We start from the raw sequence: 277,739 nt of genomic DNA, 5'->3' as shown, positions 1-277,739 counted from the left end.
GGGTGCCCAGTGCCGTGCCACGGTTCTGCTGCAAACCACGGGAGGGAGGGCAGCAGCTTCGTGCTCTGGGCTGGAGCAGCTTGACAGCTTCATTAGCATCCCCCTGCCATGGCATTTACAGCACGCACCCGTGTCCCCAGGGGAGGAGGAGCCGGTGCAGGGGACAGGTAGGTCCGGGAGGCTGTGCCCGGGAGGCTCCGTGCTCCTGCATCCGCAGCAAGGGTGAAGGGTTTTTGGAAGGCTCTGCATGCCCTGCGTGCTCTTTTTTCAGCTCAGGATGAGTTCAGGAGACACCGTCAGCCCCCGTTTCGAGGGAGCCGGTGCAGCAGGAGCTGCTGCTCACCCAAGGCTCATCCTCTGCCTTATTAGCAGCAGGAATCAGCCCCCGGGCAGATGTCTGTGCAGGCTGTCCCTGCTCCAGCAGGAACTTTAACTCGGGGAGGGTAGCCAGGCTGGGATAGGGCCCTTCTTCCCCTCCTGGCTGCATCTGTGCAGCAGACAACAGGAGGCTGGGAGCTGTGGCCAGCACTTGTGGCTTGCTTTCGTGACTGCCTGGCCCCCCCGGGCTTCTTCCCACGTGAGTTCCCCTCCCTAGCGGAGGGCGATGGAGGAGAGCTCGTGGCGCTGAGCTGAGTCACCCTGTCTTCAGCTGTGTCTCCTACTGTCTGTCGCCAGGGCTCTGCTCATTTTTCTTCTTCCCAAAGCTTCTTCTGGCCCGGAGCTTCACCTGGGAGTATTCCGGGGGGGCTCTGTAGCTGGTGTGTCCCTCACCGGCTCGTGGCCAAGGACGCCGAGCCTGCAGGTTCACGGCCACGCCAGCAGACTCGGAGCCCGTAGACAACTTGATTCAGGGCCAAATTCCCCACAAAAGCTATCCAGAGCAATATTCCCCCTCCGTTTCTTTGGCTCGTTTCGCTCAGATACATTTTTTTTCCCCCCACTTTCCTCCCACTTGGGCTCAAGACGCTTCTTCCTCTGACCCTTCGCCCTTGGCGAGCTGTGCTCAAACAAACCCAGGAGCTGAGAGGAGGTCAGGGCCACCGCGGCACCCTCTGCAAACACCCCTGGGACATGCAGGAGTGGAGCAGGGATCCCGGGAGCTCCTCCAGCCCTGCCAGAGCCTTTTTCCCCGGCGGGCACGGCCGCGGGGACCCGTCCCTGATTTATCCCTTCCCAGCGATGAGGTGGCACGAAGGGTTTGGAGAAGCCCATCTAATGGAGTGCTGGAAATTATAAATCAGCGGGGCTTTGTCGGGGTGATTACTTTAAACAAAGAAGGGGCTGAATGGAGCCAATTAAACGGCACCTGAATTGATAAACAAACTGGTTATTGTCGGGGGCTATTCTGCAGCTCCGGCGGTCCCCCCCTCGCTCCAAGATGAATGCGGAGCAAGGCCTGGGGAGAAATTTACATCTGATTGGAGTTTAATGGGCCGCAACAGGCCTCCCATCCCATCGCCATGGAAACCGGCCCTTTCTCAAGATTTTAAACAGTCTGAAATGTCCTTTTATTGTCTGCTTCAAATGTGTCATGGGAGCCCCGACGGGGTGGGCGCTTGTATGTATCAATTTGTTTCTGTCGGGCCCCGCATGGCACTGGCGAGGCCATGAATATATCTGGGGGGACGCGGGGACAAAAGGGGCGGCCGATGGGGCTCCATGGAGACCCCGGCGTCCCACGGGCAGGAATGGTGACATATGGTCCCTCCTGACCCCGGGCAGCCCTACAATGGGCAACCACGCCGCCCCGCTCCGCCGCGCCGTCCCCCCTTTCTTGCCGCCTATTCATCCCTTGGCCAAGTCAACTCGCCGGTCCCTCGGCCCCGTTTGTTGTTTTTTTTTTTTTTTTTTCCTCGCTTTCCTCTTTTTTCGGGGGGAAAAAACAAAAAAATCTCGGCCGTTGATCACTAGAGTCTGGCAAAAGAAAGAGGGAGAGGGAGAAAAGGAATAAAGAGGGGAAGAAAAGGCTCTCCATGTCCCCGAGATGTTTGCTTTCCACTTGATTGGGAATTGAATGGAGGTGAATATCGGAGCGGCATGGCCGCGGGGCGGGAGCGGTGCCTGTGCTGAGCTGCGTGTGACCGATGGGATCGGGATCCTGCCCGGACCGTTCCTCTTGTGGACGTATCAAAGCATCCACCAAAGAGAAGGAACCTTAAGGAATATTCACCCGCGCACCCAGATGGGAATATCTCCAGGTGCCCTGTGCGTCGAACCGGGATGTTTTGTGCAGCTTCAACACCTTGAAAAAAAAAACAAAACATCAACAAATAGAATCATAGAATGGCTTGGAAGGGACCTCAAAGATCACCTAGCTCCAAAAACAAGCCCTGCACCTCTGAAGCCTGTTTTCGCCCAAACATCCCCTGCAAGCACTGCAGTTCCATGCGCATTGTGCGTGTCCCCACGCAAGCACCACTCGCAGGCAGGCACGAACCCAGCTCCCCCGTGCGATCCAACCCCGGGAGAAGAGCATCGGGCCAGGCAAGTCCACGGGCAGGGATAATTTCTAAATGTCTCCCTGAGCCAGGCACACAGAGCTCGGCAGGGACAGGCGGCCACATCCCCACCGTGCGTGTGCCAGCCGGGGAGCTGGCCGGGGCCCAGGCGAGCGGCGGTGCCAAGCGCAGCCCGCCCATCAGCTCCGGCAGAAACACATGGGAACAAACAGGAGCTGGCAAAACGGGGCAGAAATACTTGCAAAATAATGAATCTACTGAAGAAAATCTTCCACCAGCAGGGAAAAGGGAAAAAAAAAAAAATCTGTTCAGCCATTGACGGCAACGGGGTTGCCAAACCCGACGTAATGCTCGCAGCATAACGTGGTTACTGTTTGTTTCTCGAGAAGAGAATTTTTTCCAAATGTGACGACGAGACAGGATGCTGTCTGTGATATTAAAAGATCAGTCGGCTCTTCGTCGCTTTCCACCCCTCGCCTTTTTCTGCTTTCATAGCCATCCAGCATTCTGCTGCGGCCGTGAGGCTGGTGCTGGAGGCGGGCAGGGCAGAGCTGCATTCCTCCTTTCATCGCCGGGTGCGAGCCCGTCCACCACCGCCCAGCGAGAGGAAGTGATTTCCAGCCTGCTTGCATCAAGCCCATCCGATCAGAGAGCAAAAATCCCCCTGTACCTCTTGCCTGGGAAACATTACAGCAGCTCGAGCATCAGCCCCGAGATGTCAGCCCAAGGGGCACGGGGGCGCATCCACCCCACAGAACAGCGGGGTTTTCCTGGGGTCTGCCCCAAGCAGTGCTGTAGGGGAAAGAGATTAATATCCTATAAGGAAAATTCCCATAGCACGATCCTTAATGCCACCTGGTAGTCACTATAGGGCTTAGCATCTCCTGTGCGAGACGCTGCACAAAGCGTGCCGGGGAGGGGATGCTCCGGTCCCAGTTTGCCCACTGGGCACAGAACGGGGGCTTTTTCCCCAAAATCACAGATATTGTATTACTCGATCGAGGAGGAGAGAAAGTGGTTGGTCTTCCATAGCAGATGCTCTCCCCCAAATGGGCCTGTCAGTCTAATAAATTATTAGCAGGAGGTAATGTTGTAGCAAAAGGAAACGCAGTTATTTCTATCGATTATTAGAGGTCAATAGCTCCTCGTTTCTGGTTTCTTTTGGTGGTGTGTAACACGTAATGCTCCTAATTGTAACAGAAATGCTTTTAAAATATAATATGTGCTGGATGTGAAAGGAGCCACACACAGGCTGCAGCGGCATTCGGCTGTGTGTGACACGGGATTTAACTCCTTGGTGCTGGGAGGAAAGGGGCTCTCAGCTCTCACTGCCGGTATTTCACCTCCCGTGTCCTGGTATTTGACACTTGTTTCCTTCTCTCCGCCCGTAGCATCACCTATTGTCACCGTTCTGCCCCCAGAAATAGGACTTGAGTCAGGGGGGAGCAGCCCCCGGAGCAGTTCTCCAGGTTTGCTGCTATTTTCAGCTGCGGCTGCCCTGCAAAACGGGTGTCGGGAGGCCAAAATGAAACGTTTAAAGGCTTTGACAGCAAACGCTGGCAGCCAGACAGGTCGCTGTCCCCGCATCCGCTCTGAGCCTGCCCCTCTTGGAGCCGTCCTTGCCCCTCCAGCCACGAGGCTTTGAGCTGAATTGCTCATTTTTTGTGTGCTGGGAACGGCTGTGATGAAGACACATCCCCAGTTCGGGGGGAGATGTGGTGAATTTAATGAGCCTGGGACAGGCTCGTGCGATACCCAGAGGGATAACAGCGAGGATTAAAATCCCCTGGGACGTGGGGAGGAGATGGGGAAGCCCCCATAAGTGGTGGCACCAGGCTGTTATCCACATCTCCCCTTGCAACCTGCTCTTTTTTCTCACTCCAGCTGCTGCACCATAGGGTCAGCAGCACTAGGATGCTCCCAGCCTGAAACCCAAGGGCATGGGCTGACAACAAACCCGCTGATCCCAGCTGGACCGAGCCATCCCGACACCCCATAAGCATGCACGCAGCTAAATCCCAGCTCAGCTCCCAGACCTGGTGGCTCAGCAGCTTGCTCTGCCCTATTCCTTGCAGCCCCGCGTGCCTGAGATGCCGGTGCGTGGCTTTGCCTCGATGCAACCAGCTGGTTTGAAACCTGATGGAAATTGAGCCGTCGCAATCCCTTTAGCTCGGAAAATAAAGTAATAATAAAAAGGATTCTTCGGTCTCGCTTTTCATTAACGTGTTCCAGAGCTGAGCTTAGCGTGAGATTTAATGCCTTAGTCTGAAGGCTATCAGCTCCTCCTGGGGAAATCAGTTCTTATCCTTAGAAGACCTTCCTGAAAAGTCTTTATTCATGAAAACTATTAGCCCATTTTGATGTGACTTGATTTTTTTTTTTTTTTAAATCCCTTTTTAAAGGATTCAGATCCTGCTCTTAATCCTGGATCCGCGGAGGTGAGGCTGCCAGATCCATCTGCCCACGACAGCCAGGCGCCCGCTCTTTTGCATGCACCGGGCTCACCATTTGCCTAGGAGTGATTTTCCTGCCAAGTTTATTGCCATTCCTCGCATTTGAAAGAAAATTGCTGTTATTTAGCTGGTGGCATCCACGGGAGAGGGACATAAAGCAAAAGGGAAGGTTCAAATCTCGCAAGAGGCTTTCACCTGCCAGCCCAAACCGCGGCACGAAGGATTTATTTTCCCATCCCTCTGAGGAGCTGCATTTTGAAGCTGGGTCTGGGCGATGCACCGTGCCACCAGCCCTCCGCAGGATGATTTTCATTCAAAGGAAGGTTGCAAGGTGAGACTGGAAGAGGGGAAGTGACGCCAATACAACATCACGTCCTGACCTTTAGCACGCCGCGCCGCTTCAAAGTCCAGGAATGAATCCTTCCCTCTCGCCAGCTAATTACCCGGGCTATTTCCAACATCCCCTCCTGCTAATCAGGAGTAGCGCATGCTATAAATGTAGAAGGAGGAAACAGCTCGCATGCAACGTGCGGGAATGGCATGGCCCGGGCTTTCTTTGGTCTCTGGGATTGCTGCCTGAATGTGCAGAGGCAGCAGCAGCTTCTTAAGGGATGGATGAGAGGAGATGTGATGGAAAAGGGGTGGAAATTTGCACGGTGAGGACGCCGTCGTGAGAAACTCCTTCCTTGTGAAGCCTGATTTGCAAAGCCCGTGCAGAAGGCTAAGGCTCAGCTCTTCCTTTGCAGGCTGGGTTACTGCTCGGTACCCTGCAGTTATAATCAAAGGAACAGGAATAAAGCAAAGAGAAGAAAAAAAAATCCTGCTTTACGGCACCCATTTGGCCCTTAATGGATTAATGTTCGCTGTGTTTCTCGCCGGCTTTAACATTTGTGCCCGTCGTAAACCGCATTTTTCCCTCTCCTGCTCTTGTTCGCCCTCCAAATGGCTGCTCCCAGCCTCCCCCCGTGGGTCACAGCCTCTTGGAAACCTCTCAGCAGAGCTGCTGCCCTGCGGACACCCAGCCCTGGCAGCGGCAGCGGCGTTCAAAGGCTGCCAACAGGACGGAGAGGGGCTGCAGGACGCCCTCGCCACGGCCGGGCAGACAGAGGCTGACACTGATGCTGCCGAGGATCACGGCTCAGGGATCAGGACGTGTTTATTTTACAGTCCCTGGGCAGCACCATGGCCCCGGGGGGCCGCTGGCTGCTGCTCACATCTCCCCTTGTGGTGGGGAAAAGCGTCCTGCGCCGGGGTGACAACGCGGCCACACAGATGCTGCTCCCTCTGGGAGGTCCGCAGCAGCCGGGCTCGGCTGAAAGCTGAAATCCGTGAGGGTTTGCTGGCTTTTAAACACAGCCCCTGGCCAGCTTTGCCTTTGTTTTGACTTTGCAGCCCTTACGTGGGGCAGAAATGAAGCTTGGGTACCCCCGTGGGGACCTCCTGCTGGGGCAGGGGTTGCACCGGGTGGACCCGGAGGTGCCTCCAAACCCAGCCCTTCTGGGATTCGGGGATTCTAGGATCCTGAAGTGCCCTTGAATGCCAGACCAGTCCCAATCCTCCCACAAAATTGGGCTGAAAGCTTTGCCATGAGCGAACTCGCTGTTAAACCCTGGTGGCTGAGGAGCGCTGCTCACAGCAGTGACCCCAGGGGGAGGACAGGCTGCTCCTGGTGCTTTTTCGGAGGGGTTTGATGGCCAGGAGCACTGCAGCCCCTCTCCCAACACACAGCCCCAAGCATCACAGCCTGGTGGAGCACAAATGGGGCCGGCTTGCTGTAAGTAGTGCCCGGGATCCTGCTCTGGGCACGGAGCCCTGCGCCGCACCGCGAGGGTGCGAGGCGGAGGCAGATGCCCAGACACGCGTCGGATGGTGGCGAGCCTTTCCAGACCCCAGCTGGGGTGACAGGGTTCATTGCCATAAGGAGTGGGCCAATAAAAGTCAGATTCAAGCTTTTACAGTCAGCAGCGATGGTGGCTGTGCTGGCAAAGAGCTTAAAGCGCACGCCAGGAAGCGGCCTCGGCCCCAAAGGATGGACACGCAGGAGGAGAAGAAAGGGCTATTGAGAGAGGGAGCGGGATTCCTCTAAAGCAAACAGCCTGCACCTCCCCTCGCCAGCCCCGTTTTATGGCTTGGTGCTTCTGGTGGAAAGCCTTGCGAGTGAGAAACCAGCTGGGCTGCAGGCAGGTTCTGCAGGGAGAAGGCGCAGGAGGGTCGGGGCACCACATTTGGGTTCGTGCCCTGCTCCCAGCTCCCTGCAGGGCTCGGGGCATAAAATGCAGGAAAAAAAATAAATTGAGGTTCCCCAGGCTCAGCTCGCCACACTGCTGAAGCCTGAGGGTGGTTGGTGAGCGCTCAGCAGACTTTATTTTCCAGATCTCTGTCGTGCTGCTGATCCCCACCACGGTGTCACGTCGAGCCATTGCTTCCCGCAGCTGCCTGCCTAAACGCCCTTGGAGAGCCGCAGCGAGCTGGCTCGTGCACCAAGGACAAGCAGCAGGAAAATGTTGCTTCGCTGAGCCTAAATCCTGCGTTTTATCCCCAGGAGCATCCTCCTCCTCGGAGCCTCAGCACAAAAAGCTGGCTGGCTGCAGCAAACCTGAGGCACGTCCCATCGCTCGTGCACACCTCTAGTTTGAAAACACCGGGGAATCAAAAATGTAGGGCTGCAGAGTGAATTTTTACATGAAGTTTGAAGGAACCAGCAAGGCACAAACCCTCTTTTGTTCCCCCAGAGGATGGCATGGTGTGGGGTTATTTCTCCCCCGGCGGCATGCGTAGGGGAGGTCCCAGCCCTTCTGCCTTGTCACGAGAAGGGGAGATGAAAGAGGAAACCGGGGAAGGAAGCACACCCCGCGCCCTGGCACGGTTCCTTTCGGAGGAGGATGCCATTAATGGATGTATTTCGATGCCATTAAGAATAATGTCTTAATAATGTATTTTGCCACTGAATCTCTGAGCCTTTAACTTTTTTTTTAGGGATCTCCACTCTGCCTGCACGGAAAACCATCCTGCCTCGCGCTTAGACACACGCTGCTCTCTCCGTACCCGTGCCGGAGCTTTACAGCCCAAGTATTTTTTATGTATACAGTGGGGCAATCCCTATAGCGAGACGCTCTCTCCAACTGAAACATTTCCAGGGTTAGGCTGTGAGATCGCTGTGTGTGCGTCTGCTACAGGAAAAAGCAAATCCACATTTGTAAACAGACGGGCTTCCCAGCCTCTTCTGAGCAAGCGGTAGTCGGGACCCAAATTTATTCGCGTTCCTAGAAAAATCCTTGTTAGTTTAACATATTTTAAACACAGGGGAAATACCAGCTTGCTTTTTGGGGGGGCTTGAGTGCTCTGAGAGGCTTCTCCATGGTGTCCTGCCCTCGCCTTGGAGAGGCAAACTCCTCCAGGGGAGGTTCAGCTTGGCTATCGGGAAGGATTTCTTCCCGGAAAGGGCACCGGGACGGGGCAGTGGTGGAGCCCCCAGCCCTGGAGGCATCTCAGAGGGGTGGGGAGGTGGCACTGAGGGACGTGGCTGCTGGGCAGCGATGGCACTGTCCCTGCTGCTCACCCCGTCGGATGCACAGCATCAAGGACGAGTGCAGGAGGAGCCCCACGCTGCCAAACACAGATGTTCTCCGATGGCTCTGTTTTGTTTTGAGGCTTAGCCTGTGTTTATGTGGAATATGAGGTTTAGAAAAGCCTTTTTTTTATTTTTTTTATTTTTTTTTTTTTTATCTCGGTGCTCCCTCCTGTCCCCATTTCTAACGGGACGGAGCCAGTTTTGAGTTAATTCCTCTGATGTTCTGCAAGTCCCATCCTTCCTTCCTCAGTTTTCTCCTTCCCAGCCCCAACCTCTCAGCTGCGCAACCACGGAGGGAAGCAGAAGGCACAAACCCGGAGCCTGCAGGCACCAGGGCTGTGCTCCCAGCAGGATCCCAGCTTGCTCCATCCTCGGGCAGCAGCGAGCAGCTCCCCTTGGGGCTGTCCCTGACCCGGGAGGAACTGGTGTGGAAGAAGAAGACCCAAAAAAAACCACCAGCAAATGTCCTGCCAGGAGTGCGGAGCCGCACGCGCGGTGCTCCTGACGGTGATGGCTTTGTTTCAGCGCTCGTTGAGCAAATAAATGCGGCCACACCTGAGCTGGATGGGCCAGAGGAACAGGGCTGGGTATGAGTGAGTCAGGGTGGAGGGGTCGGGGCTTGGGCACCTGCATCTCACCTCCGTGGTGGCAGCAGGGCTGCAGGGAGCAACCCCAAAAGGCGACAGACCCAACCCCACCTGGTTAATGGGACGCAGCCTTTCCGCGGGAGGACGGCTGCTCCACAGCAGCATCTCTCCCCACCCAGCAGGCTAAAACCATCCTTTCCCTTCTGCTGCCCTTCAAACGAGCCCTGGAGCTGCTTGGGGCGTTCTGTCTGAGCGGCTCACACCAAGCGGGGAGGAAAACAAACCAGCGACAAGGGGGGGACAAAGCCCTGAGCAGGAGACCGGGGCGGCGTGCCGAGGAGACAGCGCAAGGGCAGCCGGCGACGGGCAGGAGAACTCCTGCCACTTCCACTCATGTCGAGGCAGAGGAAAGCCGTGCAGGCACGGCGCTGCTCGTCCTTAAAGTGCTCAGGTTGGGGATTACAGCCGGGCTGCAATCACGGGAGCTTTGGTAGGGAGCTGAAGGGCTGCAGCTCCTCCTGGCACGGTGCGCGCACCTCCTGCGCCAAGGGCGCAAAGCCCCCTCCTTCACCACGCGAGGCTGAAGCCCCCTGCACTGCAACGGGAAAAACCACTTACTCTCTGCCAATGAAGGGCCGGCCCCTGGTTTTTATTCTATTTTATTTTTGAAGGGCCGGTTCCTGCTTATTTATTTATTTATTTATTTATTTGGGAAGGGATGGTTCCTGATTTTGATTTATTTATTTATTTGGGAAGGGCCGGTTCACGATTTCTTTTTTTTTCTTTTTGAAGGGCTGGTTCCTGATTTTTATTTATTTATTTAGTGGAGAGAAAAAAAAAAAAAAAAAAGAATAAAACGCCTTCTGAGTCACTCCTGGGAGAGGCACGAGCAAGGACTTGGTCCCACGCCGCCAGGCAGCAGGGAGCCGAGGTGTCCCCACCAGCGCTGGAGGAGACGTGGCTGGGGCAGGGCTGGAGCAGGGGGGGCTCCAAAACCCCAGGGACTGCTGCGAGAGGCCAGGGTCCGACTTGGGGGAGAGCCTCAGCCATCACATGCAAGCAATTTAGCTGGGGAAACGTGGTTTTATTGCCTGCCGAGTGCTTTTCCAAACGGGACCTGGAGCTTTCACACACTTCTCTGCCTCTTCTGCATTCTGTTATCCCTCAGAGGCAGAAGGATTTTTATCTTCATCCAGCATTAAAAAAAAAAAAATCCATAAAACCAGCTGCCTTAAAAAATAAAACCTCTTTCCGAGCCTATGCTAATAATTTACTATTATTCCAGGTTTTATTACAGGCTCTTTCAAGGGCTGCCCAGAGCCCCATCCGTAAATAGCACATAACTCAGGCCATGAGGATTTCCTCCCCGGTGGGACTTTTAATGTCTAAACCAGAGGTGTCAAACAAGCAGCTCAAAGACCAGTTGTGGCCCTGGAGAGCTCCACATCTGGACTATATCTCAGCGCTTAGCACATTAGCTTTTGCCCCGAGCAGCTCCGGATTTCCCTCGTCGGTTTGCGCCGAACCCGAGCTAGGTTTGATTTAGGGGGGGAAGCGTTCAAAGGAAAAGCGAAGGAACCTGCTCAAGCGCTCAAAGTGCTGCCCCGAAGGCTCGTGGGGTTTTGGGGCAGGGTGCAGGCACGTCCCTCCCCCTGGAGCCACGCGCATCGTCACGCTCGGGGTGCAGCAGGGAGGCACCCACGCGCCCGCCGCTCTCCGCTTTGGCTTCCAGGCTCATGGGGAAGCAGGGGACAGGCCCGGCCCCAACATGCTCCTCTTGGAAAAAGCTGGAAAATTGGGGCTGCCCCAATCCCAGCCCCATTACCCTGGCAGATTTTGGTCAGTGGAGACAGAAAGCAAAGAGAGCTGGGGAGAGAAGCGCCGCCGCCTGTGTCCCGGCACGGGTAGGGGCGCACGGCTGGCTCGGAGCCCTGCTTTCCTACGTGCCCCAGAGGGGGAATTTGGGAGGCTCTCTTCCTGCCTCCCCCGTCACCTCTGTGGGTGGCACGGAGCCATTTCCTCTTCTGCTTACTCTCTCTCGCTTCATCTCTGCCTTTTCCAAGTGGAGCATTTTGGGGCTGGGACTGTCCCCTGCCTCTCCTCTCTGGCTGCAGCAGGGCTCTGAGCCCGGCTGGGATTTTGGGGTGAAGCAGCGTGAGCCAGCACCACATCCATGCACCACGTTGCTCCCCCTGCAGCAACCCCTGTCCCCAATAAAAAGCCCATTTCAGCATTTTGGGGACAAATTCCCTCCTGCAGCACACTGCAGCTCCAGTCCCAAATTGCTCCAGATGATGACCAAAAGGGTGCTGGGGGTGGGAGAGGTGGGTCCTGGCCACACAGCTCAGGACATGGCCAGTTTGGGACGGGGCTCAGCCTCGGGTTTTATCCCGTGATGTGCAAGGGCCGTGCACAGGACCAGGCTCAGTGCCTGCAGCACCTGCAGCAATCCCCGCGGGGCTGATCCTGCTCCCCCCAGCCCTCAGGAGGCAGGGAGCTGAGGCTCTCCAAGCTCCCAGCGTCTCGCCGCCGCCTTTCCCTCCCCGCTCCTCTTTTTCCTGCAGCAGGTTGATAGGTGAAACCTGCTGCTGGAAGTGTCGTAATGCCATTAACAACCCGCCACCGGCAAGTTTCCAGCGCAGGGGCGCGCAGCCTCCGCTCCGAGCGTGCAATCTTGGCAGGCTGACACTTTCCCATGCCTTCTGCCCTCTGTCAGCGGGGAGGTGGGCCACTCCCAGCCTGACAGCTCCGGCAGGATACCTCCACAATGACTGCAATAATAGAGCCAGCGCTGGGAAAATGAGGCCAAGAAAACCCAAGGGTGAATTGCGAGATGAATAACTTCCCTGAAGCCACGTCCCAGAGCATGCCTTGGCCTGCCGTTGATTCACCAGCTGACTTCCCCTCCTCTGCCTGCTCCGCCGCCCTGGGAGACAGACCTGTCTGGATTCCTGCGCTCGCCTAAAATAGCTGAGAGGGTTCAGGGAGGAGAGGAAAAGGGAGCGGGGAGGACAGGCAGGGAAATGCGGAGGGCAAGCCCTGCCAAGCGGCACCTGCGTGCTGCAAGGGATGCGCTCCCCAGTGGCACTGGGGGTCCCCGGCAAAACTTGCTTTCCCTCGCACACCACCTCCACCTTTCTCCGGATTTAGGCTCCCCAAAAACTGGGCTGGAGATCCTGAGCTTTGCTCCCTCGTGCAGCGCTGCCAGCTTTGGCACCGAGGTGCTCTCCAGTCCGGGAACCCCTGCGCAGCGACCTGCGACCCGTTGCCTAAACGCAGCCACGTGCAAAATGCGTGGCCACGGGCAGGAGGGAGCCTGGTGGCAGACCCCAGGGGGGTGCCCAGCTCCCTGCAGCGCACACATCCAGCTGCTGCTGTTTTCTTGGGAGCTGCTGTGTCCTGGAGCTCAGCACCGGGAGCAGGAGGCGGCTCGTTATCGGGTGATCGGCACACCCGCAGCACCCTCTCCATCAGGGTGCTGATATCCACGCCAGGGAAATGGCCCTAAAAAAGCAAGGAGCTGAGCGTTCCCCAGCAGGCAATCAAAGCGGCCGCCAGCCCAGCACCGTGGCGAGGCGATGCCTTCAATCCTGCTGGCTTTTTGCCCCGGGTTTTAAAATGCGCAGGGGCTCTGTCCAGTTGGAGACGAGTCCTGCTCCCCTTCACATCCCATATTCTGCAATTCGTACCCGCGTCAATCAGAGGTGTTGTTAGCCCCGGCTGTCACGTCAAGTCCACGTCTCACAACAGGGCTGATTGACAGCAAAGTTTGTTATCTGCGAATGTGTCATCCCAGCCGGCACCCAGCGCTGGAGTGCTGCCTGACAGGTCATCAGTGGGAGCCTTCCATCATCCATTTATTATGAGGCGGTTCGAGGAAATCATTTCCCAGCCACTCGCAGGCGCAGGCACTCTCCTGCGTCCCGGCTAACCTGAGATATAGGATTTGACAGGGGAAGGGCGCGGAGAACGGGGGGCCTCGGCCAGGCAAATCCTGAAGGGTCAGCAAATAAACATGGGCTCCATCCAGCTCGGTCCCCGCTCCCCTCCAGGAATCTGAAGCAGCAAAAAGGAGCAGAGGATGGGGAGCACATCACCGCGGAGGAGCAGACCTCTGGGGGCTTTTCGTCAGAAAGCCCCAAGATATGGTGATTTAGCCAATTTTTACAGGCTCTGAGAAAAAAGCTTTCCTATTCAGCTTCTTGCTTTCTTATTTTCCACCAGAACCAGCCCAAATCCTCCTTTGCAGAAAATAAAAAAGTAATCTTCCAAGTGAATGCTTCTTGGTGACCCAGGAATGGGACGGGGCCACGGGGATACCTTGGGAAGCCAAGCGTGTGTCATAATGCTGTATCAAGGAGAGATTAAAAGCAAATCATCAGAACAGCTTCCTTCATCCCACGCAAGCCTCACGCTTTGATTTCCTGACCCAAAGGTTGGTTTGGCTGTAATTAGTGAGGTTTGCGCTCCCAGCTCCATCAGGGCAACTTCGTCTGGCTCGGGAGGGGTTTCAAGGCAGCAGAAGCAGAATTAAATCCAGCGTCGGCTTCAGAACTCCCCTTGCAAATGACATTTGCAAACGCTTTTCAAAGGTACCAGATTTGGATACGTGGATTTCCAGCGAGGTGGAAGGGAGGATAAAGCTTGTTTCTTCCAACCACTGCAGTCAAGCCCCACGGAAGGGTGAATAGGGGGAGATTTTATGAAAACCCATGTGCATTCGTATCCATATGCAGTGCCTAAATGCAGGTGGATAGGGGGCTGGCTAGCCTCGTAGATAAAGACAGCCAGGAGCTGGGAAGGAGCAGCAAAGGGGATGAATCCTGAAGCCCCAAATTGCATTTCTGGTCCCCAGGGGGGCTGTGAGGGGGCTCTCGGTGCCCCTGCGTTGCGCCCCACGCCTGATGTCTGCGCACGCCAGGCCTGCTCGGACATCCCCCTGCTCCTGCCCCCAGCTCTGGCTTAGCCTGGAGGAACCTGTGCCTTTGAAATTGCTGCAGGAGGATGAAAAGGCCGCGAATCCACAGCCGTGAGGGGCTGGCAGACGTCCCCTTGTCACCTCTCCACGGAGCCATTCGCATGCCCTTGCCGACACCTCTGGCACGGCGCGCGTCTCCAAGCGGGGGGCACCGGCTGCTGCATCCATTCCAGCCATCAATGCTGCCAGCCTGACACTTTCTCTGCAAATTAAAAACACCTTTGGGGAGAGGCAGCCCCCCAGGACACAAAAAGAGGCAGGCAGCCTTGAGGTGCAGGAGGGGAGGCGCTCAGCAGCCCAGCCTTTGGTGCTGGGGGCTCCCCGGCCCTCCGAGAGAAGGGCGAGCCTGTGGGGCACCCGCAGGGCGCATTTTGCACCCTGGTTTTGGCAAAGCAGCAGCTCTGTGGGGAAGTGCATCGACCCAAGCCCAGATCTCAGCCTCCCCAGGCTGCTGAGGCTTTGTCTCCCCAAATAAACCCTTTGGCAATTGCCCCCGTGGTAGCGAAACGCTCAGGGCTTGCTTTATCTACTCCAGCTCCGGGGGTAGAACGAAATCTCCAGACATGTAAACAGCCTTAATGAGAAAACGAGAAGTCAGGGCTCTGCCTGCTTGCAGAAGCGGAGTTAAATATAGCTCCTAAATGCTGCTAATTGATTTGAGATGTCTCGGGGAAGCTCTTGCCTTCACGCCATCCCACCCACGCCGCCCGACAATTCCTCACCTGCCCCTGTCGCTCCAGAAGGCCCCCGGGAGCCGGTGGCAGAGCCCCTGCACGAGGTTTCTGTCGGCTGCTTTAACACCCAAAAGCTGTCAAAAAACACACGCGGGCTGCTCCGAGACCCTGACTTTAAACCCTGGGTGGAACCGCCGTGGCTCCCCGTGCCTTTCTTCCATCCGCCGCGGGCTGCTTTTTTAGGGTCTGGCCTCCAAATTGCTCCCTTCCTCGAAGGGAACCGTTTGCAAATATTATAAATATGTATTTTAAAAATAAAAATAAAAAACTGTTTGCAAATATTTGCCTCCCCGAGGTAGCAAGGAGAAGCGCCCACCTCCGCGGGGACACCCCAAAGGCGTGTGTGGGGTGCCGGTGCTGTGCCAACCAGGACGAATTTTTTCAGGACAAGGACGTGTGACCCCTTATCGAGGGGTGACACTTTTCGAGTCCCCATTCTGCTTAAGATGCCTTAAAGAGGTGGATTTTTTAACGAAGCACTGCTCAGCTGCTGTTGAACCCCAGGCTTCCTTAAAGCCCGCTTGGTTTTGGGGAGCCTGGCGGCGGCTGATAAACGTCCCCATCTCCCCCGCAGCTGCTGCGTGCACAGCCCTTTGGGGCTGCTCTCTGGGATTTTATGAATTTGAGACCAATTTGTGAATGGGAAAGGCCTGGGGGGGGTGCTCAGCCCCCAAAACCTGTTTTTTTTTGCATGGCTTTGCCTGGAGATGCCACGGATGTAACTCGTGGTGCTGCTCCAAGGACACAAATCTCGGTGTGCAGCCAGAGGAGACGCTGGCCCCACATATCTGGCTGAGTAAAGAAATGGGAATAATTGCATTATTTGCACACAGACGGGGGAAATATTGTCCTGCTTGGAGGAATGGGAGCGGTGCACAGCTCGTGGGTGCTAATGGGATGTGCTAATTGCTGGGCGCATCCCTTTGGGCGCATGGGATCAGCTCGGCTACTGCCTTAGAGCCACCCCACAGCAAAGCCGGAGTGATTTATCTGTGCAATACTCCTGAAGCGCAATGAAAATAAAAAAATAACTTTATTTAACAACAGTTCGGGGTAACCTTATAATAACCTCCCCCGCCTTCCCCAGAGAAATGCTCCAGCCAGATAAAGGAATTTGTTATCCGAGGACCACCTTGGCGTGGCGGCCACCCTTCCCTCCCCACGCTTGGCACAAGGGCAGCAGCGTGGAGCTGGGGCCGAGTTTTCATCATTATTATATTTTTTTTTAGCGGGCTGAGTTCTTACCATTACCATTTTATTTTTTTCCCTCGTGTTTTCCATCGCGGGAAGCCCACCTGAGCTGGCGGCGAGGGTTTTGCTGCGGGGTGATGGATGCGCTGCCGGGGAGAGATAGCGCAGCAGAAATTCGGCGCCGAGGCCCCGCTCCGAGGGGCTGGCTGCCGAGCTCTGATTAAGCGGCTCGGTGCCGTGACCCCGACCCCGCCGAGCACGCCGCTGCTCCGGAGGGACTTCATTTCAATCCATCACCTTAACAGCCCCAGCAGCTCGCTGCCGTGGGAAGCGGGCGGCCACGCGTGGCTGGGGGGTATCCGGGGACACCAGGGGACACCAGGGGACACCAGGGGACACCAGGGGACAAAGGGGACACCAGGGGACACGGGGAGGCACCGTGCCAGGCCTGCTGCTGGGTGGCTGCCTCCCCCCCCGATGGGCTTGGGGGGATGGAGGGGGGTTGGGGGCTGGGTTTGCTTTGGTTTGCTCTGGTTTGGTTTCTTTTGGGTGGGTTGGGTTGGGTCCTATATTTTATTTTATTTTATTTTATTTTATTTTATTTTATTTTATTTTATTTTATTTTATTTTATTTTATTTTATTTTATTTTATTTTATTTTATTTTATAGTTTTACTCTATTTATAGTTCATTTTACTCTATTTATAGTTCATTTTATTCTATTTTTTTTATTTTATATTTTATTTTTAAAATAAAAAATTCTCTTCCCTTCCCTTCCCTTCCCTTCCCTTCCCTTCCCTTCCCTTCCCTTCCCTTCCCTTCCCTTCCCTTCCCTTCCCTTCCCTTCCCTTCCCTTCCCTTCCCTTCCCTTCCCTTCCCTTCCCTTCCCTTCCCTCCCGGCCGCCCCTTTGGACTTTCCCCCTCCAGCAGCAGCAGCACACTTTGCTCTTTTATTGCCGCTCTAAAGGGATAAGGCCAGGTTCAGCACCCGAAAAACAAAATAAAAATAAAACAATTACAAAGAGCTACGCGGGGAGGCTCGAAGGAGCGCGGCATCCCCCCCGTTGGGGATGGATGGAGCGGTGGAGCCCAAGGGGGTTGCGGAAATGTAGGGTCTGGGTGCACCTAAATTTTAAGGTTTCTGCCCATTTTGGTGCTCCGGGCAAACAAAACCCCCTCGCTGCAGGATTTTGAGCTCCTGGCACGCGTTTTTATTGGTGTCATTCACCTCGTGTCCACCTCCTGCACCGCACAAGCCAGGCACGGAGAGAGGTCCGTGACTTGCCCAAGGCCAAAGAGAAAAAAAAAAAAAATAGAAGGAAAAAGGTAAAAAAAATAATGGCATGTGGCAGCACCGGGCAGAAAATCAGGGCGCTGACCACGGGGTCCCTGCTCCCAGGGCATCATTTTGGGGCAGCGCCGCGTCCCCGAGGCACGTGTTGCACTTGTAGGGCTGCAGCAATGCACAGAAAATAGGAAAAAAAATAAAAATATATATTTATTTTTTTATTATCTTTTTTTTTTTCAATGCATGAGTTTGGCAGCTTGACCTAAAAGAAATTTGAAGGGTGGGATCCGGAGGGCATTGAGGGGCTGCATCCAGAGCCCCCGGGGAGGTTTTTGGTTACGGGCAGGCTTTCGTCGGCTCCTCCGAGCCTTCCTCCGGCAGAAGAGGAGGGGTGGCGAAGGGCCGCGGGGGATAACGTGATTTTGTGCCGGGGATTGCATAAGAAAACCTCCCGGGAACCTCCGGGTTCGGCCGGGTTCCTCCTCGTGACGGGGAGGTGGAGGCAGGGCAGCGGGCGCCGAGCGATGGCCCAGGCGTAGGAGCGCACGAGGCGGGGGTTGATCGGCACCAGGTTCTTTGCCCCCCGTGTTCCCGCTCCAAAACCCAGCCAAAAATCTCCTGCAAGGTGCACAGGGGTCAACAGAAGCAGGCAGGCTGCCCTACAAGACCCCGTAACCCACCCCAAATAAACCCCAGCCCCATCGCCGCCAGCCCCCGGACCTCCCGACACCCTAAAAATTGGCATCCTAAAAATAAATAATAATAATAATAAAAAATAACAGGTTTGAACCTTAGGTTTGTGCAATTTTGGGCTGTTTTACAAGCATTGAGACATTCCCTGAGAGCCAAGCAAAGCCCGAGGGGGGTCTCGAGCATCGCCCCCCACCCGTGGGGTCCCAGGGGATGGAGAGAAACCGGGCACAGGGGGCTCCACGCGCGTCACCTGCTGGTTTTTCCTCCACAAAATCACAATATCCTCATCGATGGGGAGCAAAAAACCCTAAAAGTAACGAAACGAGGTGCTTTCTCCGCACCTTATTAATTGGTGCCAATTGGAAGCGGTTAATTCCCCGCGCGCGAGGCTGCAATTGCTTCCACTTGGCCGGGATTCAAGTGCCGGGGGTGAGTCAGAATGGGTGGCAAAACTGTCTTTTCCTCGGTTCCCTTGCTTACTGGAAAAAAAAAAAAAAAAGGAGAAAAAAGCCACAACCCCGAGTTATTCTCTTTTATGAGGTGGGCATTGTGAGGCCAGGCAATTGAATTTACAACAGCATTGAGTATCAGAGTCTATCTGGCCCTGTCAATGAGAGTGGAGAGAAAAAAAAAGACACACATTAACCCTCAGCTCCGAGTTCCCAGGCGTTTCAATAGGGTTCCCAACTTCCCAAAGAGCCCGCTGCATACTCGATGAGACCCTTTATACCTTCTAATTACCCTCCTCACAATGGGGACAGACTCTCCTGCCTCTTTTGTGGGCAGGATAGTAACTTCTGCGCACCCCCCCCCCCCCAAAAGCCCTAAAAAGAGGTAACAGGAGCGAAAACCCTAAAAGCAGAAAAAAATCCTAAAAGCAGAGTTATTTCAGTGAGCGGTATTGGGGTCGTACATTGCTCAGGTTCCAGGGGCAGAATTTTAGGAATTGGGTTTTTTTTGTGCTATTTCAGCAGGGCCAGACCCCCGCCCCCATTCCCTCCCCTCTATCTGTTGCAGGAATCCCTTCCAACAGCCTTACTTAAGGCCATAAAGTTTGCTCCTACTTCTTTTCCCCCCCCCTCCTGAGGATTAGCTTTGTCCCTGCTAAATGAAAAGGAGGAAAAAAAAATTTCAAAGAGTTTATTTAAACACCTGCATTTTTTTTCTCTTTTTTTTTTGGAAGTCTCCAACACAGGCACGCAACACACACACAGACAAACGGGATACAAACAACTTTGGCATTATACTTCTCGAATATTTGTTACAAAACTATTTCTCATTTATTTCTTTTTTTTTTTCTTAAAAAACGTATCTCAAATAAAGGCATTTCAAAGGAGTAAAAATACAAGTCGAGATCCCAACCTCTGAAAATAATAAATAGCACGTTCATATTTCATATCGAGGTCCTTTTTTTTTTTTAAATCCTCCATTCTGTTTTATGTTTTTTTTTTTTTTAAAAAAAGAAAAACCCGAGCATAACAGGGCTCCATACAACGGAGCCAAGCGGAGTTCCGTGCCTTTTATAATTATTTTTTTTTTTTTTTGCTCTGGGCAAGTCACCAAGGCCTCCAGACGGATTCGCTGCGCTCTGCCACGGGGCTCCCCGCCTGGGACGCCGGCACAATGCTGCCCCCAAATGATGTCAAGCCCTGCACCGGGGATGCCGACGGGGTGGCGGATGCATTCCCCGATCCTCCTCCCGTAGACACGGGGACGTTGGTGTTGGCGTAGAGTGGGATGACGGGTCCGGAGCCAGGTGGGAAGGCTGGGTTGGGGATGAGGAAGGCGAATTGACCATCGGTGGCCGGGACGAGCTGGAAACCCCCATAAACCTTAGGGGACAAGGCTTCGGCGGGGTTCATCTTGCAGGGCACGGGCACGGCTCCGGCGGCGGGTGGCAGCTGGACGTGCAGAGGCTGTGCCAGATGCGCCGGCTGCCCGGCGGGCGGCGGAGGAGGAGGAGGTGGTGGGGGGTAATTCATGGCCACGATCTGCCCCAAGCAAGCCGAGAGGTGGCCGAGCAGGCGGGTACGGACGTCGGCATTGACCCCCTCGCAGGTGGAGAGGAACCGGGTCACCTCGTTCATGCACTCGTTGAAACCAGCCCGGTACTTGCCCAGCACCGTGGGGTCGGCGCTGAGGGCGGCTGCAAAGGAAGAAAAAGAAAAGGGGGGCGGCTCGGTGAGCGGCTGCAGGGTGCCAACAGCCACCCAGCTCCATCGGAAAACCCTGAAATGGGATTTTTTTTCCCTAAATAAAAATAAAAAGGGGGGTGGGAGGGATGCTCGGTGCTCACCCGTCATCTGCGCCCGCTGCAGGTTCCGCAGGTGCTTCACCGTCATCTCCAGGATGTCCGCCTTCTCCAGCTTGGAGTGCCGCGAGCTCTGCGGGACGACAGCAGCCGTCAGCCCCTTGTCCTCCTCACCCCCAAACCCTTCAGATTCCGCGTTTTCACCCCAAAAAGCCCCCAAACTCACGTCTTTTTTCAGCGCGTCCAGGATCAGCGTCTTCAGCTGCCCCAGGCTCTCGTTGATGCGCGCCCGGCGCCGCTTCTCCATGATGGGCTTGGAGGACTGCGGGGAGAGCCTCGGTTGGTGGCCGAACCCTTCCCCCCCACCCCTTAATTAATTAATTTTTCACGCCATTCGCCCCCCTCCCCATGCACCGACCTCAGCACGGCCGCCTGCTCGCCGCCATCCACCTCCGCTGCGCGCCGGCCGGGCCCCGCCATTTACCTTGCGGTGCTCGCTGGCGCTCCGGGGCTTGTCCGGCGTGTGGCTAGCGGTGGCCGGAGCCCCGGCGATGGGCGAGGCGGTGGGCTTCTCCGGGCCCGTGTCTGCGGGCATGGCGCTGCGGGCGGCGGCGGAGGCACCGCGGAGCTCCGGCGGCGGCGGCGGCGGCGGCGGCGGGGCCGGGAGTGGCGGCTCCCGGCTCCCCCCCCTGCCTTTTATACCCGCCGCCCGCTCCCCATTCGTGGGAAACCGCCGCCGCGGCCGTTCCCACAGCGCCGCCGACCAATCAGAGCGCGGATCGCCTCCCCCGCCCGCCCCCCCCCCCGCCGCTCGGCAGCGGGCGCTGCGATTGGTCGGCCGGGGCGTCACGCGCGCGCGCGCCCTTGGCCCGCCCCCTGGCTCGCGCGCTCCGCGCCGCGCCCCGCCCTTTGGCGGGAGGCCGCCCGGCGCGCGCGGGGGCCACGAGGGGCAGGCGGCGGCGGGCGGCGGGCGGCCAATCGGAGGCGGGCGGGCGGGGGAGGCGCCTGCTGATTGGCTGGCGGGGAGCCCGGCTGTCAATCAGGCGGGAGGCGCACGGCCCCGCCCTTGGCCGCCCGGCGCCCGGAGCACGTGCCGCCCCGCGCCCGGCAGCCCGCGGGGGGAGGCCACGCCCAGCGGGGCGCGCGCCGGGCGCCGTGCAGCGAGCAGCGGGCGGCGGGAAAGGGGAACGGGCAGCGGGCAAGGGGAAGGAGCAGCGTGCAAGGGGTGATATGCACCGTGCAATGGGTAACATGCACTGTGCAAGGGTAATGAGCGCCGTGCAATGGGTAAAATGCACCGTGCAATGGGTAACATGCACTGTGCAAGGGTAAAATGCACCATACAAGGGTAAAATGCACCGTGCAAGGGTAAAATGCACCGTGCTAGGGGTAATGAGCAGCGTGCAATGGGTAATGGGCACCGTGCAAGGGTAACAAGCACTGTGCAATGGATAACATGCACTGTGCAATGGGTAACATGCACCGTGCAAGGGGAATGAGCGCCGTGCAATGGGTAAAATGCACCATGCAAGGGTAACATGCACCGAGCAAGGGGTAATGAGCAGCGTGCAAGGCTAACATGTACCGTGCAATGGGTAGCGAGCACCATGTAAAGGTAATGAGCGCCGTGCAAGGGTAACATGCACTGAGCAAGGGGTAATGAGCAGCATGCAAGAGGTAACATGCACTGTGGAACGGGTAAAATGCACCGTGCAAGGGTAACATGTACTGTGCAAGGGGTAACGAGGAGAGTGCAAGGGGTAATGGGCACCGTGCAAGGGTAACAAGCAGCGTGCAAGAGTAACATGCACTGTGCAAGGGGTAACGGGCACCGTGCAAGGGGGTAATGAGCAGCTTGCAATGGTAACATGCACCATGCAAGGGGTAATGGGCACCGTGCAGTGGGCAACATGCAATAGGTAATGAGCACCGAGCACTGTGCAAGGGGTAACGAGCACCGTGCAACAGGTAATGAGCACCATGCACTGAGTACCATGCAATGGGTAACGGGCACAGGGCACCCACTGCTGCTTTTCCCGCCACTTGCATCCTTTTTTATGCCAGTTCCATATTTTTTTATACCATTTTCATCCATTTTTTATGCCAGTTGCATCCCTTTCCTATGCCACTTCCATCCACCTTTTTATACCATTTCCATCTCCTTTTTACGCCAGTTCTGTCTCTTTTTTTAAAAAAAAAACATTTCCACCCATTTTTAATACCATTTCCATCCCTTTTTTTTTATACCACTTCCATTCCTTTCTTATGCCATTTCCATCCCTTTTTTATGCCACTTCCATCCCTTTTTCCTACGCTTCCATCCCTTTTCCTACCACTTCCACCCCTCTTTCCTACCAGCCCCCTCCATTTTTGCACCAGCTCCATCCCTTTCCCACCCGTTCCAGGCAGGGGCAGCAGCATCGCCTGCTCTCACGTTAAACCACACAAAAACCCCTGCAATCATTGCACTCCTCGCTGCTCGTCCTCCTGTAGACAGCAAAGCTGCAGGGGGACGCGTTTATTTCGGGCTCCTCCATCCAAGGTGCACGCAACCACAGCTCCTGGCTGATGCATTAATGGCATGATTGCAATTAAAAAAATAACACGAAACGAGTGGTTTTCCAACAGAATCCACACCCAGTGGTGCAACCCCCAGGCCGGGAGCGGTGAATCCTTCTCCAGGTGACACCTTAGGAGCATTTTTGTCATGCTGTACCCCTGCCACGATGCCTTTCTCCTCAAATTCCCAAAATCTTCAGGCTTCAAACGTGCTCAGCAAGACCTGGGGGAGCCTCTCGGGTCCGAAAGCACCTTTGGAAGAAGCCAGGAGCTGGCCCTGCCCCAGGAATGGTATTTTTGGGATATTTTCTTGCCTTGCACCACCTCTTGTTCCTACCGAAGCCGGCCTGTAGATAAAGTCGTGGTTACAAATTGGAGCCAAAGGTTGATTGCAAAAGCCTCCCGGATCGGGGAGGAAGCTGTTTGGGAGCTATGTTCCTCATCCCCTGAATACTGGGGGCAATAACGTGACCCGGTGCTGGGAGCAGCTGGGGCTGCTCCTTAATTAGGGTCTGGGGGGGGGAAACGAGGCCCTGGCTCAGCCTTTTGCTGGCCTTGCAGCACGGTGCATGCTCCGGTGGCTTGCAGAGGGCAGGATTTTTGAAAGCATCTCGGGATGGAGAGCGGGGATTTTCCATCCGAAAGCTGGGGTGAAAAGTCCCCGAGATCCCTCCCCGGGGCACGGCCTGTAGGTTTAACCTTGATCCCTCCCAAATCCATCATGTTCATACACATATTAAAAAATAAATAAATAAAAAAAAGCAGTTTACAGGCTCCTTCCACCCTACACATTGTGGGGTGGGTGATTAGCCCTAATATTCGTGTCGGGTGGGGGCAGAGGAGGACACAGCGCTCGCAGCCCGGATGCTCGCGGGATCTCCGGCCCCCTTTGATCCCTAAACCCGACTTTATTACAGCCCGGCTCCTCGGATCTCCAAGCCCGGCTCAAAAAAGGAAAAGGAAAAGGAAGGAAAAAAAAAAAAAAAAGCTCATAAAAGGCCCCCGGATGGCAGGGGGCTGAATGCAGGTTTTTGTCTCCCGCGTGCGGCCCCGGCCCCGTTTGCGCAGGGCATTGTCGGGGCGGCCAGCTGGGGCTGGGGGCCACCCCTCCAGCTCCTGTTTGCCCAGGGCTCGGGCTCTAATCCCGCTGGATTTCCCCCCGATTTATCCCCCGCCATCGTCCCCCTGCCCTACAGGGCTGTGGGTAGCGGGGCAGAGGGGAGATGAAGACGTTTAGGGCTGGCGGGGCGCGAGGGGGTCCTTTGGCAAGCCCCTAATGTGTAACAAATTGCAGCCTGCTGCCCCCCAGCAGCCTTTTCAAACCCTGCCCGGCCTCTTTTGTCCCTCCGCAGCTCAGCCGAAATTAATTACCGGGGCTCGGAGGATTCGCCAAATCCCCCCAAACAGCCCCAAAAAGGGAGCGGGGGAAACCTTTAATTTGTGTCCGCCGCTCGCCATGCGCAGCTCCTGCTCTCCGAGGAGAAGCTGGGGCTCTCCCAGCTCCAAGCAAGGATATTTCTGAGAAAATTAACGATGATTTTAACCATTAAGCCCCGTGCCTGCTGCTGGTGAGGGCATCATTCTGGGGGGAAGGCAGCGGCGGGGATTTTTGCAGCCTTAGAAATGGAGATTTTTTTTTTTTCCCTGGGCCTCTTTTCACCGCCAGGCAAAAATGGGTTTTAATTTCTTTTCTCGCCTCCCTTCCTCCTTCCCCGCCCTTGGAAATTTTTGCAAAAGGAAATTGCAAGCGTGCTGGCAAAAAAAAACACAAAAAATCCTTCCTGCGGGCTTCGCCCCGGTTTCGGGAGCGCAGCGGCGGCGGCGGCACAAGAGCCCAGCTGATGGAGACAGATGTTCCCTTCTCCAGCAAGTGCCAGCGCTCCGCCCGAGCACGGAGATTTGCTGACTTACCCTCCGCTGGAAAACATCTTGAAAAGGCGGCGGAGATGAAAAGGGGGGGAGCGGAGCCGCGTCGTGTCCAGATTTAACACAGCCCCGGCGCTCCATTCTGTGCGCCCGGCGCGGGCTGGAGAGGTCCCTTTCAGCGGGGTCCTGTTCATTTGTCGGCGGATAATAGGGGCTGAGCCGCGGCAATCCGTGTGCAGAAAGCAGAAAATAGAGTCAATTACATCTGTATTAGGTGGCCTTGGGGAGAAAATCTCCTTACATGCCTTCCGCTGATACTGTTCTTAATTATACGGGCCGAGGAGCTGCCCACGGTGAGCCCCGGCACAGCGCTGGCTGCTCCAAATCTAGAGCCTAAAACGTCTCCTGGGAAGGTGATGGTGGTGGTGTAACTTTGCGATGGGATATTTAATTTGGGTTTTGGCTTTGCCCAGAGGAAATATCTTGAAGTGAGCCTCTGCCTGGCCCTGCAGAGCCGCAGGTGGAGCCGGGTCCGTGGGGCCGAGCACTGCGGTGCGCCCGGGCAGGTGCAGCAGGACCGAGGGCTCGTGGGTTGGTCACACATCCTGGTGCTTTCCCAGGTCAAAAGTCCAGGCGTGAAGTCGTGGAGAAGTCTGGAGAGAAGGGGAAGGCAAAAAAAAAACAGCAGGCAGGGGTTTCTGGGCTGCATCATGCACGTGCATCGTGCAAGAGCACCGTGCAAGTGCATTGTACAAGTGCGTTGTGCAAGTGCATCGTGCAAGTGCATCGTGCAAGTGCATTGTACAAGAGCAGTGTGCAAGTGCATGGTGCAAATGCATTGTACAAGCACATCTTGCAAGTGCATAGTGCAAGAGCATCGTGCAAATGCATTGTGCAAGTGTATCATGCAAGTGCATCATGCAAGAGCATCGTGCAAGTGCATCGTGCAAATGCATCGTGCAAGTGCATCATGCACGTGCATTGCACAAGTGCATTGACTTCCATGCATCACTGCACTGCTGCATAGGGCTGGAGGTTTTACAGCTCTGAGCAGCGTCAGAGGCTGGGTTTGTAAGGAGCTGGCTGCAAAGCCTCGGTGCCTCTGCGCTGCCCGGGGCAGCTGGGAGCGGGTGGTGATGGAGCACGGGCACGGGGCCTGCAGCGCTGCCCACCAGAGCTACCCTAAGGGACCTGGGACCGTAAATGATGTGCGTTTGGGCTTCCTATTCCTCCGGGTTTAATGCAGAGAAGGTGAACTTCCTGGGTCTGTGCCACCCCGCCAGCCAGGCCCATTACCCGTGGTATCCGTGGCCCCTTTCATTTTGGTTTCCCTAAATCTCATGGTGTCCGTTCCCATACCTGGGGAAACAAGGACAGCACCGCCACCACCAAGCCATCCATGATATTTGCTCTTCCCGTGCAGAGATTTGTCATTGTGCCATCTGTAGGCAGGCGTGCTCGGCCACAATGGGTTTTGTTTGACTTCCCTGCTAAAAAGGTGCCCGCTTTTCCTCCGGGGCTGTCCCCAGCCTGCTCTCCCCCCGCCTCGCTCCTTTCAGCGGGGCTGTTGATGAGCTTGGCCTAATCAGATTAACTCGGCCCAGACACAGCAGTGGCAGTTTATTCTCTTTTAAAAGGACTCCACGGTTTCCTACAAACTTTTTTGTCAACTCTTCGTCTCCGGCTAAAGTCTTTTGTAAGCTGCATCCAATGGACTCTTTGAGAGACCCACGCTCCCGGTCAATGGGGACCTGTTAGAATGGGTCACTAATCCCCAAGAGCGCAGAAATGCCTTTAAAGCCGTGCACTGAGGCATTGGGAGCCCTGACCAGCACCCGCACCAAGGGCTGCTTGCGTCCCCGAAGGGCTGGAAGGTTTCATTTGGTCGCTGAAATAAATATTTGGGGAGAAAAAAAAATAATAATAATAATAAAAATAATAAAAATCCGGCTTGTTAATAATTTCCCTGCTTGTTTGTTCTGCATTCCGTAGGAATCTCAATTTTCTGTTTACGCAGAAGCCCCATTTCTTGCTTTTTGGTAAGGATTTTGCCGGCGTGCCCATCTCTCCAGGTATCCTGGCAAGCGCAGGAGCGCGTGCAGCATCCTGCAAGGAGAGGAAGAGGAAGAGGAGGAGGAGGAGGGAGCCCAGGGTTGGGCTCAGCAGGGTTTGGGCTGCTGGAGAGCCCGGTGGGCAAAAAATTGTCTTATTTGGGTAGGAAGGACAGGACCCCTCCTACCCAATTAAGACAGGTCCCAGGGAGGCTTTTCCAAGGATAATTTTTTTCCAGCTTGCACGGACAACGTGGAAACATCCCCACATCTCCGAGCTGGTGGTGGGGGAGAAGAGGAGCACGGTGCTCGAGTGCTGACCCCTGGAAGCTGTTCTGAGTGCCTGTAGGAGAATATTGACCCCTGAAAACCTGTCTGAGGGTTGCCAGGTGAAGATTTTGAGCAGAAAGCACCCGCAGCCAAGCCCCTGGCGGTGCCACGTGCGTGGCTCAGGGCTGTGGTGTCCCCAGCTCCCCGTGCCTTCGTGCCACCAGCTCCTCTGTTGTCCCCTGCAGAGCACGCCGAGGTTTTCCTGCTTGCCCAAATTATCTGTCCCTGCAGGTTCCTCTGCCCTTCCCATGCCCCGGCTGGGTGAGCGGGGAGGCGGCTCCCGGATTTGCATCCCCGAGATGAAAGGGGCTGGCGGAGCGGCTGCCTGGCCTGTTCGCTCTCCTTTATCAGCCTTTATGACAACCAGGAGCAAGTGATGAAAGGGGAACTGCTTCGCCCCATGGGGGCCCTTAAATGACCTTCTTCATCCCCATCCCTGGCACCGTGGGCTCAGGGCAGGGACAAACCCCTCAATGGGGGCTGTGCCCATAGGGCAGGGGTCCCACCAGCCCCCCTTCTGCTCCATCCATCCCTCCTCTGCTCCCTCCCCGCTCACCTGAGCTGCTTCTTACCCCGAAGTTTCTTCAGGGATCATTTTATTTAACAAGGGGTGGAGGGGAATGAAATGAAAGGAGAGCGGGTGCCAGGCTGGCTCGGGAGGATCCGGTTTGGTGCCGAACTTATTATCTGCTAATTGGGATCTTAACGAAGATTGTCCTGTCACATGCAGGTGGCCGGTGACAACGTGTCTGCGACTGAAGAGCAAGTCCTGACATCAGGGGAGTCAGGGCGCTTGCTGGGAGCCAGCAAGCCCTGTCTGATCTCCCGTGCGCCCGTCTGGCGCTCGGTGAATAATTAATAAATTAATGAGACACCTCAGTGCTGCACGCGAAACGCGGCGGCAGCTTGAGCTGAAACCTGCTGCCTTGCAGAAACCTCCCCGTGCGCTCGGGTGAGGGCAAATCCCTCGTTTTTTTGGGGGGGAAAAGCTGTCTCCAGAGCTGCGGCGTGGCACCGGGGCGCACGGGACCCTGGCTGAGGATGGGCTTTGCAGGGGAAATTCCTGGTTTTGTAATCCAGTGGGAACGTGGAGCTAACAGCAAGGAAAGCTGTGCTAGAGCCTTTCTAGCAGGGGGTTAGGAGCTGTGATAGAAAATTATCGCGTGGCACAGAGAGAGCCCTTGGTTAGGGAGGGAAATGCTGCGCTCAGTGCGCGTGGGCAGCTCCGTCCCAGCAATTTTTGGGGTGCTGAAATCCAGGATATCCCCCCCTGCTCGGTGGATGTTTGCAGAGCGCCCGCTGGGCAAACTGCAGGAGCTGGATGGAAAAGACAAGCAGGGCACGTGGGGGGAAAAGAGGCAGATCTCCCCGAGGCAGCTCCGTGCCCTCCGGCTTGGCTCCAGGCATCGCCTTCCCTGCAGGAGCAGGCACCCGGCACGGGAAAACGCAGCTTGGGAGCTTCAAGTCTGGCAGAGCTGCGAGCAGAAAAACCTGAGGGCTGCTTGCAGGATGCTTCCAGCCAGCCCTACAGCGGGCAGCGTGCCCGGGACCCTGCGGGGATGCTCGTCCTTGGAAGCCCACCCTGAGCAAAGGGAGCCCCCGGGGCTCGCTCCCACCGGGCAGCCCTGCTCCAGCCCGGCACGGGGCGCGTGTGCCCAAAGGTCTTTGCCCAGGAGAAATCCTCCTTCCCTTCCCGACGTGCTGGGCATGCAAATGCCCCGTTCCCCCCCTCCGGTTCCCCGCAGCAGCCTGCTGCATCGCAGGGGGAAAAAGGTTTAATGAAAAATTTAAAGGCCGGCGTCTTAAAATAAATTCCAATCCTGGCTGAAATTTCACAGCGGCTGCTAAACGCCTCTCGCGCTAGGACTTGGGAAGCGAAACAATTGCTGAATCCGAGAGGGGAAAAAAAAATAATAAAAAAAAAAGGGGCCTTGTTCCCTTGCTGGGCTGGTGAGACACGCAGCCAGCTCCACCGGAGGGGTGGGAGGTGATGGATGTAATTAAAAGCCCAGGGGGAGGGAGGAGGGCGAGAGGGAAGAACAATAAATGGAGGCAGCTTATCTCGCGGCTGAAAGCTGATCTTCCTGGACACGTAACATATGGGATTTTCAATAATGGATAAACAGTTTAAAAGGGGGGACCTGCAAATGCTGGCTTTTAATGAGCTGGCAGCGGGGCCGGGCACCCGGTGCCCCCGGCTCACCTTTTATCTCGCTCCGGGGGTCCCCCCCCGGCGGTGGCTGCGTGGCCCCGGCACGCACCGTGTCGTGTCCCAGCTGCCACGGCCGTGGGGTCGAGGGGCCGAAAATAATTACCGGGGCTGGAGGAGGCCAGGAGACTTGCCTGGCTTTCGCTCCGACTGCTGTGGGATGTTTAATTAGCAGCACGGGGCGGGACCCTCAGGTTTAGCAGCGCTTCGTCTCCGGGACGGCCTCGTTGGCTCGGGGCTGTGCCCCTCCTGCAGGTGCCACCTTGAGCAGATGCTGCAAATCCCAGGCTCAAGGCTTTGTCTCAAGGCTCAGGACTTTGTTTTTATTTTTATTTTGTTGCTTTTGGGTACCCAGAGGAGAGGGGCTGGAGGTGGGTGCTCCGGGGCTGCCCCTGGGAGCCGCACCGTGCGCTCCGCTTGGCACCGTGGCCAAAGATGCGTGGGTGCAGGGAAGCTCTCGTCCCAAAAAACAATTTGTGGGTGGAAATTGAGTCCTGGAAGCCGATGCCTGCCTTCCCTGCTGGGCTTCGGGGGATGCTGAGCGGCTGTACCTGCATCTCCAGCACTGATGGCACTTTTGGGGAGGGTCAAAGCGAACCCGGTCCTGTGGCTAAGCCTGCAGCTGGCATTAATCCGCGCGCATCCTTCGAAGCTCTGGCGCTTTGCATCGGCTCAGGCTGCACGCAGCCCTGCTCCCCTTTCCCGCTGTAATCCCCGCACGTGCTTAGTCCTGGAATTATCTTCATCCCTCAGCAGCCACCGGTGCCCACCGCCAGCCCCCTCTCATCCACGCCAGCCGAAGCCTCGTGTTTCTGTTGGCTCCTGCTGGCCTGTGGCCGAGCTGAGAGGAGCTACAGCATGTTCAAAGTCTCCTGCCCCATTTCCCAAGCTGCAGAGCCTTTCCCAGAGCATTTCCCAGAGCCTGCAGAGCCCCCGAGCCCCAAATTTCTCCTGGCACGCTTTCCTCGCCTGGGCTCGGACCCTCCCCATCTCCACCCCTGGGAGACAGGAACAGGAGGCTTTTTTTTTTTTTTTTTTTTTTTTAAAGTTTGCTGAAAATATACATGTGTTTTGGGAGCCATCTCCTTTTGTACCAGGCTCATTAGGGGAAATAAATGGCCCCTGACCATCTGTCATCCCCGGGCAGGTACCTGGCAGAGAGGGGTGGGAAACGGCGCGGAGGATCCTTAATCCGCTCAGGCTGCGGCGAAGTGAGCGGTGCTTCCCACAGCATAATTACAGCAGCCCCGCTGCAAAGTGACAGACCTAGTGAGTGGAAATAGATGAACGTAATTAAAAGCCCGGGGAGAGAGAGCGACGGAGACGGGGGCGCGCAGAAGAGCAGCCGAGGGAGGGAGCGGGGCGGAGAGGGCGAGGAAGCGAGCCCGGGGAGGCGGCTTGTCCTCGGGATAGGGACCAGATGCTGGTTTCATTAGCCAAGAGAAAGGGTAAAAGTTTATTAGTGATTAATTCCCGGCCTTTTCTTCCTTCTAATTGCATTTTTTTTTTTTTTTTGCTCCTGTTTAATTTCATGGATTTATAGCTTGAAGGAGAAGTGCGCCCCTCCAGCCTGCCCTGAGGTGCAGCCCCAAGTGGGTTCGCACCCGGTCCTGGGGCTTTGCTTCTCCTCCTGCGCTGCCCCACATCGCTCCTCTCCGTTAACAGCCTCAGCAGCAGCCAACCCAGCTCCCGAGGGCTCTTCCAAAGCCCAAATTCACCTTTGCCATCAAAACCCTGCAGGGACACCAAAGGAGGGGAGCTGGTGGCGATTTGGCCCAGTGCTGGAGAGACAAAACCCAAGGATCCCCCGTGCTGGGGTCCTGCCCAAGCACACAAAACCCCGCAGCACCGTGATTGTATCGATCAGGAACGGCCGTTTTCCCTCTCCTTCCCTCTTCAAAATGCCCTTTTTTCTTCCTGCCCTGCCTTTGATGTCCTTTAATTACCTTCCCCCTCCTCTGCACCCCCCTTAGAAAGACCTCAGAGAGGTGGGCGAGGTTCATTTATTGGCCTGGGTAGGGACGAGGCTGAGCCTTGAGCAGGCTGGGGGGGAGCTGCCTGCAATAACCGGGGCTGGGGCAGGCTGAAAACCCCAAAATTGCCCCAAGCATCCCTTGTGCCCACTGGGGCTCCCCAAAGGAGGATGCCCAGCCCCATAAACCCGCTGCTACCGAGGGCACGGCTCCCACACCACCCCTTAATCCCCCTCCCCAGGCACATTTCACGTTGCAGGAAGGATGCTCGTGGTGAGGGATCCGATGGATCCCCTTCTCCAGGCCGTCCCCACCTCCAGGTGCTTGGGGATCAGCAGTTTCATCCCTCCCCGAGCATCTCCCCTCTCTCCGCGGAGAGCCACCCGGTCCCCATCCCCCTTCGCCCACCCTCCCCTCGCCCCGGGACGGATGGGAAATTTGAGGAATGCTCAGATTTTACTCATTAGCCCAACCTCCCGCTGGCCCCGGTTTAAAACAACCTGCGGGGGCTTCCCTTGATCGGTGATGTATGAGTGGCAGCCGCGGGGCAAGGCAGACATCGAGCCTGGCTGGAGTCGGCCTGCCTCCCCTCGCACTGTTAGCTCGTCTGCTGCGACTGGACATAATTTAGCCTAATTGTCTTCATGTGGCTCGCTTTCATCGTGGCCACAGCCCGCTCTAGCCGGCGGCTAACGAGGACGAGCCCGGCCCCGCTTCTCCCTCCCTTCCTTTCCCAGGGCAAGGGGCTGGCGGTGGCTCCGAAGGGGTAGCGGGGTGCTCGGGGCTGAGCTGGGCTGAGCAGGGTGTGGGGATGGTGTTTGGAGCCCCACAGCCGACCCCGTTTCGTTGTGGGGTGGAGAAGCTGCCGTGCGCCGCGCTGAGGGCGCTTGCGAAAGCGTAACCCCAAAACCCTCCTGCAAAGGCTGCTGTTGGTGGCCTCCTTGGCGAGAGGCGGCCAAAAAATAATAAACCAGGCACTGTGCGAGGTCCTCCCGAGGAGCCCTCTGCTCTGCTCCCCCCCGGTTGGGCTCAGCACCTCCTGTCCCTGATCCCCAGGAGCGCGCGGTGGTGCCGGCTGCTGCGCTCATCCCTGGGAGCACCCCAGGTCCCTGCGGGTGCCAGCCCTCCCCGAGCCTTACAAAGCTTCCCCAGAGGCCAGGAGGATCCCGGAGAGCTGAGAGATCCTCTGGGACCTCCAGCCTTCACCCCTCTCTGCACCCCACATCATTCCCCATCCCATCCCGAACCCCAAGGTGCCAAGCCCGAGGCACGCAGGTCCCGCACAACGCGCACCCGAAGCCCAAACGGGGCTATAATGGGACAAAAACCCAATTTTATAGCCCCAGCCTAATGGAGGAGCACCGAGAGCAGAGCTGGGTGATGGGGGGCGATGTGAGCTGCCCCCCCTGCCCATGGGGACCCTCAGGGGTGCTCCTGCAGGGTCCTGGCGGTGTCGGTGTCCCCAAGCACCCCTGGCCATATGGGATGACTCAGGGGATGAAACAGGCTGGGGAAAAGTGCCACGTGCTCGGGGTGCAGGCTCCTTTCTGAGCTCCTCACCCTTTCGTGGGGGGGATTTTGGGTTTGGGGCTTTCTGTCCTCGTCGTGAAGGGGGGGAGCCACCGCGTTGGCTTCTTCTTGGAAGCCCGTCCCCGGCTATTTTGACGGGAAGAAGCTGGCGTTTCATGAAAGCCTCCCGCTCGTTATTTAATGCGAAAGCACTTCAATTAGTTTCATTTGATTTACTTTGATGCTTTTGTTCCCCGAGGTTTCCAGCGCGCGGGGCTGCTCCACCTCTCCGGGGCTGCCCCACTTTGATCTCGGCGCCCCCCCCACCCCACCCCATGGGGACCCCCGGCCCCTCGTTCTTTCGGCCCCCCCCCCCATCTGCTCCAAAACCAATATTGACTCGGGAGCCGGGCAGCCCCCCGCCAGGCTGCTTTAATCAAAGCTTTCCCCCAGCAAATGAAGTTTTTACAAGAAGGTCTCCAGGTGCTCCGGCCTTGGGGGGGGGACACACACACACAATGGTTGTCCCCGGCGGGGGCTCGCTGCTATGGCAAAGGGGCCGGGAGCCCCAGAGCTCCCCCAGGGTTCTGCTGTAGCTACAGGAGCCAGACGGGGGTTTGGAGGGCGAGCCAAAACATTTCCCATTCGCCAAGTAATTAAGCAGGGGAGAGAGGCGGGGAGGGCAGGGGGAGGCTCAGGAATTGGTTCTCGTGGGAATGCTGCGGCGGGGCCCCCCCCGTGGGGCAGGTACCCCCGGCCATCACCATGAACCCTTCCCTCTCCAGCTGGAAACAGCTCTCCAGAGCTGCCTGGCTCCTTGTGAACCCCCCCTGGAGGATGTCCCGGATGGATTTGGGGCCGTAGGGACTCGCCAACGGGATCTGCAGAGGTGGGGGCAATGCGCACGCGACGGTGCCCACGCACCCGGAGCAGTGAGAGCACCTGGAGGGGGGGGTCACATCCCATCTGCCCCTCTGCCCTGCACCCATGGGGGATGGCACAGCCTAAAAAAAACCCACGGCAGGGTGCAACGCCACCGGGTGCACCACCAGCGGGTGCGGCACCACCTCATGCCATGACCCAGGGCGCAGCGGTGAGGTGGGGTCAGACGGCACCAAAGGGAAAGCTCAGGGCTTGCTGGAAAGGAAAAAAAAACACACACACACACAAATAAAACCCAAACCCTCCTAGCAATCTGTTCCAAACGCATCTATTCCAACCAAATAAACAGCCGAGAACAATGGGGGAGGGCAGGGAGAGGGCTTGGCTCAGGAGCCCCAGACGGAGCCGGGGAGTGAAGGATTGCGCGCTGAAAGGCAGCATTTGGGAACAAAGCGCAGCCTCCCACCACATTTCAGCTGCTTCCAGCGGGTCCCCTGCCACCGAGGTCGCTGCCCGAAGGCAGCTTTAGGTAGGGGCAGGGTGAGCAGGGGGTTTGTGGTTAAAAGCTCAGCGCCTTGGTGGCAATTGGAAAACGCTACCAGGCTCCCCAGCCAGCCAAGCGCCTTTTATTCCCCCCTGCTCCGAAGGGAATGTAATTAGTTTAAAACCAGCAGCAGGGAGGCACGACGCCTCCTTTGCCAGGAACAATGGCAAAATAAGTGTATCAACGCCCCGGCCAGCATCTTTCGGTGTCCTGAGGAGCTCAGCCATGGCCTGGAGCCTCTTTTTTTTTTTTTTTTTTCCCCCTGAGAACCGCCCCGGGGCTGCGGCGCATTGTGCGCATTTATTAACGGGCTGCACGGTGGGGAAGGCTGGCACGCTTATTTTATGCCCCTTGGTGTGTGTGGCCGTGCAAAGGTGCTGGAGCTGCTGCAGGCTTTGCAGCCTCCTGCCCTGGGCTCCTCCTGGCCGGGCTGCGCTCCAGCAGGGGCTCTCCGTAGGGTGGCGCAGGGAAAATGCAGCGCAGATAAAGCCCAGAGGCAGGGGATGGATGCTCTGCGTCGTGCTGGCAGTGGTGAAATCATGAAGCCACTGTTTTTTTTGCTGAGAAAGGAGCACATCCTGCATCCTACATACCACAGCAGGTTCCCCGTCCCCCTCTACCCTCCCTTTGTCCTCCCCAAATCTCCAGGGGGCTCCAAACCTGCAGGAAACCCAAGGCATTTGGACACCTCGCAGCCACCTCTCCGCACACCTGCGTGGCTGGATTTGGGAGCAAACCCAAAGGCTTTCCACCCCAAACCTTCATCCCTGTGCCTAAAAACCAAGCTTTGCATCCTGCCAAGGGGGCAGGGCGCAGCCGGGGCCGTGCCTCCGTGGCAGGCAGCCGGGTTTGGGATTATTTCCCCGTGGATAGGGTTCAGTGGGGCTGAAAGAGCTGCGCGCCCTCCGGTAATTTGCAGCCTGGGGGTGCTGGGCTGACATTTCACTGAACCCAGGGCAGCAGCAGGCAGCTCGGAGCGAGGCATCTCTCCCCTATTGTGGCAGCGGGGACGCTGGGGGCTTGGCTAATAGGGGACATTCTTTCCTCCCAGGGCTTCCTCCACCACTTTAATGCATTCAGGACCAGCCCGGGCTATTTAGACCCGTTCGGGTGACCCGTCCTCCCCATTTCCCCTAGCAGGAATATTATCCCTGTTTTGTTCGGCATTGTTCATAACCAGGGGGGACGATTAATCAGAGCAGAAAGGGCTTTATTCAGCCAAAATTCCTTCCGTGGCTGCACCCCTGGGGACAAATTAGCCGCTCGCACGTCGCAATTGGCCTTTTCCGTGGGCACAGGCTTTGGGCTGAAGGCCTTGCAGGTAGCAAAGATCTCCTGCAGGCTCCTGCGCTGGGTCCCCAGGGATTAAAAGAGGCTGCCTCATCCCAGAGGATGCTGAAAGCTGTGAATATCCCAGCCCTGCTCCTCCCCACGAAATAAAGTGACCTACAGCCACTGCTGCGCACCAGCTCCCCGCTGCAGGAGATGCTCCGAAGCCTCCTTGCTTTATTTTGCAGCCCACCTGCAGCCCCTGCAGCGTGGTTATCAACTCAAACCCGGCCATAAATTAAAATCCGGAAAGCCTGTGAGGTCTGGGCACGTTGCTAATGGTGATTGTGGTTGTCCCTCCCTGCTGATGGGCTTTGGGAAGCCCCTGCGAGCGCGCAGGAGATGTCTTGAACCAAAACCAGGATATTTTAGGGAGGATCAGGCAGAAAGCTGAGCGATGCCCGGGGGTGCTGGGTGTTTTCTTTTTATTATTATTATTTTTTTTTCCCAGAAGAAGGCACGGGAGCCACCACGGCCCCATCCTGCTGCTGCAGCATCCCCTCCGTCGGCGCGGCCGCTCGGCGGCTCCAGGAGGCCGATTTCTGCTGCCTGCAGCAGGATCCAGCCCCACGCTGGAGCCGTCTCGCCCCGTGCCCTGTCTCTGGCTATCGATGAGGCTGCCGAGACGTCTCAGCGGAGCAGTAAATGAGCTGCTAGTGCGCAATGTGGGGGGGGGGGGAGATGGGGAGATGAGCTCTGCCCTTCAGGCTCTGCGCTCTCCGTGCCGACGCAGTGCCCTCAGCCTGCGCATCCCGAGGTCCCCGGGGACACCGAGCTCCTGGGGACACCGTGCCCTGCCCGTGGCACTGATTTGGCCGCTGGGGGTGAGGGTGAGAGCAGAAATCCCCTCCAGCTTCATTTTCCCCGAGGACATTGAGCTCGGGATGCTCCGCCAGGCTCCGTCCCCGTGCCGCGGACGCGCTGCGGCAGGCACGAAACGAGGAAGAAGTGATTCAGGTGCTGAGCCACGAGGGTTTTCGGCGAGTTTCGGTGCTGAGCAGGACGTGTCCCTGCCTGCCAGCTGCCAGCCCCGTGCCAGGGAGCCCTGGCAAGCCCCGGCTGAGCCAGCTGGGCTGAAGAGCTGCGCCCTTTCCGCTGGAGACCCATGGGGGGACCTCATGGGGTTTGGTTTCCACAGCAGCAGCTCGCAGAGGTTGCTTCAGGAGGGATGTTTGGGGCAAGGGTGATCCCAAAACAGCAGCCCGGGGCGTGCAGAGCGTGGGGCTGGGGGGTGCAGAGCAGGGCCCTGGGGCTGGGCTCTGCGCCTGGGCTCCTGCTAGGACGCTTCTCTCCACCAGAAATGCATTAGGAAGGAATCGAGTTGGGCTGGCAGGCGTTCCTCGGATCGATGAGATGAAATTTGATAAGGAAAAAAAAGCAGGAACGTGCTCAGCACATGTGAAAAAAAAAATAATAAAATAAAATAAAATAAGATATCCTCAGCTCTTGCCCTGTGGGAAATAGGGCAGGAGGGATGATGGGGCTGTGAGCTCCAGCCTTCCTGGAAGGGTTTTTTTTTTGCTGCTGTCTGCCCAGGGAATCCCGGGGGATGCATCTCAGGAGCCAGGCAGATGGACAGGAGGGCAGCAGAGGCTGCTGCCTGCATTGCCCCTTTGCGAGCAGGTGCGGGAAAACCCCATTTCCCGGAAAATCTGGCCCTGCACCTCACCTGGCCCGCTTCCAGGCTGCTTGGCTCGGAGGTGGCACTTCCCCAGAGGGGGATCCCGGCCGGGGGGGCTCTGCCCCGAGCACACAAACCCAGCAGCTCCGGGGTGTTGGAAATGACGCAGGAGATCTGTGGGTGCCCCAGAGGGCTGTGGACGTGCCGTGGAGCTGCTCAACCCCCCCCCAGGGGACAAATGTCACGCGGGGACACGCGCAGCACGACAAAGCTGCAGCACGACTGGGAAGGGGGAGGCGGCCGTGCGATCCCCGTGGCGCCTGCACTGCGGGCTGAAGGACGGGAGCGTGGCGGCAGCCGCTGCCAAACGCCTCCGCCAAGCAGCCAGCGCTCCCCTCGGCGGCCACCGTCACCAAACGACATCTCCTCCTTTCCCCAAACGGGGGCAAGCGGGCCGTGGGGAGCGCGCCCTAATCCCGAGGAGCCCCCGTGAGTCAGCGCGGCTCCCCGGGGAAGCAAGATCTGGAAGGCACCCAAGGCTGCAATCGTGCAGATCGGGGCTCGGCGGCGATAACGCGGCGCTGCCGTCTCCATCCAGCTGCTGAGTCAGCCCCGAGCGCCCTCCCCGCCTGGCAGGCAACCAGGGATGGGGCTGCCGGTGGGGAGCCTGGCTTCGGGGCTCTTTGCGGGGCTGTGCGGCAGCCCCGAGGGCTGAGCATCCTCGGGATTTCAGCTTCCTCCGTGTCTGAGCATCCCCAGGGGCTCAGCATCCCTGGGGGCTGAGCATTTCCAGCAGCTCAGCACCCCCAGCATCTCCGCATCCCCGGCATCTCCACATCCCCATCTGTTCTGCAAAGCCACGCCGAGCGCCCACATGGAGCGCAGCAGCACCCAGCAGCGTTCCTGCTGAATTCCCAGCAGCAGCACGTTTATTTTTTCCAGCAGCATCCTGCCGAATTTCCAGCGGCGTCGGGCTTACAATTTCCGAGGAGCAGCGTGCTGAATTTCCAGAAGCGCTGGGCTGGGCTGTCACCCCGCAGAGGTGCTCACAGTTTCTCCAAGGAGCTGCGTGCTCCCAGGTTCATGCAGGAGATCCTGCCCTTCCAGCTAGCCAGCCCCTAATAAAAACCACCAGGGAAGCGTTTCCCTCTCCCTCTCTTCTCTCCAAAGGCTGCCCACGGCCCTGGCACCATCTCCAAGCTGCTGCACCCCAGTTCCTCGGCTGCTGGCAGGGATCACCCCGGGAATATCCCGGAGAGGGGAAAAGGAGAGCTCGGTGTGGTGATAACACAGCTGGGAGAGCTCTGAAAAAGCCGCAGGAGCCTCTGGGTGCTTTGCCATAGCTCGTGTCTCCACTGCCATCACCGCCCTGTTGGCGTTACAGTTGATTATCGGGGACGTGCTCCCATGTTCCCATGTCCTCGAGTTTCCAAACCTCTCCCTGCCTGTAATTTAGGGGCCGCCACCAGCTGTGGTTTGGAGCTGAGGCAGGTCTGGGAGAGGCAGGGTTTTATTTTTTTTTATTTTTTTATTTTTTTTTTCGGAGCCCAACCTTAGCTCTCCAGCTCCGCTCGCTTCCCACTCAGCTTTCCAACCTCCGCAGGTTCTTCCCCACCACGCTTCGCTCGGCGTCTCGCTGCTGGAGCTGTCCCACCTCGCTCGCTTCGCGCAGCGAAATGAGAGACGGAGCTGAGCGAGCAAACCCCGGGCCAGCATCTCCGCAGCTCCCCTGCAGCTGGATCCATTAACCCGGGACCGGAGGGTGGAAATTCCCAGCGCGTTCCGTGCGCATGAGCCACGCACTTCAGTGGAGAGGGGGAAAAAAAAAAATAAAATATATATCCCAGCCAAAGAAACCAGTGGGAAAAGCGCACGGGATGGCGAGAGGAGCCGGGGACTTAGTGCAGGGGATCCCAGCCAGCACCTGCACGTCGTTTGTCTTCTTTTATTGCCCTTTCTCAGCTTCTTGCAGGGTTTTAGTGCAAAGCCTGATACCCCCTTTGGATAAAAAGACATTCTGCAGGCCTTCCCCTGCGCTCGGGAATGCGGGGCTGCAGCCAGAGAAATCGGCAGAGGAAGAATTTGGGAGCAGGGCTGGGGTGGAAGTGATTTTTTTTTTTTGCCTTCAGAAGCAAAGCCTGGGCCACCGGGTCCTAACCCAGCTTTTCCAGCAGCTGCGTCTGCAGTGCCATTTGGGGCAGATTAGGCTAAAATCTCACGGTTTGGTCCTTCCAGGCCTCACCCTTTGGGTTTGGGGAAGGTTTGTGCTGGGGTAGCCTGGCCCAAAACCTCTTTTCCCATCACCCAGGGGACCTGCCCAAACCCCGTGGCCAGCAGGATGGCCGAGCCAGGAGCTGGGTACCCCCCCGAGACCCCCGAGCATCTCCCTCCAGCTCCTCCCGGCGATGTTTTAGGGAATCTCGCCACCAATTGCTTAACAGCATCCTTCAAAACATCTCTTATCACATCCCTTATCACATCCCTTATCGCATCCCTCGCCATCCCGGCCCCGGGGGGGCTGCAGGGGGAATGAGGGGGGGGGGGGTGTTAACCAGCAGCCAGGCTTTTCCCAGCCCGCAGAGCCCCACACGGCTGTGCCGGAGGCTGAAACGTGACTGGGAGCTGCTTTGTGGGAAGTGGGTGGGATGCGAGTTTCACGACCTGGTTCCAGCAGAGGCGTGGGCAGCATCGCTAGCGTGATTAATGCTTGGGGGGGGTGGTGGGGGGGGGAGGGAAGGAGGCAGAGAGAGCCCTAGCAATGCGCCGATAAGCGAGGGCTGGCAGAGACGAACGACACAGCCAGAAAGGGCCCAACTTGTCAGTCACCACCAGAAATCCCCCCCCCTACACACACACACACCTCCAGGAGGTGATAAATCCCTGCCTGCTGCCTCCTTCCACCTCTGCCCGGGGTGGAGGGGGGGGGGTACCTGGCTGCGTGTGATTCCCCGGCCTTATTTATGGCAGCTCGTAACTCAGATGAGAAAATGGAAAATCTCAGGCGTCTCTCAGCCCAGCTGCCTCCCAGGCTGCTTTCGGCTCCCTCCCTCCCAGCTCCTGGCAGCCCAGAGGTGAAGCGCGCGAGGATCCGGGTGATCTCCAAAGCCTCGCTCCCCGGGGGCTCCGGAGGGCTGGGTCCTCCCAAATCCTCTCCGGAGCTGCCAGGGAGAGGGTGGAGGGCAGGAAAAGGGGGCATGGGTGTGCGAGGAGAGACGAGGAACGTGCAGAAGGAGGATGGGTTTGGAGAGATGATCCACGGTTGGTCTGGGTAATAAGGATTGTGCCGGGACCTGTGCGGGTCCATCCCAAAAGCATTTGGCAGAGGAATGAAGTGATGTATGAGCAAGAAGTGCTCCTGCCCGTCCCATTACTGCTCATTAAGGTGATGACTGGATGGCATTGCCTGCTCCCAGCCGGGGGCTCTCAGCATGACCCCAGGAGCTCAGGTTCCCCCTGGGGTTTTCCAGCCCCGTGGGAGCCCTGCGGCGTGCCAGCAGCCCAGGCTCTGGGGTCACCTTCCCACTCCAGGCTGCGTGTGGGAGCAGGGAACACAACCAGCTCCTCCAGACCACCCCAGGAACCAGTAGCAGGCGGCTGGGATTAAAACCAGAGCTGCCCCAAGCCCTGGAATCACCACGCTGAGCTCCGTGCCCACCGACCCACGGTCACCAAACCTTCGGGTTCTGGGTTGAGCCTCCCCGGCTCCGGGCTCTCCTCCATCCCCCGCTGCTGCTGGGGGTTTGCAGCCTCCGGGACCCGGTTCCTGCAGCTTTTTCAGCCCCCCAGGCTCCATTCCCGGAGCTTTCCCCAGCTCCGAGGCTTTTCTGCAGGGGCTGAGGCGGTGCCGAGCCTGGGCGCGCTCTGCCCTCTGCTGGCACCGCGCTGCGCCGGGCGCGCAGGGGGGACACCGGGGGGGACACCGGGGGGACACGGAGGGGACAAGGGGGGGACACTCCGGGAACGGGGGTCACTGGGGCAGAGCCACCCCAGGGACCACTCACCGGGGACAGAAACACCCCAGGGATGGGGGAATTCGGGCAGAGCCACCCCAAGGATTGGGGTCACCGGGGACACCGGGATAGAGCCACCCCAGGGATTGGGGATCACCGGGGCAGAGCCACCCTAAGGACTGGAGAAACTGGGGACACTGGGGGCAGAGCCACCCCAGGGAGAGGGGACACCAGGATGTATGGGCTGGGTTTGAGAGGAAAAGTGCACCGAGGGCTCTGGGAACAGCACTTGGAGGGGGTGAAGGGAGCTGGAACTGGGGGGAAGATGTCCCCAGGCTGTGCACCCCAAGAGTCTGATCGAGTTTTTAACATCTGGGGGGTAATTTGGGATGGGATAGGATGGGATGGGGATGGGGATGGGGATGGGGATGGGGATGGGGATGGGGATGGGGATGGGGATGGGGATGGGGATGGGACGGGATGGAATAATTCATTTGGAAAGGACCAACAAAGACCATTAAGTCCAGCTTGGCCCTGCAGCCAAGGATTCCCAGCACATTTTGCCTCAAAATTCGGGGGCAAACGCCCTGTTTGAGAGGGCTGGTGGCTTCCATCGCGCCAGGCCGGCCGGCTGAGCCACCAAAAGGCACGGTGGTACAGCCCGGGAGGGTAATGGGTATTGGATTGCTCCCTTAGGTCTGTTCTTGAACCTAATCCTCATTAGACTGAAACCCATTTCAATTAAGACAGGCCGGGCTCCTCCTTTGTCTTTCTTTTAATTGGACCGTTCCTGCTGCTAAATGGGCAGCTTAAGCATCCCAAAGACCCTGAGAAAAGCCCGGCATGTCCCCTAATGGGGTCTGAAAGTGGAGAAATAACAGCATAATCAGTCTCTTCCTCTTTGTGTCAGCCCCCGATTCACACCGCCGCCCCCTCCCCTGCGCACCCTTTCACCGAGGGGCTGCTGACAGATGGGAACAGGGCCGCCGCTTCAATGGGGTCTGTCGGGGGCTTTCAGCGGCCCCGTTGCCATTCTCTGGCCCTCTTCTTCTCCTGCTCTTGGCCTTTGTGCCAAGACTGGGAACAAGCTGGGAAAGCTGAGCCCGTCCTGTAAATACCTGCCTGCGCGGGATCAGCTCGGGGCTTCAAGGGGATGGGGAGTGTTTGGCACAGCTCTTCCTCCCTTCCTCTGCTGGCTTTCCTCGCCCTCCTCTGCTCCCCTCTTGCTTTTTTCCTATTATTTATTCCCATTTTCCTCTAAACTAAGGCACAAGTGGCTGGAGAAGCTGATGCTTGACTTCTCATGGGGTGAACTAGCCCAAAAAGAGGCTTGGCACGGCCAGTCCGAGGGCGAGCTGCTCCTTCCTGCCCTCGCTGTGCAGCCCAGCTCTGCTGGTGTCTCCTTGTGCGTCCCCTGCTGGGTTCCCTCCCGGCCCTACAGGCACGGGAACGCGCACACAGCCAGATTCCTGCAGGAGATGGGGCATGGTGCTGGCTGCAGATCAGCCAAAAGGCAGCTCCCAGCCTCCTTGCAACCTCCCCCTGCTCAGGGGGGGAGCACCAAACGGGTGCTCGGGTGCGCCCTAACGCAGCACGCACGCACCCGGTCACGCAGCCACGAACCGGGTGCTCCTGCAAGAGCTGCTTGGGTGCTCGTGCGGGGTGGAAGAAGCATGCTGTGAGCTCGTGCAGGATTAAATTGCTGCTGCGAGCTCGTGCAGGGCTGAATTGGGCGCTCAGCTCGTGCACGCTCCGCTTGGAGCCGAGGCAGGGGCTCGCAGCTCGGATGGGAACCTGCCGGCTGCTCACGCGTGGCGCCAGCCGGCCAGCCAGCAGAAATGAATCGGGTGCTTGTGCAGGGACTAATCTGGTGCTTGTGCACGTGCTAATTGGGCCCTCGTGCATAAATTAGCCAGGCGCTCATGCATGAGCTGATTGGGCTCTCATGCGCGCACGGGCGGGCATGGGATGGGGTGGGGGGGACACGGGGCACGGAGGGTGCTGGGGTTCCCCTCCGTGGTGCACAGGCATGGGGATGCCTGGCTTTTAAGGGATGCAGAGAAAACCCGGTAAATAGCTTCTAATTTGTGGCTAATTAATGCGCTTTCTGGATTTCTCCGTTTCCAGGCAGGGCCCTGGCTCTGGCTGCGTGCTCCCCAAAGACCCGGGGCTTGAATGCCGTGGGTAGGGAGGGAAATGCCTTCACATCGCTGCTCCCCTGCGGGGGGGGGGGGTGTGTTTTAATGACTTCACATCACAACCTTGAAAAAATGAAGGAATTATCAGGAAAAAAAAAGAAAAAAAAAGGAGAAGAGCACTGCTGATTGGCAGCTCCAGCTGATTGGCAACTCCACCCGCTCCTGGCGCAGCGCAAAGCCCACCAGACATTTCGGGGAGGCCGGGGGGGGCTCTTTTCTCTCCCATATGGTGCCGAGCCCACCTTGGACCGGCTCCCCCGGGAGAGGGCCTGGGGGACAGCTGGGAACAGAGGGAAAGCAGCCGCCAGCACCGCGGCCACTTGCAAAGGGCCGCAGCGGGACGGGAGAGGGATGCGGCGGCGGAGCAGTCGTCCTGGAGACCGCCGTGCCGGGGACATAATGAGCAGCCCCTTCCCTTCCCTTCCCTTCCCTCCCACCGCTTTTTAATTCCTTCCTCGCCTTTTTTTTTTCACCGCACGGGGATGAGGGGCATCCCCCTCGGCCCAGGCTTTTGTGGGGTTTGGGGCAGCTCAGCTCGGGTAGGTTTTAGGGCTGGTGCTGCTACGGGAGCGTCTCCTTGGGGCTGGGGGTGCGCGGTGTGTTCCGGGGAGACCTCAAAAAAAGGTCAGAGGGGGGAAAAGCGGGGGTTCCCCTCTCTTTTGGGACTTTTGCATGGTGTCGGTGTGAAGTGTTGAAGGCTGGGGCATCCTTGTGGTTTCCAGGGGGAGGGCAGGGAGGTGGATTTGTACCTGTGGCCCCAAATCTTGCGTTTTTGTGCTCTCCAAAGGCAGCTTGGGAAGGGGGTGGCCGCACAGCATCACCCCGAGGAGCTCAGCCCTCCTCCTGGCAACACGGGGCTGCGGGGCACCGCTCCCCATCCCTCCCCAAGTCCCCTTCCACCTCCCCTCCTTTCTCGCTGTCTAAGAAACGAATTTATTCTTACGACATTTTTTTTAAACGGAGCGGGTTCTCCCTTTTGGGGGTGGATTAACGCCGTCGGCATTCAGGCTGGGGGAGCAGGAAACGTCGGCTTTTCTTCTCCTGGTGCTCCTCGGGGAAGACACGGCCCCCGTGTGCTGCTGAAAGGCCCCGGCGCTGAATGACCCGAGCTGAGTGCCTCTCAATTAAAAGTTTCCCATTGACGCCGCCTGAATGAGACCTTGCTGGGGAATTCACCCCGCCTGAATGGCCCGGCCCTTCATCAAATATTAAGGGGCCAATAGATTGCCCACAATATTTGTACACCTTCCTTTGTGGGGATTTCTCCCTCCGCTGAACCAGAAAACCCTCAACACATCCGCTCCCGACGCGCCCCCTTCTGCTGCTCGTTAGGGGCCTCGGTGTGGGGGTGGCCGGGGCTCCGTGACGCCCCCCCCTACAAATATAGGGCCAGCCACCTGCTTGTGGTGCTCCCCTGCCCAAAAATCCTATGGAAAAACGAAGGATGGAGGCACCCAAATCCCCCCCCAAGCCCCTGCTGCTGCTGCTCCATCACCTGTCCGGAGAGCTCCCGGTGGCATCCCCTCTCCCGGTGGTCCCGGGAATAATTTAGGGGGGCTGAGGAGGGAAAGGAGAGCCTCCCCTCCCCTTCCCCTTGCCCGACACAAAAGGAAAGTGGTCTTAAGCCCCCCGGCTCCCTTCTGCCCGGGGACAAAAGCCCTGGGCTGCTCTCCGAGGGGCTCGGGCCTCGCTGACAGCTCCGATTGTCGCAGCCCTGCGGCAGCGAGGCGGCCCCCACCCCTATTAATGATGCTAATTAGAAACCACGCAGGGCAGCCTCCCGGGAGGGGAGAGGAGAGAGGGGTGGGCTCTGCATAATTTATTCGCCCTTAATCTCATTAAGGAGGGGTAGAAAAAGAGAGAGAGCGTGGGGGGGGAGTGTGGGAATGTGGGGTTAAGGGGATGCTGCCTGGTCCTGCTCAGCATCCCCTGTGGGTCCGGGACCCCACAGCGCCCAGCGTCATCCTCCTGCAGGGGGCTGAGCCCTCCTTGCAGCTTCTCCTGCCCCTGATCGCCCTGGAGCTGGGGGTTTCTGGGGGGTCGGAGGGGTAGAAGTGCCCCAGCCCCATGGGGACAAGTGTGGGGCAGGGGAATGGGCTCAGACCTGGTGCCAGCCGCAGCAGTTTTTAAGCTCAGGCGCTTCAGAAAGCACCCGAAGAAGCTCTTGGTGCAACACCACGAGCAGATTTCTGGGGAGAGTCAGGGTAAGAGCATAAAGAAACGAGGAAAATGCGTAATTTTTACTTTCGTCTTTGCTTTTTACCTTTTTCTAAGGAAATTCCCTCTGTTCCTCAGCCCTGGCTGCTCAGGACCTCTCTGTTTTGGGACGAGGGGATGTGATGCCCTCGTGTCCCATCCCCACAGCAGCTGGTGGGCTGTCTTTTTGCATCGCACCCCCATTTCATCCACCCCCCCGGGGCTGCTGGTGCAGGGACCCGAGCCCAGGGACAGGGACGTGGGGGGCTCCAGCCCTGCAGGCGGGGGTTTTACGGTGCTGTGAATCCCCCTCCTGGCCCATGGAGGGGGCTGTGAGAGCTTTATCCCCTGGAGGAGAAAAAAAAATCCCCATTCCTCCCCTCCAATGACCTGGAAATCGTGAACATGCTCCTGGGGGCTGTGGGTCAGCAGCCTGGGGTCGCCACGGCGGGTTGTGCGGGGGGGAATTAACCACCTGCTCCCAGCCCTAACCCCAAATAGGGGGCGAGGGTGCTCCTGCTCCATGGGTAGGTAGCTGGGGACCACATGTGTGGGGTGGGCGAGGTCCTGGGGCGTGCTCCTGGTCTTGTTTGAATCCTCTTCTTGCGCTGCTCCGAGCATTTCCCTAAGGAGCAAAGGGAAAAAGCCTGGGGGGGCTTTTCCTGGGGGGGCTTTTCCTGGGAATCCCCTGAGCTGAGAAGTGGCCAAGGTGCAGCTTCTGGCTCCTGGTTTCTCAGCTGTGTGCCCTGGGGGTGTTTAGGAGAAGTGTGGATGTAGCACTAAGGGACGTGGCTTAGTGACGGGACCTGGTGGCTGGCTTGGTGATCCTGAAGGTCTTTTCCAGCTCATCCAAAACCTTTCTCTGTACGAGGGGAGGCTGTGGACAGGCTCCACATCCAGGCAAGGACATCTCTGATTTCTCTTAGCCTGCTGCGTGGCGCTCCCTGGAGCTGGAGGTGTCCGTGGGGCAGCCTGTGCCATTCCTCCAGCTTCACGTGCGTCGGGAGCACGGGGAGGAGATGGCTCCGAAGCCAAGGGACACCCCCGCAGCCCCCCAAAAGCAAACAAAAATAATGCGTGTGCTGAAAAGCTCTCATCAGCCCTTGCACATGGATGCATTGCTCGGGATGACCTCAGGAAGATGGGCTGGAACTTTGAGGGATCGGGCTTGCAGCATCACAGGAAGGTCCCGAGGTTTTTTTGTGATGGGTTCGTGTGTGCCACGCACTGTGCCGCCCTCAGCTGGAGATCTGCAGGGGAGACATCTGGATGTGAGCAGGCAGTGAGGTTTGGAGGATCTCAGAAGCGTCTCTTGCACCTCCTGAGCTAGAACAGACCAGCAAGCACGGCTGGGGTGTGGGGGTGTCCGTCCGTCGCATGGAGCATCCGTGTGTCCCCCAAAATTTGGTGTGCTCAGCCCAGCGAGGGCGCACAGGCTCCTGGCGCCAGGCACCAGCTCTGCAGCAGGGAGGCAGACGAGGCCAGGAGCCCTCAGATCTGGAAGGATTTGGGCTGAAAACCACCCAAGGGGGTTGAAATAAACGGGACTGCGATGGTGGGAGGATCGGAGGGAAGGGAGAGCCACCAGGACGCGAGGACGGCTGAGACAGGAGGAGGGGGCAACATCTGTGTGCGAGGGGCTGCCGCAGCTGCTGCCGGGCCCATGAAAGAGCCCCGTGGCTCCATCTGGTTCGGGGACAAGCCCCGGTCTTATGGCAACACATGGCCGACATCTGGGCAAACAGGAAACGGCGGCGAGCGGTGTCCCAGCAACGCCGCGTCCCGCTGCCCGGTCCCCCACCGGCACGGCCCTGGGATCGGCAGCTCGGGGAATTCAAAGAGCCAGGGCCAAGGCGGCTGATGGATGGCTTGGGTTCGGCGGGGAGGGATATGATTAATAAGTGTTATGGCCCCTTTGTTCCCGCTGCGCGGCTGTCAGCGCGGGTTAGCTCTGACGGGCGCTTTGATGACTCTATGCCCAGGAGCGAGCCACCGCCGTGATGAATCTCAGCCAGCAGAATAAGATCTGCTCCGGGTCCGGTCTTGTCTCTCCCCGGGGACAATAGCGGGGCCAGGCTGCTTTGTGAGGGGTGTGGGATTTGGGGTTGGGAGCACAGGGCTGGTTTTCTCCTGTGCGGGCAGCTCCGCGCCGTTCGCCGCCGTCTTGGGCATCGCCCCCCTCACTGAGTGTGCCAGGGAGGGGAGAAGGGTGAGGAATTGTGGCTTTTTCTTAGAAACGGGAACACGGGGGCTTTCAGGCTGGCACGTCACCACCGTCTGGAACTGACAGCAGAGTATTTTGTGCCAAATGTTGGCGTTTTGCAACCCAAAGTGCTCTCTTTGGGCACCGCGCACCCTGGCAAGGGGCAGGCACGCGCTGTGATGGTGTCTTGTGAGCTCTGCTGCTGGTTCCTTGGGGCTCTGCAGGGTAGATGTGTGCCTGCCCTGTGCCTCAGGGTGTCCAGAGGTACTGGGCACTTTTTGGGACAGGATAGTGCTGCCGGGGGTACTTTGGCTCCCCTCTGCTGCGACCTGCAGCATCCTCGCCAAAGCTGCGCGGTGACGAGCGCTTACTGCACCAGCAGGAACCTTCTTCCCAGAGCTCTGTCCCGCTGTTCGGGACAAAACGACTTCTGAAAGCGGAGCTCGGCTGCATTTTCCTTCTGCGCTGACCTGGATAAAGCGGGCTCCCTCCCTCCACAAAGCGGCGAGCAGCTCCGGCAGCGCAGAGGGAGGGGAGGCTCAGGCGGAGCTGTCCGAGCAGCACGGCTCATTGCCTCCACCAGGTTGCCTCCTGCTGCCTGCCTGTCTGTCTGTCTGTCTGTCTGTCCTTCCTGATGTTTTAATAACCCAGCTCCGTGCACCGAGCAACCGCGTTCATTTCAGCAGAACCACTTCTGATTGCATTAAGGGGAAAAAAAAAATAAATAAAAAATAAAAATCAAGGTGCGCTCTGCCCTGAGGGATGCTCCCGGTGTCCACAAGCAATTCGAGGAAGGGCAGCTCCAAACCCAGCCCGGTTTTTATCCCAGGGGAGGGCCGTGGGATGCAGCCCCCTGCCCGGAGGGGGCTGTGCAGCCCACGCGTGCCCTCTGCCGGGGCTGCTGCAGGCGCTGCAGGTCTCTGCACCGCGCCTCTCCTCCGCCAGGGGCCACTTTGCGCTACCGTTTGCGCACCCGGCAGAGGCTGCAGGAGGTGGGAGCGCTCGGGTGGATGTGTTGGGGTGCCCCGTGCCACGTCCTGCCTGGATAAACCCACCTGGGGATGCTCGGACACCTCTCCAACCCCATCACCAAGTTGGTTTGGAGCTTAGCGGGTGCCAAAGGGCGCACAGAGAACCAAAAATTGGAGATGGGGCCCCCCAGCAGCTCCAGCTCGGCTCCGGTTCTCTTCCAGCGTGATGTGAGCCCAGAAGGCTCACCCTATAACAGGGCAAAGGAGCTGGAAAAGCCCCCTGTGCCTCATCTCTTTGGGAACCACAGCCTGGGAGCAGAAGGCAGCCGGGCAGAGAGCCGTGCCCCAGCCCTCCCTGCTCCAAATTTCTCCTCCATCCTTCCCCCGTGCCACCGAACAGCCCCGCCGGTTACTCAGGACCTGATCCCCTTGGTCCTGCCGCTGCCATAGCCACTCAATAACTCAGGCCGGGTGAGTAATATCCGAGTGCTGCATCTTGGCACCGTTATTGTTCCCCACTTGGTGGAGGTTTTATGGCATTTCATTTCACAGAAGCTTTCCCCGCTGCCAGAGCCTCCAGCCAGCTTTTTACTTTAACCGTATTAATTCTCCCCGGGCCGGCCCCGCTCGCATTGTGTTTTTAATTGAACATTCTTTCCTTGTCTCACTTTTGCAAATTCAGCCCTGATTTCCTTCCAGACTTGCAAGGAAGGAGAAGAATGAACGTGGTGGTGGCTGACCCGGGGCCGGCACCGGGCGAGGGTTTGGGGGAATGAGCTGGAAGGTCCTGGTGGGCACGGGTGGGAGCGAAACGCGGGGATTTTGGTCACTGAGAGCTTTGTCTCCTCTTGTCCAGACAGAGGCAGGCTCGTGCCAAGTGCCCTGGGAGCCCAGCAGGATGGATTTGGAGCTGCTTTTGGTTATGGCAGCTCCTTCTGGCCGGCCACTGCGGGCAAAATCGGTTTGGGTTCAGACTTTGTGTACCCGAGCGCTGTGGTTTGGGGTCCTGTAACCCAGGTGGATCAGTGATGGGAGGGGATTTCTAAGACTTGGGAGCCCTTTTCTCCACGGTGGCTAGCTCCAGCAGGCCTGATTTGGACGTGCTTGCTATAATTAGCGTAAATGCTATTAATAATAGGGCCGTGCCAGGGAGAAGTGGACGGGCCGTGCCAGGCTCCATTGCTTCTCCTGCATCCATCAGCATCCACGGGGGAGACGTTTTCTGCCTGCCGCGGGGAGATCCAGGGCGCTGCTGGTTTCCAAAAGCGGATCTGACCAACTGAATCCAAAAGCCAAAACAGAAGAAATCGCTCGCAGCAAACCCTGCTCGACGAGACGAGGAGCAAGCCCGGGGTAAATCCTCGGTCCTGGGTCTGAGCTTTGAATTAAATGGCTAAACCACAAGCAACGAGGCCAGTCAGCTTCCCTTGCCTCCCCCCAGCAAGCTTCTGGTCTTAAAACATCTGGCTCTGCTCCATTTCGGCCCTATTTTGGCAAGTTTACCTCTAATTGTGCCTCATTTACCGCCCAGTAAATCAGACGGGGTTAACCCCAGGTCTACCAGCGCCTTGTTCCCGATGCTCTTCGGGCTCTGGCAGGGGGTGGTGGGAGCCAGCAGCCCTCCCCAGCCCAGCCTGGCTCCCGTTTGGCAGCTGAGGGTGCCTGCAGAGATAGAGCCAGGCCACGGGGAGCTGCTGAGCGCCGAGCTCCGCACGCAGGATCTGTTCGCCCTTGTGAACGGCCCGGCTCCTCAGCCAGGATTATGTGTCTGAACAAGCCCTCAGCTCTGGGAGCAGCTGTTTTCCAGCGATTGCCTAACAAAGAAAACTTTTATGACTGCAGGAAAAAAAAAAAAGGGAAAAAAAAAAAAAAAAAAAAAAAGCAGGACTTGGTTTCTCCGTCTGGTTCGAGGGCGGCGAGGCTCAGCACCAGCACCTCCGCAGCACCCAGCACGGGGCTGGGCTGCTCCTCCCGTGGGGAAGGTGGAAGAGAGGAAAATGTCTGCATAGAGGGGATGGGCAGCATCGTGGGGAGGAGCTGAGCTCCTGCTGGAGCCCCTCAATTCCATGGATTTCCTGAAATTCCCCCCATTTTCCTGCTCCTTGGGCACTGCACCCCTGTTCCCCAAGCTGTCAGAGTGCTAAAACCACCTGCAAGCTTTGGTTCCTCACCCTGGGGTCATTGCACAAACTTCATCCTTTCCTCTCCCTTTCTGCTTTTTTTCAATTTTTTATTTTATTTTATTTTATTTTTTTTAAGGATCTAATTTCCCAAATGAAGCGCAGCGCCGAGCAGACAGTCTGCGAGCGCCTGAGTCAGATGAGCCTAATGGATGAGGCAGCAATTCAGCCAGGCACTTTCTTTAATTGAAAGGCTCTGCCCGTGGCTGCCAAGGGGAGCAGGAATGTGGTTCCCCTGATGGGCCCTGGGTAGATGACACGGTGCGTGGTGGCTCTGTCCCCAGCCTGGCTCTGCTCGCTGCTTGGCTCGCCTCCGGAGCCCTGCAGCAAGCCGAGCGGCTGGGCAGGAAGGGAGTAGTCACCCTCAACCTTTTGCTGCAGTGGCTGTGCGTCCCCTCGTGCATTTTCCATGGGCGTTTTCCTCTGCATCCCCTTGTGCATCTCCACGCTCATCTCCGTGTGCATCCCCTTGTGCATTTTCCAGGTGCATCCCTCGTGCACCCTCCAGACGCTCTTGCTTTGCTGGTGAAGGGAGCTGAGCTCTCCAGTTTTGCAGTGCTCCATAAATAATAATTCCCCCGGTCAGGCTGGCGTGCCAAAGCACCACGACGAGGCGTGCACAGAGGCCGGTTGCTCTCCCGTTTTGCTCAGGCTAATTCTTCCACCCCTCTCTTATCACTTTTGGGTGCCTCCCACCCTCTCCTTTTCCCCCTGGGGAAGCGTTAAGCAGAAGGGCCGTGCCTCGCCATGACCCAGGGGATGGGAGGCCAGGGAATCCCATTTATTGCGGTGCGAGGTCCTGCTCTGCCCCACCACCATCCCCTCGCTTTGCCCTGGAGGAGCAGGAAGAGGTTAACCCAGCCCGAATCCCCGCTCCCCGTGCGTGTGCGCAGAATACCGAACGCAGAGGCGAGCGCCTGGGTTAGGGTTAGGCTGGCACCCACAGCCTGCAACATCTCCCCGTTATTCCAGGGCTGTGCGCTGAGGAATTGGCTTTCAGATACAAAAAGAAATCTTTTAAGAGCTGGTAATTTAATTTATTTTTTTCTTTTCGCCTTTTTTTTTTGTCTCTTTTTTTTTTCTTTCTTTCTTTCTTTCTTTTGCCCACGCTAATGGCAAGAGCAGCAGCTGCATTAACTCTTTTGGATGAAACTCAACACAAAAGCCTCTATCTCCCGGGGTGGCTGCTCCAATAAATCCCGCCTCGAGCTAGGAAATGGGGTTAGGGGAGTGGGAAACCGCAAGGCAGGAGGGCTGGGTCCCCCTCCCAGGTCCGGCACGATGCAGATCTGGGTGCTGGGTGCTCAGCTCCGAGGGGACCCGAGCAGAAAACCCATCCACCAGCAGCCCCAGAAAGGTTGCCAAGTGCCCTCCGACGGAGCTCTAAAACCTTGGATCCTCGCTCCTTGAAAAAAAAAGGGGAAAAAAGGAAAAAAAAGCCCCATATCCTGCATGCCTGGAATCTTAATCTCTTCCCTTTCAGCCCCGGCCCTGCTTCCCAGAGCCCGTAATGGCTTTTTGGTGACGGGGGGCTCCCCAAAGCTGCGGGGCTTTGTGGTGGCTCTGGGTTTTCCGGTGGCACGGGAAATGGGAAAATGGGATATTTCTCTCGGACAGCATTTTGGGAAGGTTATGGCTGGGTTACTGGCAAATATTCCTTGCACGAGGGGCCGAGCCAAAACTTGCAGGGTGCCAAGGACCCGAACACCCTCCCAGGCACCCTGATATAGGGCAACAGATCCGGCCTGCAAAGCTGCTACCTGCAGCCCTGGAGAGGGGAAACTTGTGCCTTATAGGAATGGGGGAAAAAAATGCTTGGGTTGCACTTTCTCTCCAGCTAATCCAATTTGTCTCCTTACTGCTTTCAAATGCCTTTTAAAGATTCCCAGCAATGTATTATAGGAATCCATTTGCCGAGATGCAGCGGAGAGGGGCATTTTTATTTTACAGTTATTAGCGAGTGACAAGGTAAGTAACTCGGAGGAGATTGATCACCCAACGAAGCATTTTTACTTTCCCAATTAATCCTGGCATGATCGTAATAAATCCGGGAGTGGGAGTAATTAGATGTGAGCGGCCCTCGCTTCCTTTCGCTGCTGCGTGTCGGGGGTAATGGATAGAGACATCTTTCTCTGGGAAGTGGCCTAGGGAGACGTCCAGTTAGATGGGATTTCTGGAAAGAAAGATAGATGTCAGGGGCCAGCGTTCACTTTTTTTTTTTTTTTTTTCCTCAATGGAGCACAGATTTATGCCATCAATCCACATTAAGAGGCCTTCATGGCTACCCAGAAATCCAGCGAGCGTAATTCAATTAGCCCCGTGCACTTTTTAAGATGGGATTTGATAATGGAGGATCATTTGCCCCGAAGTTCACACCGGATTTTCTTTCTGCTGCGTGTTTTTTCCCCCTCCCTTTTCAATTAAAAGAGTCACTGTGGTTCACTGGATACTTTCACCTCCCTGCTCGGAGCTTGCTGGGTGAAGCCCCCGAACTCATGGCCACCGAAAATCGGTTGCGATGCCACCTGTGTGCATGGTGCTCGCTGCTTTTCCAACCCATCCTTGTGAGCCTGGGGAAGCACAGCAGGCTGCTCCTGCATCCCCTTGACCAAAAATCAAGCAGCAGGGACCAGGAATCTCCTCGCCCTGCTCTCCATTCCCAACCCCAGCACCTTCGATGTCTTTTCCTCGATTGCAGCGGTGCCGAGCTCGCTGCAAATCCTGCAGGGCACGGCATGGGCGGGGGGGGCACGGCATTTATGGGTCAACACCTGTAAATGTCAAAGATTTAGGGCTGTGCTGCTGAGAAAAGCGTGGATCCCAGTAGCTCCCAAGCCTTGGGACAAACCCAAAGAGCAGCTGTGGAATAGCCGACGTCCTGATGTGGCGAGGAGGGGACCGGCTGCTTGGGTTCCCTCCTTGGAGAACAAATCTGGGATCGGTCCCTTCCCAGCACGAGGCAGCCCTGAGCCTCTCCGGTGATGCTGCAGCCCCCACGGCACCCAAATCTCACCGGGCCAGGGGTGCCCGGCACCGCTCCGCTCCCCCCCCCCCCAGCCCTCATTAATAGATTTACTTATTAGAAAATCATTATCCGGGCAGACAGCCTCGTGGATGTGGGATCCCAGGGGCAACTTGTTAGCAGCTGCTCCGTAGCTACATCAAGAGGGTTTCTGACAGGACACAAAAGCCATTTGACAATGTCAGGAACCACCGAGAGGGATTAACTTGAAAGAGAAAAAGGGGGGGGGGGGGGAGAAAAACACACATTAAAACATGTCTTAAAGCTTATCGGAGATGGAGAGCTTCAGAGCAGGAAAACCAGCTGGTGGAAAACCAGCACGGGGGGAAAGAGCAGGGAAATGGGGGGCCAGCCCCAGCAGGATCGGGGCCCCTCCCTCCCCTTGGTTAATGTTGGGGCTCTGCTTTTGCTCAGTCAGGGTGCTCGTGCAGCAATTTTATTTGCTTTTTGAAGGCTTGGCCTGAGATCTTGAAGGTTTCCTGCTCGGGTGAGCCACCGGTGAGAGGTAGAGCCAGGAGCTGCCGATGCGTTTCCCCCAGGATTTTGGGTCCCCGGGGCTGCTGCACCGTGCGCACCCCGGCGCACATCGAGGCACCTGCAGCAGCGCCAAGCACCTGCCCGCAGCCACCGGGGCCCCGCCAAAGAATAAAGTCTTGGCTGAGAGCTGTGATAAAGAATATCTGGGAAGGGAAATGCTCCGGGGTCAACCAGCAGAGAGATGCCGGCGTAAAAATGCTGAGTGCAGCAGGAGCGTCTGTACAGTCATCCCGGGGAGGCAATAACTTGCAATAAATGAGAGACCTTTGCGGAATTACTCAGCCCAGCCAAAAAGCAGCTCGTTTGCCTGCGCCGCGAGTTGTTCAAATTGGAAAAATCTTCAAAGGACACTGAAAAATTACAGTCCTGTCTCCGATGCGACAGCTGCTGCTGCTGGAGGGAGAAGCCCCGATCAGGCAGAGCCATACCCAGACTCTTAACTTCAAATGCCTGAGAAAATGCGTGGACATCACCGGGGCTGGAAGCTAAACAGGTGAATAAAAGGTCAGAGTTGGCTCATCCATCTGGTGCCAGCAGTGGTCTTGGCACACCGGGGGTTTTGGCAAAACCGCCGGCCTCTGTAACCACCGGACTGGGAGCATCGCGGCGCTTTGCTTTGCTTTGTTCTCCTCTCCCTCGCTGCTCGAGGCCCCTCCTGCAAGAAAACCGGGGAAATACAATGCAAATGCACGCCGAGGTGTCAGGCAGCAAACATGGCATTGAGTCCCTGCCAGTTTTCCAAGATCTCTTGCTATTTCAGAGGCTGAATGTGATACCTCAGTCGTAAGATTGGCTCAATGAAGTTTTTGCAAGCCCCAGGTTTACAATAGCTGTCTTGTAAAGAGCCCGGACAAACCCCAGTGATTTATTTACTTTTGTCAGTCGCATGGTTTATTTATCTTGTGCATTGATTTGCCAAATATTTTGTTTCAGTTTTCCCACAGTCGCTTGGCCGATTTCTCCTCTCGGCCGCGTGAGGCTTCAGCGCCCGGGGGGGGGGAGCAGAAAAAGGGGGAGCAGAGGGGCTGCAAGAGGTGCTCCCACCACGGGTGCTCTTCCCCTGGGATTCTGGAGCCGTCCTTCAAGAAGACGAGCTCTCTTCTACCTATGGACTTCATTAAAACTGTGTATTTGCAGCAGAGAGGAGCTCCTGGGGTGGCTTCCGTGGCAACTCCACCCCGAAAACCCACGAGCTCGAGGAGCTCCACTTGAAAGCGCTGACCGCAGAGGGGCAAACGCACCAGAAAGGCTTGTTAAATCCATTTTTCTCTTCACAGCTCTGAAAGCAGATGGCGGGGTGGGGCTAGGCGAGAGCTAGCAAACAGCAAATAATACAAACAAAGCGTAAATAATTCTTCCCCTCTCTCTCCGCCCGGCGAAGTGTGGGAGCGCAGTGCCGCGGCTGGTTTCTTCCACCTGGAGCCGGGGTGGTTTCTGCGATTTACTGCCGAGCGGCGCTCGAGGAAGACAATAAAAATTAATAATTGAAATAGCAAAAATAATCTGCCAGGCAGGGAAATATTTCTAGCTGGTTGAGGGTTGAGTTCAGAGCAGCGGCAGCGCAGTCGCGGAGCCGTTTGGCCTCTGTGCCGCTCTTGGCTTGCGGTGGGGTCTTGGTGCTGAGCACTGGTGCTGTGCCCCTTGGAAAATAACCACTAATTTCCCAAAAAACACATTTCCTGAAGACCTACCTACATTGTAGGCCACTTTCTTGCAAAAAATCGTGGCCCTAAAGTCCTTGTCCAAGCGATAAAGCACTGCACGCTTTTGCGCACGCGGCCTTCCTTAGGTGTCGAAGTGTTGGCTCTGTTTTATGGTAAAGAAATCGAGGGTTTGGGCAAAAGGAAGCCGGGAGGGGTTTAGGGGGACAGCCTGGGTGCTGGGACTGAAGGTGCTGAGATGTGAGGTGCGTGGTTTGAGGCAGAGGATACACAGTATGCCTCCCGTGTAAAAGCACAGCACTCGTGCTATCTCCAGACAGATTTATGGGAGCTCCGGTGTTTTGTTCTCTCCAGGGGAGAAGGTAGGCTTGGACAGCATTTTGAGCACTCAATATGATTCATTTGTTCCTATCTTAGAGTTAATTCGTGTTTATGTTCCAGAGGAGAGGAGAAAAAGGATTGGCACATAGCCGGCCGCAGGGGCAAACAGCGCAGGGAGCAGACCCCAAAGCTCAGAGGATGCTGTGCGTGGAGAAAGGGGCTCAGCCGAGAGGGACATCAGGGCACACACCGTGTCCTGCACTGGCTTCGTGGCCCTAGCATGGCTAAACTCCACCTGCTCGGCCCCGGATCACCAACACGACTTGTTTAGGGCCGCCGAGGAAAACAGCCTTGTAAAAACGCCTCCGGGAGCCGGCTAATTTATAGAGGGGCGAAACAATATCCCTCCCCTGGTGCCACTTAACTTTTCATTTCACAGCGGCGGTAATCGCCCACGACATCTGGAAAAATTGCCCTCCGTTCCCTGGGGGAGGCCGGGGGCAGAAGGTCAGGGTGTTTTGGGGGCAACCCCGAGCTGCTGTGTCCCCCCCCCCCCCCTCAGGGGACCGAGCCCCGGGGGCCGGCGCCGCCTGCGGCCGGTGGCGCACGGTGGCACCGGCACCTCCGGGGGTCCCCGGGGGATACCGGCCGAGCCTCAGTTTCCCCATGCGGAAAAGTGTCGGGGGGGGCACCCCGGGAGCGAGCCCCTTCCCGTGGCCGAGGTGCGGGAGGGTTGGAAGCGGGGTCCCCTCCTCCCTCCCCCCGGCTCTCCAGCCCTGCGCGCCCCAGCGCGGCTGCCCAGAGGAGGGGGACGCCGCCGGGGGGGCTGTGCCGGGGGGGCGGCAGGCTGCGTGCCGGGCTCCCTGCACCTTTAAAAGTCTCCTCACGTCGCCGTGCCGATTATCCATTAACCTGCCGGCAGCTCCCTTGCCTGGGGGTGGCGCGCTCCCGGCGGCTCCGCGCTCCCGGCGGCTCCCTCCCTCCCTCCCTCCCTTCCCCCCCCCCTCGTTCCCTCTCCCCCCTTATCAGCAATTCAGATTGCATGCAAATCTCCAGGCTTTCTTACAGGGGCAAGGCAGGGGACAGAGCATTTCTCCCCGGCCGCGGCTTTGGGGAAAGAGAGAGCGAGAGAGAGATATCTCCTCCTCCTTCTCCTCCTCCTCCTCCTCCTCCTCCTCTTGGGATTTTCCTCCTTCCCCCTCCCCGCCTCCCTCCCTCTCTTTCTTTCCTCCTTTTCACCTCCTGGAACAAAAGTAACCCCCTTTTTCTTGCTCCAGCCCTGCCTGCGAGCGGCCCCGCTTTGTCTGGCCGTGCCGGGGGCAGGGGGCTGGGGGGCTAATGGGGGGGCGAGGGGCGGCCGGAGCCCTGGCGCTGCTGGCGCTGGGGCTGGCGCTGGGCGGCGGCGGGGCGAGCTGCCCCGAGCGGGAGCTGGAGCGCAGGGAGGAGGAGGCCAACGTGGTGCTCACGGGCACGGTGGAGGAGATCATGAACGTGGACCCGGTGCACCACACCTATTCCTGCAAGGTGAGGGGGTCGGGGGGGGCTTCTAGGGGCTCGGGGGGCGCGCCCCAGCTTGGGCGCAAGGGAAACTTTGCGCCCCGCCGCCCGCTGGCACATGTGGTTTTTATTGTCGAAATGGGAGGCTTTGGTGGGTAATTAGGTATTTTTAGACTGCGGAGGCTCGCCCCGTCGCTGCTCCACCGGCTGCTTCGAGGGGAATCTCTGGAGGTTGCTTTTTATGGGCATTTCCCTGCTTTGCGCGGTGCGGAGCCGATTCCCAACTTTCAGCTTCGGGAGGGCTCCGGGTGCCCTGGAAGGTGCTCGGAGCCGCTGGCTGGCTGCAGCCGCAGCTCCCTGTTTACTTTAACAGCATCTTGAGTTCCTCTAGCTCGAGCTATTGTTTAACTCTGAATCTGGCCTCTGGCTACGGTTTTTCCCCCCCCTGAGCTGCGAGACGGTGAAGTACTGAGCAACCTGAAATACCATCCGCCTGGTTGTCAGAAAACGTGCTGGCTGCCTTAACCCTTCCCAGGGCAGGAATCCTGCCTGCGAGGACTTGCTGCTGCCTCGCTCACCTCTTCTCCCAATCCCTTTTTCCCCATCCTAAAGCACGCCGAGGTCCCCGACGGGTGCCGGTGCCACGGGGGGCCTGGGGCGATGCCCAGCAGCGTGCTGGTGGGCAAGGTCTGCCCGGCCTTAATTGCAACCGTGGGGTTGTCCTCACTTCTGGAGGACCTCCTGGCCCTATAAACTAGTTGAAAAACCCCTGTGTATCCAGCTGGTGCCTGCTGCTCCTCGCCTGCTTCCCCGACTCTGCCCCTCACGGTACCAGAGGGTACAATCTGTACCCTGCTCGCGTAAATTAGATCACAGCCCCTCCGGGCTGGTGCAGGGACCGTATGTTTGCGGCGTGTCTGGCACATCCTGGGTGCTACGTGGAAAACTAATAAGCTGCTGCGAGCAGCCGGTGGCGTCCTGTGGCAGCTTGGGGCACATATGGCTGGGCGCGAGCCGCCTGATGCTGGGGCAGGGCTGTGGTGCGAGGCAGGAGGTGCTCATCTCAAAAAGCATTTTTTTTTTTTTTTTTTTTCCTAGCTAGTATAAAATCCACATTTCATTCAGGCAGGCTTGGAGTTGGGGAAAAATATTTTATCCCTGCTCCTGGGGTGGTAAAGCTGCTTGCTCAGCAGCCCTGCCTTTAGGAGGGTGCCATCGGATACAAGTGGGAGCACCGTGGGGTGAGGAACCTGGTGTGTGGGGGGCTTTATTTGAAACCCAGGTGGCATTGCTCGGCTCAGGAGGGTATTTTCCTGCTCATCTTTCCCCAAACTGTCCCAAGTGATGCTGCGGAGGTTTGTGCCGCTTACTCCAGGGTTAACCATAGGGCCCTTCTTCTGCTGAATGGGGTTGTGGCAGCTCCTGAAGGCCAAAAGCTGCCTCTGGGGTTTCTTTCCAGTCCTTAAAAAGAAACTGAAAGGAGGAGAGAGCCTTATCTCCTGTCATCCGTGGCAGCGCCCATCCCATCCCAGTGGCATTTACTGCGCCTTCCGTACTGCCTTCTGCTCCTCTCCAGGGAGTTTATATGGTGTGCGTAGAGGGTTTGGAAAAAAACGGGGTCTGAGGTGTCATAAGGACCTGAAAAGGGACAAATCAAAATCTCTTCTAGCTGCGTGACACCCGTGACCGGTACAGGAGTAGTTCTGCAGCAGCAAAACCCTGTTTTTATTCTAAAACCTCCCCAAGTGTTGGGGATTGCTGTGGATTCGAGGGCTGACAGCTGGCTCCGCTTCTTCCCCAGCACCTTGACCCCAAAAGGGGCGCTTTTGGCATTAAACCTGGCCGCTGGCTTCTTCCTTGACCCCGGTTCCTTGCTGAGCCAGAACGAGTCAAGGCGCAGAAGGCGAGAAAACCCGTGTGCGCTTCCCCCTCCAGCCCCCTGCTCGCTGCTCCTTACGCCCCGAGGCGCCTCCGAATGCCACCCTTATCTCCCGACGGGCTCCTTATCTGCACGGGAAGCGCGAGGGCCAAGTGTGCGGGAGGAGTTGCCCCGAGCCCACCCCCAGAAGCGTTGCCGGTGCTGGGTGGTCCGCGGGTGGCTGCGTGCTGCAGCCCTGCATTGTTCTTCCCAGCTAAACCCGAAACCCTCCCCGCCGGGGCCTTTGATATCTGAAGAGGGAGCGCGTTGGAAACGGGAGGCTAATGGGAGAGGAACACCCTGAAATAGCTACCAGCCGCTCGGTGCTACCGGAGGGGGGTCACAATTAGGAGTTTTCTCTGTCTCCTCTTCCCCAAAGTGATGCTGATGTGCCCCTTCGCCCGGGGACGGATTTGGGTTGGGAACGAGGGCTTTGCTCCTTGCTGTGGCCCCGGACCTTTTATTTATTTTTTGCTCCGCTCAGCCTATTTGCAGCCCGCTGCTGGCATTGTCCTTCCCCGCTCCTGAGCCCTGTGCCGTGCCTCGTTCTGCTTTGACCTGATATTTCTGGAGGGAGCTCCTATTTATAGGACAGATGCAGGTTCTATACGCGCTATAGGAAGCGCTGGGGAGGATGTGGATCCTGTGCCGAACAATGGAGCCCACGTTTTGGGGGGAAAGGGCTGGGGGACACAGACTGGCTCCTGCAGAAAGGGCTGCCGAGGTCTCCTGGTGACCTCTCCTGCTCTGATCCAAGCGTCCCCTCTCTTCTTAGGGCTCTGCTCACCTCCATGAACACCCCACAAGCCCAAGGTTTGTTCCTAAAGCACCTTCCCGGCACCACGCGTGCCCGTGCAGGTGGTCCCGTTCCCCGCTGTGACAGACCCCCATGGAAAATCCTTTTACTCCCCGGGTTTGCCCCGCACTTAAAACCTCCTCCTGCGAGGTTCTGCCTAAATAAAGTCCTCGCTGTTCTCGCCGCACCTTCCCACAGCTGCCAGGAGCCTTGTAAACCAGCCTTAATCCAGCGTTTTATGCGCTCCGTGGTGAAAGAGCGAGCAGGGCTGCCACGGGGAAGGGACCTTCTGGGTCCGGGCTCCAGCCTGATTTCTTTTTCTCTCTCCCTTTTTCTTCCCCCGTCCGCGCTGTAGCCAGTGAGTCACCAGTAACAAGGTCTTAATTGTGCGTGGTGATGAATGGGATGCCCTACAGGTAATCGCTCCGTCTTTGGTGCCTTCGCGGCCATTCATTAGGGAGGATGAGGGTGGGGAGAAAGCTGGTGGACTCTGCTGTTGCTTGTGAATGCTGTGGCCTGGCTCTGCGAGCCCTGACTACAACAGCCCTGCTAATTAACTCAAATTACCATCTGCTTCGGGAGAGGGGCTAGGCTCCAGCCATTCTTCCCCCAAAGACCCAACTGTGAAAATGCCCCGACTGCTGCCTTCCAGCAGGACCCTGGGGGTGCTCTCCCCGCCTGCCTCTTTTGGTTTTTCTCCCCCCAACCCTTTTGTTCCCTTTGTGTTCTGTTTTTTATTTTATTTTTTAAATTTTTTTGCCCCGGCTGCTCCCGCACCTCACCTTGTCGAGCGCTCGCCCTGCGGGGCCGCTGCTGAAGGAAGAGGAGGTGGGGCTGGTGCTGCTGAAGGAAGGTGTCTTGACTTGACTGCGGGGAGAAGCAGCACCCCGGGGAGCTGCCAGCAGCGCTGGCGAGGCAGGAGGCTCGCAGCAGAGCCATGCAGGATGGATTTTGTGGCACTCAGCAGGGGTCGGGGGTCCCCAAAGGGGCTCCTTGGTGCCGCGGGGAGCAGATGTCTCGGTGTGAGCACTGGGATTCCCAGGAGAGGATAGGGAGAGAGGGAGGGAGGGGGGCTGCCTGTCACAGCCCCTCTCCAGCTGAAGCCCCCTCTGGTTGCTGCTCGGCTGCCAGCACCGAGTCCGGAGCTCTGGGTGCCGGGGCTGTGCACGGTGCGTGGCTGTCGGCTGGGTAGCTTCAGGAGGCGTTGATTCCCCGGCTCGTCTCACCCCAAATTTGGGCTCTATGGGGCAGGATGACAGCCTGATGATGGGTTATTCCTCGTCCTTTGGTTGTTGGAGCACTGCTGAGCCCTTGGGTCTGAGTGGAGCTGGTTCCCTCCTTGTCTGGGGCCAGATGTGTGCGAGCGCACGGGCACGGTGCCTCCTGCCAGCCTCACCGTGTACCTCCAGGTCCCACGGGGGCAGCTTTTGATGGCCATGACCCCTGAACCCTCTTGTTTGGCACTGAGGTAGTGCTGAGCCTGTAGCCCTGAAATCCTGGAGTTACATCTCCAGAAAGTCGCAGGATTGACTAAAGCTCGCGAGACTCCCATTTCCCCCAAAACCCCAACGCTTTTTTTGTAACCCTCGTGTCTGACCCCTGCAGTGTCAGATGTTTGTGTGCGTGTCCTGTAGTCACTGAGTAATGGGACGGAGGCACTTGGCAGAGAGTGAGAGTCTTTTTTTTTCCCCTCTGAACAGCCCCAAAGAAGTCAGTGGGGGAGCACAATGCGCACCAAGGGCCGCGCGGGGCAGGGGCCAGCGAGCTGCGGGCGCGGAGAGCTGCAAGAATGGCTCATTCTGGAGGGGGATAATGTCTGCTCTGTGCTCTCCTCCTCATCTGCAACGAGCTACGGAGCTAAAATATGGCAAGAAGAGGGTCTGCAGGGTGAACAACTGCCTACTGCCACCAGATTGTCCCATGGGGTGGGAGAGACCTGCCCGCAACATCCCCTCTGCTCCCTGCGTTCCCTTTGCGGTTGCGCTCCTCGGGCACACACCTGCGTGCTCCTTCCAGAGGGAGGCTCGAGAGCCTCCTTATCGCCCACCCTCCTCTTCCCCGGCCTCCTCGGTGCTTGGCACGGGGCGCTCAAGTGCTCTCTGGGCTGGAGAATGCAGGGGATGGGGCCCTGGGGTGCTGGAGGTGGGGATAAAGCACACCCCGAGCACGTCGAGGCTTTCTGCCCCATCAGGGCAGGATGTGGGCACATCTCCTATCACGTGTGCAATAAATCGTTTGTTTTAGGGCTGCTGCTTTCGTCCTCTGTGGGTGTTTTTGGGGGCTGCTCATTGCAAAGAGCGTGGTGCTGGAGCGGGGCTGGCCAGCAGGTTTTTGCGCATCTCCCTTTTGGGGCAATGGGGAGGTCTGTGCCTGGTGGACGTCCAGGGAGGCTGCTCCGGGGGCTGAGGAGAGGGAGGGAGGGACCAAGTCTTGTGGCCAGGGCTGATTTTTCTTCCAGAAATTTGGCTGATTTAGGGGAAACCGGCTGCTACTGCCAATTCCTCTGTGTATTTTAGCAAATCCGGTCTGCTAACGCGCAGGTTGTCTTCAGTCACTTTATAACAAAATAAATCTCCTCTGCCATTTCTAGGGGCGTTATCCCCTCTGCCTCTTCTCTTCCCAACCCCCTGGTGCCTTCCCAGAGCCAGAAGATCCCCTGGGAGTTGGGGGGGATCCCTCTGGCTGAGACCCGCGCGCTGCCTGGGGACCTGGTTCAGGGTCCTTGGGGACAGGGCTGGAGTCAGAGGCGATGCACAGGAGTGGGATCTGCCAGCACCCAGCCCAGGAGGGAGCCTCCTTTTTGGGATTTGGGTTCCTTACCAGCACCAGGCGGCAGCTCTGATTGATTATTATGATTTTATTTTCCCTTCCATGGCCACGTGCAGTGCCTGCTGCTGGAGAGCAGCACCCCTGCCCGAGCTGGTTGCGCGGCAGCTGAGATGGTTTTTGTGGGTGTAAAGGCTGAAATAATAGAGGAGGGGAAGAAGTTGCTTAGAACACCTTTATTTTACTAGTTTTACGCAGCGGATTTCTGCTCTGGCACAGGAAACCCTTGCGTAGCCATCCTGCCTGTCCCTGGGCACGAGGGCTTTCCCTGTCGGAAAGTTTCACCAGGGGAGGAGAGGCAGGAACAAAACGTGAATTTGGGGGCTTGAAAGGCAGTGATGCGCCCAGATGTGAACAGGGGAACGAGTCCCTTGCCAGGAAAAACCCGCGTGGCTGATGGAGACCTTGGGAGATGGAAGAGGTGAGGAGCACCACGTGCCCGTATTGGGGCACTGGGTGTGATTTTGGCAAGAAGCAGTGCTCGCTGTAGCCTTGTCCCTACATTTTGTGCTGGTAGAGGGCTGCCTCATGAAATCAGCTCTGCAGGAAGGCTCTGCCAGCCCGAGCTGCTCCTGAACACCGTGCGACAGCACGGTTGGAAGCAAACGGGGCTGGATGGTGCCGGACACCTCGGGTCGTGGCTGTGCAGAGCTCTCCCCTGATCCGTGTCCCTCTTGTCCCAGGTGCGAGTGTGGCGCTACCTGAAGGGCAAAGACATCGTCACCCACGAGATCCTCTTGGACGGCGGCAACAAGGTGGTCATCGGCGGCTTCGGGGACCCCCTGATCTGCGACAACCAGGTCTCCACGGGGGACACGCGGATTTTCTTCGTCAACCCAGCCCCGCAGTACATGTGGCCGGCGCACCGCAACGAGCTGATGCTCAACTCCAGCCTGATGCGGATAACCCTGCGCAACCTGGAGGACGTGGAGCACTGCGTGGAAGGTGAGCGGGGCGTGCTTGGGGCTTGGAAACCAATTTTGGGCATGCGGTGCTGCTGGCCGCGGGGCGGGCGCGCTCGTGGGGCAGGGTCTGGCTGCTCTGTGGATTTGGTCAGCGAAGGGATGGTGCCTGGAGCTGAGCTTGTTAGAGGTGAGGATTGCAGCCAGGTGGTGTTGGTTCGTGTTATTTTTTTTGGTCTGGGTTTATGCAGGTTCTCAGCCCCCTCTGCAAAGCATCTGATGGGGTTGGAGAGGTCGCGCTGCAAAGCCCCGTCCTGGCACCCCTGGGGAGTTCAGCCTCACACCTGAGCTCCCTCTTTTTTTTACGGTTTATTGCTGAAAAGTGAACTCATTAACCCAGTGCTGAAGGCCTGTCCTTCATCAGCTCCCCATGCTTGCCAAGCCAGCCTTGTGGACTCATGCAGGGACACGAGAATCCGGCTGAGTTCCCCTTGGGGGCAAAGCTTGCTTCTCCGGGGTGTAACCAGGTCACGACAAAGCCGAGCAATTTAGGAATTGAGGGGGGATGAGCAGAGCTTTGGTGTTGTTGTGGCGAGCCTCGGTGTCCCTTGTGTGCATCACCTCCCTGCTGCCTTTGCGCTCGTACCCAAAATTTTGCACGAGGAGGTCACAGCGTGCTGAGCTCATGGATTAAATGCGCACGGGGTTGGCTCTCGGTGCTTTTGTCGCTCCGTGGGACAGCTCCCGTGCCGAGGAGGTGGCTGAGATCCTGGCACCGTGGGTGTGCAGCAACACAGCTGCTGGGAAATGGCGAGTGGGGGGCAGCCCGCGTGCCCTCTGTAATAGGGTCCTGCACCTCCAGGCACGGAATAATGCCTCCACGGAGAGCAGATCCGCAGAGGGTTGAGCTGGTTGCCCAACCACCACGCCAACATACTTCTGCAATCCCTCACTTCTGGCTTCTCCCTTCCTCCCTCTGCTCGTCCTGTTCCAGCAAGAGCTCCGGGCTCGGGGAGGAGGGAATGCGGTGCCCCAAAAGCCCTCTGTGGGGTCTGAGCACGTCCCGGGAGCAGATGAGTAAACAAGGGCAGGAATGCAGGAATCCTGCACAGGCAACAAACAAACACGCGGCGCGGCTCCCTCCTCCCCGCTGGATGTGCAGAGCAGAGGCCGTAACCCCGTTCTCCAGCTGGGGAGGCTGCCGGAGGAGGGAAACGACCCAGCTCGAAGCCTCCGGGGCTGGGAAAGTGCCAGCTCAGCACAGCAGCACCCGGCTCCAGCGGCTTTTGCAAGAGGGAGAGATGTTGGAGGTTTCCGAGCAGATGCGCGCACGTTTTGTATGGCGATCCCAAAGCATCGGCCCTATAGGAGGGGGTGGGAGGAGGAGGAGGAGTGCGGTGTGTTTTGTTTTGTTTGGTTTTATTTTATTTTATTTTTGTTAAACCTGAGCAAACACTCGGAGGGATTCTGCCTTCGCCCAGCTTTGTGTTCCTTGGCGCGTGCTGAGCCGGGTGGTTCCTGCTCGTGGCCGTCCCCGGAGACCTGCAGTGAGGGCTCTGATTGTCCCCCTGTGCTATGGATTTCACCCAGAATTTATCCGGGACCCGTGCCTGCTCCCCTATTTCACGGGGGAAATTCAAAGCTGGTTTCTTCCGTGATTAAAAGCCTGGTGTGCAGCATCTGGCCGTGTCGGCCAGCAGGGCTGGGACAAGGAGCACCGAGCCCTGTCCCCACGGTGGGGACACATCCCCCAGCTCTCCCTGCAGAGGGTGACAGGGACATGGGGCTGTGCCCAGTGGCCCTACAGGCGTGCTGGTGCCAGGAGAGATGCACGGGGCGTGTGTGCTCCGGGCTGGAAGCGGCGTGTCCTGCTGCAAAGGTTTGCGCTGTGACCTCTTGTGCAAGGAAGCTGGAGGTGCTGGGCCTGTTTGAGCTTTCTCTTCCCCCCCTGTGCTTAAATGACAGCTCCGTGGGTTTGTTTTTCCTCCCTGACGCCCTCTCTTGATGTCAGGTAGCAGGCGATTCTTTCCGTGTCTCTCCTTTTTTCCAATCCCTTTGCTCCCTTTAATTAAAGCCCTCATCCCGAGGACGCTGCGGGCACGCGGAGAGGGTGCCCGGGGTTTGGGGACATGCAAGGGCTGGAAAACAGCCTGGGGGGAGCTGGCCGTGCGTGGTGGACCTGCCTTCCCCAGGCTGTGAGACCTGCCTGGACCTCTGAGGAGGAAAAAAAAAAACACCAGGCAGCCCCAAGCTGCCAGCATCTCATCTCCAAGCGCTGCGCAGGGGAGGCGCAGCAGTTTTGTGCTGTTTCAGGCTGGTTTGGCAGCTCTTCCCGTGCCTTGATAAAGCCGCCTTTCTTGTCGCATCCCCTGGATTTGTTTTTCCTTTTTATCCACTTCTTGGAAGCCTGGGTGTCGTGTGTGCGTCCTGCGTGCTGGCTGCACCCTAGGATCCTCCAAAAATTAGCCGTACCCAAACCTCACACCTCTCCCGTGGTGTGCGCGAGCTCCTCTCGACTTGCCCGGCGTGGCTGAGGAGCTGGGCCCTGGGAGGCCGTGAAAAACCGGCCATGAGAACCTGCTCCTGCAGCCCTGGGAATCCTTTCTGAGCTCTGAGTCTGAGAATTTAGCTCCAGGACTTGTTTCCCATCAGCTCCCCACAGGAGGGTTCAAAGCGGAGCTGCCCAGGACGCCGCGCTCCGAGGTTAAAAACAAACCTCGGAGCGCTTCTGCAGCAGGAATTGGAAGAATGGTGGCAGCTGAATGGAAAAAAAACAACAAAACACGGATGTTTGGAGAATCTTCATCTCCTGTCGCTGCGGCTTGGAAAAATCCCGGACACCCAAAACCTTTCCTGCCCCAAAAAGGGGGAGCTCAAACCAGGGCGAGGCTGCGAAAGCGCTCAGGTTGGGGTTGGAGCAGCGATCGGTTTGGTGATGTTTAATTGTGTTTAAGGAGCTCTGGCTGGCTGTGGCCAAAATATAGGGCTTGGGCGAAGCCTGCAAACTGGCTGCAGCAGCGAGGGGGCTGTGGGAGCCCCCCCAGGGACTGCAGGAGCCCCCCCAGGGCTGGGACGATGCTCGCAGGGGGATGCTCGCTCCTGCCTCTGCGGGAAGGCGCATGAGGGTTCCCCTCGTACAGGTTTCCCCTTGGTCTTTGGGACATCTGGATGGGGTTTCCTGGGAGAAGATTTCCCCGAGGAAGCACAGCCTTGCTGCTTGGGTGCCTTTTAAGCCTCAGGGTTGCAAAAAGGGGGTTGGAGTCGCTGTGCTTCGGGTGCTTGAGGCTCCAAAGTGCGGCTCCGTGCCGGCGATGTTGCTCCGTCCCCGGACAGTGCCATCGAGCACCCACTTCTGCACCCCGGGAGATGCTCCCCGGGTGTGCCTGGCTCGTGTTTCCCTTTGACCGCGGCTTCGCTTGGAGGAAAAATTGCGATTTTTGTGTGCGGTGTGGGAGGGGCAGGCGCTGACTCCAGCGTGAGCTGGCTGGGTGGAAGGAAGTTCAGCCGAAAGCCGCGGCGGAGCCCTGGTTAATGAGAAGCCAGGGCTCCTTCCAGGCGGGATTTGCATGAACCCGGCTGCAGCAGCCCCGGCCGAGATTGTTGTGCTGGCTTTGGGGCTGGGGCTGGACTTTGAACCTCCTGGGAAAAGCCGGGAGTGAGCACAGGGGAACCCGACAGCCTCGGGCACGGGGTGCTGTGCCGCTGTGGGTGGCTCGGAGCCCCCATCCCAGGGCAGCACACCTGCAAGGAGCTCCTTGCTTTGTGCTTTTTCACCTCGGTTTCTCGGATGAGGTGGGAAAACACACCCAAAGTGGTTTTTTTTCCAGCCTTTTGGTCGGGATGGATGCATCCCTCGTGGTGGGGCAGCCTGGGGGTGATGCTTTACCTCCCCACAGGGGTCTGTCCGGTGCTGGGAGAGGCATCCCTTGGTGTGTCCAGCCCTTCCTGAGCTTTTTGGGGCTCCTGGCCACCAGGCACAGCCACGGGGGTGCCTGCAGGTGCTGCCACGAGGATGCCAGCAACGCTTTCCCCCCGATGGATGCCCAGCCAGAAGCTCTCTGCTCTGGCTCCTGTTCAAGATGCGCCGTGCTGCAGATGCTCCGTCTGTTTAAAAATGTCACTTAGCTCTCATTAAAATCCTTATTACAGCCAGTCCAGAACCCTCCTGACTCTTCATCTCTCTGGCAACCCTATTAATTACTCCCGTGGAAGAGCTGCATCCAGCCTCGGCTCTCCCCTGTGGCTCCCCGCTCTCTCCCAGCTCCCTCCTCTATAGGGCGAGCCCGATGCACGCTGCCAAATCCCTCTGCCCAAACTTTTTTGGTGGACTTGGGAGCGGGATGGCTTTAAAAGCACCTCGATGTGCTGCTGCCCACCCCCTTTCATCACCTTCCTCTTCACTTTTATCCCCTCCTAGCCTTTCCTCGGAGGTCCCTGCCTCTGCAGGACGGAGACGTTTTGTTCCTGCGAGCCAGCCCGTGCAAAATTTCCTTTTCAGGCTCCTTCCAGGGGCCGTAAGAAACGCACAGCGGGCTCCTCGCAGCAAGGAAATCGCTGGCACGGGCTCGTGTTAGGTGATGCGGGCTGCGGTCACTTCCCATGGCCGGGTCTCTCCGCAGCCCTTCACCCCGTAACTATTTCTTTTGAATCCATCCCTGGCGCTTCTTTGTGCCTCCGAACAGGCAGGGAGGGGGCTGGAAGTGTTGGTGTGTGGGTTTTTGCTTAAAGAAGTGTTTTTTCTTTTTTTCTATTCTTTTTTTTCCTTTTTCTTTTTTTTCTTCCTCCTCCTCTTGGCTCTGTTTTGAATCGAAGATAATGAGAACAGCATCGACACCTCCGGCTCGGGAGGGCGAGAAAACCAGCCAGCAGCTGTAAAAAAAAAAATGCGCTAAACCCAGAGAGCGAAACCCTGCAGAGTGAAATCCTGGGGACCCCTTCCTGCCCCAAAACCCTTGGAGCAGCTGGGGCAGGGGGGAGCCCTGATTTTGGGGCCAGGCACAGGGGTCTGCTGCCCCCACCTCCTTCCCCTGCGTGGTGGTAATGCCAAAACATCCTCGGGTGCCGGGCAGTAGCGCAGGGAGTTGGCTTGTTTAGCAAATTCCTCGGGAATTTTAATCTGCTGTGGGAGGCTGCTGCTCCGGGAAGGCTCCTTCGGCCCCGGGTGCCCACGGTGCTGCTTTTCCTTTGTGCATCCCATAAGGAACCCCAATCCTGCTCCAAGCTGCACCAGCACCCCCCACCTGCAGGCTCCAGCACCTCTGGTGGGCTTGAATCCCTCCCTTCCTCAGGGATGTGGGGTGGGAAGGGCGAGTGGAGAGGCAGATGTGCTCAATTCCCATATGGGACCAGGCTGAAACGTGTCCCTCTCCCCCTCTTAATCCCCACAGCACCCTCTCTGTCTGCTCTGTGCTGCTTTGGGGTTGGTAATATGGGCGTTAGGGGGTCTCAGGCTGCCCCAGGGAGCCTTTGGTGTCTCTGGGGGCTGTGGGATTAAAGAAATCCCCGTTCCTAAGGGGGTGCGGGTGCTGGTGGTGGGACGCTTCCCAGGGAATGTTCCCATTGGGGCTGGCTTCTCCTTCCCTCTGAGCATCTCCAGCAGATTGGGGGCTGGCAGCAGCATCCCCTGGCTCGGTGTCACCCGCTCAGGATGTCTGTGGGGTTAACAGGAGGTTAAACCTGCCCAAATTTTCCCCGTCCCTCATTTCCCTGCTCACTGCCTCTTCGTGCGCCCCACGTGCGCCCACTTCGAGCCCCAGTTTAACCATTGCCACCGTGCGTGGGCACTGGGAGCAGCCAGGACACCCCTGGAAAGGCTCCGTGGGGGCTTCCTCGGTTCCCAAAGTGCCCCCCCGGAGCCGTGCCGGGGCTCTGCCCCTCGGCCAGGGGCTGTGTGCGTGTCGGAGCCGCCCGCCGTGCACCCCTGCGCCCGCCCGGGCTTGCTGCTCGCTAATCCTCCCCCCGCGCTGTGCCTTTGGCTCTGTTTTGTCTTCTCCAGCACTCCCCACAGGTCCCACATTCCTTTGGGGTGACTTCCAGGAGCTGGGGAGCCCTTTGATATAGGAGGAGGGTGCTGGGGAGGGGGCTCCTCTCCCCTTGGGGAGCGGGGGGCTGCGCCCTGCGAGGGGCTCGAGCGGCTCCTTCCCCGTTTTCTGGGGGAAACCTGCTCCTGTCCCACACTCCCAGCTCCTTGGGGTCATTTTTTGTGATTGGCGAAGGGAACGGGACCCCGGCGCGTTCAGTAATTGCCCCCTGATTTGGCTGATTTCAGGTTGGATCCAGGGGGTTTGGGGAGCGTGGATGTGCTTCGGGTTCCCTCCTGCAGCCCGTCCCCGACCCCAGAGCGTGCTGAGGGTGTGTGTGTGGTGCCGGGGGTGGGCTGCCAAGCGTTTTCCTGGCCTGCAAGCCCTGGGCTGCTCCTTTCCCAGCCCTACGAAATGCTGGCAGCCCAGCCGGCTGCGGGGGCAGGCGAAGAAAAGACGCGGTGGGATCGGGCTCCGTCGCCTCCTTCCCAAAAAGAGCAGGGCTGGAGCCAGTTTGCGCCTATTGCAGCGTAAATCCTACAGCTGCGCCTCATCCCTTCCTACAAAAGCGAGGTGCTGGAGCTCCCCTTAAATCCTGCTCCCCTTAATTCCTGCTCCCCTTAAATCCTGCTCCACTTCTCCGTGGCGAGCGCCTACGGGAGGTGTGAGTGGCACCACCAGGGAGCATAACGCATTGGGATGGATCCATACTGGTGGTTATGGTTGTGCTGGTGGAAAGAAAAAGGGGGCTGTGGGCTGGCAGGGGTCCCCATGAAACCCCCAGGCAGCAGGGGGGTGATGTGGGATGGAGCAGGGCGCCGCTCCTCGCCAGCTCCCACCCGGCTGCCAAGCTCTGATTGTCTTGGCTCTGGCACGGCTCTCCCCAGCCAAAAAGCACCGCATCTCGCTGGGTTTCTGGGAAAAAAAACAATGCTCTGGGATCCTCGAGTCAGCTCAGGCCTTCAAGCGCTTCCGTGAAGGGAAGGAGGAGTTGGTGGGAGAAGGAAGCGGCGGTCCCAAAGCGGCGGTGGGGTGGTGTAGGAGAGGGTGGGACGGCTCCGTCCCAGGGCCCTTCCCCTGCACCTTCCTGCTCAATAAACCCTAATCCGCTCCCGTGCTGCTGGGCGGGCAGCCAGGGCTGGCATTCCTCTCATAGCTCAGCCAGGTACGGCGTGGGTAAGCCCCTCCGGGGCGCGATGTGCTGCACGGGGAGGGTTTGGGGTCACCGCGGTGCTGGTGGCAGTGCCCGGGTGCTGCCCACCCTGATCTGGCTCCCCACAAAGCGAGGGGTCCCCTCGGTGGCTGTTCTAGAAGGGGAAGGTGCAGCTGGGGTCAGGATGCTCGTGTGGGGCTGGTGCCTGGCATGGTGCAGGTGGGGTCGCTTTGGGGCGCATGAGGTCTCCAGGATCCCAAAAGGAGCTTTGTTTTTCCACGCAGCGGTGGTGGGAGGCATCTGGGAGAGACACGGAGATCCTAAAGGAGGTTTCTGTGCCGCAGGTTCAGGTTGGATGAGTTCTCACCCCGAGCAAATGGTTGCAGGAGAATTTGGGGACCAATTTGTGGGCTCTGGGCTTGGCCAGGGGCTGTGGCTCCGTTCTGGGGAGCCAGCCTTAGGGAAAACGGGGTCTGGCTCTGCTTGATGAGCCCGGATCCCGCACGCAGCCGGCTCCCCGGGCTGCCCGTTGGAGGCAGCGCTGAAATCCCTGAGCAAATTGTTCCGACTGATGCTGTTTATCTAAGAGATAAAGCAGGATCAGCGCCTGGCAGGGCCGTGGGGGAGCTCGGCGGCGGGGATCTGCGCGAGCCCCATCGGGGTGAGCATCTCCCCTGCTTCCCGGCCCCGTTCCCTTCCAGTAAAAACCAGTCCTGGCCGGGAGAGGGGCATGGAGCGAGGCTGGGGCTGGCTCCTGGGGCTTTTTTCTGCCCCTGCTGCGCTCCGGGAGCAGCCAGCTCCGTTGTGGGGTGGTTGAATGGGAGCAGCTCCCTGCCCCGGGTGCTTCCCACCAGCCCCCTGCTGCATTCCTGGGCTGTGAGGCTGCCAGCACACGAGGCACGGGGACACTTGGGGACACTTGGGGACGCTGGGGTGGCCCCGCCGGGGCTGACACCTCCTCTCCATAGGTTGCGTTGGTCAGCGGGGCGTGTTCCTGTGGCCTTTGGGTAAGTCCCCGGCCCTGGTGCCAAATTCCTGCGGCCCCAGAAGCTTGGGAAGGGGGAGGGAAATCTCAGCTCGCTCCGGGGATGGCTTTAGAGCTGCAGAGCTCCCCGTGCCACCGGGATGCCCTGGTGCGCCCCGTCAGCCTGCTGCGTGCTGGGGCGCTGGCTTTGCGCAGGGCGGGCACGTGGCTCCCCCAGCACAAGGCTGGGCAGGTCGCTGGGCTGCAGAAACATGCCTAATAACTGCTTTTTCTTTTTTTTTTTATTCCCTCTTTCTTTTTGGGAGCAGAAGGGGCAGTTAGACCCTTCCCCTAAAGCACCCGGGGGAGACGAGGAGGTGGAGAGGGGCTTTGTAGGCACAGGGGGTGATGGGGAAGTCCATCCATGGTGGTTCCTGTTCTCTCCTCCCTGCAGCTTTCCCTGCTGCACTGTGCCAGCCCCGCGGGCACCTGCTTTTTCCTTTGAATTTACCCCAAAACGTGGGCTCGACCTCAAGCAACCGGCGGGTTGCAGCTCTCCTTTTTGGCCAAGACAGCAGCCACCAGCGCCTGGGCAGCCAAAGCCCTAGGTGCCAGGTGAACCTCCTGGAGGTTTGCCCTCTGCCCTTTACATCCTGCAGGAAAAGAGGAGAAACCCTGCTGGGGACGGGGCCTCCTGGTGGCCTGGGAGCAGGGGAGGAGAAAGCTGCGGGGGGCTGAGCGGCACAGCTTGCCTCACCTCCGGAAAAACCTCTCTTATCTACACAGCCAGGGCTATCTGGCAGCGTGTGGGTGAGTTTCCCTGGGCGGGGGCAGCGGGTGGTGCTCCATCCTCCATCCTCGTGGCTTGTGCTCCATCCTCGGCGCACGTTTCCCTGCCCTGCTCCGTGCCGAGTCCCCTGTGAGCGCGCATCCCAGCTCCTGGTGCCCAAAGCGGGGTGTTAATCGCTGGCAGACCCCCACCTGGGGGCAAGAGGAGAGGCTGGGTGAAGCTCTTTCCCCCCCCCTTTGCACTGCTAGGACTATTTTTTGGCAGAAGGGGGAAACCTTTCCACTTGTCAGTGCCCCAGCAGCAGCCGCCGGGCCCCTTAAACGCGCAGCGGAGGCGCAGCAGCCTCCTGCCCCGCGCTGCTCCCCGACGAGGATCTTTGCGCTCCCCTTTGCAACCTGCCGTGGCATGCACAGCCCTGGTCAGGTGGATGGCGTGTGGCAGAGAGCTCTGCCAGCCTGGAATGCCAGCTATGCGCCCCCGAGACGCAGGCGCCTGCGTGCAAAGGTGCCGGCGGCTTCCCCGCAGCGCTGGCACCGCGCCGGGAAGCTTCGGACACCGCCGGAGCTTGTCGGAGGGTGTGGAAGGGGAGGGCTCCGGAGCAAGAACCCCTGGTAGGGCGTGGGGAAGGCTGGTGCGAGGGCTGGGGCTGGTGGTTAGGGCGGGAGGCTGCTGGAGAGCAGCTGGCATCCCTGCCTGGCTTCTTGTGGGGACTTGTGCAGGGAGCCTGGGCTGGGTGAAGCCTCCCCGGGAGGCTGCGGCGGTGCTGGGGTTTGCAGAGGGTTTGCCAGCGAGGGAAAAGCAGCGATGCCTGAGTGGGATTGGGATGCAGTGGGATGCTCGGTGCTGGGGAGAGTGGGGTTCTGCCATCCCCATGCCCCTGGCTTGGTAGCTTGTGCCTGGAGAGCCCAAGTGTGGTGTCCCGTGCGCGCACGCTCCCCGCAGCGTCCCCGTTCCCTCGCCCTGCAGCTCGTTATGAATATAAAAAGGTTTTAATCTCTTTAGGGGGAGAACTGTGGGTTATTTTCTGATGGCACCAGGCGCAGCACTGCGCTGTTCTCTGCAGGAACTTTCATCTGGGGATGAAACTCCCAATCTTTATATATATAAAAAAAAAATGGGGCAATTTTTCCATCTGGGGCAATGTGCCCGCTCCGGAGCAGCAGGTTCCTGGCTCCTGGGGGGTACCAGGGCTGTGGTGGGCAGGATGAAGCGAATTCCTGCGACGTGATCACAGGCAGAGCAGTTATTCTTAGAGGGCTGGGCCAATCCTGTGATGTTATCGGGGCTCCTGCAGCCCTATTGCCAGGGTTCATCAGCATCCCGCAGGGACGGGGGCGCATATTTAGCTCTCGAGCAAGCCCCCATGGTGGAAATAGGATGGCTGGAGCTGCTCTCCTTGGAGGAGGTTTTTGGAGGATGCCCTGGAGGCACTTCCTATGGAAACCAGGTCTCTGCATCGCTTGGCCAGCTCTGCTCCCAGCCCTGGCTCACCCCTCGGACCAAGCCCTTGAGGTTTGGCAGTCCAGGAGCTCAGGAGGCCGGGGCACGAGCCCTGCTGCTTCTGGCAAAAAGAGGCTTTTGTCCTTCTGTAACGCTCGAGGGAACTGTGGCCAAATCCCCTGGCCACCTCGTGTGGCCAACCAAAAAGCCAGGGGACAGCAGGGGAACCTTGGAGAGGTTTGGGTGTCCGTGGTGCTGGCGGCGATGTGCCGCGCCACCCGCTCCCTCCTGCGTCTTGCTAAGCTGCCGTGCTCACCTGGCACCGACTCTCCCTTCCAGAACCCACATGAGCGATGGACAGGGACTGGTTTTCAGACCCAATTTTTCCAGCTGCTCACTGGTTCCCGATGCCTGTTGACCGTGCGAGCGAGCAGCTGGCTGATATCCAGCTGTGGACACCTGGAAAGGGCCCCGGCTGCCTGGGCAGGCTGAGATAAGGCTGTGGGGAAGCTGCCTTGCCCAGAAGCTGGGCGTGCTGGTAGGGAACAGCTTTATCAGGATGCTCTAAAGCAGGTTTTGGGCAGCCTGTACCACCCAGCCTGCGCAGGGCAGCGTGTGCTGGGCGTGGAGAGCATCTGCCACGGGTTGTTCCACCGAGCACGTGCAGCTTGTTCCAGGGAAATGAAATTTCCCCGCTGGATCTGCCGGATGTGTCCCGTTGTGCAGCGTGTTTGTTGTCTTTTCCTTTATCTCCTGGAGCCCTCCCGTGTTTGGGAGCCGCTGGGTGGAAGATCAAAGGCTGGGTGTTCCCACCCCCCTTACCCGGGGAAGTACGCGGAGAGCCAGCGCCCGCTGTCTGTGTGCTGCAGGAGGACCCCCGCGTGCCAAATCCCTCCTCCCGTGCCTCCTGAGATGCCTCCTGGCAAAAACCCTCAGGGGTTTGATGGTCCTGGGTTGTTCCCTACAGCTTCCCCATCTCTGGAGAGAAACCAGGGCTCGGTTTTGGTGGAGCTGCTCGGAGCCAGGGGCAGGTGGAAGCTGCGCTCCTGCTCCAAGCGGCATCCTCCTGCCTGTCCCTGCTCGCTGGCCACCCTGAGAGCTGGGAGCTGGGAAGCCTGAATATTTCCTGGCGAGGAAGGGCGCTGCGAAGGTCGGTGCTGTGAGATCCAGCTGCGAGGCCACGCCAGGCTGCCTGGGATGGACACAGCTTGCTTTCCTCAAGTGCATCCCTTCAGCCTGGAAGCCGGCCGCCAGGACGCTTGCGCCCTGAGGTTTTGCTTTTCAGATTAACTCAATTTTTATTTTGTTTTTCCCTTCCTCAAGCACACTGAATTCCCATTCCTGGGGGAAAGGAGCTGCCTTCCCCACCTCATCCCTCCCTGCTGCCTCCTGCCACGGGTCCCAGTCTCTTTTTGCAGGGCGTTTGGCCCCTCGGCAGGCTCGGATCTCCGGTGCTTGCTCGTGCTGCTGCACCCCGCTGGGAAATACCCAAAGAGATGGGGTCGGGCAGGGTGAGACCCTTCCCTTCCAGGCAGAAGCGATGCTGGGTAGGGTTAGGAACAGCTCAGATGTGCCAGCAGACGCAGCTTTTACCTGGCAAAGGAGCCTGGCTGGGATTGCTCACACCAGCGAAGGATAAAGGCTTTCCTTGGGAGGTCTGGCGAGGCTCAGGGCAGCTGCCCCGGCGCTGTGACGTGGTGCAGAGCTTGCTTTGCTCCCCCTGAAAGCCTGCCTTGGTCCCGAGCTGCCTGCCCGCACCAGCTGATGTGCTTCATGCTCTTCTGGCTCCTGAGAAACCTCGCCTGCTGAGCGCAGGGCTGCTGGCTGGGACCCAGTTCCCAAGCCCAGGAACGGGGAGGGGATCTGAAGCAACCCGGGCTGGAATTGTTTTCCTAGACTGATAATTTCTCCCAGACAGCCCCAGGAGGCTCCTGGCCAGCTGGACTTGCACTTTCTTTGCCCGAGGGAGTCTATCCTGAACTCCAACAGGGCCTGGTGGAAGGGCAGCCGGGCTCCCCGTGGGGCTGCGGGCGATGCTTTTGGTGCCATCCCCCGGTTCTGTGCGTGCTGGGGCAGGGCTGGAGGCAGAATCTGCCCGTGCCGAGGTGATGGATGGTGTTAGGAACCCTAAAAGGTGTCAGCATCACCCATCCCATCACCATCCCCTCGCCAGGGCTGGGCACCACCTCTGGCCGTTCGCACCTTGCTGCTCGCGCGCCTTGCGCATTTTGCTCTCGGTTCATTAGCAAAGCCTCGTTAGGAGTGTGACGAACTCTCCCCCCCTGACCCGGATGTTTGACATCCCAGCAGAAGCGTGGGAACCCTTGGAAAAATCCCCAGAAATCCTCAGCTTTGTGCTGGCAGATGAAGGGAAGCAGCAGCGTGGGCTGCAGCCTCCACCCCGTGACCCCGAGCAGCGAGCGCAGCCCCTGGGGACCCTGCGTCCACCCGAAAAGGAGCAGATCCAGCAGCTCCTGCTTCCCCAGCGGGGTCTGGTGCCTCTTCACACATATCCCAGGCGCCTTTTGCCCTGCTTTCCCCGGGGGCTTTTCCCTCCAGCAGCCGTGGTCGCCGGGGACCTGCCCTGTGATGCCCTCGCTGCCACGCTCCTCCCCAGGGCCAACCCGGCCCCGATATTTCTATGGGAGCGGGGTTGAAAGGAGCTGGCACCCGCTCGAAGCCTGCCCGAGATGAAAGGCTTTCCCTTGGCAGGAAATCTCGCCCGGCTTAACATTTTAACACGGCGCATTTCGGCTGGGGAGCGGGGCTGGAGGCTGGCTGCCGTGCCGCCGAGCGCTTCGAGGGCTCGTGGGCGTCGCGCTGGATGCCGCTCGCCTTCGGGGTGGGAATGGATTTGCTCCGCGTTGTGGGGTTTGGGTCGGAGGGACAGGCTTAGGATTCGACTCCTGAGTGCCCTGCGGGGGTTTGGGGTTGGCTTCAGGTCGGTGCCAGCTCTGCAGCCCCAGCTAACGGCAGCCCTGCTCAGACAGATGGTGGGACCGCGCTCCGGGGGTGTCCAAATAAATTATTCCAGGAATAATTGTTTGCAGGCTGAACACTGCCTACGTGGGAATCCACACTTGAAACCCTCTGCAAGTTCGCTCAGGCAGAGCGTGGGACATCGGGCAGCAAAGCAGGGATGTGCACGGGGGGCTGCCTCCCCCAGCCAGGGGCCGGCGGGGCGGCTGAAAAAGAGAAGAGGCTGGAGAAGGGGGAGAAACGAGGGAATTACCTGGTGCTGAGCAAGCCGTGGAGTCCTGCCAGCCCGCTGGGCAGCATCCTCCAGCTCCCAAAAGCTGCTCCAGGGAGGCAGGAGCCCCACTTTGTGATGCTTTGGGGCGCCAGCTCGCTGCTCCTGGTGCGCCCTGTGCAGACCCCGGCTCCGGAGCCCCTCGGGGACGCGGCGGTGGCTCCGTGCCCTGCCCTGGCGGGGCGGCACGGGGGCACATTCCTCTGCCCTGACTTCAAAGCTTGTTGCTGCGTATACAGAGCCAGCCGCCTTGGCAACCCTGGCGGGCTGGAGCAGTGGCAGCAGCTGCCTTGCTCCCCGGCTCTGCCGGGCTCTCGCTGCCCTTTGGGCCGGGAGAAGTGCCCGTGTCCTCCACGGAGAGGAACCAGGGTACGTGCTGGGGGCACGGGCTCCTCTTTCTGCTCGCCTGCTGCTCCCAAACCCCTTCATTTCTGCTTGTGCCTCAAATCTGTGCCGTGCCCTGCTCTGAATTTTGGTGCCCGGCCATCCCCGCGGTGAGACATCTCGGAGCATCCTCAGAGCAGCCCCTCTGGTTCCTCGCTGTGTTTTCTGCCCTGGTTTAAGCCAAGCAGTCTCTGGGGAGCATGAGAGGGAGGGCTGGGACACCCTGAGCGCTGCTGGAGCTTTTGGGGCTTTTCCAGCCCTGGCTGCTCGCCCAGCTCTGTCTGAGCCATCCAGGTGACTTCAGCTGCACGGCCCCGTCCCCACGCTGGGCGCATTGCTGCAGCCCAATTAGGAGATTAAAGCATGCCATTAGGAAATGAGGCTGCTGCGGCATGGGCCAGGGCTGATTGCTGGCTTCCAGCTCCTCCAGCTGGTTGTGGGGCTGATCCACCCTCGGATCCCCCGAGCTTTGTGCACCCAATCCCAGTTGCCATAATTGCGCTTCCCCCTTTGGCGAATTTTGGGGCACATCGCTGAGGGCAGAGGAGAGGAGGGACCCGGCCGTGCCGAGCAGAACAGAGGTTGTGGGGAGGTTTGTGGGGGAAAAAGGAGGCTGGGACAGCAGGCGAGAGCCTTTGGAGGTCCTGCTGGCCTTTGCCATATGAGCTGGATGTCTGGCATGAGCCAGATGGACCTGGGAAAGGCAGGGCAGGGGCAGGGGAGGCTGCCTGTCTGCTCGCTGGTTCCTCCTGCCTGCCAAGTCCCCGTGTCAGGCCCTGCCTGCTGAGCTGCAGGGTGCCTGGCTCCAGCACGGAGCTCCGGGGCTTGTGGAAATGTGAGAGGGGAGCCAGCAGTTCGGAGAAGTTGGAGGAGGAGGAGGATGGTGAGCACCTCCTCGCCCTGTGCGCCCTCTTGGTGCCGTGTCCTGCGCCCTTGGCGATGCTCCTCCATCCTGGGGAGCCCCAGATAAATTTAATTAGGATGCTTCTTGGGCAGATGGGTCCTTTTCCCTTGAGGTGTGTGACCCTTTTCCACGCTGCAGGGCCATCACGCCTCCTCCTGCCACCACATCCGTTATTTCCATGGGTTTTCTGGGCATCCCTTTCCTGGTCTGCTTGGGCATCTCCCCTCGGCGGGGAAAGGCAGGTGCTCAGACCCTTGCCAGCAGCCTGGCAAGGAGCAGGATCAGCCCAGCAATGGGTTTGGCTGCTGGGAGCTTTGGGGTTGAGGAAGGAGCCAGAACCAACCCTCGTCCCCAGGGAGGAGCGCAGCAGCCCGGCTCCTTGTGGCGATCCTACAGGGCGCTTTGCTGCGGTCTCACCAACTGCTTTTGCTCTTTTTTCTCTTGCATGTGCTGTCCTCTCCCTCTGCGGCTTCTGGATTATTCATTACTAGGTAAGAGCAGCGTTTCTCTCCCTTCTTGAGCCGTGGGGTTGGGCAGGGGGGGAGCCGGGACACACAAGGATGCTTTGTGTGACGGGAACGTGCGCTCCCAGCATGGGCGCGTGGGAGGTTTGTTCCTCGGAGCAGCCTGTTCTGGGCAGCAGCTAGCCCAGCGGTGGGCGTTTTGCCCCAAGGGTTTTCCTGGCGTGGAAAGCTCTCCTGTGCAGGTGGCGGGCTGAGCAGCACGGGGAGGGTTTGTCCCCTGCCCCTAAAAAAACAAAACAAAACAAAACAAAAACCCGTTATCCATTTTTTTCTTGTTGTTGGAGGAGTGTGAATGGGAAGTTTTGGGGTTTGTGGAGGTGGGGGGAGGTCGTCCATCAGTTCCAGTTGCACCAGTCGGTGGCGATGCTTTCCATCCCTGTAGGGTGACAGGGCTGGCTCCTCCTGCTGCTCCCACGTTCCCACTGCATGGCTGGGACCCACACCCGTGTGGATGCGCCGAACCTTTCCTCTCCGTTCACCTTAATAGGAGAGATAAAACTGGAAATTTTATTTTTTATAGCTGTTTATATATGGTGGCCTTCCCAAAAATGCTGCAGGACCCCAGAAGAAGGCCCCAGCTGGTCCTCGTGGCCCTCCCACAGGCAGAAACGATGCGGAGCCCCCTGGGCTTGGCAGAGGAGAGGAGCTGCTGGGGGCACTGGGGCCGTGAGCTGGGAGCGGGGATGGGTGCCAAGGGGAGGATGGGGGCGGCTCAGGCCTGGAGGAAAGCACGAGGTTAATGGCCAGTTCCCTCCCAGAAGCCAAATCCACATGGGTTTGGGGAAAAAAAAATAAAAATCAATAGGATTTACAGAGGCTGCTGAAAATCCTCAGGGTCAGGCGGTCAAGTGGGGGAAAATTGGGAGAGCGCCGGCGGTCGTAACCCCAAACTGGGAGCAGCGCCGGCAGAAAAGAGCAAAAAAAAATCCAGCAGAAGAAAAACCCTACAGGTGGAATATCCTCGGCATAAAGCCTCTTTATTTTGATTTTATCTCGTCTCTGCTGCTCTCCCCAGGTGTGGTTTAGGCTGTCTGCTGGCCTACCCAAGGGCCACCCCTGCTGGAGCGCAAGGCGTTCTCAGGAGGCACCTTTTTAAGAGCAAACGGCACTCTTGCCACTTAAAAAATACATTTTTCTGCAAGTGCTGCTCCTCGTCTCGGGCTCTGGGGTCGCTTTCTCCGCGCCTAACTCGACGTGACAGTCCCTGCTACGAAGGAGCTGGGCTGGGGTTAATGGTTCGAGCTGGTTTCGCTCTGCTCCTGTGGGGAGCTGGGCTGGGAGCGGAAAAATCGAGCCCAAAGCAGCTGGAGCAGAGAGGGTTAATGCAGGATTTGTGCCCGAATCGGGAGGGAGCAGCGAAGGATGTTATTTGGGGGTCTCTATTAAACGATTAGGAGTGAGTTTTTCTTCAGCCAGGGAGAACAGAGTTAACTGCTGTGAATGGAGGCAGCTGCCTCTGCTGTCTGCCCTACGCGGGGCTCTGGCAATGACAATTCTCCGAAGGGAAAGGGAATGAATTTTAATGAAATCTTGAAAGACTTTAAATTTTCATGTTAACTTCAATTATTCAGGACAGCCGAAAAGCAACTTTAAAGCTTCAGGAAGAGAGGAAAAAAAAAATAAAAAAGGCGAGGGGGGGGGTTGGAAATAAGAGGGCAGTTTGATATATATTTTTTCAGATTAATTGATTTGCGTTTTGTTCCACCGCGGTGAGCCACGGATGTTTTAAAGCTGCTGGTGTCACTTATTGCACCTGACAGCAGTGCAGGGGAGGAGGATGAATCCTGTACTGCCTAGGGCTTGGTGGAGCCATAAACCCCCCCCGTGGGGCACGGTGCTGGGCTGCCGGGGCCGTGGTGGGCATCGCACCCACTGGGGAGCTTGCGGGGTGGAGGGCTGTGATGCTCTGTGCCATGGGGGGGCTTTTTCCACCCTATCCAGCCAAAATCCTGCTGCACGGATGGCCCCATGCAGCCATACAGATCCCAAAAGGGGGTCCCTGGCTCCCCGTCCCCAAAGGGGTCCCCGGTTCTCCATCCCCAAAGGGGGTCCCCGGCTCCCTAAACCCAAAGGGGGTCCCCAGTTCTCCATCCCCAAAGGGGTCCCCGGCTCCCCATCCCCAAAGGGGTCCTGGTGGTGCACATCACGCTTTGGTGGCATTGTGCTTTGGGTTCCCCGATGCCCAGAGCATCCTCGGTGCCCCGTGCGCTGCTCTCGTGGCGCAGGGGATGCGGAGCAGCTGTGCCCGCGGTGCCGCCGGCGCTTTGAACAAGCGGCTTTTTTTCTTTTCCATCTCCATCCTCACGCCTTTCTCCCTCGCTCCTCTCGCACGGCCCAGGGCGTCTGTCTGCGTTCCTGTTTCCGATCCCCAGCAGGCTGCTGCCTTGCCTCCCTCCGAGGGTGCCCCACTGGTGCGCAGGGGCTGCGCAGCACAAACGGGGCTTTTATTCCCCGCTGCTGAGAGCTGCCAGGCCTGGCTCCCTTCCCAGAAAGCAGCCCCGCTTCAGAACATAAGCAGCTATTGTCTTAGGCGATGCGAGCTCTGCTGGAGCCGGGAGGGGAGAGGGGCTAGGGCAGGCTGAGGGGGCTGCAGAAAGGAGCCCGAAGACGAAGGGAGATTTACAGCCTCCTCGCCGCGCTCGCCTCACCCGAAATCCGGGGTGCCCGCTGCTCCTTTGGTACTCAAATTCCCGAGGGATGTTTGCTTCTTTTTCTCTCCAGCAAAGAGCAGGTCCTTTGTCTTGCATGGGCTGGAAAAGGAGGAAGAGGAGTCCTGCAGCGAGGCGCTCCCGCTGAGCCTGCCCTGCTTGGGGCTGTAGGGTCAGGGTGCTGGGGTGCTGGGACGGGGCGGGTGCCCCCCATCCGTTCCCAAAACGCCTCGCTGCTGGTTTGTCGGATGCGTGGCATCCTCTGCGCAGCTTCGTGTCCTCGTGGCTTGTTCTCGATGGGATGCAGCTGGCGGGGTGGTTTTGTTGTGGGGTTAGAGAGGGAAGGGGCTGGGAGCAGGGCGCCTCGCCCCCTGGGTCTCCTGCCCCACCACGGGGTGCGAGGTCCCGATGGAGCTGCATTACCTCCTTTGCCTTTGTTTTGCTGCGTGTTCGGCCCTGCCAGCCAGGGAAAAATCACTCCAGGGGTAGATTTAGGCACGGGGATGCTTGGGTAAGGGATGAAGAAGGTCCTGGCCGGCTCCTCACCAGGAGGCTGCCGCGGGAACCCTCGGCTGTGCCGAGCAGGGGTTGGGATGCTCGGTTTTTTCAGCCTAATCCGCTGCAGCAGCGATCCTCTGCCGCCAGCCCGGCCTGAGTAAACTTTCCCTGGCTTCAATAAAAATGTTAGTGTAATCGAGGCTCTGCCCTCGTTTTTTTTTTTAATTCCTTTTCCTTTCCTCCCCCCACCAGCGCGTCCCAGTGCCCGGCGCGCGGCAGCTCCTTAAAAGTGTGTTTGGTGGCGGCACGGAGGGGAAACCTCAAATCCTCGCAAAGCAATTACTGCTAATGAGACACTTCCTACACAGCTGGTTTCAATTCTGGCTCTGTTTTGGGGACTGCTCTTCCAGCTCGGCAGCGGAGGAAGGTGGGAAAATCCCCGCCGCCTCCCCTCCCCGCAGCACCCTCCTCCCAAGGTGCCACTTGGGCACCTCGTTAGTCCCCATCCGAGGGGAGACAATTAACCGAGGCAATTAACACACCTCTCCAGGGAGGCTGAATCGCAGCAGCAGCAGCAGTTATTGGCTGCTGATCGCATGCCAATTGATTGATATGTTGGGTGTTTTTTCCCTTTTTTTTTGAGAGGGAGAGCGTCGTGTGTTTAATTAGTGTGTAATTTCCAAGAGCGAGGCCAGCTGGATGCCCCAGACTTAGGGAAATTTCTGCATTAACCAAAAAAAAAACCACCAAAGATAAATTTTATTTTATTTTTTGAGCACGAGCTTGCTTGGGTTTCATTCCTTTGTGTAGGGATTTGGTGTGCAACTGATGGAAACTGTCCTTGCTGTTCGCTCCACCGGTGGCACCTCTCCTGCCGTGTCCCTGCCCCGGGGCTGCTGCCGCCTCTCCGTGGGACCTGGGCACCAGGAGCTCCTCCAGAGCTCCCACGCCGGCCTTACAGGGATGGGGAAAACCCAAGTGAAAGGGCTTCATCTCCACTTACTGACCATTCAAATCGGGTCTTTGTTCGCATGCAGATTTGTGGGGATCCGGGGCCCCTCTGGCTGCTGGTTTTGGCAGCCAAGTGCCTTGTTATCTCGGCGCAGAGCGCGGCCTTGGAGCAGGATACAGAGGAACAGTAGGGAGGGTCAGGGAGAGAGGGATTTCAGGAAGTCTGTGTTGCTTTTATGCGCTGAACAGCGGGAAGGTGGCGTGGGAACCCTTGGCTGGTTTCCTTGGGAATGAGGCGGCGCGACGCGGGGCTCCCCGGCGGCCTTATCGGGGCGCAAAGCAAACATCACCGCCTCGCTTTCTTGGGATCTGCAGGTCCCTCCTGGCTGGGAGGATCCCTCCAGCCCCGCTCCCTGCCACCTGCAGGTGGTGGGACTGGGCTCTCCCCAGCGATATCCGTGCCCCCCTCGCCATTCCCTGGCACGCAGGGCGCTTAGGGTGAAGGAAGGGGCACCCAAAAACCCCTCTGCCGTGGGCAGAGCCCCGGGGTTGAGTCCTTATTCAACTTGGGGGTCCTTCTGCAGGGTCAGCTGCACTTCAGGTGTAGGGTTTTCCCCGAGGACATCCCCTTGGTGAGCCCGTGCTGGCACCCCCGAGCATCTCCCCGTGTGCTCAGCTGAAGGGCAGAGCAGTTTGGCTGCACGTGGGGGTGCGGCCGTGCCAAAACCCCGTGGCCAAACAGTTTGTAGGGGATGGAGGTGAAGGGCCAGCACGTGGAGGTCCTGTGTGGGGCCAGGGCAGGAGCTGGAGGTGAGCTGCTGAACCCCAAACCCTCGTTGGCTTTTGGTCCTGGGGCTCAAACGTTGTGTCTGCTCCTGGCTGGGTGCCTGGGGGGGGGGGACACCAGCACCACGCTGCCCTCGCCGAGCCTTTGGGGCCCATCCACGTGTTTGGGATGGGGAGGAAATGGTCTGGATGTGCCTCCCCGAACCGAGCTGGTATTTGGTAGCTCTGCCCGCCCTGCAGGAGCTGTGTAGGGTGGCGTGTCCTGGAGAGGTGCCTCTGCTTGGTGCCACGCTCCCCGAACGTGCCATTGCCCCTCGGTGGAGCTTTTCTGCAGGACTCGGCTGCGTGCCCCTGCTCCCAGCGCCTTTCTGGCTGGGAAAACCTTTCAGAGGCAAGTGCCTGACCTTGGCGCAGAGCCCTGCAGCCCTCCCATCCTTTTGGGGTCATTTAATATACAGTAAAATCAGGTCCCTGTCCCCTTCCCGATGCCAGCTGCTGCTTTGCGGAGCCGCAGCTCTGGAGCATCCCTCGCGCCTCCAGTCCCGGTGCTGCAAAGCTTCCCTGCTCAACAGAAGAGATTCCCCAGGATGTGCAGCACTTTTCCCTGCGGTGGCTGCACATCTTCCACACCGGGCATCCCTCTCCTGCCCCATGGCAAGGGCCAGAGCTCAGGCTGGAGCCCCTAAAACGCAGCAGGCAGCCAGCTCTGCAGCATCCCCCGCCAGGCGCAGCCCGTCCCCATCCACACCAGAGCTGGCCGTGGGGCCTCGGCTCTCATTTCTGCCTTTTTTTTTTAAATAATAAATGAAAATCCCAAAATAACCGCGCTGCACTGGGATATTTTTAAGCTTTTTTTTTTTTCCCTCTTCCTTTCTTCCCCGCATCTCCCAGCGGCTGGGAGCCGAGCGGGCTCCCCGTTGCCAGCGGAGAAGGCTGCACGTCACTTCCTTGGCACGGGGCCGTCCCCAGCCCTCAATGCTCACTTTGTTTTCCCCTCCAGCGCCTCGGCGAGCCGTCAGGGCTCCTCGCAGGGTCACGTTACCCCTGTCCCACAACCCATTGTGGGAGCTGCTGCTGCCGGCGGAGCTTTGGGGAGGGCTCCGCGCCCCTCGGGTCGGGTATCATGCGGTGGGCGAGGCTCTGCTCCAGCCCCATCCTCACTATTATTTGCTCTGTGCCCCAATATTTTCATTTTTTCCTCCTCTTGGGGATGCCACCTCCATCCCCTGCATCCCAGCTGTGCTCCCTCTGGGGCTCTGCATCCTTATCCAGCAGGCGGTGAGAGCCTGGGCTGAGCAAAGCGCCACGACCTCCAGACCTTGCCCTGCTCTAATCCTTGTGGGTCCCTTCCAGTTTGGGATATTCTCTGATTTGTTTTTTTTCCACCATGTTTGGGACCTTGTTTTGTCTTGTGCTCTGGTTTCCTGGCCTTCAACGAGCAGCTCAGGCTCAGGTGCGATGCGTTTGGGCATGAGGCATGGAGCTGCTGAAGGATGAGCTCCTTCCAACCCCATGAGAAGCAGCTGAGCCTCGGTAGGGGCAGGCATGGGGCAGCTGGCGTGGCCGTGGCTCGCTCCAGGCTGAACATTTCCAAAGCAGGAGCCTGGTTTCGGAAAAATCTGATGCTGACAGCACGCACGGGTTGATGCTCGCTGGCTTTGGGGGCTCGCTACCTTCTGCAGGGCGTCCTCTAGCTGCCTTCGTAGCATTCCCCATGGATCAAGGGACAGAACAGAGGGGTTTTGGCCAGGGCAGAGGGTTTTCTTGTTGTTTGCATGTGGTCGGTGCTGGGGACGGGGACGCCCTGGCAGGGGTGTGCGGGTTGGAGCTGGAGAAGGGGACCCGGGGGGGCTGGAGAGCGTTGGGCGGCTGCCTGTTGTCCTGTTCTAACCGCTGTGTTCTCTCCTTTTTCTCCTCCCCTCTGCTTTCTAAAGAACATAGGAAGCTTCTCGCTGGTAAGTGGTGGTGTGTCACGTTAAAAAAAAAATAAAAAAAATCCCATTTATTTTTTTTTCCATCCACCATCAAACTCACCGGCTAGTGCCTCTCATGTTTCCATCCCCGCGGGATGTGCCGGAGCAATAGGAACCCTCCTGGGGAGAGGGTGGGCGCTCACCCCGGAGGGAGCTATTGCTTTTAGATCACAGTTTGAGGAGCTGAAGCCTTGCCCCCAAAACCTTCCTACCCCTTCCTACCCCCTTGCCCAGCCCGATGTTGTTCCCTGGGCTCCATTGGCTTGCCACTGACCTCGCCAAAAGCAAACGCTGCGTCCCCGGGGGGGCTGCGAAACTGTGATCTAAGCACGGCCACCTCTCACCTAGCGCTTCTCTCATGCCCTGCTCCATCTCTTCTCACCGTCACCACCTTCCCGGGTCGGTTGGGGGAAAGGAAAGCTGATCCTTTGGCTCCTGGTGCTTAACACAACCCGTGCCCCAGGCTGGGAGCGGGGCGCAGGGTGTGCGGCGTGGCTGCGTGCCGCTGCGTGGGTGCCTGCTCCCGGGGATCCCTGGGGGTGGGAACGCCGACCTCCTCGTGGCCTGGAGGCTGGTTGTGTTGTTGTGGGGCTGAGAGGGTGGGAGGAAGGCTCTGGGGACGTGGATGGGGCCAGCAGCCTGCTTGCTGCGTGCCCGAGCCTGCTGGGCGCACGGAGCCGCGGGGGGCATTGGGGTGGGACGTGGGGTGGCAGGGACGTGGGGTGGCAGGGATGTGAGCAGCTCAGCCTCGGTGGGGGCACCGAGGAAGGGTTTCAAGGTGTTTCTGCTCCTTTTTCTCCCCGTTCTCTGCCCCTGGTTACGTGTGATGTGTGGGCTGTGCCGCGCAGAGCCGGAGGTGTGCGTTCGGGGCTTGCTTGGCAACGTGCCCCTGTTGTAAAAGGCACCGAGGGGACAGAAAAAGTTTTCCTGCGCCTCTCTGGGTGCGGAGCGGTGAGGAGAGATGCTAACCAAGCCGACAGCATCCCCTGCTGGTTCTCGCAGCTGTGGGATGCTCGCAGCCACTGCACGCTGCTGCTCAGCCCCTATCGCTGCTCGTCCCATAGCTGGGACCCGCTCCTCACAGTGGGCTGGGTGCTACTCGCTGTTTGCAACCCGGTGTAAAGTTACTCAGAGCTCTATGTGTCTGACAGCACATGGGCTGGGTGCTGCTGGATTTTATCCCTGCGTAACAGAGGGGAAAAGGGTTCCTGGGGTCCCCCTTGGTGTGTGCCCACCACAAACCCAAGCCCCCAAGTGGGATTTGTGCTGCTCGGAGAATGAGGGGCTGCTCCTTTGGGGTGGTTTGGGGGCTCCCTGTGCCTTCCCAATCCACTCGGAGCCTCCTGAGGGCGTGTGTGAGCCAACACGCAGCTGGGCCTGCATCCCTCCTCCTTTAAAATCCAGCCAGCGCTGCTTTTTTGGGTGAAAAAAACCTTCCCAAAGCGTGCCCCCAGCCGAGGGATGTCCCCCGCCACCTGGAAGCACTCGGTGGCAGCTGGCGCCTCTGCGGGGAGGTGACCGGAGTGCCAGCGCCACCCGCTAATTTTAGCCCCCTGGCTGTTCACTGGAGCTTTCTTTCTCCATTTTTTATTTTATTTTATTATTTTTTTCCTGGTTATTTTCCCGTTTGCCCCACGTAGTGTCGCAGCCCGGAGGATTTCGGCTCACCCGGGTCCTTCCCAGCAGCCAGGCAGGGATCTCCCATGGTGGATGGAGCTGATGCTGTCCTGGGAAAGCAGCAGCAGCCTCCGGGTGCTGGGAATTTGGGGCAGAATGACGCTTCCCAAAGCATTTCAATGCTGTCTGCCCCCCAGCAAGTGCAGCAGGCTTCCTTTACACCCCACCTCGTGCTGCTGTGGGATCACCCCCTCCATCCTGCCCCCTTACCACGTATTAATTGGGGTGCAGCCAGCGTTCCCAGCTTGGCCAGGGCTCCTTTATTCCATCCACATCCCGAATTTAGCTGGTGAGGGCGGCAGGTGGCAGTGTGAGACTGCGAGAGGAGCTGCCTGCTGCTGGGCTGCTGGTGCCCGTGGTGCGCCAGGGGCTGGGTGCACCTCTTGGGGGGGGCTCCCAGGTCCATGTCCTTCATTAGGGTCAGGGCAGGCCCCTGTCCTCAATTAGGGTCAGGGGGCTGTAGCACCGAGCCCCATCTCCTCCCTCCCAGGACCATCCTGCTCTGCTCTGCACCACTTCAGGGCAGCACCGTGGGTGCTGGAGTCACCCTCGGGTTTCTGCGGGCACACCTCGTGTTAATTTGGTTTTTAATTGGTAAGCGAGGTCGCAGAGGCTCCATAAAACCCATTCCCTGCTGCATACTTGAGGAGAAATGGGCTCCCTGCTTTTTTTTTGGAGGGGGAGCACGGGTTAACGGAGGGGTGCGCACAGATGGATGCTCGGAGCGTGGCCGGCGGGGCTGTGACCCGCTCCCCCTCCACCCCTTCTCCCCTTGACAGGGTTTAAAAGCTCTTTATTTCCAAGCTCTGCTCAGCAGGAGCCGAGCCGGGTCCTGCCAAGTGTTAAATGAAATAATTAAAATCCCCACTTTCTCCCCCCTCCCTCTCCCGGCTCGCCGTAATGCCGGTAATTAGCTTGGAAAACTGCAGGAGGGGACGGGGAAGGGAGAGAAGCGAGCGCCTTCCGCGGGCTCCCTCCTCCTCCTCCTCCCCAGGAGGGAGAGCGAGATGGCCCTGGAGGCACTGGGTGCTGTCAGATAAATCCCAATTAGCTCCCTGCCTAACGGGATTAGCCAGAAGGGAGCCGGGTGGGGGCTCAGCCTGGCAGGAGCCGGGGGGCTTCGGCACGGGCTCCCTGCACCGGTGGGGAGGGACAGGCTGACAGCTGTCAGCCCGAGCCCCAAACAGTGCCAGGTTTGGGGTTTTTTGGGTCAGGAGCTGGCTTTTGGGATGGAGAAGCGTGGAGGAGAAGGGAATGAAATGGGGTCTGGTGGTGGTCTCTTCCCAAGGAACCGCAGGGTTGTGCCCCACCAGCTGCAGGTGGGCATCCCCTGGGTGCGCAGGGCAACCCGTGTGGACCAGTTCTGACACCCCCAGCCCTGTGCAGCCCCAAAATTGAGCTCAGAGCAGCAGGACCCTGCCCCCTCCCCAGCCCCACCTGCAGCATTTTGGCAGCAGCTGTGACATCCTCGCCGGGAAAGCCCAGAAATGACCCCATTAACAGCAGCAGCCTTTCCCGAGGCTGCTTGGTGACCCCGCGGAGCCCTTCGGGTGCCGAACGCTTTCAGTTAGAAAGCTGGGCGGGGGGGGGGGGGGACAGGGACGAGCTCCCAGCTGATGTTGTCTCCCCTTTGTCACCCTCTCAGCTGTTTTCGTGTCTGCTCCTTGTCTTGGCTGATCTGCTATGGGTAAAAACGCAGGGGGGATGCGAATGCGGGAGATTTGGGCACCTGTGCGCACGGGAAGGATGCTGAGAGCAGCTCAAGGTGCGGCGTGGTGACCTAGGAGAAAAGAGCCAGGGCGCTCTGCCCTTTTTTTTGGGAAGGGCTCAGCCCCTTGTGTGCTGCTCCAGAAATCCCAGGGGGGGGGGATTTCTCTGTAATATCCAGAGCTGCTGCGTTGCGTGGAGGAGCTCAGCCCCTTGGCTGAGGAGCACGGTCGTGGCGTTCCGGGTGCAACCTGGTGCTGCTGGGGGCTGTCCTGCCCTGCTTTTTTTTTTGGCTTTTACCCCATTGCTGGACTCCAGAAACTCATCTCTTGGCCGTGCCCCCTGGCTTCCAGCCCTGTTTCTGTCCTCGGCATCCCCTTGCTGGCCGCATCCTGCCCAGGGCAGGCGGTGACCGTGCGTCCCCGTCCCAGCACCTCCTTTTTCTCGTGCCCCCTCTCCTCCACCCCACCCAGCTGGTGAGCCCAGGGTGTGCCCCAGGTCCCAGCTCCTGAAGGATCCTTACAGCCTTGGTGCTGTTCCCAAAAAAACCCCCTGGGTGCTCACAGTGGGGCTGAGCCCCTGGGGGGGCAGCATTTTGGCCACGTGTGGTCCCCTTTATCCATCTCGGAGCATTCCAGCGCGGATAATTCCATCTTCACCTCTTAAAAACGCCGGATTTTTTTATTTATATTTTTTTCCCAATCCCCGTTTTTTATTCTCTGCTCCTTTGGCCACTTCGCCCAAGTCCCGCCACCGTCCTGGGGGTCGGGCGGAGAGCGGGGAGGGGGGCGCGGGGCAGAGGCGCTGCCGGGGGAGGCATAATGAGTTTTGACAGCGCAGTCCCCGCCTCTCCCAACATCTTTAGTTCACGAATGAAAAGGCGAAGGGGGTGGGGGGAAAGAGGCGGAGGAGGGGGATTTTTTTTTTTTATTTTTTAATTTTTTTTTTTCCTCCCCTTCCCGTGCTCTCCCTGGGGAGCAGGGCGAGGAAGACCCCGCTCCATCTCCTGGGGGGCGAGCAGCGGGATGCTCACAGGTGGCCGCGGAGCGGTGGCGGGGGGCGAGGACCCGAGCTGAGGTCCCCCCACGTCCTCCCCACCGCCTTTGTGCTCCTGCCCAGCGAGGAACCACGGGGGCAGAACGCTGCCCGCAGCCTTTGTTCGAGCCTCCTGCTCTCAACCGCGGGCACGGGCGAGGCGAGCAGCCCCGGCGTCCTTCCTCCTCGCCCTCCTCTTCTTCCTCATCCCCTCTTTGTCGGCAGCACAGCGCTGGGGAGTGACGGCTGCTCCTCTCCGGAGGGACTTGGGCTCGCAGGAGCGGAGCGAGGCGGAGAAACTTCAGGGCGTGGGGCAGGCGGGGACGCAGACTTGGCTTTTTTTTGGTGTTTTTTTTTTTTTTTTAATTCCCCTGGCTCTTTCATTGTCTGGCTCCGTGGATCGGGTCCCCGAGCTGTCACGGCGCACACCGGGCACAGGCGGCCGCTGCTCCCCCCGGCAGCGCTCGGTGCTCTCTTGATGCCCGGCTCGGTGAGGGACGGGGACCTCTCCGCCACAGACTGGCATGTCACAGCGGCGTGAGCAGGGGAGCTGGCTCGCCCCGGCCACCTGGGAGGTGACAGCAGGCAGCGTGCTCCTTGCCAGCGAGGTGACAGCCCCCGGAGGGGGACCAGCGAGGCGGTGGCCCCTTCCTGCTCACCGGAGGGCTGGGAGGGTGCCGGAGAGCTGGCGAGGCAGCGGGGGAGAGCTGAGCGCCGGCTGCTCCGTGAGAAAGCAGAGCCCAGTGGGGATGGATTCGCAGTCGCCGTGAGAGGAGCTGCAGCCTGCTGGGGTCCCCCCGAAACCCTCCCCGCAGGGTCGGGGATCGCGGGCGCGCCCACCCCGAGGAGCTGCAGTTGCAGGAGGCACCCGGATCGCGCCCGGAGGAGCGGCGGCGGCGTCCCCAGAGCAAGCCCGGAGGCTGAGCCTCCCGTGGGGAGGACACGGAGGCGGAGAGGGGGGTCCCGTGCTGGTCCCCCTCCTACTGCTCCTTTCCCAGCCCCGCTCACAGGCAGCGGTGCGCGGGGGTGCCGTGGGGTGCCCCCCCAGCTCCCTCGTGCCACCCCGTTCCCATCCCGGCAGCGCAAGTTGAGCTCTTGGCACTTCAGCTCGGCGCTGCTCAGCCTGCTGCTGCCCGTCGGCACCCGCGGATCGACGCCCCCCCGGCTGGAGGGGGGAGGATTGCTGAGCAGGGGGGCACAGGGCTCCCTCGGGAGCGCGCTCGGAGCCGGGATGGCCAACGTGGGGCCAAAAACCTGCTGCTGAAGGCGCCGCCGAGCCTCTTCGCCCTCCTGCTCCTGGAGGATGGGGACCTCTGGGGACGCCTGGGGCTTGCAGCTGGCAAAGAATCGGGGCCGGAGGGCGTCCGCGTGAGCCTGGTGGCTGCTCTGCCTTGGATGGGTCGCCGGCGGGTTGAGCTTTGGCCCGCGGCGTGACGGCCCAGCATGACGGCTTGCCAGTACCCCATGGCACCGGGGGCCTTGGAGCGGGACCGGCTGTACCAGCACAAGGTCTCCCTGGTGGTGCGCTACTTCATGATCCCCTGCAACATCTGCCTCATCCTCCTGGCCACCTCCACGCTGGGATTTGCCGTGCTGCTCTTCCTCAATAACTGTAGGTGTCCTGCGCCCCGGCCGCGAGGGAGGGCAGGGCGAAGGGAGGGCAGGAAGGAGCAGCAGGAGGTCGGGGCGAGACGGGGGGGGGCTTTTTTTTGCCCCGTGGTTAGGCTGTCGGTTCGCTCCCTGGCGTGGCCAAACGTGTCGTGCACACCCACGTGTTGCTGGCAGCTCCTGGTGCTGCGCCGTGGCCTCGTCCTGGCACGGGCGGGTGCTCGCCCTCGGCGCCTTCGACCTCCCCGGTGCTGGCAAGCCCCCAGCACCCAGCTGGGATCTTCCAGCTTTGGGGCACGCTGCCTCCCCGCCTGTGCGTGATGGAAAAGTGGCAAAATGGGTGGCTTGAAAAAGATCTGCCCGCAGCAGGGCGCAGGAGGTAAGGAGGGAAGCGGGTCGGTGAGGAGCCGCGCACCCTCTGCCACGACCTGGCGTTGGCACCGTGAGCGCAGCGCTTCCTCCGCGGCGTTTCGGCACGGGGTGGCAGGGTGTGTGGAGCCAGCTGCCCCCAAAATCCCCTCTGCTTTCCCAAAAGCAGAGGGCTGGGCTGCGCCACCTTGCTCCAGGCCCATCCAGGGGATGTCTCAGATGCTGCTGCTGCCCCTTTTTCCCCCCTCGCTGCTGTCCTTGCTCGACCCCGGCGCTGGACTGCGGGGTTTGTGCTGCAGCCCTGGCCAAATGGCACCGAGGAGGGCTGCTGCCAGGGCTCCTCCTCTGATGGCAGCGGCAGGGATGGGGCTCCCGGGGCTGCTCCTGCTGCTCCCTCCTCGCTGCAGGTGCTCCCTGCACGGGGAGGGCGTTGTGGGGATGAAACCCCAGCCCCAAACCCGCTGGAGAGCCGTGAATCGAGGCTGGGGGGAGGAGGGTGCCGTGTCCACTAACCCTACTGATTGCCCCCTGTTCTTTTTTTCTTTGCAGACAAGCCCAATAGCTATTTTACCCAGACCCCGCCGACCCCACGAGATGGTGAGTACCCCCCTTCAGCCCGCTGGAGCTTGTTTCCCCTAGAAGCAAAGTCCTGGAGCCTCGGTGACCCAGTGATCTATTTTGCAGTCTCTGTGCCCGGCGCAGAGCAGCCGACGGTGCCGTGCTCCCTGCCCTCGCCCTCCCTGGGGATGTTTTTTTTTCCCCTTGGCACAAAAGGGATGGCACAGCCTCGCTCCTCGCACTGCACCTTGCGTGTTGCAGCAGCCCGTCCCGCAGCTGGGGAAGGGCTGGAGGAGGAGGTGGGGTGCTCCAGGTGCTCCAGCAGCTCTGTAGGTTCGTCTGCTGGGGCTGGGGAAAGGGACCTGAGCTCTGGGGTTGTGCTGTGCTCATCCCCTCGGTGTCTTCTTGGGTTTTACGCACGTGGCCGGGCAGCCAGCCGCATCCTTCCCTGCCCCGAGACCCCTTGCAGGACACGTGGGGAGGGATGCCCACCTCGTGGGTGATGGGGACGTGGCGATTCCCTGCGCACAGCAGGTCCTGGGCTGGCTGGGAAGGGGTTGGGGTGGGTTTTGCAGGCTCCAGGTGGCACCTGAGCAGGTGAGAATCACCCTGCACCACGGGATGTGCTTTGGGGAGCAGGGATTTCGGCGGCGCCAGCTTTTCCAGCACCAGGAGCACAGTTCCCCAGCCTTCCCATCCCCTCTTAACAGCACCAGGCAGTCCTCCAGGTGCCGACCTTGCCCGATACGGCTCACCAAAGCCCCCCAGATCCCCGCACTCGTGGAGTTTTGCTCTCCGAGGCCATGCTCCAAGCATGTGCTCAGCGGACGGCGCCCTACGAGCTGTGTTTGCTTTGAAAATCAGGGCTTAAAATGCGCTGCCTTCTGCTGGCAGGCTCCTCAACCTCTTCCCCACCCTCCCTCATTTCATGTGCCCAGATAAGAGCCCGGCCGAGAGCTGCAGCCAATTAATAACCCGTTTGTTTCTCTCTTTCCCTTCGCCGATGGGGGCGGGGAGGGAGGCGGGGGAGAAACGGATGCGAGATAAAATGTGATTAATCTATAATTGGACCGGTGGAGACATCTGAAGCGAAAAATAAAAACGCACGTAGGTGTAACTCCTAGCTCGGGGCTCCAAAATATGAGCAGCCCGGCCCAGCCAGATGCCAGGCTCCCAAAAAGCTCAGGTCCCCGATGGAGATGGGGAAAGCGCTGCCTGGCCAGGTGAGGCGCATCCTCATGCACCTCATGGTCCTGGGGGGCTTTTTTTTTTTTGGGTAGGGGGGCGAAGAGGTGGCCTGGTAAGGTGCTGGTTGGAGTAGCTGGGGTTGGTTGATGCTCCTCTGTTCCCTGCACCAGGGGGAGCGGGGGCGGTGTTGGCTCAGCCGCAGCCCCCCCAGGGCTGGCTGTGGTTTTTTTGGGGTTGGGGCAGGTGCAGTGCGGGGTGGCTGCGCCCTCCTGCACCCCCTGGGGCGAGGATCCGGAGGGTGCCACCCCTGCTCCTCGTTCCTCCAGCATCCGTGAGGAGGGGCTGGAGCTCTTCCTACAGCATCCCTTGGTTGTGGGGTCACGTGCAGGAGGTGCAATTCTTTTGGGATGTTGCTCAGGGAGAGCAATTTCAGCCCCACCGTGCCCCTGCATGGTCCTGGTCTTGGTGAGGGATCAACCAGAGCTGTCCTCTAGCAAGCGTCCCTCATGGAGGGCTCGCTTGGGGTGTGCCACCTCCTGCTGGCATCCGTGCACCTCTGCGGGTGCCAAGCAGCTGGGGGAAAGCCTCAGGTCCCGTCCCGGTGGGTTTGGAAACATCGGAGAGGGCTGGACACGTTTTTAATTTGAGCATGGATGGAGCGATGCCACCCCAACGTGCCGTGCCAGGCCAGGGGCGCAGCACTCAACGTGGTTGCGGAGGCACGAGGAGGGGACATCCCATGGGGACACCAGCACCGTGGGGACCTGAAATATTTGGCGTGTCCCCCCTGAGCACCCCAAATGTGGCCGTGGCTCCTGCCTCAGCCCGGGCAGGTCGGAGCAGTGCAGGGTTGCTGTGGAGAGAGGAGAGGTGCTAAGCACGGCTCAAAAAGCTGAGCGGCAGGTGAGGCGGCAGTTAAGGCACCACTTTTGCTCTCTCGAGAGCATTTTCTTCTCCATTTGCAGCAAAGTTTGAGCTTTCTCCTGGGGATCAATTTGTGCTTTCACGTCAGGTGGCTTAAGCACTGGAGGAGGAGCTGATGGGGGCACCTTAGCAGGTGCTGCCACTTCTCCCTGAATCAGCTCCTGGCTAGGATTGCAATCCCTTAAATTTACCCTGCTGCCCCCTTATCCCTGCCTTGTGTCTCCCAGGATGTGCCATTTAGTCTCGGAGCCTGGTGACCATGAAATAACACCGTGGAGCTGCTTTTTCTTCTCTCCCCCTCGGTCTCGTTGTGCCTCGCTGCCAGCTCTCCAGGTAGCCGGGCTCTGCGCTCTGCGAGAGGGCGCCTTGACCTGCGAGCGCTGCTTTAATTTATTTTATTTTATTTTTTGCAGGAGTGTGTCCCCGGGTTGGGGTGACACAGACCTGCTTTGGTGCCGGGGAGATGTTGGCTGAGAGCAGGAGCTGTTGGTACACGTGGCCAGGCGTTTTGGGGATGCTGGGGGTGCCCGGTGCTGGGCTGGGGAGGGGAAGGAGGAGCAGCAGCGTGGGTCCAGCAAGCTGCACGCACACCTTGCACAAGGGCTGGCCAGAGCCTGCAGCCTCGGAAAAGGGCAGCAAAGGGCAGCAAAGGGCAGCGTGCTGTGCTGGCTGGGTGGCACAGATGGGGACAGGCTTTGGACCTGCTGCTGCGGCTGGGGAGGAGCCGTCCTCCCCGCAGGCACCCAGCCGGCTGCAGCCTCCTCGCTTCTCATCTCCCTGCTTTGTAAACAGTTCTGCTGGAGCAGGAGGGTGGGAGCAGCTTGTAAACACCCCTTTCTGCTCCAGCAGGAGGGTGGGAGCGGCTCGGAGCCATCCCCAGGTGTTTTCCCCTCGCCTCTCCCCTCTGCGTCCCACCGGGGTGCGCGTCGGGCTCCAGGTTTTGGTGCCGTGCAGCTCCCCGGGGGGGTTCCGTGTGCTGGGCTGGGCAGGACCCCGCTGCGAGGGCTCCTCCCAAACCTCTCCCCTCTGTGCTGATGAATCTTTCCAGCTGATTTGGAGCTGCTCGGAGCCGTTCTCGCAGCGGGGCTGGTGACAGATTAATGAGGGAGCCTTTTAAGATGGTGTTGGATTCGCGAGAGCGGCTTTGATGTTTCAGATCCCGGGGAGGCGATGCTTTAACCTCCCCCCTGCCCTGCCCGCCCCTGGCACCACCTTCACCTTCCTCGCTGCCTCCAGCACGAAATTTTGCTTTCAGATCTCCCCAAAGCTCGTCCTCTCGCCGCCCCCTCCTCTCTTAATTACGGGAGCGTGCGGTCGGCTCTCCCCACCCCTCCTCTGCCCCCGGGGCCGGGCTGTTTGCTCCAGGTGGGGAGCTGGGGCTGCAGCGCTCAGCACACGTTTTGGTGGCTCTCAAGAAGGGGAATTTCGGGTGCTGGGCTCTGAAAGGTTGGGGCTGGTGGGCACCAAGCTGCTGGGGTTCTGCCCAGGAGTGGGTTTGGAGGTGCTGAGCCCCCCAGCTGTGGTTCTGGAGGAGATGTTTGGCTTCCCAGAGCTGTGTCATGTCCTGAGCTGTCCAAGCTCGCTCCTCGGCGAGCTGAGAGCATCACAGGGCTTCCCAAACGGGACACCTGCCGCTCTCCCTGCTTCTTTAGGACCTTCCCTTCTCCAAACTGGGAAACTTTGGGTTCTTTGGTGACTCGTCCTGGTGCCCACGAAGACGTGCCCAACGCCGCGGGCGCAGGGGAGCGCAGCCCTCCCCGTGCCGCCTCCCGGGGCCGTAATTAATATTGCTGGTGGGGAGAGGGGGGGGGCCCGGCGAGCAGTCGATGCGCACCAGATGAGCGGCGCGGCGGGAGCGCCAGCCTCGCCGATCTCCATGGCAACGTGTGCCGGGCTCATGCAGAATTAATGCCGGCCCTCGCCGCCCCGACACGCGCACCGCTCCGGCCCCGGCCTCCCTTCCCATCCCGGCACCAGCTCGGTCCTGCTTTGGGCTTGCTCCCCCCCTGTCCTGTTTTATTTTTTGGCCGTGATGTCCTCGTGCTGGACCACGGAGGGTTTTTGTTTGCTGAGATCCCCCGCTGGAGCGTCCTCCCGTCTCCAAACAGAAGCCCCCGGGGATTTGTGGTGCATCTGCTCTCGCCCTTTGCCGTTGCGCCTGCTGCCGCCGTGCTCGTGTCGGCAGCCCCTTCAAAATATATCCTCAGTGCCTTGTTGGAGTCACAGGGGCTGGAAAGGACCTTCAGGACCACCAAGCCCAGCCATCAGCCTGACCTACGGTGTCCCATCACCGAGCCACGTCCCTTAGTGCCACGTTCCCACCTCCCCGAAATGCCCCCAGGGCCGGGGGCTCCGCCATCCCAAAGCCCGACCACCCTCCCCAGGAGGAGATTCGCTTCAGGAACGCTGTGAACGCTTCTTGCCTGCCCCATGAAGGCAGCTTCACCTCTGCCATGTAGGTATTTGGCAACGACGGCTGGTTTGGGGACGTGGCACGTCACCAGGGTGTCCCCGCGGTGGCGCTCAGTGGGGTGCAGCCTCCTGCACCTTTGCAGGCATCACCCCGGGGATGTGGGGGGGACCTGGGGGATGCAGGAAGCAATCCCCGCACGCTGCTGCTCCGGTGTGGGTTTCTTTTTCTTCCCTGCTTGGTGGAAAAGAGCAATTTTGACATTAAAATGTTTCTCCACTTTAATAACAATAATCGTAAACGTAATGCGAACGCTCGGGGCTTATTAGGCAGAGCTCTTCACCTCGAGATCTCAAAGCACTCGACAAAGGCAGCTTGCTATTTATCCCCACTACTGGCAGCGAGTTATTTACCTACTGACATCAGGGACTTGATGATTATTATTATCCACGTCTCTTTTTTTTTTGCAAACAGGAGAACCGAGGCGTTCCCACGGGCGGCTCTGTGTGTGTGCCCCCATCCTCCCTCCCCCCAAACCCCTCCAGGTGCCACCCCCTTGCTTTGCACCGCTCAGAGCAAAGGGTAAACGCTTTGGCTGTGCCCTCTCCCCTTCCCCAATTAACCAGCAGATGGAAAAACCCCTCATTTTCCTCCCTGCATCCGAGCTGAGCTCTGATCTCCTCCAACCCCCTCCTCCTTCGCGCCCTGTCCTCCCGCGGGCACCACGCTGCTTGGCTCAGCCTGCCTTATTTGTCCCAAACACCTTCTGCTCTCCCACTCCTCTTCAGCAGGTGCACCTCTTATGGTTGTTATTACGCTTATTGTTGTTATTGCTTATTATCCTATTTCTGCTCCGGTGCTGCTCGGAGATGGAGCGGGGCTTGGCTGCCGTTCGGCGTGGTTGCAGCGAGCCAAGCCCTGCCTTTTGTTCCGCCCGGCTGAGCGGTGCACAGACACCTCGCTGGGGCTGCTCCTCGAGAGCTTCGAGGTGCCTGGAAGGAGGAAAACCCCTCTCAATCCCAACCTCCCACCCCACGGAAGGGGAATTGAGGCATTTTGGTTTATTCGGGGCAGTTCTGAGCTCGCGCCACCCGAGCGCATCGCGGGGTTGGGTGGGCGAGCTTTAAAAATCTCCTGCTGGGAACGAGCAGGCTCCCTCACCGGAGGCACTGGTGGCGATTAGAAGGGAAAGAAACCCAAACAGCCAATTTGCCCGTCACGATTTGTTTCTGGTTTGAAGCATTTGTGTGTGTCTTGCTTTGTTTCTCGGCCCGAGGACGGAAAATCAGCGAGGCAGGGTCCCCATCCGCAGCGCGCTCCAGTGCTTGGCTCCGCTGTGCCCCTCCACCTTGTGCTGCCCTGGTGGCTTTGGGGACACCCAGAGCTTTGTCCCCGAGCACTGTGTGCCTGGCAGCCCGTGGTGTGTGGTGGTGGAGCTCACGGGAATGGGAATTACCTCCCTGTTAGGGCCGGGAGGTAAATAAATGCCCTTTATCACCTCTTTGGTTTGTGTGTTTAGTTTGGTGCTGGCACCATGGGGACAGAGGGAGAAGTGGGAGGGATGTGCGAGCTGTGCCACCTCCTTGAAAATTTTGGGCACCCTTCCCTTCTGGTTTTCCTGGTCTGTCTGCGTGATGCTGGAGCTGGCGCATCCCGAAGGGCCGGGCAGAGCACCCGTGGGCTCCTGTTGTGTTTTTAATCCTGCTCCATCTCTCCGGGACAGCACCGCGGTGCAGAGCAGGTGGGGGTTTGCAGGTGCTGGTGGGCACTGCTCTTTTGGGGCAGAAATTGAGGTACGGTGCGGGAAGGCGCTGCCCATGGGGCGGTTTGATGTCCCTGGGCACATCTTCAGGCCCTCCAGCTGCCCTCCAGCTCCTCATCGGGGTGCAGCAAAGGTCGGTCACTCTCCTGCTCCATGGGGACAGGATGGGTCCTGCCGCTCGCATCCCTCCCTGTCCTCCCCGGCACCTCCAGAGCTCAGAGCTCAACAGGCTTATCTCTATTAAAAAAAAACAACACAGAAGGGAGAGAGAAAGAGCAGCAATGGCAAGAGCGGGAGAGACTATCCAGAGCGCTTCATAAAAATGATAAATTGCTTTTAGATATTGGGCAGGAGAGAAAGAGAGTTCTCCTTTATTTGATGATATTAGTCTCTTAGTGGCGCATTGTTGCTGTGCATATGAGCTCAAAATCTCAAGGCGGTCGAAGGCAAATGCCCGGGAATTGAAGTGTAAATGAGCCACTGTCGGGCTCGTTTTATTTTGCCTTTTACGACTCCTGGCTCTGCCATTATGTAGGTCAGGCTCCATCTCCAACGCTGGCTGCGCGCGAGGTGCGCGGCGCTGGCACAGGCTCGGGTGTCTCTTGCTCCCCGTCTCACCTGCCCCAGCTGGGTTTGGGGACACCCATCCTCTCCCTCCCCCGAGTGTAAAAACGCCGTTCCCTGCTGCATTTGCAATTCAGATGCTGAACTGCTCTGCGCTGGCTGCTCTGATTAGGGGAGGTGATAAGAGACCCGTGCGGCTCCTCTCCGAGCCACTCCAGCCACGGGCTCGAGCTGCTTTGCATAAACAGCACCAAATAAAGCAGCGTGTGCAGGGTGACGCGTCCCACACGTGGATATTTCCCTTTCCATCCCTTGATGTCCCTTTTTCCCCTGGGTGTCAACGAGGGGACAGCTGGAGATGGCACCCTCCTCCCCGCCCTGCGCCCGGAGCATCCTCTGCCATCCCCAACCCGGTCCCCGGTGGGCTGCAGCCCCCCGAGCCGGGCTCTGCCCCACATCTCGGGCGTGCTGTGCCTCAGGTGTCCCCCGTCTGTGTCCCCAGCCTGCCGAGGGATGCTGTGCGGGTTCGGGGCGGTGTGCGAGAGGAGCCCCACCGACCCTTCCCAGGCCTCCTGCGTCTGCAAGAAGACCGCCTGCCCCGTGGTGGTGGCTCCCGTCTGCGGCTCCGATTACTCCACCTACAGCAACGAGTGCGAGCTGGAGAAAGCCCAGTGCAACCAGCAGAGGCGCATCAAGGTCATCAGCAAGGGACCCTGCGGTGAGCACCGCGCCGGGGCTGGGGCCAGGAGGCGAGGGGGGTGCCGGGCCGGTGACGCTTCCCACCCCATGGCCGTGCTCCGGTGCTGGGGATGCTCTTGGGTGGCTGGGCATGGACCCGTGGGGAAAAGACGAAGAGAGAAACACCAGTGGGGTGTAAAAAGTGGGCACGGTGATGTCCTGAGGGTGTTCTGGAGATGGAGACCCGCTGGGAGCAGCCCCCTCGCAGCCAGCTCAGCCTCCCCGCTGCGCCTCACCCCTGCGGCGGCGTGCGCACGGGCTGGGTGGGCTGATGAAAGCCCTTCCCCTGGCTGGCATTCAGCAGCTGGGAGCGGAGAGCTGTGCAAATGAGACCCCGGCCTCCTCGTCTGCGAGTAAATTAACTTGACCTTTCTCGCACGCGGCGCGCTTGGCTCGCAAGAAATGCGCACCCGGCTCCCCTGCCGGGGCGCTGGGGAGAGGAGGGGAGAGCGCCGGGGGATTTATTGAAAATCATCATCATGAAAAAGTGATGAATTAAAAAAAAAACGGAAAAAAAAGGAGCTGGCAAACAAACTCTGGCAATCCCCTGGCGGGGAGGAAATTGCTCCTTAAGCTCTTCCTCTAATTACGGCTTGCGGAGGTGCCTCGAGGACCCTCGTGCTGGAGCAGGAGGCTCTCGGGGCTCGTGGAGGGCGAGGGGCTGGCGGTGAGGGGGTTTGGGGCTCGCTCCAGCATCCCCCCAGGATCCAAGCGGGGGACGCTCGGGGTTATCGGGGCAGCTGTCGGGGAAACGCCGGCGATGCTCACCCCCTGTCCTCCCCCAGGCTCCAAGGACCCCTGCGCCGAGGTGACGTGCAGCTTCGGCAGCACGTGCGTGCGCTCGGCCGACGGCCAGGGGGCCAAGTGCGTGTGCCCCGCGTCCTGCAGCGGCGTGCCCGAGAGCCTGGTCTGTGGCAGCGACGGCAAGGACTACCGCAGCGAGTGCGACCTCAACAAGCACGCCTGCGACAAGCAGGAGAACGTCTTCAAGAAGTTCGACGGAGCCTGCGGTGAGTCCCCAGCCCCCGGTGGGCATCGCGTGTTTATTTTTATTTTTTTTGGTGTGCGCCAGGAGAGGTTGAGGCACGGTCCTTGGGGGGGCGAAATCCGGCGGTGCTGCCGCTCCGAGGATGCTTCTTCCTCTTTGTCTGGCGATGGGTGCTGCTAATTAAAAGCAACTCGTTAGGAAAGCCGTGAGATCACCAGGAAACGTGCCAGGCCCCGTTTGTCCCCGGGGGAAGGCGTGGAAGTGTTTTTGGGCAGGCTGCAGAGCTGAAATCAATTGTTCAGCCCCAAGTAGGGCGACGGGGTGTGAGTGGGAGGCGCAACGGGGCTGGTGGCACCCTGGGTGCTCCCGGTTTCTGGGGTAAGAGCACCCTGAACCCCAAGGTGGACACCCAGGGGTGCTTGGGGGCTGGGGGGGCTTTTTGGAAGCACCTCCTTGGGAAGGATTCGAGCGTGCCTGACCTCCTGCTCTTCCTCCTCCTCCTCTCCGTGCAGATCCCTGCAAGGGCATCCTCAACGACATGAACCGCGTGTGCCGGGTGAACCCCCGCACCCGGAGAGCCGAGCTGCTCCCCCGCCCCGAAAACTGCCCCCCGAAACGGGAGCCGGTGTGCGGGGACGACGGGGTGACCTACGACAACGAGTGCGTGATGGGGCGCTCGGGGGCCCTGCGGGGGTTGGAGATCCAGAAGGTGCGATCGGGGCAGTGCCAGCAGCAGGGTGAGTACCCCAACCCCTTTGGGGACAAAAACGCTCATCCTCCATTCCCTCCCCGTGCTCCCCATCCTCGAGGCGAGCCCGGCAGCCGAATTCCCTCCCCGCAGACAAATGCAAGGAGGAGTGCAAGTTCAACGGGGTCTGCCTGAACCGCCGCGGTGCCGCGCGCTGCTCCTGCGAGCGCATCTCCTGCCACGGCGCCTACCGGCCCCTCTGCGCCCGCGATGGCCGCACCTACGGCAACGAGTGCGAGCGCCAAAAAGCCGAGTGCCAGCAGAAGGCTCCCGTCCCCGTCAAGCACAGCGGACCCTGTGGTAAGCACCGGTGCCGCCGGGCCGCCCGCCCGCACCTCTCGTTCCCGTCCCGGCAGCCCCGTCCCGGGGTTGTGGTGCCGGGGCGCAGCAGGTAAGTGGTGTGGCTGGGTGCCCACCTCGGTTTTAGGGCCGGCCAGCCACCCCCGTTAGCGGCTCCTCGTGGTCTTTTTTGCCTTCCAGCAGCCCGGTGTCCCGTGTCTGTGTGTGTTTTTCTGTGTTGCTCCTCGCTCTCATCTCTCTCCGCTCTGCTCGCTGGCATCCGCCGGCTCCTCTCATCCACCACCTCCACCCCCCACGTCCCCATCGCCGTGTGGGGCCCCTGCAGCCCACCCCGCTCATTCCTCGCCCCCAGGGTAGTGCCAGACCCCCAGCTCCTGCCATGCTTCCCCTCCATGCCCACCTCTCTCGGCTCCAGGTCCTCTCCCGCAGGATCCGGCCCCAGCGCTCCCGCTCTCCGGAGGTCTCAGCGTGGCTTTGTCACATCTCCAGGAGCAGCTTTTGACCTTCCCAATGGAAACAGATCTTATAGGAGGGGGGTTTCAGGGCCCTAGGACGTTGGGAACATCCGATTTTTTTTTTTTTTTTTTTTTTTTTTTTTTTTTTTTTTTTTTTTTTTTTTAAGATTTTTGCATGGAAAAAATGAAGAAAGTTGAGCACCAAGCTTGGTTTGCATGAGGTCGAGGGGCCGGTGGTTTCAGCCTGGCTTTGATTTCACCAGAGGTTCAGGACGTCGTCCTAAGCTGATGTTCTTTAAGGGATCAGGGCTTCAAACCCTCCTGAAGCACTTGGAAAGGCCGCCCGGCGTTTTTGGGTCCGTTCTGCTGGCTTTGCGCTCCCGCGCTCCGTTTTAATCCTGCCAGGCCCAGCTGCTGGAAAATTGCTTGTCAGGCTCCCAAAATCCCACTCGGCGTAATGATGACTGTTATTTTTAATCGTCCCTTTTAGCGTGTTCCTGGCTTTTTGGATGCTTCTGAGTCAGGTCCCCTGGTTCTTTGCACGGGGAGGGCAGCCAGGGCGCTTCTCTGCCTCCCTCGTCCCTGCTGTGGGAGGAGGATGGGGACAAAGCAAGATGTGAGGTGCCCGTGGCCAGCGTTGGAGGGGCTGTCGTGTCCAGCTGGGCTTGGAAGGCACCCCAGATTTTGGGGGGGGATGGCTGGGAGTTGCCCTGCTCCCCGGCTGGCATCCTGGACACGATCATGGAGCGAGGCCAGCAAGCAGTGGGAGCAGACACGGAGATGCCCCAGCCCAGGTGTCCACAGCTCCTTTTTTATTTTTTATTTATTTTGGAGGATGCAGGGGGCACCCGGGGGCTGCGTTTGAACCTCTCCCACCTCCCCACCTCTAAGCCCAGCCGTGGCCTTTTCCAGCAGCAAAGAGGCAAAGCCAAGCACAACAGCCCAAGCCCTCTTTTTTGGATCCTTCCCTGCTCTCACCCCGTGTCGGGGCAGCTGGGGAAGGAGGGCTGGGGTTGAGGCCAGTGCGGACAGGAGGTGGAGGGAAGGTTTTCTGGAGTTGCATCTGTCTTTTCCTCCCTGCCTCTCTTTTTTGCTCTCTTTCCCCTCCGCTCTCTCTCTTTCCTCTTTCGTCTGTGTCTTGTGTTTTACAGCGCTGCCTGTGCGGAGGAAGGAGTTGTGTCCTCGCAGCACCCTTCTGCTCCCTACCCGGACATCTCTGCTAGGAGGTCGGCTTTCTCCCCTTCTCCGTAGCCAGTGGCAGCCCTGGCCTCTCCCCGCTGCTCCCTCCCTCGCCAGTTTTGCTAAAGAGCCCCTGGGACGGAGAGGTCCCCCCGGTTTCGCCCCCATCCCCTTACCCCGCACCAGGACGGAGACACCCAGCGGGGGCTCGGCTGCTGCTGGCTGTGCCTTGACCCTTAGGGGTTAATGAGAGTGGGTTTTGCAAGACCCCCCCCTCCTCTGCAAGCCCCGCTCTGGCCGATCCATCACCCTGGACTGCTCCCGGTTGATTTCCCCTCTCCTTTTTACCCCCTTTTCCCTCCTGCTCCTTCCTGCGCTCGTCCCCTTGCTCCCCGCGGCGATTTGCGCTCGCTGGGGTGGCCCCCCCAGCACCCAGCGAAGCCCCGCGGGCCCCTTTTTGGCAGCACCGAGGAGCTGGTTGCGCTCACCTGTGGTTCTCCCCCAGGAAAACCCCGTTACGGCCCCATAAAGCTGGTGGTGGAGCCCTTTGGGTGTGATGCCAGGGGCTGTGTGCGGCCTCGGAGCCTCTTCCCCTTTGCCAGCCCCAGGCTTGCAGGAGAGCTCGGGGTCCCCAGCTCCAGGGGCTTGGTTAGCTCCTCGTTGCATCCACCCGTACCAAAACCAGGGCCAAAACCCCACTGACTTCTGCGGGCACCGAGGGGAACTTCACAGGCTGATTTGGGGCTGTGAAGGAGCCTCCAGTGCCACCTCTTGGGGAGGGCACCAAATGTCAGGGCTGCGTTGTGCCCCAGCCCTGGCACCTCCCCGTGCTCCCGTTTGCTCCCTCCCCAGGACAAAAACCCCACATTTTGGGCTCTTTTTCCATACAAGCACGCTGCCCCGTGGGTGTTTGGGGGATGTGCTTATGGTACAGGTGCTTGGTTTTGGGGTTTTGGTTTCCAGGGGCCCACAAGCAGGGGGTGTGAGCAGCGTCTTAGGGCGAGAGAGGTTCCTGGTGCTCGGGAACTGCTCAAAAACCCTTCAGCCTCAGGGAAATTGAGCACAGGTGGGAAGGCAGGGTCCAGGCAGTGACCCCGTGCCCGAATCATCCCCGTGCTCCTTTGCTCTAAGCTCTGACTTGGCAGGGACTCCCCAAAGAGAAAAAAAAAAAAATCAAGATCCCAAATTCAGCCTGACCGGTGCGCCCGTTCCAGGCTGGTTTCTTGCACGCAGCCAAGCTCCAGAGGGCTCAAACTGTGCTCCTGCCCTGCGCCTGCATCCCCTTGTGCCCAGCAGGGGAGGAAAATCAGCACCCCCAGGCTGTGCTGGCAGCTGGGGGGGCTCTGCCTGGCCCCCCGCCCCCTGCCTGCCCCGCTGCTCCTCGCCACGGGGGCCGCGCTGCGCCTGCGCCTGCATCCATCTCACCCCTGTCTGTCCCCACATCCTTCCTCTCGCTGTGTCCTCGTTCAGTCCACGTCCTTTCCTCCCCCCCCCACCCGTGTCCTCGGGGATTTTTCTCTTGGGTCCCCAGGCAGCGCCAGCTCAGCCCTGGTGCCGTCTCCAAACCTCCCCGGCTGCGCGGAGCGAGGGGGTGCTGGCTGCTGCCGAAGGGGAGCCTGCAGCCTGTGCTGCCCCCCCCAACCCCAGAACAATGCCTCCTGATGCCAGGGAGACCCCAATATCTTTGGGGGGGACTCAGAAAGCCATAAAAAATCTGCAGGGATGATCAGAGCCTGGATGCCCCCTCGAGGGGCGCAGGATGGGGGAGAGCAGCCGGGCACGCAGGGGGAAAACCTCGTGCCCGCTTTCCCACCCCAACCTCCACCGAGCATGGGGGGGGATGCTCAGCAGGGCACGTGGGGAGGGAACGGGAGGAGCGGGGGCTGCTGCGAGGCCAGGAGCTCTGCGTGATTGCCATGGCTTTTTTGGGGAGGCAGGGGGGGTGCTGGAGATGCTGGCATGCCTCGCCGTGCACCGTGCCCGGGGGTGCCCGGCACGCAGCGGGCTGATCCCCGCTCCCCGTCTCTTCCTCTCCCCTCTGCAGACCTGGGCACCCCCAGCCCCTGCGTGAGCGTGGAGTGCACTTTCGGGGCCACGTGCGTGGTGAAGAACCGGGAGCCCGTGTGCGAGTGCCAGCAGGTGTGCCAGGGCCGCTACGACCCCGTCTGCGGCAGCGACAACCGCACCTACGGCAACCCCTGCGAGCTCGACTCCATGGCCTGCGTCCTCAGGAGGGAGATCAGGGTGAAGCACAAGGGGCCCTGCGGTGAGGAGGTGCCCCCCCAGCGGGGCCGCTCGGGTGCCTTTGTGCTGTAGGTGCACGGGGAAAGGAGGGGGGGGTGGCATCGCTGCGTGTCCTCGCCCCCGGAGGACGCTGCTGGGTGGTTTGGGATGCAGCGAGCTCACCCGGAGGGATCTGCAGGATCTCAGACCCGCACGCGGGGAGCCAGTGGTGGATTTTGGAGCCCAGCCTGGTCCCGGGTTGGGGCTGTTCCCTTCCCTGCATGAAACCAGCCTCTGGATCTCCCCCCGTGGCTGCAGCAGGCGGCGGTGTCACCTTCGTGTCACATCCCCAGGAGCGCAGCCACCCCAGGGTGCCGGGCAGGGAGGCAGTGGTGCCCCTGGGGAGCACCCGCACCCTGTTTTGGGAGGCAAATTGGCTTCGGGGCTTGCAATAAAAACCTCTCCCCGTGCTGGCTTCTCGTGTTCAAGTCCTGCCTCCCCTGTCCCCAGGAGCCTGCGCCCCGCACCCCTCGGCCACCGCTAATTTATCAACCCGCTAATTGCGCTCGGCCCTGCGCCCTCTCATTTAGCCGTAACAGCTCCCAGCGCCGGGGACATTTCATCACGATTCCTCCTGGCCCTGACGGCTTTTTCCAGCAGTTCTCCTCCCTCTGCCTCCCCCAGCCTCACCTCCTGGCCCAGCGAGGACCCGCGCAGGCGAGGGGGCTGCGGGGAGGATTTTATTCCAGCGCCGAGCTTGGTTAGAGAGCGACGCCCTCCCCGCTGCTCTAACCTGCTTTTATGTTAACTTTTATTTTTATTTTTATTTTATTTTTTTATGCTCCTCGCCCCTGCAGACCGCTGTGGCAAGTGCCAGTTCGGAGCCATCTGCGAGGCGGAGACGGGGAGGTGCGTGTGCCCCACCGAGTGCGTGCCCTCCTCGCAGCCCGTCTGCGGCACGGACGGCAACACCTACGGCAGCGAGTGCGAGCTCCACGTCCGGGCGTGCACGCAGCAGAAAAACATCTTGGTGGCTGCCCAAGGCGACTGCAGTGAGTCTGGCAAGGTCCCCTTCGTCCCTCTTCTCGCTCCTTTCGGTGGCGTTTTTGGGGAGAGGATGGGCAGCCCCCCCCCCCACCCCCTTCCCTGCCTACTCAGGGTGCCCGGGCACGGCCACCCGAGGCTCCCCGGGTGTTTGTGGCACCGTGGGAGGCACCAGAGACACCCCGGGTTGGGGACGGGGGTGGCTTTCTGCTTTGGCTGAGCCGAGCGAGGAAATTGGGCTGAAAACACGTTAATATGGGACACCGAAATGGGAAGCACCAAGGGGCTGTTTGGTGGCACAGATTCCGGCAGCTCCCCCTCCCCTCCATCCCTGGGGGTTAATTCCTCTCTGCCTGCCTGTTCCCTCCCTCCTCACGAGCTGCCTGTGCTAATTCCTTAACGAATTTAAAGCCTTGGAGCCCCCATCCCACTCGCCCCGCCTGGCGCTGCGGGGGCTGGAGCGCGCGGCCCCTCTCCAAATCCCGGAGAGGAGCCTGACGGAGCCCGACCTCCCCCAGCAGGGAATTAAAACGGGATTCCTCGCCCCCCCTGTCCCCACAGAATCCTGCGGCAGCACCGTCTGCTCCTTCGGCAGCACGTGCGTGGGGGGCCAGTGCGTGTGCCCCCGCTGCGAGGGGCAGCCCCCGGGCCAAGTGTGCGGCACCGACGGGCTCACCTACGGCAACCGCTGCGAGCTGCGGGCGGCCGCCTGCCAGCGCCAGCAGAGCATCGAGGTGGCCAGGACGGGACCCTGCGAGGACGGTAAGGTCCCTGCCCTGCCCCCGGAGACGTGTGGCTGCTTTAATTTCCTGCTCCCCTGGGTTTATTTTGGGGGAGCGGTGGGGTTTCGGGTGGCGGGGTGTTGGCTCTCCGCACGCGTTCCGTGTCAGGAGCCTCTCGTGGGGTGCTTGAGGTCACCCTGCGATGCTCATCGTCCCCCTCGGGGGGGGATTTGTGCTCCCTGATGGTCCCAAAGCCATTTCTCCGCTGGGATCATCCCAGCTGGGTTTGGGCAGCTGGGGAAACACCCCCCCAGGCTGCTTTTTCCGAGTCCTTCCCCAAAAAAAAGCCGGGCAGAGCTGGGGAGGAGATGTGCTGTGGCATCCCCCATTGCTAGCCACGATCCCACTCCTTCAGCCCCATCCTTTCCCCATCTCCGGGTGCTTTGGGAAAAGCACATCAGCACCCCCTGGAAGGAAGCCTCCAGCCCTTTGACTCGCTTTGCTGCTGCCCAAAACCCCCCAAGCCCCCCGGGGGGGGGGGTTAACAGTGGCTGAGAGCTTCAACCTCTCCAAATCCTGGCTGCTGGGAGTGCCAGCCCGGCCAGCTGAGCTTCCCCAGCTCGTTGCACCAAAAAAAAAAATAATCCTCAGAGCACGGCAGGGCTCGGGGGAGACGGCGAGGCAGAGCACGGTGTTTGATCATGGCCCTCCTTCGGGAGCTGCAGGTTGATGTCCCCCTGGGAGAAGATCTTAAATAATTCCCTGTGTAATGCCAGCTCCCAGCCTTTGATCGCTCAATAAAAAGGGGCAGGTTTTCATTTTTTTGCTTTTGCGCTTCACTTTTTTTTTTTTCCTCCTTTTTTTTTTATTTTTTTTCCTTTTAATTAAAGAAGCCTTTGAAATCAGCAACATCTCTATTCTTGCTGCCGGAGCTCTGAGCATCTTACGGAGAGGCAGCTGGGGCCGGGGACAGGGTTTTTATGTTGTTTGCCTGCCGAGCCAGGAATTTGTGCCTGGCTGGCCGTCGGAGCCAGCCCAGACCCCATCCATCCCTCTGCCCTGCGTGTTTGCGGTGGCGGCAGCACTCTCCCTGCTGAGCTGAGGGGGGAGGAGATGATCTCCAAAAGTCCCTTCCAAACTAAACTCTTCTGTAACCCCGTGCCTTTGAGGTTAAACCTGTGATGGGGACAGAGGGGGCTTCGAGGGGGGCATCTTTCCCCCCCCAGCCCTGCCCTGGTGACCGGGACCTCTTCTCAACCCAAATTTCTTCTGCTCCAGAGTGTGGCTCAGGGGGCTCGGGCTCTGGAGACGGGAGTGAGTGCGAGCAGGAGCGGTGCCGGCAGTACGGGGGCTGGTGGGACGAGGACGCAGAGGACGACCGCTGCGTCTGCGACTTCACCTGCCTGGCGGTGCCGCGCAGCCCGGTGAGCACGCCGGGCATTTTGGGGCTCTCTTTCCAACCTGGTGGCCTCTCTCCACGTGCATCCCGGGGCAGGAGAGGGGATCCTATGGCTGGGGGACCTGCCCTGAGCAGCTCCCCGCGCTGTCCCGCCAGGTCTGTGGCTCTGACGGCGTGACCTACGCCAACGAGTGCGAGCTGAAGAAGACGCGGTGCGAAAAGCGCCAGGACCTCTACGTCACCAGCCAAGGAGCCTGCCGCGGTGAGACCCCACAGCGGTGCCCCCGTGGCCCTGTTTTGTGCCCTGTCCTTCCCCTGGCCAAAGCCGGGACCTCGTTTTGTCACCCCTTCCCCAGCATCCCCGCGAGGACCCCGTGGTTTTGCAGGGGTGCCGCCGGCTGCTCAATGGCACTGCGCTGCCTGGAGGCAGCCAAAATAACCCGAGTGCCTCTCTGCTTTCCTCCGCAGCCCTGGCCACCACCCCGCCGCCCCTCCTGGTGGTGCACTGCAGCCAGACCATCTACGGGTGCTGCCCGGACAACACCACCTTGGCGCTCGGCGTGGGCGCAGCGGGGTGCCCAAGTAAGTGACGCTCATTTTTGGGGGCACAGGGGGCCCTTGGGGGAGGGTGGCTGGAAGGCAGGGAGGGGATCCCTGGGGTCCCATCCCAGGGGAAATGAAGAAAGGTTGGTCCTCCCCGTTCCTGAGCTAGCGAGGGATTTCTAAAGGCTCAAAAAGCCTCCGTTTGTCCCCAGCTCCATGGGCAGCGTGTGCGCACGGAGATGTGCGCGCACCCCTCGCCATCTCCTAGCGGTGACCTTCCATCTAAGCCCCCTGCAATTCAGGAAGGGTGCTGAGGATTTGCCTGGTGCTGAGCCTGTCCTGGACGCAGCAGAAGGCGCCCCTGGGGCCAGGCTGTGCCCTTTTTGTGCCTTCATCACATTGCTGGAAGCTGGGGCAGGACAAACGATGCTGGGCTCTGCCTGAGCTGGGGCAGCGCCCTCAGGTTCCCTCGCAGCCCTTCACCCCGGGACCCGTGACTGCTTGGTGACACCGTGCAGGGAGCTGAGCCGGGCAAACGTTTCATTAATATTTATTAAATAATTGCGGGGCTTGAGCAGAAGGCCCGTTTTGAGAGGCATTAGCGAGCTGTTAACAGCTGAGGCTGCGCCTGCCTGTCAGGGAACCCCATCGCCCCGCGGAGACGTGACTCGAGCTGCGCCTGGGCTGTAGCTGCCCGACGAGGCTGCAGCGCTGCTTGATGTGCCAGATCATTTAAAAAGCAGCAGCGTTTGGCCGCTGCCTCTTCCTGGGGCCAAGAGGGGCCAGCCCAGACAGCGGGAGCAGGTCGGGGAGGAGACGGAGCGTCTCGCCTTCAGCATCGCCCTGGGGGCTCCTGGTGATGCTCCCGTGCGCCCCTGGCCACGCTGTCCCCTGCCCTTCCACCCATGGGGACAGCTTCCCACCTCTTTTTCCACCCATACGGGATCCCACCGATTTCTGTCCCGCCTGTGCTGCTCTCCAGCTCTGTCCCACGTCCCCTTTTCCACCTCCCCCTTGGGGATTCAGGGGGCGCCTCTCCGTCCGTCTTCGGATCGCTTCCCTCCGCCGAGTTCCCAATCAATGAATTAATAATAAACCCCTAAGAGCTTCCTCCCCCTTTGATGTCGATGTGAAAGGAGCTGTAGATGAGAGCAAAGCCAGTGGGGCCCTCCCTGGAGGTCCTGCCCTTTGCAGCTGGAGCAGGAGGAAGCTTTCAGCAGCACGGGTGGTTCCGTGCTCCCCGCGGTGGCTCCCATCCTCCTTGGCAAGGATTTCTCCTCACGGCCTCCCTTTTGCTCGCAGGCACCTGCCAGTGCAACCCCTACGGCTCCTACGGGGGGGCCTGCGACCCCGCCACGGGGCAGTGCTCCTGCAAACCGGGCGTGGGGGGCCTCAAGTGCGACCGCTGCGAGCCCGGCTTCTGGAATTTCCGCGGCATCGTCACCGACAGCAAGAGCGGCTGCACGCGTGAGTGCCGGCACCCCTCGTCCTGGGTCTCCTGCTGTTGCCAAGGCTCTGGGCACCCTGGGGCCATCGTGCCGTTTAAAATTGGGAACCTTCATCCTGGGATGGCTGTTTCTGTAAAGAAACTCTCAGCAGGGAATGTGGTTTTGCCCGTTTCTTGCTGAAATCACGGGGAGCTGGGTGATGGACACGATGCCGCTGTAGGGTAGGGATGCTCGGTGCTCCAGGCAAGCTCCTGGCTTCCTCCCCGGCCCCAGGAGCACCAGCACGGCAGGATTCAGGAGCTGGAGATCGATGCCAAAAAGCAAAAGCTAGAAACATGCAGGCAGCTTTGTACCTGCGCTGCTGACAAGGCTCCCCGAGCGCACACCTCGTTCGCTCGTACCTGGAGCCTTTAAATCCAAGCCTTTGGGAGGGTGAGCACAGGGTCACAGCCGGCATCGTGGTTCTCCCCGCATCCTTCTCCTCGTTTTTTTTGGAGGACTGACTGCTGCCGGCCCCCCAGCATAACCTTTTTTCTTTTTCCCCTCCCTGCCCAGCCTGTAACTGCGACCCGGTGGGCTCGGTGCGCGATGACTGCGAGCAGATGACGGGGCTGTGCTCCTGCAAGACGGGAATCACCGGCATGAAGTGCAACCAGTGCCCCAACGGCAGCAAGCTGGGCATGACCGGCTGCGAGAAAGGTGCGGGACGGCCCAGGGGGACACGTGGGGACAGAGGTGCTGGGGACACGTGGGGACAGAAGTGCTGCTCTGCCAAGTCCCTCGGAAGGGAGAAGGGGTTTGATCCAGCATCGCCTCTTGGCTTTGCTTATCGGTTTGTTTTAAGGTTGGCACGCGCTTTTTATCCCCTTTTCCTCCTTCTCTCCCTCCCCCAGACCCATCGGCCCCCAAATCCTGCGAGGAAATGAGCTGCGAGTTCGGCGCCTCCTGCGTGGAGGTGAACGGCTTTGCGCACTGCGAGTGCCCGTCCCCGCTCTGCTCCGAGGCCAACATGACCAAGGTTGGGGGCATCGCCGAGGGGCTGGGGGGGCGCAGGGGTGCGTGGCTGGGTTGGTGCTGCCAGCCCTGGGACTTCGAGGTCTCCCCCTGCCCAGCAGGAGCAGGCAGCGTCCTCACCGCGTGATTTGGGGACGTGCCAGTCGTGGGTGTCCCTGGTATTGGTGGCACCTCTGAGCTGCTCTCCAGGGAATTTGGGGACAGGTTTAATTTTGCCCAGGGGTTAGCAGAGAGCAGACGCAGCTCACGCCTTGCTCCGTCTCCCTGCTAGGTGTGTGGCTCCGATGGTGTCACCTACGGGGACCAGTGCCAGCTGCAGACCATCGCGTGCCGGCAGGGGCAGCTCATCACGGTGAAGCACGTGGGGCAGTGCCACGGTGAGTCCCTGCTGTCCCCAGCGCCAGGACAGGGCCACCTCCGTGCCCCGAGGCTGCTCCCAGCCCCGGGGCTGCCTCCTCCTGCCCTGCCCCTGCTTTGCACCGTGCACCCCAGCGTCACGGATAGCTTTTCCCAAACCTGCCCTTTCCTCACCTCATTTTCTCGCTGCTCCTCGCAGAGTCCATCACCCACACGAGCCACTCGGCGCCTCCCACGCCGCTGCCCACCCTGCCCTTGGACAAACTCATCCTTCCTCCGCCGCTGCAGCTGAGCACCCGGGCTCCAGAGCCCACCGAGGTGGCCAGCAGCCCCCCGCTGACAGAAGAAGCCAAGCCCACCCCAAGAGCTCACCCTACAACCAGGCGCATCACCACGGCCAGGCCGGCCACCACGCCCTGGATGACCCACGGGGCGGCCAAGACCACCGTCCGCCCTCTGGCCACTTCTCCGGTGGTCCTGGCCACCACCCAGCCTGCCTACGTGGAATCGGGCAGCGCCGAGGGCAGCGGGGACCAGGAGATGGGCACCAGCGGTGACCAAGAGGCCAGCGGGGGCGGCTCTGCCGGTGAGCGGCCACTTTGGCTCTCAGGAGCTCAGCATCCTGGTGGTCTGACGGATTTGGGGTCCTTAAGGTTCTCCTTCGTGCCCTGCAGGGGAAGAGGAGGCGGAAGAAAGCCAGGTAACCCCCACGCCGGCCATCGAGAGGGCAACGTGCTACAACACCCCGCTCGGGTGCTGCTCCGACGGCAAGACGGCCGCCGCTGACGCAGAGGGCAGCAACTGTCCGGGTGAGTCGGTCCTTGTGGGGCTTTTGAGTCGGGCTGAGCTCTTCCAGGTCCCGAGCTGGTGCCGGTGGGGTTGTCCCCGTGGACGTGCTGGAGCCGTGGTGGCCAGCGGGCATTGTGTCCCCCGCCACGGACCCCTTCGGCCAGCCACGCGTGCGCTGCTCGGTGATTTTCTTCGTTTAGCCAACCTCTTTCTCCCTCGAATATCACAGCCTTCAAACTTCCACCAGTTTTTTTTTAATTATTATTATTTTTTTAGCGCATTCCTGGCGCGCAAGGGGATGAGGGAATCGGTTGGATTCCCTTTTACCTGCTGGAGCTGGGCTTAGCAGGAGCAGCCCAGTGCCAGGGCAGGAGGGAAGAGCCGCTGGGGTGCTGGTGACTGGTGCTGGCCTCGCAGTGCCCATGGCAAGGAGACACGGAGACCTGTGCTCATCCAGAGTATCGCCCCCCACGTGCAAACATTTGCCCAAAAATGCTGCATTGGGGCCATTTCCCAGGCGTCTCCTCTTGGAGCTCCTCCTTGGGCACCCCCTTTTCCTTTGGACCCCGCGCAAGGAGCTCCAAAACTCTTCGTCCACTTTACCCCCAGCGGGGATCTCCTTGAGGCACCTCCTCCAGGAAGGCACCCACACCTCGGGGAGGTTTTGGGGGGCTCTCCAGGCTGCCCGCAGCCCGCTGGCGGGGTCTCCCCGTGCCTCTCCCGGCCCAGTTTGGCCCTGCCGTGCCCCGCGGTTGCATGCGCGCGTCCGACCCCGCCGCGTTGCCCTGTGTGCTGCTCTGGCTAACGTCTTTCTCTTGTTACTCAGCCGGTGCAGGGGGGCTGCTGCTCTCTCCGGGCCGGAGCTCAGAGGAACCCGTATGGTAAAAGCTGCCATCTCCAGCCTGGTCTTTGCCATCCGCTCCAGCACCCTCTGATACTAATCCTCCATGGCGCTCTCCCAGACCCATCCAGACTAACCCCGACACTGGCACTACCCGCGCACTGCCATCCCCCTAAATCCCCCCCCCCCAGGGACTCGAAACGCTCCTCTCAGCCCCACGCCTGCCCCCTCCCCGCAAGCCCACTAAAAGGGCTTTGTCTTGTCTGCCCTCCCTCCCCTCAGCTACCAAAGTCTTCCAAGGAGTGCTCATCCTGGAGGAGGTGGAAGGCCAGGAGCTCTTCTACACCCCCGAGATGGCTGACCCTAAATCGGAGCTCTTCGGGGAGACGGCCAGGAGCATCGAGAGCGCGGTGAGTCCTGGCCACGGGGGCAGGAGGCTGCCGATGGCCTTTCTGGGCTTGGCAAGAGGGGAAAAAAAAAAAGGAGCCTGCAATTTGGGGCAGCCACCCCACAAAGGCAAGGGCCGGGCGCTGCGCCCTGGGTGCGCCAGCATCACCCCCGGGTCCCCCGCTTCTCCTCTCCATGCTCAGTGACTCTGCCGTTGTTTTCCATCACCCGAGAGCACAAAAACCTCTTTGCTCTCGGAGGAGCACTGCCCCACGTTCTTCCAGTTTGATTTTTTTAGGTGAATTTAGCCTGTGGAGGCTGGGGGCGAGCACGGCTCCTCTCCGGGGCGTGCGCTTAAGAGTGTAAGGAGCTGGGACACAGCCCGCTTGTGCCCAGCAGGTACCCTCGGAGGATTTTATTCCTACCCTATGTGCATTTGAGGCTCTTCCACGTGCCGTGTTGGTGGGTCACATCCTTCATCACGTGCTGGGGCTGAGCTGCTCCTTTTTCAGCCTGATCTCGGTGGTGGGGCTGCCCAAAAAGAGGTTCTGCCTAACGCCCTGGATTTTCCCAAAGCTTCTGTAACTCCAAGAAAAGCCTGCAGGCAAAACCACGTCCAAAGAACCTTTGCCCTTCTGGTTCAGCTGCGCAGTTTGGGATTTAAAAAAAAAAATTCCAGTTTCCTGCCTTTATAGAGCAGCCCCCTGCATCTCCAGCACCTGGAGCAAGGGGCTCGGAGCCCTGTGTGTGTCTGGGCACACCAAAGAAGCCCTGGGTGGGGTAACAGCATCACAGTGTGGCTTTTAGCATGGCTCAGTAAATAATGAGCATCTCTGCGAGGAGATTTCCATTTTTAGAGCTGCTCCCAAGCTGCACTGGAAGCTGGCAGGCGCAGCCATACGGGCAGATGCGCGCCTGGCGCACGGACCACGCGGTTCGTTCGGTTCTGTCACAAAATGAACATTTCCCAACACAACAAGAGGCTTTTATCCAAGGACCCAAACTTGTTCCCAAAAGGCTTCGGTCCCCGGTTCATCCCCTTCCCCCTCCAAGGCCAGGGGAAGGCAGTGGTGGCCCCCACCTGTGACGGGTGCCGGTGCCATCCCAAATTTCTCCTCGCAATGGTTTAAATGCAACCCCGGCGGGGCAGAGACCCCAAATCTTTTGCTGAAGGAACCCAAGACCATGCCCACTGCTCAGTCTGTCTCTCCTCTCTCCCCTCCTCTCCCCTCCGGCAGCTGGATGAGCTGTTCCGCAGCTCCGACATCAAGAAGGATTTCAAGAGCATCCGCGTGCGGGACCTGGGGCAGAGCAGCGCTGTCCGTGTCATCGTGGAGGCCCACTTTGACCCAGGTGAGACCCTTCCCGGCGGTGATTCCCCATCAGCCCGGGACAGGGCATCGCCCCCAGGGATGCTGCCAGCCTCCAAAACCAGCACGAGCACCAAAAAGCCCCGTAAAAATGAGTCAGGGGCGTGCCATTTGTCCTGCAAAACCAAGAGGTGCTGGGAGGGGCTGTGCCTGGAAGGCTGGAAGCATTTTTTTGGGGAGACAAGGAACGATTCAGGCACATCACGGAGAGGGCACAAAGGGAAATGCCCTCATCCTCACCCTCATCCTCCTCTTTTCTCCTCCTGGCCGGGAGCAGCCACGTCCTACACGGCGGCGGACGTCCAGGCGGCCCTGCTGAAGCAGATCCGAGCTTCCAAGAAGAAAACCATCCTGGTGAAGAGGCCCCAGCAGGAGCACGTCAAATTCATGGATTTTGGTGAGCCCGTGGGTTGGGCACAGCGGGGACCCCCCGGGGCAGAGCCCAGCTGATCTGTAGGGCAGAGGATGGGGGCTCCCCTCCTTTTGGCACACACCACAACCCGCAGAGCCTCCAAGCATCCTCCCCTCTCCCTCTTTACCCCAACCCCGACCTCCTTTCCCCCTTTCTCCGGAGCATTTTGCAAAGCCCCAACCCCTCTCTGCTCCTTGCTGCCTTCCAGACTGGATCCCCAGGCTCTTCACCACCACCGTCACCACCACCACGGCCACCACCATGGCCCCGGCCACCACCCGCAGGTACACCACGGCCTCGGCGGCCACCACGGCTCAGGGTTTGCGCCAGGACACCGCGGTTCGAGCCAGCACCAAGCTGCCCGGCCCCCTGAGCACCCGGAGACCCAGCTCCACGCTGCCCGCCGCCCCTCGCCGCAAGCCCCCCGGCACCAAGAAGCCCCCGCGCCCCTGCGACTCCCACCCCTGCCTGCACGGGGGCACCTGCGAGGATGACGGGCAGGATTTCACCTGCAGCTGCCCGGCGGGCAAAGGGGGGGCCGTCTGCGAGAAACGTAGGTGAAAAGTAGGAGAAACGGGCAACGGGAGCTTTAATTTTTTCGGCAGGGCAGCCCTACGGGTGGCGGCAGTGGGTGCGTGGCCGTGGGGTGGGGAGGGAGCGAAGCGGGGACGGCGAGGTGCCCCCTAAAAAAGCAGGGAAGGGATTCTCCTCGGGCTTTTTGTTGCAAAGTTTGGGCTCTTAGGATGCAGAGAGGATCCAGCTGGGAAAGTGCAGCCCATTTTCTGGCACAGTCTCCCCAGGAAACTTTTGGGGCTGGTGCAGGGAGGCTGCTGCAGCCTGCGCTGGCTGCTTGGGCACGGAGAGATTTCTCTCTGGCTGTGCCATCACAGCCCCCTCTAAGCACGGGGATGCTGAGCTCCGTGCCGATTTTGTTAATTTTAATATTAAAAATTTAACATTTTGGAGGCAGCCCCATGGATCCCTAAAGCCTGGGAGCGATCTTTTTGGGGGCTTGCCACCACGAGAGGAGTTGGGGGCCACCAGCCCCGCTGTCTGGGAGGCTTTATCCCCTCTCCATCCTCATTTCCATCCTCTGCTTCACCCCCCCGGCAGCGATCCGCTACTTCATCCCCAGCTTCGGGGGCAAGTCCTACCTGGCCTTCAAGACAATGAAGGCGTACCACACCGTGCGCATCGCCGTCGAGTTCAGGGCCGTGGAGCTCAGCGGGCTGCTGCTCTACAACGGGCAGAGCCGCGGCAAGGATTTCATCTCCCTGGCGCTGGTCGGAGGCTTCGTGGAGCTCCGGTGCGTGCCCTCGTCCCCCGTCCCCGTGGCACAGGCTGCCAGGTTGAGGGAGGGGAGCATTAAATGGTTAAGGGGATGAATGTTTTCTGTATTTTTTCCTGGTGTGTTAGGAATATTGAAGGGGATTCTGGTGTTTTCCAAGAGGATTAACTTGCTTGTTTCGGTTTGAACGTTGAAAAGCTGAGAGGCGTGGGAGGGTGGCTTCTGGGCAAGCGAGAGCTCTTTTTTTGGCACCCTTCTGGCACTGGGAGAAGAAATTCAGGGAAAAAGAAAAAAAAAAAGGGAGGGGGGAGAAGAAAAGCCCCAGGAATCCGAGCTGCAATTACATTTCCAGTTCCCAAAAGGCACGGATTCAAAGCGAGGTGAGGTGGAGGGAAGAGCTCTGGAGCCCCCAAACCCCAGACAGGATTCTGGCAGATTTTTGGGGAGGAGGCTGGGTGCTCCCAACGCCTCCAGGCTTTGACCACGAGCTTCCCCGTCCCCTCCAGGTTTAACACCGGCTCCGGCACCGGGGTGGTGACCAGCAAGGTGCGCGTGGAGCCCGGCAAGTGGCACCAGCTGGTGGTGAACCGCAACCGGCGCAGCGGCGTGCTGGCTGTGGATGGCGAGCCCCACGTCGGCGGGGAGAGCCCCCCGGGCACCGACGGCCTCAACCTCGACACCGACCTCTTCATCGGGGGAGCGCCCGAGGATCAGATGGCTGCGTGAGCAGGGGGATGGATGCGGGGTGTGGGGGATCCCCGGGGAGCATCGTGGGGGGGTGGAGTATCCGTGGTGGGGTGCACATCCCTAGTGGGGTACAGCACCCCTGGTGTGGGGTGCAGCATCCCTATTAGGGCGCAGCATCCCTCATATCCTGCAGCATCCCTAACGGGGATCAGCATCCTCCAAGAGGGGTTTTTCCGCTGATTCCCCTGAAAGCATCACCCGAGTGCGTGTGGGGTCCCCCCTGTTTTTCCCAAAAACCCCAGCCCACCGTGCCCTCTGTCCCCCTCAGGGTGGCGGAGCGCACGGCGGCCACGGGGGGCTTGAAGGGTTGCATCCGCCTCCTGGATGTGAACAACCAGCTCTATGACCTGCGGGAGAAGGGCAGCGACGTGCTGTATGGCAGCGGGGTGGGCGAGTGCGGCAATGACCCCTGCCACCCCAACCCCTGCCACCACGGCGGCATCTGCCACGTCAAGGAGGCCGAGATGTTCCACTGCGAGTGTCTGCACGCCTACACGGGTACACGGGGATGGGGGGAGGTTGCTGGGGGGTCCTGAGGGGTCGCAGAGGTTTTGGGGTCACGGGGAGCAGCAGGGGGAGGAGGAGGGTGCGGTGAAGTCTTGGCAGTGATTCTCAGATTTGTAGGATAAAGAGGTGTCCAATGGAGATGGAATCGGTTTTGGGCACAAAGCTATCCAGACGTGGATGAGATAAGGGTCAGGATCTGTCCCCAAAAATCCCCCATGGTATTTTAGGGCAGCTCAGTGCACTGTGGCGAGAGCCATACACCTCCCCCTGTTGTGGGGTCAACCGCGGGGGGCTTCTGGGGCCGTGTAAACCCAACCTGGGATGGGACAAAAAGATTCTCAGGGCCCCCAGGAGCCCTCCCATCCTGCGCCCACCCCAAAATTTGGGGTGTCTCTGCCCGTCTGGTGCCTGCCGGCCGTTGGGGGTGCCGACGTGACCCCTTGTGCCGCAGGTCCCACGTGTGCCGACGAGAGGAACCCGTGCGAGCCGACGCCGTGCCACGTCTCCGCCACCTGCCTGGTGCTGCCCGAGGGGGGGTTCATGTGCGCCTGCCCCATGGGGCGCGAAGGGGACTTCTGCGAGCGAGGTGAGCCGGGGACGGCGGGGTTGGGGCTCTGATTTCCCCATCCCCACGTGGCTGGGAGCCTGCGCTCGCTGCCTGGGGCTGCTCGGCCTCCTCTTCCTCACCGTTTTTCCCCGCTCGGTGCCCAGTGACGGAGCAGGACCTCAGCATGCCCTTCCTCCCGGAGTTCAACGGCTTCTCCTACCTGGAGCTGAGCGGGCTGCAGAGCTTCGTTCCCGACCTGCAGTAAGTGCTCGGCCACGCGGCACCGGCGCTGAAACCAGCGGGGTTTTGGCCTCAGGACCCCAAATCTCACCAGAGGCGTGGGGGGGCTGGAGGAGCCGGCACTGCTGGCTGCCATCCTGAAGGTGGCAGAGGCACCTCCGCTGTGCCAGGGCTCGGACGGGTGGCAGACGGCTCTGGGGTGGAGGAAAGGAGCGCGTGGGTGGCTGGTTCGGAGGGTTTCCCTCATCCTTCTGCCCCCAGGGACAAAATGTCCATGGAAGTGGTGTTCCTGGCCAAGAGCCCCAGCGGAATGATCTTCTACAACGGGCAGAAGACCGATGGCAAGGGGGACTTTGTGTCCCTGGCCTTACACGACGGCTACCTGGAGTACAGATACGACCTGGGCAAAGGGGCGGCCGTGCTCAGGTAATGGGGGCTGGGGGCAGGGAAAGGGCCAGGGGGGGCTTCCCGTTGGCCAGCACTGGCCCCAGGGGCTGTGCCCATCCCGGCAGGGCTCTCACCCACTTTTTCTCCTCCCTTCTCCCCGCCAGGAGCAAGGAGCCAGTTCCCCTCAACACCTGGATTAGCGTTTTGTTGGAGAGGAACGGGCGCAAGGGGGTGATGAGGATCAACAACGGCGAGCGGGTGATGGGAGAGTCACCGGTACGTCCACGGGGCAGGGGGAGCTCTCAGAGCCATGGGCTTTTATCCCCGGAGGTGTGAAAAGGGTGGAGGAATGCGTGGAGGGGGGATTTGGGGACCTGGAGAGGAGGAGGATGCTGCAGGACAGCAGCCGTGCGCCCTCCCAGCGCCTCGTCCCTCCTTGTCCCTCCTCCACGCGGAGCTTTGCAGGGGACGTGGCCACCCTGGCTCTTGGAGCCCCTTTTCATGACTCTTTGGGCCCTTTTCCATGACGCTCAGCCCATTTTTGTGACTCTCAGAGCCCCTTTTTGCACAATTCTTGGAGCCCTTTTTGCACAACTCTCGGAGCCCTTTGCACACACGCAGGAAGAAGTCACCCAGCAGCTAAAACCCGACCGCTCTCCTGCTGCCAAATCCCCTCCTTCCCTGCTCTGTTCCCCAACCAGCAGCTCGCCTCCTGCCTCTCGCCGTGCCCTGTCCCCTCCCTGCTCCTGTCCGTGCCCAAGCCGTGGCCCTGGGGATGCCAACCCCGGCCACCCGCTGCCCCCGCAGCCCCGTGCCCCCCGCCGGCGGCAGCCCTGCACGTTACGTTACCCACTGACCTCCCGTTTCTCTCTCTTTCTCTTTCTCTCCCTCTGATTTGTATTTTTCCCTCCCCTGCTGTCTGGATCTCAGAAATCCCGTAAGGTACAGATAAGTATCACCCGCCACCTCCATCCCATCTGCCATCGGCACGTCGCTCTCTTTCTGTTTTCCATCCAGACCTCTACCCCTTGCTCCCTTCCCCTCGCCCCAAGCATTTTTAGGACCCCCGTAGCTTAGCGACACCCGTTCCCTCTCCCTCCATCCATCTCCAGCCAGTCGTCGCATTTCGTTGTCGTTATTTCGGAAGCATCTCAATTAATCCAGTCATGTTCGTGTTAACTCCACGAAGCATTAGCTAGAGACTCACGTCACCGCATCCCCCGGACCCTTCCGGGGCGCACAGGAGGGGACGCGGCTCCTGCTGTGGGGCCGCAGGGTCTCCGTCCCCAAATCTGGGGATCTCTGTCCCCAAATCTGGGGATCTCTGTCCCCAAACCCCAGCCGTTCGCTGCAGGGGACCTGCGGCACGCGGGTGAATCCCCGCTGGATCCCTTTGCTACGAGTTTGGGTTCCAGCAGCTGCCCCGGTGAGACAGGAGCAATATTTCATCGCCTGTCACACAAATCCCGAGCCCTCCACGCCCGAGAGCGTTGGAGCATCATCTCCCCAAATTAAATTCGCAGGAAAATCCTTCCCTGGCTCTCCTGCTGCCAGGCGAGACCTCACAGCTGGAAGTTTTTTGGAGCTCCTTGGCCCCTTTCAGCCACCCCTGGTGCCAAATGCGCAGCGCTCGCCTTCTCCCCGTGGTCCTTGGTGGCCTTTTGGTGGCCAGTGGCTACCGGGGGCCAGCTGGGATGGGGCAGGGGCTGCTCCCTGAGAGCCCAGGGGCTTTGGAGGTGGCTTCGGTGCCCCGGCCTGATGTGCCTGGGGATGCACCGTGGAGGGAGGAGGCTGGTGCCGTGGCGAGGCCTCACGTCTCCTCCCGTCTCGCCGTATCTCCTCGCCAGGTACCCCACACCGTCCTGAACCTGAAGGAGCCGTTCTACGTGGGGGGAGCCCCCGATTTCAGCAAGCTGGCTCGAGCGGCCGCCATCTCCTCGGGCTTCAGCGGAGCCGTGCAGAGGGTAGGGCCCCGACGGGGAGGGCGTCTGGGTGCCGGGGGTGCCGTCCGCACGGGGGATTCACCGGTCCCGGGGGGCACAACGGGCTGGGAACGGCAGGAGGAGGGGCAGGGATGTGCTGTGGGGGTCGTGGGGGCGAGGGCTGACCCTGTGCTTCCCCCTTTGGCAGATCTCCGTCAAGGGGGTGCCCGTGCTGAAGGAGCCCAACATCCGCAGCGCCATGGAGATCTCCCCCTTCCGAGCCCACCCCTGCACCCAGAAGCCCAACCCCTGCCAAAACGGGGGCACCTGCAGCCCCCGGATGGAGAGCTACGAGTGTGCCTGCCAGAGGGGCTTCTCCGGGGCTCACTGCGAGAAAGGTGAGGCCGGAGGGGCTGGGACCCCCTCCCCACGACCCCAAAGCTCCAGCGTTGCCCCTGGGGGGTGCTGGCAGCAGGGTGCCAACCCCAGCTCCTGCTCCGTGCGCAGAGATTGGTGTTAGGCAGGAGCTGATGGCTCCTGGCCTCAGGGTCCCTTTTCCCTTCCCTCCCCAAGCCATGCACACCACCAAGCCGCCAGGTTCCTCCCCGATTTTAGCCAGGAAGCCACCAAAGCTGCGGGTTTCAGGCCGGCTGGCTGCAAAAACAGGATCCTGCTCCCAGTTCACCAGCCCTAAAGCCCCAGTAAAACCTCTCCAGGGGCTGGCTCGGTGCTGGCATGTCCCCGGGGAGGGCAGGTGGGGATAAAGGGAGGTTTTCCTGGCCTGGCCATGCTTTGTTCCATGATATCTCCCCGTTTTTCCCCCTCCAGTGATCATCGAGAAGGCAGCTGGAGACGCCGAGGCCATCGCGTTTGACGGCAGGACGTACATGGAGTACCACAACGCCGTGACCAGGAGGTAACGCTGAGCCCAGCCACGGCCAGCAGGAGGAATCAGGGTTTGGGCAGGAGCAACCACGGGGCTGAAGGATGCCCAAAAAGCAGCGCCCAAATTCGGGGCGAACCAAACCGGGGCTGGGACCCCCCCAAAGTTCCAGCCGGTAAAAAGCTGCCCCGATGGCAGCGCAGCGCCTGGCCAACGTCGGGGCTGGGTGCTCCCCCTCTTTTTGGGGGGCACGCTCTGGTTTGGGGTGGGACGAGGCTGGACGTGGTGATTCCCAGCCCCACAGTGCTGAGCAAGGGGGGGCTGTGCTCCCTCCCTCGCCCCCTGCGCCCCTCCCCGCTCCCCAAGGACAGCGTCTGCGTCCCGCCTGTCGCTCTGTCTGTCTGTCTGTCTGTCTCTTCTCAGTGTCCCTGTCTCTTTCATTTCCAAGCCACCTGACAAATGAGATCCCTGCGTAAGTACAGCCTGCGCCCCCCCTCCCCGGACCAACCCCACCAGCACCCTGACCCCAGCCCACCCATAGGGCAGGCAGGGGGGCACCCACCAGGGGCTGCCGTGGGTGGGATCCCCGCTTCAGGGCAAGGACCTCGCAGCTCTGCCGGCTCTCAGGGGGCTGTGGGAGCCGTGTGAGTCCCCTTTGCTGCGGGGAGATGTTGTCCCAGCTGCAATTCAGCCTTCAGATGGGCGAGGATGGAGGAGGGAAGGTCCCAGGGGGAACCTCTCCCATCAGCAGCAAAGCGTTGGAGAGGGAAGCGAGCGGGGCTAGGCCTGCCTTGGCTTCCCAGCATGAGTTTTGATCATTATGGATATTTTATATTATCATAAAATGGATGCATCCAGCCTGGCCGTGCTGGGAAAACCTTCCCGAGCCTGGATGTGTGCTCCAGGTGATGTGCAGCACAGCACGGGGGGCAGCAGGAGGGCTCGGGCAGGCAGAGGGGGGCTTAGAGGGGCAGCACCGAGGAGCCACGAGCCTGCAGCCCAGCAGAAAGCTGCTGCCTTTGCATCCTGCCCCCATGGGGAAGGTCGCCCTTCCCAGCTGCTCCCCACCTGAGCCAGCCTGTGCCCGTTTTGGCCGTGCATGCCTCGTCCTGCAAAGGGAGCTCAGAGCTTCTCCGTGGGTCCCTCAGCCGGGATTTTGGCAGCTGGGGCCCTGAAGGGCTCCTTGGGCTGCCCATAAAAAGCTATCCCTTCTCCCTAGGGCCAGCCAGCGGGAGTGCCTGGGGCAGGATTAAGGCTCCAGTTGCTTCCCGGGGCGCTGCCGGCTGCGACATGCCCGTACATTTTGTCTCCAACACCCATTTTTATCCCCACGGATGGCTGGAGCTGGCTGCGGCGCGGGAGCCCCAAACGCCCGCAGGCAGTGCCAGCAGCACAGCTGTGGCTCTGGGTTTCCCCTTCTCCACGCACTGACTCACAGCAGCCTTACGTGACCGATGCCGGCCCCAAGAGCCAGCTGGGGGGCTGCCCTTTTGGGGTGCTGGTCGCTCAGGACCAAGGGGTCCCTTCCCCAGCACCGCTTTCCCCCATCCCTATCCGCGCACCCCAGTGGCGCAGCGCGGGCGAGCTGGGTGACCCAAGGGGGCATTTGATTGGTGACATGCCCGTGCCCACCCCAGCTAAAGCAGCGACTTGCAAACCCCCCCGGCTGCCTAAAAGCTCAGCCCCGAGGACCGTGAGGGTCCGGGCTCCCTGCTGGTGGGTGCTGGGTGGGAGGGCAGGGTCCCCGCGCCGCCCCGCGCTTATGGCACGCTCCCCTTTCTTCCCGCATCTTAAGTCCCGACCAGGACTACCCCGCCGAGCCCAGGTGAGTCCGTGCCAGGCTTCCAGCTCGTTCCCCGTGCTCCGCTGTCACCCTGCGTGTCTGTGTGTCCGTGCCTGCTCCGTGTGTCCCTGCTCTGGGCTTTTTATCCCTAAGGGATCCGGCTCCGAACTCGATGAGGGCGAACACGGAGGGAGCTCCAGCAGAGGAGCAGCAGCTCCGGCTCCGGCCCTTGCTCCTGGGGGGAGACATAGGAAGGCAAAAATGGGTGAGGGGGAGGCTGGGGCACGTGGTGCCCTTGTCCAGCAGTGTCCCTTGGGAATAAAAAGCCCCCCGTGTTGTCTGTGTTGTCCTGTCCGTGTGCACGTGTCGGCGGCGTGACAGATGGCAACTCCGTATGGCCACGTAGCCGGTGGCCAAAAACCTTTTTTTGGCCCGCTCCAGAAGGGATCGAGCAAAATTGGGAAGGCCAGTGTGGGGAAAATCCTGTCCTTCATTCCTCCCTTGGAGAAAGGTGCTGTGTCCAGGAGGGGGAAGGTTTTGCTGCCTCTGGACGCTCTCCACCCCCTTGGGTTCCCGTTGGGTTTTGGTCGAGCCAGCCTGGGGTGCCGCAGCTTGCAGGGCTCGGTGCCTCCACGGAGGGCAAAATGGGGGCATTCAATTTGGCTTTTTTGGGAAAAAATAAGTCATTCTCAAGGGAACTGGGCAGCTCCTGCCCTGGTCTTTGCATCCCCAATGCCTTCAGGCTCAGGAGGGCAGAGCCCAGGTTGCCCCCATCCATTTCTGGCACCAATTTTATGGGTGGGAGCTGGGCTGGGGACCTCCAGTGGACCCTCTCTTAGACCCCACAGGCTCGTGCTTTTGGCGGCCGTGTTTTAACCCTTCTCCCTGTCCTCCCACCTCCCGGCGCAGCGAGAAGGCCCTGCAGTCCAACCGCTTCGAGCTGAGCATCAAAACGGAGGCCACGCAGGGCCTGATCCTGTGGAGCGGGAAGGGGCTGGAGCGCTCCGACTACATCGCCCTCGCCATCGTCGACGGCTTCGTGCAGATGACCTACGACCTGGGCTCCAAGCCCGTCGTCCTACGCTCCACGGTCCCCGTCAACACCAACCGTTGGGTCCACATCAAAGCCTCCAGGTGGGAAGGGTTGGCAGGGCCGCCGTGGGTGGCTCCGGGATGGGCCAGCGGTGATTTAGGGTCGAGAGCCTGAGTCACGGCTCTGGCCCCGCTCCCGGGGGTCCCCGGGGGTCACCGCTCTCCTGGGATAAGAATAGAGGAGAGGCATGTGGGCAATGGGGCGCGTGCTGCGACACGCCTGCCCGAAATTCTGGGAAGTGCCAATGGGACGGGCTCGGGGAGGTGCGGAGGGGTTCGTGCCTTCTCTTCGGGTTGGCGGAGGCGCCGGCACGCTGCTCGGCCCCGCGCTCGGGTGGCATGGGGAGTGGTGGCTGGCTGGCGTGGTTGGCGTGCCGGGGATTTCTGCTCCTGGGGAGTGGATTTGTGCCCTTCGGGGGGGATTTCTGTCCCTTGGAGGAGGATTTGGGGGGGTTTGGGGGAGGCTGTGGGGTAGCCAGGGTGCGCCGGAGCATCCAGTTGGGGTGCAGCAGCCCACGGAGATTTGCTCCAGGGTGGTGGTGGATCTTGCAGAAAGCCCACGGGTATTTTATTTTCTAGGGGTAATTTTTTGCCTGCGGGGTGGTTAATTTGTGTCTCTCCTTCCCTCCCCGCCGGAGCAGGGTGCAGAGAGAAGGGTCCCTGCAAGTTGGCAATGAAGCCCCCGTCGCTGGCTCCTCTCCGCTCGGCGCCACGCAGCTGGACACGGACGGGGCCCTGTGGCTGGGTACGTGGGGGGCACACAGGGGAAGCTCCCCCGGGTGGGATGTGAGGCTCCCAAGCTTGTTCCGATGGGATCCTTGCCCCCCCGGGTGGCTTTGCCACGTTTGACCTTCCAGAAGCATCTCTTCTCCCAGTCTAAATTTGGAGCTCCAGGTCTAACGTGGCTTCCAGAGAGCCCGTCTCCAAAAACGCAGCCTCGCCCCTGAGCAGGCAGCATCCCAGATGCTATTCCTGGTGCTGAAAGCAGCCTGGAAGTCATGGTGAAAGCAAATTTTTTTCCATGAGAAGCTTTGGCTTGGCTTCCCTGCTGGCTCTGCCAGAAGGCTTTGTGATTGATCAACCTCGGCGTGAAATGTTTCAGGTTGAACCGATATCTAAAAACGCACGTTGCCCTTTTAGGCATCTTTAGGAAACCTACGTGCGTTGGGTGGAACTGGCATTTACCCGATTAAAATAATGATAATAATAACGATAATAATTATAAAAATAATGATAATAATGATGATAATAATACAGAATATAATATTTCTGGCCAGATTTTTGAGCCTGGTTCCCAGGTGCGCGCTGCTGGCTGGGCAGGGTGCTGGGGCGCGGCGGCGTGCCCGCTGTCCTTGCGCCCCCCCCAGCTCTCCTTTCTTTCTTGCAGGGGGGATGGAGAAGCTCGGCGTGGCCCACAAGCTGCCCAAGGCTTACAGCACCGGCTTTGTTGGCTGTATACGGGACGTGGTTGTCGACCGCCAGGAACTGCATCTGGTGGAGGACGCTTTAAACAACCCCACGATATTACACTGCTCAGCCAAATAGACCCCCAGGGACCCTCCCTTCTCCTTCCCTCCCTCCTGCCTATTGCTGTAATTATTTTCTATTTTTGTAAACTTATTGCTTTTTATATTTTTGGGGGGGAGGGGGGGGAAAAGGGGGGGGAGGAAACACCTTTTCGTTGGGTTATTTGTTCGGTTGCAGTCTATCCAGGTCGGTCAGACTCTAAGCAAGCAGCAGCAACAAAGAACAAACCTTGAACCAAGTCTCCAAGAAGTGACAGAAGAACTTCCCCGTTGCACCCGCATTGTAAATCTCATCCATACTTGAAGCTTCTTTTTTTATTTTATTTTTTTTCCCCTCCTTACTTGCGTTCTTGGGTCGTTGTTCACGCCACGGGGGGAAAAGGATGCTGGTGCTGGCAAGCCCTTAGTGGCTTGGCCACTTGCCTTTCTCAGGCCTGGCCCCAAAACCCCTTTTTGTGTGCTGGCTGAGCTGGGATGTGGCCATCAGGTGGGGATGGCCCCACTGCTCCGGGGTCTGGCTCTGGCGAGCCTTCTCCCGGCCCCGTGTTCGCCCCATCTCCCTCCTCCCCCCTTCCTCTCACTCTAATTTATGTGTGTAAGGATCTCAAGTGCTTTTCTCCTTTATGCTCTGTTCGAATCAGGGATGCCATGCACTGGAAGAGAGACCAAGGTCTGCTCTGAGCAGGCAGGAAAGCATTGCTCTTTGGTTGTCTTATGACTGTGTGCTGGACTGAGAAGGGGCTGCGGGAGAAATTTGGGTTTCTCTGTTGGCTCTCCTCCTCCTCCTCTTCTTCTCGGACACGTGCAGAAGCAGCTGTGAAACCTCATTTCCACGCTTTGCCTTTACCCAGCCACGTCCTCACCTCCTGCTCGCCCTGGCTGCTCCTCCCAGAGCTGCCCCGTACCAAACGCTGCCCTCCCGTGCGCCGCTGAGCGCTTGCAGCGCCTCTCCAAGAGCTGAGAGCGCTCTCCCTGCACCACAAACAGGCTGCGAGGGGATGGGATCAGGCCCCTTTCCACTCAAAAAAAATCTCTTGGACCTGTCCTTTCCTGGCCCACGTCCTTTTTGCATCTTGACCTGAAGCTTTTGCAGCACCCGGTGCTATGCGGGGGCTTCCACGCCGCAACCGAAGTCCCTCTGGATGCCACCAGCCCAGCAGCGGCAGCAGGTCTGATGGAAACGGGCATGGCAAGCAGCTGGGCGGGAGAGTTTGGGAGGTTTTAAGCTCTTGTCATCCCCCTAAAAAGTCCTAAAAGTGATGCCACGATGCCAGCTGCACGGCCAGCATGTGTGCTTGGGTGGATGGATGTTGCGAGTGCCTGTGAGCTTGCACGCACGTGGGTGCCAACACCAGGTCTCCTCCGAGTAGGAAGAAACCAAAGGGATGGTGGATATGAAAAAAAAAGCCCCCCTGCTCTCAGGTTCCTTCTCCATGGGAAGAAATTCCTGCTGCTGCCTCGCATCTGTGTCCCCTTGCCACCACGGTGTCCCCATCCCTGGCGTTGCTTTGTGCCCATCCTACTTCGTGGAGCGCACAGAATTAGGACCCTGCCCGGCAATCGCGTGGTGCTGGATGTCCTGGGGATCATCTTGCCATTTTTTGCCATTCATTTTGCCATCATTTTGCCATTTTCCCACCCATTCCCAGCTCACCTCCTGGCTTCCCTTCCCTCTCCAAGTGTTGTTTCCGAGCACTGACCTTCGAGCCGTGAGAAGTCGAATCGCTTTTCGCAGGGCGAGCTCTGACCACGGACCTAATGAAGGGGAACAGCACGGCAGCGAACCACTCAGCCTGCTTTTTCTTTTCATTTTTTATTTTTTTAATTTAAAGGCTGCATGGGCTCCTTTTCAGAAGTCAGAACCACTCGCCTGCAGGACACAAAAGCTGTGCCCAGCACCTCAACCAGCCCCGTTCTGCGGTTCCCTTTTCAGGGGGCAGGATGATGCTTAGCAAGGCAGGGCTGCTGGTGGTCCTTGCCAGAATTTCTCCTCTTCCCTCCTTCTTCCCATTTTTTTTTCCCCTTTATCTCCTCAGTTATCAATCAAAATCCTCAATTTCCTCCATCGATTCCTCTGGAAATTTTCCTGCCACCTGAGGAAACAAAACCATGGCACCACCTGCCCCCAGCCCAGCGAAACCTGGGAGAAATCTTCTTTAACCTGTTATTTCTCTAAAATGGTGGCAAAATGTTAGAGAGGGGATGTGTTAGAGGGGATATCGTGCCCCCGGTGAGAAGAGGACACCCAAATTTGTGTGTGTACCTGGGGGTGTGCGTGGCAATCCCACATTTTAAGTGGCTGCTGTATATAGGCTGTGTGGCATCTATATAGGCAGGCCAGGCCAGGGGGGAACGCTTTGATGGGGATATGCAGAAAGCCAGAAGCTGTCCAGGGGTGTTGGATGGGGTTGGGGGATTTGCGAGACCCTCGTGTGGTGTTTGGAGCACGGGGATTGAGCTGGGAGATGCGACCGTGCCGGCTGGAGCTGGGGGTGCAGAGGGAGTTGGGCACGCACGGAGGAAGCTGCTAATTTTCCACAATGCCACTGAAAATGAAGCCAGGGTCACTGCAGAAAAAAAAAAAAAAAAAAAAAAGAAAAAAAAAAGAAAAAAAATCGAAACAAACATCAAAAAAAAGAAAAAAAGCCAACGCAAACTCTGTCTGCTTTTGCTGGGGCTTGGAAATGCCTTAAAACAGGACGTCGCGTCCTCGTGGTCGAGCATCTTGAACCGAGGTCGGATTCAGCAGTGCTCCCTAGGGGCCATGCACTTAACTTGGGCTTTATTTTTAATAGCATTTATATCATGTATGTACATAAAAACAAAACAGACATTGAAGTTTGTTTTTTTTTCCTTTTTTTTTTTTTTTTTTTTTTAAATTTCGATGTCCACGTGGCTTCATTTATAGGGTAAATTAATGACCGTTGTGAACTGCTGTATGAATTCTGAAGGGCAATGCACAGTAGAGGAGCAGCATGATATAACCATTACTAACTTGTGTCTTTCGTCAATCACCATGAAATAAAGTTTGAGAACTATTAAAGATGTTTTTAAGGGGCCTGGTGCTTTTTTATTCCTTCCCGTGCGCCCTGCTTGCTCCCTATCCGTGCAGGTGCCTGCTGCGTTTCCTCCATCCTGTCTTTGGGGATGCCACCCAGTGCTCGTAGCCAGAGATTTTGGGGCTTTATCCTCCTCTCACCATCTGATTTTATGCCATGTCCACCTGTCCGAATACTCCCTAGCTTCTCCTTCCTTGCCACGCATGCTTTTATTCCCTCCTGGGCTGCAATTTCAGCAGGGGTTCGGCACGGCACCGTGCCCGCACGCCCCAAGCACTGCTCCCGCAGCCCCCCTCTCCCCACCAGCCCTCTCCCCCGGGGGTTTTGCCCTCAGCAAGCTGAGGAGCCCTGGCAAGGCAGCCGCCAGCACGTGGATATGCAAGCAGGATGTGGTTTCAGACATCCCAGCACCCAGGTTCCTGCTCCCAACGGGTCTCAGCGGGGCCTCTCCAGCGCTCGCTCTGCCCCCGGCGCTTCGCCACGCCGCAGGGCCAGGAGCTTCGAGGAGCTTCGCCCCGTCAAGACCTCGTGCAAGGTGATGGGACGTGGGTGTCCTGCCATTTGGGAGGCAGCTAATTTGGCACAGCGCGTCCTGATAGCCGGCGACGACGCACATTTGATCGCTGTCTGCAGCGGCTCCGCAGGAACCGGCTTGTCGGCTCCCGGCGGCAAACAATGGGGCCAGTGTTGGCGCGGCCACGGGGCTTGCACAACTCTCCACCGGGGCCGTGTTGCGCTCCAGATCAGCCTCCTGGTGCCGCGTCTTCTCGACAATGACCTTATTATGCTCCAGCAGGCACGGGCTTGCAAAGTCAGTGCCTCTTTCCCAGGCTCGCCGCCAGCTCGCTGCGGAGCGGGAGGAGAAAAAGCTGGCGTTGTCTCGGCCGGAATGAAAAGCCGAGCTCTGACAGCTGGATGTGTGGCTTCTTTTTTTTTTTTTTTTTAACAACACGCTGGAAAAACCCTTTGTGAGGGGAAAGAGGAAGGAAAGAAGGGGAAGAGCCGCGCTGGGGGCACGCTTGGGCAGGCAGCAGGCGTGACTCAGGGGAATGGTGCGGCCAGGCTTGCTGGCAGCCCTGTGCAGCCTGCTCGGCACCCTCGGGAGCACAGCATGTGCGGGGCAGGCCTGGCAGCCTGGGTCTGCTCTTCTTGGGGGTGAGGGGGCTTCAGGGATGAGAGGGCAGTTGGGTTTGGGTGGTCCCGTCCATCCCCAGGGCTGCCTTTCCCTGCTCTGCTGCAACACAGCCTGGGATGGCAGCTCCCCGCCTCGCACCGCGTGCTGCCCACCTGCTGGAGCAGCACAAAAAAACATCGTGGTGATGCACCTCCACGTCTCCAGGTTGGGAAACGGGATAATTCGGAGAGAGAATTGGAGAAAATCAGGGCTGCAGTGTTTGTAGGTGGGCAGCTTGAACCATGAACAGGCTCTTCCAGCCTGTGCCGGAGGTCCCTGCGATGCGCACGTGCCCAGCCGGCCCTACAGATGAGCACACAAAACTTCAGGAGGGAATTCCAAAAGATTTTGGGCAGCTCTGGGTGCTCGCCACAGCTTAAATGGGATCTCTAGAAGCTGTCCTCACTGCAAGCACCGAAAGCACTCCCCCAGCCGAGGTGCACACTCCGTAAATTCAAGACAACCATCGTGCCTCCCAAGGAGCAGGTGCCTCTGGCGACCACCTGGCAGCAAGAAATGGGGCAGAAAAACCTTTTTTGGGGGATGAAGAGCAGGAAAAGAGCCTGGCTTGCCCCAAAATCTCTCCCAGCCAGACAGTGACTGAGACAGAGCCGGGGATGGAGCAGAGGGGTCACGCAGACAGAGCCGCAGTGTGGATCTCACAATGAGCTCTCAGTGCTGCGAGAGGAGCCCCCGGTCAGACAGAGGGGGGAGAAATGGGGAAGGGGAGGACAGGGCTCCTTGGTATCGGGGTCTCAATTTGCCCCCTGTGCTCCTCGCTGCCCCGGGAGCCATCTGGAGGCACACGGGGCAGGGATGCAGCCCGCTGCCAGCTCCCCGGGTATTCCCCGAATAGCCGCGGAATTCGCTGAGTCTTATTATAGTCAGAAATTGCTATTTTTGACACTACGGCCGGGCCGGGCCAGGGGGGAGGTAGCTGGCTGCGTCCTCGTTTTTTTCTCCCTCTGGGACAGCTGGCTTTGTTTTCTCACCCGGCAGTCACAAAAGGTGCCAGATTCAGGGCACGCGTTTGGGGCAATTTCTGCCTTTTCCATCGATTTGATGCAAGTTGGTTAAAAACACCTGAATTTACGTTTCCTACAGCAAAATGAGCTCTGTTTGCACAAACCCCCCCGCAAACGCAGCACCCCTGCCCCAGCAGCAGCTTGGGGTCACCACTTCCACCCCCCCACACTTTTGGGACCCCTCCTGGGACCCCCCAGGACACCAAGGCAGCCCCCGAGCTGGGGGACGATGGGGTGACACCGGGGCTCGCCGGATGGTGCCCGGTGCCATTTTTTGGTGCTTTTTCTTTTCTTTTTGGATTTTTTTTTAATTTTTTCAGGGGTTTCCAGAGCCAAAATTGGGCTGCGAGGAGGAGCCGGAGGCCAGGAGGGGACTGGAGGCTGGAGGAGAGGAGGCTGCGCCCCCCGACGGGACACCCCGGGGGTACCCAAATTTACCCCGTGGCTGCCCAGATTTACCCCGGGGGTACCCAAATCGCTTTCGGGGGTGTCTCTCCGTGTCCCCCCCCGCCCGGTTAGGGGCGGGGCAGAGGGCGGGGATTCCCCTACGTCACTGGGAGGGGTTTCCCCGGAGCCCGGCCGCCCCGCCGGGGTGCGGCGGCGGCAGCAGCGCGGTGCGGAGCGGGGCTGAGCCGAGCCGAGCCGAGCCGAGCCGAGCCATGACCTCCCGCAGGTAAGGGGCTGGGGGCCACCTCCACAACCCCCCCCCGCCACCCCCCGGTACCCCCCGGTGCCTCTCCGGCTCCCCACGCCTGGGTCCCCTCCGCGCGCGGCTCCCCACGGGTGCGTGCCCACGCGTTTGGGGAGGCGAGCAAAGGAAATTTGGGGGGGGCGGAGGTGAAGCTGGGTCCCCTGCCCCCCCCAAATCCTTGTTCTCCCCCCAAATATTTTTTTTTCCCCTTTTCTGCTTCCCCCAGCCCCGCGCTTGCTTTGCGGAAGAGCTCCCTGAGCCTGCCCCCAAGCACCTGGTGATGCTCTACCTGCCCCTGTCCCCCCAAAAAAACACGGAGCGGGGGGGCCCCAGGGGGTCCCAACTTGCTCGGAGCAGCTTTGTGGGGTGTGGGAGCAGTGTGAGGTGCTTTGGTGCTTCTGGCGAGGTGCTGGTGCCTCCCCCAGCTTCTGTTTTGTGGCTTCAGCCCCTTTCCCATGGTGGCAGCCGGAGCCTGGGGGACGTGGGGACATCGTCCCTTCCTTGGGATGGCTCCAGGAGGGGAAGGCAGCTGCCTGGTGGTGTCCCCAGAGCGGGTTTGGGGTTTGGGAGCTTATGGGTGGGTGCTTCAGGGTGAGAAATGGGATGGGTCACAGGGCAGAGGGCTCCTTTGGTGCTGGTACAGGATGGGGCACGGGTCCCCTGGAGCGCGCAGTACCTCCAGATCCCCCTCACGGGCACTCCTGCAGTGCCACCGCTGAGGGTTTGTGGGGTTTTGGGGTCTCTCTGCCATGCAGCACTCGCCGTGCCCCCTGCACAACAGGTATTCTGCGAGCATCTGTGGCTCAAAGCACCCAGAAGTTTAGGAGGAGGATGGGCTCATCAGTTTTTCCCCTATGTAAAACACACGCTGATGGGTGATGGAACATAAAGCTGGGGCTCGGGGCCTCTGAATTTCCTTCTGGTAGCGCTCTCCGTGCCCACAGGCAAGTCAATATTTGCCTGCGGTGCCTCTACCCTGCTCGCTCCACCCTCCAGGGCAGCGGGCTGCTTACAGGAGCCCCAAAAAACCCTGTCCAGATATTGGGGTTGGTGCGGAGAGGCTTTGTGCCGGGGGCTGGCCTAAAATGCAGGGTGCCCACTTGATCGGGATGGCATCTCCCCCTTCTGCCTGCCTCCTGGTCGAGCCCAGGTGCACCCACCGAGCTCGGCACCTGCCCTAAACATCCCCGTGGTCGTGCCCGTGAGGTGGATGCATCCAAGGGGGGGACCAGGTGGAGGTGTGGCACCTCCCTGGCTGAAGGAACGGCTTTACCCCCAGGATGGTGCCCACGCGTGCCAAATTTTTTCGAGGAGGCCACGTGGAAGGAGAAACAAACCCATGTCTGGGTGCTCAGCCCATCTGGGAAGCTGCCCTGGCAGCCGTGCCAAGGGCTGGGAGCTGCTGCTCGCTCTCCCCGTGCTGGGCCTGGCCGGGGAGGCGGTGATGAAACGTCGGGGCACGTGGGTGACACGAGGGAGAACCGAGCCCTGCTGCGGGGAGAACGAGCTGGTTGCCGTCAGCCTAAACCACAGAGCTGTTGCAAACCCCGCTCCGAGCTGCTGCCAGGGCCCGGCTGTGTTGGTTCTCAAAGCCTGAGCAGACGACAACCCCTTTCTGTCCCCTCCCTGGATTTGCTGGCACGGGGTGCAGCAGGGTTTGGAGGTCAGGAGCCCCTGGCCTTTGGGGCAGGCTTTTTCTTCCCAGCCAGGTTCCCCGGGACGCTGTGGCTCACTCTGACATCTCCGGTTGCTCGTTGCTATTAACGAAGCAGGGCTGGCAGCTCAGGGTTGGCCACGACGCCATCCTGTGCGCATCCTCCAGGGTGGTGCTGTGCGGTCCCCGTGCCCGTGGTAGCCACGTTTCTGAGCATCCGAGGCACCCAACGCACTCAGCTCTGCCCCGAAACCAGGGGCAGGGTTTGGGACCACGGTGGCCGGGACCAGGTGTTTGGGGATCCCTGGGAGGGAGAATCAAAGCAGGTGACTCGATGGGGGACCTTGGATGTGCCCCCTCGTCGTTATCCTTGTGAACCATCCGTCTGCATCCCACCGGGCTGTGCCAGCAGCATCCCCCTGCAGCCCTGAGATGCCTCAGCTGAGCCCAGGGGCTTTTGTGCAAGGGAAATTGCACAAAATGTGCACGAAGCCTGCCAGGACGGGAAGGCGAGGGGTGGGAGATGCTGGGCCAGCAGAAGTCGCAATTCAGCTACGAGCTCCCAGCCCGCGGTTTATTTCCAGGTAGGGCAAGTGCATTACTGCGGGTCACGAAATGCATAAATACACCACTTCTGCCCTTCTCCAGGGAGGGAACGAGAATGGTTAATGGCCCAGCTCGGAGCAGGAAAGCCTAACCTTGCCAGGGAGAGGGGTTTGGATCAGGCCCTCGGTGATTTTTCCAGCATCCTATGGTTTCCCCCAAGGCAGCGAGCTGCTCTTGTTATGGTCCCAAGACAAATGAAGCGCTCTCAGCCCTGGAACACGTTTCTGGGATGCAGCTGTATCTCTTTTGAGAGCTGCCAAGCAGAATTCCTCGCCGTCTGCAGCGGCAGTCGAAGGCAAGGCGCACCGGAGGGGAAGCCAGCCTCGCAGCGCCGCGCGCGGGGCGAGTTTCCTTTGTGGCTGGGTGGTGCCGGAGCTGCTGGCCGCTTCTTCCAGCAGGGTTTGCTTTATTCGGCTTTCTGGGAGATGGTTCTTCTCGGGAATGGAATGAATCAGAGCCCTGCAGAGCCGCGAGGGATCCCAGGTGTGCAGCGTGGGTCTGCGGAAAGGGAACCGCTCGGTGCCGCTGGCGCTGCCGGCACCAGCTGGAGATGCTCCTTGGTGCCAAAACCCACCGAAAAGCCACCAGAAAAGCACCAGGGCTGGCCAAAGGGCTCCTCCATCCCTGGTGCCGATCACTTTTGCCTCCCTGTGAGCAACCCACCAGCTCAACCCCTCTTTAGGAGGGTCCCATGGGTGCAGAGCCGCAGCCGAGGGGTGCCTTTGTGGGGCTCGCCCTCCTCCTGTGCGCTGTAGGTGCCCTTTGACTCCCAAAAAGGCTTGCTAAAATCCGATTTCCCAAATGCTGATTTCCCCCAGAAATCCGATTTCCCAAATTTGGGTTCCCTCCCCACCTTGGGGGGCTAACGGAGCCAAAACCCAAACAACCCCACACCCTCTGGTCCCCAAAAAACCCCCCATGTGCTAGGATGCATATGGGAAGAAGCACCCTGAAGGCTGCCATCCTTTAGGCATCACTTTAATCCTTCCATTTGATTTTCCCTGCAGTAGGAACTGTTTTTTTTCTGTTGTTTTCTCGCTGCCGTGACCGAAGGCGGGGGCTCGGGCAGGGCTGCACTTGCTGCCCCGCGGGATGCGCGCCGGGGAGGGATGGAAAGTGGCTCCCGCAGCCCTGCGCCGTTCCAGGAAACGTGCGTAGGACGGGGCTTAATCAGATTACGGGGCTGCTGTGTTTGCAGGCTTCCTGCGTGAGTCTGAAGGGAAGAAGGAAATTCTTCGCATTAAACCGAGCTGGAAATCGGGAACTGTGCGTTTCCTGTACATGCAATTTTTTTTTTTTTTAATTTTGTGCAAGCGGCTCACGCTGCTGCTTGTAGCAGGAGTGCTCTGCAAAGACCTCTTCCTGCTCGTGGAGGCCGAGGGGGACGTTTGGAGGAGATGTGTGCTGTGGGGTCTCCTCCTGGCCTTTTGGAGCTGCTGCTCTCCTGCAGCAGGAGCTGTCGCAGGTGGCCCGTGCAGCCCCCACGTGCAAAGGGCACCGCTGGGGTCCAGCTGTGGGATCCCCCAGGTGGGCTGGGGGGGTGTGAGTGTTGGGTTCTGGGTCCCAGGGGATTTCCTGGGGATTTTCCTGGTGTTTGGGTAAGCTGTGGATGAGCCTCATCTCCTGTGATATCGCCTTCGAAATGCCCTCGTGGTGGTTTGGATAGGATGGGGCTCGGCGTGGCCATGCTGCAGCCTAACCCTGCTGCTCTGTCCGTCTGTCTGTCCCTGCAGGACAGGCTGTGGGGTTTCAGGGGGCTGTGTCCATGGGGCTCTGTTCCTCCCTGTCCTTAGGGGCAGCGAGTGGGAGCCCTGAGCAGTGCCAGGCCCCTGGGCCATCCGTGGCCACAGCAGGGGCGCACGTGCCCAGGGCGAATCACAGCAGCTCCCCATGGGACAGCTTGGGGCTGGGGCAGCCTCAGGGCGAGCAGAAATTACATTTATCTCCCTCATTTCAGGGATGGCCGGGGGGAGAAAGGGTGAGCTGAGCTTGCTCGAAGGGCAGGGGCTCGCTGCAGCTGCCCTGATTGTGTTATCAGGTGAGGAGCCGGCCTCTCCGCAAGCGTCTGCTGGAGGCTTTCTGGTGCCCAGCCCCTGCTGGCTCTGCCTTTCTGGCTCTTATCTCCCCGAGGAAGAAGCAGGCTGCTCTCTGAGCTTCTTTGGTGGCCTGGGAGAAAAGGCACCAGGCCAGGCACCCAGGAGAGGTGTCCCCGTTGGTGTGCGCCTCCATCCGTGCGCTCCCTCTCCCGCACGGCAAGGGGTTTGCGCAGCTGCCCAGCCCCTCGGGAGGTCAGCAGGCATGGTCGTGGCTTCCCCCTGCTCTCCAGGCACCTCCGTGCCCCCCTTCGTGTCATCTGGGGGGGAAGATATCGGTGCTGCTGCTGCGTGAGGGCCCTTCGTGCAACCCAATCCGTTCCTCGTTCCTATCAGGCTCGCCCAGATCCTGCCTGTGACCTTGGGGTGTGAGGTCTGGAAGTTGCTTACATTCCCAGTGTCCGGTCATCACGCAGCGAGCACGGCGCTGTGACTCCGTTTAGCAGCCCACCCACCTCCCCAGGCTGTTCCAGCAGTGGTTTTTCACTTAAATTTCCACCTTGCCATAGCCCCCAGAGCCCCTCCTGGTCCTGGTCCCGCTGCCTACGGGGTCCCCTTTGGTGCCCGGCCGCGAGCTGCAGTTTGCATCTGTGGTGCCAAAGCAAACGCGGCTTTTTCTTTTTTCTTTTTTTTTTTTTCTTTTTTTCCTTCCTCTCTCCAAAACAATGTGCTTGGAAGTTCCCTTTTTGGTTCGGGCTGAGGTTCCAGTTGGCTTTCAAGGGAACTGCCGTGCCCCGGATGTTTTAACCCAGCGCGTTTTCATGGATATGGGCGAGAAGATGGGAATGTGCAGCTCCCCTCTGCTCCAACGAGCTTTTAAATATTTTTTAAAAAGTATTTATTTTACAAAGGGGATGGGTTCTAGCTGGGGAAACATCGGGAGGAGTGCGCGTGGTGGCACGAGGCGCTGGGCAGTGCCACCTCCGCCAGCTGCCACCTCCGAGGGACCCATGGCCCTGCAACCACTGCCCTGTGGCCACCTCCAGCTCATTTTTTTTTGTGTCCCCGCCAGAGCTGTCACACCGGGCGCATGTGACAAAGGGAAACGGGGACAGCTGGGGCAGCCTGAGGGAGCTGTGGGTGCTTGGCACGGGCAGGGGACAGCCCTTCCCTCGGGACGTGCCGCCTGGCCGCAGGGGTGTCAGGAGGGTGGGACGCCTGACAGCACAAGATTTGGTTTCACAACAACCGAAAATCCCCCTTCACGCCCTCCAGCAGCATCTCTTCCATGTAAGGGAGATGCCGGGGCTATCTTTGGCCTTGGATTTCTTTTATTATTATTACTACAAATTTTATTTTTGTCTTTATTTCTCTCCCCTACCCCCCCCCCCCACCTCCTTCCTCCCACCCTCCTGAAATATTTCCATCGGTCTCCTCTCTAAGAAGTGTAACGAGCCCTGCCACTGATTAAATTCTAAATATAGCCCTGGTATTTTTTTTTTTTTATTTTTTTTTCCTCCTCCCTCCGATTCTTCGTGATGTATCTAGATAAAAAATAGCCTTGGCGACTCTTCAAAGGGGACGTGGGCCTGTTACGGGCTATATTTTTGTCTTGTCACCCTGCCCGTAGCTCCAAAATAGCCCCCCTGGGTTTTAATTAGCTCGCTGGGTTATATAATCCTGCGAGCTGAGGATTTCTGGGCTCAGCAGGCCCGCACGTGATGCCCTGGGCTCCGGCAGCTGGGGGCAGGCAGGGTGGTGGGGACGGCGCCGTGGGACCCTCCCGGTGCCACCTGGGGCAGCCACGGTGCCATAGGTCACCCTGTGCCCCCTGGTTCTGCTCTTCCCTGTTTCTTTTTCTCTTCTTTATTGCCTTTATCTCCTCGTTTTGTCCTCGTTGGGGAGCGAGGAGCCAGCTGAGTGGGGAAGGGGTCTGGGGAAATGAACCCACCCCGAGCTCCTCGGTTGGCTGCGTTGCCTTGGGGCTGGTTTTGGGTTTCTTCTGCTCCTGGGCGAATGGCTCAGGGTGTTCCTGGCAGCATCCTGACAGTAAGTCTTGTGTTCCTGGTGGGATGGAGGACGTTTGTCTTCCCATAGCCCAGGTTTGAGGGTTTAACTTAGGAAAACATCCCAATTTCATCATCCACCAGGGGAGGTGGCTCCGGCTGGTGCCACGGGGCTCTGCGCAGTGCCCAATCTCCAGCCCTGCCACTGCAGCTTTGCTCCGCCTCAAAATTCACGTGCTTTGAGGATGGCCATGCTTGGGCTTTGTGTGAGGAACCCCAATTGCATCCAGGTTTACACTGACCCCGTTGATCCAGCGTGGGGCAATCCAGAGGCCACCAGCTCCTTGGAGGAGAGGGATCGCCCGGCGCAGCGTGGCTCATCCCGAGCCTCTCCTCACCCACCCCTTTCAGACCACGAGGAGCGGGTCCCGCAAGGGAGCAAAGCTTTCAAAAGCTCTGCAGCCACCAGATGGAGCAAAGGAACTTAAAACAACCCCAGCTGAGGTTTTGGCCAGGGTCTGCCACTGGGCAGGGAGGTGTCCCCAGCGCCGTGCGGGCACTGGTGGCACCCAGCGCCTTGCCGAGCTCTGTGCTGGTCCCAAACCCCTCCTGGGAAGCAGGGCTTGGGATGAGCCTGGCGAGAGGGCAGGATTTTGGAGCTGGGTGGGTGTTGCAAACCCGTTCCCTGCCCGCTGGCCACGCGGATGGCAGCTCCTTGTGCCCTGGTGCGTCTTTAGCAGGGTTTTTTTCGCCCGTGCGAGAGGAGCCGTGCAGCAGCAGCGATGCCACCACCAGGCTCACCCCACCCCACCCCACCTCCTGCCGTCACCCACGGCTCGGACTGGGGTTTCGGTCCTGTTCTTGTGGGGGCTGGCGTCAGAACTGGGTGCTTCGGCGCCGCTGCAGCAGCGGAAACTTTGGGTGCTGTCGTTTCGCTGTTCAAAGCAGGGAGGAACTGGCGTGCTTCAAGGAGGGCAGTTCGGGAGGGAGGGGCAGTTTTGGAGGGGTTGGGTAGATTTTTGGCGTCCCGTCTGATCCCTGGGATGCGGCGGGTCTGGGATTTGAAGGGGGTGGGCTCGGGTGCGAGGTTGGGTGAGGACAGGGAAAGGAGCCCCGCTGGTGGTTTATCCAACCACGTTTGGGTAAGACCTACTGTGGAAAAGGACTTCCACAGGAGGCTAATACAACATAACCTATTTTTTTTCGCCCCTTTTCACAGCTTTTATCTCCAGCATCTCTGATTCCTGCCCATCGCTGGGGGTGGCCTTGTGGAAGGGGGGGAGTGCCGTGCGTTATAAAGCACCGGCTGGCCTGGGGGCGCAGGTCCTGATCCCAGTGTCACGTCCCCAATGCCCTGGGCTTTGAGGTTGTGCTCTCCACCTCCTGCTGGGCCCAGCTGGGTGCTTTGGGTGCAGTCCCACCCGGCTGGGGGTGATCCCAGCCCCGCCTGGCATTTCCTCCCTGCCACCCCCCCCAGGGCTGGGCTGGAGCGCTGCGGTTGGGGCTGTTGTCATCCCCATCTCCTCCGTGCCCCAGCTGCTCTGCTGGCACATTAAGGGCTAGCCACAAAGCAGCCCTAATTGTGCTGAGTGGCTGTAGGATAATGGGCTCGAGGCTCAGCCGTGCTCCTGGATGTTTAATGCCTCCATGGATGTGTATTTAGTGGGTTGCCTGCCCGCAGGATAGCCGAGGTCTTGTTTCTCCTGCCCTAGGAAGCTGGTAATGGAAGGATGCTGAGGATGTGGGCAGGGGAAGGGTTTTGCCCTGCCGTGCAGTTTGTAGGGCTGTCGTGTTCCTTGTCCTGCAGAAATCCCTTCTACAACGTCTCCAGCCTGGGTACCTCGGGGTCAATCCCACCTTGCGAATCCCACCTTGGATGGCAGAGGAAGCGGGTCAGGGACAGCTTCTTAAGCTTAAATTTGAAATCCTCCAAATCAACACATGCCTGGGGACATCTGAACGTCCTGAGACCCTTGTTCCTCTCGAGGGTGTGTGGCAGCCCCATCCCTGGCAGGATCAGCCCCCGTCTGTGAGTCGTGCGGAGCCGCTCGGTGCCGGGGCAGAAATCTCCTGCAGGAGGAAGATGTAACGGGGTGGGGGGGGTTGTCCACAGACAGGACCTCCAAGGGATGCCACTTTGCCCGTTACCCTCCCTTTTTGCTCTCTTTTCCTGCCGTTTGGGCTGCCCCAGAGCCGACACACCCCATGCGCGTGGCGCTCGCCCTCCCAGTCCCCACCAAAACGCAGCTCACAGCTGCCGGGCTGGTGCCGATAAGAGGAGGAGATGACTTCCTTTTCTTCTCTCCTCCCCCTCTCCAGTCCAGAACAAGCTTTTTTTTTTTTTTTTTTTTTTTTTTTGGGTAAATAACTCGCTGTCACTTCTTCGCTCCGCCACCTCGGCCAGCCCTGCGGGGGATGCTGGAGGCTGGGACGTCCTAACCAAGCCGTCCCCACCTCCCGTACCCCGCGACCATTTTGGCCTTTTCGAGCTCTCCTGTGGTTTCTGGGGACCGAGGAAATCTCTCCGCGGGGCCAGGAGCCTTGGCCAGGGATGGTGAGGTAGGATGTCTGCTCTGTGTGTCTCTGTTTTTTTTGGAGATGGGAAATCTGAGCGGGAGCAAGGCGATGGGGACACGGCGTGGAGGTCGTTTGCGACGCTTGGGTCACAAGAAAACCTCTGGCTCTGTGTGAAGCTACTAACAAAAGCGTGGGCACGGTGATTAACAGCGCTCGTTAGCTGGCAAGGTCTCTGCAGCCGTGTAAGATTCTCCACTGGAAATTACCCCTCGTCTCTCGGGTGCTGGTGGCTTTCTCCTCGTGCTGGCTCCAGCGCCGCGCGAGCAGTTTCATGAGCGTGATCACCCCAATTATTAACAGGGCTCGCTGATAAGGCTGGAGGTGCCCGGGAGAGGTTACCCCAGCGAGCAGCGGGTTATTTCGGGGTTGTTATTAGATCTGTATCGTGTATTGCATTGTTAGCAAGGCTGTCTGGGTGCTTGCTGGCTTATCTCTTGGTGCGCCGTGCCTTTGGGTGCTGCCGGCCACCTTGCCGGCACGGGGGCACCGGCTTTCCAGGGGGGCTGGGCACCTCTGGCTGAATTTTGTGGTTATAAAACGAGCCAAATTTAGAGAGAAGGGCGTTTTGTGGAGCAGGGAGGGGTTGTTCAAGGCGTAAGAGACGTGGAAGGCTCTGGGTAGGGGTGCGAAATGGTCCCTTGGCCGGAGCATCCCGAGGCTTTCCTCCAGCCCCCTCGCCCACCTGGTGCCACTCACTGATTTCTCAGCTTCTCCTCTCTGCCCTGGGTGTGTTCTGCTCTGCTGGGTCACAGTGAAGAGCTAAACAAACTCTTTCCTGCTCCGGGAGGAAGGCTGTCACTCAGACAGCAGCTGGGCTGGTTTCGTTGCTGGCTGGTGAGATAGAGCTGTGTATTTTTAATGCCCCAACAGTCTGGCAGGTGGGCCTGCAATTTAATTTTAGCTCGCTTTGTGAGAACAAAAACATCTGCAATGGGCAGGCCAGGAAACTTCCACGAACGGGGGAAGCTCAAGCAATATTTCTCCTCCTATCAAACCTTTTTGGACTAGCAGGTAATGCCTGGCTGAGGGTAAAGCACAGCGCGTTTTTACGGTGGTCCTAACACAGAGCCCGATGCCAAGGCAGCTTGAGCTTCAATCTAATTTCAATTTGGGGAGCTAATTCAGGAAACGTGGAAGCTGCAGCTGAAAAAAATCACCTCCCACACCTCGGGGGGCTGGTGCCTCCATCCAGAACAGCTGGAGGGACACAGCTACACCTCGTTTAATTAAGGGAGCCTGGGTGTAAATCCTCCGGGCGCCTTGGAGGAGCCCCAGCTCCCGGCTTGCTGCGGGTGCAGGTGGGTACGGCTGGGTGTGGAGGTGCAGGGCGGCCAGACGGAGCTGGATCTGCCTCTCCCATCCTGTGGAAATGGAGAAGAGGCACAGCTTGTACCTTTTTCCCCCCCCAGCGGTTTCGGTCTCGTGTCGCCATCCCTCTCCTCTCCATCCGCGCGGCGTGCGCCGAGCCCGGGGCGTGGAAAGCTTTGCGGTACCTGAGCGCTCCAGCTGGCAAAGCCAGGGTTTAGACATCAGCAGGAATAAAATGCACGCTGGATTTCAAACCGGCAGCCTTTCCCCGCCCCAGAAAGCCTCCAAATGTTTGGGATTGCCTCTTCTGTTCAGGCAGGGAAGGACCAGAGGATCCGTCCCCCTGTGAGCAGAGGCAGGAGGGATGGAGCCAGCGCACCCACAGCCGTGCACGGAGCTTGGCGGGGTTGCAGGAGAAGGACCTGCCTTGGCACCAGGGCACATTTTTGAGGAAGCAGCCTGCTGATTTCTGAGGTGAGCAAATATTTGGATGCCGAAGGGGGAAATTAGCACCGTGCGTATCCTGTATGGTTTTCTTCTGCTTTCTTTAAAAACAAACCCAAAGTGCCTCAACAAGAGACCGTGCCCTTGGGGCACTCGGCTCTCCTCCTACAGCTCAATCGGCGGTGACTTGTGCCAGCTGGAGCACCAACAGGACCCCAATGTCCCCCTGCAGAGCTGCCAGGTGGATGGGTGCCAGCATCCGTGGTGCTTGGTACGGGCTGGGGTCGGTTCTTCGCTGCAGGTGGCTTAGAGATGTGGAGTTTTATCTCCCTGGCTGTTTCAGACCTTAACCAGCTGTTAAGCTGAGAGCCAAATCCTTTCTGGTACAAGCAATCTGAAGGAGGAGGTGGCAAGGGGACAAATTGTAAGATTTATCCTTTATCACAGAGCACCCTCCGAGGAGGTGTGGGCAGGAGGCTTGCCCTGCAGCCTCTGCCCTGAGCCTCAATTACACAGGTCGAATAATTTGAATTAATTTATGGTTTGTGTAACACCCTTCCACCCAAACCATGTGTGTCCTGCAAGCCTGACCTGCGTCCTTGGAGCAAAGAGGGGCTGTGTTTGTGTGCGTGGCTGGTTTTCCGAGCAGCCCAACGCATTTTGGAGTTGCCCCTTTGCTTATCTCCAATTTCTATTTTATTAGGAAAGGGGAAACACCACCGACAGATATAGATGTGCCACGTCTGCTGCATCCCGAGATGCTCAGGAGCTTTGCTCCAGCCAGGGTATGAATTTTGTGTTGCCACGGGGGGTACAATGTGGTGCCCTACAGCAGCGTGGGGTCAGGTTTTCCCCTTTCTCTTCTCACCTGGCACCCCGAGGAAGGACAGGGGCTTGCTCTCTCCTCGAGGCATCTCTTCCTGCAGCTACAGAGGGGACCTGCCTTCAGCAAGGGCTGAGCAATGTCTGAATCCTTGAATCCTTGCGAGCTGCTGTGCTCGGGACCCAAGCTGCTAGACCCAATATTTGCAGACTTTTGGAGCGGGGTGGTGGCAGACACGGCCGTAATGCCTCTCGTTTCTTGCCCACGTGCACCAGGGCGCACAGCCCATGTCTCCTGGGAGGAGATGGACCCAGAGGGACCAGGGCAGGTGCAGTGATGCTGCTGAAAGCCGCTCGCTGGAGCAGGACGAGGGGAAGGCAGCAGGCAGGTGCCGTCTCTCTCACATCCTTCATGCAGCCATGCAAAGAGCACGGCGCAGCTCAGCTTCTCGCAGCAGTGGAAGGCCAGCTCGCATGCTCCACCGCCTTGCTGTTTGCTCCAGCCCTGCAGAACAAACTGGCATCCTCAAAGATGTATTTTTTTCCTCCCCCCGATCTTAATTTTGCCCGTGGTTTCCTCTCTGTGCCGCCGTCAGGCCTTTATCTGCAGGGTGCAAGAGGTGATGGTGGACGAGGTTTTCCATATCGGCGCTGTGGGATGGGCTGCGAGGAAGCCTCAGAGATAGGACCAGGCTGTCTGAAGGCTTTGCCTGCGTGTGCTGGGGTGGCTGGAGGCAGCCTGGTGGCCTTTGGGTATGGCCCAGCCTGGATTTGGCTGCTGGAGGCAGCGATGCTCCGAAATCAGCCTCTCCTCCGAGCCACCCTCCGGGCATGCAGATGAACCGATGTCAGAAACGGGGCGGTTTGTGTGCCCCATGGCACAAAATCCTCCTAGCTGCTCCTCCGTGGCCCTGCTCTGGTGCAGGTGCCCATGGTAGGTCCCTGCTAGGTGGCACGAGGAGCATCCCTGTGCCCCGGGCGTTGCCATCAGCAGGAGGCTGCTGGTGGAGCTGCCTCAGCTCCGCCTGGCGAGCGCTGGCTGGGTCAAAGCGAAAAATCCCAAGATGACTGTTTTGTCCCCCTTGTTTTCTGTCCCCATGGTAAGGCGGGCATAGTGACTATCTAGTGAGAAGCATGAAAACGTGACCTTTTGTCTGTAAAGCTCACCCCGGCTCCTTCAGTGTACAGGACAAAAATGATGCGCCCTGCGCAGCGGGCAGAAGCGCTCACCAAGAAGGGGGTGCCTGCATCTGCAGGTTTTATTTATTATTATTTTTTTTAACATTTTTCTGGCTTTTCTTCTGGAAATAGCTATTTGGCCCTGTGTTTAGGGTCAGACTGGCTGATCCCAGAGGTCTTTTCCAACCTAAATGATTTGATTTTATGTGCCAGGTCCTCTGGAGGCTGAGTTTGTACCCACATCCATCCCAGGCAGAGGAACTGATGTGTGCCTTTGATGGGCTGCCAGTTACGGACAGGATTTTGCTGCTTTTGGGAGGTGGGGGGTGGATGGATCAGGAGGAGGAAGAATGGGACAGGACCTAAAAAGAGGAAGAGGTGCCAATGGCAAGCAGGGACTGGAACAATGCAGATAAAGGGGCTGAATCAGAGGGAGAGGATGAGCGCAGCCTCCTGCGCGTGGCACGGAGATGGGACAGATGTGGATTTATAGTAATTAACTTAATGCCAGCTGGGTCTCCGGAGCTGGGAAATCAACTCGTCTGCAGCAGCTCGCTGCCAGGAGGGAGCCGCATCCTGCTACACCTCTGCAAGGGCTGGAGGAGAGAGCTCGTGCCTGCTGCTGCTGCTGGCTTTGGGCTTTGCACGTGCGCTCTCCTGCGTCGGGACAACCAGGGGGCGGCTGGGGACTGTGCCCGGGGACCCTCCTGCGGGTACTCGGGCTCGAACGTGGACTAAATGACAAATTCGTGAAGCTGGTGCCGTGGCGAGGTGCTGCTGCCCTCCAGCTCAACCCAGTTGCTTTGCCTCAAGGCGCTGTGCCCGGCGTGTGATGTTCATGGCAAAGCTCTGAGGAGCTGTGTGTGAAACCATTCCTGGCTGTGCCGTTTCCAAACCAAAGTTTCCAAGCACAACGCGTGGGGTTGAGTCAAAAACCCTCTGAGCGTGCCGTGGAGGAGCTCTGGGTACGCTGCTGCAGCTCGGGTATCAGTGGGGTGTCCTTGCTGGGGATGTCCCCTGCCCCGTGGGGTGTCCTGCAGCAGGGCTGGGGGGGTTTCGGGAGGGTCCAGCCCCATCCAGGGGCTGCTGAGTGCAGTGGGGAAGCTGCTCGTGCCTTGGTTTTGGGTCCTGGCATGGCCACTGGCTGGAAAAGCCACCCAAAGGTGCTGGGAGGGGAAGGGCAGCCTGGCTGCTTGTCCCTTGAGGCTGTGGAAACCAGCACCAGGGACTTCCCCAGGGCTGCGGTGCCCAGAACCAGGGCTCTGGGTCATTTCCCTGGCCCTCCTGCTGCTTTGGAGCAGGGCGAGACCTCCTATGACCCGAGCCGTGTAATGAAGGTGGTTGGGCTGATTAGCAGGATGCTAATTAGCCCAACCCACGGTGCCAAGCTGGCTGTGCCCGCCGCTGCCGGTCCCTCCTCTCCGACACGGTGTCTGCGTTGTTCTGCTGCTGTGTTCTCTGGGGAAGTCCCTCCGTGCACACACTCTCACTAACCATACGCCTTGAAGTTTTATGGAAAAAAAAAAATGAAAAAAAATGCTTAAACCAGCCTTAAATCTTTAAACACGGGGGGGGAGGCATGCCAGAGCTGCTGCGCAAACGTGCGGTTTGCTTTGAGCTGGTGCTGAGATCTTGGTTTGCGCGCAGGTTGGGCTCCAATGAGCTAAAGGGATGTCAGGCATCTCCATCGCAGTAAAAATTGGTGAAAATCGAGTGTTATACCCCCTCAGAGAAATTATTCTCGCCTGAGACAGGAATCCATTAGGAAATGCTCTGGAAAAAGACAAGGGGAAGGCTCGCAAGACCCTCGTGCACCTGCTTTGGAAACGGATGCGCTGACTTGGAAATGCAAGGAGAATTTTTGGGGGTGGTTTCAAAGCTGTTTCCAGCAGTTTTGGGGGATGTCAGGTGTTGTGTGGCGGCGTGACGAGCCGTCACAGCGCTAATTGCTTTAGGAAAAGGAAAATATTTACCTGCACGTGGCAGCGAGGGGGATGTGTGCGGGGTGTGTTTATTTAGCACGCCCCCCCTGGGGGCTCCGCTTGGTGTAACGAGGCTTCTGCTGGGGCTTGGATTGAGCCAGACCAGAGACAACGGAGGAGGGTTTGCGAGATGCTTTGCATGCAGGCGTGCCCGTGGAGAGCAGCTTTCAATGAAGACGTGAACGCTAATAATTCGGTACAGAAACACCAGGAGAACTCGCTAAATTGAGCCATAATGGAGCAGGATGAGTGCGGCCCCTCCCCAGCTAACGTGCAGCTGCTTATTTTCATCCCTTTAGCAAGGGCTGTCATTTTTATTTATTTATTCGATTTTTTTTCCAGCCATCTGGGATGTGCTATGTCACCTTGCTGTAGGTTTTTGCCCATGGCCAATACTTTAGCATCTTGCTCAGCGGCTCCTCGCAGGGGAGTCGGTGTCAGCATCACCCCCTGGTGCTGGAGCTGCTGCAGAATGAGTCCCCGTCTGCCAAGCAAGTATTGGGGTGCCTGTATTTTGGGCAGAGGAAACTTTCAGCCCTGGTGGATCCAAAATAAAAGCCTGGGCGAGGTGACCCTGAGCATCTTCTATGCCCCTAGGTTATCCATGAGCTCCTCAGACCCACACGAATTTCTGCTGCTCTTTGGGGAGCTGCAAAGCCGTAGAGAGCAAACGGTGCTGTGCTGAGCCTCGCTGCTCCTGGAGGCAGCAGGGTCTGGGGCAAAGCTCTGGGGATATCCCTCAAAAAGAGGAGTTATTGCTTGGTTCTCCAAGCCAGGGGTGTTCCTCGCCCTCCACAGGGCTCTTGCAGGCACAGGACAGCAGCATTCACTCAGCCCAGATGTTTGCACCTTTTAGGACTGTTCCAAGGATTAAAAACCTTGCAGAGAGTGAATTCTGTGCCTGTCTCAGCGCCACTGCTGCTTAAACTGCGTGGTGAGAGCTCACGCTCTGCGTCTGCTCCATGTTTGGCACCGAAGGGAGCATCTCAGCTGCACACAAACACAAACTGATGGCTCTTCCTCCTCCCTTTAAACAGAAAATCAGCGCAGGGATCCTTTAAGCAGCTCTGAAGTTTCCTTCCTAGCTGCTAAATAGGAAGCAGAGTCGGTGCCCTCAGTGACACCAGCTCTCCCCAGCCCACCTCCCTGTTTCTCTGCTGGAAGAAGCGCTGCTCCTTTATCTGCTTGGCTGCTGGGTCCTCATCCTGCCCTGCCTTCTCCCAGGGAAACAGGGCCACCAGCAGCTCCTGGGGGGGGGCAACCTGAGGGTTTTGGTCCCCTCATCCCCCTTTGCCAGCCCCTCAGCCAGCCAGGTCCCCGTGGTGTTCAGCCACCCAGCGCTAACCACACGCGGCGCGTAGGCGGCGGCTCTTGAGCCACGTTTGCTTTGATCTTCTCCAAGCCTAACAAAAAAACGTGTTTAGAATACAGGGGTTCCCGGCAAGGCTTATCAAAATGCCTGATTTTATACATTTCCGAGGGTCTGACAGTGTTGTGAACTCTCTGTTCCACTCTGTCCCAAGGCGCCAGGCTGCGCTTGCGGCAGAAAAAAAGCGTGATGCGTGTGTGGTCGGGAGGAAATGAGTAACGCTGCGTGGACCTCGTCAATAATGAAAGAGAAATTAGGGGGGAATTTTTAATGTGCAGGAAGGTTTCCTTCTCCAGAGCCTCTGCTGGAGCCCTGCTCCCACCCCGGGGACTGCTGTGCCCCTCGCCTCGGTGCCATCGCATCGAGCCCTTGCTGGGTGGGGGCAATCACCCATTGAGGGTTTGCCCTTTTATTCCAGTGGGTAAACCCCAGCTGGAGGAGCTGTCCTGAGCCTACATTTGCTTGTGTAGGTCTGAAACGGGAGCATTTTGGGGTGCTGGGCAGCCATAAGGAACTGGAGCTGTGCCATGGGGGGGGCTCCCAGCAGGGGAGGGATGCTCCGAGTGCGTCCCACCAGTGCCCAGCTCCTGTGCTGACGCCAGGCTTTTCATGTGGGCTTTGCTTGCATGCTGGTGGTTATCAGAGCGTGCTTGCTGCTGCTGAACGTGCCGTGTGGCCTGGTGTTAGCCAGCCCAGGCTGATGTCTGAGCTCCCACCACGCGCTGGCAATTCCCATCTGAATCCCAGCCCCCGGGCAGCCTGGGCGACGTCCCAGCAGGCAGTCCTGGGCACCTAACGCTGCGTGCAAGCCTGCTTTCTATCTTTATTTCAATACATTTTTTTTTGTCTAGCTTTGGTTATTTTTATTTATTTTGTCTAGCTTGATATCTCTATGTTTTTAATTCAACTTTTATTCTAGATGGCTTGGTGGGTGGAAGGGAAACTCGTTCCTCTCCAAGAAGGCAGCGCTGCCCGCAGCAGGCAGGGCGCACATTGACTTGTAGCAGGAGGCATGAAAAGTGGCGAGATCCCCTTTTTTTTTTATTTGAAGCAATTCTTCAGGCGTGACTCAGCTCCCCAAAACAGCTCCGGACCGAAGGGCTGCACGCTAACGCCTGTCATTAGCTGCCATTGATGTTAATAACAACCCTTTTTGCTCTCCTAGGTCGGGGATCTGCTTTGGATCCTCTTTGTTGGCTTTTCTTTTCCCATTTTTTCCCAAAATGTTGCAGCTCAGCACGTAAATATAAGTGCAGGAGGTTGGACTCGAAGCCTGGTGCTTGCTCTGTGCAGGTTTTGGTGCTCTCCCTCCACCAGGGTTGGTGCTTGCTTCTCCCCTGCTCTGTTGGGGCTTGGTTTTGTTGGGGCTTACCAACAAATGCGCTTTGGTATAAAAACGTTGTGAAAAACAGCCGTAAAGAGCCTCAAATCCTGTTTTAGCCGGTCTTGCTCTCAGTTTTTAATCCACTGTTTACAGGAGCAGAGCTGACAGCTGGGAATAGGTGTGCCAGAAGATCCTGGGAGGGGGAGAGGTGGATTTGAGTTGTCTGCAGCTCGGAGCTGCAGCAGGGGTGAGGATTTGCGCTGGGACAAACCTCGTGGTTTTTGCTCATTTCCATGTAATCCGGGCAGAAAAGCCTCCAGGGAGAAAGTGATGGATTTCAGAGCTGGGATTCCCAAATCGAGACGACCCCGAGTTTGAAACCATCCCCTTCCCCAGGTTTTCTTTCTTCTGCAGAGCCAGGGGAGAGGTACAAACTGATGTTTACAGAGGTTTGTTTTCCCCATTTTTTGTTCCTCCTCCTCTCTGTTTTGCTTCGGGATTTGGAAGCTGCCTCCCTGCCTTCTCCTGCTTGCGAGGGCTGCGGAGATTTTCTCCCCAGCCCATTGTTTGTGCTTTTTGCGAGCTAAATAACAAGCGGCCTGTGTGTGCTTGTATGCTTTGGTCCCTGTCCAAGCAGTGGGAGCGATGGAGAAAAAAGGCGTTCAGCAGTGAGGTTTCTGTTTGGTGGCACCAAGAGCACATCAAAGCCGACAGGCCCCCAGATCTGCCCCCAAAGGTGATGGGTAACCTTCCCCCCTCCCCAAACACCCATCCTTCTGTTTTGGGAGGCAGCCACGAGGTCCTGATGCCCTCGTGAGTGATATGGGGATGGGGACGATGTGTAGGTGTGCGTGGTTCCCATGGTGGCAACCCTCGAGCGCTGAGCACCCCTCCGGCACTGCTGTCACACCAACCCAGATATTTTCAGCCCTAGAGCACGCTTGTGGCTGCCAGTACGTGCCTGCCAGGGCTCTCCTCCTACAGCTTTACCCACGATGTTGTCTTGGCTTTTTCCTGCCGCGCTGCGCTGTTATTTTTGCCGTTCTGTGTCGCTTTCGGCAACTCCGCCGTGTCCCCGAGCTCCATTAAGCTCCATTAGAGGCTCCGTTCCCGTGCCAGCAGCAGTTTTGCAGAGCAGCTAAGTGCCGGCCCTGTGCAGGGTGGGTTTATAAAAGGGTGTCACTGGTGATGTCGGGAACACGAGGCTCGGAAGCGCCGGGAGCCCTGCTTGCCATCTGCTTGCGTGGCCCTTTCCGAACGGCGCCGCCTTCCTCCAGAACTCAAGGATCTTTCATCAAAACTGTTTGGGTTGCGGTGTGAGGGAGGAAATCCCAAATTGTGGAGGAGGCCGTGACATTTCTCGACCTTTTCTCTGTGTATCACGGAGACAAACACACTCTGACGAGCGCGCTTATGTTTGTAGATCCAGTCTTGGGGTGTGTTTCCCCAGGCAAGATGCTGGGCTGCGCATTTCCCTGCAGCAATCGAGACCGAGTCACAAACCCCTTTGTGGGGACGGCGTGTCAGCTGCTCCGAGCCCCGGGACAGCTGTGTACAAGAAGCTAGCTTACTCACAATTTCCAGAGATGCTTCTCTCGAGGGCCGCGTTTCGCTTTGCTTGGAAAATTCAGCGCTGCGGTTTCGAGCCGCCGGGCTGAGAGGTGGTGCCGCCGACCCGTCCGCCTGTGCAGGAACTCGTGCGCTCTCATCCTGCTCTCCAAAGAGGGCTCAGAGCCACTGCAGCTTAATTTTCTTTCAGCTGGTGTTGCCCAGAAGGGCTCGGAAAGCTCTGCTGCAGTGTGAGCCAGGGCTCCTCTCCTCCGTTTTGCTCAGGAGGAACATCGCAGCGGTGCCACGTGGAAACGGCTGCCGGTGCCGGAGCAAAAGTGGGAGAGAATTTCCGAGCCGAGCTCAGCCTGTGTGTGGGTCGTGAGATTACTCAAAAGAGCCTGGCATTTAGGCAGTGGATTCGCAGTGGCTTCTGAAAAATCGAGCCACGAAGCTGGTGCCACGTGGGAAATCATTAAGGCGCTCTGCATATTTATCACGCGTAAAAGCCGTGGGGAAACACCAGCCCTTGTGATTCCATCAAGAGAACTTGATCGAGGCTGATAGCATCACAAGCGAGGGCAGTCGCTGGTTTGATGACACTGAAAGCACAAAGACTGCCTTCAAGCAGCGTGCAATATAAATGAAACATCTTTTCCCTGCGGGTCAGCTGCCTCTTTCCTAGGCCATCCCATTACGTCTGTGCACTAATGCTTTCCAGCCCCGTGCAAACAGCCTCCTTCCCTGGGCTGTGCGCTGGTCCCTTGCAGAGAATTGTGCTTTTTTGGCACAGCGGCGGCACGGTTTGGGTCATTTTTTTTCCTCTGTGCTCACGGGAAAGGTGATTGTGTCGCCACAGCTTCAACTCCAGCTGTTGAAGGGTCGAGGAGCAGCTGCTTCATCTTGAGCTGGAGAGGCGAAGCTGCCTTGGATGAGATGCAGCCAAGTCGCTGGGTTTGCTCCAGCAATTAAAATCCCTTTTGTAGTGTCAGGGCTCGTCCCTGCCTCATGTTGCAGTCCGGAGCGTGGCTTTCTGTCTTGCTGGGGTCTCAGTGGAACCCCTTTTTTCTCCCCAGCCAGGGCATCCCCTCTTTGTAGGAGGATTTTAGCACAGAGACTGAAGGGCTGAGGCTGTGCTCTTGCTTAGGAGACTGAAAAATGCAGTGCTCTTGATGGTGGAGCTTTTCTTTTTGGGGGTCCTCTGCTGTAAAACCCACCCAGCAGCCCTTAAAGAAATGCCTCGAGTGCCCTCGGGGAGATGCAGGACTTTTCCTGGGGTCAGCCCATCTGGCAGCAAATTGATTTGAGCCCAGCCAGCTGGGATCAGACCCGGACCCAAAAAAAAAAAAAGTCAAAAACCATCTGGTGGCTTCCTATAGAGGGGTGCTGCAGAAAGCTTGCGGGGCTCGCACTCCGAGGAAGAGGAGGGCAGAGCAAAGAGGTCTCTCCTGGTGGATATCTGAGGTTTCCTGCCCTGTGACACATGAGTGGGGGGTTTTTTGGGGGGCAGCTGCCACGGGGAGCTGGTGGGTGGAGGGACGGTGCCAGCCTCGCGGGCAGGAGGATGGCATCGGCCCCATGGGCTGCTACTCACATAGCTCACGTCCCGTTGTCCCTCTGCAGGTGGTTTCATCCCAACATCAGCGGCATCGAGGCAGAGAAGCTGCTCCTGACCAGGGGCGTCCATGGCAGCTTTCTGGCTCGGCCCAGCAAGAGCAACCCCGGGGATTTCACCCTCTCTGTCAGGTAAGCAGCTGGTAGCAGATTGCTGTGTGTGCTTTTGGGGCCTTCGATGCCAGAGGAGGGGAGGCAACGTGCTTAAATTTCTGGGAAGAGCATCTTCGGTCCCAGCAGGAATGAATCATCAGGGGATCCCGTGCAGACCCCATAAGGGAGCGGGACCACATGGTGCGGTGTTCCCAGGGCTGTGCACCTTGCTCTGGTGTCCCGTAGGAGCAAAGCTCTTGGAAAGGGAGAGCTGCAGCTCTGCTGGTGGCCTTGGTGCAGGCGATGAGCAGGTAGAGCTGGCAGGGGGACAGGAGGCAACGAGCAGCGCTGACCCTGCACGTCCCCAAAACGAGAGGAGGAGGAGGTTGTGGCCGAGCTCTTTCCATCCAGCTGGGGCCTCGCAGGGAAAGAGCTCTGCAGAGGTTCCTCCAGGCACTTGTAGCTGGACCTCTCTTTTTTTTTTTTTTTTTTTTTGGTGGCTTCTGTTTAATTTAAACAACCCTCGTTTTGTTTAGCAAACCCCAGTGAGTTTATGCATCCTCCTGCCACGCTGTGTGCAGAGACTGTGCAAATGACGACAGGGACGGAGCATCTCTTGCTTTTTTTTCTTCCCCCTTCAAGTTATTTCCCCCTCTTCAAGTTTATTTCCCCCCTTGCAGTCATCTCTGGACTAGAACCTGCCCTGTCTGCTAGGTGCAGTTATTTCTTAGCTTGCTGCGAGTTTGCAGCTGCCTTATTTTTTCCGTGCTGCCTTTTTTTTATAGCCAGGGGAACGCACCCAGCCACTTCTCTCCTCTCCAGCCATCGGGGTATGGAGCATCCCAGCGGGCAGGACCCAGCCCAGCTATTGTGGGGTGCTGCCAGGGGTGGGCTCCGACCCCACTGGCTCGCCCCTGAGCTTGCAATCAGAGGTGGCAGCGAGCTAATGAGAGAGACAGGAAACTGCGTAATTAGTATGGGAAATAAACTCGGTCACGGAGAGCTGCCTCGAGCCAGCAGCGAGGGAATAGGGGTGAAGCAGGGGGCTGGCTTCACGTGAGCTCTTCTCGAGTCGTGTTCTGAGTCAGGGTGCTGCCTGGCCATACAGTGAGTCCTGACAGCGCCCGCTCAGCCAGGCGATGTGCAAGCAGACGCAGGTTTTGCCTGTGCAGCGGTGTCGTGACGTGGGCAGATCCCCAGCCAGCAGCCTAATTACCCCGAATTAGCAGAGTCAATCGCTCTGCCGGGCGAGTCGTGCCCACGCCTGCATTGCTGGGCTGGTGCCTTCTGCCGGGGAGTCACGCCACGGCTTGGCAGAGTTTCTGTCCCTCAGCCCCATCCCGTGACTCAGGAGAAGACCACGCACGTTGCTGCTGCTGTGGTTTGTCACCTTCCCCCTGTCCCAGCCCGCTGCCTCCCCCGGGGAGCCCCAGAGCAGCGTTATTGGTGCTTTTATCTCTTTACCCCTCGCTGCAGCAGGTTATGGGGGGGCTGGGCCACTTCCTACCACTGGGTGATCCTTGTGTGGCAGTAAATATTTAATGACAGCATCATTTCGGTCGTAAAAAACTCAAAGCTACTGCCCTTCAATCGTGAAGAGCAGGGGGCAGAGCAGCACGGCGTGCCCTAACGCCGTGCCACCGACCCGTAGCGCCCCAGCCCACTCGTGCTGTACCCTGGTGGAAAGTCTGACCGGTTCTCACAGTTCTCAGCAACCCACAGCCGTGACACGTTTCACGTGCCTTCCTGGAAACACCGTACGTGACACAAAGCTTAGAGGCATCATGAATTGAAGACGAGGAAAGAATTTATGTTCAGCGACTGCTTTTACCTACAAGTAAACCCCTCCCCGGCTCGTGCCATCACTCTGGCCTGACACTTGAGGCAGGGGTTGTCCCGTCGTCCTGGTTAGGGAGTGATTTTGCTTATACTTCATCTGAGCAACGTGCTCTTGTCTCACTGAAATCGATGGCCCCGAGACACCTGCAGAGGTGTTGCAGCTCTAATTCCCCAAAGCATCTGATAGAGTACACAGTGAGCAGATTTAAGGGCTCAGAAAGCTGGAGAGCCTTTCTCTGTTACATTACGCACATACAGGGACAGTGTGGTGTTATTCTCACCTAGAATCACATCTGGACAGGGCAATACATGCCCCCAAAAAAAAAAAACTTTCAAAAAAAAAATAATGAAAGGCTTACAAAGGAACAATACAGATATCTTTGAAACAACACCTAAAATAAACGTCTTGGTGGGTGAGAGTGCTCTTGGGGGAGCAAGCAAAACCTCTTCCTCTTCTCTCGCCCTCCTTCCAGCTCCTCCAAGGGTTTCTGAGAGCCAGCGAGGGGAAAGGCAGCTTAATGAGAGAGGCTGTGGGCTGCAAAGAAAGCAGGCGCTGGAGCGTTGGCTGAGCAGACCACCCACCAGCTGACCCGTGTGCTGGTGCGTATCCAGAAGAGGAGCTGGGGAATAGCACTGCAGAAGTTACGAGGAGGTTTCCGTGAAGTTCCGTGTCTAATTCGCCTTCCTTTCTTTAGCCCTTTGTACCCTTTCAGCCTTTTCCATTACAGCAGCTGGTGCTCTCAAGGCTTTGTTTTTTTTTTTGCCTTGCAAACATGTGGAGCTCATCAGTAGGGGGGGAGGATGCAGCTTGGGCTGGAGGTGGAGGTGATGCAGAAGTCATCCCGAGTACGGCAGCAGTACTAAGCACTGTGCCTACATGCAAGCTGTCTCGTTTTGTTCCGTGCAGCCGCTGCAGCTCTGCTTTCTGGAGGTATTTCAGTGCTGCCTAAGCCCAGAAAATCAGACAGCTCGGACCTGGCCACGGCTGGGTAAGGAGCTTGAACAAAAGGAGGAGGCATCCTGAAAGTTTGCCCAAGCAGTGCTTGGCCTGTGGGCACAACAGAGATGAGGATGCCAGGACATTTAGGAACCATCTCGAGGAGACGCTGCTCACTTGGTCACTGGGTCGTGTTTTATGGGAACAGTTCCCATCCTTGCTCATGGGATGCAGTGCAAAGTGTGCTTCTGGTAACGAAATCGTGTTAGAGCTGTGCTCTCCCAGAGCAGCTTCCCTATTAACTCTTCCATCGAGCATTCTGATGTTTAAATGGACTGGATTTTGTTCTTTTTTTTCCCCTTTTTTTTTTCTAAAAGGCATGTACAAACGCACTGTGGACACAGGTTAAGACATGCAATGAAGGAAGATTTTTTGTCCTGTTGAGTATGTGCTCCACAAAAAGGACTAAATCAATACCACAGGCGGGTTGTGTTGGTTGAGTCGCTGCCTGCAGGCAATCCAGATGCAGCAGAGGAAGAAGGCTGAGTCTGGAGAAAAATGGACGGAGGCTTGCGAGAGGCTCTTTTCTAAAGCACTTGTCTTTGTGTCTCGTCCTAACAGCACCTACCAACCCGATTTAGGCCCTGTGAGGCTGTGCAAATATTTAGGGAGAGATAGGGCTGATGCTGCTTTTCCCAAGCTAGGCCAGCCAGCGAAAGGAAGCGCTGGTCTTTGTGGTACAGCTGGGAAAGAGATGACGGATCCTGGCTTACTTTGAAAGTCCTTGCTCAGGAGGTACTCGACAGCACCAGATCATCGTGTCTTAGCCTAGTGCTTTCATCACAAGGCCTCTCTTCTCTTAAGAAAGCATCTTCTCCTCCGACAGCTACATTGAGCCTTTGTCTTGGAGTGGCTGGAATTTATTTGGAAGTGGATTGTTCAGTTTGGGTTTTTTTGGGCTGCTTTTTGCATCTTATCAGAGGGGTCATATATGTTGGCTGTGAAGCTCTAGGTCTTCTGTCTGACGCAGGCAGGAAAAGCACATGACTGAAAAAGACTCCTTGGGATGCAGAGAAATGTATTTCTGACGTTTGAGGTGGTTCCGCCTTCAGTGATTAAAAAAAAAAAAGTCTGTTTGGTAGGGTTGTTTTTTTTGTTTGTTTGTTTTGTTTTTTCCAAGTCCTTGACTGTACTTCGTTATAAAGAAGAGCAGACTGCATCTGCACTGGTGGGCAGTGCAGTGCGACTGAAAACGTTAGACTCAAATTCTCAAGTTGGAATATTTTGGATCAGGAAACTCCCGGATATCTAGGGAGGAGTTGTGCTGTTCGTGAAAAACTGGTCTTATTTGCACTGTGACAGGAATAACCACTCTGCTGCTTATTGTAAACTAAAGGCAGCAATTCAACAAATGTTCTCATTTTGTATTTAAATTGCACATTGGATGGGTTTGGGCAACAGTTTTCATTTTAGAGCTCATAGCGTTGAGTGGCAGTGAATTATTTTTTCCAAATTATCCCGCATGTGGTGCCAACTCGCTCCTGAATACTAACAGGCACTTGAGTTCCTGCATTGAAGATGGCACAGAGCAGAGCTGGGATGGAGCTGGGACATGTTTCCTTTGCTGAGGACGTGTCAGAGGGGTGAAGCAAGGCTGAAGTAAGGTGCTGAAGCGAGGATGGGCATCTTGTGGGAAGCGTGGGACTGGCAGGGGTGTCTCAGCTTCTAGTTTTTCTACGACTTGCTGGGAGATTGAGCACGAGCTCCTCTCTTTTTCTCTCTGGGTTGCAAATTGCCTGTTGCATAGCGAAGGTGAAGATGCAACTGCTCAATTCCCTGTTTCTCTAGGACTAACACAGCTCTCTGCTGAAAGCCTGGAGAGGATGGTAATCTGCTCTGATAGCACGCAGAAGCTTTGCTGGGGACAGAGGCAGCTTTTGCTTGCCTCTGAAGCCGTCCAAGATGTTGGTGGCTGTGACCAAACAGCACAACATCCTTGTACAAAGCTGTTCGGAGCAGTCGAGCCCTCCGGCACAAGGCAGCTGGGTGCTCGGGTGTCTTTTTGTGCTTTCTTTCACCATTCAGCACGCTGAGGGCACAGCATCGTGGATGCTGCTGGTGCGGAGCCCAGTGCTGCCCCGTTTGGGGCTGCAGAGGTGACGCGAGGTCTGCGAGAAGAAAAGGAGGGAGAGGGGAGCCGATGAATGCCCTTTGTGCTTAGCCTGACCTTGGGGGCTGGTGGGATGAATGACCCTGATTATTCCCCTGCTTTTCATCCCCCAAGTGCTCGAAGGCCGTGGGGGTGGCTCTGTGAACCGAGCCTTTGTCGGTCTGCGATGGGGCTGGGACGCGGGGAACTGGGGAGCCTCAGGCCAAGAGGCACGAGCACAGCTTCATCCAGGCCCGGCTGCTGGCCGAAGCCATGTGCCAGCTCCTCCTGCGGCTTCTCAATTTCCCTGCCAGTTCTCGTTTCCATCTGGTGAGCTCTGCTCGTGCCCTAGATGCAAACGCTGCCAAGCTCTGGAGGCCGCGACGATGCGGTGGTTGAAGCGAGGTGCTAGGCCGAGCTCAGCAGATGGGCCAGGACGAGATAACCACGTCTCACGCGGTGCTTCCCGTCCTGTACATGGCTCGGGCCAGTCTCCAAAACCTTGCCACCAGGGGCAGAGTGCCCGGTTGAGGCCCAGATGCCGATTTTTCACAGCTCAGGCCCCGTTTGTCAGCCCCTTGCTGGTTTTGCCCCGCTGTGGGGTGATGGTAGCGCTGTGGATGCGGTCTGTGTTCACGCTCGGCTGGTCATGTCCCCTGGGGTGCTGCTAATTGGAAGTCACCTCGATCCCAACCCGAGCCAAACGAAGCATCCAAGAAGAGCTGCGTGAGCACTAAGTGCAATTAGGGGTTACACGCTGACGAGGTCCTCGCTAGCAGCTGGGACGGAGCGCATGGGGTTGGGGCCATCTGTCAGGGCAGCGTTTTGGGAAGGACCTTGTGACACTGTGCCTCGAATGTGGCTATGAGTGCTGCTGGCCTCAGGCCGTGTCTCTGCAAAAGGCAGTCCCAGGGGATGGTACGAGGGGCTGCCAGTGCTTTTGTGGGGTCTAAGAGGCTCGGCACACAGAGATCCCATTGCCCAGCTCCACCTTGGCCTCCTCTCGTCTCTCGCGCTCTAGGACATCTCAGTGGGCAGTCAGTGTTTAATCTGCTTGGCCCTAGAACAAATAAGCCCCTCAGAAGGCAAAATTGGTGGCTATTAAAACCCTTGAGGCATGTGGAGGTTGCAGAATCCCTGGCAGGAGGTACCTAAAGGCAGCCACAGCTCTGGGGCCCTGCGTGGGGCCGTGCCCTCTGCTGCAGAAACGGGGAGCGGTACCGCAGCTGGGAGAGCTCGTTCTTCCATTTAACCTTGTGCACAGACCGCCGTAGCATTTCTAATTTCACACTTCATGAAACGGCTTTTCTGGCCGACCTGATAGGCTTGCTCGCACCACCTCGGGTCTCCTGCATCTCGCCGTCGTGGTTGCTTTGGCAACAAATTGAGAGAGGCTGGGAGCAGCTCGGCACGGTGAAGAAAATGAGAAATTTGCCCAGATTTACAAATCTCCCTGACCCGGCTCGTCCATCAAGCCACGGGCTTCCAGCCCTGGCTGCTGGGCTGGGGGGGGACTGCTGCTGATTGCATTTAAAACGCAATTACCCTGCTTCTCAGGAAGGTTGGGGTGGCCTTCAGAGGGGGGAGGCTGATAAAGGCACCCCCCAGACCTCCCCATATTCCCTGAGGGGCATCACTGGAGAGAGGAAACATTAACCCTTTCTGTAGTTTAAAGGGTTTCTGAATACCAGGCCAAATATGGGTGATTTTTTTTCTGCCTCTTGTTTTTTTAGAGCTATTTAGATGACAGCAAGCGCTCCCTTATGTAGAATATGGTTTGTTGTAAACAGAGCGAGGTGGCAGCCTCATCTGGCCAAGAGGATAAGTGGTGCAGGAAGCAGAGGGGAAGGCAGGGAATGAATTTTTCACCTCTTCTCTACAGGCTGGCTGGGAAGCAGATAAGGCTGGGAGGTTTGGAGGTGCTGAGTCCATCCTTGGCTGAAAAACCTTGGCTGAAAACGGGGCCGAGGTGCTCCCATACCTGTAGCAGCACCCGCGTGAGCAGGGAGCTCATGGTGCAGCTGGAAGCCAGGCATTCCTCCTGGTTTCCATTCTGCCCCCCTTATAGCCTTGTTTGCCTCCCATCCACAGGAGGAACGACGAGGTGACGCACATTAAGATCCAGAACACGGGGGATTACTATGACCTGTACGGAGGGGAGAAGTTTGCCACCCTTGCGGAGCTGGTGCAGTACTACACCGAGCAGCAGGGGCTGCTGCGGGAGAAGAACAGCAACGTCATCGAGCTGAAATACCCCCTCAACTGCCAGGACCCCACCTCGGAGAGGTGAGCTGTGCTCTCTGATGAGAGCCGGGGCACTGGGAATCCCCTCCAGCTCATGGGTTTTTGCTGCTAGTCCCAAATCCCAGTGGGCAGCAGCCGGGCAGCCACTCACGTTAGAAGAAGCTGCGGAGAAGTGGAAAGCCCCTTCGGCTGGGTTTCCCCCTGCTCTGCCGCCAAGAAGACGCTGGCTTGGCAAAGGAGCTCCAGAAAGGTCTGTGCTCCAGACCACACATCCAACAGCACTGGGGAGAGGAGAGGGAAAAGGCTCCAAGTCCTCTAAATATAAGAAATGACGGTGGTGTCAGAATATAGCGGGATGCGTCAGGATCGTAGCATTTCCGAGACGTGGCCCTGAACAGCAGCAGTGCCATAAGCAGTACTGAGCCACCTCAGCGCTGCTCCATCCTGCTCCTGTGCAGACCTCAGGCCTGCAGGAAGGGATTTTGCTCTTTAAAGGTCTTCCCAGCCAGGCTTGGCATGGCTGGGAGGGGGATTTGAAAGGCTCAGCATCGCTGACTGATGACTGATGGCACTGACCACAGCAAGGAGAACCTGTGCAAAAATTGTTCCCAAACTGCATCAAAGCCTCTTGCTCCTGGTCAGCACTGGCTGTGCTGTCTGTTTGGAACAGCCTACTGGCTCCAAGCATTGTATTTGTCTTCAATATTAAAAAAAAATAGAGGAAAACATAGCTACCTTCCAGTAAGAACCACCAGAATCATGTTTCTTACTGCTCCACCACGAATCCCTAGGTGACCTAGGTGAGGATGGATCCCTAATGCTCACTGTCCGTGGTGGTTCAACCTCCTGATGCCATTTCATGTTTGGCTGGAGGGCTGAGCAAAATCCTGCCTCTTCCAGCCTCAGGCCAAGGTATCGATGTGGCATTGTAAAGCGTTAGAGGGACGTCACTTCTAAAATCACTCCATCTGGTGATGCCAGGGGGGCGAGCAGCCGGACCGGGAGCACAGAGGTGGTGTCCCACCAGCATCTTCCCAAGCAGCCAGTGCAGCTCTTGCACCTTCCCGAGCTGACTTTCCTCTCTAACGCTGCTCTCCAGGTGGTACCACGGGCACCTCACTGGCAAAGAGGCAGAGAAACTTCTGACGGAGAAGGGGAAGCCGGGCAGCTTTCTGGTGCGGGAGAGCCAGAGCAAACCGGGAGACTTCGTGCTGTCGGTGCTGACAAACGAGGATAAGATGGAGACGGGGGACAGGAAACCCCACGTCACCCACGTGATGATCCACTACCAGGTGGGCCATGTGCTGTCCTCCCCGGGTGGGTGACCCGGCACCTTCGAGTCTCACCGTGCTTCTGTCGCCCTCCTGCAGCCAGATGGGAAGTACGACGTGGGAGGAGGAGAGAGGTTTGACACGCTCACGGACCTGGTGGAGCACTATAAGAAGAACCCCATGGTGGAGAAATCTGGAGCCGTGGTTCATCTCAAGCAGGTAACAGCTGCTGTAGCACGTAGGTGTTGGTTTGGAGCTTGTGCAAGCTCCTGAGTGAGTGCACGTGTCTGCCCCAGCACCTTCTGCTGGCCACTTCTCCCTCTTGTCCGGGCTCTCCACTGCCACAAAGATCTCGGGGATGGACCCAGCTCCTGCCTGAACCCCCTGGGATTCAGGAACTGATTTTTCAAGGGACAAGATCTGTCTTCCCGTTCTTTACATTGATTTCTTTTCCGTCTCCATCTGTCTTTCAGCCATTCAATGCCACGCGCATCAACGCGGCCAACATCGAGAACAGGGTGAAGGAGCTGAACAAAATGGCAGATCACAGCGAGAAGGCCAAGCAGGGCTTCTGGGAGGAGTTTGAGGTATGGGATGCAGCTGTGCTCTGTCCCACTGGTACCTACGAGTGAAGAATGTCATCCCTGCATGGCAGTGCTGTGGTTCCCCACTGAAGAGCTCTTTGTGGTGCTGTTGCTCCTTTCCCCGTTCTCTGTGTTTAACTGAGTTGCTTCCTGGTCCCTTTTTTTCCTTGTTTTTTCTATTTCTGAGGCAGTTTCTCCTTCTTCATCCTGCAGAGGTCTGTGCCTTCTCCCCCAGTTAGCTCCCCCACCAGGCTGCATCCTGGCTCCCTGCCCTCTCCTGCCTCCACTCTGCTCTTTGTAGCATTGGGAAGCCAAGCAGTTATCCGAGAGAGCCTCCGAGCCCCTTTTCTACCCAGAACAATTTGTTTTGTGTGATTTGCCCCACAGATGCTGCAGCAGCAGGAGTGCAAGCTCCTCTACCCCAGGAAGGAGGGACAACGACCCGAGAACAAGGCGAAGAATCGCTACAAGAACATCCTTCCCTGTAAGGAGACGCTGAATATAGGCTTGTTTTTTTTTTCTCCAGGGCTAGTTAACCCAGCAGAGCTTTCTGATCATAGCTGAGCTGGACAGAGGTGTGCTGTGTCCCATGGGAGTGGTCTGGGTAGCTCGTGGCCTTCTCCATCCCCTTTGTTACCCTTTTGCTTGGGAAATCAGTGCATCGCTATCCACTTGGTGCTGGGAGCTTGTTTCATGGAGCTCGAGTGCAGCTCCAAAGTCACACAGAGACAGAGTCTCCAAAAGAGATGCTGGAGGCTGCTGCTTTCCCTGCTCACTCCGGACTCTTCTCTTCCAGTCGACACCACGCGGGTGGCGCTCCGAGACGTGGACGAGAGCGTGCCTGGGTCTGACTACATCAACGCCAACTACATCAAGGTACCTGGGGAAGGGAGGGCAGCATGGGGGGGCTGTCTTCACCCCGCTGCTGGTGTGGGGATGCAGCACTGGTGTAAATCTGGAGGGAGCAGCTTGTCAGGAGCCATCTGCATCCCCAGGGTCAGGGTTTTTCTGCTGTATCCCCAAGGGATCTCACCGTTCTACCAAGTCCTATTTGCCCTCATCCAAGAGTTGATCTCGATCCCCTCCTGTCCTTACCTGCTCAGGAGGTCCCAGGGGACTGACCCAGACTCTGTCACTTGCCATTATCTCTGAGGTCAAATTATAATTGTCACCTGAAAGCGAAGAGCTGCCCGGAGGTGTATTTCCAGCAGCGCCGAGGCATTTTAGCACCAGCCTTAGGGAAATCTTCATGGTTGCTTCATCCCAGCCAGCTTCTGCAGCTGCCAGGTGGCTTGAGTGCATGCTCAGAAATGTGTCTTACAGCTCAGTACGAAGCCCCTGGTGGTGAGCTGGCACTATTTGTTGGGGACATCAGCTTCTGCTGAAGCTGGTGATGGGAGCGGCTCCTGTCCACGAGGGCAGCGAGTGGAGGAGAATCACCTAGCTCAGAAATCCTGCCCGGCAAGGTGTGCTGGCTTTGCTGCTAAACTATTCTCAATCCCTCACTCTGGTCTCGTTGGCTTTTCTTCCCCCTTCCCCTTTGCTCCTCAGAGCATCCCTGAGGATGGAAGGAACTCAGAGCACTGCAAGATCTACATAGCCACCCAGGGCTGCCTGCAGACCACCGTGAACGACTTCTGGACCATGGTGTACCAAGAGAACAGCCACGTCATCGTGATGACAACCAAGGAAGTGGAGCGGGGCAGGGTGAGCACCGCCACCAAGCCTGAATGTCACCTACGTTGCGTGCCAGCCTGTGAGGCTGGATGCAGGGAGTAGTCCCAAAGCCAGCCCTTCAGAGCTTGAAAGGGTGGTGCAGAGCCAGGCTGGGTGCTTAGCAGGGGCTTGTGTGAGCACGTGAAGTGGAATCAGTAATGAAATAATCTTGGGTGGTCAACCTGAGTGCATTATCCTGCCTGGACAGCTGCAGGTCCCTGCCTGTAACGATGGGGACCTTACAGGGGAGGGAGTCACAGGCTGTGTAAGGGAGGAAAGTTGCCTTTCAAGCCCCGCTGGGACAGCTCTGCTTTTGCAAAAGGGGAGAGGAATTCCATGAAGCAACACTTCTAGAACTGCCCCTTCCCAGCACAGCTCGAGGAAACGTGTGGTTCCCCTTAAACCTTCACCCTGGGGCTGCTCACGGAGCGCAGCAACGTCCCCAGCGAGGCGTTCGGGGGTCCCTCCCCAGCTCCCCACTAACGAGCATCTCTCCCACGTTGCTGCAGAACAAATGTTTCCGCTACTGGCCAGACAAGGGCTGCGCCAAGGAGTACGGCTGCATCTGCGTGCGCAACGTGAGCGAGCGCGAGGCCCAGGGCTACTACCTGCGGGAGCTGGAGATCGCGCGCACGGACAGGGTGAGTCCCCTGCTGCTGTCCCCATGCTGTTTGAAAGCCCTGGAGCTGAGAGACCCCGGGGATTTTTACCCAGTGCTGAAGTTCTGGGCCGTTTTGCCCCGGTTTTGTTAAGCAGAAGGGAAGGAAGGGGTGTCCTGACCAGGCGGTGGGTCTCTGCTCCCCGCAGGACGAGCGTCCCCGGGTGGTGAAGCACTATCAGTATTTCAGCTGGCCGGACCACGGGGTGCCCAACGAGCCGGGAGGGGTTCTCAGCTTTCTGGACCAAGTGAACCGGGCACAGCGAAGCATTCCTGACACGGGGCCGATCATAGTGCACTGCAGGTACGAGCCAGCGGGGCAGTGCCATGGGGAAGGGGAACCTCGTGTCTCTTCCTTTCATTACTCACAGCTGGGTTATCACACAAACTGGTGGTGGGTTCGTCCAAATCCATCTGGGATGGACCAGGGATGGGGCTGACTGTGGGAGCTGCGACAATCAACAGGGCAAAGGCTCCTCCTGCAGTTGTTTTTCCTTTTCTCTCTCCAGTGCTGGAATAGGACGCACAGGCACCATCATCGTGATAGACATTCTGGTGGATATTATCCACAGGCAAGGTACGGCCCAGTGCACACCTCGTGGCTTCCACTGTTTGCCTGACCCTGCCCTCTTAGGGGATAACCCTGCTCTTGTGCAAGCAGCGGGTCCACGATCTCCCAGCAGTGGGTTTTACTCGTTTTGGACACAGGACAGGTCTGCATGTGGGGTGAGAGGGGCTTTTGTAGCCTGTGAGCCAAGAAATGTTGCTCCATCCCTGCAGTGCTGAGCTGTGCCCCAGCCCCAAGTAGTGGGCGTGCACATGGGCTATTCTTTTGGGAGAATTTCCTTTTTGGCATCAATGGGGCCAGCATTTCAAGGTTTCCTGGGCAGCCCTCTCTTACTGGCACGTAATTCCAGAAGCCCTTTTGGAGAGGAGTCCCCTAAACCCTTCTGGATGGGAGGGCTGCCACCCTTACCTGACGCCCCAGCGCTATTGCAGCACTCTCCGTGGGCAGCTCTGAGTCTTCTCCAGGGGCCATTAGGAGCCTATTTCTTAAACCACACAAGCATGAATCATTTTTTCAACCCCATTGCCGCTCCCTCAAATCTCCCTCTCTCACCTCGAGCAGGCTTGGACTGCGATATCGACATCCCCAAAACTATCCAGATGGTACGCAGGCAGCGCTCGGGCATGGTGCAGACGGAGGCACAGTACAAGTTCGTTTACATGGCAGTCCAGCAGTTCATTGAGGCTGAGCAGAAGAGGTTGGAAGAGGAACAGGTGAGTCCTGTTCAGCTTGGTTGGAAATCCAGGGGCAGACCGTGGTGCACACCAGGCACCGCGACCGCTTCCCCTGCCACCTTCGGACTGGGACAAAAATCCTGCACCCACTGCTCCCTGCTGGCTTCGGGATGCTGTAGGGCTTTTCTTCTGCCTCAGCTCTGACCGGGGTTTTAATGTCTCTGCCTTCTCTTTCAGAGGAATAAAAGGAAAGAGCGAGACTACTTGAATATCGGCTACTCTCCTATGGAAAAAGGCCGAGCCAAAGGGCAGCCTCCTTCGCCACGGGCTCAGTCTGTGTAAGCTGGGTGTCTCTGCTGGGTCTAAAAATTCCCGTAGCAGCAGGAGAATAGCTGCAGAGTAGTCCCCAGTAGCCACCCCTTGCCAGCCTGTTCCTGGCTGGCAGATGGCAGTGCCTCAAAATAAGCAGGTGATCCCACCACGCTGTCAGCATGCTGCGAGCAGCCCACCCGCCTCCTGTCTTGGAGTTTTGCACAGGCTTTGGAAAGGAAAGGGGGAAATAAAAACCCAGCCTTCGATGCCTGCAGCCCCACAGCCTTAGCTCTGCGCTGCTAGGGAGCGGAACAGCATCGCAGCCACCCGGGGAGTTTTACAGCAAAACCTGGAGGAAGAAAAGAGAAGTCCTCTGGGTCCTGCTTCAAGGGTTTGGCTTTGAAACTGGAGCTCTGCGTAAATGATGGCAGGGAGGAGTGTGAGGGATGGAGTTAAGGAGCTCCAAACGGCCAGTCCTGCCAGCTCCAGGCATCCCCTGAGTTGGGTGCTGGGTGTCAGATTGGCTCTAGAGGTGCTCAGAGCTGCTTTGTAGTGTCCCTGTCAGAGAATAACAGAATATCCCGAGCTGGAGGAGAGCCACGAGGACCATCAGGTCCATATCCTGGCTCCACGCAGGACCACCCAAAAATCAGACCATGTGTCTGAGAGCGTTGTCCAAACACTTCTCAAACCCTGAAGGGCTCAGGGCCGTGACCATGTCCCTCTGCCAGTGCTCTCGGTGAAAAACCTTTTCCTAACACCCAGTCTGACACTTCCCTTCCGTTAGATTTTGGAAAATCCAGAGAATTGGGTATGCAGAAAAAAAGAATAGGGAAAAACAAAACAGGAACTGTGTGCACTGATCCTGCAGGAAGGTTGCACCCTTGCAAGGCTGGCACGCAGAGGAAGGCTCAAGGCTCTACTCCCCAGCTGGATTCACACCTCGGAGGGACAGCTGAGCCAGAGGACGAGAGAACAGGGCCCCAAACCAGTGTCAGGGCCAGGGAGGGAGAAAGGGAGCTTGGCTGGGCCATTCCCCGCTTCCGACCGGCCACCTGCCCCTGGGCAAGGATCCAAAGCCCAGGCCGTGCATGACAAGGCTTTGTGTCCTGACAGGGTGGATGATGAATCAGCTTCCGTCTACGAGAACCTCAACATCAAAAGCCCCAAGGTTTCAGGGATGAGTAACACGGGGCGATAAAGAGTCGGAGGTGAGCTGTACGGAGGCTGCCCAGGTAGGAATGCTTCCCGTGGTTAACCGAGTGTCACTGCCATCCCTTTACCTCACCTCTCACCCCAGCCTTCAGCTCAGCACACGCACAGCTCCCTGTTCACACCAGGGAAGCCAAACGTGCTCTGATGAAGCTTGACAGAGCCTAAAGACGCGGCTGTGGCCAGGGCGAAATGGGGTGGGGAGATCTCAGTAGGCAAACGTGCTCGTTTTAATAAAAATGCTACCTGTACTGCAAGGGAGAGGTCTGCTTTTCGGGCTCGGGGAGCTGGCAGGCACTGGAAACAAGTCAGAGGGACTTAGCATGCCGATAGTGTCTCAGTTCTGTGCCATCCCCATCCCCTTCCCTCGGTTATAAACCCTGCCCTCTTTCTTCCTTCTTGTCTCGGCCTGCAGGATTGATGGTGTTTACGTCCACCCTTTCCACGTGCTGCAACTGCGGACAATGGTTTTTTGCCCTTTTTGCCTTCCCCTAGCACCTTGGATTCAGCAAGGAGTTCAGAAGCTGGCTGCAAGAAGCAAGCAGAGCCTGCGCCTTAAGAACATGCCTTGACCTAACTTATTCTCGAGAAGGATCTTCTCCCGGTCTCCCCTGTATCAGTAGGTTGATATTTATGTGGAAGTGCCTCTGGACATTCGTTGGGCATCAAGGCTCAGTTTTAATTTTTTTTTTTTTAATTTAAGATTCTTATTTTTTACACGCAAATCGTTAAAGGAATGGAAACGACTGTTTGCTTAGGAGCTTTCCCAGGGTTGCCCGTTTAGGGCGTTAGCAAAGTATTAGTGCACTCGGATGTTTTCATTAGGTCGATCATTTCCAAGCTAGGAGTGGCTCTCGGCTCATTCCTGGAGTAACTTCGCTGCCTGTGGAGGTGAGGAGGAGGGAGCACGGCCTTGCCCCGTCTATCCGTGCCTCTGATTCTTCTCCTCACGCTTCTTTTGGGTTGTCCCAGTTCTAGCTTTCTATGCAAGCCTGCCAAAGCACCCCGGGCATCCCTGCTGCCACCGTGCAGCAGGAGGGTGTGCGCGTGCCTGAGAGCCCACGGAGCTCGGTTTTTGGAGCAGAACCAGGGCCGGAGGGGGGCATCTCCACCCTGGTGCAGGTCCGAACGTTGAGCTCTGGGAGATCCCACCTAGCTGAAGGGTGCTGAAGAGTAGGAAAGCAGCTTTGGCTGTGCACTGTGCTTTTAGCCACCCCCGAGCGAGTAACACAGCGTAGGATGCTAGACTTGAGCTGAACTTGAGCTGGGCCCCTCTGAGTTGGACGCAGCTCTGCCGTTACCTTGCTGTATGAGCTCTTTTTTTCCCCTTGCAACCGTCCCACAAGGCAAGTGCTGTGTCTGCGGAGTAGGGGTGCTGTAGGAGCGCTTGTGACTTGACCAATGCCGTGAAGACGTGTGTTATTGAGTGGAATATTCCAGCTCTGTTGATTAAATCTCGACTTGTGACTCCCAGGGCTCCCCGCCGTTCCGGCCCTGAGGTCTGCAACTAGCCCTGCCAAAGAACCCCCTTTTTGCAGGATGCACCAGGGACTGAAAGTGCTCTCTGGGGAGTTTTGGGCTTGAGTGCCAGTGCCTGAAGCTCTGGAGCATGAGTGGGGACGATGCTGGTGTCCTCCTAGGTGCCTGGAAGAGGGCAGACGTGCGGCCCCCTGCGTGCCGGGGCACTGGTGCCCAGGGTGCTGGCTCCCCTGGCTGAGCAGAAGGGGTTGAACAAAAGCACAATGACAACCTTGGCTGTATTTCCTGGCTGGTCTTCCTGCTCCCTGGTCACAGGGACGGGAGAACTGTTTATTTTTATTGCACTTTTAATAAATGTTGAATATTCTCAAGGCTTTTTATTTCTGGTTTCTTTCTTTCTAAGCGCTTTGCTCTTTGGGAAAGCGACGGAGCATCGAGTGGTGTGGACAGCAGGGATGTCTCCTAACCCCAAAAATACTGCTTGGGGGCCTGTTTCCACCTGCTTTGATCCTTCCTTTTGACTATGCATGAGTGTGAGGTTCGGCTGCGTGTGAGCTAGACCTTCAGCCCTTCTTCCTCAGTAGGCGGTGAGGAGGGGAAGTGCAGAGGGACAGTCCCCAGAAGGATGCTGCGACAGACTGCTAGGAATAGCCGGAGCTGTGAGAACATCTCTGTGCTCAGTTTGCCACCACGACAGATTTTATGAGGCTGTTGAGCTGAAGATATTATTTCCCTCTCGCCTGCCCTTAGGTCTCATCAGTGGGACTGAGCGCCAACCAAGATGTGCACGGCAAAGCACTTTTGCTGCTTAGCATCAATTTGCTGGGCTTTCCAATGCACCCCGTGTAAAATGGAAGTGCCTCCTCTGCCTTAAATCTGCCTTTCCCAGGAACACCCTGAAGTTGGTGCTGGGAAGATAGCGAGCACCGGGGAACGGGCAGGGAGAATCCCTCTCAAGCCCAGTGCCTCTGGTGGCTGCTGCAGTGCCTGGGGGGGTTCTGCAGCCGTGTGGCTGGCACAGATAATCCCACCTGCAGCCCAGCAGCAGGTTTGCATAACGACAGACTTGGGTTATTTCTGCCGTTGCTTTGGCCTTTTTTTTTCTTTTTTTTTCTTTTTTTTTTTATTTCAAACCAGCTTTGCTGCAAAGCGAGACTGGAAACATCTTTCATCCAGCTGGCAAGAAGCAAAGGATGAGCAGCCCTGGCAGCGTCTCCTTTTTCAGGTTAAATCAGGGAATTACAGGGGCAGCTGCATCTGGGACAACACCACCTCGATGGCAGTGAGTATGAACTTCCAGAGGTGTCAGACCCGGCACTGCTGAGCGGGCACCTCCAACTGCAAGTAAGAGGGGAAAATGTGGAGTAAATGCTACAAATTGACACCTCGCGTCGTAGAAAACATAATTTAATACATACACGTATGGTACTTGCAAACAATCCTGTCTTACATCCATGTGTTTGAATAAACAAGATTTAATTGTAAGCCGCCTTCTTCACGAAGACCTTTGTTAATCACTGTCGGAAAATCACTGCTTTAAATAAAAATATCGTGTAAGCAACTGGCCCGTGTCTTAATACTGACACCTTTTGAGATTAGGAGGGTAAAGCTGTCAGAAGCTGGAGCTTCTGTCATTTTGGCAAGGATTTGCCTGGGAGAGGCGTGAATGAAGCTCACTGAGGGGCAGCATCGTGCTGGTGTGCCTAGCAGAGCTCACCCTGGGCGCGCTCATCCTTCCAGGTAAGGGATGAGTGATTTTTAAGCACCTTCTGGGAGGAAAAAAATAAATAAAATAAATGCTACTCTCTTCTGTTCACAATTTCAGCAGTGCCTAAGCTCGTCCCGGCGGTAACAGCTCCGGTGAGCGGTGGGGATGGATGGGTTTTGTCAGCAGGAGGCAGCATTTAACACCTCCAGCACCCAATGCACAACTGAAATGTTTCAAGGCTGTGGGATAAGGCTACTCCTCACCTGCTTGTACAACTCTGACATGTCTTTACTCTCCCAAACCCAGCTCCTCGCAGGAATAAGCATGTAGATCCTTGGGTTTGCAAAAAGAAACAGCCCTTTATTCCCCAAGGGAGGTGGAAGGAACTATACCCACTGTCATCTGGTATCCAGCCAAGGCCCCTGCGCCTCTCCGGGTGAGCAGTCCTAGAAGTGCATCCGTCGCCCACCGCACCTTTGCAACAGCTTTCGAGGCTCTGGTTCCCATGGAGAGTTGGCAGAGGGATGCTGACAGCTCCTGAGAGCGTTTCTGGGCCAGAGACAGCTTGGCAGGCACGGGTTTCAGCAGAGCTCTTGGAAGAGGGTGCCTGCACCCAAGCGCAGCCACGGAACGAGTGTGGAGACCTTGGGGTGTGCAGGCACGGCGAGGGATGCTGCCAGGCAGCGAGCCCTGCTCCTGCCTCCCCAAAGTGCCTCCTCGCTGGGCTGCTACTGGAAAGGGATCTGCGTGACGGCTGGGGCTGCCGTGGTGTGTTTCGGGGGGAGGTATTCCGGCCTGCTCATCGCCACAGTCCTGGTGAAGCAGCGGAGGTTCCCCGTCTTCAGGGCGCACTGCACCGGCCACAGGATGATGCAGAAGAGGATGATGATGAGGGCCGAGAGGAGGACGATGCGCTTCCAGTCGTCGCACATGTCGCAGCGGGACAGCCTCCCCGCCAGCCCCGTCGGGGGAGCCTCCGGGCTTTCGGGTTTGCTCATGGCGACGTCGATGGAGATGCACGAGTCGGGGTTCTCGGGGTCGTCGGAGGACCGGCGGCAGCAGAGCTTGGTCCCCTCCATCCACAGCACCTTCTCCTGCTGCAGCTCAGGGGGTAGCGTGGCCAGGAGCTCCTTGCTGGTCTCGAGAGCCGGGACGCCTTCCAGAGGGATGCTGGTCAGCTGGCGGCAGAAGGGGCAGGGGAGCTGGTCCTCGGGGTGGTTTGGGGGCAGCCCTTTGCTCAGGCGGGCCACGCACTCCAGGCAGAAAACGTGGGAGCATTGGAGCAGTTTGGGCGTCTTGAAGGTGTTGTCGTAGGTGTTGAAGCAAATGGAACATTCGACGGGGGAGGTCGGCTTCGGGGAGGTTGGGTTTGGAGAGCCCGGCTTGTCGGTGGGGGACCTGGCTTTCCTCTTGCTGTCCCCTGGGGAGGTGATAACGATGGGGCTGATGGGGATGGGGGCTTCATTTGGAGAGGCGGGGACGGGGCTGGTGGGCGAGTCCGGGGTGCTGGAGTGCCACAGCTGGGTGAAACACGACATGACGGTGCCCGGGGAGATAACGAGAGCCCTGGGAGACTCTGGAAGAGAAGAAAAAAAAAAACACCCCTTTAGTTTTAAACCATGCAAAAACACCCATCACCATCCTCATCCTTAACCCCATAGGAGGACCGAAGAGCAAGTTCACGGCTTCTGCTGCGTCCTGAGCCTGGAAGAGACCCCTGCTAGAGGCGAGAACAACACGCAGCCTGTTGGAAGCTGCATGCCCAAGGCGAACAACCTGCCAAGAAGCAAGCAAGCAGCAGTCCAGCCAAAAGTCCACCGTCCAGCCAAAGCCTTTCCACCAGAATCCCCCTTGGCATGAGAGACGGCTGCAGTCCTTCCCCAAAAGTGCCTCGCTCTGGGCAGAGAAAACGCACAAAAACCTACCCCAGCCGGTGCTCCCCGACACCTGGGCAGGGAGGAGAGCAGAGGACTCCATGAGGTCGAGCAGGGACCTCACGAGAGCAGTCCACTAGGCTGGGAGGCACTCAGATATTATGGTGGCAGCATGAGCAAGGCCTAAGAGACAGATAACACTGTTCAGTTGGGGGGGTAGCGGAGGGGTGGTGATGCTCTCAGTGCGCTCAGACGGAGCTTTGGGTGCCGAATCGTGGCTCTCTGAGCCAGGCACCACCCAACGATGCTGTGCTGGTGATGCACAGAGGGATCTGAAGTCTTCCAGGCAGCAGCGGGACCGGAGGGAAGGGAGAAAACGTAATTTTTTTGCAAAAATGTGTCCCATCCTCTGTCACCGTGACACAGCAAGACGGGAACCGTTGGAGGAAATGGCCTTTGTGCCGGAGCAGGGGGAATTCTCCGGCGTTTCCTTGTTGCTGCATTTTCCGTAGGAAAGCAAACTTCTGTCCCTGCCCTCAGCCCTGGGGGAGTGCCGGGCACCCCGAGCCCTGCTGCGTGCTGCCAGCTGCTTTCTGCAAGCAGGGGCGCGGAGCTGGGCGGCTCGCCCGCCGGTTGCACCAAATTGATTTACAACCGAGTTACCCCAGCCCTTCCAGCGAGCTTGGATGCCAGTTTATAACCTTGGATGCCAGTTCTCCAGCCCAGAAACGCTGCCTTGCCTGCGTCCTGCTATCAGACGCGTGGCCTTTCCGATACCGAGCCTGCAAGCAAGCGTTTAGCTGCAGGAAATTCGCGGCGATGGCCGCGGTGCTGCCTGCCCGGGGAGCATTTTCTGGGGCTGTGTCACTGAACTGGCTGGGCTTGATTCTTTGTCACCGGTAAATCTCCCAAGACAAGTCAGAGACGTTCAGATTGCTGCTGTAATTACAGCTCTCCACTCGATCCAGCCGAGGCTTAGCAGCACAGGCTGCACGCTGTGTCTTGAGCAAAAAAAAAAAGGCTAATTCAAGGCATCAGCAATTCTGCGTATTGCTACCACGGCACAGAAATCTCTCCGTTATGTAAGGACGAAGGATTCTCACCTCTCCCATCACAGCAAGAGCCAAGCCAACCTAATGTACCCAGACTACACCTATGGAAGAAAACTTTGCTTTTGGTTAAAGCCGCTCTTGCCTTAAGTGTTTTTCTTTTTCTCTTCTAAACGAGGCTCCTCCTCAAGTTAAATTTTAAGTCGCAGTCAGACTACCTGCACTTTTCAGCAAGCTATAATATTTGTTTTGTAAATTTTGGTTTGTATTTTTGCCTTTTTTTTTTTTTTTTTTTGTTCCTGGATCACCATGCCTTTTTTTATTTGGCACAATCTGACAGATTCTGATGAATCACAAATCCAAGCCCTGGTTGGTGCAGAGACACAGGAAAGCCTCGTTTGTTTTTTTTTGTTGTTGTTGCTTTTCAGGTTTTTACTAAAATCTTCTGTCGTGCAGCCCTCTATCCCCCATGTCCGGGTCTGTGCAGGCCCTCGGCGTGGAGAAATTACAAGCAGCAAGCCTCAGAGCTGAAGGTAACCTCACAAAAAGGGAGCCTGTGATTGCACACACCCCAATTTCATACCCTAGTCAAAAAAGATGCTCAGTGGGGATTTTTACTATGGCAGCATCCCGACAGTAAACTTAAGTGCTCTTAAATGAAGAGACGAGCTTTTGCCCCTGCCTTCCCTTTGCTCGAGATGATCGTGACACCACAAATACGCGCTGGTTTTGATAAATTTGGAACCTGCTCGTGTTTATCTTGGCGTGATGAGTCAACGTGATGAGACACGGCACAGGCAGCTGGCTTGAACTGGGGAAAAACCAAGAGCAGGGGACAGCAGAGATGGGGAAGGGCAGTGCAAAGCCATCCCTGGGAAGCCTGTCTGTCTGTCAGTGTGCTGCTGCAGCACTGAGAGGCAGAAAATTAACTTGGGTTTGGGCAGCAGCGAGCACGGGATCCACAATTTCTCCTGGACACCACTGCTGTGCTACTAAAGCCTGGTTTTCTTTTCAGCTGGGCTTATTTATTCATTTTTTTAACTAGATGATCACATGAATATTTTAATACAAGGCAATATCTTTAACTGTTCAGGCTCCCATGGCCACACTGCTCTTCCTCAGCTGTTTACACCGCTGACAAGCTGGGCTTGCCAGAAACTTTGGGAACACCACCCAAAAACCCTAAACCATTGGGGACAGCCACACTTGCTCGGCTTCAGACCCAAGGAAGGTACTTTCCACCTCTCAGCAACTTTGAGAAAAACTTCTTTCCATGCCATCAAGTCAGACAAAAGCCACCACGCGGCTCAGAGCGTGGCCAGCCCCGTCCTGTAACATAAACCCCAACGGTATCTTGAATTTAGCGCTACCGAGCAGACAGCAAGTCAAGAGGCGTAGGGCAGATTAAAGGCTATAAATACCTGGTCAGAGGGCAGTTAGAAGGAGCAAAGCATGTTCGGGGCTCTTGCTTTCTACCCCTGAAGAGTCTTCTTTCCAGAGGATAGGCTTAGGCTCGGAGGCTTTTTATTTTCAAGCCTTCTTCTGGCATTTCAGCTCCCGGCAGCTTTCTGATTTCTCTCCCAGCGGGGCAGGTCGGGCGAGAGCAGCGCCCTACCCAGCTCCCTGCGCCCGAGTGGCCGCGCCGCTGCGATCCGAGTATCTTTTATACCTTCCTGCCTAGGGGTGACTTACCTGCTCCACCTGCCTTTCCCAATTACCCCGAACCCGTCATTGGCTGCCAGGGCACTTCCACTCCGGGCCGGTTCCTGTGACAAACAGGGCAGGCAGGAATGCTCTCGATAAGGCGCCGCGGAGAGCAGAGCGCGCTGCTGGTGGCCAATGCCCCCGGGAAGTGCCGGGGAGAAATCTTTGTTTGTTCGTCCTCACCTTGCTGAAAAATACCCTCCTTGCAAGTTTTTACAGCTCTTCGCCCAGTTCAGATGTTTGTTTTTTTATTTAATCTCTCCAATTTTCAACGCCTTGGGATCATGGGCACGTTTTTCACAAGGCAGCAAATCACCCTTCGGGACACCTAAAATCAACAATTATTTTCCTCGTGTTTCTTCCCAAAGGCCAAATAATTTGAAAATGCCTTAGATTAGGGGCAGAAACAGGATTCTGACAGTCAAATTTCTTGTGATTGGTAGGAAAAAGGAAATAAAAGGTTGCAGTAGAAAAATGCAGTAGAAATTTAAATGCACAAAAGATGTTTATAAACTAATTGAAGCACTCTGTGCAGTTCTACGTCTGCTTTCAGGCTCCCGTGGAATCACTCAAAATAACACCGTGTGGCTTCTGGCAGAGAAGGAAATTTTATTCCTTGCAGCTTTTGGCAGTTATTGACAGGGAAATATTATTCAACGTACAAGGCTTTTGTAGTTCAAAGGGCATCAGTTCACGATCCAGATAAATGAACCAACAAATTTGTACCCGCGTGCAGATAAGGAAACAGATGTGGGGGCGAGGAGGAATGGACAAACCTGCAAAATTTAGCCTCGTTCTCATTTGTTGCAAGTAATTTTTTGCTTTGCTCAATTTCTCCAAAAGCAATACAAGATTGTGTGTGGGTTTTTTAGGGTGGTGTCAGGAAGTCCCTTATGGATGGGAGACTTTGCTGTAAAGTGCATGGAACTGCTTGCTTTTTTTGGGATGGAAAACTGTCAAAATCCCCCAGATTTTAGTGACAGTCAGAGACAACTCACTTTGGCTTCTAAATTCCTCTACTCCAGGTCACACAGCTCAGCTCTAGCGAGCTGAAACCCTAAAGGAGGCCTTCAGGAATAAAAGAATGGTGAAACGACTTGAGGTTCAAGCAACCTTTAGGATTAAATCTAGGGTTACCTGATCCTCCCACAGCTGGAAGGACCTGGCCTAGGGCACGGTCCCTGCAGCGAGCTCCCACCGAGCTCCACGGGCTGACAAGTGCCTCAATGGAGAGGACAAATTAGGAGCAGCTTTCCCAGACCTTAATCAGTGGGGAACATCCCTCAGCAGGCTGTATTGATAGCAGGAGAGATAGCAGCAGCCCCCACAACTCGGCTGAGCGATGCTTCCCATCTATTTATAGGGCTGCGCGGGGACGAGCGAGGCTGGGAGAGCAAACGGTGCGCGTGGCTGACAAAGCAGGATGTCGGATGAGTGGCTGCAAGGCAGGATTTAAGCGTCTTGCCCACTTAGTCACCTGCGTGAGCACTTTGGCAAATGGAGCTCAAAATGAGCGATGTTTGGGTAACGTTGCAGCGCGCCCGGGGATGCTGCTTTGGGTAGCGCGCTTTGGGTACGGCTGAGATCCTCTCCCCGTGGAGTCAGTGGAGCACCAGCGAGCTTTTTATGATCAGCAGAAAGATGAGCCGTGCTCTGAAGCCAGCCACAAGCACACTTTAAGCCCTTCGTCCCTTTAGTCAGCCCAGAAGATGGGGAACTGGGGCAAACACTTGCCCTCGCCCTCCTCCCCTCATGCAGAGGCTCCGGCTGTGCAAGTGCTGCGTGTGCCCAGATTTAGCGCCGCACTGGGTTGATGATGATGATGATGATGAAGGGGTTGGTTTCCAAAAACGAGTGGGAGGCTGTCCCAGTGTTATTTCTGTCCTCTGCTTGGAGGAAGATGCTGAGTGTGTCAGGAGCTGGGCTATGGGGGGGGATCCACGAGGACCATGAGCACATCCCCACACCTTGGCGCTTAGAGACCCCGTGGTGCCGAGTAGGAACAGTTCCTCTACATATACCTCTATTCATCATTTCCAAAATAATTTTAAAAATAGGGCTATCAGCCTTTTTTCATCATAATCGTTGTCTGCATTGTGTATTTGGATGGGAACTGGCTCTTACATAGGGCTGGTGGCCCCAGCCAGAGCCCTGAGCACGCAGGACCCCACCTGCAGCAAATAACCCCGATTGAAACACTGAAGCCTTCAATTATTGCAGGCTCTCCACCATCACCTCTCCTTATTTCCCCAGTATCAGCAGCCCTTGTCATCTCATCTAGGACTGCGGGTGAAGTGATGAGATCTTCTAAGGGGTATGTACTCTTTTTGGGGGGCTTTGGGCAGGTTTGTAATGGAAAAGATTATTTCTAACAGCAGCTACCAGAGGGCTGAGGATGTGGCCATTTAAAAACCTGCAGGCTGGTCTTAGTGTAAAAAGAAGCGTGTATGGTACAGAGTGGTGAGAAGAGACTGCTGAGTGTGGCTTTAACCAATTTCCTTGGCTTGTCTTCACCCCTGCTGCTGTTGCTCAAACATAACACCTTTTGTTCTCTGTGTAGTCCACCTCAGTAGATAAAATAAAGCCACTAAATGAGGATGGCTGGCAAAACACAGAAAATAAATGAAAAAGCACCAAGCTGCCTCCGACCTCTCTCTCCCTCCCTCCAAGGCTAGCTAGTTTCTCAGTATGGAGTGCCACCCGCCTGGGGATGCTCCCTTTTGCTTAGGTTTCGGGTACTGCCTACAGCTCCTTCCCTTCATTAGGACACAGCCTAGGGCTGCATAGAGCCTGGAAGGGCTCTGGAAGGTCTTGCATGAGGAGAGGAGCCTGAGGGAGCAGCTGATGAAGCACAAAAGCATCCCGAGACAGCCTGCTCGGCCTCAGCTTTTGCAGGACAAAACCAGCCCTCCTAAAACAACCCCCCTCGTGCAACATATAACAGGACCCTGTGCAGGGTTAAACGCTCGCAGCTGGGCGATGCTGCTTGGGGTGTGTTTGCTATTAGCTCACACACTTCTGTGCCTGCTCCCACGCTTCTGGAAGGCAGTGAAAACATTTCCCACCCCCCTGCACAGCCTCTGAGGGTTTGGGCACGGCCCCAGCTCAGTAGCTCTGCTCTCCACCGTCCTCTTTCATCTTAACCAGGGGGTGAAGAAATGGTGAGAGGCAGTGGTGGGTTTTCCTAGCATCCCTTTTTGATCCTCCGGTGTTTTTGGGAGTCAGAAGGCCCGGCACTCCTGCAATTAATGCTCTGGGGTGGTAAACAGCCTTCCCAAGGGATGTTTCCCATGCTAACTCATGGGCTCTTGTGTTTGTCGGGCTCCACGTGCAGCCAGGTGTTCCCAGGGAAGCCTTATCATCGTGGCAGCAGTTTGTACCTGGGGCAAGACTGGGTTATTTAAATTCCAAAGCAGATATTGTGTACCGTCAGGAAAGAGCCTCGGTGAGTCACCAGCTAAGCTAGACGGGAACTCACCCTGGGACACTTCTAACGCGATTATATTTCGCCCTGCCGTAGCTGTTTGTATCGGACAATCTCCAGACACTTTACAGACATAATGAGCTATGTAACTTCCAGTAACTACGGTTATCAAGGACGTTATCTGACTTTATAGGAGGGGAAATTCTGTGCTGCATGGGGAGGCAATGTTGGGAAATGCTCCGTGCAAGGAGCAGGGCCAGGGCAAGCTGCACCCCTTAGGACGGCAGTGACCCCTCAGAGCAGAGGGAGAAGGTTTTAAACAGGGTTTGGAATGGGGAACACCACCAGAGTCATGCACTGCTGATAAACATCCACTAAGGTAGCTCGGTATGGATTTGGAGAGAAACTGTTCCTGTTAGAGCCGTGGATCGAGCCCCTCGGGTGCCTCCTGCCCTGTAGGCAATGCCCATCTTGGCCGACCCATCCAAACCCGAGTCCTGGGTCCTCTGCACTTCACCTCATTCAAACTCCAGATCCTCCTGGCGCCTACCTTAGCACTGCCCTCCACTTCCTGTAGTCACCAGGAAAGCACCACGATTAGATAATCGTTACAAGGCACCGAGGCAATGCCGTAATTTTCCTGATACTCTGGAACTCGTGAGCGTGACTCCTCAGCAGCTTGAGGCTGCGTGATTCAGCCACTCATGGCTGGCTTCTTGAATAGCAGGAATAGCAGCCATTCCCTGCACATAAGGTCAGGTCTTTCTTTCTTTCTTTCTTTTTTTTTTTTTTCCCCTAGTCCATTATTTCAGGAGTAAGTGACTCGGACCGATGGATGCACCGTGGTTTATAAATCACCGGTGAGCTGTGACACCGAGCCTAGCAGGCTGCTGTCTTCCCAAATTGTGCTGCTTCTACAGTGGTTTGCAAGGAAAGTTTGATATCAGAGGCAGAGCTGCTCCAGATTTCACCAGTGTCTCCTACTACCTGCCACCAGGGCAGAAAACTGCATGCCCAGCTGATGAACTCTCTGAGATTTCAGTCTCTACAATTTTTACTATTTTCTGTAGTCACGAACCTGTGCAGCCCATCTCATATAGCAGAGAGGAATCACCTTACAATTTAGCAAAGCCTCCAGCGTTTGCAAGAAGTGAGAGCTTCGTGCAACACTGCTGTGCCTACGCAGCATAACAAATCTCAAAAGAACCATTAAAAATAAAATAAAATTGAACGCAGCTGCATACACAAGTCCCTTTCCGCAGAGCACTTGTTGAGCCGCTTCTGAGGACACCTGCTAATCAGCGACTGACACCTAGGACACCATGGACATCCTAACCCTGTGGCCACATTCATTAGCAAGAGGGGAAGGTCCCTGGCACTTCCAAAATTAGGGATGTAAAGATCTTAGGGTTCCCAAGAACTGCAGTGCCATCTCCCTTTGATGCTGTAAGTGGCTTTCAGATGGAGCACGTGGCATGTGCAAGGGAACCACAGCAATCACCCTCCTGAAACATAAATATGATGCTCTTCCCACGACCCAGTGAGGTGGCTGATGCTGTTGCAAGCCCTAAAATGAGTGCAGAGGCAGCTGCAGCCACAGCATGTTGCTGGTGAAGGAGACCAGCAGCAGGACTAGAGGGGTGGCAGGAGCAGCATGACCAGGCTCTCCCCAACACGTTATTAATTGCTCTCATAATTGTCCTGCAGAGGTCATGTTCCTGTGGTTACTCACTTCCCGGCCCTGTGCAGTGAGATGATGAATTTGGGAAATGGGGTGTGATGTCAGTGAGGAGGGGATGTCTGCAGGGACATCTTGCTTCCCCAGCAACTTCTCTTATGTAATGAGCTGCCTGTCCTCCGCTGCCTAAATCCTCCTCATCCACGTTGCCTAAATCCTCCTCTTCTCCACTTAAACTGTGCTTGGCTCAGCTTGCATCTATATGGCAGAATGGATGGTTCACCCCACAGTGGGTTTGTGTGCGCTCATGGGAGCATGTCCTGCCAGGACGGAGGTGTTGGGCTGCTAGTTTATCTGACCAGGGATGTCTTCTGGTGTGCCAGGCCTGAATTCCAGCACGTTGCTCCCCATCAGACCACTACAGAAAGGATCTGATGGTGACGAGGGCCAGGCTCCTCCGTGGTGGCTGTGGTAAGCGCTCACACCCTGAGAGCTCAGTGCTAACGCTGATGTTTTGGGGTTACAAACAGCATTTTACGGGTTGATCCCTTTCACCTTCTTCACAGAATCACAGAATCACAGAATTTTCTAGGTTGGAAGAGACCTCAAGATCATCGAGTCCAACCTCTGACCTAAAACTAACAGTCCCCACTAAACCATATCCCTAAGCTCTACATCTAAACGTCTTTTGAAGACTTCCAGGGATGGTGACTCCACCACCTCCCTGGGCAGCCTGTTCCAATGCCTCACAACCCTTTCAGTAAAGAAATTCTTCCTAACATCTAACCTAAAACTCCCCTGGCGTAACTTTAGCCCATTCCCCCTCGTCCTGTCACCAGGCACATGGGAGAACAGGCCAACCCCCACCTCGCCACAGCCTCCTTTAATGTACTTATACAGAGCAATAAGGTCACCCCTGAGCCTCCTCTTCTCTAGGCTGAACAAGCCCAGCTCCTTCAGCCGCTCCTCATAGGACTTGCTCTCCAGGCCCCTCACCAGCTTCGTCGCCCTTCTTTGGACCCGCTCAAGCACCTCGATGTCCTTCTTGTCCTTCTTCAACCTGAAAGAGTCCACCAGCTTGAGGAGAGTCAAACTGGGTGCATCTTCTCAGCAATCTCCAAGGACAAACATGAATCTAAGCTCCCTGTTTCCCTGTCGTGTTCTCCCACTTCAGGATGAAGCTGCAATCTTCTTGCTCTTACCCCCACAGATGTAACCCCCAGTCCCTGTGTATGACCTGAGATGTCCGCAGAGCCATCAAAGCGGGGAGAGTGGTGGACCTGGTAACCTCTAACTTCCAGCTGGGGGACGGACCGTCACACTTTGGTCCCGATGATACCACATTTCTGAGCAAGCATAGGACTCCACCTACTGTTTCCTTCCCTTTCCCATCCCAGAAGCTTAATTATAGTTCCCTGAGACGTATCATGGTCATAAAGCTCTGCAGGAGTGAAAAGCCTCTAAATCCCCAGAGAGAAATTGTTCCTTCTCTGCCCTCTACCCACCCAACACAGAAATGATGGGATGTGTCATCAGACACATCATCTCTGTATAAGGTGTCTGTGTTTGATTTGCACTCCTTCAGTATCTCAGCCATTGATAGAGCTGATCTCCAAATGGTGGCTGAGTGTTTTTATGTGTGTGACACACCCGTAATGGCCAGTACTTAACTCGGAAGGATTCATCGGCTTAGTTCTTGTAATTATATTTGCAGTTGGATATACATTTGTGTTACTATCGTATACAGTTAATCATTCAACTGCTTAAGGAAGTACAGGAGGAGTAGAGGATGATCCCCTAGGTACAAGATTGGTTTGAAGTAAAGTAAGCAAAGTATCTCAGTGCTTTTTCCATGCTGCAGAGAGCAGTTTGCACTTTGATCCTAAAGAATGCGGTGGGACATGAATGCAAAACATGTCCTCATATGAATTTGTAAATCTAATAGTAGATGCAGAGATATATCCCGAGTCCCTGCGAGATAAAGCAAAGTGAACAGCAGTCTGCGTCGGCACAAGGGTAAAACGCCCTTCTAGTGCATCAGATAAATTGTCACTATTACCTGTATATAGAGATATTTAAAAAAAAAAAAAAAAGTGGGGGTATTCTTGGGGGTATTCTTTGTGCCTTCACTAAAGTTTAATTTATATTTTCATCCCTGGGCCTCATTCTGTCCCCAAACACTTTGTGACATCTGGATCTGGGTCAGCGAGGCACCCTTATGCTTTGCGTTCCAGCAAGAGGCACCAGGTCAGTTAAGGATCCAAAGGGAAAGAGCAATCGGGAGCGATGTCCTTTTAATATCTCTCCACCATGTTCCACATGCATATTTATTGTGCTATTTTGGCAAAGTAGGACACCAGAGCGCTTTGCAGCTCTCTCCTCGGGCTCTTGATGTTCACCCTAGGGACTGGCAGAGAGCTGGTGTTTCCCAGGGTGACTGAGAACAAAACCAGGCGATATCTCACCAGATCCTCCGTGGATACAAGTGGGTTTCACTCTGGAGCTCTCCAGCGTGCTCATGGATGCTGAGGATCCAGGTCTCAGAGGAAGCAGGTTGGCACCTGGGCAGCCTTGGTGTCTCCTGTCCCCGGTGTGGCTGCACATGCATGCACACAGCAGCAGAGATAAATGCTGCTCTGCTCCTGCTTACACCATCCTGCCTTGTTCTTTATTCACTGTGTGCTCTAAGCCATATGCCCTGAATCTCTCCGTTGCTCAGCACTTTGTACAGCACAGGGCATCGGCACCTTGCAGTTCCAGCATAACAACAGCAATATTCCAATAATATCACAATATTACTGAGCAGGATCTCTGATTTTTTTTTTTTTTTACATTCACTTTCAAGCGTAACCCAGTGCTACACAACTGCTTGCACCGACTTCAGCAGAAAATGAGGGTGCTTATCAGCTTCCAGGAACAGACCTTGGGCTATAAGGAAAATTCAGTGTATCCTGCCCTGCCTCTCATTCTGAGAAAACTACCCTCAAACAGAGGAATGAAAACTTATAAAGTTAGGCAGTAAAGAACTATAATTGCTGCGTATTCTCCAAAGAATACCCCCAGCTAGTTAGCAGGATGAACGATTAAGTTCTAGGCCGTGGGCATGAGGCAGCAGCCCCCAGAGGCCTAGTTCTGAATTCACAGCCAGCGCTCAATTTTCGAGGCTGCCGTGTGGACGCACGTTTCTTCAGCTACTAAATGAACTGCATGCCCCAGAGATCCTTCCTATCGCTGCTCCATCTCTGTGAAAGACATCGGGGAAGATATTTGAGCTCTCCTGCTTTGGTGAAGGGGAAATATCAGAACAGAGATGCTGAATGCACATAAACCAGGGCAGGACTGGCCTCCAGCCTTCCCCAGTTATTTCGTGGTGCAGGCTCCTGACCCCTCTGTCTGGGAATCCTTCCAGACCTAGAATTGGCCCCAAAAAGCGAGCATGAGAAGCCCCAAGACCCCCTACCCACCCTTTGGAGACACCCTCGCCTTGCAGAAGGAAAGTTAAATACCGAAAAGTCTGGCACCTCCAAAAGGAGGTGAGAAGCTGGGGGCTTTAGTCGCTCAAAAATAAGATTTGTCTCCCCAAGTCTGGCTTTTTTTGCTATTTTCTGTAAGAATTCCACAACAAAATATATTGCAAGATTTTTTTTTTGCTATATACTTCTTTATTTTGTGCATCATTTACATTTATTTTAAGAGTTCGTGAAACAAATGACATCCACCTGCCTTCCTCACCCAGCACCACCTACTCCTTCGTGTCTCTCCCTGAGCTGAGGGGTGAATTACCGTCCTGAAAACAGACTGAAATGCCATAAAAATAAGGTCTTGCAGCCTGATCAGTGGGATCGCTGGTGCAGCACCACTTACAGGCTGAACCACTTTAGGGAAGATAAAGCTTTTGCAGAAGAGACAGGTCATCTCCATGGTTTTTCTTTAAACTGCAGAACATCCTACTTCGTCTTATTATTAGTAACAGGGAGAAAGTGCCGGAGTTCTGGTTTTGTAACTGTGTGCTCTGAGGTGACGAGCTAGAAGACATACAAGGAGCCTCGGCTCGTCCTTGTGGCATTTACAGTGAAGGAGAGAGGAAAAGAAAAGCTGCTCCGTGCATAATCTGAGCGATCAAACGCGGCAGCTCTGCACATCTTTTATTTAGGGAATTCCTTTTCGCCTGGGCAGGTGGATTCAGAGATTTTGATCCCCAAACCACCCGCCCCCAGGAAGCAAAAAGCCAGCTGGCTCCATCCTGCTTATTTGTTTATAACAAATAAGAGTTTTAAGAGGTCTCTTTATGCCAACGCAGCACACCGAGGCAGTTTACAGCTGTCCGAAACGTGTCGCTGCGAGCGTAGTAGCCTCCAGCAGGTGAGAAATCACAAGTGCCATGTTCTAATACTGTATAATAGAGATTTTATGGCCATGAGTGGATGTCGGGAAAATTGCTGGTTCCTCTGCTGGCTTCCTGCCCCTGCGAGGAGGCGCATTACGTGCTGGCCTTGAAGCCCTGGCCAAACACGCGCTGCCTCACCGCCACCATGCCCCCAGGTGGTGATGGAGGAATATCGTGTTGGGGAGCTGGGAGCACATCATTTAGGGTGCTCGGCACCCAGGAGGGTAAAGAGGCACACCAATGGGATGGGATTGATCCATCAGAAAGACCATGAGGTGCCGAGGCCATGGCTGGACCTGGTGGCCTTGGGCACAGGAGAGCCGGTCACCACCAGGATGAGAGCGTGCATTCCTCATCACTCATCCCCTGTTGAGGTCTAGAGGCAAAATGCTCACAATTATGCGACGGCGAGCATGTTGTTTCATTGTCTGGAGGGTTAAAATTTATGTTTTCATAAACATTCAGGTGAATTCCTTAAATTTTTATTGCTTTGTAATATGCTATGCTCTTGTCTAAGCTTTTTTCCTTGGTTTAGGTGTTTACTTTTCATTGTATAATCTTTAGGAACATTCAGAAACTCACAGAACACCTTTTTCAATTATTTCCCTTATTTATTTGCGTTTACTGAGAACTACATATTTATAAAAAAGCTGCATGTGAGGATGACACATTGCTTCTGGACCCAGAAAACTGAAGGCTAATTAGCTATTACATAAAAGAGAAGGGAGAACAGGGAGAGAAATCATCGTATTTTTTGCTCAATATAAGGCAAACACGGGGTTAAAACCACTTCAAGCCAGAGCTCTGATCAGCCAGCTCCTGGAGGTGTGCCCACTGAGGAGGTGTTAATTTGGGAGGACTGGAGCATAAATAGGCAAGCCCAAGCCTAGGAAGGTTTCTTTTCCTCCTTTTGTTGTGCCTTTTTCTTGGCGAGCTGAAGATAGAAAACTGCAAATCAAGTCTTGGAGGATAAACCTGAAGAAAATGAGCTGTGATTACAAATTTGATGCCCACTGATGTCTCACCTGCGTGGCAGGTGGCAGTGATTTCCATTTTATGGAAGCTCTTTCACTTGGCGAGGTCTTCTGGAAGATAGTGCCACGCTGTCGTGCCTGGCTCTTCAAGAAGTTTTTCCTCCCCTCTGTGTGTATCAGGTAGCTCAACCTAGCGAGCAGGTTATTTTCTGTAAGCCTCTCTTGCCATAAGCTGAACTAATTCAAATCAAAATATAAGTTTTAACGCTAGCAATGGATTTCCTCTGTTATTCGAGATGACAGCTCAAAGCTGAATTTGTGGGCAAGTCTGAGAGCACAAAAGCAAGGTTTTGTACAAAGAGGTAATAGCTTTTAGTAGACGAATCTGTTAAGCTCTCAGCTGTGAGAATGGCTGAAAGAAAATTGCCCTGAGCTTTAATGGAGAGATCCAGAGATAGGGATGTGAGGCTGGGGATCATGTGCTGCTAGTCTCCAAAACTATGGGAGCTATTTACTTTCATAAAAGGGAAGAAAAAAAAAAAAAGACGCCAGGCTCCTTCCTCTTTCAGCAGCTACATGCGTGCCTTTTGAAGTATGCTGTGAATTTCCTGGATGTGAGAAAGATATTTACAAAATTATCAACTGCTTGCTCAGGAACAGCAAACGTAAGCCCCCGGGGACAGCTTAATAAATGGCAGAAACCTCATTCTCCGTGCTGCTTCAAGCAGGAGAGCCATCAGACCTCCCAGTTTCGGGGGCTGCAACAGAAGCCTCCTGGCAGGAAATCCTCTTGCGCAAATCTGTTTCCTTCTTGCTTCCTCTGCTGCAAAGTTTTTATTTTTTTTCCAGAAACAATCCATCTCCTGAATGTTGTGGAAACTGATTTTGTTGTTCCTTGATTTATCCTTCGCTTGACTGTTCTCTTAGGTCCTTTTGATAAATGCTAGAGCCAGGCTTGCTCTCTCCAAGATGCTCTTGTGCTCTTTTCTTTTCACGTAGGGCAAGCTGTAAGTGCTGAGCTGTGAGCTGGTTTTTCTGAGACTCGGTGAGCCTCCTGCGAGCAGAGCACAGACATGAAAGAGGCCCTGACAAAAGAGGAACGCAGCGAACACTGACAGTGGGTAAGGCAGTGAGAAAATGCAGCAGTTCACTCCAGTCCAGATAAAGAAGCTTTTCAGGGGAGGAGAGCAAATTTCCCTCGCTGCTTCATAAATTGTGCTGCTCTGACAGCTGCTCAGGTGCACCTGGGATGGCGGGGACTTCATTTTTGGTGCAAAAAGATGAGTTTTGTCTCTGTATGTGACCATATACCTCAAATATTGAAAGGATTGTGGCCTTTGGTTTTAATATATAAATAGAGGGGCTGCAGAAATGATGGTGCTGTATTTTGAAAATGCAGTTAACAATTCTGATGGCTCAAGAACATGATGCTCCTGCCCTCGACTTGGTACCAGCCACCTCGCTCAGATATTGCTCCTTCCTTCCCAAACACATTCGAGTTGATTTTGTAGCAGGTCCCGTGCCAGCATATGTTGTGTTTGGAGACACCTGGGCAACACACTGATCTGTTCAGGCCATGATGTGCCTTCACTGACACCAATTTTTGTGCTTATCAAGCCAAAAAAAAAAATCCTACCAAAGCAGAATGCAATTTAGTTTTTAATAAAACTTAAATGGAAGCCAATATATCACTGGGAATCTCTTTTCAATGTGATAGTAATTAAAGCTATATATAACTGGGATCATTAAAACTTTAATATACTCTCATGTTTATTTATATAGCTCATATTTAATCTTTGTACTCACACCAAGAGCCTCAGGAGTGATTTTGTTCCTCCTCACCTCTTTGCCCTCCCTTCCCTTCTCCCTGGTTGTGAAATGCATAGATAATGTTTACAAAGCCAAGGAAATTGGACAAGATTTAAACCTTATTAGGTGTAATTCATTTAATTATGCATATTTGGTAAATTTACCCTCAACTAAGCATGCGGAAATAAACGGTTCATTAAGAATGATGAATATTTATGTTTTTCCACTTCCTACCTTTGCGTGCTTGGCAAATGTTTGCACGCGAAGACACTGCTTTGTTATATCACAAAGAAAGAACACCCAAGGAGAGAAGAAAACGTATAACACCACTACTACAATCTGCAGAGTGCTGTTTCTAGTGATAGAAAGTTTAGCTAATAGAGACATAAATCATCCTGATGCTCTTCCGTGCCTGTATAGAAATCGTTTAAATTAAGTAGAAAGGAAGATCCTCCCAATGTTACAAATCAGCAGATAGTTGGGTAAAAAAAATATATAATTTTGTTTAAACAGTGGAACCTAGCGAATTTTCAATCAGTGTTGTATTTATCTATTCAAATTGCTTAGCTGCACAGGCTGTTGTGTACTTGGACAATCCTTTTCAATCCACTTTTCCAGGCAAGCTTTGCCTGCAATATTTAGCATCGGACAATCTGCTTTGGAGGGGTAGTCCTCAGTTAGGTTACACGTAGATGCTTACACTGATTAAACCAAACAATAGTTATGGTCTTAAATTTCCAAGCTGAAATTCATTCCTTAGTAAAGGAAATATAAAAGTGTGTGTATGTCACATACTGCCTTACAATTATCAGGGGTTTTTTATACATTTAAAAGCTGCATTTTGCAGTTCTCATTTATACAGTGTCAACATTTCTGACCAAATGCCAATGAGCAAGCACATCAATCATTGTCTCACAATGGGGAAGAAAGCTTTTAAGAAAACTGCTAGAAATCTATTCTAACATCTATGGCTCTGGCACAAACGTCGCCAGAGCTAACAAATAACATTCTGGTTTGGAAAGGAGTGGCCCGTGACACTGGGGTTCCTCCCAGCACGGGTCCTGCTGCCAGGGCTGGGTGCTGGGGGGAATTTGGAGCCTGACAGCCCGGCTCTGAGCAGGGGACAAGCCATGGGCCAGTGGTTGCAAAGGCATCTGTGCAAACAGCTGCCCTTGGCTTTCGCTAGCTTGCTGCATGGCGAAGGCGAGATAAAGATGATGACCAATTTCAGCACGTCTGGCTTCCCCATGGAGCCGAGGAGGTTTCTAGTTTGCATACTGTAACTCCGCCGACCTGCAACCGTCGCTGCATGGCAGAACACCTGATGCAACCAAGGAGGAGTTGACTCAGAAATGTCAGATTTAAAAATAGAAGGCTTCAAAAGTCGTAGGACAGCCCTGCGGCTCGGGGAGGTCGGTCATCCTCCTACACATGCAAAACAGCAGCAGGATAAAGGGTGGGGAGCAGGCTGGGATGGAACAAAACCCGAGCCGTAATGACAAATGTCCCTTGCTGTTGTTCCTATGGTTCCTAATCCACGCTTTGCAGATATCTAGGAATGCGTAGATTACTTCAGGGAGATTTACATATTGGTATTTAGCTAAGAAAAATAGCCCTGGTTCCTCCTGCGCAGGAATCCTTTACAAAGAACTGCACAGCTCCATTAAAGGAAAAATAAAAAAGAAAAAAAGAAAGAAAAGCAGAAATGGTTGAAAAGCACCATACAAAAGAGAAGTTTTCAAGCTTCTGTTCTTTCTTTGTATACTACAGTAGGAGCAGTGTAATTACGTAGGCAAAACGATTTTGTTGTCTGGTAAGCAGAAGGCTTACAATGACTCCGAGCTTTTCACCGCTGTCTACAAAACCACAAGCGTGGTAGCAGATTGCCAGTGACAGCGCGGCAATATTCTTTATGGTAAACATAGTTACAGAGCATTAGTTTTCATATTTTGGAGAGAAAGGAGGTTTATCATCAGGGACAAAATTTTATGCTTCTGAACTTACTGTTTTTTTTTGCTTTTCTAAACAGGAAAAGTCCAGTTTCAAAGCAATATTCTTATTAACACTTGATTGCGTTTCCTTTAACTGCTTGTTTTTATGATGTGTTTTTATCTCCAGTCCTTTCCAGCTGGGTTTCCAGGGATCAAACTTGAATTTCAGCTGACCTTCTAAATGTGGACTCCCAAAATATTTTCAACTAGGAATTTCTAAGTTTGCACAGGTAGGAAAGTAATACAGGGTGATTGTACCCTGAAGAAAAAAAAGGGCTTGAGTTCTTCTCTGATAATTTGTACCAAGCTTGGACGTAAGAATCATCCCATTGTTTCTAAATGTCTTTTGTTCACTATCAGACTACATGTAGTCTGTGGAGTCCTTATCTCATAGCTTGCTATAAAACAAGCTGCTATTATGCCCATCTGTTTTGTTCTTTTGAACTCTGGAAATATCTCCTGTGTGGATCAAGCCTGTGACTGCTTTCCTTTTATCTTCTACGTTAAAACTTGCAGGGTTTACCATAAAAAGCACTTGCAATTTAATTTTCCTTTCTAGAGCATTGCCTTAAGGGAAAAAAAATGTGTAAAGGAAACGTGTAATTAAAATAAAGTCAAGTGATATGCATGTTCTTTCTGGTGCTATTAAAAATCCCAGCTCAGAAGAAATAGTAGAACAAGTTGTTTTAGTGGTAGTACATTAGTTTCAAACTGTCCATGAAAATCATTCTGGAATAGTCCCCTTCCCACCAGGACCCCTGTGCTTCTGCTTGGTAGGAGCATCACACACGGCAGCATACAGACCCATATGTTTTATTTCAAATGCCTAATCTTTGAAACATCTTTTGGCTTCTCTCGGTGTTTCTCAGGAAGGTCTTTCATTCCCATAACCCAGATAATGAGAAGCGAGGGAATCATCTCCATATTTCTCAATTAACAGTTAGGTATTCCCTGGCTGCTAACTGTACAACCACCTCAGTTTATCCAATTACACCGGTAATACAGTTCGGAACGGTTGCTAGATGTGCCACGAATCCATCAAGATGTTTCCCCAGTCAACAGAAATATTGCCACCGGATTAGCAGACCATAAAACGATGTCAGTGCTAGCAGTGATTCTCCTGACAAGACAACTAATGTTTTTATTTCTGTTATGTAGGTCATATCTGCTTAAGAGCAATAACTTTCTGCTTGACTGCCTTGCTGTGTGTCATCCAGGTAATCTTCCAGGAAGGGTACAGGATGAGCAAATGTATTTGCGAAATGGAGTATCGTTTACCATCTGGCATGCATTGTTTGAGTCTTGTTACAAATTTTACAAACATCTTGTATATCCTTCATAAAAGCAGAAAGCTTTCAGGATTGTCCTTAGTATTAATGCATATCTACCAGTGGGCTTTTACCGTTTAAAGCTGATATGGGAAAGAAAAGGCTTAAGCTTTCCTATTACTGCTTTGATCCAAACCAGACCTTCACAACTGTCAATACGGAATGAGCACTGCTTAGTGAAGAGAAACCCTGGATATTTGTGATGTTGTCATTTGGAGGCACTGGCTGGCAGGACAGACAGCCTAGCAGAATTTCCAAGCAGGAGATTAAAGATCATGACTAATTTGGGGCAGTTTGAATAGGAGGGAGTACATATAAGAAGTAACGCTTTAATTAGCTACAAGTATAGTAGGTTGGATCTGGGAAAACTTGGCAGCATGGGTACAGGTTGTGTTATGCTCTGCAAATCAATTTTCCAAGTTTTTTTTTTCCTTAAGGATACGGCATTCACTGAAAATTGTCACTGGTCAACGAAAAAAGGAACAGACTGTGCTCTGGGGATTCCAGCTTTCTACAATAACCTTTACTCTCATCCCCGTTACCAAATCTATCAAAGCATCCTTCCAGACAGCAGCATCAGCAGGCAGTTGGGAATTTTCTGTGCTTTGGATGACAGCAATCAGGTTACGCACTGATGTGCATACCTTTAGCAGCCTTACAGAACGACTTTGTGGCAGGCTTTCTGTAAGAGCAGTTGTGGCGTAGAACAGAAATCTCTGAAGAAAATCATTGCCCAGGTAACTGTGCACTGTATTTTCTGCTTTGCTTCCAAGCTGCTGTGTAATGTGCACGGTGACAGCATGTTTGCTTTGTTTGTTAGAGGAAATCTTGGTAACTGCCTCAACCGATAGCTGAAAGCCACAAATCAGGAAGCCGTAAGTGACAGAAAGCATTAGTGGCAGTTGTGCACTGAGAGAGATGAGTCGGGAAGCTGAATACAGAAATCGAATGTAAGTGATACAGAAGCAAGGCTAGACTAAACTTGTGGGATGCTAAAGTATCCCTAAAGACAGCAGGGATGGGGCAGCTTCCTCGCAGCTATACGGACCTCTGGGGATGCCCACATGTCACGCAGATGTACTGGGATAACCTGCAGAGAAAACAGATAATGTGATCTGTAAGAGCATTTTGTTTTCCTTTCTCACAGCCTCACAACAGCGTTGTGAGACCTATCAGTTCAGCAACATGCAATAATGGTCTTGTTTATATTAAAGCAATTTATAACTCTCAGTCTACTGAAGAAATGCAGTTTTGACACATTTTCTGCCAAGCACTCAAAAGAATACGCAACAGTTAAAAACACTGCAAAGTGATGTCTGCCAACATCATATGTTATGTGAGGGAAGCTTAATAAACAGAGCTGAACAGAATAAAATAATTCTTACTCTGCTGAATTAAAAGCAGTATTGAGGAATAGTAGTCAGCCTTTGAAAAGACTTTATGAATCATGTATCTGGATGTAATTAATTGTCATAGTAGCTTGCATTTTTTTGCACAAACAATGAAACTTTCCATAATACCCCAATTTTTCCCCAAGCTCAGATTGAAAGGTCACTGCAAAAAACTGCCTGAACCTTTTGTCCCATTTACTTACTCATTTGTGCTGGTGAAACTTGTGTTCATGAGCAGGAGTGTACTTTTGAAGGACTGCACTTTAGTTTTACTGCTGCAGTGGCAATAACTATGGGACTACCCAGAAAGACAAATATTTAGTGTATTCATTTGTTTTGTCAACATCTACAATTTTTCCAGCAATTTTATTTCGCAGCAGTGCTGCCCTCTGAATTATGGAAAAGTAATAATAATAATAAAGAACTAGCCATGCCTGTCAGAGTGCAGAATTTCCTCCTGACTTGTAAATTAAAGTGTTTGTTGACCCTAAATTCAAAACTCACAATTTCTACCTTTCCTGTCGCCATCCATAAGCTTTAAAGTAGCAAATCTTCCCCTGCACAGGCATGTGTTGTACAGATACTGAGTTTTATGAAGTAACTCGTTATTCTAGTTATTGAGAAATGTAGTAAGTTTGGGTGTTAACTACTAAACTATTCATCAGATTTAAATCACAGCCTCTAACATGCATTGAATCTGTTAAGCAAAAAAATAACAATTAAAAAAAAAAAATCCAATCTCACTGTCACACAATTTGTTCAGCCAAGTGTCCTATTTTGTGAAACGTTGATAGAAGGCTGGAGAGAGAAGGGGTTGTGAGCAGATTATGAAGCTGCAAAACAAATTCCTGGTGACATATTTACAAAGTAATGCAAACCACAACATGCGGCTGAGAAAGCGAGAAATACTTCTCCTGGCTGTGAAGTCATCACAAGTTTTATAACTAGAGAACAACACAAAAAGCAGAAGGCTTAGTTGTTGTAGAGCCAAGGATAAATCTGATATTGAGATGAAGAAGTGCTTTTAAGTCAAAATACTTTGTCCTACTATTTTATGTTTTCCCATCAAATAACTCACAGAATCCAAAGGCATTTGAGAACCTTTTTAACCGTTCCGCTAATGTGCAAATTATGCATCTCTGCAAGTTCTGCCTAACCACAAGTGAAAACAATGATAACTTGTTTGCAGTTTCAGCCCTTCAGCTACTTGGTGTGTTTCTTTATCAGAAGCTGAACTCCATATATCACGGGATGCTGCACACAGAAGAACAGAGAACAAACAAGTCTGTCTCCCCGCTGTCTGTCTCCCCCTCTTCATCTCTCTCAAGCAAGATGTACTGTATTATACCATAAATTCACACTTTGTGGGAGAAACACTAGAACCGTTGTAGCAAAAGTTAAGTGGAGGAGTTTTCCTGCTCATTCATTTGACCTTATTCTCAAGTAGTGCACTTCAGCCTTTCTTTGAGGTTCTAGGTTCTGTTCTGAATCATTGTACCTACTTTAAACAAACAAACAACAGTAAGTTGTGGTTCTTCTAAACTATCTAGATTACAGAATTTGTAAAGAATGTCATTTAGTTTTCATGTTTCAGCAGTTATATTAATATCCTGTAACTGAATATGAATGTAATTGGTAAATATTTTTATTCGTTATTACACTCAGGTAGCTTCTTAATGGAAAAATATTTTTATACAGCCCACAAATTTTCAAAGAGTTTTAATATTTTTGATTCTTTTATTAAAAAATAAAGTGATAGAATGATTTCTGTCCCCATTTGGCATCGCCTATAAGCTTTATAATTCAACCTTGTAACAAAACGTACTGTCCTGTCAGACTCAGAACAAATTGTAGTTCACTCTTCAAGAGCTCAGTAACTATCTCTGCAGGAAGCCTTAGATCAGGAGCACGGCTTTTATCTTGCCAGCTGTTTCAAGTTTTGAGCTTTGCCAGGTAGGCTCTGCCCTTTCTGCCCCATTTCAGCAGTAATTAGTCAGGGTGAGGCAGGACGATGATAGCAGCCTGCTGAGGTGGGCAGTGGGTGTCATCCTGGAAAATGAGCGTTGCCCTACGTTTCTCAAGGCTTCCTTGCAAGCCCAGTGCTTATCAGGAGGGTGTTATCAGGGTGATGCAAGGGGATGACATCAAGTCACTGGTGTGAGGTGGAGGGGCAGGGTTTGGCCATGCTGCAGCCTCTTTTTGTTCCTGTCCTGAGAAGTGCTTAATACAACATCTAATCGTTTTGTCACGATAACCCCTACTTAGTATAAGGCTCAAGGGGCGAGCAGACTAGCCCTTGCTTCTCACTTCAACACCTTTTCCCCCCAAAATTGACGTTTTTCGCCTCTGCTCAGCTCCTGAGCCACCTGCAGCCCCCCCCCCCCCCCCATCCCTCTGGGGCGTCTGCGTCGCCCAGCAACCCTCAAAATGGCCGCGGCCGCGCGGTGCACGCCGGGAGTTGTAGTTCCGGGACCTTCCCATTCCTTTGCCTTCTCCAGGCACAGGACTCGCTTTCCCATGAGGCACCGCGCGCCAGGGGAGCGGCGCCGGCGGAGGCGCTGCGGGAGTGGGCTGAAGGAGGGGATTTACCTGCGGGGAGGCGGACACAGGTAGGGCGCGGCGCGGGGCCTGCTGGGACTTGTAGTTCGGCGCGGCGAGCCCGCTCGCTGGGCAACAGCGCAGCGGGCCGGCGGAGGAACTACAACTCCCAGCGCGCCGCGAGAAGGAGCGGGCAGGGCGCCGCCTGAGGGCGGGGGGTACGAAAGGGAACCTGCCGCCGGTGCGCCCGGGGGTCGCCCCCTGAGGTGAGGGGACGGCGGGGGGCGATGAGGGGAGCCCCGGGGGCTCTGCCCAGCACTGTTGGGGGTCGGGGGAGGGCAGGTGGGGGGTGAGGAGGCGAGGGGGGAGGCCTCAGGCCCGCTGCCGGCACCGGGCGCCCCCCTGAGGGCCGCTGGGCGCCTCCTGCCCCCCGACCCCCGCCGCGTTAATTGGGGGGGGTGTTAATGAGCTAAGGCGGCGGGTGGTGTTTCTGGCGGTCTGGGGCTGTGGGAGGGTTTTGGGGGTGTTTGTTTGCGTGGGTAAAGACTCGAGACGGCTCTGAAATAGGTTGGTTAATTGGGCTGGTTTGGAGGGGGGAATTTGAGGGGGATTTGGTAATTTGGGGCCTCGAGCTGGTGGTGTGGCCAAGGGGGGCAGCGGCGCCCTGGTTGTGACAGGGAGGAGGTGACCGTCCCCCTGTATCTGCTGTGCTGAGGCCAAACCTCAGTGCTGGGCAGGCTCAGGTTGGAAATGAGGAGATGTTTCCACTCAAAAAGAGCAGTCAGGCATTGGGACAGCTTCCCCAGGCAGGTGGTGGCATCACCATCCCTGGGGGTGTCCAAGGAAAGGTTGGACGTGGTGCTTACGGTCACTGTTCCAGTGGGTGATATTGGTTAGGAGCGTGACGGTTGGACCAGCTGATCTTGAAGGTCTTTTCCCACCTTAATGACTCACGTTTCCAAAAGATCATCCCCTGCAGTGTGTGGCTACGCCATGGGCAACCAAATTACACCATGGGCAACCAAATTACACCCCTGTTCACCTCTGCTCACACTTCTTAAGACTTGTAACAGCAGGAGGTGTGACTGTGCGTTGACAGAGCAGCACATGTTGGCGTTAACTACCGTCTCCTCTAGGCGTGTTCCAGGCATGTAACTGCGTTTGAAGCAAAGCCTAGCTCAGAGCAGGTAACTTCATTGTCTTGTGCAGGTGTGTCGTCCTAATTGTTGGTTGCTGGCGCATTATACAAACATTTGGATGTAAGGGCAGGGACAGTAGGTCTTTTCACAGGTGTATGGTAAGGAAGCTGGAAAAACAAGTCCTGCTTCAGCTTTAATTTAGGAAAGATTGTTGTAAGCGCAACCCGCATCTGTTCTTCTACTGTGCAGGTTTATTGTGAAACACTTGCAGTGTCAATGAGAAATTAGCAGTCAGCCACACATTATCAGCCTGCAGCATTACCCGAGGAAGATGTGGTGTTCTAGAGCATGCCCCTGAAGGAGCTGGTAAGTGAGAGCTTAGGCTGCTTTGTGAGTCTGCATTTTGACTTTCCTAATGCTCTGCTGTTCTATCACAACTAATTCGAGGTCACATCAGAATTAAGAAGCACCATGGCAGTGCGATGAGGGTGATACTGGTTTAAACTCTGATTTGCTAAGTGAATTGTAAAGCCACCTGAAATTTAGGCAATGCATCTTTTTACTTCCTTTTTTTTCCCTTGTACTTGAAAAAATTGCCTTGCTCATACAAAGCTCCTGCAACATTTAACATGAGAGATACTGACAGTGCAACAGAGATAATAGATGCACAGCTGCATGTATGCAAGGTATAGACTTAAAGCTTAACTGAAGGACATCAGATTCCAGGAGTGGGAGGAAAAAATCACTGAGTATTTAGTATTCATCATGAATTGCTTTCATTTTTTAAAGGGCAACAAGAGGAAGAGTTTACTTAGTGAATCTTGACATGCTTAGCTTATGTGTATTGTGGCATTTCAGACGCGAGTTGACAGTGATTTGAGATTTCTTTCTAATGTGGAGCTCTGGTGTGAAATACTAGTTTTAATTAAAATGTCTGTGTTCTCATAACTGTTGGCATCTCAAGCATAAATACGTTCTAATTTGGGCTCCAGTTTGTGCATGACATTATCTTTTTTTTTTTTTTTTCCTCCTTACTCCAAAGAGAAAACACTACCAAACATAAAACATTCTCAGAGCTTGCAAATTGTTTTGCTGCAAGTGTTAGATCCCGATCAAACTCTTGTGCTTAATTTAAATACTCAAACCTCATCTGTCTCATTCGAGGCATGGTTAGTCTTCAGCGTGTACTGAACATCTTAGAGGCTCTAGGGTTTTTCACTTCCTAAAGTTAAAATTACGGTGAAATACATCATTCAGGTTGGCAATAAAGTGGTTCTGATTGACTTGTGGCTGGAAAGCAGTAAAATGGGTTGTTATTTCAGTGGTTTTGCAAGGGGAGAACAATTAACAGTACAAATCCCTACCTGAAGTTGCTTTCTTGTTTCAAAGTTCTGAGCTTGATTTATTCTTTGTGTAAGTCAGAAGCACTTTGCAGCCTTGCCAAGGTGCAGCACAATCGCTTTAGGAACACTAGATGTGTTTTTCATATTACTGCAAATAAAGAATATGGATGCTTAGAGCTGTCTGACACCTTTCACGGGCATTACCCTAAATGAAAAAGTAGCTGTCTAGCGTTACCTTCATGGCCTGAATTCTCCCTCTTTCAGACAGATGTTATTTATATATTATCTTAAGGGCTTGTAATTTTTCCTGGCAGAAAGCGAATCCAGCAGGATGTGAAGAAGTGGTTCTGGGACCTGGATTAAAATGTAAATTGAGCAAACCCAACATGAGTTTAATATGTTTGGGAGTTTGAAAGCAGTTTGTTCACGCCTGTCTTCCTTTTCCTGCATTCAAAGCTGGTTCAACAAACAATGTATATAGAAAGCTTAAATATTCTGTCTCTCACGGGGTAAAAAATTTGATTTGAGAGCAAATAGATCTCATGTCCTATTTCTCCTGGAACAGCTGCAGGACATGTGTTCTAGTTTGTTACAACCAGTAGTGGCTGTGAACAAATATCTGCCCGTAAATGCAGCAGGATTGTTGATTAGTATCTTAATTTATTTTCGGAATGGAAGTGTAACCAATATTGAACTCTTGCTGTGCAGCTATTTTAATTTACAAACAGGAGGATCGGGTGGCTAGTTTCCCAAATGCTTTCTTGTTTAGCATGACTTGCTCCTGAAAATGAGTGGTTTTTCTAGGTAACAAGAATATGCTTGTTTAAATAAATGTCTTTTTCATCTTTGTTCCTCTAGTATTTACAGATATTATAATAGCAATTGGGTATTGACAAAAATCCGTGCATAGCTTCCAAAACAATTTATCAGCAAAAGTCTTTACCGACTGTAACTATTTACCCCGGAGGGAGTCTTTCTCAACCAAGAAGCGGTATCTTACTTTGAAGGTGGGTTGTAGTGAACTGATAGGTAATCAGGCAAGCTTTTAAAATCCATCCATCCGTATGCAAATCCTCGAGATTGTTTTAATGTTACTCTGCGGGAATGCCTTGAAAAAACCCTCAAGTTGTGTTACTTAACTTTTACTGCAGTAGAAGGGCATAAAAAAAAAAAATCACCCCATTTTTTAAAAGGTTAAATGCACAAGTTAAGGTTGCACCCATGTAAGCTAAAACAGATTTATCCAGAGCATTTATATAAGTGCTCTTATACTGCCGTGCACAAGGAAAGCTCTCTGTCAAACTGGATGAGTGCAGCGCCTGCATCAGCAGTCATTTACTGAGTCATAAGTGGCTTCTGTTCTGCTGAAATGTGCTCAAGAAGAAAGTGTTGCCTTCAAAGCTCTCAGCTAGGTGTTCTCGGCTTCTGGAGGTGCGCGCTGTGCTCCAGAGAGGTTGTCTCCTTTCATCTGCTGAGATGAGTTCACTTTTTTGTTAAAACAGGTGTTTGCATTTGAGGTATCTTGTCACTTCGGGTATTGCTTCTTAAAAATATATATTTTCAGGCAGCATTTTGTGAACCTGACTGTAGGATAGATGTGTGTATCTCCATCCTTGCGATGTTTAAATCGAAAGGCATCGTGTCAGTGCAAGCTTTTCCTGCTCTCTTCAAATCCTCATTAGCTGGAGAAGTTACTTGTAACAGTAAAACTGGAGTGTGGCTTTCAGGATTTTCAGTCCTTGATCGTGAAGCTTTTAGCTGATTGCAGAGGATAATAAGGAGTTTTCCCACTGAGCTGGGCTAATCTTATTTTGAAGTTTAGGCACTGTGTGTTATACTTTAAGTGATTTTAAAAAAAGCTGAATGGAAATTAATCATAGGAACTGTTCAATGACTTCTTCAGCTAAACAGCTTGCCAAGGGTTACGATGCATATTTGAGAGTAATTTGAAATTCATCCACTGGATTTTTATGTGACAGAAATAGTGACAAATGTCAGTCTGTGAAATGACTCACTAAAGAGCTTTTCCCCACAGCTGAAGGCTGCCTTTCCTCTTATTACGCTCCAGAGAGAGGAAGTTGCCTGTCCCCTGTTTTATTTACAACAGGAAAGACTTTCTGAAGCTGCCAGGTATGCTAGCTGCGAGCACTGGGTGTGGTATCCAGCAGTGCATTGACCAGAGGCTGGGCAGGTGCTGCAGTGCTCAAGGAAGTGTCTGAACAATGCAGACCACACATGACATTGGTGCTCCTTAGCTTAGGAGAACAATTTCACAGGTGTGGGCCTTCTCCAGGTTGTGTGGAGTTATAGGTGGAAAGCAGAGGGGGAGCAAGGCTTGTAGCAGTGTTCTCTTCCACACTAAGGAGGTCTGCGTTCAGGCAGTTGAGAAATACTGCTTATTAGCAGACAGACTTCATTAATGCTTCATGGCTGTGCTGTCATGGGAAAAATTAATTGCGGTGTTGCCTTTTCAAAGTGGCGTGTGCTCCCTGTCCTGATACAAATCCATCACAGTTCAATGCTGCAGCCAGAGGAGGCTGTATCTGTGGGGAGGCTTATCAGTGGTGGTGCCAGGCAGTAACTGTTCTATTGCAATCACATTGATTTTCAGATCCTGGGTGTGGAACAGCCTCTGCGTGGCCCAGTTTGGAGCAGACTGATAAGGCTCCTTGTTCCTTAGCAACCGCAGTCTGCCATAGCCAGAAATCTGCCCTTCTGCAGCTGGAGGGAAAACTCTGAATGTCTCAAATCTGTGTCTTGAACCAAGGTAAGTCATCCCCCCCAGCATATTTAATTTAGAGGCCTTTGCAATCAAACAAAAGGAATGTGTTGGCAAAAGTTCCCTCGCAAAGGGAAAGCTTAACTTCTCTCATTAATAATTCATTCCAATTTCTTTCCTTGTTCTTGTGCAGACCTCTGTCTTTCCGGGGCATGGAGGTGCCATATGTCCTTCTCTTAACTAGGCTTGTAGCAGAAGTTGCCAGCAAATCTACTGAAAGTTCGGTAGGTACTTGATGTTTTTGTCGTGCTGGGAGCTATACGAACAGAAGGATCAGATTGCTTTCTCCTCACGTTGCAGTTTATGGAGGCATTCTGATTAAACAGAAATGAACTATACTAGCAGTCATTAACCGAAGCGTTTACACGGGGTGAATTTGCTATGAGGGCTGATTGCCTGCTAAAGCACTGAATTCATCCCAGTCATATGCTTGTAGGCTAACAGGGATGCAACTGGCAACGCTTCACACCATGGAAAAAAAAACAGCCTCATGATCGAGAAAACACTTGTCAAGCTGCTTGGTAGTTTTACTACAAATGCTTAAAAACATGGATACCAAAAAGTGAACTTTTCAATTGACTGAGGAGCTCTGAAGCCGATTTTGCTTCAAGCCACAGAAAAAGGTCAAATATAAAAAATTCTGCTTTCAGGAGAATCTGACCAGCAAAGTCTTAAGGTCTTAAGACTGTATTCTATAGGTCTTCTGGTTCTTTGCACTAGTCTACCTCCCCATGATGTGCTAACAGTGTGAAGTCAGCCTTCTAATTTCAGTTTTGACTGTCCCAACTGTTTCTCCTGGTAGCTTTGATCTTTGTCACCGCTGGATTTGATGGATTTTGCTGATTAGCAGAATAATTCTGACTGTTCCGGGTTGGGTACATGTAGGCTATTTATATGGGTGAATGTAGATCAGTTCTTGCTACTTCTGGCTGAGAATACTTCATCCTTTTTAAGACTGATTTGACTTACTGCATTCTTTAGTGGAATGTACCTACAAAACTTAAAGGCATAGGAGTCTTGTGGTTTATTTTGTACAAATTCAGAGGGAGGATATACCCAAGTCTTCACAGGATGGTAGTAATATCTGTCAAAAGAACCACTTTGTTTGTAACAACCATTTATCTCTAAGCTTCTGTCACAGCTTGTTGTAATTTGTAAATCATTTTGAAATTGGCTTTTATATAAAGAAACAACAGAAGTAAGCTCTACATGCCTTCAGGTTATGTGAAGTTACTCTTTTATGTTAAACGTTGAAGGAAGAAGCTTTTGCATCTATGCCGGATTGCTTTGCCTTATGTAGATGTTATCATCAGTTGTAATATAGGTGTTCAATAAAAAGCGTGTGTTTGCCAGTCATTTTGCCAATAGTATGTCCCTTGTTTGAGTTCACTTCTAAGCACGTCACATGTGAAATTTCAGCTCCTGCTTTCCTAATAGTATTGGCATCCTAACATTAATACAGCGTATTACTCTATATGTAAATCCACTGTAGTTTAAAGTCCTTGTAATGCTCTAAAGAAGTTTTGTGAGAAGAGATTTCAGTATAAAAGTAAAACTCTTCAACATTAAGTGGGAGGAGACATAATTAGTGTAGTTGCTCAGAGAATTTGTGCAAGTCTCTGGTCAACAAAGGGGAATTAGCATCATCGTCCCCTTTGTCTTCAACACAAGGGCAACTTGCTGGGTTATTGTGACCTGGGAAATATCTAAGTATCTTCAGCTCTTATATGTTACCAGAAGGTACAATGGTCTCATGTGATCAGCTACAATGGAAGTACTTCACCATGAGTATTTCTCTTGCTCTGCTGATTCCTACCAACCCTGTGTCCTAGTGATTGTTTCAGGGCTTGTTTCATCAGTGTAGCAACCACTGTGTCTGCAGAGAAATGATTTCTGAGCACATCTGCTAGGGCATCTGGTGCTGTGGGAAGGATAACTCCATGTCTGAACTGTGCTTCACTGAAGAATTTAGCAAATATATTTCTAAATCAGTTTTCTGAGGCTTTGTCCAAGGACAACAGTAGTCCATACATTTGTTTTTGAAGCGTTAGTTTGGGCAGCAGCTGCTGTGTCAAAATCAGCTTAATGGTGCATCTAGCTTGTTCTCTCATAATGCTGCTTAATGCCAAAGGAAAAATGCTTAGTTCCCTGTGTTCTCTGTAGATGGTCATTGAATAATTTTTGAGAAGTTGAGGACTGTGGGAAATGCGTTGTGATCTTTTTTCCTTAGGTTCCAGAAGCAGAATGTTGTGTGGATACGTTGGATTCGAACAGTTCCTGCCCAGTAACCAACCAGTGCAGTCCAGGTATAGTGTGTCATTGCTTAATTAAATTCCAGATTGTTTTTCACAGTTAAGACCAAAATCCAGCACCTGACTTTCTTGGTAGAAGAAAGAAAATAACTAGTTGAAGTTTCTGTTCCACTATATGTACAAGGTAATGCTGATCATGGCTCTCAAATGTTGTTCTCCTGTGGTAAGGAACATAGGTGGCTATTAATAAAGCTATATGCTTCATCTCTTTTTATTTAGCATGCAGTTGGCTTATGTAAGAGCTATTGGAAGCACTTAAAAGTCCATAAAATGGGCATAAAGAGCAAAACCGCTGTGATGTATGTAAGGGAGCGGTAAGAATAGTTTCAATGTTGTCTAGTTAGCACAGAATGCCTCGTTCTTCCTCGTATAATTGAAGTAGAGGCTTTTCTTCCTAAATGGAGTTTAAGCCTTTTTGTCATTCTTCAGCAATAGCAGAAGGATGATCTTTTTTTAATACTACTTTGTTTAAAATTGGAGTGTAAAAGCAGGAAAAGGGCTTCAGAGCCCACAGTAACGAGAGTTAGTGATTTAAAAACTGGGACACGTTTCTGGGTTCAGTCGTTTCCTTGTGAAGGTTGTTAAAGCATTTTAAGCCTGTCTAATTTTGCTGCCTTGTTAGCTTTAACTGTTGCTTCATTACTGCATTCATTTCTGTTCCTAAATGATTTTAGACATGGCATAAACAATTGCCTCCAAGTTACGGGAATGCATTCTCTTAAGTCTTACTGTAAACTGATAACCTACCAAAATCTTTGGTGTCAGATAAGGGCCTTGGTGCTTCCTTCCTATTACTGTAGAAAGTCTTTGCCCTTATATCGGGTCTGTTTGTGTTTAGATTAAATGTCAGATGTAATTTATTACTGTGGGCATCAAATGTGCCGCTTCCCTCTAAGGAAAATGTAGTAGCAGAGCTGTTTTCAAATCAGCACCTTACTAATGGTTTGCTTTATGGGATAATTGATACCGGTTTGGCTCAAGGCTCTAGAGAACTGGATTTTAGCCAGCACAGTAAGTTTTTTGCTCTAAAATGTAGACTGTAATATGATCTAGTTGGAATATCTTTCTAATCTTCATGTCTTGAGTCTAAGCCTCAAGTGAAACCACCACAGCTTTATTTTATTAAGTGAAGTTGTTATTGAAGATGTGCCCTAACTTTTTTTCTTATCAAAGAGGTAGCAATACGTGCATTTAAACAGAAATTGAGAGACTGGAACACGGAAGACACTGAAGATGAAAGTTTAACCAGTTTCCAGCCTATATTGTAGGGTAACTGATATAAAACACTCACCATCCGTCACAGAATAGTTTAAACAGGCTTAGGTTCTTCTTAAAGTGAAACAATTAGCACAATACTAGAGAACACTGAGGCACAGGAGAGATAGCATCACGTGTCTTTAGTTTGACACTTTTCAGTTGATTGATTATGGGAACGGCAGCTTCTTTCATCCAAGTGTACTTTCCTTAGCATCTTTGTCCCTGCCTACTTCAGTTTTTGCTCCTGTATATGACAATTAAGTTCTGTTTCAACAGTGTATGACCTCTGAAAATAAACATAAGTGATGCTTTTTTTTAGTGTTAAACACAGTGTTTTTCTCAAAGCTAACACGCATGAAGCAGTGAAAGGAGCTATGTTCAAATTGCCTTCTGGGAAGTTTTGTTTTTGCTTGTAACTTTCTCCATTTTGCCCCTTAAATGGTTATGTCTCTTCTGGAATAAACGCTTTAAAATGAAACCTCTGAACTTGTGTAGCTGGAGATGTTCGTAACTGGCAGACTAAGCTGGTGGAATTTCTGTCACTTCGACCTCTCTCTAAAGCTCAGGAAATATCTCTGCTGCTTTTGTTGTTTTCAAGCATCTGTACGCTTTGTTCTTATGCAGGTTGTTACAGACGGTGGAACGAGGATGGGAGTAGCAGCTGCATTAAGTGCAAAAATGAAACTCTTCCTGTTGCATCTGCTCACAATCTGACTGATTGCAGAAATGGTGAGTCACTTATCCCATTATTTTGATGGGTGTCTTTTGGTACTGAGGTCTCTTCTTGCATGTGTTGTCCAAAAAAGCTGTTCAAGAAGACATCAAGTGTTGCAAAGTCTTCCCCCTGACCTCTCCCTTTGGAAAAGGATTAATTTTCAGAGTCCTAATGCACTTCGGAGGCTTTGAACCTATAAATATACACCTATATAAAACCTATAGAAGCTTTGGAATTCAACTGTCAGAAACCATTCAGTCTGGTGGAACCATTCCAGAATCTAGAAGAAAAGTCAAAAATCTTTTTATATTAGGCTACCTCATCTGTGAAATTGAATGCAACATCTTAAGAAAATAAAAAAGGATAATTAGGCCCCATGTAAGCTCTTAAAATAAAGTCCATAACATCAAAATGATTAAAGTTACAAGCTAGGACCTGTATCAAATAAATACAGTGAACACTGAATTCTGTGCATGCTTTAATCTCTGCTGTCAGAAAAAGGCATTTGCTGTAGGCGTTTGCTAGGGACTTTTCCAGAGAACAAAATAGCTCAGGCAGTACTTGAGCTCCTTGAAAAATCTATATTGAGAAGGCCAGATTCGTTTTGTACGTGTGGTTTTTGAGAGGTGAGATCTGTTCAACTCCTCCGAAATTTTTTTAGTGCAAGAGACAAGAAACTTGATCTAAGCCGCTGAGAAATGCACCAATGAATTATTCTCTTTGGACAAATGATGAGTATGATGATGCCCATTTACTTTCTTGGAATTCTTAAAGGTGATGTTAAGAATGTTTGCTTTTTAATGGGAGAAGTCAGGATTCTTGTACAATTTCAAATAATTACTGAGAAATATAATAGCCTTTCACTAAGTTTTTCAACAAATATGTAGCTTTTAGCAGATTTTACTTGAATTTTTTTTATTACAGCTGGTATCAGAGGGATGAATTTCCAAATGAATATAAGCACCGTAACTCCTTTCATGCAGAACATAGGTGAGTGGCTAGAAATAATGATCAGATGCAGGCTTCATAATTATTCACTGCATACCAGTACTTCCATGACATGGCTTTTGGAACAAGTTGTAAAATACTTACTTCTGTAGGACAGGTTTTATTCCAAAGGTGGCAGCCATTCTTGCTTGTTCTGCCTTGCTTTCAACAAGAATCTTTTATTAAGTTTTAAAGCTCAATTTTGAAGTAACTGTATTTTACTGTATGTTCTTTCATCCTGTCCTAGTGATTTTTCAAGAGACTTTCTGGTACAGATTGAGATGGTTATTTATGAAACCCTGTGACTTGAATTTTGAAGCTTATGCGGCAATTTGTTGTCTAATCCCTAAAAGAAACATGTAACACCTGTTAAGTGTCTAAAAAAAAAATGATTAGCCTTTCTCTAGATTGATTTTTGTTTTTTAATCATTGCTGACCAGTCACTTTTACTTAGTCTCCTAAAAATACTTCAACACGGGTAAAAAATAATGCAGGTTAGGAATATTTTAGATATCCTACTGAAATGTGCAATGCTGCTATGTGATGCCAAATGATTTGCTATTATAGGGTGGGTGCTTACAACCAGTGCTCTTAAAAAGGAAAGCTAAACAGCCATGTCAAACTTGGGTGCTGCTGATCCCTTTCAAATATTTGTCCTGTAATGTGCATATACTTGAAGCATTTATTGCTGTTTAGACTGGACTTCTCAAGCAGAGCTTGTCTGAGATCTGTTTTTCCAGTTTGTCTGCAACAAGATCATTAGCAACTTTTTTTCCTAAAATACGTGCTCTTTTATATCATAACCTTAAATAAACCAACAGTGAAATATATAGGCATTTTTGGAGGTAGGAAAGGGGGGATAGAGGTAGAGGGGAGCACCTCTTGCTCCTGTCTGCCTCTTTGAGATAGTTTCTATATCAGTCATTTGTGGAACACACAATGCTGTGTGTACTGTACTGCTTGTGTAATGTCTGTTGACAAGTTCTGTCTTTATTCCTTTAGTGAAGTCCCCTAAAATAACAATAGTAGTGTTGAGTGCCTGCTAGCAGTGGTTGTGGAAGTTACATAAAAGAAAAAGAATAATGGATTAAAAATATGTCTGTCTTCAGGAAAGTAAAGACTAAGACACTTTTGGGGTTGGAATGAGTCTGGGGAAATTGTTCATATAATGAAATTAGCATTGGATGTTTCAGTGAGATCTGTCTTTATTTAAAGAAAAAAACTACACCACCTCTTCTGTAAATGTGAAGAAGTTGATCTGTATCTTCTGCTAAACTCTATTGTTAGAACAGATTTCTAGTGAGTAACAGTCTTTCGTCTTTTTTTTTTTTTCAGGGGGCCCAGAAGTGGCAGCCTCTCTCATCTTAGGGACATTTTTCATCAGTTTATTCCTGATTCTGTCTGTTGCTTCTTTCTTCTACCTCAAACGTGCCAATAAGCTTCCTAATGTTTTCTACAGAAGAAACAAAGGTAAAATGCCTCTAAGTAATTGTGTAGTTCATCTCAACTGTTCTGACCTTTGTTTGGTTTCTTAAAGTTAAAGCACTGACGTGAAGTTTAAGGGGTTTTTAACCTATATAGCTACTATCATCTCTTGTTTATCTAAAACAATGTTAACTAATGAAACATTTTTCTTGCTATGTGCTTACAATAGCGTTATGTTTTCGTTGCAATGCAGAGGACGTCTGTTCTCAGTCTAAGCATGCTTAGGTGCATATTAGACAGTATCTCTCACTAGCCTAGGTGTTTCTGTAGCTTTCAAAGATTTGCTGGAGTACTATACTTGACATTAGTTGTCACTGAATGCTAGGTATCTGATTTTAAAAAAGATATCTAGGCTTCTTGCTTAGAGGGCATTTTCAGACAACTTGTGCATTTCAAGACACAAGATGTCAGACAGGTATAAAGCCTCACAAAAAGCTGTTTCCTCTTGATTTAGAGCAAAGGAAACTGTAGCACTGAAGGGTATCATATTTACCAGAGATGTGTCAGCAGCAGGAGAAAGGGAGTGGAGTTAGAGGTTCCCTGTTATTGCACTACTCAGTCAACTGTGTTTGCCCTCTCAATGCAGGATCTCCTGGGACTTGGAAAGGCAACTGCCTGACGTGTTGGGTTTTTGTCTTTCTTTTTTTTGAAGTAGACACCCAGAGCTCTTCTCTTTTTAATGTGATTTATTCTTCATTTCTTTAGTTCATGTAACTGAGAAATGAAGCCATGTAACTAAAATGCAAACAGCTGAATTCTTTGTGCCAAAGTGATTTCAGAATAGATAGGGAAAGAACACCTGGGGTGTTCTTAGCCATAGGGCAGTAAGATTTTTATGCAGACGATTAGCTTTTTCAAATGCTTCAGTTTTAGTGAAGTGGTTCTGTGTCTCCACACTCGTTTGGTCTTCAGTTCCTGCTAGCTGGTGAGCAAATCCTGCAGAAGGTGACGTCTGCATTTTGCCTGGTGTTTTGAATGAAACTGAGGCTCATTTGAGTGTCCACCTCACTCCTTCTACTCAATTTCTTTGAATCATTCCTATGACAACCTCCATCACTGCATTTGCTGTGTTAGAGCTCCTTCTGTTGAACAGAAAGCTGTTTACTGGTTAGGTGTACTAAACACAGACCTCCTGTAATTTTCATTGATGTCTTGCACGACAAGTCCAAGCTTTCCTATTCAATAGAAATCTTTTTAAAAAGAGGGGAAAAAGATGGATGGAGCAATCAATTCTGTTGTTTGGCTAAGAATGTTGCATCTAGCCCTAGCAACCTAGTGGCATGCCACTGTGGTGTTGCTTCATGTAGAAGTATGCAGCAGTAGATACCTAACGTCTGAATTGATCAGTGCTACAGGAGCTGCCAGTATCCTACCGACTGCCAAATTGAAACCTCTAGGTTGCTTTTGCATGTGTCTTCAAGTAAACTTAGCTGGGACAAGATTCTCCATCAGTTTTTAAGTGTGACAGCAGAGCTCTGAGGCTTCAGTGATACTGACTTCCTCGTTTTGTATTGATAGTTCACTTTGGTCCAGCAGGTTAAAGCATTCACATCCTTTTTTGAAGGAGAAGCATTAGAAATATTTATCTGGCTTGTTAACACATCAGCTTTCATTCTGTCTAGGCAATTATTACCATGTGCCCCATAAAGGTAGCAATCTCTTGTAGAAAAGGGCTGTATCTTTCACTGCTCAATCACTTTTTACATTCTTTTTCTGGTAGCTGTCTCAAGGTGCTTTTTATTCCTACTGAAGCTTCTTCATATTGAAGAGATACTGCTGTGGTTACTTTCTTAAAAAGCAAAACAAGTCGTTCTTGGAGACCTTTGCAGCCCTTTATTTCGAATCTTGAAAAGAGTCCTACAGACAATGTATCATACTAATGGGATTTCTGAATGTTCTGATCTGTTTTGGTGGTCTTTGATTTAAAAAAGTATTGTCACAATAGAACTATTCTGTTGAAGACGTATATTTTTAAAAAACTAGCAAGTCTAGCCTTCTAGATTAATGATGGTTAGTCTGTCTTTCTCTTTCAGCATCTGTTCTCCAGCCTAGTGAAACAGTAAGTAAATTCTCTCCTTCCGATGAGAACAAGCAAACATAAGACATCGAGTAAACATTAAGGTGAAGTTGCAACAATTCATTAAGGAGCAGTTGCAACAATTCATTAAGGAGCTACATAATCTGATGTATGAGAAACGAGCGAAAATGAGATGGTTGGGGTAACTGGGAAAAAGTGTGAAAGATGAATATTTACCATATGGATTCTGTTGAGATACTTTCTCCAAGAAAGACTATGAAAACAGTAAATATTGTTAGAACCTTAAAATTTCCTGTATATTTTTTTTGAATAAAAGACTGAATAATAAGGTGCTTTCTTTGACATGATCATTCTTCTGTTATGCAGGCATCTATGATACCTCCCCCTACTTCTTCAGGTGAGGAATTGTTCTCTGGGGCATGCTGCTATAAATATTTTACCTTTTAGCTTCCCTTTTGTGCGTTTCATTACTGAAAAGCAGGCAAACTGTGTCAAAATAATATGCTAAGAATGATATGCTTTTTACAGCAGGTGAAAGTGATTACTTGTAAGGCCTCATATAGAACTGTGGACTCTGTTGGGAGCACAGAAACCAAATGAAGAATATCCATATCTTTTTGATGGGATTTATTGCTTTAATTAATGTAGGCATACAGTACTGATGGAGTACTTTACTTTAAAATAGAACTTCAACTTCTCAATTCTAAGAAAAGAAGTCTTACAAGTAGATGAAAAAATACTTTTCAAAGAGTATTGCAGTCTGGGACTCATTTTCAGGATTGGAATCTTCTTCACAATGCCAGGCTGGTACATTTTCAGGCTCACTGATTTGAAGCACATCAATTTCTTGAAACAAGCGACACAGACTGTTTAGAATATACCATTTTTTTTGTGTTTGTGGCATGTGGGTTGTTTGTTCTCTTTGAGAAGGTAAGTTTCTAATAAGCATGGGACTTTGTAAGGAATATATTTCTGCCTGAAAAATTAAACAGTAGCTTGTCTCAGTCTTCTTCCCAAGTCTCCATAATTTCAACCAATAAATATTACTGGGAAGTTCATGCTCTAATGTACTGTTTTAGACCAGATCTTCATAATCCAATAGCAAAAAAAAAAAATAGCTTTTTGGTGGATTTCTATTTGTGTTGCTTTTAGGTTTGTCTTTTGTTTTTCTTTTTAAGGCGCAGAATGACTTTAGCCAACTTTAGCCACGCAGGAATTGTTGGATGGCATGTGGTGGTATGAATTAGTGATAAAGGCATGCTTTTGCAGCAGGTGCTAATGATGTTTCTGTGCCCACTGTTTCAGTTCGGAAGCCACGATATGTCAGACGAGAACGGTCGCTAGTGACGTCTGCATCTGCTGCTATCATCTCTTCTTCTGAAACCAGGGTCAGCAATGTGTAGCATTCATTCTTGACTGAGGACTTTATAACTGCTCACAGTGTCGAGAAGAAACTCTACTGAATCTACTGAAGTGCCAGGAAAATATCGCAAGCAGCTGACCTAAACGGAAGCCAAATTACTGTGTCGAAGGGTTTGTGCCAAATGTTAACAGAGAAATGAACTAACGCAAAGATACCGAAGGCAGGATACATCCAGTTCTGTGAACTGCTTTGGTGATCTTGAAATGCACTATTCCAGCTCTGTGGTTTCATTTGTCTCCCACAGATGCTATGTTTAATCTTTAAAGAATCTGTCTGTCTTTTGGTACGCTTTCAGTTTTGGCAAGTTCTTCCCGTGTTGTGATGTGTTCTGTGTCCCCAGAGCTGAATGTCTCGGTGCTGCAGGCCAACACAAAATACTGGGAGTACTCAAGGATATGGAGCTGTTTGAAGGACCTACTTGTAACAGTTAACACTAAGTGCCACTGCTTTGATGTTTTAGGACAATATAACAATACTTAACGTGCAGTATCTTTTTGAAGCAAAAAAAAAAAAAAAAAAGGCCTTCTGGAGCATCTTCTTCAGCCTATGACGTAGCTGACCCTGGTTTTTAACTGTGACTATAGACCTGCTATCCAGATCCTGTTGTCCTTGATACTTCTGAAAGCTGTGGTTGGTATAGGCCTGTCCCTACAAATTCTCACACTTTGGAGGGTTTTCAGATGACTTCAGCTAAAATAAGGACTAATAGAATAAAAAAAACATTTGCTATGGCTTTGTAACCAATAGGCTGCTATGCCTGTCCTGCAAAGACCGTCTCCACTAATTTACTTCCTTCAACACAGCAGTCAAAGGGAAACCAAAAGTCCTGCAGGGTATCTGTGTAGCTATTAGACACGTCACTGAGTATCAAGATGAGCTGGAGAAGCCAGGTGAATTTCTCCCGATGCAATAAGGGGTTTCTTTTGTCAAGCCCTATGTTAACATGCCTGACATCTGCAGGCCAGCACCTTATGGCAGAGTCCTTGTTTAAAGTGCCAGCCTAAGCAGCCCCCGGTCTCAGGTGCTTGTTCTTGCCCATCTTATGCCAGCTGAGTAGCCATTTGATCAGGAAATTGAAGGAGCTATAAAATAACTTTCTTGGCTAGGTTCTCTCACCAAATTGGTTCCTGGCATGGTTGAAGCTGTTGCCATGTGAACGCTTATATCAGCACAATGGGCACAGTGGTATGGGCATGGGAGTGGGTGACTGGGGAATGACTGAAAAACCTGAGGTTGCTAAATTGGTTGAAGCATTGCTGCTACCATATGGGAAACGATTTCTAAGCAGCTTGTGCATTCCCACCTACCTGTGTTGCCTGTCTTGGTGTAGCAGGAGCTCTGTTATGGGTCGGTACTCCTAAAATAAATTATTTTGAAGCTTTTCACCATCAGCCACTGGCATGAACATAATGGTCAGGAACTGGAACAGTCAGTTCTCTTCAGAAAATGCGAACAGAACTGTCTTAAGCTGATGTGATACCCATATGGAGAGTGCAAACCTTGTGATCCAGTTCCTTCTATCTGAGGTTGAAAGCTTATTCAAAGACAGAGGAACAGAACTGGGATGGGCAGGGATATGTATTGTATTAGACCTGTTTTTGTATAAATTTCTGTGCTGTTGTATGTACGGGCAGAGATGCAAGTACAAGGTAACGAGAGCTCTTGTAGCATCAAACAAGCTAGGACAAAGACTGGGGATAAAGAACAAACCATGAGGAGGCACCCCACCCCAAAGGAAGCAAGGGGTGAACAAATAAAATACCAACCAACCCTGAATTACTGCATGGAGAAACCGAAGATCACCTTTCTGTCACAATGATGTTATCAAGCTTTTTGTTCTACTGGGCAAAACTAAAGAGAGCAGACAATGCCAGTTGAGACACTTGGCTTTCAATACGAAATGTGCTTAGAGTTCCTATGTTCCCAGTTCAGGAAGTGGCAGTTCTGTCTCTAATTTTGATGTCTTTTTTATCTTTGTGCTGCTGAGATTTTTCCACAGGTAGAAATTGTTTGGAGGTCATAGGTTTTTTCTTGAACTTAGTTGCTGAATATTTTCTTAACCTTTAAGGAAAAGGAGTAACTATGCAAATAATACAATGCCAAGAAACTGCACCTTTTGAAAGCAGGGAGGTTCTGCTTGCAAATCTGTCAATGATCGTGCATCCTTGTATTGCTTAGTTGCTAAAGTATTCTTTCTCCACATAAATTATTGAAGGATCATTCATGTCATTGTACTGTCTGAGCTCTATCTTACCATCAAGTGTGTATTGCAACTGAGTTCAATGTCAAGTGTCTAATGCTCTAACTTCTGTGTGGTCATGTCTTTCCCTAATGATAGCATCTCTTCCCCTGTTTGTATTCCTTCCTCCAGCAAACTCCTTAAATGCAGCAGATAAACTTCACCATTTTTTGTTTGTTTCAGGAACTTTTCGGCTTTTGGTTTTGCTGTCTGACTGTCTGATGCAGTGGACTTGTGATCTAAATAGTTTTTTACTTATTTGCACTGTCAATTTAAATATATGATGTGTTTTGGTTTCCGTCTCCCTCCAAAATAACATATAAAATTGGCTTTAACGAACCCTGATATTTAATGTATTTGTGTATTTTTAAATTGTGCCAAAATAAACATCTTTTGAGCTTTTGTAATGACTGTGCAGGTCACTTGTTTCCTTTTCAAGCACAAAATGAAGGGAGCAAAATTAGCACCTAAAGCAGATCATTGTTTCAGCTCATATGGCGTGTTACCTCCACCAGAACTGAAACTTCAAATACCAAAAAAGGGAGAGGTGAGTCTGAATGATCCTGCCCAGTCCTACAGTAGGATAGCCAGGCTGTTCATCTGCAGCTCGTCTCTTTGCACCTTGAAGTAATATTTTGAGCAAGTATTTGTAATGGTATATAACAACATGACAAAAGCAACTCATAATAATTACCTGTAGTATGCCAAAGGAACTCTTCAGCAGAGAAGGCAGCTTTAGTAAATGACTGATTATTTTTTTTTTTTGATGCTGAATATTTAAGAACACTGACAGATAGCAGGTGCAGCAAGAAGGGTCTAAAAGAGAAGGCTACTAAACAGTGCCAAACGTACCAGAAGCTGAGATCATCAAGATAATAACTTATGAATTGAAGGGAAGGTGATGGGTTTGGGGATTCTTGGTCTTCCACATCTTTGCTTTGGAAAAAAGTGTTAGTTATTCCTTCCTCTTCCTTCCCCTTCCCTCCTTGGGTACTTGGTACTGTTGTTGGGCTTCTTTTACTTCCTTACTTTTCATACTAACGTATCTTGTGCTCTTAACTGCAGTTGCCAAAACAATCTGCAACAACAAGAGCTGAGCCAAAGGAAACCGGGATGCCGAGCCGTACAGCCTGAAACACGGGTAGTTAAATTTGGCAACCCTCTTTTTCCCTCGCAAAACGAGTCGAGTAGCCTCACGCGTGAGAAAGATGCTGCTTTTAGTGAGGCATGCTGATGGGGAAGGCTAAGCCAAGTGCTTTAATGACTACTGTGCGTGCACTATGAAAAGTCTAATAAGCCTGGTTGTCAGAGCCAAGGTGACAGCGTAACACACGAGGAGAAATTGACCTGGAAAATTGTCCCAGTGGGAGAGGAAGGCTTGAAAGTGGATTTGTCAGCTAAATGGACTCTGACCACCATGCACACCAAAATATAGCAGCCTTTGGGAAGAGGCAGTACTGAGTGTCCTTGCCTCTGTGCCATTAGTCACCTGGCTGCATCCGATAGATGAAATTGGCAGTAAGTGAACTGGGGAGAACCGTAAGTGGCTGTACAGCAACAGGGAACAATTCGAGGCACATTTTGCACACCTGAGAGGAGCTGTCTCTCAGATGCGACACTGTCTGAAGGTGAGTGCGCCACAGATGGAAGGCTGTGGCAATCATTTCTCAAAATCAGAAGTCTAAAACCTCGGGTTTCATTAGAAACCTGATACCCAGCTATAAACCCTCCAGCAGGCTGGTGTCATGTGCACGAAGAATGAAACGGGATGACATTGTATACAGATACTCTGAAGTATTTAGTCATACAGCTGATATGTACGAACTGTATGAAGTATGTTAAATTAAGCGATAACACCATGTACAAACAGAATAACTTAGGTCCAACCCACATTCATTTAGGTATTAACCAAATCTAATGGAATTTGTCCTGAGGTTTCTTCTTGTATCTTCCAATACTTTTTTTTTTCTTCTCCTTCACTGGAAATGCACCTGGGGCCATGGGATCAAGCCTGTAACTTTGTGTGAATAAGTTTTGAAGGCTAAAAGCTTTTAAACCACAGAAGAAATAGAAGGGGAGTGGGGGGAAAATAGCGTGGGTGGGTGGTGAGATGGGGCTTAGGTGCTAATTGGGGAAAAACGAAGAAAATTTTTGCACTCTTTGTCCTTCTACGGTTACACAGGATGTGGTCTGACTTGCGTGGGCAAAGAGAATGTAAGAGTGAGAAAGAATGCTTCAATTGCCACAAAAACTTGAGCCTCTTCACTTGAGATCTGCAGATATCTGGGTGGTGAGATCCAGCTGCGTGTGACTGTGTGGAAACGCTGTCTGCTACAAATGGCTGAGCTTAGCAGGAAAGCGGAGCTCTGCTGTGGCAAGACAGTGCCTGCAATGATGTGATAGTAGCTTCAATTAAAAAAAAATAAAATCTGGTCCAAGTGCAACTTTTTAATTTGGTTCTGTTATTTTACGTTATTTGAAGGAACACTCAAGATATAGTCACTATCTGACGTGTGCTTGTGCTGCTCTTGCCACCAGCACAACTTGACACGTCTAGAAGCTGCTTTGCATTTTTGTCATTTATTTTTAATGCTTCCTGGTGAGGAAAAAAGGTGAAATGATATAGTGTTTGTTATTTTAATAGCCTTGCCATATTTTTATTGTGAGCACTATTCACATAATCACATCTCTTTTTTTTTTTTTTTCAGGTGATTTCTGTTCCTTTGGCAAAGCGTTAAAAGTATTTTAAAACCACAATTTCAATAACAAGTGATGCAGCTCCGAGGTATTTGCTGCAGATGATTAGGTCTTTATCATTTAGGTGACTGTAGCAGGACTAATATGGACGGGTTTAGGCGTTAGATCTGTCATACTCATTTCAGGATGGCTGTCGTTTATAAATAAGTCATCTGTTTTGTTGCAGTTTGACATCCATCGGAGTAGAATATTCTCTTCTGCTTCTCAATCCCCATCCCCGCAGGAATGCCGTCAACTGGAGTGGAGTGTTTGGCTTCCTAAAACACTCGGGCTCTTCCAAAACATTGTAGTGTAGTTCATCAGCTCGTCAAGTTACTGTGACTTGATGTCAGTGCTCGTAAAACTTTGTCTCTGAATTCCTGATGGCAATTACTCCCCTTCAAATGCCAACACGGAGCTGTTCTTTCCTAGAGCATGATCCCTTCTTGCAAACTTAAGCCTCATTCTGCTACTTTCTCCCTGTGATCTCGATTGTGTTCATGCTTCGGGTCCCCAGCATACAGCCAACATTTGCACCCACTCCTTACGATATGAAGAATTCTTAGACGTAAGTGAAATCTGAGCCTTTTAGTGGGGATAAGAGAAAGGGAGAACCAGAAAGAGTCCATTTTAAATACGTGTGCATGTTTGTAAACTGATGCTAACTTTAAATGGTGCTTGAACAATTTTTGGCAGAGCTTAAAAAAAAACTGCAGAAATATTTTTAGTGGTAATTATGCTGAAGGTAACAATTTGGGAATAGGTTAACTGTGGAGGTAGATCTTGTTTGCGTTCAACTTGATGAATTACATAATGAACAGCTGCTGAATAATGTATTGAGGAGTTAGTCATAAGAGTTGTGTTCAGGACCTTGGCTGGCTGAGGGCACTTGCCATTAGATATTAGGGAAATTTTTAGGGAAAAAAAAAGCTTTTCATCAGCACCTGCTGCTGATTCAAGTAAAACCCAAACCACTGCTGACTGCGGGCTTGTGCTGCCTGATGTTGGGTGTGAAAGGAGCGTGCCAGTCCACTTCCACTCAGGCCTCCAGGTCTGGGATGTTTTGGGTTGATATTGCCACCGTGTGCCAAACTGCAGGTGCTTCTGTTGAACCTTTCTGGCTTGATGTTCTTCTCTCCCATGCCCCAACCTACCTGTTCTGTGCCATAACTCCAGCAACCCTTGCCAAATGACACCGAAATACACCTTGAGGTTATTCCATCCTCAGAAACGGGAGCTGTGTTACGTGGCAGCAGCTGTGTGTGTTCTCTTCTGCTTGCTATAATTTGTCCAAAAGGAGGACAGCAGTTTTTTTTTCTTCAGGCCAGGCCCCGTTCGAGTGAAACAGATGGAAGTCTAAAACAACTCGTAGACAAATGAATCACGCGGCGCAGCAAAGGGCTGCCTCGGATTTTGGAAGCATGGCAAACGGATGAGATAATGCTCGTAAACATGTAGTAGTCGATGTAAGGTATATATCCTCCGTAGTAAAGCCATCAGTTTTGTGTGTTAGGCTTCCAGAAAAACGGGGTGTGTTTAAATGCTCCTGCCTCGGAGCCAACGTGATATTACAGGGCTGCGTCAGGGAGAATTTGGTGTCGTGGCTCCATCACGCAGGGACTCGGTGCTCTACCAGGTAGGGTTTTTTTTTTCCTTTGGCTTTTTGAATTTTTATCCTGGCTTCTTCCAGTTGTGCTGCAGCTAACAAACAGCACAGGTAAATGAAAATGAACATCTCCCGAAACCCATAAAATAGTTTCTGTGAGATGGGAACACACTAGCTGGTGTTATAGCACATTTCCCTTCCCCACCCAAGCCACAGATCTTTTCCCTGTATTGCATCCTAACACTGTCTGTATCCTAAGTCACCCCCGGCAGTATTTCACCAGTACAGTTGGCATCGTAGCAGATCGAGAGGCAGATGCTCTCAGCTAGCAGGGCTGGTGCTCAGCAGGAGCAGCCATTTCCTCTCCTGTGCCTGAGCTGAGCTTAGGATGGGTATTTTCGGGAGACACTGCTCACTTCTGGTCCCACTGCTTCGGGTAAGGAGCATGAAGAAGGTAGAAGATGAGGAAAAACAGAGATAAAAGATAAGATTCCCCCCTCAACAGCATTTTTTTTTCTTCAGATGAAGAGAAAAGCAAGTACAGATTTCCTGTCACTATTATCACAGGCTATGCTGGCGGGTACATGGTTACTTTCAAAAATAATCACTAGTAGGGAAGAGCAGCATGTGAATGCTCTGTGGTGTTGACCATGATGCACTCCCTTTGATTTTAAAGGGAAATAAAACCCCTGAGCTTCTGCTTTTAGGCCTTAGCTGATGGGGTGGGTGTTTTATTTTCCTTTTTTTTTTTTCCTCTAGTTTGAATTTGGAAATTTGAATGATGACTCTTGTCCAGGAAGGCATTTTTGTGTATTTTTTCAATTTGTGCCAGATATTACCCTGCTGCAGACTAATACAGTCCCACCGAGAGAGGCTTGGGAGAACAGATGCTTGTAATCCGCCCGTTCTGCTCTCTGTAGCACGCTGCTGCCCTGCTAGGAGGATTGGATCGTGCCTATTGCATTCAGGGAAAAAAGGTGTGATTTGTGTTCCCCATCACCTCCCCCTGCTTCTGTGTGAAAACCGAGCACACATCACAGCAGGCAAACAAGAAAAAAAATGTAGGAGAGACAAAAACGGCTGTTAGCCGTATTTCAGTGGTGTTGGCTGGACCTTGACCTTTAAAATTAGAGCCGAAGCACAAATCAGGCACGGCAGCTCAGGAATTATGGATGAGACAAAAGATTCCCCGGGTCCTGGGACCCCTATCACCGCAGAGTTATTTTCAGCACGACCTTGTCTGAGAAGGGCAGGTTCACAGAGGTGCCACCTGTCCTCCAGCAGCCTTGCTGCTGTCCTTAAGTGAGCAGGATTTGAAGGAAAAAAACCCTGCACAACCCCCTCTCTCCGAGCTGTTAGCATCCTGCTGCCTTAGCTTGCTCGGTTGCCAGATGAAGGAGATGCAAACCGGGACAATTTGTGTGTGCGTGGCTGCCATCAGCTGGGTGAAGCTAAATGAATTTTCCTCGTTTTCAAGAGAATAGCTTGAGCCTGCAGCTCCAGCGGTCGAATAACTGACAAAAAGCCAAGAGCAGCAGAGGTTAAGCATTACTTGAACCGCGATGCCCCTTTGATAGCAGTGTAGGGTCTGTATCTTTGCTAAAGGAGAGCCGAAGCAGGGCAGGATGGGGTTTTACTCAGGCCACAGAATGACATTTCCACTGCTGTAGCGATAAAGACAATTATCTAGATGGAGGGTGGTGCAATTCAGGAGGAGATGAAACCTCCTGTCTCCAAACTTATGTCCCCGTGTCACCCTAGTGCTGTGATGTGAGCAGTGGTACCTCCAGGGGCTGGGAACCTTTGTGCCCGTCCGTTTTCCTGCGTTAGCTCAATTTATCAGCTTCTGGCTGTGGACCGAGCCCGCCTGTCTGCATTGCCTTGGTCTGGGCTTGCCTGGAGCCTTCCTCGGGCTCCTGCATGCGCTGCGGGGGGCTCTGCAGTCTGGGCAGACCCCGGTGAGGTGGGCAGCTCTGGGTGTAGCATGCTTCGAGTTCCCTGGAGGCTTGCTGTGGGTGTCTTCGTGCTTTTTATGGCTTGTCCTGAAGCAAAGAGAGGCTGCCTGCTGGTTGCAGCGAGCTGTAAGGCAGGTGCTAAATCACTCCAGATAAAAATGCCTTTGAAAGTTCAGCACTTCACTCATCCTTTCATTTTTTTTTTTCCTACCCAAAAGGATTTAAACCCTCCTTTTTCTCGCACTGAGCTCTTCCTCCAACCCCTTGTGCTTGCAATCCCACCTCGTAGGGTGATGGGGTGCAGAGCAAATGGTGAGTGCCCGGCATCGAGCGAATCACTGCCTGGTGATGCCAGCTGCCTGCCAACCGCGCTGCTTTTCCTCTTGGCTGTGGATCCCTCTCCAGCTGGGTGGCGTCTTTGTGTGGGCCCGGCTTTATGAAGCACGGTTATTCCTGAGCAAAACGGCTCAGGGCTTTTTTCCAGCCTCGGGAGAGCACATCTTGCTGCCTGCGAACCCTCTTCAAGTCTATTTACTTTGGCAGACCTGAATCCAAGAGGGCTGCTGTTTTGCAGTTAGGCTTCCTTTCTGGCTCACATAATTAGGGAGCCCAGTTTTATCAAAATAAAATCAGGTGATAGTTTCTTAAAGCTTTCTGGGAAGTTCGGTCAACTCGGTGCCAATGATTGTTTCGTGCTCCTGGTGGAAATTTGCCCGACGCACCGAAAATAATGGTGCGATCCCGTGCCTGGGCTTAACATCCTCACTTTGGGAGGCAGGAAGTGAAAAAAGAGCACAAAGACTTAACGGGGAAGTGTTTCCTCCTGTGGCTATATACCTGTAGGGGAGCTTGTTTTTCATTTTCACTGCCAAATCGCATTTTGGTCAGGCAGAAAATAGCTCGAGCCCCCGGTGCCAGGAGTTGGGTCGGTCAGTTCCTCAGCCATCAATACCCCAGCTCCTCAAATTACACGAAGGCGAGGCCGTTACTTAAGGGGAATTAATTTAACGCTGTCTAATCCCAAAAGGAAAAAAAGAAAAGAATTGATACCTGATGTGGACATCCTGGATTGAGCCCCCAGCCAGGCAGGGCTGGCCTGATGTGTCGGGCAGGCTCTGCTATTAATTTCTCCCTCTCACAGGGGCATCTCGTTGACAGTGTTGAAATCTCTGCCTTGCCCTTCTCCTGCTCTGGAATTTGTGATGGAGGTGCCGCTGGTGGTTCTGCCTGCCCAGCTGTACGGAAAGGAGCATCCAGTGGGTTTTTTAATTTATTTATTTCCTGCAAATCGCTGGCAGTGCTGGTTGGATTGCATTGCCAGCCCAAGCCTTCCATTCTTTGCAGGCTGTCAGTCATTCTGGCAGTATTTAGCAGCTGTAAGTGAGCATCCGTTGTTAATTACTTTTTCATCAATTTCCAAGGAGGATGGCAAAGATCCTAACTAAGTTAATTGCATGATAGATTAGGGCGAGCTCTGAACCACGCAGAGTGTTTCACTGCTGACACCACTGGGAGCATTAGCTTTTTTTTTTTTTTTTAATGAAATAAATCCAACTTCAATACAATCTAAAAGAGGCACTGTCCTTTAAAAAACAATAAAAAATATTACCTACCAAGACTTTCCCAATGGAAACTGATGTTCCAGCCTCAGCCTGCTATCGCAGTGCTCCTTTCACAACCCGGGAGAGGTTTTGTTATCTCTTGAAAGGCACCAGCCGAAATCGGCTCCGAACAATACTTTGTTGTTGTCGTTATCAGTTAATTGTTATCATTTTAACATCCCATTGCAGCATAGGCTAAGCAAGAAACGTGGAAATACAGATCTGCATCGGCCTTTCTGTGCTCTTAGCGGCCTCGATAAAGGTTTGCAGCAGCTTTCATCAGCTGCTCAATCTGGAGAGCGTTTACGAGCCTGCCCATACGAATATTGTCTTGAAACTATGGTTTGTGTTGTAACACAACAGGTTAGGGTTGGGAAATGTAAGCCTGCAATTGTCACCCCTCTTTTTCTCTTCTTCCTCCAGAATTAAAATTTCCCCGTTATGTCAGGATACCCGCACTGAAAGAGGCACGGTGAGCCCAGGGGTCGTGCTGCCACCGGGATGCGAGCGGCTTCCCTTTAGGCTTTGCTCATTGACCTCGCCCCAGTTACTCGAGAACAAAAAGGCAGCATTATTGCCAGCCTCACTGGAGAGCACGTGGAGGGCTGGAAATGCTCGGGCTAAGTGTGTGACATGATATCCAGGCTTTCTAGCTATACGGGGCTAGAGAGCGCGATGCAAATGGGGAACTCGAGCACCACTCGAGAGCTCAAGGAGCGAGAAGTAAATGGGAACAGCTTCAGACATACATGCTCACCAGCCTCGTCTCACAATAGCCCCGTTTGTGAGCCCGTGCCCCTGCCCTCCTCGACATATCTGAGCGCTGCTGTAACTGCAGAGGAATGCTGAAGGACTGGCGAGGAAAGAGAGCCACCAGGAAGATTTGCTGACACAAAGGCTGCTCAACCCAGGGCTAGGGCAGTGGGATAGAAAAGCGAGAGTTCAATATATCCACGGGGAGCCATAACACCTATGGGAGACGGCATTTTTTGGGGGAGTTGCAGTTCTGTATCAGGCTCTGGCAGCTGTGCTTTGTGGCAGATTCCAGCAGGGTGGATGGGCTCTGATGCTGATCTGAAAAATAGATAAGGGACATGGGGAATGCTACCGGGAGTGCGTGGTGTACATCAGGCTCCCGAGACCCATGGGCTGCAGGTTTCAGCCAGGACTTAGCCTGGGATTATTCTGAGATACAAAGCAGATTTTTACTCTCCCACATGCTTTCACTTTCCTATTGTGTCTAAGGGGCAAAAAGCCCTATCCCCCTCTTAACAGGTGCCCTAGCCCAAATTCTCAGTAGATCCGACGTGAGGGGACCGGGTGGCTCAGCTTGGATGTGCCAGTTTTATCACAGGCCTTCAGCTCCCTGGGGACCTCCGAAATGAGAGGGGTTGTTGAAGCACCTTTATAATATTGCTCTTTGTAGATTGCTTTGTTTGTTGCGTTTCAAGCACCACCTGCATTCCCCTGGCTGCCTGTTCAAAGTTAGAACAAAGCACTTTGGTTGCTCTTGGCATTCCAGGCTTCTATCACTATAAATTAAGCCCAACTACGCGATCTAGGTTTATCAGCAGCCCTTAAAATCTCCTCTCGTATCGCACCAAACAAGTGCTAATTAGTTTTTAAGGCTCACCGTGAAATGCGTGCATCTGATTCGTGTCAATATGGAACAATGCTGGGGCCGCATGGCATGATGAATGTGACCTTCTGCCTTACATACCCTTGTATAACCACAAGTTTTAGAAAAACAGAGTGGTTGATGTATATAATTCTTGTATCTTGCAAAGGAATGTTTTAGCAATTTGTGTCAATAGAGAGCTTGAAGGGAAATGTATTTGGAGGCTTTTCCTTGAAGTCTCTGATATCTGGGGGGGAGTTCAGAATAACTCCTAACTATTATGACTATTGCATGGGACACTATGCAAGTCTCCGATATCTGGCCAGGAGATTAAGGAGAAGGGGAAAGCTGAAGAACGACTAAAAGTCCAAGCTCGCAGGGGACACTGCACAAGTCTCTGACATCCAGCCAAGTTGGACAAAGGAGAAGGACAAGAGGGAGGAAGACTATGAGCCTTCAGCACGAGAGACCCCCAGAGGGACCACCGGAGACTGATACGCATGCTCCAGTAGGAGGGTTTGGATTCTGGAAACTAATTATAATAACCCTGGTTTTTTTTAGAAGTAGTAATGAATATGTATTAGCCTAGGAGCATAAAAATTAGCAGCTTGATGTAACTGGTGTGCGTCCTGGTGGAGCAGAGACTCCCGGCGCACCCAGCGCTGTTTGCTTACCTCTATTCCTTTAATAAATTGTAAACTTTGATTATAGTCCTATTTTGAAGACTGAGCCATTTATTACACTCACCACGAAGCAGGTTGCTAAACTGCACCTCCAGATTCATCTGGTGTGACCCAGCTTCAGACACGGGGGCAGGGGATCAGGCGCAGACCCAGCTTTGTGAGGACGGCGTGGTTTGGTGTGTTTTAAGGCACAGCATAGACAGAGATGATTTCTCCAGCTCTCTATTGGATTTATGCAATTGAACTAAGACCTGGCCTGTAATGGCAGAAATGCCCTTGTGCATTTATCTCTTTTATTGAGGGCAGGCGAGCTCAAGGAGAGAAGGGGACTTGTCCTTTCTATCTCTCTTTCTGGGCAATGACTCTGCCTGTTGGTGTCTGGAAATAACCTGGTACCTGCTGATCTTCCCAGAATTTGACGAGGAAAGCTGAAGAGTCCGAGCTTCCCTGTGCTGCTGCTTCCTGTAAGTGCACACAATGACTCCAGAATAACGAGGGAAATGAGGAAATAAGTTTATGTTTACGGTCTAGCTACAACCTGAGAGTCTTCCGTGCCACTTATCAGCTTTCTAGCATTACACGTCGCTGTCTGTCACTACGTATTAGGGTTATGACCAGCTGGTGCCTACACACCCCAAAGGTCAGGTGTAGGGAGGCTGCTGCTGGCTTCTCAGTCTTGCTGCTAACAAGGAGCTCTTTAATCTGCTGTGCCTTGCCACGCCGCCCCTTTCTCGAACAATGCGGTTCCCGCTGCCTCGGGCACTATCTGTGAGGCCCGTCTGATTATTCTTGCTTTTACCAGCATCCCAGTAAATACTGCTCCAAGACAAGGCACATATATCGACGTGCTGGTTTACAGCACGCCACAAAGCTCTTTATGGCTGGGTGACACAAAGTCCAGGACCGTGACCTTTGGAAAGCTCTCACTCTCCCCTAAGGAATTTTGTCAGTAAATCACTGCCTCTTTCCTTGCTGGTAATTGTGGTTGAGCAGTGGGGAGCAGGTCCCCTACCTTATTTGCTTTTTTATTTTTTTTTATAGCGTTCTGTACAGTGAAGCATCATAATAAGGGGCTGAAAAAAAGAAGGGGACGCTTGATATGTGTCCCTAACGTTTGATTTAAAAATAAAAAATAAAAAGATTTAAAAATAAAAATTAAAAATAAAAAAAAATCTTGGTATCAGAGTCTTCCATTTCCTTCTAAATACTCAGAGCAATGATCCAACTGTTTTAAGTCTGATTTGTGAAAAATCCATGCCAGCTACAAGATTCCCTTTATGCCTTGCATACTTTCCATGTTTTAGCCATGCTTTGCTAAAAACGCACCTTCTAAAGACAAGGAGGGGAAGGAGAATTCTGCCTCTCCACAACAAAACTTGGTTTTAAGTGTTCTTGTGCAGGAGCAAATTGAAAACACTTAACTGAATGCTTGCTGGAAGCCAGTTTCTGTCCCTCCTAGAGGTAAGACTCTGCTCTGCTGTCAAAACATCTAACTTGATATAGCTCAAAGCAAACGCTTGTCTTGCCTACAAGTGCTCTCACTCATGACCTGTTTCTAAGAATGCTCCTCTTGTTAAAAAAAAAAAAAAAAAAAAAAGCTAGATCTGTCTGCAAACAAGTTTTACAGCTAAATCCCAGGGAAGAGAGGGCTGGAGATACTTGTTCTTGTTTACATTTCGAAGGCTGCAACTGCGTCAGTTCTTGAATGAATCTTCTTTAACAATGATGGCTCGAAGAGATAAGTGCCTTCTTTATAACCCGTGATTTATACAAGTAAACAAGAAGCTGGTCATGACCAGTATGGAAACAGGACACGTCCTGTCGCGGCAAAAGCAAGTTCCATCTAGCTCTGCAGTTCTGGGGCTCTAGGAACAGCTTGCCCAAAAGGGAGGCTGGGCAGAGCCAGGGATTATGTGTGTCTCTTTGTTCCCACCCACCCAAGGAGCAAGGGATCTGAGGAGCCTCTGGTGCTGCTGTTTACTGTAACTAAAAAGAAAAGGATCTTTTGTTATGTCCACATTACGCGAAAACTATCACAGGGCTGTGATGCTGCAGGTGGAAAAGCTGGGATGCATGCAAAAAAATCACGCTAGTGGCTCGCAGTTTGCACTGCTTAATATTTGTGTATAATTTTTTGTTGTGTCTGTCTTTTAAAGTAAGAGCTGGGGGGTGATGAAGATGCCAGTTCTGGCTGTACCAACCTCCTTGTCCATGGGAGGCAGCACGTTGGGTACCAAGGGCTTTGTGCAGCACGTTTTGCTCCTTTGACTCCAGGTGCCTCTCACCACGCTGTGGATGAGAGCTAGTGCCCGTTTTTACAGAGCAGCAGACCTTTTATTCTGCACAAGCTGCCTGGGGTCCAGCACACGATGGAGCATGTGTTTAGCACACCAAGACCTGGGGGCTCCATCCTGCACCCCTCCCCAATCCAGCAGGAGCTGGGAGAGCTCGGGAGCCTTGTTTCCACCTCCCAGGGCTCCAGCATCTGGCATCAGTGCCGCAGGAGGTGGGGAGCATTGTGGAAAAGAGCTCGATGCTCACATGGCTGCTGCTCCACCCCTTCCCCTTTGTTCCGTGGCACATAAGAGAGCTTTTCTGGTTCTCAGCTCCAGCCCCAGCTCCGAGGCCTCTGCTTTTCCTGGGAGGTGCAGAGTCCTGCCGTGGTATTTATAGGCAGGAAGAAAGGCCGGCCTGTGCAGCGGGACAAAGCTGGCATTGTGCTGTGGGCTCAAACAGAGGCTTGTCAAAGGCTTCGTGCGCTAAACATCCCCAGGGCAGCGCTTGCTCGAAAACCCCAGAGTGAGTGCCACTTACGGGAGGATGCTTTGTCTGCAGGGGAAGGAGAAGGCAGCCCCAAATCAGAGCTCAGTGCAACCTGCAACCTGTCAGAGCTGGCGTCTAAGGTACCTAAAGAGTACCTAAGGAGGGTGTGATAGGAAGGGAACTGCACAGAAGCAGCACAGGCAAGGGGGTGCTGCCCTGCTCCCACCCCCAGAGGGTCAGCAGGGGGTCCCGAGGCCCCTTCGTGCATCGAGCTGAAAGGGATTTTTTCCTTTTCCCAGCTTCCTGCCTGGGTGATCGCCCAACTTATCTCGCTTAAAAATACCTTCTGGGTAATCTGCTGTAGGACTCGCTGGTAATTGGCATAGATTAGCTGTCAGAGGGCTTTCCTCTCAAAGAACCAGGCAGCTTCACCAGTGTCCACCCATTAGTGCTAACTGTACAATCTTAATATATCCTGCTTTGGAGCAACAAATCCAAACTTTCAAATCAAACTTTCCTAGCAGAGGAAGCAATGCAGCACAGCACCTTCCTTCTACGCTCCTTTATGTTTATTTGCCTCGTAACATTTGTTGGATATGTGAAATTTTGAAGCTTTTTCTGGAAGCTCAGGTTTCATGTCATTTATAATGTCATTTTTCTTCTTTTTAATAAATAATACCACTGAAAAATTCCAATATTTGTTGTTGCTTTTTTTTTTTTTTTTTTTTTTTTTTTTTTTTGGTAGGGATACAACAAAGTTCCATATACTTCTGACAGCAGTCAAAATTTCCATGCCACAGTTGGTTCAGAGAGCATTGGGGCATCAACCATCGGGTAAAACCATGATCCTTTACATCATGTTCTGGACCACCATTCCCTAAAAAGCAGCCTGTCATCCAAACTTGGATGATCTCCCCCCAGGAGACGCCTCCTGCAGCAGCACCCCGGGACAGTAAGTGGGATGGGAGTGACACCTTGTGGTACCCAGCATAATCTCATGAAATGACACACAGCTGCAGGATGGATGCTGAACCAGTCTGCATGCTGTCCTGATGTGGTGGTCGCCAAAATTTCATTGCTTGTTTGCTCCTGGGAGGTCGAAGGAGTTGATGGAGTTTTGCCAGTAAAGAAGTAGTTTCCAAAAAAAAAAATAATAATAATAAAGAGAGAACCAAGTTTTTGGGTTGGAAGGTGCCAGGTGCCACTCCAGAGCTGCTTCTTTGCAGGTTGTAGCACCTCACAGCAGTGAAATGGCAAGGCACACACTATTAAACATCAAAAAGAATCCAATCTTCCAGAGAAGCCGTCTCCGAGCTGCATTTTTTATTGAAGATCGGGAATCAGTACAGTGGAAGTATTTGACATTTTAATTGGCTTGGTTGTGAATAATTTTGAATATGTACACCACCTAAAATAATGGTGGCTTGCCTTATTTTTTTCATTAGAGATTATTTCCTCATTCTGTAATACAATTTCAGTAAGGAAATTTATTTCTGATTAAGAGGGAGAGTGAAAAATAGAATCTCATTATCTGTTGTGATGATAGGAGAAGGGCTTTATGTTGAATGAGGGAAGAAAAAGCCCGACCATCACATTTAATTTTAGTTTGCAACCTGTCAAAAAATCTCCCGCTTCATGAAAAATTCTGAATCGGGAAACATAACGAAGAGGACAAGTGGGGAGATAATATTTGAAAATCTAATTCAAAGCATATGCTGCCCTCAGATAACGCAGCAAGAGGTAATCTGGTTCTCCAGGTAAATATCCCTTCAAGAGACTCGGAGCTGAACAGTGATTAAGATGAACAGAGCATGTAATTTCATGAATTATCTACGTTCCCACTTCAGATTCAGTAGGGAGACTGCTTTATCTCATCCCACAACCAAAAGGGAGACGAGTGGTCTGAGCTGCTCTCCGAGGGCTGCTTCATTATTTCCAATGTTGATTTTGTTTTTAAACAAATTTTGACTCTCAGTAACGGCGTTGGCTTGAAGGCTTCCGAATTTTGGCCGAGCCCTGAAAGTAGGGTTGGTAAGAGTGTAAGAATACCCATGCCAATATGCGTTTTAGTTTACGAGCCTGCATTTTCATGTGGTTAAAGCATCTTCCCACCAGGACGAGAGGTCAATCAAACACAGTGAACACAAGCAAGTCACTGAGGAGTTGCTAGAACCGACTTTTTATCCAGCACAGAATGGGGATAAAATCAAATCACCCTAAGTGCCATGAAATGCATCAAGTTAAACTGCAAACAAAACAAAACAAAAGTGCATTTGGAAGAAAAAATATATTTTCTGAGTGTGCTTTTCTGTGGAAAATGGGATTTTTCTAAACAAGAGGGGAGATGCTCACTGCCCAATCTTTATAACAGCTGCTACCTATTCAATGCCAACGCAAAGCAGAAACCACCCAGAGAATTTTAGGGTCCAGCTCTAATACTGATGAGGACAGCAGTTAGAGCTGAAGGAGAACGAAAAAGCTGATGTGGATGCAGGGCATCCCTGGAAGGAGGACTAATGAGCAGGTGAGGGATTAACACCTCTCCCCAAGTAAACTCCAGCGACTGCCAGGAGGCTGCAGTAATGCAGGGCTTGTAGTTCTCGTGGCGTGTGGGGTGGTTCAATTATGCCGTATACAGTACAATTAACTGCCAGCAATTAGAATGAGTGCCTTAATTACTATGTTTACATCTTGCAACCTCTCTGCTCTGATCAAACAAAGCCTTCTCTGCACATAAAGCTGGGCATAAACATTTTGCTTTTCACTCTTGTTTCCCCACCATATGCTAATTTAAAGAGCCAAGATTGAGTTTCAGCAGATGATTAGCTCCAATAACATCAAGGAGCAAAGGGAGCAGTTTTTACAGTTACTTTGGTCTGGATTTTTTGCCTTTATGCTTAATAGATATGGATGTTTACTAATCACTTCACATGCATTCATAATGAGTCCTCCCATTTGTAAGCAGACATAAAATGGACTTTAAAGCCTCTTAAAAGATGTTTTGTCTGGAGTTGCCTCCATTTCCCTAAGCACTTTGGTTAAACACGTCTTTGTCTGCTGTTGCAGGCAGAGGAGGATATTTTCCCCCTGTCCCAAGCGGCTGCTGTGTAAGGTTTATTCCTGAGGCTTTAGAGAAGTTAACAACATATTTTCAGCTCCCTCACAGTATCAAGTTTGGCTTTTGAAAGTCCTGAACTCCTACACTCTGTATATGTGGCCAACTGGCTTGCATTGTAACTTCACCACGTGCCGTTTCTAACGTGAGATGCTGAGATATCTGTGCATCCACTGAAAGGACCCGAGTGCCCTGTGTTGCTGTATTGCAAAATGAATTGCTTGTGTTGACTTCACCTGTGGAGGTGAGACGAACTCAGCTTGCATAATAAATCCAAAGCAACTGATAAAGCAGCCCAGATCATAACACCTCTTCACTGCAAGCACAGTAATGGAAAGGGCCACCCTGGAGTTCAACATGCAGGTGATGACTCCTAAAGCAGATGCGTAATTTCTCCAGAAGCTGTCAGGTCCGACAGTATTTTGAACTCATAATTATTTAAACCTGCAGTAATTCCTGATAACAGATCTGTACCCCATCAGTCCGCAGATGTTTTCTATAAGAACCTCTAAAGATGCTTCCATTTTCCATTAAATTCTGCTGCCTACAGGTGAGGAAATGAGGAACAGACCCCAAAGAAGGCTGAGCTAGGTGGTGTCTTGCTGGGTTGCAAACCTGAGGCTTGTAAACCTCACCACCAGGTGTCAGCAACTATTAATAATGCTAAAGCTGGAGGGACTGGCCTTTGGTAGGGTGCTTAGCACCCAGGCCATCTCCTACCAGCACAACTAGAGAGCCCAAGGTCTTGCAAAGTCCATGGAGCACAGTGAGTGTAAAACGGGTCTTCGGGTAGTTATTCCTTTGTCTTGTTTATGGAGCACTACTTTGCTCTTTTTGACCCCAAAATTGCACCCTTAGGGATGGTTTTGGCCATAGGAGTGCTGTTTGCTTTAAAAAAATCACCCATGTGTTGTTTCTTTTCAAAAGGAAGCCTATTTTTAAATGGCTATAATAAAATAGGGTAGCTCTTCGTCTTCTTCCTGTCCTCCATAAGCCTCTGAAGGATTTTGTTGAGCACATGCAGGGAAGGAGGGAATAGTTGGCCTTTGCCAACCAGTTCACCTGTGAACATGCTGAAGTGCTAAGTTAACATATTGGGGTCATTTATCTCAGTTAAATGAACAGAGCCTCCTATTTCAGCTTTCATATATGCTCAGCCCGCCTCATTTATAAGAAATGCTGATTCTTTGCTACTTGTAATTAACTCATTTTGTCTTCAATTTTCTCATGTGAACCTTTGGGAAAGTAACAGATACTAAAGCTGTGTGGCTGAGTTCAAGTCTGTGTTTGAATGGGAGCTCATGCTTTTTTTTCTTTTTTTCTTTTTTTTTTTTTCCTCTGATTCCCCCTACTTCTGTAATAGAACATGCTCCAAAAATGTTTGAACGCTATGGATGTTGCTGTCCTGAGAAGCAGGAAGCCAATAATTGCAAATCAGTAGGTGTTATTGACTGTGCTTTGACCTGGAGAGCAGATGTGCAAGCTGGTATTGAAAAGCAGTGGAGAAGAGGCAGGCTCCAAGCCCAGCTCCCTCCCCTTCGCCTTGTGTTAATGACACTGGGATGAGTGGGCCAGCAGAGTGCAATCCTCATCAGGAACAGTCTGCTCTTTGCTAAGAGGTTCTGCTCCAAACATGAAATCACGTAAAGCTCAGGGGTGTTTATGTCTAGGATTGTTTTCAGGTTTGTGTCTGCTGTAGTTTTTAATTATTTTTTTTTAATATTGCTTCTCTGTGTTCATTATTGTAAAAGCTCCGCTAGCAGCTGTGGTCTCTCTTGCAGTTCTTTTATCTTCAGCAGATAAATATAAATATGCGAGAGGCTGATACAGCAGCAGTTTTTGCAGTATTTCAGGATTTTGGGAAGGAGAGGGAGAGCAGCCTGTGTAAAGCATGTTTTATAGTCAGGGTGTTAGGAACTAAATATTGGTACTGTTCCCATCAAAATGCAACAGGTGACAACCTGTGTCCCCTGACACACCACATCTAGCTTCATGTTTTCTGCCTGTACTGTGTCATATTGCAAAAATAAATAAATAAGTAAAAATACTTTTATTGGGATGTGCCTTCCTAGAAGGCACCTGGCCTTGATTCTTAAGATTTCCCATGGGGGAATTCCCGATATCCTTAGGTAAGCTGCTCCTGTGCTTTAATTTCTCTTGTGATAACTTCTGCAATGCTTTTACATCTGCAGACCACCCTCAGATTAAAGCAAGATGAGGAACGCTCTGTTTCCTGGTGTCTTTTGTGTGCCATCCCTATGGTCTGGGCAATGGGAGCTACCACGGGGCAAATATTTGCTTTACAAATTGGGTTAAACAGGATGGAGAGAGCGAAGTATTTTGTGCTCTAATTGGAGTAAATTATCAGATTATGCAAGTAAACCTGTGTGGGAGAGGTGACTTATCTGTTTGCCTTATCTTAATGCACGCTCAAAAATAGGAAGGCAATGATAAGGATGGCTCATGAAGGGAGGGAAAAAGCTGCAAGGGGCAGAAGTCAGAGGGCAAAGGGATGAAAGTGAAGCAATTTACAAGTGAACGTCCCAAACCTCAAGGATTTAACTCCATGTTCTGCTGGTTGGTGGTTGAGGGGGCTCAGAGCTGCATACTTTGGGGTAGGTGGGGCTGAGTGCTGGAGGTCACCCATCCCTGAAGGGTATGAGGCTCCGTGCTCCGAAGTAGTTAAAATTCTCTTCAAATTAAGTTCTTTTTTTAAGGGTATTTCATATCTGGCAAGTTAATTGTCATGGTCTCATCATTCTGAAAATACAGGCCTGGGTTTCCTTTCCTATAATAGCATCAAAGACAGCAGAAAACGTGTTACCTTTCCCGTGCTGTTCTCCTTGGTGATGTTATCTGTTCCAAAGATACTTTTATTTCACTGGATATTAATGAGTCTTGAGAGGGAATGCAAAAATAGAAGCTGGTAGAGAGACTCGTGAGCTGATTGCAGGAGCTGTGTTTGATCAGCTAGGACGGCGTTCTTTCTGCTTTGCTGGTAAAGGACAAATATTTTGGGGCAAACATACCGAGTGTGGCTAGGGAGTAAAATTAGGAGACTATTCTTGTTATTTTCTTTTGATAAAGGTCTGTGATTTCTGCAGCAGTTGTGTGGTCTTTATGCTTACATGGGGGCAGTTTGGGGGGATTTGGGTGGGATGAGGGCCTCTGCCTGCATCCTGCTGGATGCGTCCCTAGCAGGGTGCTGATGGAGAGACGGGATGGAGCTGGAGAAGGCAAAATATTTTTTAAGCCATAGGTTCCCTCTTCATGCATTTTTCACACCAGACAGGTGTTTACCAGACGTGAGCTGTTTCCTTTCACTGCTCCTCTCCCCATCAATTTTGGGGGAATGTTTTAGCAGTTAATTACTATTTTTTTCCCCCCAGTTCATGTGGAATGCCACATTGCTTTCGGAGTAAACTGACGTGGAGCTGCAGCTGTATTTACCTTCGCTGGCTGCTTACAGTAATCCTTCACCTAGCTGTAGGTGGAACTGGGCTAAATGTGGGGCTGCTGCTTCGCAGAGCTCCAAGTGCTGCATCCTTTGCAGCCTAAAAGTGTCTTTGGCACATCGTGATGGCAAGCAGGCTTTGTAGGTTTCAAGTGTCTCTGGTGAGACAGTCTGAGCTGTAATCCACACAACTGCCAGCCTTGATGAGCACTTTTGTTACAAAATTCAGTGTGCAGCTGAAGGGGAAACAAAAAAATAGTCTGTTGAAATGGAGGTGGCAGTGGAAGGTGGTGACCTCTTTGGAGAAGACCAAGCTGTGCTGAATGCATCTTTGCAGCCAGATGTCTGTGCTTCCCTCTGTTCTGCTCTGGTACAAGCCTTGGTGGCTCTGTCTTCCCCTCTCATCCTTTTTTTTCCTTTCCTTTTTGCAGCTGCAGCATGCTCTGCTGCAAAACAGAATCATCTCAGCAAGAGAAATCAAACGTTTCTCCTGCTACAAGGCTGGCTCTTTCCTTGAAGCCGTTAAGCTCTGGCTTGCAGCATGAGCTAGTGTTGGGATAGGAAACAAAGGACTCCTCTACCTGGGCTGCAGCCAAGGCAGTCCTTCCTCTTACTGGTGTCACGCCTGCCCCCAGCACGGGTCAGTGTCTTCTGTGTGTCCCAGTGACTCCCAGTACTGGCCACTTCTCCAGGGACCTGCTGCCTTTCAGCTGGCCATTTGGTCCCACTGCAAGCTGAAAATACCCAATTAAACTGGGTGCTGCTGCCATACCATGTTCATGCCCTCCTGAGGGATACAGGCACTACTTCTGGGTACTTCTACAGGGAAAAAAAGAATAAAAATCCATCTCTGAAGTAACTCCCATTAAACTTTGAACTAGAAATAGATATGGCTGGGTGGAGCCCAGTGAGCTCTTCACCCTCATAGGAGCTTTTGAATATTTGAGGATCGTAAAAGAAGTGGACTCCTCGGGCACAGAAGTTATGCTGTAACCAGCACTTTCATATAACCACCATCCGCAGGTTAATCCTCCTCTCCCAACGCACACCTACTCCTGCAAGCTGTTCGTTTACACCGGTTGCCTCTTTGCTAATAAGCTTTGAAAAGCAAGTTCGTTAGTGCGGTGGCTGCCAGGCTGTGCTTTAATGAGCCTTTCTCAATGCCTCCTATCTTATCTTGAGCCCGATAAGTACAAAACGTTCCCCTGACATTGCTATAAATCACATTTTATTGATGCATCTCAATACGGGCTGGCTGCTGCAGTTTGGTGTCTGTTTGCCTTGGAAGCAGCAGTGCTGTACAAATACAGCTCGGTGAGGCTCTCTGGTGACACGGGGAAAGATTTTTCTTGAGGTGCTCGGAGGCTTTAGCATGCAGTCGGAAGAGGAGGACGTTGCCAGCTGCCTTCCACATCAATCGTTTCTGGAAGGGTGTGAGGTTATTGCTAATTCCAGGCATTAATTTTGTGTGAAGTGAGGACTTCCTCCCCTCATCCTGCACCAGGCAAAAACTCCTGGGCTGCCTACAACAGGCAGGCCTGTGGTTCAGCCCACCCGTGGCTAAGTGAGGCATTTCTGCTCTGCTTTGCTAGCACACTAAAGCATTTAAGATGAAGGCAGAAACCGAGGAGCACACACAACGAATAAACCATGCTGCTCAAAGACAGTGCTTAATGTGAACTCAGCTCAGAGTGAGGAACCCACAGGCACAGGCAACCTGTGCTGGGGCTGTTTGTTCCCCCTGGGGTTTCCAGCAGCCCCAGGACTGCCGGGACTCACAGCCGAGCATCACCCTGTGGTTGTGCCTCCTGCCCTGCTTTGCGCAGGGAGCTGGAAGCCACCTGCAGAAAAAACCTGATTTAGCTGCTTTTTCCAGAGTAAATATCCCTTTTCTGCTGGTATTCTGGGATAAGAGACTAAGCTCCTCTAATTAACCCCGTAAGCTCAATTTGAAATATCTCCGTGTCTTCTGCATCTGCAAAGGACAAACACCTCGTGCTTCCTACATCCCCAGCCAGGGCGGGGAAACGAACCATGCCTTTAACCCCTGGTGATGTGTGATGATGCTCAGTGAGAGTTCCCCATTTTTTATGAGCAGCATCTACTGGAGAAACACCTGTGTGCGTGCCACCGAGGTGTCCTGAGCTGGGTGTGAGTGGGTTTGCTTTCAGCAGCGTCAGTCCCGGCTGTGCTGGAGGTTTTTTGTTTCAGCACTTTCAGCTGATGCTCGGTGTTATTCATGCTGCTGTTTGTCTACTTGTAAAACAGGCCAGCCGGCCTTTCAGCCCTTCCCCAGCAGGCTTTTTATTTCCAGTTGATGCAAATTTCTAATGGCTATCAGGAAGTTGACTTTGGGGAAGTTTATTGTTTTAGGATTTAAACAGTAAATCATTTCAGTTTTCATTCAGCATAGCTGTGAACATTTGCCTGTACTTGCAGGTGAGAGTGTCTTTGAAGTCATGCTTCAATACTAACATAAAAAAAAAAGTGTAAAAACTGTCTATAGTTTTGCATTTTGATGCTTCTGCTGTATTTGAGATGGAAAATATTTTTTTAAAAAACTTTTCTGTTTTCTTTGGAAAAGGTAAGCCCATGCCTGGGCTCAGAAGCCAGCCCTCCTACCACCCCTACAAACACAAGAGCTGCAAGTTGCATCATCTGCAGCACATCCAATATCCACCTGTCTCTAACAATCCCTTTTCCAGACCTGCTTCGTCATCCACCTGGAAGGTTCCACATTTATTTTTTCCATCCACGTTCTTGCTTTTTTCTTTTTTTTTGCTCCTGGTGCAGGTAAACAAGGAAGCGCATCGGTCTGTTATAACTGCACGCACGGCTGTTTGTACGCCCCAGACAGGTGTTTGCCCAACTGTGTTGTGCAATAAGTGATGTGTGTGACAATAGCCTACAGAAACAGTGCTGTAAGTTGAGTGTTGACAATTTCTTTTAAGAAAATGTTTGCCTCTTCCCTGAAATATGTCTGGCTAGACTATACCTGGCTATTTCCTGCTCACAAATGAGGACAGACCTCAGCTCGCTGTATGAGACACGTTTGCAACAGAAAGCAAGATGGAACAACCCAGGGAATTTTATTTTTCTGCTTCCTGACCAGCCCAGAGCCTTTATTTGACTGATTTTTCTGGTCCAACAACATGTAATCAACAGAGACAGCAACTTTAAACGTCTGTTTTAATGGAGCTGTAATTGTGCAGGTGCTCGGCAGCGCTAATTCCACAGCTTGCAGGGTGGAAGAGGGCAGCTGCTACCCTGTGCTGAAGAAAAATGATGAAACCCAGGTATAACCACGTCTAACTGGGTATAACGTGGTGCCTTATGCAAGGACGGAGGAATTTGCAGTGGGACATTGCCAGGTTTATGGTTTGGTGTGTCTGCGTGTGCTTCCTCCTGCAGGAGAGGAGGCAGCTCCTGTACTGGGCTTTGTTGTAGGAATTGATGGCTGTTAACCCAAGGAAATGCCATCGACCTGGAACCTCAGCAGCCAAAGAGGGTTTTGAAGAATGCACATCCCACGGAGGCGTTTGCACGTGGGTCCTCTTGCAAATCCAATCGTTTAAAGATCTTACAGCTCAGGGGACCAGGCCTACCTCCAGCTCTCCCACTGGTTTGATATATAACTTCTGGCAGAGCTGAGGTGACTTGTTCCTTTGTTTCTTGCCCCAGGTTTTTGCATATTTATTCCCTGACTTAAGGTAGACCCTCCTCGTTCGTGCTGATAACATGCCTGGCACGGCAGGGCCTGAAGCTCAGGGGGCCCTCTAGAGAGGTAAAGCAATGCAAACAGCAACTCCAATCAACGATATTGCTAACTGCTGCTGTTTTAGCAGTTCTGAGTGGATTAAGTGGTATTAGCTACAGATCTGTAAAATTATTTTTGAGGAAAGAAAAAAAGTGAGTTGGGAAATCACAGTCTGCAGCTCTTGAAGGAAATGGCCTCTCAACCCTGTGTTTCTCTTTATTTTCCCAGAAAAGTTCACCAACTTTGCCCTAACTTCGTCCCCCTTCACCCCCCACGACGGGGTAGTCCAGGGGTTGGTTTGTGTCCCCGTTCCCCACCTCCCCCGAAAATTAGGAGCTCTTGTTCCCGCTAAATAAATAAATAAAGCCCGAGCGAGCAGACAGAATGTACGAGACCCTGTTTTGCCTCCCCGAGCTGAAGTTAAAAATTATTCAATGTAAAATTCCTGGCCTGTGAAACAGAGGCTCCGTACTGTACCAGGCAAAGATTTTCACCAGCATTCTCTTGCTTAGCCAAGGCGGAGATAACAGGCACTGCAAAGCACCGGGAATAAATCTGCTCCTCCGAGAGCCCGCCGGGGTGTTCATCTCCCACCTTGTTTTTCCTTTGCTTAATAAGGGACGGTGTGAACTTAGAGTTGAGATTTGACCTGACTTTTTTTTTTCTTAATGTGACCGAGGATGAATGAAGTTTGATTTTTTTTTTTTTTGTCATTTAAATGACAAGAGCAACAGGAGAGAGCAAGTAAGTGATAGACTTTTATCAACTTTTCTCAAGGGATTATTATAATTGTGCTTTGCAGCCTTCTGAGGGAGTTTGGAAAGTGGGTTAGGAACAAAAGGGTAAAAATGACTGAACTTTCAGGCACTGGGGTCGACTGAGATGACGCTGAATGGCAGCAGTGCCTCCGGTCCAAGGTGACTTCTGGAGGCTGTGATTAGTAGCGGGGTGATTCTTGTTGCTGACCTTTGTGTGTTCAAAGATCCAGCTGCAAGGTACTTCCGAGCTTTCTGATCACTTCTGAAAATGCTCAGACACGGATAGGGTTGCTTGAGAAACAGGAGAGAAATTACCAGTGCAATAAAAAAAGGCTTATTTTCTAACTTTTTTTTTTATATACATGGGGGTCTGCAGTGATTGATTGTAGCCGCATCTGGGCTGTTTACGTGGTGAGGTGAACTTCCAGTGCTGGCTTATTGCTGTGGTCATCGGCCACCCCGTGAAACCTGCCTCCTTTCTGGGGGATCCGGGACCTGTTGCACCAGTGCTAGCAGCAGAGCGGGGACATTTCCATTGCTGGGCGGTTCTGGTGCAAAGACAGATGCAGAGAATCTTTTGGCAAAGCAAGTCTGATAGAGAATTTGTCTTCTGATGAATGTTCAGTGAAGAACAAGGCTGTATGGAGGGGTACTGTTTTTAGACGAATAATAAAATGCATGCAAAGGTTAAGCTGTAGGAGTATTTCCAGCCTGCTGTCTGAAAGCTAAATAACTAGATACACTTCTCATAATTTCTGGAAGCTTTCATATGTCTATGAATTTCCTTCCCCTATGGATGTTGGACATTATTCTTTTATAGAAAGGAAAGAAAATCTGAGCAAAACTAGATGCTGTGAGTTACAAATTCAGATTAATACTATAGCAGAGTGCAGGAGACAAATATGTGATTAGGCTTAAAATGAGACTACTAAAAGGAACATAGCAAGAATAATTTGCAGCCCCTGCTGACATGGTGCCAAGCATTCAGGGTGACTGGAAAAAAACAAAGGAAGCCCTAAGGTCACCTCCAGGCAGCCTGGAGAATGCTGTAGGAGCAGCTGCCACCCATTTCAGCGGGGAATCTTCAGGCAAACAAGTGTCTGTCCCCTCTGTTCTGGGATCTGTGCACATGTGTAAAAATTGTATGGACTTTTCTGAGATTTATTGAATAGCCTGAGAGCACCCTTCTTATTGCGGTGCCTTTTTTATCCTGCATTTATCCTGCAAAGGAAGACATAAAAACAGTGTGCAGGACTTGCAGGGTTTTCCTCATTTTCATTCTTTCCTAATGCTCCTGTGCTGCTGCTTCCTAATTCCTAGCATCATTGGTAGGCAGCCTGTGCCCCAAGCTGCCCTCGAGCGTGGTGACCTTTTTCTCAGTGCCACGGCCTTCAGCTGAACTGGGGTGGCAGAGATGAAAGTCACACATCAGGGGTGCGCTGTGACACCGGGCACCTTTGGATGTCTGGGGCCAGAGCCAGATGCAGGGGATAAAGCTTCGCTTTGCCCTAATGAGGTTATCACCTCTCGAGATAAAATCACCCCCTAGGATTCTAGGCTATATGTAAATGTGTGTGTGTATGTTTATGGATGTGTACGTATAGCAGCCTGGGCTGTATGTAATTAAAATTTCCTAAAAGCACATAGAGGGCAACAGGAAATCTCTTATCGGCCTCCCTGGAATTTGGATCAGGATTTTGATGAATATCTATCTCTCTTCTAACAAAAAAAAGCTTTTTTTTTTTTTTTTTTTGGCTCAGGCAAAGAGGATGATTTCTGCTAATGATTTATGGAGCAGAGACAGGTAAAATGAGAACACGTTTCAAAAGAATGGCAAGATGTTTTCCTGGGAGAAACCACACTTCAGTAGCTTTCCGACCTCGCTGAGCAGCTGCTGGGGAGTGCACGGGGGGCTCCTTTTCCCTTCCTGTTGGACTGGCACAGGACTGAATTCAGGCAGTTAAACACAGCCTGAAACAGTGCTGATAATATTAAGTGTCATTCCCTGTGATGGAATCCCAGTGCTATAAACCCAGAAGCAACAGGAAACAGATGTGTCTGGGGAGCAGAATTTGGGATACTTGAATATAAACTGACTGCTGGCAGCGTGTGCCTTGTGGGCTGTGTGTCTCCAGGTCTGCCGACACAGGCAGGAATTTATTGCTCCTCTCCATGTTCAGGTGAGCATGCTGCCTTGTCCACAGGGATCCTTGCTGCGATATGATCTACATCACAATATTGCATATTCTGCGAAGGCGCCGCGAGGCTCGGTGGTTTTGGATATGCCTGTGTGGCTCAGAATGGGATCTGTGCTCTGCTATCTTAGAAACTGCCTCACAGCAGCATATAACAAGATGATTTGGTATACTGATTGAAGAATAACAGCAGAATTAACGTATGCTGACAGGGACTGGAACCACAGCACTGCCTCCTGCATCAACGCTCGTACAAAAATAGAAAGTCTTGTTATTCCTGGTGTAATTATACCCAACCTGAGCGTAACGCAGCCTCACTTAGCCCCCACGGAGTTCACTAACAGCCTTTCCACTGACTTTGGGCCCCAATCTGGGTGCTCGATGGATGCCTAAAAGCAACCAAAAGTAGGGCTGGAGGGGAAACGAGAAGCTCAGATGGAGCACAAAGCATTGGTGAGCCTTTGTAGGGTCGCCTCTCAGGGCTAATGCTTTCTGCCAGAATTCAGGAAGGGAGACCAGTTTTCCCGATAGCTAATCCTACTGGGCAAGCAAAATGCCAGCTGTTAGTGGCAAGCCAAGGAGCAGTGGGAGAGATTTGACCTGCTACAAAACATCCTGACCCATCCTCGTGCTGCGGTGGCAGGGCACGCAGACACATCCCTGCCGCTCGTCCTGCAGGGGTTAAAGAAACTGGGCAGGAAACTGCCTTAAAAACCTCCTCTGCTGTCTGTCAGGCATTCCTCCGCCCTGGTTGATAACTCACTGGTGTCTTTGCTATTTCCAGTGGGCAGCCAATAGCCGGGGTGTGCGTGTGTGCTGTGAGTCAGCAGCCTCAGTGCGAAACCTGACCCTGGCCTCCTGCCTCTGCCCTGCTGCTTTCCCTGTTTGCAACCCGGAGAGTTTCCCCAGTTGTACCTAAAGCAGGTGGAATAGTTGTAACTTTGATTTTTGGCCAATGCAAATCCATGTACAAAGCCCTTCTGCTTATAGTTTCTTGTAACAGCTACCCATTAAAGCCGCTACCAGCACTCTGCCTTCCCAAGGAAAATGTTCCTAAGCATTCCCTCCTATGCCTGGATCCTATTTTGGATACTAATTTGGGGAAACACCACCCAGCAGGTAGAAATGAGGCTTCAGAACAGAGGAACCATGCTTGGAAAGAGTGTATGTGGTTATTTTAAACTGATAGTGGCCTCTTCCAGGTAACATAACTGTGACCGATGCTCTGTGAAAAGAGAAGGGAATAGAAGTTATGAAAGATTAACACTGAAACTCTCCATCAGTTTAATCTAACCATTTAAAAAATAATAATAATAATTAAAAAAAAAATCAGAATGAAAGTGGATGCCCAGAAAGAAAAGCAGCATTAGAAGTTCCCCTATGGAGCACTTTTATCCACTTAGAAGTGCCAATTTTGTAAAATACTGCAACAGCATACGAAATGACTCTGGTCTGCACCCTGGTAATTAAAAGCAAATAGTCTTTGGTTTTATAAGCTCAAAGTAATACAGTAAGGAATGAGATGTAAGGGCATTTTTGCTTCTTAGATGTGGTTAGATATAATAGGATGGTGTTTGCACTTAGGAATAAAATCCACATCCTTCCCTATCTATGAGCACCTGTCTGACAGTGTATTATCTGCTTTTTTTCCTTCCAAAATCTCATCAGCCTTTTAAAGGAATTCTGAATTTGAAACACCAACAAATAAGTTCATCGTTTCATGTTCCATCCTTGAAAGATAAGGACGCTGCAAAGGACAAGAATGATAAAAGCTGTAATATAAGGGGCAAGCCTGGAGCATATATAGGGGCTGCCCATTAACGTAAGACCTGGGATGCAGAAAATTATAAATAGTATGCATGTTGTGTGCTTTCTGTTTCACAGGACAGTATTATGAAGCTGTGTGTCTATATAGATATATACTTTTTTTGGAATTAAGTTTGCAAGCACTGCCAGTTGGGCCTAACTTCCTTTTCCCAGGAATTGTTGGTGGCATTGGAGGTTTTAATTTCTCAGTTTTGTATCTATTGATCTGACCTTCGAGCAACCTGCCTGTGACAAGTGCTCTGTCGATGTGAGAGCTCCTTACAGTAAATTGTTCCTGGTTTTCAAGCCATGTGGACTGAGGGGTGCTCTGTTTTCCAGAGAGGGACGATCAGAGCTAGAAGTGGGGCTGTGGGAATTGCTGATCTCTGATTCATGGCAGGGGTGTGCAATTGGGAGCATTGAGCATTAGCTCACCTGAATTCTTCTTCCTGGTGGCACAGACCTGTCTGAGGTTACTGCATCGAGGTGGCTCTTGCATCACCCGGGTGGGACTCACCCTCCTGACAGATTGCAGTGACTCGCCTGCGCTCTGCAGTGTTTGCATTTCGGTAACTGCACAAATAAATGGTCTAAAGGCATCTTTTCCCCACCTTGGTGCTTGTTTTTAGGTTTGGACCTAGCAGCAGGACTGGGTTATGCAAGGACTTCATCGTGTAATTGCTCCTTCGCTACCTTTGGGATTGCTTTTTGGTGCAGCTTTTTGTGGAAGGAGCGAAACCACCTTAAGGAAAATACACCTTAGGTTTGTTACAACATCTGATGGTGTTGAAAAGCCCCCAGACAGCTGCTTTGTCTCTTGTCAGACTGTTTTGAACCAGGTGTGTTTGTTAGTTTAAAAAAAAAAAAAAACAACACACCTAAAGTTCAATTTAGTAAGGTAGTAGAAGCACTTTGATTCCTTGCAGCCCATGATAATAACAGGGATGATCTCTTTGTCCTTTCTCATCAGCATATAGAGAAATCAAGTTTGGCTCAAGCCTATAAGTACAGCATTTTTTTTTTTAGATTTATAGGTGAAATGGGAAAATGTGCATTTTTTTTTTTGTTTTGTTGCTAGCTAATCTAATGGGGAGAGGTGTTCTGTATGCCTCGTGGAGACAATCTGATGAGGAAGGCTTCCACCACAGCTAATCTGTAAAGAAAGCACAGTGCTTAACCTTCTGGCCCTGCCCAGGATGGGCTGTTCGTTAATACTGATTCACTATTTAACGTGAAGTGCTGTCGAATGTGCAAATGAGCAACATGAGCAGAGTTCAAAAATGATGATAATGAAGTCCTTCAAATGAAACCTTTTGATTTTGCTACTATTATGATTCCCTAGATTTCTGTAAATATTCAAACTCATTAGGTGCATGTTTGATTTTTCTTCCAGGCGATTGTTTTGCTTTGAATGTATGCGCTAATGATCTTAGTGGGTTAGGCTTTCAGAGGAGTTAATCGTGTCAGACTCACTCCTTGGCCACCTACCTCAGCTCTTGTAGCAGTGTTTTTTGTACAAGGGATGCTGTAATCAGCCTCAGGTTGAAGGTTTGGATCAATTAGCTAGGAAAGCTACATGCAATAAAAAGGCAAAAGCACAGAAGGAGAGGCTGAGGTGTGTCTTTCCAATCTTTGTCACCCCGTGCTTTGCTGCTGGAGCTGAGGCCGAAGCCATCCTTACAAAACATGTAAGGAAATTTTAGCAGAATGGGAATTGCCACATATTTGGCAATGACGGGAAATGTTTTCCTTTGTGGTCATCATTGTGTGAATGTCCCTGTGGTGTCTTTTTTCTAAATGTTTGGTCCCAGAATCTTCAAATACTAAAGATACAGATACAGTCTCTTTCTGTGCTTGCTGAACATGATCTCCAGCCAGTTCTGTTTTAAAGCAGTCTCTATTCCCTTTCCTGCCTCTCCAGATCTACTAATGCATCACTGCTCTGATCAGTCATGCATGGAAATTTAACATCCAGTTTTCCACCAAGCTAAAAGTTTGCTGGGATGTCTTCATGGTTAGCAGTACTTCTGCTGTCCTTAATAAATCATTCCTGCTCTCTTCTTTCTGTGTCTTAGCTGAGCTCTGTGGAAGGGCTCTGCTCCATGTCCACAGTGGCTTTGCCGCCTCCTGCTGAACTTCAGTCACGTCCCTGAGCCTGAGGAACGGATTTTGTGTTTATCATGTGCTATTCCTTGGCTTCTCCTTGACAAACACAGCCGTCTTGTCAAACAGCTGGTGAAAATGTAGTATAAAAAAGCTGAAATCCCGCATGTAAAAGGCTGAAACTTTGGCAATACTGATTCAAAAAAGGTAGTGAAATGTTTGAATAAAAACCTCATTTCAAGGAATGAAAGGAGTCCATTGCAGGTGGGAAATAGAGGATGGGTAAATCATTCTTTAATGATTTGTGTATCCCTTTTCTGCTCAGGCTTCAGCTTTCGTAAGGCTGTCTTTTGAATCATTAGTGAAATAGTTGATACAGCCCAGGTGAGATGTCAGCTGCTTTAGCTTCAGGTGAGAAAAGTTCCTGGAATTATCCAGACTGACTGTTTTTGCAATCCTAACCCTTGGTCCTTGTTATTATTTATCCAGTACAGCAAGCTGTAAACAATTAGGATAGTAAATGCTTTCAGTGGAGACGTGGCCAGTGGATATCATCAGTAATTGTAGGACAAATGCTTCAAAAGGGGCAAAATAGCAAAATGAGGGGTTAATGTGCTGTAGGTCAATTTTTTTTTTCCAGTTCAACCCAAACTGCCAGTGGATCCGGTTCCAAAGCTTGGTTAAGTTCCTGCACAACCCCTGATTAAACAGGAAAAACCTGTGAATTGTTGGCTTTGAATCCTGGACTAGGGACAGGGTGCACTTGAGTAACATGCATGCTTCAGTGTTTCATTTAAATCTGTAAAGCCTTAGAGGAAAGGGAAAAAAATCTAGGTCTTTCTATGAGAGGGGGGAAAAAGATCTAATCTGTTTACACCCTGCATTCCTTGCGTTCCTTTGATAGTCTGCTACTATAAAAGCCCTCAGTCCCACCTACAGCATGAGCTTAATGGAGCTGCAGCAAAGCTAAATCTCTCTGAAGGCAGACCTGCCATAATGTACCTGGAGGTCCTTGCTTATTTGGACCCCAGAGCATCTGAGCTGGGTGTAGTTAGTGCTCTGAACAGATCCTGGCTTTCCTTCGGAGGAGGAGACGTGCGTTGCACCCACCTTATTTCAAAAAGGCTCCTTTTCCTGGTAACAACCGAAGTGTCCTGGTATGGGAATGCCCTTTTTGGAATATGAAATGCACTTTTTTTTTTTTTATCCCTCCTCCCCTGTGTTTGAACGTGATGACTCAAACTTGGTGCAAATCCAAGGCAAATAAAAGGTGCAGGCGCCTGCAGTCGGTTAACTCCTGAGCTGCTGGGCACAGAGATCACGAAGCAGACCCAAGCTGCTTCCCATGGCCTTCTCCTCCCAGCCCCCTTCAGGATATGGTGCTCTGGGCATCTCCCTGGTCGTGATGCTGAAGGAGTAGGTGGGAAATGAAGATTTTTTGGGTTAGTAAATCACTCCCTTTGCTGCAATTCGTCGTAGCAGTGGGGTTAACAGCACCTGGCTTACCAAGGTTTACTTTCCCATGTGCAGGTACAGAGTGGGGCCAGGTGCTCGGTTACTTTTGCTCTCACAGTGCCGTTGTGTAGGGCCATCGGAATCCACCAGCCGTGGTATGCCGACAGGAGAGGGGTCAGGACCTGTAAAGCACGAGCACGGAGCAATTTACTGGATCAGGAAGTCCTTGGGGTGAAGATTCTGCCCAAAAGGGGGTGCTTGGCATGCTTTGGAGCAGTTGGGGCAGCAACGTTGAATTTTCCCCAGCTGCAGTGGGTGCTGGAGCACTGCTCCCTGAGGTGGATCAGCTTCTTCCCTTCTTGGACCCAAAGGCACTAACAGCAGAAGAAGGCTTTTTTCCAGGAGGGAAAGAGAACCCCAAACCCTTAGTATCAGTGCCATAAGTGAAGAGCTAAATGTCTCCAGGGGGTATGGCATAGCCCCAGCTTTCAGGTTCTGCAATATTTAACTCCTTGCTTTAAAAGTTTTTTCATTTATTACATTTGGTCAGTCTTGAACTCATGGGGCAAAGAGAGATTAACTTTTCCCTTCAATTCCAGTCCTTTCATTGAATGTGTTTTATCTTCCTGTGAACGTACTTCTCTAGCTTTGCTTTGAGAAGTCATTGAAGAAATCAGTGGCTCTAATGATAAGCATTGGAAATAAGGGCGCGCTTTGCATAACTAAACAGTAATATCCTGTCAGGTGTCCCTGAGACAAAGACTGTGTGTGGAAAAAATGCCAACAGAATATCAACAGTTTCCATCAGAACTAATCTAGGCTCGGTGATCAGCGTTTCATAACCAAAATGGGATTTGAATAGTTTAGCCTTGACTTGAATCACAGCTTCCTGCCTTGATTTGCTGTTGTTTTAATTTTTATTTGCAAATGAAGTTGTAAACAGCAATATTTGTTTAAATATTTCTGGAAAATAGCCTGAACGTAGTGGCACAAATCCTCAGGGTGTTCCAAACAAACAAAAGCAGCACAATTTGAATTCTCTGTGGCCCAATCTTACATTACAAGTCGCACATCTTTCTTTCCGTTACCTTTCCCTTTCCTCCTGCTATCCCCCTTAAAAATAAAGACAGCGAGCAGACTTGCATGGTCTGGCATAGAGACTTCTGCTCTTTTTGTGCAAATCCTCACCAAAATCAAGTTTGCCCCAGCATTGTTTGCAGCCCTACCAGAGCAGGGGGAGGACCACTAACTGACGGGCTTTTGCAACAGTTTTCTTGTCTTCTGCTTCAGGAAGAAACTGAGCAAATCATGTTGAGCTATTACTGCAAGCAGAAGAATCAATCTCTGTTTCTATCTTGGTTTCCACAATCTGGGAATTGGTTGTTCTGGAGGGCTGCGCAGCTTTCCACAGCAGCGAGTGCAGAAGCAATTTGCTGTTGGAAGCTCTTCAGCAAGCTCTGGGAGCTGGTCAATCCTACAAAGAAGCATTTTAAGAAGTCCTTTATGCACCACTAGCTCAGGAAGCACTTAGGAAGCACCTTGTCTATGGGACCAAGCTTTGCACACAGGGCTGCTGAGCGGAGGAGCTGCCCCAGAGGTGCAGGTGGGATGCTTTGGACCACCAGGACCACCGCTGGCTTCCTGCAGCCTGGTGGGTGCTGTGGGAGAGCACTGCACCTGGCATTGGGGCATGGTAATAAGCTGCGTGTTAATGAGTTATAGATGCTCTCAGGGTGATGCAACCGGCCCTGCATGACTCTGTTTCAGGAAATCTGGTTTTGGGTAGCTCTGAATAAGGGGATGCTCCCCAGAGCTCTTCATGTGTCACCTCTCAAACTCATTGCATGTTATTGGGGGGACTTCTTATTTATTTTTTTTGGCCAGGGATCTATGTTTTTTTGGTAGGTGATTGACAATATTGTCACCTGATACTTCCTCCTGTGGCTGAGGGCTTGCTGTTAACTGCCCATCCCTCCCACCATTTTAATTAGCCCCCTGCCTTTTCCACCCTGCGAGGACTCAATGCCCCAACAGAGCACAGGAGCAGCAAATTAAGGCAGTGTTGAGGCTGACAGGGCCCCTTTCTGGTGGCAGCATCCCCATTGGATATAGTCATCTGTAAAAATGGAAACAGAGAAGGAAAAATCAAGCATTATACAAAGGTAAAAGCAAAGTGTACGTTCTTGAAGCAGGTAAAAACATTTATTTCCAGTATGAACGTTTAGAAGGGCTTCTCTACCAAGCTAGCTCTGCACAGAGAATTAGATAATGTACAAAACAAAACCCCAGCCCTTAAATACCGCCTAACTTTTTTACAGCATTCTTTTTCGTTTCATCATTTGCATCCCTTGGCTTCCATTTGTCATTTGTTTTGCTGCTTCTGTTTCCCCCAAGGTACCTCATCTCTAAGGAATGAAATGTTTTGAGCCAATGCCTGGAGGCCCCGTGTTAATTTGTTTTATGGCCCTTTTCTCCAAGCTCTTCCCTCCTATTTTCTGCGAGCAGAAATTCCTTTTTCATCTAGAGTAGCCATTTGAATCAGCAAGTTGAAAACATCACCATCAATCAAGTTCATGTTCCAGTCTAATTTTCAAGTGTCCAGGTGATTTAGAAACTAGATTTCTATTTGTAGAAGTGATCAAAGCCCATATGCCAAATTTGAAGGCATTTCAGTGTTTACATCCATTTATTTGAAGGAGAGCTCAGTTCCTAAACATGTGCCATAATGATTTTATGCCTTAGGGCAGCCATCCTCAAAGGTATGTAGCTTTCTAGCATCTACTGAAATCATAGATGCTATAAGAAAAGAATTTAGGTGTTCCAAGGTACATTTTTCAATATTATGGTCTGAATTCAGAGACTGAGACTTTTTTTAATCCTAAAATCTACAGCTAAAGGACAAGTATTAGTGCAGACAGAAAGTCTGCATATCTTTCTCTGCTTTCAGTCCTTCTCCCCCAGCTTTCCTTGTTTGGGAAGGATTCAGATCTTGGGGTACATGGAGAAACACCATCTCCTAAGCTCTTATTTCAGGCATTAGCTTGTATGGGCTTGTCTTTTCTGCTTGGGGCGTGTGGACTCTGACAATCCAAGTCAACATCTGACCTCCAGTCCTTCCAGAAACATATATATAAAATTGTCTTCTGCCATTCCTAGCGGACAAGGACGGCTCTATGGATCTAATGCAATGAGCCTCCTGGAACAGTTTCCTGCACAGCTTCCTTATGGCTTGTTGAGAGATGTTTTCTGCCTTCCAGTTACAGATTTAATTAAGGGACAAGTTCATCTTGGTACAAATAGCTCAGCTGAATGATTTTCTTACAGTACACAGCACGGATTTTGGCTATAGTGCAACACGGGAACAAATCAAAGTCAATTGCTGTTGCAACACACTGATTTCTGATGCTGCAGCAAACATCTCTTCCCCTCGCTAGTGGGAGCGTAATGAAGGTCCAAATGAGACTAGCATCTTCAAAGCAATTCAAGGCCACTGGAGAAGCAGCTATTCCGAAATTACAGTAAGTTAAATGATGTGGATTCCAGTGACTTCACACCATCTGACCTCAGACCGCTGTGATAAGGAAAGTCTTAAATAATGCTAAAACAGGCTTACGTTCGTGGTGATGGCAGCTGCACTGAAGGCAGGAGAGGGAGCTCTGTTGGAACACCATTTTATGTATCATGTGCTGATATCTTTCTGCAGCTTTTATCTGAGAAGTGGAGTAGGATATTTAGTCATGTGCTTGCTTCCTCTTCCCCACAAATGTTAGTGCCAGGTGGGAGTCCAGCTGCAGGAGAGTGGCAGCTACATGCCAATCTTAGTTGTTTTTAACAGAAGCCCTGTCTCATATTCATAGACAAACAACTTTCTCATCTCATGTTATATTCCTGCTGCCTGTCCTTCTCAGAAGACTCAAATCAGCTCTGCCATGGGGCGGATGGAAGTCCCAGCCTGCATTTGTTTTTAACAAACTTAGATGTTAAACTGTTTACTGTGCTGCTTCTCCAGAGCAAAACAGCATCACCTATAGGCAGACACCAGCTGAAGAGGCTTAGGGCCACCATAGGGAACATGCCAAGCTGCTGACCTGGCTGTCTTGGCTACAGTCGCATCAAGTTTGAATATTTGATCCATTAAAAAAAGATAGTGAATTCAACTGCAGTGAGCCATAATCAGTCATGCCTCAAATGATTAATAGAATAAAGTACTCTCCTGCAGCTCTGAGCTGCAGATTAGCTCATCTGTCACTTGAAGCTTCATTTTGTTTTTGTCAATAAGCTTTGGGTTAGAAGGAGGGGGTTTTGAACCTAGCAAAACCATTCTATGTGGTATAAATAAGTCTTTAGCCCTTCCAGCAGAATGCAAATAAAGGGAAGAATAAATTGTTTTAAGGACTAATTTTCATTTTTCTTAAGCACTTAAAAAAAAAAAAAAAAAAGTGGTGTGACATTGGGATAACAGATTTCTTTAAAGAAGCATACACCAGATTTTTCAATGGATGTACAATTTTAAGAATAAGGAACATGAGAAAATGTTTTGTCTTCTCAAAAAAAAATACACTGAAACTGTGTTATGGGGATTGTTTTCCTCTTCTGGTGAAAACTATTAGCAGTTCTTTAAAAAGACAGCATAATGAGTTATGCTTTATTGATCCTTCTTCCTTTTGTTTCTTCTAAGATGACAAAGAATCAGGTGAGGCAGTGAAAGAGAAAATTATGTATTCCTTGCTGTTTTAATAATCTCGTAGCATGACCCTTAAGGAAAGGATTGCTTTCCAAATAAAACATAATAATCCCAGTGCATTACAAATGAAACAGCCAGAGAAAGAAGCGGTCCCCTTGGCGACCCCATTTACAGCTTCTGTTGCAGTGGGAATTCTGCATGCTGCACAACATTGAATTGCGTGTGGGTTTTTTTCATGGCATGATGCTGTAAGCAGCAAAAGAATTGTAGGGTAGTAAGTGGCACAATGAGTGATAGCTCTTGGCAAATTCATTCAACAGCAGCATTATTTCTCATTTATGCGTTGCCATCAGCTAACAGAGCAAAATACAGCAAGCAAAATGTGCCTTACAAATGATAGATCCTTTTTTTTGAAAGGGTCAAGTCCACTGCTGCAATAAGCTCTTGGAAGCAGTAAGGGAAAAGGATCAGGAGACCGTGGGTTCTGTGATGAAAAGGACAGAAGGACCTTGAGAGACCACCTAGCCCCTTCCCCTGTCCTGAATGGGATGAACTCAAATCACCACCCCAGCAGACTGTTGATGCCATTAACATCTTTCCCTGTCAGGCATTTTGCACGATCCTTTATGACCAGTGGAGTCGAGGCATTTCCAGAGCAGGTGAGGTGTGAGGAATGCACAAAGGAACCTCGTACATCATCTGTAAGGCCACTGCAGGTGTCATGGACGCCACTGGTCCTGAGGAATTCCAGGGAAAAGAAAAATTAAATCTTAAGACCAACACCTGGGGTTTTGTTCATGTTGGCATTGGATCTTTCTGTTGGATTTTCCCTATATTTTACTACCATTTTTTAAGATGCGCAATGATTAATTTTGAGAAAGCCAGTTTAAAATTTCCTTGGCTTTGTCAAACAGCTTGTCAAAGCTAGCAAAAGCTTAATAACGCACTAGTCACATTTTCCATTTGATAGCTGGTAATTAACAATTATCAAGGCCAAGCCATCTCAGATTAAGCAATGAAGAGGCCATAAAGAGAGCTCTAGTTTCAGTCATTAACACTCTAGCTAATTTACAAGTGAGAGAGCACTATTCCAGGTAATCCTAATCTGATACACAGACAGGAGTGTTTGTAAGCACCATTCACATCAGTATTAAGCAAATCAACGAATAAAACCACTGTCATCCAGGGATTAAATACTGCAAGCAAGAACAGACATATATCCCAGACTTTTGAGGTTTTGAGCTTCAAGAAACTTAACGGAGTGGTGGAAGAACATTACCTATGGATTTTTTTTCTTCCCTTAAATCTTTCCGTGCCCTCAAAATGTGGTAATTTTCATTCTAGACTGCTCTTTATCTCCGAGTCCAATTAAGATGCTTCCTCAGAGATCCTTGCACTACAGACAGCAGGGTATAACTAGGTGTATCAGCAGGAAAATCAGAATCTTTCCTTTGGGTTTGGCCTACTTATGCAAACGTGCATCTGCTGAGGTTTTGCACAGAAGCGTTACTCAGTGGGCGGTTGCCTGTTTCCACCAAAGCAGACTACTTTGGGCTACGCTAAATCTGAAAGTTGTCCATCAGCACCCGTGCCAGGGAAGGCTTATCTCCGAACTTGTGGGCTGGAGGTGACTTCACATCAATTCTGCGCTAAATCCCAAATGCTTGATTAGCAGGCACTTTGGGGTGGGGCTTTCCCCTGTATTTAGGTGTCACGTAGCGTAAGATCATCCAATTCTGTAATGTGGAGATCCTTGAATACTGGTTGGCTAGATATTTATATATATATACACATATATAAGAAAATAAATAACTAATAAGAAATCTTGACCACGACCCCTGCTTATATTTAATTTTTATGGCTAAGTTTCATTGGATCTACTTATTGTGCTGATGTATTCATATCAGCTCCTAAGATATGAAGAGACGTGTTCACATTTAGCCTGGGCCCAGAGCATTTAGGCTAAGTGTCCTGTGTTTGTAAGGCTTGGTCTGCTTTGACACTGGCCTCATGCCAGAGCAGATGTGAAGTATGGTGACCTAAGTACAGTGACCGAAGACAAAGAGACATTCGTAGTAATCTCCAGCATTGTTTGGAGGAACTTTTTGCCACCTGCTGTGTCCAAATTGCAATGGCTAAGATTGTTATCTGTAATTGGTGCTGTGCTTTTCCACGTCTGCTTGAGATAGGTGCTCAGCATGGGATGGAAGAGAGGGAGGTGGGTGGGTAATGCTAGCAGGAGGAGGTCTATGTAAACCATGCTGCCAAAAAAAAAAAAAAAAAAAAAAAGGTAAGGAGATGATTGAATCATCCTGAAAATGCAGGAGAAAAATTGTAGCATGGAAAGTCACGGGGAAATTGGAAACTCAGTTTCCTACACCAATGCCCCGTCAGGCCAATGAGGGCTATGTCAGTGCATCCGGGTTTAAAACTGGAAGTAGTTATGTTGGAAATCGTAAAATAGTTGGGGAAAGCTGACTGATTTTGTCCACCTGGGTGGCAAAAAGCTGGTTTTGCTTACAGTCTTCGTTATTTTTATTGCAATACTTTTCATCGTAGTGCTCCTCTACTTCTTGAATGCAAGTAGCTCTCTCTCGGTGCTCAGCTTTAAAATCTCCGCCTTCGCTTCGCTCAGTAGCTCCTGCCGTTAACAATCAGTTTTCGGCTAGCAGCAAGATGGGAGGAGCAGCACAGGCATGGAGCTAAGCGAGGCCACGCCAAGTTTCTCTAGGTACGGCCGCGTTTGGCAGTGACTCACCCGGGAGCTTCCTGGCCGCCAACACCCTTCCTGCTCGCTCTAGGGGTGACTCAACGCGCCCAGCGGCGCGGCTGGGAACGGCGCTCCCGTGCCCTTTCCATAGGGGTACCTCGAAGGGTGCCAAGAGGGAAAAAAAGGCATGTCCTAACCGGCTGTTTCCCCGTGCGTGAGGCAGCTTTTACATAGAGGTTGCTTTGTTTGGCGTTGGAAAGGCAAGCAGGAAATTCAGAGTTAAGGGCTGCGCTTGATCTATAGGTCCTAAATATCTGCTGGATGGCACCAAAACATTGCCATTCCCGCTAGGTCCAGCGAAAGTCTCTCCGTGGTTAGTTAGGCGATCCTGAGCAGTCAAAGGAAGGGATGGGAAGTATTTTTTCCCCTCTCACTTCCCTTGGGTTCACACAGAACAGGCTCGGTGGCGCAGGGTCTGTCTGGACTTGCAGAGGGCAAACCTCACCTCAACCACTTCAAGTCTGTCTGTCTGACAGATACGGTGTAATTTAAGGGCAGGAGCACCTGACCTTTCGTCCAGAGGAGTCGTTTCCTGCAGGAAAAATAGCAGTTTTAAGGCAAGCCTTTTTCATCCCAAGTAAACCTGAATTATGATGTTGTAAGGACATAACAGCTGGGTACCATGGATGTCACCAAATTAAAGAAGAAACACAGGAAATGAACAGAATACATTTTTCTAGAACTTTTTCTAGAAACACATCAGTGTTGGATTTTTATTTTTTTTTTAATTTTTTAGAACTGGACTGAAATGTCCCTCAGACTACTGGCCCCAAATTCTTGGCTTCAGGAAATCAAATGAAGCATTTTTAGAAATCACTGGCCTTAACTGTGGTGTTTTAAACCACAAAATCAAGACACAAAACCTTCTTCCCTTCGGTTATCTGCCTATGGCTTTTCTCCCTTATATTTTTTTTCCCGTTCAGTCTTCTGTCAGATGTTTCAGGCTTTAATTTCCCCACACCTTTAGAAGACTAGAAGCTTACAATGTTTGCTGTGAGCATACTTCTGTGGCATTTGCTCATGCTGCCTGCTTTACCAACTTGGCAACTAATGAAAATGTAGATTAAGAACTATGTATCTTCACCTGGCCTGTGAACTGATTGATCCTATTCTACGTGCCTGAATTTATTAATTTCTTTTTTCCTGTCTGGGGAGTTTTTAGAGTTTCAGTACCATTGCAGTATTAATAATAGTGTGTTTTGGTGACCAGTGCTATCCCTGGTTGTGTGCCTGCTCTCATCTAATTAAGACAGAAGGGAAAATGCACTCAATGGGTGCACTTGTATTCTGGGAAATATGATAATGCTTATAAGAAATGACAAAAACTATTAACCTTAAATACCCTGCTTTTGTGAACAGACCTTTCATTACGTGTGGAAATAAAAAGTTGCCCCGAACAGTGAGACTACTGGCATAGTTTATTTAATTGATACTTGCATGGGCTGAACTCTAAGTACAGAGTAAAAGCCTACAGGCTATGAAACACCAGCTTCAACCAGAGGCTGATGTTTGCACATGTTCGTGCTCTGGCGGTGGTTTGGGTGTAATGTGTGAACGAAATGGCAGGAAACAAAGACGGTCTTGAATCAAGTCCTCTTGCAAGCAAGGGCAGGACTGACCATGAAGGGTTTGGGAGCAGTTTTGGTGAGTGGTTCACAAGAAAGACAACATTCATGAAATTAATCCCTTCCCTTTTTTTTTTTCCCCTTCAGGAAATGGTAATCTAAACACTTGGGTTCAGAGGGTTTTGCATCTCTGTGTTCTGGCTTGCTCCCTGTGGAGTATCTATGGGATCACTAGATAATAGGGAGTTTCCAAGCAGCGCTTGCTATCTCTCTGTTTGCTATCAGCTGACTTTGGTTGCTCTTACAATAAAAGATTTTCCCCCAAAAAAAACTTTTCAGGATGGAAACACCCTGTCCACTGCTGTGCTTAGTGGTATCAGAATATTAAAGACAAGGCAACGAGTCTGGTTGCTTCTGAAAGCTCGATGGGGTTCTGTAGCTACACCAGGTAACAAAGCTGGTCCCGTATAGTTGTGTGCCTGCTGCAGCTTGTCAGGAAAATAAGAAGCTGCATCGATAACCTTGGCTTCTCAAGTGGTTCTCAGAAGAAAAGCTCACCCCTGAGCAAGCAGCACCATAAGGAAGGTTGTTTGTACCTCAATCAATGAGACTCAAAATAAGGTGGAAGTGGTAATTATTTGACAGGTGGAAAAAAAAAAAAAAAAAAGATGTGTTATGACTGATTGCTTCAGTTCTGCTGTTTTATTGACCTGTGCAGCTAGTGTCCAGAACATCCTGTTTCAACACGCTGGCATCACTTGGGGTTACACCACTGCCAACTTTTTCCCTATATTCTTTTTGTTGTTTTTACACGAGAGTGCTGATGACTTAAGAAACACTTTATTTACCTCTTTTATTGGCAGAAGCTGCTGTGATATATGTTTGCGTGGGGCAGGCTGTGAATTTAATGGTCGCCCCATCTGCTTGCTTTAAAAAAAAGAAAGAAAAAAAAAAAAGATTAAACCCCATCTGACAGCTAATGTAAGGCTCAGCCCTTCTCCCCTCCTCCTCTCCCTCCCCAGTAATCACGTTATTCACTGGGATGGAAAAAAGAGTCGGTGTTAATTTCCTCCATTCCCACACCTTGCAACCCAGCACAAGTCGCTGCCGTTTCTTGTCCTTCAGAGACCAATTATTGCAGGTGAAGTCAGGCACGGGAGCGGTGTTGCTAGGAGTGGGAAATGGGGATTGGGGCTTTACGCAACTTTTTGAGCCCAGCAAGATGCAGAAATCTGGATGGGTCACGGGAAGCCTCGTAGAATGGAAACGTGGGGACAATTTGAAAATGGCACATGTGGTGGCCACTGGGAAACATCCTGAGTCAGGTCTCAGGTATGGGATTTCCATCCTGAGTCAGGTTTCATCTACATCGTGTCCCATAGATGTAAATTTGGACGGACTGTGAGGGGTGATGTCTGGATGGGGCGCTGAGATGCTCTCCATGTTCTATAGTATGGTTTTGAGGAGGGATGTTGCGGAGGAGTTGTGCAGCACTGAGGTCCTCTGTGCTTTATTCCTGTGGGCGTTCAGTATTCTTTCATGTCCGTAATGTGAAACCTGTCCGAATCCAACCTGTCATTGGAGTTAGACATAATAAAAGGTGTGCTTAAATACGTGCATCACCCTCAGTGTGTTTAGACTTCAGCTGGCACAAGAAGACGTGCTTAAGCAGTGATGGAGTGGTTTGTATTCTCCTTGTCATGCCTCTGCCCTTTCTGTCCCCTCTGACTTAAAGAGAAAAATGAGCTATGTGCAGTTTAAAAATGTCCAAAAAAGCAAAAACAGCTACCATGGAGAAAGAGATACAGGATGTCACTGTATCTTTCCTGCTTCTTTATTTGTCTGGTTTTGTCTCTCTTCTCTCAGCTTAGATTGTGTGGGCACAGCTCCCACCGTCTGTAAACACATTTTGGATTTTGCTCGTGTGTCTGTAACACAACTTCTTCCTTGAGAAACAGCCCCCTTTGCAGCTTTGTTCCTGTAATTACAGTGCAGCACAGGATAGACTGGGAGAGAAGAGCCATAATTAGGATTTTTTCAAAAAAACATTTCCTGTGCTGACTACTGATCTCCTGCCAGTCCTGCACTGCTGTCTCTTGAATAGTACCTGCCTCCCTTCTGAATGTAATGCCACTGATGAGGCCAGCTGTCACAAAGGCACAGTTTGCCTCCTTTTTGCTTTGTGGAAAGCTTCTTTTTTTTTTTTTTTCTTTTTTCCCCTGCCCCTTTCCCCGACGGTGTTGTCAAATGAAGCTCACTGTAAAATGACAGTGCTCCGTGCTGCTGTAGCATTTCTCGTCTCAAGCTTTCGTGTTCCCTGCAAACAATCAGTATGAACTAGCTAGATTTTAATTTTTATTCATTTTATGGGTGGGCAGACTCATTTTTCTTAGATTTAAATTAGGGCTATGGATAATTTTGTCACTTTATTTATTTATTTTTTCTTTAGCTATAGCTTTGGAGACTTTTAATGCATTTCTTTTTCTAAATAGCTACCACTTGGAGGAGGTTGGTGTAGAGAAATGTGACGTTTAGATCTTTTGGAGTGTCCCAGTGCTAAACAGTTGTGGCAGCACAACCTACCCAGAGATACTCCTTCCAGAAGGGATTTTCCGTGTTGGCAGACAGACAATCATTCTAGTTCCTGCAGCAATTTCCACGACAGTACAGAAGGCTTCCAGTGGAGTCTAGAACCAAGGCTCATATGTAGGTCTAACGACAGCTCCTCTTCCACATAGCCACCTTCCAGATTCCTGGAATGACAAGTCCAAGTCACAACAAGAAAAGTAGGTCAGGTTTTCCTAAAGTGCAATGACTCTGGGGCAAGCTGACATTTGAGGTTTATAGAACTGATACACCATTTCCCTTACAATAATAAATTGTTTTAATGGGAAAGAAAAATCAGCACTGGTCTCTTGTTGCGCAACTTAATGCATCTCTAGTATCTGAACATGCAATTTGTAAAATTAACTAGATCTCCAGCTTGTTGGAGCTTCATTTTAGATTCTTATTGCTCTTATTAACCTAACATAAAAAATAGGCCTGGTTATTACTTTAATACACACTTTGGCTCTAATCATACATAGACCGGCAGGTCAGACAGCCCCTATTTCTCCATGATTCCTTGTACCAAGTGTTTGATTTTTCTCAGGCCAGATTTTTTTTTCTTTTTCCCCAGGAAGATACCAACCAAGAAACTGGTGTTGCCCATTGCTTTCCAGAAAGACCACACGGATTTGGGCTCTCCATCCGGACAGATTCCCAAGCTATCAGGAGGAGAGGTGCGTGGGGAGCAGCCGGGAGCGCAGCGTGCCCAGCTCCGTGTGCCTCCCACCAGCAGCTCTCGCCTGCCCAGGCACGCATGGAGCACGCCGTGCTGCCTGATAGCGTATAAATCCACCAGGTGTGTGCTCAGGACAACATTTCCTGGTATCCCGGGTGCTTTTTGGCTACGCCAGAAGCCATACTTAAGGAATTACTGCCTAGTCTGGATGGTAAATGTGGTCTTCAGCATGGCAGCGTGCATTTCTCAAAGGTCTGCAGAGATGTAGCTGCAGCCTCCTCTTTGCTGATACTTTCCCTAGGTCTGATCAAGTTCTAGATGACCCAAATGACATGAGAAATGATGGGATATCAAGTCTCAGTGGGTAGAGACCCTATAGTTAGGTACAAGCAGATATTCCCCACTTGGGGCAGGAAAGAGGACCATCACTTCTGAAGCATAAAATTTGATTAAAAACAAAGAAACCTGTTTTTTTTCTAACCAACTTCACCATTAAATACTCAAGTAAGACCCTGTAGAACGGTCACTGTGCATCAGTGTCCTATTGCTGAGTCAACTGAAATATTTTTTTCCTTTATAATTTCCCAGGATCTACCAGGTCGGGCTGGTTACTTTGTGTTTTTATCGTCCTATTATTTGGCATTCAAATGCGTGCAGTCATTGAAGCGTTTGTTGGTTTCCTCATTTGAATTATCCATGCAAAGTTGATCTCTGGTTTTCAAACGCCAGTTTGCTCAGATGTTGGCCGCTTAGTTTCCAGAAGTTCGCGTGGATCTGCAGGGCTGGGGAAGCTGTTCCATCTGCTTTTTTTTTTTTTTTTAGGCATCATCCCTTCTTCACGTGGGGAGACGAAGCAGGAGGAGCTGCTCACCAAGTATAAATGTCTGTAGAGCAAGAACTGCTATTAGTGTGTCAGTTTTTGAAGTCTTGCTTTAATCAGTGTGCTTTTGTAAGGGCTTCAGAAACTGCTCATACTCTTGGCATCTTCTGTTTTCCCTGCATAGCATGTTTATATCTACAACTGTGGTTTTCTTTCTAGTCTTTTTTTTTTTTTTTTTAACCATCCCTCTGAGGACAACCCTTGATACTTCTTGCCCTGATGATGCACTCATCATCTTAAAGCCGTGTAAAACAGATCTAAAAGGCACCGTGTCAGGTTGGGTGTTTGTCCCAGCCTTGCTAATGCTGCTCGAAGTCAGCAGGCAGGTTGGTGTCAAAGATAAATTATTAAGATAATTGACCATGCATTCAAATTTTTTGGAGTTATTCCACATTTTAGGGTGGGCATTAGCTCAGATCGGCCATTGTAGTTTGGATTATGTATTTTAGTCTCCCTAATGCTACTTTTCATGCATCTAAGTCTGATCATCTTACTAGACACCAACGTTAATTGCTTGAGTTGGGTGAATTTACTCAAGTTCTGCATGACAAATCAGACCGAGAGTGGTATTCTCACTGTTTTTAAAATATCTGGGATAGGTAGAAATAACTGGCAGCCCTTCCATGTGTCTCCTTAAAATTTCTCTTTGCTGCCATCTCTTCCCTCTAAGACCTAACAAAGCACCACGTTCACATCATCTTCAACCCCTTCTTCTCTCAGGTATGTGACTGTTCTGTTTGCTGTCTGTTTGTGAAATGGTTTGAGCTCATCTAGGGAAGCCAAAGTATTTTTATCACAAATGTAGATGCCTGAATTCCAGCAAGGGCCTCAGCACTTTTCAGCACATTTGCAAAAATAAAAAAAAAAATAAAAAAGGAGAAAAAAAGGGGGTGGGATGGCAGGAAGGAAGCTCCGTCACAACCACCTTCCTTCTGTATCTGCTCCCATCACCCTATAGTCACTCAGGCCCTGGCTCCAACCTTTCAAATAGCTCCCATCTGCTGCTGCGAACGATGTGAGTGCTTTCAGGCACCGTGGTGTGCTTGGATACCTGCTACCTGTCCTGTCCCACCCCTGGGGGATGCATCTTCTTTTCTTGCACTATTCCAAAATCAGCTGGACTTACCCTACGCCTGCTGTATCCACTGACACAGGTGCGGTTGCCAGCAATGTGGACAGCGGCAAGTAAACAGGTGCAAGTATCACAGATTAGGAAAGCCGCTTTAAATTTAATAGCCCAACAGTTGGTTGGAGTTGAAACAATCCCAACGGAAATAATCCCCCTGCATGTAAACCAAGTCTACGAGGGAAAATGCGATGTGGCTGCTGGCGGCCCCAATAAAGCAGGGCGATGCTGAGGATTTCTGGCTGAGCACTGGTTTGCCACGGAGGCTGCAGCCGTGTCTGGGTTGTGCCCCCTGAGCCCTGCTGGTGGGAGACCTCTGCCCGTGCCAGCAGCAAAGCCGAGACACCGAGAACTTTTATTCCCTGGGGCTACTGAGAAGCTGGGGCGCTTTGCATTTCATAAGAGCAAGGGTGTTAATTGCTGGATGCGTGCACGTGTCGCTCCCATCAGCAAGGGTCAGCCGCCCGTACGGTGGCCAAATGCACCTACAGGCATCCGATGCTCTGCTATCACCCCCTGAAAATAAAATAAATTAAAAAAAAAAAAGCAGAGCTCAAAGCTTTGCTAGCTGTGGTTGGGGTGCCCCAGTTTGCCAGCATGAGGTAATGCTGACACCTTGTCATTTGCATGCGTGTTCTACTTTATGAGGTGGTAATGAGGCTGTGTGCCGGCCTGGTGTCTCCTCTGCAGTTGTGTGCTCGCCGTCACCCACATCCTCACTGCCTGTGATTTGAATGAGTAATCCCTGGCGTTTGTTTCCAAGCAGGTGGCTCTGGCACACCCTGACTCCTGCATTCAAATACAAGAGGAAGGTGCAGGAAGGGGGTGCCGTGACCTCATTTCATGGAGCAGGACCAGCGCTCCACCTGCTAAAGGCACAAGTGGCACCACATGAGCTTGTCTCTGGGTGCTGTAGATGGAAGGGATGCACACAACCGAAAAGATGGATTGCTATAGGGAGAGCAGGCACTCCCTGACCTTCATTTTCACATTAAAGACAGATTCAGACCAAAACTCACATCAGACTCTTGACAAATTGTTGGAAGTTTAGTCACTTGCCACAAAACTGCATCTGGGCTTGATGGTCCCAAATATTCACACCATGAAACCTCTGCCTGAGTCACACTGAAACTATGTGGCAACATCAGGCTGGAGCTCTGTGAATTTGGGCCCAAATTCTGCTGAGTCTCCTGACTGTGTGCTGTGAAGCTGAGCCGAGCTGCCCTGAGCAGGAGCAGGGCTGTGGGATGCTCTCAGGTCTAACAGACGCGCGTTCCTCTGAGCAAAATGCTGCTCAGAGTACGGCGACCCATGGCTGACCCTTCCAGACATTGTCTCTGTGCTGCATATTCATAGACTAATGTTGTTTAGAGATTGGCAAAGCTCATTAAGTAACCTAATTTTTACAGATGCTTTTGGGCTGCTGCGGGTGGTACTAGTCGGTTGTTGTCTTTTTTTTTTTTTCTATGAATTGCTGTGTTACATCCTCCCATCCCTGCCATGAAGCCTCCATTTCAAAGGCCAGGCTCTCTGCACTGCTCCGGGGGTTCCCTTTCTGCCTGGGAGAGGTGGCGACTCGGCAGCTTTTTGTCTGCTCTTCCAGCTGAGAAAATGGATGTGGACCCGCTATGGACACGCGCTGGATTTTTCATGGGGGACGCTGTACCTGAGCCACACGGCAGGTGAGTGCTGCAGCTCCTGGCCCAGCCAGAAGATGAGGAGGGAAGGTGGCACTAGGAAAATTCTGTCCTGGCTCAACAAAAGTCTGGAGGCTTGAATTAGGCCACTCACTTTACAGACTGGAGGACTCCCCCAAATCTAACTTAGGTGGAGAGCCCTTCTGCCCCCAGCACACAACCCCCAGCTCAGCACGGAGGCACCTGTCTTCACCCAAGGCTGGTAATCAAATAATCGATGTGCATATTCAGCCCAACCCAGAGCAATAATTTGCACAAAATAAAACAGCAGCATTGCATGTCCAATAAGGTAAAGCAGGTTGTTTGTTTCTTTTCTTTTTTTTTTTCCTAATTCTGAAGCGTGTCTTAGCAGTCAGTGCTAAATGCAGCTGATCTTTGCTGCTCAAAACAGGAGGTTAATCAGGGTGTTAGATCTGTTTTTGCTCCACGGCGGTCTGTTGCTTTAAACAACAGGCCGTTGTATCAGACTCATGTGAAAAAAAATACCAGGAAACAAGATTTTTCAAGCTGCTCATGAAGGCGGTGTGTTTGCTCAGCACCGCATGGATTTGTGTGTCAGAGGAGCTGGTTGCGTGCAGTAAGCCAGAAATCGGAGCAGTTTTCGTTTCTTTTCCCTCATCATTTTATCATCAGTAAAAATTGCAGGGTCAGAGCTTTGAAATTGTTTAGTTGCTTCTTTTTTTTTGCAAGTACAGAAAGAAGGTGTGTTTCTGCCAGGTAATTCAACTGGTTTCTGCCTCTTTTTGGAGTCTCCCTGCTCTGTTAGGTGCAGTACTGGGAAGAAACGGCAGGCACGGCCAGCAGTGATTGCAGGCATGTGCTTTCCATGGAGCACGGTCACCCCGTGCAAAAGCAGCTCAGCCAAAATCTGTGCCATTCTGGCAACACAGAGCAGCAGCTTTGAGATAATCCTTAAGGACTTAATCTGTCAATTTTTACTCCCAGTTTGCTTCTAAATATTTACAAGAAGAAAATACGTCAGGAAGTGCTTATTTCCAATTTCAGTTGTGGGTGTGAACCAAGGCTTAACCGTATCCAGGACATTTGCTTATCCAGGACAATTAAAATTGGGAAAATAGCTCAGAATCAAGCTTGACAAATCTTTAAGTACCTGTCTCAGTTGTTTCAACAGTATGCTTATAGCTCAGTAGAGCTTTTGATGGTGAGATATGGCCCGTCTGAGTGTTGTCCTACCCCGGTTTCCAAACCAACAGGCTATCAACATCAGCAAAAAATGAATGGAAGGAGTAGAAAAGCTCAAGTTGCTCATATATATGTGTGCGTGTGTATAATTACGGCCATATATATCAATATCAGAATGGGCTGGTGACCTCCTCTGTGCACTCTGCTGCTTTTGTTACAGCAGAGCTGAACTTACCCAGGAAAGATGGATGTGAGGTGGGCAATGTCTTATGGATAACCTTGGAAGGAGAAAAGCACCAAGTGCTAAGGAAATATGAATAACTGTAGATAAAATGGGTTATTTGTGTGGGCAGATTGAACAAAGTTGGGACTCTCTTCCTCTAAGAAGGCACAGGCTGTGGAAGTTTCATGGTGCAATATTTAGGAAAACAACGCAATCCCAGTGACAGAAGTGGTCATCTGCCAGGGTACTGCACTTCCAGAAATACTGCACTTCAGGGAGAGAGCTGCTGTGTGTGGTCCTAGGAAGGCTCAGCAAGGCTTTTAATGTGGGAAAGATTTAAAAAAAAAAAAATGTCTATGAAGGATTAAGCAATGCCATGGCTGCCTACCAAAGTTAAGTTTACTGGGACGAAAGCGGCCAGCCCAAGTCTTAGCAAAGTTGGCTAACCCAGCTGGCCTAAAGGTGCTTTCCTGAAGCTGATGGCAAAATTCCTGCTGTCCTCGATGCGAGCAGGTTTGAGTATAGCCAACATAATCTGAAGTAAGCAAGCTTTCAGATGGGTAGATTTTTATTTTTTTTCCACTGATCTAAACAATGTATTGCTTTTTAGGGTCTTTTAGGGTATGTTCTGGGTCTTGTACGTGACTCTGAGTTGTAAGATTCTGTTCGCTCTGCTTGGTGTATGCCTGCTCTTGCTATAATCTGGAGCTTGCATGCTCTGGGGAGTGAAAATTATGCCCATTGTTCTAGTTTTTGTGGGTATTTGTGCTGCAATTCACTGACTTGATCTGCAGCAAACCTGTTTTTAACTGCAGATCTCATGTGGAAGATTGTTCAAAAGGCAAGGTGTGTCTCCCTGATTAGCTGAGTTGAAGTCACCTGACCCTGAACAAATAGTTCCTGACCCGAATTTTATGTTAACTCTATTTACTTAATATAGAAACGTTAAAATTGGGCTGCAGCGAACTGTGCCTTTAACCATTTCCTTTCTTTCGTGTCACTTGTAGGTTCATGGAGGATCAAACTTAAGGATCATCGTGCAGCTTGGCATCGTGCTGTGGATTTGGTGGTTTTGCTTCTGGGTCATTTTTCCTCCGTGGCTTCGTCAGCTTGCCAGGTGCAGGGTTTCGAGAAAGCAGGTAGATGCAAAGCTGTTACAACACGTCGTGGAAGTGCGATGGGAGGGAGACGCTTACTCACGGAGCCGTGCCGTGGGCTGGTGATTCAGATGCCTGCATGCCATCAGCCCCGCACCACGGGGCTGTGCTGGGGAGGCACGAGCAGGAGGAGGGAGCTGCCGCTGCTGGTGGTGCTCACCCCTGGCACGAGGCAGTGGTGAAGTCAGGGCTGCATTTGCAGTGTCACGCGATGCAATTAGGAAAGAGCTGCTCTGTTGGTGACTGCTGTCTGAACCGGCAAGCCCACATCAGAATTGAAACCGTCTCTGCGTGGGCAGAGATGTTGACAGTGCCACTCGGTTGCCCAATAGGTTCCCGCTTACAGATCAAGCTGGTCTGAAGGGAAAAGGAATACTGCTTGCCCTAATGAAAAGATAGGGTTTGTGGGCGAGGAGAAGAAAACCGGACCAATGTACAGAGGTGCTTTGCTGGACTGTGTCAGCTGGAAAAGCTTGGCTGCTGCTGCTAATTCTTGATGGGCAAATGGAGGTAAATAGTACGTAAGCCATTCTCCTTCCTCGTATGATCTTAGCTAAGTGGCTTTTCCCTCAGCCTCCCTTTCTTTACCTGTAATAGATGCTATAGCGGTTGAGGAAGTTGGTCAATCGTTCCAGCAAAATAGTGTGGGATTCTCAGCTATTGCCCGCATTTAGGCTGTGGTACTGGGGTTATGTCTACATGACCTCCTGCAGGTTCATGACAGCCTTGACCTTGCTAACCCAGCAGCCCTGTTACCTCTGGTTCATGGTGACTTGGCCAGCCTGTGGTCTGGTACAGGCCTACCTGCCCTTACCGCCAGCTATGCACATCTTCCAGCAGCTCTGAGCACAAGGAGGTGGTTCACGCCAGCCACCAAAGCACGTTGGGCCCTTAAAATCCCACACCCAGCATGAATCAGGCCCTCTGAAAGAAGCAGTGCTTCTGCCCAGCTGTGAGCACAGGCTTTGTGCTCGTGGTTGTTCCATGAATTGATTGACTACCAGAGCTTTCCAAAGCAGCTCAGCATCTCGCTCGGTTTTAGAAATCCACATTTGAAGAACAAAGGTCTGTATGGAGATGAAGTGTGATGACGTGAAATGAAACTGCATGCAAAGGGGAGAACATTTGTCAGGGCTGCTCTGCAGAGCCATTAACACGACCACCAAGCTCCGTTTACCTGTCTGGGACATGGGAGCAGTTGCTGGGCCTGTCTGAATGTACAAGAGATTAGCAGGGCAGGAAAACACCTGCTTCCACTTAACTGATCCGAGAGGAAACAAAGGGCAAGAAAAGCTACGGCCTGAACAACGCAGGATTGGATGAAAGCTAATATGCAGCTTCAGATTGGCAGTTGGCAGCCATAACCCTCAATTTAAAGCAGCTGAGAGCCCCAGCTCTTTAGATCTGAAATCTTGCTGCTATGAAGATGAAAGACTTTGTTTTCCCTCCTTTTTTTTCCCCTTTCTTTCTTTTTCTTTTCATTCAACTGTGGCCAAATGGGGAGCAGGCAGATGGGAGTCCAGGCAAACCCAGGTGCTGAGTTGCTGCACTTGATAATAGGCAGCGAGGAGCGGCAGGCAACCCTGCCAGAAGGAAAGGCAGAAGTGTGCAGATCCTTGTGCGGGAGCTCAGGGACCTCCTTTGGTTTCCCTGGGGGGAAGATGAGGTTGATTGGGACTCATTGATGAGTACAATGTAGGCTTTAGTGTCGATAAGGGATGGACATTCTGGTCGTAAAGAGTGGATTCTGGGGCCTCTCATTGACTTTGGTGTGTTTGGCTTCTTGGTGTCTCTGCAAACAAGGTTTTGAGGAAGGTTTTATAAGTTGGATTCTCAAAAAATAATGTATTGAATCAAAGAGCATTGAAAAGGTGAGCAAAAAGGCTAGACAGTCCTTATTCGAGGCTCAGCTCCGTGGCCTGGCTGTGTGAGCTACATTTCATTCACAACTTGGGCTCAGCATCGTTTGAAGTATGCTGTCATTAGGCTCGTGTTTTAACTCTGTTTGCTTTGATTGCAGCAGGAACGCTTCTGCTGGCTGTTAACAAACTGGTTACACCAGGGATACCCACCACAACGCCGCAGACCAGGCCCCTTGAAGGCTGCTGCGCAGTGATTAAAGGAACGGCCCCTGGCCTCTCCTGGGGCTCTCTTCAGTGCCAGGTTAAAGGGTTTTGGGGTAGGGAGGGTAGGGAGGGTGCCTTACCTTTCCCTTGTTCACCAGCTTGTGCCCTATGGAAGCATAATTTAAGTCTGGCAGATTGGATGGTTGGCTCCAAGTTAGCGTGTTTGCAAAAAAGGGAAAAACAGAAGGCAAGGCTCGTAAGATCATAAAACTTTCTTTCCCTGTTCAAATAAACACGCGTTAGCCTGACTTGCCTGCCTACCACTTCTGTCATCTTCAGAGCAGTAAAGAAACAGCGAAACGTACCCGTGACCTTACACAGCACCACTGGCAAAACGTGTTTTAGCTGCAGAGTGTTTGATTGCATGCGAGCTGTCCCTCCAGGTTATTGTACCTCTCCAAAGGCTGCAAGGAGCAGTGCGCTTCTCCCCTCCTCCTTTGCTTGCTTAACTTGTTAAGACATGGAAGGTTACTCCTGCTATGACTCCTATTCCTGACCTGACAGGTGGTGCCTTGCACTGAACTTTGCTCTCACAAACGCAGTTGGGTTTCACGTATCAGCCTCCCATTTAGCGGGCTCGCCCCATCTGCACAGAATTCGGCAATTCTGGCAAGGTGTGCTGCTGCAGTCACCCCTGCTGCTGGGCTGGGGAGTGCTGCTGAGCGCTTGCTGCCCAAAAAAACACAGGCTGGGGATGCCACGCATTTAATCTCATGCCTGTAGCTCTGTACATTGTGCAGTGAGCTGCTGAGCGCAGGTACGAAGATGAAAGAGGCGGAGGTGATGCAGGAAGCGATACTGCTGCCTGCAGCCCGCAGATGAAAGGAGGGAGCACCTTTATGGATCTGCCCCAGTGTGACCCCTCGGTGCTGGGCTGCGCTAGGAACAAAAGAGCTGTAATATTGGATCAGAAGTCCAACGTGCTCGGCAGCCTGATTTCCAGAACTACATAATAGGAACTTATGGAAAAAAAAGATACGTGAACTGCTAAGAGGAGTGGCTGTGAGATAGTTTGTTGATGGGAGATATTTATTTTTGACACAAGAAATGCTACGTTTGAACCGTGTGGCAAGGAGTCTTTTGCCTTCTTTCTTTCTTTATCCCACCTAAAACCACGGGTGTGCTCCTATAGCCAGGGTTAGTGTGTTTTCACCTATCTGAGCATTTGCTTCCTACCAAAGTTTTGGTGCCAGTGACATCCTGTGGTGTAGAATTACACGTAATTGGGGTGGTATTTTGGGGCAAGATTCCTGTGCGCTTCAGCTTATCTGCATTTACCTGAGGAGGAATTATTAATGTGAGGATTTGGTTTGCTGTCAGGTGGTTGTGGCCCAGATGTAGCCCAATTGTTCTGATAACAACAGAAATGGACGTTGCAGTAGAAGGCGTAACAAGTTGCACGTTAATCTTGTTAAAGATTAAAAATATGTAATAAGGTCTTCTCCAGAAACGTACTTCATGGAAATTATAATGTGCAGAGCCAACACCTTCAGCATAAATACATCCTAACAGTGTGCCAGGAATTAAATATTATTTCAAGGATAGTTTATATCTCTTGTTACAAATAAATAAAGTGGGCAAGTGTTTGCCCAGTCTAGTTACCTTGTGCATTGGGTTTTGCTGCTGTAATAGGGTCAAGCTTATAAGAGCAGGAGGAGCATTTGCATCCCTGGAGCACAAAGGGGTTTTGCATGTATAGACTGCAGACTTTGGGCAAAATGCTATTTGCACATGCTCCAAATTAGTTAATTTACCTGTGTAGCAGTTTTCGACCTGCATTTGAATCTCTCGGAGTCTGACACGGGGTACCTGCTGCTGAGCTAGTTTCCTGGACCATGGAATGATAAAAATCTCAGCAGCTTGGCTTTGAAAGATCATAAAGCTCTTGAGAAGCCTCACCTCAGCATACAGGGGAAAAAACTTGTTTACTATTGCTGCTAGAAGAGAATATGAGAGGCTCAACAGACCAGGTCATTAAAAAGCACCAGTAGGTCCTGTATGGCTTAGTCCTCTGCTGCATTTTATGTATGCCATGAAATGCTGCTTCTACTTAATGCTATAAATCATTTATTGAGGACTTGAGCACTTCTGAGTCCAGCTGATACAGGACGATCTCTGATCTAAACAGGCTGTTAAACAACTTTTGAAGAACAGAAGTGAAAATTGTTTTTAATTTCACAGCCTTACATGGCAACATAAGTCCGCTGGCTGTCAATAGTTGTACCAGCTGAAATAGGAAGGTGTGAGAAATCAGAGCAGTGGGCTGGACCATAACAGCTTGGATGTTCTGGCTCTACAACAGATTTTTCTGTATGATCTCGAGCAAGTCACTTCAGTTTTCTTAATCTCTCTGGTTCAATTCCTCCGATAAAAAACAACATTCTTTACAGATACCTTGAAGCTAACATCATGACTTTTGTAAGGTACACAGACAGTGCAGATGGGCTGAAAGATATCAAAGACACTAAACCCAGACTCGTTCCACAGACGGATCAGTGGTCAGTCGCATTACCATACGTGAGGTTTTCAAGGGGGATCTTTTAGAGATGTCGAAGAATTTTGTAAACAAAATTAGCGTAACTCTCTCATTACAGATGCTGGGTAAGTCTCCCTGATCTGAAGCTTCTGGTGTGCTTGCAACAAGGTACAACAGCCACGTACAGATAGGGCCGAGATGACAGTGACGTGTTTAGGTGTTTAGCGTTGCCATCAAGCAAGTATGTCATATGTAAATAGCCTTCGTTTGCAAACAAATGGCGCTTGTGTACTAATCAAGGCCAGAGTGCAGTTTATTGCAGATAAAAAGTAATTTCTTGTTGTGATAACAGAGAGGTTCATTTGCAGTCATTTCTTGTCTTTTTCTGCGGAAAGATATGGTTGTCTTATTCCGTCACAAAACTCAATTCTTGTGTTGCCTGTCAAGGCCAGCTAGAAGCCAGCTGCAAGAAAACAGAGGCCAGAAAAGAGCAATTGTGGGGAGTTCCTAAGGATCCAGTCTCTTGGACTGGTGCTACGTAGAGGATAAGGACCATTGCTCAAACCTAGGGGTGGCTCAGATAGGTCACTGAAAAAAAAATAAATCAGAATTGGGAATGGCTTCTATGCTGTACCTCAGGCAGGATAGAGGTGGTGATGCTGTTTACAAAAGGAGGGGGAGGCTTGTAATTCATATATACTGATATAATTCATGTACCTAAGCCACGTCCCAGCCATTTTCTGATGCTGGAGAAAATGTCTGCTTGTGTCCCAGCTAAGATAATAATCTACATCTCTGATGCTCACGTAGGTTAAAATCTCAAATAAATGTTTAAGTGTCCAGATGGCCCAACGTGGAAGTAGGCTACATCTATATTGTCATACAGGATGGTGTTGCAGCATATGCTGACAGATTTGTGCTAGTTTTATTAATTTGGCTGTGGAATCGCTGTCAAGACAGCTGAAAAGATCAAAGCAAATGAATCTTTTGAGACATGTAGGGCTCTGGCACCAGGATTTTACCACCTGCGTCGTGGCCAATGTCACTCCAGCATCACACGTGTTAACAAGCACTGAGACGTGCCTCCACAAACCTCTACCCCACGTCATGGGATATGTTTTTAGGAGGTTGGTAGTTTCCTGTAGATTATAGATGCTATCTATGCTAACTGCCGTCCAAAGAATTGGACACTGAAATCCTGTATTTGGATTTCTGTTTATTAACTTTGACTTCTAAATTCCTTGGAGGGTGCGCAAATGTCGATTGGGATGCTGCAGGCATAAGTTTCTTCTCCAAAACGCTGTGGGCTAGATTTGTCCCAGACAAAAACACACGTCTTGAAGCGACAGCTCCAGCAAGTGGGAGAAGAAAAGGAGAAAGCCAGCTTGCTCTGAAGCACAGCCGAGAGTATAATCAAACTGCAAATTGTATAACACCTTGCAGGAGAAATCAGTCTTTCGCAACTAAAGGTTTCCAAGGTTTCTCTTGAGTTAGCTGTGGGGATAAGTTGTGTCTTAGGGGAATTCTTCTGCCAGTTGGGCTAATTAACATGATAATTTGTTGTTTCATTAGCTACATCTTTCATGGGAAATGAGTGCATTTCCTTCATAACAAGGAGAAAACATTTCACTTGTTTTTCTTTTCTCATGACACTGCTGAGAATTCACTGAAAACTTCCTTGAAAAGGGCTGAAACTGGTGTAAAGAAAGCCACAGTCTGGATTTGTTTTAAATGCAGTTATTAATCATAGTGAGGAGTGAACGCTAGTTCTGTACCAACCCCTTTCCTACATCCTTCAACACTTTCAAAACAAGGTTATCATGGAAGAGATTCCACTTGTCAGCATCCCAGAAGCATTTTGTACAGGGAAAGGGAAATATGGCTCTGTCGATTGTAGCCAAAACAGGACTTTTTGTCAGCATTGAGAATGGGATTTCTACCTGGCTACACTAGGAGTAAATACCACAGAGGTCATGGTGCCTGTGACTGGATGTAGGAATCCAGTCGTAGGCTTCTACTCTTACTAGCTAGTGTACCTGTGGACTTGAGTTGTGGTTGGACTTTTTATTAGTTTCTGAAATAATTTTGGATGTCAAGACTATATGGTGATGGGATTCAAGCTGCTCTTAAGATTTCAAAAATAAATAAATAAATAAAAATCAACTCTTGTGAATTTACCAGCAAAATTACATGCGTGTCCTTCAGCAAGTCCTTGCATATGTGCCTTAGGTCACCCGTGTTTGGGAAAGCGATCATCAACCCACCCATGTAACCGCTATTCCATGCCAAATTGGGTGACCTAGGAGTGTTCCAGCTGAATAATCTGATTTCTAATTCAACGGGTGTCATATTCTGATTGACTGAAAATGAGTTGGTTTCTAAAACACTTGAGCCATCTCCACGCTGTTGAATGCCACTTGGGTGCCTACAGACCTCTATTCTTCTCCCCCACATCTTGGGGGTGTCTAGAAGGGGTGCGAGGCATACTTTGGAGCAGTAGTGCCAAATTCAAGTGTGAACTCAATAAATAGTTGAATCTTTGTTCACAGCAGCGGTGGGGAGACCCGCGTGCCCCCGGAGAGGCCGGTGTGTGCAAGGCAGGGCTGCAGCACGCCAGTCGGCCTGGCTCGGCCGCTCCCCGAGCGGAGGACACACCTGTTAATAGCTAGAGGCCATGAGATTGGTTGGACGCGAGGAATGCACCTGCGCAGGGAGGGGTGAAGGACTACATGTAAGACGAGCCCGTAGACACTCGCCGTCTCTTCTCAATTCCAGCTTAAACAAGCAACAGCGCTCTGGGCTGCGAAGAAAGCCATGCGTGGTTTCATCCTTTGCTTTCCTTTTTTATTTTATTTTTTATTTTTTAATTTGATTTCAGTAGTCTGGTACGATTTAGAAGTGTTTTTTTTTTTTTTTTTCCAGGTACAGTTGTATTTTATTTTTAATTTTTTTTTTGTCTTCCTTCGTTTCGCGTGAATCTCGCTGCGAATGCCTCTCGCTCCGAGTTCGTCTTTTCCAGGACACGGAAAGATCAGGCGATGGAAACCCTGGCGTGCGCTCTCCTGACGGTCATTGCGTCCTTTTTGTTACCTCTCGAAGGCTGATGAGCTTGGTTTGGGAAAAGGTGGTTGTGCTTCCACGCTGAAGTTACTTGAATGTGTGTGTGTGTTCATGGTCCTGGTAAGCCTTCAGAGTCCAGGTGCTGTGGTAAAAATGATCTGCCTAGCATGCAGCATGACTTCTTTGATGCCTTTCATGCCTACGTTCATCAAAATTCTCCTTTCAACTTCACTTTTTTTTAGGGCTCTGTCCTCTTTTCTCTTCCTCCTTTTCTCCCCAGGTAGATTAAAGAGGGTTTTGTTGTAGGGATCAGGTTTTGTCTGCTGGGTTCTGGGGGAGGGGGAAGCAGCGCATGAATTCGAACGTTCATTTTCCAACCAGCAAAACCAGTCAGGGCAGGTAGGAGCAGAACCAAGAAACCGAATAGGAGGGAGCCATGGGGGAAAGCCAGTTTCACCGAGGTGTCATGGAGAGCTTGGAAAAAAAAGACGCCTTCGGAGAAGTTTTATGGCGACTGAAATGAGATTAGTGTACATTTTAAAGATATCTGTGGAAAGAGAATTGTTGCATTTCAACGAGAACCTCTTTGGGTCCTGCTAACAGTGACCCTTTGAAAAGCAACGTGCTAGAGGCTCCTTTTTGATTTATTTGTGTCAATTGCCACTTTTCAGTTAGTTTTTAAACTAACTGGCATTTGAATGTATTTTATTGTATTCGCAAAATGCCCAACCCTCTAGTTTTAGACGTACGCTCGTTACTTCTGCTACTTTGGAGCCAGAATTAATTCCTCAGCTGCTGTGCTGGAAGTGAAGGAAATTGATTGGGAACTTTTCAGCCGCCGTTGTTGTTCAGGTGCAAGAGGAGATCTCGTTCTGCTTCAGTCATCGGTTTCCGCTCATGGCACGGAGGAGCCATTTTGGGTTCGTTTTGTTTATTCTTTTCTTACCTGAGGCTTTTGTGTGTGTGTGTGCCTGGCAAAACGAGCATAATTAAGTCTTCTCCCCGTTCTCGCGCTAGTTCGCTCTCGTTGCGGAGGGAGCGGTGCCAGCTGCGACTAGCCTTTACTTGCGCTGCCTGCTTGGACACCAAAGAGGCAGAAGACAAAACAAAGTGGTTTGCTGCGTTTTTGAAGTGTTGAAGTCTAGTAGCGGGCTGGAGGCAGTCACTGCGCCACTTTCTCAGACGGGCAGATCGAGTCGAGGTACCCAAAAAGCCCCCTCTCGGCTTCTCCGCTTGGGTCGGCAGCTGGAGGGCGATGCTGTTGACGTGGTGAATTTGGATGGAGGAATAAGAGGTGTTTTGTAAGCAAGCAGTCTTCTTGTATAATGCGTCTACCCGGATTCAGGAAGAGGCTCTGGGCTGGCTTTGCAGACACTTTGCAGTCAGCAGAAAATGTTTGCTCACTCGTTCCCTCCACCCCTTTGGTAAAACAGCCTTCGAGAAAGTTCTGCGAGGCACCGAGCTGGGCCGAAATAACGCCAGGGGATCTGGCTTCTCAGAGCCAGGGAGCTCGAGCTTGCCCTGATTTAAATGCTGTTTGATTTAACTGATTTCAGGAAGGGCTCTAATGGCTTGTTTCTGAAAAATTTTGTCAGGATCGTGTGAAATACTGCTAGATTATGTACCCCCTCCTTTCCAGTGAGGTTAATTCTTCATTTTTATTTCTACGTATATTTTCTCCTAGTAATTGCAAGTATTTAAATTCAGATGACTTAACTTCTTCCTTGAAAGAATTATGATTTAAAGATTCTTTTGCTTTGTTCTAGACTCCTCTGTAACAGAAGATTAGTTTGTGCTTGTGTGAATCTCAGAGAACAGCATTACTATTGAAAAATGGCGTGCTGTTCCGTCAGCACACAAATAGCTAGCTAGGAGGTTTTTTTCCATTTAATTTTTACTTTGCAAATTCTGTACTGGTCCCAGTCTTTTTAATTGGCTTTGATCCCCTTTTTAATTTAACTGGCATTGCAGCTTGCAGATGTGGGTGTCTGAATTTCGGTGCCTACACAAAGCTGGAGGTGTTACATGGAAGGCTTTTGCAAACACCTTTGCTTGTGGGTGTGTAAAGGGCTCTCAAAATCAAGGATTTTAATTATTGAATCATTGGTTATTACTAAGTGAGAAATTGAGCTGTTAAAAGACACTGTTTGGTGTACAGGCAACTGAAGTTAAACAATAAAAATGTTACAGACTTGTAGAAAACCATGGGAATGCCAGGATTTTGGAAACTGTTAGCTAAATACCAAATTCTGTCTCCTCTTCCCATTCTGCCCAGCAAACAATTATCCTGGTGAAGACATGGAGATTTCTCAGACAAAATAAATTACTAGCCATGGTAATCATGAACCTAATCCTGGCTATTTTAGTACATTTCAGGAAAGCTAAAAATTACAACTTCCAAGTCTGGCATCTTGTAGAAATCTCTGGGGATGACCAGCATCAAACGCCACATGCCAGATACAGTGATGCTATTTGGTATTCCCAACAGAGCAGGGGCTCAGTTCTTCTGTCTGGAGCACCAAGGGAAACGTTGGTCTGTGCAGGGAATGAGTTCAGAGGAGTGTGGGTCCTGAAGCTGACCCGCTGACACAGTTTTACTGATAAAAATGGAGTAAAACTTATTTATTCCAGAAAGGAAAAAAAAAATCCTCCATGGAACAAAGATTTTAATTTAATCAGAATTGAAATGAATGAAAGGGTACATTAAAATATACTTCAGTTACGATATAACAGTTAATGATAGTGTTTGAAAATTGCTTCAATATGACATTCATTAAACTTTAAAAACCCTCCTAGGTTTCCCCTTTTGTGTGAATGTTTGTTCATCTAAGAAATAGGGTTTTCTGAGTGTACTTAGTTGGAGGGGAAAAAAAAGGGAGAAAAGCTGAAGTGCTTATTTTCTACATTCCTAATTAAAAAAAAAAAAAAAAAGAAAAAAGCATGTAATGAGATTTCAAATTACAAAAATGTAAATTGGACATAAAATATGAGTGCAATCAGATGTTAATTTGTTAGACATTTTGTTTGCAAAACAAGTTAATTAGAATGTTCTTACCATATTTTGGGCAGGGGAAAGTGGCCCGAGGAAATCACATTTCACAGTCAGGATGCACATTTCACTTTAATTAGGTTTGGTTTTTTTTTTTAATGGCTCTGTCATTAGAGTCAGATAAGTCTGTTTTAGGGGCTTACTATTTTTTTTTCAATCTTCGGTGGTGGCAGAAGTAATCCCGATCAATAAGCCATCTGAACTCTAGAAACAGAACTTGGTTTGCACTGATGCTTTTAAGCTTTCAGCTAAGCCTGGCTGTCCTTTCCAACTCCAGGTATGGCTTTTATCTGATGGAGCTCCGAGATATAAAGGCTTAAGTTTCACATGCTTTGTTCTTTTCATTGGGCCGTGCCTATTGATTAAGGCTCACCCTGCAGGTTAACCAACAAGTTATTTTTCCCCCCACTGGAGCTGCATTCCTTTCCAGACCTGCAGCTGCCTGGGCAAAGCCGGGCACCTCCGTGTCCCCCCTGGCATATCTGATACCCCATTAATTGATACCCGATTGTTTTAAGGCTGGGGGAACTTTGTGCGCCTACTTGAGAAGCGGGTGGGGGAGGCGGTAAGAAGTAGAAGAGGGGAGGAGAAAGAAAGGTAATATAGGTGCAGAGCTAATTACTCACCATGTTTAAAGAAAAAAAAAAAAGGGGGTGGAGTTCATTTGAGTTCCTTGTTTTCCACTCCTCTTCAGTCATTCTTTCCTTTTTTCTCAAGGCCTGAACATTGGTAATAGTGGTGATGATTAACTAAATGAAGTTGGTAACCTGGGCGACCATTAGGGTGGTTTTATATTTCATGGGTACCGCATAGGCAGAGAAAGCACACTATTGAGGACTCGGAAAAATGAGACTTTTTTTTTTTGGTTATTTATTAATTTATTTATTTTGTTGTTGTTGTTTTGGTGGTGTTTTTTGCCTTTTTTTTTTTTTCATTGTGTTTCTTTACTTTGTGTTTCGCACCTGGGTGTTTCACAACGGTAAGGCTACAAGCACCTTCTTCCACGTTTCCCTTCTGCTCCAGTCTTTTTCGTTCCTTCTCTCCTTGATCCTTTGAAAGATCCTGTGTCTGACTGAATTGCAGTTTCCCCTTGTTTCCAGGCCCACCTGGAAAACACTATCCTGGGGAGTAGGAGGAAGGTGAAAACTATTTATTTCTCAATTTATTAGATGTATGCTAGATTAATTGGCTTGGAGATTTATCTTTCATGATGCATCTTACATTTGTCCTGCTTTTGACATAATAACATAGTGCTATTCTCTTGAGACACAGCATTTAATTTCATGCTGTCACCACGCTTGTGTTGAGTGTACTAAAAGCAAGTGCGGTCTTCTGTGGAACAAGAAATTCTCAAAACTTTCAGGCCTCTGGTGGGCATGAATTGTCTGTTTCACTGGCAGCCGGAATGTAAGCAGCAAGCTGGTGCCATAGCTTACCGCTTTTGTTTGTTTGTTTGTTTTTGAGGGGGTAAATATTAATAATTGTTGTGCTTTGTAGATATGAAGTCTCTCTCAAAACAGACAAGAAAAATAGCTGAACATTATTAGTTTATTAGTCAAGTGAGAAATAAGCAGGCTGTCAGTTTCCAACGAACTATTTTTATTTGGAGAACTAGATGGAAATAAACATGTTGGACTTAGTATTAAAAAAGAGAAAGATCCTGGGTTATGATTTGATGTGAAATGAGGGTTCATCTGGGAAATGTGGGCTTTATAAGTGAATGCTTCCTTTTGACTTGTTGTTGTGCAGACCACGCTGGTTAGTGGGATCCATAACTCGTTTGAAAGGTGGCCCATGCCTTTTTGGGGGCTTCTGTGTCTGCGAATTTGTCGTTGCAAGCATTGTGCTGGCTAGAGCAGGTGGCTGGGTTTGCTGATTGTACAGCATGGCCTGTGTCTCCGAGTAACCTTCTTAGGGACCGCTAAGCAAAACATTCAAACCGTGGCCAATTTTTGGCAGCTCTCGCAGAAAAGAGAAAGAATTATGAAGGTTCTTTCCATCCTGTGTGCAGGGTTGCATATGCTGAAGTGAAGATCAAAATATCACACACAATTGCATTTAAATATTTAAGCTAGTTTTTATAAAACCATTTTCTCAACACATACCAATTGATATTAGGTTCGGTGTTGGTCCTTTGGCTGCCAACAGAGAAAAAAAAATCACATTTTTTGCAAAGTATAAATTTGCTTTGATTTTTTTTTCTATTTATCACTTTTGAAACTTGTTTTGTACATGAAGCATCTCCTACGGTACTAAGGAGGAACATTTAAACAGACGTAGTGTTGTGCAGAAGATAACACAAAGGCTCTTTCTCTTTTCTCTATTCCATTATTGACAGCAGTTAGGCAAACCAAGCAGATTATTATTCATTCAGTGGATTAGCTCTAAAACAGTTCCAGAAAGTACCCGGTAAGAATTTAGGTTTTCCTGGAAACTGTTTCACAGTTTTTGTTTGCTACAATGATAATTTTTTTTTTTTTTTTTTTTTTTTTTCCTTTTTTTCCCCTGCAGAAGACAACGTTTTCATTGCATAGTGCTGAGAGGTAGGCCACAAATAATATGAAATTAAAAAATTAATTAAATTAAAAAAAATTCAGCTGCCGTTGTCGGGTTGAATAATGATTAACACAGGAGCAAGGAATGAGGACTGTGTGTTAGAACTGCATTATGCAGCTAAGAAATATGTGCCTTTGTAGTAGTCATCTTAGCGTGTTACCATGTACCAGCTTATACAGGAAACCCATGCAGAATTGCAGAGTTGTGTAGTTTTTGTTTTTTTAACTCCATTCTCCCTGCTGGTTTAATCTTTAGGTATTTGTCTCTGGTGGGAGTCAGTACAGGACAAGGCCCTAGGAGGTGTCTGATGAGGAAGTCGGTGTAGTACTGATGTACAGTTCTGATACTCCTTTGAGGAGTTTCAACTCCTTTGGAAGTGCTGGGTTGACCTGGTG

The 277,739-nt window shown here is 53.2% G+C and overlaps 5 protein-coding genes and 2 long non-coding RNA genes across 25 annotated transcripts; 5 read left to right on the top strand and 2 right to left on the bottom strand.

Moving 5' to 3' along the window:
* Positions 1-19,078: 19,078 nt before the first annotated feature.
* HES4 (hes family bHLH transcription factor 4) lies at positions 19,079-20,876 on the bottom strand. The gene is given in 6 exon segments (XM_068658676.1): positions 19,079-19,578; positions 19,580-19,650; positions 19,653-20,099; positions 20,250-20,337; positions 20,431-20,526; positions 20,689-20,876. Coding segments are annotated over 6 exon segments (882 nt in total). The 5' UTR covers positions 20,800-20,876; the 3' UTR covers positions 19,079-19,509.
* Positions 20,877-57,328: 36,452 nt separating this feature from the next.
* Positions 57,329-131,268, top strand: AGRN (agrin). Of its 6 annotated transcripts, XM_068658273.1 has the most exons (38): positions 57,329-57,840; positions 64,037-64,298; positions 86,502-86,522; positions 93,486-93,533; positions 100,845-101,060; positions 101,866-102,090; positions 102,581-102,805; positions 102,910-103,116; positions 106,795-107,016; positions 107,831-108,025; positions 108,579-108,779; positions 110,018-110,163; positions 110,295-110,400; positions 110,607-110,720; positions 111,984-112,148; positions 112,685-112,828; positions 113,023-113,147; positions 113,415-113,520; positions 113,700-114,086; positions 114,175-114,309; positions 115,413-115,540; positions 116,756-116,870; positions 117,165-117,284; positions 117,508-117,852; positions 118,413-118,605; positions 119,094-119,309; positions 119,603-119,832; positions 120,293-120,427; positions 120,553-120,649; positions 120,890-121,054; positions 121,180-121,291; positions 121,946-121,957; positions 122,863-122,979; positions 123,146-123,335; positions 123,766-123,853; positions 126,513-126,737; positions 127,337-127,440; positions 128,083-131,268. In XM_068658273.1, the coding sequence occupies exons 1-38, from the start codon at positions 57,655-57,657 to the stop codon at positions 128,238-128,240; spliced, it is 6,186 nt and encodes a 2,061-aa protein (XP_068514374.1). In that variant the 5' UTR covers positions 57,329-57,654; the 3' UTR covers positions 128,241-131,268. The 6 variants fall into 6 exon arrangements, with proteins under 6 accessions (XP_068514374.1, XP_068514376.1, XP_068514375.1 ...); XM_068658275.1 differs by lacking the exon at positions 86,502-86,522 and having other exon boundaries at positions 57,330-57,840; XM_068658274.1 differs by lacking the exon at positions 121,946-121,957 and having other exon boundaries at positions 57,330-57,840.
* A 2,728-nt stretch (positions 131,269-133,996) lies between these two features.
* Positions 133,997-170,743, top strand: LOC137843331 (tyrosine-protein phosphatase non-receptor type 11-like). Its single transcript, XM_068658461.1, has 16 exons — positions 133,997-134,152; positions 154,646-154,768; positions 161,746-161,940; positions 162,998-163,190; positions 163,269-163,388; positions 163,643-163,756; positions 164,141-164,237; positions 164,550-164,629; positions 165,305-165,460; positions 165,979-166,110; positions 166,277-166,431; positions 166,637-166,704; positions 167,257-167,408; positions 167,607-167,707; positions 168,798-168,916; positions 169,309-170,743. Exons 1-15 carry the CDS (start codon positions 134,139-134,141, stop codon positions 168,880-168,882), a joined length of 1,785 nt encoding a protein of 594 aa, XP_068514562.1. The 5' UTR covers positions 133,997-134,138; the 3' UTR covers positions 168,883-168,916; positions 169,309-170,743.
* Positions 170,744-171,765: 1,022 nt separating this feature from the next.
* On the bottom strand, positions 171,766-176,739 carry RNF223 (ring finger protein 223). Of its 2 annotated transcripts, none has more exons than XM_068658463.1 (2): positions 176,425-176,739; positions 171,766-173,656 (listed from the first exon to the last, which is right to left on the bottom strand). In XM_068658463.1, exon 2 carries the CDS (start codon positions 173,616-173,618, stop codon positions 172,809-172,811), a length of 810 nt encoding a protein of 269 aa, XP_068514564.1. In that variant the 5' UTR covers positions 173,619-173,656; positions 176,425-176,739; the 3' UTR covers positions 171,766-172,808. The 2 variants fall into 2 exon arrangements, with proteins under 2 accessions (XP_068514564.1, XP_068514563.1); XM_068658462.1 differs by lacking the exon at positions 176,425-176,739 and adding an exon at positions 174,006-175,683.
* A 2,052-nt stretch (positions 176,740-178,791) lies between these two features.
* Positions 178,792-183,418, top strand: LOC137843333 (uncharacterized). Of its 2 annotated transcripts, none has more exons than XR_011089457.1 (2): positions 178,792-179,021; positions 183,020-183,418. It is a non-coding gene; the product is annotated as an uncharacterized lncRNA (long non-coding RNA). The 2 variants fall into 2 exon arrangements; XR_011089456.1 differs by lacking the exon at positions 183,020-183,418 and adding an exon at positions 180,228-180,884 and having other exon boundaries at positions 178,945-179,021.
* Positions 183,419-196,230: 12,812 nt separating this feature from the next.
* C22H1orf159 (chromosome 22 C1orf159 homolog) lies at positions 196,231-214,351 on the top strand. 9 transcript variants are annotated; one of them, XM_068658568.1, is made up of 14 exons: positions 196,231-196,298; positions 197,616-197,732; positions 199,024-199,075; positions 199,568-199,716; positions 200,745-200,839; positions 201,321-201,476; positions 201,622-201,712; positions 203,719-203,794; positions 205,682-205,786; positions 206,697-206,762; positions 208,095-208,229; positions 210,278-210,303; positions 210,649-210,679; positions 211,588-214,351. In XM_068658568.1, the coding sequence occupies exons 7-14, from the start codon at positions 201,641-201,643 to the stop codon at positions 211,683-211,685; spliced, it is 609 nt and encodes a 202-aa protein (XP_068514669.1). In that variant the 5' UTR covers positions 196,231-196,298; positions 197,616-197,732; positions 199,024-199,075; positions 199,568-199,716; positions 200,745-200,839; positions 201,321-201,476; positions 201,622-201,640; the 3' UTR covers positions 211,686-214,351. The 9 variants fall into 9 exon arrangements, with proteins under 9 accessions (XP_068514669.1, XP_068514668.1, XP_068514666.1 ...); XM_068658564.1 differs by lacking the exon at positions 196,231-196,298 and adding an exon at positions 196,339-196,493; XM_068658566.1 differs by lacking the exons at positions 196,231-196,298; positions 199,024-199,075 and adding an exon at positions 196,339-196,493.
* Positions 214,352-230,579: 16,228 nt separating this feature from the next.
* LOC137843376 (uncharacterized) lies at positions 230,580-274,677 on the top strand. 4 transcript variants are annotated; one of them, XR_011089475.1, is made up of 5 exons: positions 230,580-230,787; positions 257,747-257,971; positions 258,674-258,733; positions 260,624-261,539; positions 263,928-274,677. It is a non-coding gene; the product is annotated as an uncharacterized lncRNA (long non-coding RNA). The 4 variants fall into 4 exon arrangements; XR_011089474.1 differs by having other exon boundaries at positions 257,747-257,849; positions 258,674-261,539; XR_011089473.1 differs by having other exon boundaries at positions 258,674-261,539.
* Positions 274,678-277,739: the final 3,062 nt, after the last annotated feature.

The sequence above is a fragment of the Anas acuta genome, chromosome 22 (genome assembly GCF_963932015.1).
Source record: "Anas acuta chromosome 22, bAnaAcu1.1, whole genome shotgun sequence".
NCBI lineage: Eukaryota > Metazoa > Chordata > Aves > Anseriformes > Anatidae > Anas > Anas acuta.
This window is presented reverse-complemented; position numbering and strand designations above follow the sequence as displayed.

What these genes read in the sequence shown, in the direction of transcription:
- RNF223 (XM_068658462.1), bottom strand. Translation starts at nt 174,057, where the DNA reads ATGGAGTCCTCTGCTCTCCTCCCTGCCCAGGTGTCGGGGAGCACCGGC. An exon ending in GTCGGGGAGCACCGGCTGGG is followed by an intron (nt 173,657 to 174,005) that starts GTAGGTTTTTGT and finishes CTTCTCTTCCAG; the next exon opens with AGTCTCCCAGGGCTCTCGTT.
- C22H1orf159 (XM_068658565.1), top strand. Translation starts at nt 201,641, where the DNA reads ATGGAGGTGCCATATGTCCTTCTCTTAACTAGGCTTGTAGCAGAAGTT. An exon ending in GCAAATCTACTGAAAGTTCG is followed by an intron (nt 201,713 to 203,718) that starts GTAGGTACTTGA and finishes TTTTTTCCTTAG; the next exon opens with GTTCCAGAAGCAGAATGTTG. An exon ending in TTCTCCAGCCTAGTGAAACA is followed by an intron (nt 210,304 to 210,648) that starts GTAAGTAAATTC and finishes TCTGTTATGCAG; the next exon opens with GCATCTATGATACCTCCCCC.
- AGRN (XM_068658273.1), top strand. Translation starts at nt 57,655, where the DNA reads ATGGGGGGGCGAGGGGCGGCCGGAGCCCTGGCGCTGCTGGCGCTGGGG. An exon ending in GAAGCACAAGGGGCCCTGCG is followed by an intron (nt 107,017 to 107,830) that starts GTGAGGAGGTGC and finishes TCGCCCCTGCAG; the next exon opens with ACCGCTGTGGCAAGTGCCAG. An exon ending in CGGGGCTCACTGCGAGAAAG is followed by an intron (nt 123,336 to 123,765) that starts GTGAGGCCGGAG and finishes TTCCCCCTCCAG; the next exon opens with TGATCATCGAGAAGGCAGCT.
- LOC137843331 (XM_068658461.1), top strand. An exon ending in CAGGACCCCACCTCGGAGAG is followed by an intron (nt 161,941 to 162,997) that starts GTGAGCTGTGCT and finishes GCTGCTCTCCAG; the next exon opens with GTGGTACCACGGGCACCTCA. An exon ending in TCAACGCCAACTACATCAAG is followed by an intron (nt 164,630 to 165,304) that starts GTACCTGGGGAA and finishes TTTGCTCCTCAG; the next exon opens with AGCATCCCTGAGGATGGAAG.